This window comes from Drosophila novamexicana, unplaced genomic scaffold, assembly GCF_003285875.2.
Source record: "Drosophila novamexicana strain 15010-1031.04,08,12 unplaced genomic scaffold, DnovRS2.1 tig00000387-arrow-pilon, whole genome shotgun sequence".
NCBI lineage: Eukaryota > Metazoa > Arthropoda > Insecta > Diptera > Drosophilidae > Drosophila > Drosophila novamexicana.
This window is the reverse complement of record NW_020824800.1, coordinates 3912207-4122500: the sequence shown is the minus strand read 5'-3', so window position 1 is coordinate 4122500 and position 210294 is coordinate 3912207. Positions and strand designations below refer to the sequence as shown.

The 210294-nt window shown below is 43.3% G+C and overlaps 37 protein-coding genes across 49 annotated transcripts; 13 read left to right on the top strand and 24 right to left on the bottom strand.

Annotated features, from left to right (window-relative positions):
* Nucleotides 1–5439: 5439 nt before the first annotated feature.
* LOC115760123 (neuroplastin) lies at nt 5440–27558 on the bottom strand. The gene is made up of 6 exons (XM_030701321.1): nt 27408–27558; nt 8923–9046; nt 7141–7301; nt 6975–7082; nt 5741–5938; nt 5440–5647 (listed from the first exon to the last, which is right to left on the bottom strand). Exons 1-6 carry the CDS (start codon nt 27478–27480, stop codon nt 5511–5513), a joined length of 801 nt encoding a protein of 266 aa, XP_030557181.1. The 5' UTR covers nt 27481–27558; the 3' UTR covers nt 5440–5510.
* A 4597-nt stretch (nt 27559–32155) lies between these two features.
* LOC115759731 (CD109 antigen) lies at nt 32156–41755 on the top strand. Its single transcript, XM_030700750.1, has 7 exons — nt 32156–32296; nt 34672–35531; nt 36175–39940; nt 40006–40199; nt 40265–40439; nt 40511–40616; nt 40687–41755. Exons 2-7 carry the CDS (start codon nt 34693–34695, stop codon nt 40872–40874), a joined length of 5268 nt encoding a protein of 1755 aa, XP_030556610.1. The 5' UTR covers nt 32156–32296; nt 34672–34692; the 3' UTR covers nt 40875–41755.
* A 105-nt stretch (nt 41756–41860) lies between these two features.
* Nucleotides 41861–42774, bottom strand: LOC115759871 (TBP-related factor). The gene is made up of 2 exons (XM_030700981.1): nt 42535–42774; nt 41861–42477 (listed from the first exon to the last, which is right to left on the bottom strand). The coding sequence occupies exons 1-2, from the start codon at nt 42675–42677 to the stop codon at nt 41958–41960; spliced, it is 663 nt and encodes a 220-aa protein (XP_030556841.1). The 5' UTR covers nt 42678–42774; the 3' UTR covers nt 41861–41957.
* Nucleotides 42775–42927: 153 nt separating this feature from the next.
* On the top strand, nt 42928–60802 carry LOC115759870 (protein purity of essence). Its single transcript, XM_030700980.1, has 15 exons — nt 42928–43298; nt 43466–43560; nt 43916–44331; nt 44463–46629; nt 46684–47199; nt 47262–49861; nt 49925–53343; nt 53406–53610; nt 53668–54366; nt 54426–55184; nt 55250–56157; nt 56220–56699; nt 56769–58848; nt 58910–60506; nt 60568–60802. The coding sequence occupies exons 1-15, from the start codon at nt 43180–43182 to the stop codon at nt 60648–60650; spliced, it is 16143 nt and encodes a 5380-aa protein (XP_030556840.1). The 5' UTR covers nt 42928–43179; the 3' UTR covers nt 60651–60802.
* Nucleotides 60803–60902: 100 nt separating this feature from the next.
* LOC115759807 (multiple epidermal growth factor-like domains protein 8) lies at nt 60903–72239 on the bottom strand. Its single transcript, XM_030700895.1, has 7 exons — nt 71656–72239; nt 71176–71592; nt 69179–71107; nt 67772–69070; nt 64153–67720; nt 62750–64082; nt 60903–61417 (listed from the first exon to the last, which is right to left on the bottom strand). The coding sequence occupies exons 1-6, from the start codon at nt 72121–72123 to the stop codon at nt 62791–62793; spliced, it is 8973 nt and encodes a 2990-aa protein (XP_030556755.1). The 5' UTR covers nt 72124–72239; the 3' UTR covers nt 60903–61417; nt 62750–62790.
* A 150-nt stretch (nt 72240–72389) lies between these two features.
* LOC115760102 (60S ribosomal protein L44) lies at nt 72390–73606 on the top strand. Its single transcript, XM_030701291.1, has 3 exons — nt 72390–72450; nt 72714–72887; nt 73336–73606. The coding sequence occupies exons 1-3, from the start codon at nt 72448–72450 to the stop codon at nt 73471–73473; spliced, it is 315 nt and encodes a 104-aa protein (XP_030557151.1). The 5' UTR covers nt 72390–72447; the 3' UTR covers nt 73474–73606.
* Nucleotides 73607–73646: 40 nt separating this feature from the next.
* Nucleotides 73647–74275, bottom strand: LOC115760101 (WASH complex subunit 3). Its single transcript, XM_030701290.1, has 2 exons — nt 73784–74275; nt 73647–73729 (listed from the first exon to the last, which is right to left on the bottom strand). Exons 1-2 carry the CDS (start codon nt 74239–74241, stop codon nt 73690–73692), a joined length of 498 nt encoding a protein of 165 aa, XP_030557150.1. The 5' UTR covers nt 74242–74275; the 3' UTR covers nt 73647–73689.
* A 2688-nt stretch (nt 74276–76963) lies between these two features.
* LOC115759862 (striatin-4) lies at nt 76964–83695 on the bottom strand. 3 transcript variants are annotated; one of them, XM_030700966.1, is made up of 4 exons: nt 83223–83695; nt 79629–80118; nt 79349–79567; nt 76964–78359 (listed from the first exon to the last, which is right to left on the bottom strand). In XM_030700966.1, exons 1-4 carry the CDS (start codon nt 83616–83618, stop codon nt 77248–77250), a joined length of 2217 nt encoding a protein of 738 aa, XP_030556826.1. In that variant the 5' UTR covers nt 83619–83695; the 3' UTR covers nt 76964–77247. The 3 variants fall into 3 exon arrangements, with proteins under 3 accessions (XP_030556826.1, XP_030556827.1, XP_030556828.1); XM_030700967.1 differs by having other exon boundaries at nt 79349–79543; XM_030700968.1 differs by lacking the exon at nt 76964–78359 and adding an exon at nt 78965–79075.
* Nucleotides 83696–85263: 1568 nt separating this feature from the next.
* Nucleotides 85264–85865, bottom strand: LOC115760003 (barrier-to-autointegration factor). The gene is made up of 2 exons (XM_030701161.1): nt 85620–85865; nt 85264–85529 (listed from the first exon to the last, which is right to left on the bottom strand). Exons 1-2 carry the CDS (start codon nt 85743–85745, stop codon nt 85383–85385), a joined length of 273 nt encoding a protein of 90 aa, XP_030557021.1. The 5' UTR covers nt 85746–85865; the 3' UTR covers nt 85264–85382.
* Nucleotides 85866–86465: 600 nt separating this feature from the next.
* On the top strand, nt 86466–88256 carry LOC115759987 (phospholipase A1 VesT1.02). Its single transcript, XM_030701141.1, has 4 exons — nt 86466–86607; nt 87067–87229; nt 87290–87927; nt 87982–88256. Exons 1-4 carry the CDS (start codon nt 86559–86561, stop codon nt 88254–88256), a joined length of 1125 nt encoding a protein of 374 aa, XP_030557001.1. The 5' UTR covers nt 86466–86558.
* On the bottom strand, nt 88238–96624 carry LOC115759934 (annulin). 2 transcript variants are annotated; one of them, XM_030701073.1, is made up of 3 exons: nt 96253–96624; nt 89385–91363; nt 88238–88575 (listed from the first exon to the last, which is right to left on the bottom strand). In XM_030701073.1, the coding sequence occupies exons 1-3, from the start codon at nt 96368–96370 to the stop codon at nt 88351–88353; spliced, it is 2322 nt and encodes a 773-aa protein (XP_030556933.1). In that variant the 5' UTR covers nt 96371–96624; the 3' UTR covers nt 88238–88350. The 2 variants fall into 2 exon arrangements, with proteins under 2 accessions (XP_030556933.1, XP_030556932.1); XM_030701072.1 differs by lacking the exon at nt 96253–96624 and adding an exon at nt 94534–94799.
* A 91-nt stretch (nt 96625–96715) lies between these two features.
* On the bottom strand, nt 96716–97856 carry LOC115759935 (RWD domain-containing protein 4). The gene is made up of 3 exons (XM_030701074.1): nt 97507–97856; nt 97338–97447; nt 96716–97276 (listed from the first exon to the last, which is right to left on the bottom strand). Exons 1-3 carry the CDS (start codon nt 97612–97614, stop codon nt 96850–96852), a joined length of 645 nt encoding a protein of 214 aa, XP_030556934.1. The 5' UTR covers nt 97615–97856; the 3' UTR covers nt 96716–96849.
* A 144-nt stretch (nt 97857–98000) lies between these two features.
* On the top strand, nt 98001–100571 carry LOC115760128 (protein phosphatase 1F). Its single transcript, XM_030701327.1, has one exon. The coding sequence runs from the start codon at nt 98340–98342 to the stop codon at nt 99678–99680; it is 1341 nt and encodes a 446-aa protein (XP_030557187.1). The 5' UTR covers nt 98001–98339; the 3' UTR covers nt 99681–100571.
* A 493-nt stretch (nt 100572–101064) lies between these two features.
* Nucleotides 101065–103808, bottom strand: LOC115760127 (H/ACA ribonucleoprotein complex non-core subunit NAF1). Its single transcript, XM_030701325.1, has 3 exons — nt 103650–103808; nt 103029–103574; nt 101065–102959 (listed from the first exon to the last, which is right to left on the bottom strand). The coding sequence occupies exons 2-3, from the start codon at nt 103309–103311 to the stop codon at nt 101140–101142; spliced, it is 2103 nt and encodes a 700-aa protein (XP_030557185.1). The 5' UTR covers nt 103312–103574; nt 103650–103808; the 3' UTR covers nt 101065–101139.
* A 255-nt stretch (nt 103809–104063) lies between these two features.
* Nucleotides 104064–106339, bottom strand: LOC115760129 (RUS1 family protein C16orf58 homolog). Its single transcript, XM_030701328.1, has 4 exons — nt 106203–106339; nt 105355–106145; nt 104966–105299; nt 104064–104911 (listed from the first exon to the last, which is right to left on the bottom strand). The coding sequence occupies exons 1-4, from the start codon at nt 106267–106269 to the stop codon at nt 104850–104852; spliced, it is 1254 nt and encodes a 417-aa protein (XP_030557188.1). The 5' UTR covers nt 106270–106339; the 3' UTR covers nt 104064–104849.
* A 375-nt stretch (nt 106340–106714) lies between these two features.
* LOC115760126 (protein SERAC1) lies at nt 106715–110826 on the top strand. The gene is made up of 5 exons (XM_030701324.1): nt 106715–107096; nt 108322–108868; nt 108930–109632; nt 109693–109963; nt 110022–110826. Exons 1-5 carry the CDS (start codon nt 107023–107025, stop codon nt 110806–110808), a joined length of 2382 nt encoding a protein of 793 aa, XP_030557184.1. The 5' UTR covers nt 106715–107022; the 3' UTR covers nt 110809–110826.
* Nucleotides 110827–110869: 43 nt separating this feature from the next.
* Nucleotides 110870–112147, bottom strand: LOC115760130 (protein TIPIN homolog). The gene has a single exon (XM_030701329.1). It carries the CDS (start codon nt 111953–111955, stop codon nt 111062–111064), a length of 894 nt encoding a protein of 297 aa, XP_030557189.1. The 5' UTR covers nt 111956–112147; the 3' UTR covers nt 110870–111061.
* Nucleotides 112148–112250: 103 nt separating this feature from the next.
* On the top strand, nt 112251–116407 carry LOC115760125 (protein male-specific lethal-1). The gene is made up of 2 exons (XM_030701323.1): nt 112251–113895; nt 113960–116407. The coding sequence occupies exons 1-2, from the start codon at nt 112690–112692 to the stop codon at nt 116279–116281; spliced, it is 3528 nt and encodes a 1175-aa protein (XP_030557183.1). The 5' UTR covers nt 112251–112689; the 3' UTR covers nt 116282–116407.
* Nucleotides 116408–117742: 1335 nt separating this feature from the next.
* Nucleotides 117743–125290, bottom strand: LOC115759764 (hydroxylysine kinase). 3 transcript variants are annotated; one of them, XM_030700819.1, is made up of 4 exons: nt 125131–125290; nt 122785–123150; nt 118858–118982; nt 117743–118772 (listed from the first exon to the last, which is right to left on the bottom strand). In XM_030700819.1, exons 2-4 carry the CDS (start codon nt 123114–123116, stop codon nt 117940–117942), a joined length of 1290 nt encoding a protein of 429 aa, XP_030556679.1. In that variant the 5' UTR covers nt 123117–123150; nt 125131–125290; the 3' UTR covers nt 117743–117939. The 3 variants fall into 3 exon arrangements, with proteins under 3 accessions (XP_030556679.1, XP_030556681.1, XP_030556680.1); XM_030700821.1 differs by lacking the exon at nt 125131–125290 and adding an exon at nt 123624–123641; XM_030700820.1 differs by lacking the exon at nt 125131–125290 and adding an exon at nt 123522–123591.
* On the top strand, nt 119005–122548 carry LOC115759762 (exonuclease 1). The gene is made up of 2 exons (XM_030700817.1): nt 119005–120034; nt 120094–122548. Exons 1-2 carry the CDS (start codon nt 119231–119233, stop codon nt 121231–121233), a joined length of 1944 nt encoding a protein of 647 aa, XP_030556677.1. The 5' UTR covers nt 119005–119230; the 3' UTR covers nt 121234–122548.
* Nucleotides 125291–125525: 235 nt separating the features above from the next.
* LOC115759763 (glutathione S-transferase C-terminal domain-containing protein homolog) lies at nt 125526–127436 on the top strand. The gene is made up of 2 exons (XM_030700818.1): nt 125526–126366; nt 126423–127436. Exons 1-2 carry the CDS (start codon nt 125581–125583, stop codon nt 127404–127406), a joined length of 1770 nt encoding a protein of 589 aa, XP_030556678.1. The 5' UTR covers nt 125526–125580; the 3' UTR covers nt 127407–127436.
* Nucleotides 127437–127451: 15 nt separating this feature from the next.
* Nucleotides 127452–128269, bottom strand: LOC115759767 (NEDD8). The gene is made up of 3 exons (XM_030700826.1): nt 128010–128269; nt 127738–127868; nt 127452–127669 (listed from the first exon to the last, which is right to left on the bottom strand). The coding sequence occupies exons 1-3, from the start codon at nt 128025–128027 to the stop codon at nt 127567–127569; spliced, it is 252 nt and encodes an 83-aa protein (XP_030556686.1). The 5' UTR covers nt 128028–128269; the 3' UTR covers nt 127452–127566.
* Nucleotides 128270–128407: 138 nt separating this feature from the next.
* On the bottom strand, nt 128408–131226 carry LOC115759766 (homocysteine S-methyltransferase). Its single transcript, XM_030700825.1, has 4 exons — nt 130510–131226; nt 129541–129712; nt 129293–129472; nt 128408–129097 (listed from the first exon to the last, which is right to left on the bottom strand). Exons 2-4 carry the CDS (start codon nt 129695–129697, stop codon nt 128439–128441), a joined length of 996 nt encoding a protein of 331 aa, XP_030556685.1. The 5' UTR covers nt 129698–129712; nt 130510–131226; the 3' UTR covers nt 128408–128438.
* A 284-nt stretch (nt 131227–131510) lies between these two features.
* On the bottom strand, nt 131511–133206 carry LOC115759765 (selenocysteine methyltransferase). 2 transcript variants are annotated; one of them, XM_030700822.1, is made up of 3 exons: nt 133107–133206; nt 132371–133037; nt 131511–132313 (listed from the first exon to the last, which is right to left on the bottom strand). In XM_030700822.1, the coding sequence occupies exons 2-3, from the start codon at nt 133004–133006 to the stop codon at nt 131897–131899; spliced, it is 1053 nt and encodes a 350-aa protein (XP_030556682.1). In that variant the 5' UTR covers nt 133007–133037; nt 133107–133206; the 3' UTR covers nt 131511–131896. The 2 variants fall into 2 exon arrangements, with proteins under 2 accessions (XP_030556682.1, XP_030556683.1); XM_030700823.1 differs by having other exon boundaries at nt 132371–133031; nt 133107–133202.
* A 266-nt stretch (nt 133207–133472) lies between these two features.
* LOC115759761 (AP2-associated protein kinase 1) lies at nt 133473–146534 on the bottom strand. 3 transcript variants are annotated; one of them, XM_030700813.1, is made up of 8 exons: nt 145876–146533; nt 143586–143719; nt 143388–143521; nt 142583–143135; nt 141889–142526; nt 140975–141270; nt 140115–140366; nt 133473–136810 (listed from the first exon to the last, which is right to left on the bottom strand). In XM_030700813.1, the coding sequence occupies exons 1-8, from the start codon at nt 146021–146023 to the stop codon at nt 134418–134420; spliced, it is 4548 nt and encodes a 1515-aa protein (XP_030556673.1). In that variant the 5' UTR covers nt 146024–146533; the 3' UTR covers nt 133473–134417. The 3 variants fall into 3 exon arrangements, with proteins under 3 accessions (XP_030556673.1, XP_030556674.1, XP_030556676.1); XM_030700814.1 differs by lacking the exon at nt 145876–146533 and adding an exon at nt 143854–143953; XM_030700816.1 differs by lacking the exon at nt 133473–136810 and adding an exon at nt 139899–140014 and having other exon boundaries at nt 145876–146534.
* A 269-nt stretch (nt 146535–146803) lies between these two features.
* Nucleotides 146804–149792, top strand: LOC115759796 (transport and Golgi organization protein 6). Of its 2 annotated transcripts, none has more exons than XM_030700877.1 (3): nt 146804–146940; nt 147002–149203; nt 149274–149792. In XM_030700877.1, the coding sequence occupies exons 1-3, from the start codon at nt 146880–146882 to the stop codon at nt 149768–149770; spliced, it is 2760 nt and encodes a 919-aa protein (XP_030556737.1). In that variant the 5' UTR covers nt 146804–146879; the 3' UTR covers nt 149771–149792. The 2 variants fall into 2 exon arrangements, with proteins under 2 accessions (XP_030556737.1, XP_030556736.1); XM_030700876.1 differs by having other exon boundaries at nt 146999–149203.
* A 65-nt stretch (nt 149793–149857) lies between these two features.
* Nucleotides 149858–152545, bottom strand: LOC115759798 (L-2-hydroxyglutarate dehydrogenase, mitochondrial). Of its 2 annotated transcripts, none has more exons than XM_030700879.1 (3): nt 151840–152543; nt 150421–151278; nt 149858–150345 (listed from the first exon to the last, which is right to left on the bottom strand). In XM_030700879.1, the coding sequence occupies exons 1-3, from the start codon at nt 151992–151994 to the stop codon at nt 149952–149954; spliced, it is 1407 nt and encodes a 468-aa protein (XP_030556739.1). In that variant the 5' UTR covers nt 151995–152543; the 3' UTR covers nt 149858–149951. The 2 variants fall into 2 exon arrangements, with proteins under 2 accessions (XP_030556739.1, XP_030556741.1); XM_030700881.1 differs by having other exon boundaries at nt 150092–150345; nt 150690–151278; nt 151840–152545.
* A 37-nt stretch (nt 152546–152582) lies between these two features.
* Nucleotides 152583–155015, top strand: LOC115759797 (zinc finger and SCAN domain-containing protein 10). The gene is made up of 2 exons (XM_030700878.1): nt 152583–152664; nt 152708–155015. The coding sequence occupies exons 1-2, from the start codon at nt 152594–152596 to the stop codon at nt 154914–154916; spliced, it is 2280 nt and encodes a 759-aa protein (XP_030556738.1). The 5' UTR covers nt 152583–152593; the 3' UTR covers nt 154917–155015.
* A 1234-nt stretch (nt 155016–156249) lies between these two features.
* Nucleotides 156250–168724, bottom strand: LOC115759828 (EF-hand domain-containing protein D2 homolog). Of its 2 annotated transcripts, none has more exons than XM_030700918.1 (2): nt 168125–168724; nt 156250–157004 (listed from the first exon to the last, which is right to left on the bottom strand). In XM_030700918.1, the coding sequence occupies exons 1-2, from the start codon at nt 168370–168372 to the stop codon at nt 156590–156592; spliced, it is 663 nt and encodes a 220-aa protein (XP_030556778.1). In that variant the 5' UTR covers nt 168373–168724; the 3' UTR covers nt 156250–156589. The 2 variants fall into 2 exon arrangements, with proteins under 2 accessions (XP_030556778.1, XP_030556780.1); XM_030700920.1 differs by lacking the exon at nt 168125–168724 and adding an exon at nt 167305–167364.
* Nucleotides 168725–168863: 139 nt separating this feature from the next.
* LOC115759829 (membrane magnesium transporter 1) lies at nt 168864–169540 on the top strand. The gene is made up of 3 exons (XM_030700921.1): nt 168864–169073; nt 169145–169197; nt 169251–169540. Exons 1-3 carry the CDS (start codon nt 168992–168994, stop codon nt 169458–169460), a joined length of 345 nt encoding a protein of 114 aa, XP_030556781.1. The 5' UTR covers nt 168864–168991; the 3' UTR covers nt 169461–169540.
* LOC115759827 lies at nt 169484–171625 on the bottom strand. Its single transcript, XM_030700917.1, has 3 exons — nt 171235–171625; nt 171023–171175; nt 169484–170969 (listed from the first exon to the last, which is right to left on the bottom strand). Exons 1-3 carry the CDS (start codon nt 171275–171277, stop codon nt 169504–169506), a joined length of 1662 nt encoding a protein of 553 aa, XP_030556777.1. The 5' UTR covers nt 171278–171625; the 3' UTR covers nt 169484–169503.
* Nucleotides 171626–172926: 1301 nt separating this feature from the next.
* Nucleotides 172927–174720, top strand: LOC115759986 (protein TsetseEP). The gene is made up of 2 exons (XM_030701140.1): nt 172927–173992; nt 174423–174720. Exons 1-2 carry the CDS (start codon nt 172927–172929, stop codon nt 174626–174628), a joined length of 1272 nt encoding a protein of 423 aa, XP_030557000.1. The 3' UTR covers nt 174629–174720.
* A 1059-nt stretch (nt 174721–175779) lies between these two features.
* LOC115760096 (keratin-associated protein 5-4) lies at nt 175780–179184 on the bottom strand. Its single transcript, XM_030701281.1, has 4 exons — nt 179054–179184; nt 178911–178982; nt 177107–178039; nt 175780–176240 (listed from the first exon to the last, which is right to left on the bottom strand). Exons 1-4 carry the CDS (start codon nt 179124–179126, stop codon nt 176044–176046), a joined length of 1275 nt encoding a protein of 424 aa, XP_030557141.1. The 5' UTR covers nt 179127–179184; the 3' UTR covers nt 175780–176043.
* Nucleotides 179185–181465: 2281 nt separating this feature from the next.
* LOC115760095 (serine-rich adhesin for platelets) lies at nt 181466–185137 on the bottom strand. Its single transcript, XM_030701280.1, has 3 exons — nt 184974–185137; nt 182654–183736; nt 181466–181974 (listed from the first exon to the last, which is right to left on the bottom strand). Exons 1-3 carry the CDS (start codon nt 185029–185031, stop codon nt 181772–181774), a joined length of 1344 nt encoding a protein of 447 aa, XP_030557140.1. The 5' UTR covers nt 185032–185137; the 3' UTR covers nt 181466–181771.
* A 4905-nt stretch (nt 185138–190042) lies between these two features.
* LOC115759816 (flocculation protein FLO11) lies at nt 190043–196291 on the bottom strand. The gene is made up of 3 exons (XM_030700907.1): nt 196054–196291; nt 190892–191434; nt 190043–190823 (listed from the first exon to the last, which is right to left on the bottom strand). The coding sequence occupies exons 1-3, from the start codon at nt 196112–196114 to the stop codon at nt 190609–190611; spliced, it is 819 nt and encodes a 272-aa protein (XP_030556767.1). The 5' UTR covers nt 196115–196291; the 3' UTR covers nt 190043–190608.
* A 3133-nt stretch (nt 196292–199424) lies between these two features.
* On the bottom strand, nt 199425–201826 carry LOC115759985 (tropomyosin-1, isoforms 33/34). The gene is made up of 3 exons (XM_030701139.1): nt 201699–201826; nt 200942–201601; nt 199425–199660 (listed from the first exon to the last, which is right to left on the bottom strand). The coding sequence occupies exons 1-3, from the start codon at nt 201760–201762 to the stop codon at nt 199425–199427; spliced, it is 960 nt and encodes a 319-aa protein (XP_030556999.1). The 5' UTR covers nt 201763–201826.
* A 1404-nt stretch (nt 201827–203230) lies between these two features.
* On the bottom strand, nt 203231–208522 carry LOC115760004. 2 transcript variants are annotated; one of them, XM_030701162.1, is made up of 4 exons: nt 208262–208522; nt 206969–207054; nt 205345–205471; nt 203231–204810 (listed from the first exon to the last, which is right to left on the bottom strand). In XM_030701162.1, exons 1-4 carry the CDS (start codon nt 208329–208331, stop codon nt 204479–204481), a joined length of 615 nt encoding a protein of 204 aa, XP_030557022.1. In that variant the 5' UTR covers nt 208332–208522; the 3' UTR covers nt 203231–204478. The 2 variants fall into 2 exon arrangements, with proteins under 2 accessions (XP_030557022.1, XP_030557023.1); XM_030701163.1 differs by lacking the exons at nt 206969–207054; nt 208262–208522 and adding an exon at nt 205969–206030.
* Nucleotides 208523–210294: the final 1772 nt, after the last annotated feature.

The following is a 210294-nucleotide window of genomic DNA, read 5'->3' as shown; positions in this document are numbered from 1 at the left end:
AGCAAATAGTTGACGAGTGTTTCAAAGTTGTTGTTCATTTATCTTCCACTTAAGCTTCATCGTGTCTTCTTCTTCTTCTTCAACTTGTCTTCTCTAGTAGGTTCAAATAGTCGTACTTGTTGTTGTTGTTTGTGGGTAACATTACGTCATACATTATAGCAGTAAATAGGTATCGTAGCTGTTCATGTTGTTTTTGTTGGTGTTGGTGTGTGTGTGTGTGTGTGTAAGCAACGTGGGTTCACTTCATCAGTTCAAGAGGTTATGTGTAATATACACAAGTGTGTGTGTGAGTGTTTGAGAGAGTGTGATTGTGTGTGAGAGTATGTGTGTGATAGTGTGTATCTTTGTGGGAGAGCGTCTGTGTGTTTGTGTGTGAGCGAGAGTGTCTGTGTGTGTGTGTGTGAGAGAATGTCTGTGTGTTGGCGTGAGAGAGAGTGTCTGCGTGTGTGTGTGTGTGTGTGTGTGAGAGAATGTCTGTGTGTGTGTGTGTGAGTATGGGGCTTTAAAAGTTTAGGAGAAGGAGTGTTAATTAACTAAAGCAACTTTTAATAAACATTTTTGTATACACTATACACATACACACATGTATATATATATATATACAAACATATGTATATATATATATATGTAGATCTATGCATATATAAATATATATAGTCAGAAATAGTCGTTACACAAATAAGCCACAAACTGTACAACAATTTTGTACATGTACAATAAAAAACTTATACACAAAAACGCTTAAATTGCATCAATTCGATTTTCGATATCATTTTAATCGATATTCATCGAGAGCGTTACGATTACGACGGTTTCAAAGTATGTTGCTAGGCTATTTAATTCTTTCTATTCATATATATATATATATCTATTTTATATATGTATATATCGATATTCATATATCGATATCGAACATACACACACGATGATTCAGTTTTTGGTTTTTTTCGTATATAACAAGAACGGTTATTTGTTATTATTCATTAGTTTATTAGTTTACTATACAAATGTCTCGTGTTTTAAATGTCAACATAAGTTGATTTATTTTCATTTAATTTAATTTCATTTTTTTTTTCATTTACTGAGAACACAGTTTACCATATAAATATTTAAAGCTTTGGTGGCGGCAAAAAAGTGTAGAAATTTGTCAATTTTGTAACAAAATCAAAATGAAAACAAAATCAAGGATTACGAGTTAGACGACGAATTGAAGACCGCTTTAGTATATTAACTTGGTTTTTTTTTTGTTTTTTATACACATACATACATATACAACCGAAAGGTTAACAACTAACAGAAATCGATAATAATAATTAACAGTGTTTTTTTTTTTAGTTTTGCGTTTTGATTTGCTTGGGTTTTAGTTTTTGTTTTGTTTACCAAAAATGAGGCAAAGTCGTCGTAATCATAATCATATCAATACAATATATATATATATATGTATATATATATATATCTAAGCAAATAGTACTGAACTTTACAAGTTTTGGCAGTACGCAATTTGTTGTATTTTATTTGAAATTTTCTCATTTGTTGTAATAGTTTAAAATTATGCAAATATACAATGTTTATTTTTTATGTTTATTTTCTCTCTTGTTCTTTTCTTTTCTCATAAATCGTAAAGCATTTATGATTTATTTAATTTGTTATTAAAATATACTCATAACGCGCTACTTAATTGTTTAAAAAGTTTTTGGTTTTAGGTTTTTTTTTTCCATTTTGTATATTAACTAATATTAATAAACAAATTTTAACATTTCTCGTTCAACAGTTTTTTTTTTGGTATTTTTTAAATTCTGTTTTTTTTTTTTGGTTTTTTTTTTTGCCAAATTGTTTTTGTTTTTTTAACTGATCGCACCCAAGAACTGGAACTGAAACAATCCGAAACGATAAATAAATTGAAATAATTGGCCCAAAGTGTAAACAAAACGGAACTCGCTGGTTTTTTAATTATAAACAATAAACATTTGTAGGTTATGTACAACTTTTCTGCGACTTGCTTGTATTTCAAGATGGCGTATAATCCTACGTATGTATGTGGCAGCGTGTGTGTGTGTGTGTGTGTGTATAGTTGTAGTAGTAGTAGTAGTAGTAGTTGTAGTTGTAGTTGTAGTTGTAGTGTTGTTAATAGCACTGCGCTTTCGGTGTTGGATACTGGACTTGTCTGCATTATCCACAGATCCTCGTGGATGCCGTCGATCGTTTAGTTAATTACTAAATTGCCGATTTAGTGTTCATTTAACTGCTATCACTTTTCGTTTGTTAATTTTAATTGTTTATCCATTTTTTTTTTTTTTAATATTAATTCTTGTTTTTTTTTTTATACATATATAATAAAATACAATTTGACTAAACGAAAGTTCTTTCATACAATATTTTTGCGGAAATTTCAAAGTTCTTTTTTCGGGTGTATTCGGGAGTGGAAGAGGGGTTGGGTAGGGGAGAGGGTATACTGGAACAACACTCATTTTAGCTAGTTGTATGTATATTATGTGTATAATATAGTGCATTTCTTGCTGCTCTTCATTTTTAACTTGAATGCGCTCAATTATATTTCTTGTTTATATTATTTGGTTTTTCATTTTGAATTTTTTTAGGCTGTCTTTATAGGAATTTTTAATCATAATTTCTCCTTTTCTTTTTCCTGCAATAGAAACAAATTGCAAAATCGCATGAGTCAAGAGTTTTGAGTCAAATGGCGCTAGAAACATATCGAGTTCAAAGTTCAACCAAAATAACTAAATGCATGGGGGCATCGGCAATCAATCAATCAACCAATCAATCAATCAATCAATCAATTAGTTAAATCTCAAAAATACATGACAAGAATGTTTACGTTTGAGACAAACAAGAAATTATAAATTCAAAAGTACAAAATGAAAATTTTACAAATTTTATACTTTTTTTTTTGGTTGCATTTTTGTTGTTGTTGTTGTTGTTGTTGCTGGTACAAATATTAGGCTACTTGTTGTTAATATAATTATTGTTATAGTTGTTGTTGTTGTTGTTTTCGGTTGCTTTGCTGAACGAACGCTGGGCTTTCATTTAGATAGGTGGAATTGCATTTGGATTTTGCATTTTGGTAATCAACTGTAATTGTTTTCAATAGCGAGCGATAGCGACAACAATCGATTCAATCAATCAATCAATCAATCAATCAAGCTGCAGGCTGTTGCATTTACCTATTTAACTTATGCATTAATTATTTACTTATTGCGAATTTTATCAACTACGGCATACGGCATACAATTTTGCGACAATTGTTAGTTTTAGACGATTTTTGTTTTGGTTTTTCACATTATGGAGGGGAAAAATAAGAAAAGAATGAAATACAATTCGATTAGCTTTTCATGATAATTAGCTAACGCACATTTCTTGGCACTACGAAAATACGACGAAAAGCTCAACTCAAGAAAAATCAAGCACAACACAAATTCAATAAAGGAAGCGCTTCAGCACATGGACACATCGAGAGTAAAACAAAAACGAGCCCAAATTCGTTTCGGTCTCAAATTCTGTAGTTGCGAGTTAATACTGTTGCGCACATATATATATATATACACACACATATATATATACAGCTATATGTTTATTATACAAGTGTGTGTGTGTGTGTGTGTGTGTCTGATCAGATCGATCTCTATAAGATATCAAGCTAATACATAAGCCAAATAATATAATGCACTACACAATATACAAAATTAAGAGAAGACATTAAAAAATGCGTGTATTTCAATTGTTTTTTGTTTAATTTACATTTGTTGTTGTTGTTTTTTTTTTTATTCTTTTTGTAGAAATCAATCTCAAAACGCACAAAATCATAAGCGAAAAAATAGCACAAAAGTTTTTTTTCATACAAAATTTAAATGTAATTATAATAATAATAGACGGCAAAAATCATTTGTAAACATAGCGGTAAACATATATATACATATATATACATATATATATATATATATATAGGAAATTATAATCAAATCAAAAATAATGTAAGAGAAAAAAAAAACCAACTGAAAAGAAAAACTGAAGAAAACTGAAATAGAAACAAACAAAAAAAAAGTGCGCAAAGAAAACAAATACTTTTCTGTGTGTGTGTGTGTTTGTTGTGTGTGCGTGTGTGTGTGTGTGTGTGTGTGTGTGTGTGTGTGTGTAAATTTATGTGTGTACAAACTAATTAGATATAGGCGCTCGCAATGTGCTCTACAAATTACAATAAAAAAACAAATAAGAAAGGAAAACATAAAATCCAAAGAAAAATGATAAAAAGAAAAGTTTAAGAAAAGTTTGCTTTAATCTAGTTGTTGTTGTTGTTGTTGTTGTCGCTGTGTTATTGTTATAAACAAAATTTATTGCCAACTTTAAGCTTAGATAGTCATAATAATATACATAAGTAACGATATAGATTGATAAACTTTGTGTGTGTGCGTGTGTGTGTGTGTGTGTGTAGTTCAAGGCGTGACTAATTATTTAAATTAGAATTAAACAATAAGTACTTAAAACAAAGTTCATAACATGTTTTTTTCTTCTTCTGCTTCTACTTTCCGATCTGAACAATGCACTCGATACAAAAAGGAAATTTTGTGAAAAAGATAAACAAATGAAAAACAAAAGCGCAGCAAACAATACAAATTACTTCTTTTTTTTTTTTACAAACAATTTTTCGACTTTGAAATCATAAGGCATACTTTTATATATATATATATACTTGTATAATTAATATATAGTATTTATATGGCTATAAAACTACGCTCAGTGTGTGTGTGTGTGTGTGTAGGTGTGTGTGTGTAAGTGTGTGTGTGTTTCTGTCAGTTTTTAAGCACAAATTGAGTTTGTTTTTTCCTTCGTTTAGCACACAGTTTAATTATTTTTGTGTTTGTTTTTTTTTCTGGGCAGCACATAAACAATAAATTTAATTAAGTTTTATTTTATTAAATAGTTTTTATATATTTATTTATTTTTTGTGTGGCACGCAAAACCTGAGCCAGCTGCTAAATAAATTGTGCACTAAATCATATTCAATATTCATTTATGTTATAATACAAAAAAATGAACAAAATAGAAAAGTTATATAAAAAATTATGATTTTTTTTTAGCTGAGCTTTTTGTTGTGCGCGCCACACACAACAAATGATTTGTGCATTGATATTTTGTTGTTGTTTTTATTATTTTATAATATTATTTGTTAACTAAGAAGAAAATTTTGCTAAATTTGTTGCTGCTGCTGCTGTGTCTGTGTGTAAGTACGTCGCTTGTGTGTGTGTGTGTGTGTGTGTGTTGTGTGTGTGTGTGTGTTGTGTGTGTGTTTGTTTGTTGCGCATTTGCGAATGCAGCTTCAAACGTCTTTAATTTGCAGTTTTATTAACTAAAATGTAAATTTTAAGCTGCATTTCAAAATGTTGTTACAACTATTTGGTGTTGTTGTTGTTGTTGTTGTTGTGGACTGCTTGTTGTTGTTGTTGTTGATTTCTTGTGTTGTTGTTGTTGTTGTCGTTGTCGTTGTTGTTGGCAACTTACTGTTCTTGTGGATCAGTATCACTCTCCTCCAGCTCGCTCTTGTTGCGTCGCTTCTCGTAGATGAGAATGATCAGGCAGAGAATCAGGACCTCGGCGCAGATGCCCAGGAAAGGCCACAAGGCGGCGAATTTGCCTGTCAAACAGAAACATTTACATATATATATATATATATATTATATCGAACTGTATATAGTTTTGCATTGCTGCAGCTGGCGCACGGACTCACCCTTAACACGAACGGTCGTAAAATCGGTGGCAACGGTGCTATTGCCATAGTCATTGGCCTCGTTGCGTCCGTGGCACTTGAACTCGCCTCTGTCGTCCAGGGTCACGTTCTCGATCATTAAAATTGCGTTCTCAATTTTATTATCATCCGATTTTAGTATATAACGATCTGTGCTGTTTGTTATATTTGTGTAATTGCCTGAAAGCATGCAAAATCGAAAGTTATCATTAGCTTTAAGTTAATTTCTTTATTTTAAGCTAGTTAAACTAGTTTAAGCTTCGGCATTTGCAATTCTGATAAATTATCATAGCCTGAGTTTTCAATATGATTCATTTCATTTATGTATATTTATTAGATTAATTTCTCTTTGTCTCTCTGCAAGCCACGGCATGTGAACTTTAGGTTCTTTCGCGTTGCAATTCCCAACGAGTTTAAGCTTCGAACATCCGGGCTTAGCTTTTGTCTATCCCTTTTTTATACCCTTGCACAGGGTATCATAATTGTGTCACAAAATGTGTTCGGCATAGAAGAAGAAATCTCCGAAATCATAAAGCATATATCTATATATATTCTGAATAGCCATGTCGGTCTAATCTTGCACTTTAAAAGCTTTCGTCTCGAAACTTTGGTTCGTCTTTTTCTTGCACGCAGTTGGAACTAGCCGGATCGGACCACTATAGCATATAGCTGCCATAGGAACTATGGGTGGAAATAATAGGTTGTATGGAAAAGTTTTTTGTTTCTTAGCAAATTTCGTCCAAGCTCGGCATTTATTATCTTGACTATGCATCCTACACATATGCAAAATCCTATCAAGATCGAAGCACTATATCTGATAGGAACAATCGGTCGAGTAAAAGTTGCTGGTATGAGCTAATTTTTAGATTTTCCAAATATCTTGAACAAACTCAACATTTAAAAGTCTCACTATGCATATATACCAAGTCGGACTACTATATCATATATCTGGCATAGGAACATTGCCCCAAGATATTTTCATCAAACTCAAACGAACTTAACAATTCTCACAAAACTGCAAAAGGCAACAAGACATGATTTTTATCATTTAGAAAGTTGATTCATATCATGAATTGAGAGACTTTAGATATTACAAATCTGTCTCTGTATTGAGTTCTACTCTAAAATAAAAATACTAAAAATCAATTTGAATATGTTTTGTCGTTTCGTTTAGCTTGAAGATAAGCGGAAATTTCCCATGTGGAACAGCACTCACCAAAGCTCCATGACAATCGGGGATTGCTACCGACAACTGTGCAGGGGATCATCATTTTCTCACCCTCGACAACACCAGTATTTGAAGGCACTCGTACGACCACGCGAGCTAATTGATGTTAATTGATTAATAATAATCATTATTATCAATATTTGATGCGACTTACCGATCACGTGAATATCTCTGGACACGCCCTTGAACTCACAAGTATAGAGGCCGTCGTCGTGAGGTTCCGCTCTGTCAATTATGAACTTTCTTTCGGGATGGATCAGTTTGAAGCGACCTCTCAGACTTAGCACGTCCGTCACGTTGACGCCATCCTTTTTCCTGTCGATAACACAAAGAGAGAATGAGTTTAAGACGCAATGTTGGATTTATGAAACAATCGATAGTACGTGTGCACAAATATCGATAGTTTTCTGAGCGTAAATATCGATAATTTGTTAAACAAGTTTTGGCTTTCGAATAGTTATCGATAACGGGCTCATATGTTTATCGATTAAAGCCTCCCACTGCTATTCGACAGAAACTATCGATAACTGCTCTCACAAAGTTTTGGTTTTCGATATAAGGTTTTTGAATTATCGATAATGGGGTCATATGTTTATCGTTTATATTCTAATCGAGCTCAATTAAAGCCTCCGACTGCTATCTGGCATAAAGTATCGATAACAGCTCTAACTATCGTTCACATTATTACGAATTCTTTACAAACTTTTTGCCAATTGACTTTCAATATTGACTTACGGCTTTTAATCGATTTTCTAAGCTTGAGTAATCGATAAAAACATACTAATTTGAACAGATATTTTCGATGAGTGTGCAAACTATTTGTTTTATCGTTTCTGGGAATACATAAGAGTCTTGTAAGCTTAGGAGAAGGACTGCTGCACTTGTTGTTAGAAAACGAAGGACCTCTTCTCTCGTCAGCCAAATTCCAAATTCCTTTTGTTTTCGTCAAGAACTTTTGGTGCCAATTATTCAGGACTAATTCAACATGAGGCACGCACGCAAAGCGTCGGCCCTGGCCCGAGACCAGGCGACCGACACAAAGTGTCATTACCATTACGAGGCTGCTTCACACCCGCACACACACCCGCACACACACTCGCACACACACCCGCACACACACTCGCACAAACTAGAGTCGGAAAAGGCCCTCTTCCGGCAGGCGGGCAAGTCTTTCGGGCAATTTTTAGTACGAGCCCGCAGTAAGCCGTAACCCATGCCCCCCAAACTATGCTATGCTCTGCTCTCCAGGTTACGTCAGTCAACTGTTCGGTTAGGGGGCGGGGCAGGCGGTGGGCTGGCGGTCGGCAACATAATTAAGCAAAAGTGCTTAGCTGTGCCATATTAAAATGATTGCTCTTATAACTGCCAACTAGTATGCTGAGCCAGGGGAGCTGCCAGCCTGCCAGCCTGGCTGTCAGGTTCCTGTTGGCCAGTGTTGTGCAACACTGCAAGAAATTCCTTTCAGTTTCCTTTCCTTTTTCTCATTAGAGTCAACAATTTTAAGTTTTTCTACGGAAACTGACAACAAAATAACCCTCAACTGTCTACAGCATAATTTTCTATCGGCCAGTGTTGTGCAACAACAAATTCTTAACAATTTTCAGTGTTTCTAAAGGCTTCAAATTGCAACTAGTTGTGGCATTTAATTCCATTTTCCCATTAAAGTTAACAAATACATTTTTTTCTGCGGAAATTGACAACAAAATAAGCCCCAGCTGTCTACAGCATAAGTTGATATTTGGCCAGTGTTGTGCAACAACAAATTCTTAACAATTTTCAGTGTTTCTAAAGGCTTCAAATTGCAACTAGTTGTGAGATTTAATTCTATTTTCCCATTACTAAAACAAAACCAAGTTTTTCTTTGTAAATGGACAACAAAATAATCAACCTTTTTTTTGGGTTTGGGTGTATTTAATTTGGATTTAGTTGGACTTACCATATGAGTGGATCGTCGGACTCCACATTTTTCACATTGCAGCTGAGCACAAGCGGCGTTCGGATATCGTAAAATCTCATTTGACGCTCCACATGGTCATAATTTGGCACCAAGGAATCTGGCCCTAAAGGAGCAAGAGAGAGAGAGAGCGAGTGGCAGAGAGAGAGAGAGAGAAAATAAACAAGAGAACACATGAAAATTAGTGCAAATATTTAACAAGACATATCGTAGGTCATATAAAAGAGTAGAAGAAGGCAACAACGTTTACATAAATAAATGCTTAAACAAATTTATATCTAAATAGTTATGCATATAAAAAAAAAAAACAAAGGGAAATTAATAAATAAATATATGTTCTGAATAGTATGGCATAAATATTACGAGTATTTGTAGATAAATTCGAGAGGCGAGCGCTTAATATATATATATATATATATAGATGAGGGGTACGGGTAGGGCTAGGGCTGGGGGTAGGGCGGGGCTGGCGCAGGTTTTCTTTATTCGTATTTGGTTTTTGGGGTCTGAGAGCAAGTCTGATGAGCTGAGATGTTTGTCATTTGGCCACTTTCTAGTTAACAATTAACTAAAATTCAAAACTAAGCAACTTAACAAAACTATTACACACAATTTCTAGTTGTACCAAAAAAAAATTAATAAATAAATAAATATTTTGTTTTTGTGGGCCCCACATAAAATTAACCCAAATAGTAAAATAAACTAAAACAATTGAAATAAATAAAAACAGCATACAATAATTTGTTTATTAGTGAATTTCGAATTTTATTACGCCTAACAATACATATGTAGTTTATATATTTTTAAAATGATATTTATTTTTTTTTTATATATATATATTTCTTTTAACTTGGACTGAAATCAAATAAATTTGATTTACGCGGTGTATATGTAATTTATGTAAATGTATTTAATTCGTTTTCTCGGCAATTACAATAATTGATTTAATTATTTTTAAAATTAGCTGCAAATGGAGCAATAATCGTTGTTTTGGTATTTAAATACTAAATGTTGTCTATCGAAATGCGCAAAGCAAAGGCAAAGCAAAAGCAACAGCCAAAAGTATCGATAACCGATAAGCGATACACATATGCATGTATTCGCATTGCCCTTATCGGCAAAACAAGAGAGAAACGAAAATGGAATAATAATAAAACAAAAGGCAATAAACATAAGGTCGCGTTTACACAGCCATTGGGGCCAAAACAACACGGCTTATCACAAGCGGCTGAGAGCCAATTCTGAATTACACATGAACTTAATATGCGTCAACAAAATGGCTGCCAATCAATCAAATTGAAGATATGCAGGCAGATAGAGAGAGGGTAAGAGAGAGAAAGAGAGAGAGAGAGAGAACGAGTAGAGCGCTGTGCACCTGGCAACGGTGTGATTCAAAATCAGAGATAAACAACATAAATATATAAATTGACTAAAATATATATATATATAAATAGCAACAATGACAACAACAATAGCGACACACACAAATCAAATCCAAAATTGTTACACATAAATAAATCAAAATATATGTCAAGCAACAACTATTAAAAGCTCAACTTAAAGTTTGCCTGTATTTATCATGTATGTGTCTGTGTGTGTGTGTGTATGTGTGTGAGAGGGGGAACAAGGTTAAGTAACGGCGAATTGTCAAAGCCTAAGAGAGAGAGCTATCGAGCGATTAACGATTAACAACACCAAAATAGACTGACGATGTGGGAGTTTGAGCAATGTGAGACGTGCTGATAACGATAGAGGAGAGCGAGAGAGCGAGAGCGGAGCGAGAGCATGGCAAGCGAGTACGGGCAAAAGAGCGAGGCTTAGACAAATAAAAAAAACTGGACGAAAGTGAGTTTCAATGCGAGCGCAATGTACGAAGTTGCTGATGTTGTTGTTGTTCTTGTTGTAGAGGCAAACAAAACAACAACAAGAAGAAGAAGACGAATGACTGAATTAAGTGTTTATTGGAGTTTGTATGTTTGTGTATAGTTAGTATTGTGATTGCTCGCTCAGTTCACTTAAGCGGTTCAGTGAACCAGCAAATCGTTCACTTGAGTTTCAATTATCGTTCAGTACTAGTTCAATTTACTCACGCAGCTCAGTGGTTCATTTTGGCTACACTATGCAACAAAAATGAGCAATTTTCGTGTTGTTTATTTGTAATTTATTAAATTGCTGGCCAATTCCAATGTTCATAAACTACTGAAGTCTGTTGGTAGTTACTCAAATGAACTACTGCACAAAATTGTTACTCAAATATTTTTCATAATTTTTATTTTGTTTGCAAGTGTGCTGAAATGTTGTTCACCATATTAAACTGTTTTTACCGCACAAAGCACAATTGAATGAAATATAAAAGTTGTGAGTGAGTTTTTGAGTGAACTTTGAATTGTTTGATTTAGAGTATTTTTTGAGTAACTTTTTTTTTTTTGACTGAGCTGGAGCTGCATAATGTGACTTTGAGTGAAATATGAATATGTTTTTATGAATGTGAATTTGAGTGAGTGTGTTTCGATGTGTGAGTGTGTGTGTGTGTGTGTGTGGCTCACCCTTTTTAATAGGCATGAACGTCTTGGGCTGCTGCTGCATTAACCCGAAGTTGTTGTTGTTGTTGTTGTTGTTGTAGCTGGTGGTGAGCGCGGTAGGCGCTGCTGTAACGGTACCAGCACCACCCAACGCTGGCGGTATAAATTGCGGCGCATACGTCTGATATTTTTCGTTTTGATGATGCTGCTGCTGCGCTGGCTGCTGCGCAGTCGGCTGATGTGGCTGCGGTGGCAGCGGCAGTTGATAAGCGTTAAGTGCATGCTGGTGCGCATGATGATGCGCTGTGCTGCTGCTGCTGCCGCTGCTGCTGCTGCTGACTGTGGCAGAGGCAGCGCCGGCGGCGTTGGCAGTGTCCATTGACGGATGGCGATAATGCGGCAGCGTCTGATTGTACAGCTGTATGGTGGGCGGCTCGGGTGGCGCCACCGTATGCTCCAGCAGGGTGAGACGCGGCGGCGGAAAATCGGGCGGCGTCGCCGAATAAATGCGATGAATGGAGCCCATGCCGATGCCCTGGCCCGCGCTCGTTGCATGCCACGGCAGCGTGGTCAGATCGTTGTATTTACGCGTCGGCGTCGGCGGCTCATAGCCAAATCCAAAATGGCTGCCATAGCCGAGGCTGGCATTGCCCAGCTGCTGATTGTTGTGCTGCTTATGCGTGGGCAGCGCTGCCGATGGCAGCTGCGGCATCTGTTGCTGCTGCTGCCACGTGCGCGTAAATATCTCGTCCGGCGAGCTGGGCGTCAGCTCGTCTATGGTCCGATAGCCGCTCTCCGTGGGCGACTCCTGCTGCTGCTGCTTACTGTGCACGTGCAGCATATGATAGCCGCTGTTGTGGCGATAATTGTTGTTGTTGTTGCACTGATAACGGCCCTCGTGCACCTTGAGGGCGTGCCGCACCTTTAGATGTGCCTCGATTTTGTGCTTCTCGCCTGAAGAGTTGTTCTTCAATTGCCTGCCTCTTCTTCATCTGCTTCTTCTTCATATATACTCACCCTCAATGGCGCTCTCCGAGAGCGTGTACGAGTGCTCGTCGTGGCCGTGACGCAAATTGTGCCGTGTTATCGACTCGCCGTTCTTCAGCCAGTGTATCTTCTCGGTTATCGGTATGACACAGGTTATCGAAAATGGCTCGCCGATATTCACGTTCGCATCGCCATAGTAAACAATCGGCGTTGTGGCGAGTGCAAACTCTGCCGACTCGTCGCTGTCATTCGCAATGACACTCGCTGCATTTTGTTTTCAGGTCACAAATTTGCACATACATATACATATACATGTATATATATATATATATATATATGGAACACACACACAGAGAGCAAAAAGGTTACAACAAATCGATATATCGATAAATCAAAAACCGACAAAGTAGAGGGGGTTGGGGTGAGGGTAGGCGGGGCAGCACAACACAGTGTAGAAGGCGATCGCAATTGAAAACCATAATCGAAAATCAAGAAAACATTAACAATTAACAATACCAAAAAAGAAATAAACGATTATGTGTTCTGTTTTGCCATAATTAATTAGTCTTGTACAATCCATAAAATATGCTTACGATCCGTTTGTGGGTGTGTTTTTTTTATCGGTTACTTTTGTTTGCTTTTTTTTTTCTTTCGTTTTTTTTATTCGGATTATTTGATTTCAGCGCCAAGTTGCAAAAATATTTATGTATGCATCAATTTGTCTATTCTAAATGTGTCGTAAATCTTAAAAAAAACCAAATTTTCAAAAACCGATTACCAAACTGAAGCAACCAAATCGAAATTATAAATAAATAATGTGTGAATGATGCACTTAATTAACCTAAAAATGTTCATTTTTTGTTTATTTTGCTGAATGTTTAGTTGGATTTCATACTTAAAGTTAAGGTATTTAACAATTAAAAGTTAAATAGAGAACTATCGATACATATCGGCGTATCGATAAACATCAGTTGTATTTCAGTTTATTCGATTAAAAGTTATGGATGTTTATCAAAAATCTGGGCTAAACCTGTGACTTGCAAGTTATCGATAAATATCGATCAATATATATAGCAAATGCTGCATAGTCATCGACTTTTTATTCTCTTCTCAATTAATCCTACAACTTATTTTCTGTACATTCATCTCGTGTCGAAATCGTCTCGAGCTGAACACGTGATTTTGATATTGCTTCATTACACAACACTGGCAATTAACGTATGTTCGACTTCTGACGCAAACCGTTTAAATTCATGCTCAAATTGATTAAAATCAACTCGTCATTCCATATAGGGCACAATTGTCTGTACATACATACATACATACATACATACATACATACATACATACATACATACATACATGCATACATACATGCATACATACATTCAAACATACATACATACATACATACATACATACATACATACATACATACATACATACATACATGCATACATACATGCATACATACATTCAAACATACATACATACATACATACATACATACATACATACATACATACATACATACATACATACATACATACATACATGCATACATACATGCATACATACATGCATACATACATGCATACATACATTCAAACATACATACATACATACATACATACATACATACATACATACATACATACATACATACATACATACATACATACTTACATACATACATACATACATACATACATACATACATACATACATACATACATACATACATACATACATACATACATACATACATACATAAATACATACATATCTGTGTTCATATCTACATAACGGACATTGAGGGTGACGTCAAAGCTGTCCAGTTTGAACTGCAAATTCCGAAGCCTTGATCGCACACACTCACACACTCGCTCGCTGAATAGCTGTATATGCACAGTTACTTGGCCATGTGCCGCTTTTTTTTTTTTTTTTGGAGAGCAACCAAAAGTATTTTATCAGCCAAATGTCTTATCGCAGTAACGGTAACAAGTACTTTTGTTGGCAACACAAATAAGGAAAGGCTAATGTGATAATAAATTTGTAGGCTTGTTGATTGTGGCCCGTGCGAAATGATAAAGCCGCAATCTTATCAGTTGCTTTAACGAGCCAACGGACATAGTCTTAATGTGCCTGCATGTCAACACAAAACTGGGTGATTAGACATGTGCACACACACGCACACACATGCATACATACATACATATACATATGTACATATGAGTAGATGTGATTATTTGCCTTCCCTTTTCAGCTGACACTTTTATGGCAAAAAGATTATGGCGCAAAAAGATTGCAGACAGCACAATTTCATTTACAAGCAACAAAAAGTCGCCCCGTCTCCCTCGCACCACGCTGCTGTAAGCATATTCGTCTGTTGCTGTCACTTTGGACAGCACTCAGACACACACATTAACATAGAGCATATTGTGCAGCGCAGAAGGAGAATGGGACGCCGAAAAGTATTATAAATTTATACAACACCAACACACCTTAACATTTTTTGCAGCACTGCTCACGCTTACCACACACACACACACACACACACGCACATATTCTCACTCTCTGCCTCTCTGTCTTCGACTCTTAGTCTCTCTTTTTGTCTAGTTATACACTTGCAAGCCCCAAACGTTTAACCGCTGCGGCTGTTGCCGATTGTTGTGCTTCCTCTTGTTCTTGCTGCTGTTGTTGTTGTTGTTGTCGGTGACAAGAAATTTATGGTTTATTGCTTGTTCATGTAGCATAGTTTTTGTCGCATTCCTTGTGCCAAATAAGAAGAAGAAAGAGCATGCGAAAGCGAGCGCCAACTAAAACTTTATTTAATCAAATTTATGGCTGCCAGCACACATACATACATACACACATACATACATGTGCATGTCCCACTCGCACTGCCGCGCAATCGTGACATATTGTTATTGGCATTTGTTCGCATGTGTGCGATTGTGTGTGTGCGTGTGTGTGTGTGTGCTAACACTCATTACATTTTCATTTTAAATCGTTTCGTTTTGGTTTTATTATTTTTTAATGAACGCATTGAGCTTTGGTGCAACAAATGGCCCCCTTGTTATTGTTGCAGTTGAACATGTTCTAGCCAAAGGCAATTAAAATATTTACACAGAGAATTTGCGAAAAATATATACATACATAAAAAAACCAACACAAAATGCGCTCATACAGAGAATTTTCAACAAGCAATAAGAAAGAAGGAAAAAAAATAAAACACAGCAAAATTAATTAACACGAAACAAAATTGATTGCGCCTATATTATGTAATTGTCTGTGTGTGCGAGTGTGTGTGTGTGTGTGTGTGTGTGTGTGTGTGTATTTTTAGCAGCCGTTGTGCACGTGAAAGCACACAGTTTGAGAGCCACGCTGTAAATGATTTTTAATGACACTGGTCAGCGCAATTTGATGTTGAAGGTTAATAAAAATAGCAAAAATTAAATACATTTAAAATAAATAGAATAAATAAAATAAACACAGTGATTAATGTGATACAAAGCGCCGAGTGCATACAGACACATACATACACACACATACATAGATGCATGCTTGTGGGCCTTCGCTGAAAAACGGCAACAGTGCGCAATACTCTGGGTACTCAGTTGTTATCGATTACCCAATTGCTCGATAAACTATGCACTCCTTGTATTATCGATACTTTGTGCACTCTGTTATTATCGATACTTTGTGCACTCTGTTCATATTAGATTAAGTCAGTCGAAAGGGTATTTTTGGTTGCCGAAACAAAAAATGTTCAAAGCCTCGATACTGCACAAAACAAATATACTCCTTTGTCAGTTTGCGAACAGAGTATAAAATCAATTATTTCAAATATTTGATTTCTTTGCATTTCGCTTAATACATTTCGTGTCTGTGACTATCATGTCTGTGCAGGCACACACACACACACACACACGCACACAGACAGAGACACACACACACACACACACGCACACAGACAGAGACACACATACACACACACATATATACAATCGATCGAATTGATCGGTCAGTGAACGCACAACGTGAAATTCATTAAGTAAATTGCACGAAACGCGCCATTTAAATGCAAAACAAAGCGATTCAATGAACAAAAAAATAATGTTAATAAATAAAAAGAATCAACAACTGCATCAGAAATAACAACAACAACAACAGTTGTTGCAAAACAAATACGAATAAAGCGCAAATGCAAACAGTGGGAGCGAGAAGGTCAGCGACAGCACGCAAGTTAAACAAGGACGGGGCGCTCTGTTGCCGCACTGTGCACTTGACAGAGTGCTGTTAACGAGGGGGGAGGGGAGCGGGGGCACAGCCCTTGTAGAGAATGTGAGCAAAACTAAGTGCCAAACTAGCTTATCATAAAACAGACAGACAAATTTATAAATAGTTGCATAGTATATATAAATATTTAAATACGCAACCGAGTTACGCGCTAAAACAAACAAAAGCGTTTTTAAAACGGGCTGTGGCATAAAAGAATAATATCAGCAGTAGCAGCTACGCCGACAGCGACGGCGACAGCGACGGCGACTGCGACGTCGAGTCATGTGTCAGGGCAGAGCTTGCGTGTCTGTGTGCCTTGTGCATGTGTTCATGCCTGTGCGTGTCTACATGTGTACATGTGTGTGTGTGTGTACGACATGCTGCTGGCTGCTGTAAATTGAAATAAAAAATTGTTTGTCTATTTTAAAATTAGCAATAGCAACCAAAATGAAAATGACTAGGCGTCTGAGCGTCCGTGTTCTATACACTCACTACCTCCCCCTCCCCCTTTCCCCTCTGCCTCTCTCACGTGTGTGTGCGTTAGTGTATAAAAGTTTTGCAGTTTTTGCCCGCAGCAACAACAAGCCAGTGCTGCCAAGTTGGCTAGTTTTCCGCCTAATCTGGGTTTAATCTAGCTTTGGCGGAACATTTGGAATTGGAACCTTTTCAAAACAGTTCAGAAGCTGCAGACGCTTTTTATAATATTTAAAGTTGAGTTGGGAAATTAATAAAATAGCTATTTTTTCTAATTTAGCTTCTCAAAAATGGGCAGCACTGACAACAACATGTATTAGAGCGCAAGAACTTGAAAAATATATTTGATTTGTATTTTGTTGGCTTTTTCTGGCAATACACATTAAAGATTTAAGCAAACAAACATTAACAAAACACTTGTTTAACGTTTTCAAGTAGTATGTTGAAAGCCAAAAAAAAACAACAAAAATCAAAAGATATATATATATAGTAGATATTTAGTTTGTTGTTGTCTACGTCAGTCTGCGGCGACTGGTGTGTACATAAGTATTCTGTTTGCCTTGCAGTTGTCTAATTAAACGAAATAAACATTAGCTAAATTTAATTTCCAGCTCTCTCAAGCGATTTAACTTGAACCCAATTCTCGATTACCGCACAACAGTTGTACAGCCACTGGACAGCGTCTGACTGGCTCTGCTGATGATCGCGGCGCGCACAGTTTGAGCAGCCATGGAGCGGACCGCAAACGTCAGCTGGCTGGGCTGGCGCATTGCTGATACAATAAATAATGCAGAGAAAACATGTCAGACAGTTGTGAATATTTCATATGGCCTTCTTTTTTTCGTTTTTTCAGACATTTATGTCAATTATTATTGGCTTGGCACAATTGAAACCAACGCAAATTGATTCGAAGAAAACTAAATGGACACTAATACACACACACGCACACACACACACACACACACACACACGCGTACATATATTTACATACAGACATCGGTACTCATTTATTACACCCTCTTTTTTGCTTTATGCGCCATTTTATTTATGTATTTATTGAACAACTTGTAAAACTACACACACACACTCACATACACACACATATGCACTCACACGAAATACATTTACTGTTGAACTTTGAAGCCGGACCAATTATAAATTGTCAAAGCCAATGAAGCGATAAAGCTTTGAGCGCCGCACTCTCTCTCTCTCTCTCTCGCTCTCTCTATCCACAAACAATTTATCAAGGGGCAGAGTGCAAATGAAATTGTAAAAGAAAACAACAAAAGACGACAAACATTGATCGCACAGGCTGGCAACTCTGTCACTCGGCAGCCGCAACGTCACAATGGAAAAATTTTCAGACAACCTCTGCAAAGTGAAAATATTTGAGCAAAAATCCGATTCTGACAAAAGCAAAAATGAAATGAAAAAAAACAAATGCCCGCCTCACAGGACGGCTGATTGATGCGACAATAAGGAGCAGAGCGGGGCGTTGAGGGGCGGTGCGGTGCGGGGCGGGGCGGGGCAGCAGCTAGTGACGTTTTGTGACGACTTTTTGCTTTGTTTTTGTTGTTTGTACTTGGCGGCGGCGGTGGCCAGTGCTGAAAAGCGGAGCATACAACAACAGCAAAAACAAAAAGCGCCGCCAGACAGTCAGACGAACATATAATACATATTAATACACACACACACACATACACTCGCTCACTAACAGAACAGACGCATGTATGTGTATAGTCGGACTGTCTGCTTGCACAGTGGGCCACACGCAATTGTCTTCAAGTGCAAAGAAAACTTGACATTTCGACAACAACAACAAAAATGCATGCACAAATGCTTTCAGTTCGTTTTGTTGACACACACATATATATATATATATAATTATATATATATATATGTATATAGACGAACAGACAGCCCGCATACACACGTGTATATAAACATTTATTGTTCTCACGCAAAAATTTATTTATATTTATTTTTAAAATTATATATGAAATGTATATAGTACATACACAACACAAGCTGAACAAAAGCAGACAAAAGCATATGCATATACACACATGTGTACACATGTGTATGTATGCATGTATGTGTGTATGCATGTATGTGTGTAGTATAAGTGCTTGTGTCTGCCTCTAAATAGGCGATGTGTGAACTTTTAGCTTTTGTCAGGTGCCTGCTAATGAAAGCGGGGGCGCTAAGAGCCTGAATGGGCTGGGTAAACTCTGGGCCAGGGCCACCACATGCCATAGATAAGAGTATAAATACAAAAACGTTTCTCTACCCACACTCTCTTTATTGCCCTCTCTCTCCCCCTCTCTTTTGCTCTCTGTTGCCCATTTGGCTTCTACTAGCAACAATTTCGTGTTGTAAATTAGCATGAAACGCAGCAGAGCCATGCGAAAGGTGCAATTCACTGATATACCAATACATCCCCATACGTACAGTGAACACTCGCTTAAGCGAACAACATAAAGTCGGATTAGATGTGTGCATGTCTTTAACAAGGGCAAACTTTATGTTACAAAACTATTTTGATAATCTACGAATTTTTCGAATTTCTTTTTAAATTTCAAAAAGTTGTATATGGTTATAGCTTAAGCTACAGTATGGAGAGTACAGTATGGAGAGTATAATATGGAGAGTACAAAATGGAGAGAACAATATGAAAGGTACAATATGGAGAGTTCAGTATGGAGAGTACAGTATGGAGAGTACAATATGGAGTGTACAATATGGAGAGTTCAATATGGAAGGTACAATATGGAGAGTTCAGTAGGGAGAGTTCAGTATGGAGAGTACAGTATGGAGAGTACAAAGTGGAGAGTACAAAGTGGAGAGTACAATATGGAGAGGTTAGTATGGAGAGTACAATATGGAGAGTACAGTATGGAGAGTACAACATGGAAATTACAATATGGAGAGTACAATATGGAGACATTTTGTACGCTTTCAGTCAAACAAGCGTCCATCCAAAGTAGGGCACATGGATATAAATAATAATTGCCCAACGAGAAGAGATATGCCATAGAAGAGGCTGTTCGTTTTGTAAAAGACGCACTGTACTGCATTTAACTGTAACGTGTGTAGGTGTGTGTGTGTGTGGGTGTGTGTGTGTGCATTGCTCTGTTTAAGCAGTCATTATCTGGCACGAGCGGAAACACAGAGGCAACCTCTATAGCAAAATGTGCCAACCATTCCGAGTTGCAAGCGATGCAGAAAAGCATTCAGAGCACAATATGGCCACGCCCACGCAAAAAGTGGGCGGCCTTTCTTTCTTTGTGACGCAAAAGAAGATGAGGCAGAAAAAACAACAACAACAATGAATGACGACGTCGACGACATTGAAAGGGAAATTACATTTCATGTTTATTGTCTTTATAAAAATAATATTTTCACAGCACGCCGACAAAATCCACCGCAAGTTTCTTTATAAAGCAGAAGTACACACATCTATCAAATACATCTGCATATAATTAGATTTAACTCAGGCATTAAGCTATAAATTAAAAGTGAAATCGGGCTAAAAATCTTTATAGTCAATCATAGAATAAAGGGAAACCATGTGCTTTGCATAAGATTGTTCCTAAACGCGAGAGGGGAGAGCAAAAATGATTGCAAATTCTGATTGCTAAATAAAAAACAATAATATTAAATATATAATAATAATAATAATAATAATAATAATAATAATAATAATAATAATAATAATAATAATAATAAGTTAAAACAATAATAATAATAATAATAATAATAATAATAATAGTACTAATAATAATAATATGAAACAATAAAAATAATATAAAATAATAATAATAATAATATAAAATAATAATAATAATAATAATAATACTAATATATAATAATCATAATAATATAAAATAATAATAATAATAATAATAATGATAATAATAATAATAATGATAATAATAATAATAATGATAATAATATTTTATAATAATAATAGTATTTATATACTATATAAATAATACTAGTTTTTAGATTTCGTTTTGAAAACTTAAAAAACAATCCTCAAAAGTATATTAAAAATGTTTATTGAAAACCCAAAATTTTACATTAAAATGAAGACTCAAATGTTTTCAATATAAATTTGTGGAAAACACTTTAGAATACTTGAATTAATAATAATATAATAATATAATGAATAAATAATTAATGGGAATTGCAAAATAAGTCATAATCCTTTAAATAAATAAAATCGTATAATAAATATTACCAATAAAAGAATTTTGAAATTCTGAAAGTCATATTAGAAATAAAATGCACATTTCATATCAAAATCCATATTCACATTTAAAATGAAATTCATATGTGAGTATCAACAAATTTTTGCACCACTGTGCAGAATACCTATCTATATACCTTAGAGTTTGTCTTTTACATCTGATATATAGTCTCACATATAAAAGGCTTTCAAATCAACTGCTTAGCTTTCCTTATAATGCATATGCTTTATATGCATATGCCGAAAAATCTACAAAAAATTCACCCAATTACCAAGCAGCTTGCACCACTGTGCGCTCTCATATGCTTCAACTATCGACCAAGGGCTGGCAACTTGGGCGAGCCGAAATTTAAATATTTGACATTTATTAATGTAATGAAAATGCCATTAAATAAACATGGCAAACCAAACAGGTAAGCTCCCGTGTACACACAATTCACAAACACCCCCCTCCCCCCCCTCACACACACACTCCTGCTGTTGATGTTCAATTGTGAAGTTCAAAAACCTGCGATGTGTGTGTGTGTGTGTGGAAAAAGAACTCGTCAAATGAAAATGTGCAAAACGTTGGCAGGCGAAAAAAAAGAAGGAAAGAAAAAACATCTACCCTCACGGAAAGCCAACATAAACACCTGGACAACACGTGGTTTCGCTAGTTTTTGCCTACGCAATGTTCGCTTTGAAGTAACCAGAAACAACAGAAAATAAAAAAAAAGAGTTATTTGCCAATTGACGAAGCGCAAATACCCTTACAGAGAGCTACAAATGCAGCTTATAGAGGGGTTACTCGTTAAAGGGGAACTTTCGGAATTGAAAATGTAACTTAGAGATACAGATACAGATACATATATATAGATATAGATATAGATATAGATATAGATATAGATATAGATATAGATATAGATATAGATATAGATATAGATATAGATATAGATATAGATATAGATATAGATATAGATATAGATATAGATATAGATATAGATATAGATATAGATATAGATATAGGTATTGATATAGATATAGATATACATATAGATATAGATATAGATATACATATAGATATAGATATAGATATAGATATAGATATAGATATAGATATAGATATAGATATAGATATAGATATAGATACAGATACAGATACAGATATAGATATAGATATAGATATAGATATAGATATAGATATAGATATAGATATAGATATAGATATAGATATAGATATAGATATAGATATAGATATAGATATAGATATAGATATAGATATAGATATAGATATAGATATAGATATAGATATAGATACAGATACAGATACAGATACAGATACAAATATACATATAGATATAGATATAGATATAGACATAAACATATACATGGATATAGGTAAAGATAAAGATAAAGATAAGTCAATCTATCTTAAATATAAGTTCTTTGGCAGTTCTATGAAGTGCTCCGATCTGATCACCTACGACATAGATACTGCTTGCTGCAAGATGCGAATGATATAGATCTGGAATATATGAACTATCGCCTTATGTGCGTTACACATTTGGTCAGAAAATCAAAGTGCCCCGTTTAAGGGTATATTAGAACAACACAACTGAAGCAACCGCAACTACAATAAAAATGAAAAGAATACTTTATAATGCTGACCAGGCAGGAAGAGAGGGCGGCCAACTACTCGATGTTCGTGATTCATTTAGTTCCCCGGGGCATACGAGTTTTTACTCACACACATGTGTGTGCGTGTGTGTGTATGTGCGTAGCGTGCAAAATGTACCGTTTGAAATATCAAAAGTTTTGCCAGCTTTCCATTATTTTACGTATGATTTCGTATATTTACGTAAACAATTTGAAAAAGCATTGAAAATATTGTACATAATAGAAGAAAGAAACGATTAAACAGAGAAAAACCGAAAGGAACATGTGCAAAATGAATCTGATAATCACATTGATTAAATGAACACCTGAGTAAGCACTGCAACGCACTCTCAAATACAGTTGATCGCAAATACTTTGCTGAATAATACAATAATACAAAACATAATCGAAATATCTATTAACTTAACGGATTGTAAACTTTTCTTTGTAAATATCAACATGAAAAATCTATATTGATTGATATATATTGAAAGATTTGTCTCCTATGTTGATATTTACAGGAGATACACAGAAGATATATCTAAGATATATCTAGATAGATAGATAGATCTATAGATATCTACAGATAGGTTTATATTGACAAGTTCATCTCCTTTGTTGATATTTACAGGCGATATATAAAGATAGATATATCCGATAAATAGATATATGTCTGATAAATAGATATATCTGATAGATAGATAGATCCATAGATATCCAGAAGATATAGATATATAGATAGATAGATAGAAAGATGGATAGATAGATAGATTGATGGATAGATAGATAAATAGATAGATATATAGATATATCTCCTTTGTTGATATGTGCAGGAGATGTATAAATATAGATATATATAGATAGATAGATAGACAGATAGTTAGATAGATCTATAGATATCTACAGATAGATAGATTTATCTCCTGTGTTGATATTTACTGGAGATATAGATAGAAAGATAGATAGACATACATAAATAGACAGATAACAAGACATATAGATAGGTATAGGTAGATACATAGATAGATAGATATGTTATTTATATATATATATCTAACTATATATATATATCTCGCAATCTAACTTAGACAAATATCTAACCTCTTAAGTAAATAAGTAACTATTTATCTATTTATTAGACGTTTTTATTTGCGTAACATTCAAAGATCGATTATCCCTATCATTTGCTCGAATTAGTTATAAACTAATATATATATTATTATTATCATAGTTGAGCTCATCAGAAAACAAAAGTGAAGTTAATTTAAAGTCTGCTCACAAAATCAAATGAAATAAAAAACAATCAACAACAAAAAGAGACTTGACTAAAACACACCTTGAATATGGATGAGCGGGGGGTGGGCGGGGAGGGGTCGTGACACACATACATGAATAGAACAGATGCACAGGGGCCAATAGATAGATAGATAGATAGATAGATAGATGATCTGGCTAAATGTTAAATGGATATTTGTGTTATGCTTAGAATAATAAATAGTTGCGACGTGTGTGTGTGTGTGTGTGTGTGTGTGTAGGGAATAAAAGCATGGCGCAGGAAAGAAACAATGCAGTATCGAGTATATATAGTATCGAGTATCGAGTATCGAGCAGAGCAGACCAGACCAGACTCGGCCGGGTCGATGAGTTAATATAAACAAAAGTCCGCGCATGAAACCGGCTAAAGAGACGGGCCGCTTCTTACCTGGCGAGAACCTGTGGTAAAATGGCCCAAAGCAAAAGCACGGAAAATATAGTCAAAAGAAAAATCATCAGATTTAAACTGAAATACTAAAATGAACTTAATACATGTTGCTGCTGCTTTTGTTGTTGTTGGTATTTCTCTTTTTTTTCTGTTGCTTTTCTTTTTTGCAATTGTGTGGAAAATTGAAAATCAAATGAACGCGCGGCGCATAGAAGAAGAAAATCATAGTGGGAATGCGGACAGCAGGCGAAGGGGAGAAGGTAGAGGGGCAGGGGCAGGGGGAATAGTTCGAGTCTCGGTACGAACCGAGCCCAAGCAAAAACAACAATATAAACTATAAAAAGCAACACAAAAATATCGAAGCACAAGTACACTTAACTAAAGGCCAAAAAGATAGACAAAGACAATGAGCGAGAGAGAGGGAGAGAGAGAGAACGAGAGAGACAAAGAGAGAGCGAGCGAGTGGGCAAGACAAAGCTTGCGGGCCACAGAGCAGGGGGCAGGAAGGGGGCGACGAGGAGGTGGGCCTTACATTGTAAAAGAGAGAAAATAAAAAGCAAGCAAAACGAAAGTGTTCGCTCAATACATGTGTGTGTGTGAGAGTATGTGTGTGTGTGTGTGTGTGTTATGCTATGTTCTATTATGTATGTATGTATGTATGTATGTATGTATGTATGTATGTATGTGTATGTTTGTGCTATGGCAAAAACCCAGCAGAACTTTTGGGCTATATTATTTTTCAGAAAAAAAAAGGAATACAAATTTCTTATGGAAAACTCGCGATTCGTGTACATAATACTAAAACAATATGTTTCTCATTAGCGCTGAGAATGTCCATAAAAAAACAAAAACAATATCAAGAAATTAAGGTAATACACGGCACGCCGAAGATATAATACCCTAACTGGGCTGCTGATGCTGATCAAGAATATATATAGTATATGTCTCTCCTCTTATAATAAAAATGGGCAAAAGAATCAATAAAAATATTACAAATTTGAGTACTATAATGAAATAATGTTATGAAAATATGAAAAAAATGAAACTAGAAAAGGCTTTCGACGGCAACTTTAACAAGACGAAAGTTTTATCTTTGACAATGTCAAGATACTTTCTTAGTTTGATCGAGATATCTCGAAAAACAGAAACATATTCCACACAAAAACAAATTTTTGGACCAATTCTTCCGTTAGAATCAGCTCAAGTTGATTAGATAAGATAATATATATGTTTGGAGCTTGGTAGAACTTGTACATGACAAGTTTGGTGAAGATTTCTTGAGGGATAAAAGTATATCTTATTTATAAACATAAATTTTAAAATAAAATAAAACTTAATTTCAGAATGCTTTATAATGCGCTTAGAATCTATGTTAAGTATTGCCAAGTTTGTACAGAAATTTGTTAATTTGGGACGAGTTTCTTATAAAAGAGCCTAATTTTTTATTGATGAATCCTAGGCTAATGACATATGTTAAATAATCCGATGTTACATGAAAGTTTGGTAAAATTAAAGTAAAAAGTTAAAGTTGAAAAACAATTTATATTTAATCAAGATTTAACTGACACCTGCGATGATTAGTTAGTTGATTAAACTCTGATGAGGTCCTCAAAAGCAAATAGGTTCTTAAAATAGGAGCTTAACTTAATTCAATGCCTTTTGCGACCCCTTTTTACATCAAAAACTAAGATTAAGTTCAAGTTGTGACTTCAGTTATTATCTTCGGTTATATAAGATAACCTCGTTCTTGAAACTGCCCATATATGCCTGACTATATGTATAAACTAATAAAACTTAATCGAATGCAATCTAGTAAAGTTACACTTAAAACAACTTTAAGAACTGCCCAATTATCAGTCGAAAACTGAAACATTTCTATATGGGGAATACCTTTCTTGCAGAATTGCAGCTTGGTTTCTAGAGAAATTATATAATAATCAAATATTTGAAAAAGTCGAAACAAGACGAAAAGTCTTAAATGATATAACAAATTATAAAAGGTTTAAATAGTACAATCATATTAATATATATATATATATATATATATATATATGCAAAGCGTTTGCTCCAGACATTGTAAACATTGATAAACATCAAACTTGCAAGTATATAGAAATCGCTAGTTCGATAGTTCGGACTATAAAGTCCAGGAAATCGAAAGAAAGAACTAACTAAATTTTGTAACATACAAACAATACTACGATTTTCAGTGCACTTGTCACGCTCAAGAGTTCTGCTGGGTGTCGAAAAATAACTGTTTTTGGCTTCGGCAACGGGCAATTAGGGCGTTTGCCTGGGTTTCGGACGGGGTGGGGGAGGGGGGGTTTGACCGCATACTATCAATTTTTGTACTTTCTTTTTTGCTTTTTTTGTTTTGTTTTGTTATTGTCTGCAATTTCTGTTGCAGTTATGTACACTCACACACACACACACTCTCTCTCACACACACACAGAGATAAATGATGTATCGGCACACGTATACATACATATATACGACATACAGAGAGCTTAAAGATAGGGTTCGCTTGGTTAATATTAATTGTTATTGTATTTATTATTATAATTATCGATGTTGTTGTTGTTGTTGTTGTTGTTGTTGTTGTCGAGTACTTACCAAATGATTGAGCATGAACCGCTAAAAATATCGAGAGGAATGAAAGAGCGCTAGCCAAGAATTTTGCCTCCATCTTTGGTATTGATCCGTGTTGTTGTTGTTGTGGTTGTTGTTGTTGTGGTTGTTGTTGTTGTTGTTGTTGCTGTTGTTGTTGTTGCAGTTGTCGTTTCAAATTGCTTGCATATTAAATTTGCATTAACTATTTGCTGATTGATTAATTATTTCTTTTCGTTTGCTTGTTTTTTTTTTATTATTATTTTTTATTTGTATTTTATTTTTATTTTTATTTTTTATTATTTTTGTTTTGTACTTTATGCTTAACTTACTAGATCATTATTAAGATTAATTTATGTGTAGCTTTATTTATACGATTTTCATTAATTATGCTTAACATTAATTTGATATTAGTTGATGTTGTTGTTGTTGTTGTTGGTTGTTGTTTGGTTGGTTATTTATTTATTTTATTTTTTTTGTGTTTTGTTCTAACGATTCTTATCTTTCTCTTTATTTAACCAGCTCCAGCTTTTGTTCTTATTTCTTGTCGCTAATTTTGTATGATTTGGCAATAGAAAGAAAAGTATAGAAATATTATTTCAACAAACAATTTCATATTTATTGCGCTCGCTTTGTTTCTTTGTCAATTTTAGTTTTTTTTTTCTCGTTCGTGTTTGGTTTGCTTTGATTCTTCTGCTTTTTGCACAAAATTTAAAAATACATAAATTCACAAAATTAAGCAAAGCAAAGCACATAGAAGAATGCCCGCGGCGTCTTCAAGTGCGTGCGTAAGAGGGAGAGGGAGACGGAGAAAGAGAAGCTAGCTCAAGGATGTGAAAAAGCAGCGGCAACAAACCCAACGGGAATTCAACTAAATATAAATTTCTTTAAAATGTCCAATCATTGTCTCTCCCTCTCTCTCTCTCTCTCTCTCTCTTCGGCGTTGAATGCTGCACACGTGCGAACAGCGCAGAGTTGCGCGTGGATGAGGGAGGGGGGCAATGACAGCTGAACCTTTTGCTAATTTCTTATGTTTGTCGCGTTAAATCATTTTTGACGTTATTCATTTACATGCGTAGCCAAATGCGCTCTCTCTCCCTCGCATACACACACACACACACACACACACACGACGCACGCACGCACGCAGGCAGTGAAACTGGGCGTCGAGGAATTTTTGGCTGGTAAACCGAAAATGAAATATGCCACATTGACGTCCATGCAAAATGCTCAACGCAAATGCACTCAAAAATGAGTTCAAAACCTAAATAACGGCAACTGCTTGTATTTTTCTTGATATTTCATTTAAAATGTACACAACATTTAACAACTACTCATACAGCACACTAACCAAAAGATTGGCAAAAAACGGACACGGAACACAACAGAACGGAACAGCAACGTAAGCGCAAGCGTAAACGTAACGCAACGAAATCAGCGAGCAGACTGAACTAGCCGCTGTGCAGCGACCGAGCGAGTAGGCAAAAAAGAGCACAGCAAAATGAAAATTATAACGGGCTGACGCTCGCTCGGCCAACGGTCGGCAGCGGCAGCGACGTCGACGACGACGACGACAGCGACGTCGTCATGGCTGACTGATAAAAGTCGTACGGATTTGTTATTAGCTCATTGTTTTTGCTGTTGCTTACGAGATTAAAACACTTTTGACAGCAACGTTATCAGTAGCCGCAGCAGCAGCGGCAGCGGCAGCAACAACAATGACCGCAGCAGAATCAGCGGCAGTTTGTTTACCTCGCAGCGACGTGTATGCGGCGGCATTCGCAGCGAACGTTTCCGTCAAAATTTATACGCATATTCCATGTACTCCACATTATATATATATTACATATTATATACACGGACATCAAGATAAAGCGCTCATTGCAGTATTTTATACCAACATACAAGTCGGCGACAACCTGAAACGTTCATGGACAAAGAGTGAAGAGAGAAGAGAGAGAGGCAACGTGCGCGAGGGGGGGCAACATGATGAGCTGCCTGAAAGCGGATGGCAGCGGTTTCGACATGATTTTTAGCTGTGTAGCTGCTGCTAAGCTAATTTCGTTGCGTTAAAAACAAAAGTCGCGCACACTAATAAAGCAACGCACAGCACAAAACAACAACAACGGCGACGCGTCGTGTAAAATTCATTTTCATTTTCTAATTGCTGGTGAAAACTTGCAGAAGCAGCTGAGCGCGATAGGCCAGATATCGATTGGCAGTCGAACTCGATATCGATTGGCGCGCCTAAGTATGTATGTGTGACCAGGTATCGATTGTGAATCGAACTCGATATCGATTGGCGCGCCTACGCGTGTGTGTGTGTGCTTATATGAGAACATAACACTTTTGTTTGATAAAGTTTTGCCATTTATTGGCAAAGTTCGGACCACTTGCGAGACAAATTGCCTTTTAGCGCAGCATAACGTCATCGGATAGCCATGACTCAGTGTCCCGGTCATACTTTATTTACTGTTCACACACACAGGCACACGCACACACACATTGCTGGCTTACATGCAAACACGAGCACAAAAACAATAACGCAGTCGATGATGTGATGCTGGGCCGCAACTTTGAGCAATTAACAATTAGCGACAATCATAATTCCAAGACATGTATATAAATATAGTATTTATTATCTCTAAGTCATAGCAACTAATTTGGTATTAATTTTGTAGCAGACATCAGGTCACTCTCTACAATATATAGTTAGCCTTTTGCTAAGGATACGCGATGTATATATGTACGTATGCATAATAATATATGTACATGCATACATGCGCAAGCTAATTGATTTGATTAAGCTTAAAATGAATGAGAAGAAGAAAAAAACAATATTAATAACAATTCACGCGCCGCCTACACACAAACACACACAAAACAGCGACCGCATTGACTTCACGCTCAGCTCTAAAGTTAACACAAATGACTTTATAGTGTGCGTGCGGGTATGTGTACGTGTCAGGCTGGATGACGTGATTGCCTCTCAGAGCCCGCATATGATTAAAACGGAAAACAAGATAAAACTCGTTGGAGCAAAGGAGCAGCGCGTATTCTGCTTGTTGTTGATGATACGAGGCGTTCGCCGAAGCAGGCAATGTTGGGGGCGGCAAAGGCAGCAAAATACGCATGACACTCCTTGCCGCTGCCGCACACACACACACACACACACACGCATACAAGCAAAAGCACGCGACACACAGACACGAGGTCACTCACACACACACACACACACATACACATAGTACGAGCAGCCGCGCGTCCCCTGGCTGTCTTCACTCAATAGCAATTATTAGTTGATTTTTCCCAGCGACATCGGGCACAAATATTAATTTGTGCGCCCAGAGGAGTCAATATACTCAACAATTTCAAGTCACGAGATGGAAACACAGACACACAGACACACACACACACACACACACACACACACATACTTGTATATCTAAATCGCATGTGTATGCGAGAAATGGCAAACGATGAGTATATTGAGCGCAAATATAGTAACGGGATTTTTGCTAGCTGCTCCCTCTTTTCTCCCATTTCTTTTTTGTTTCTTCTTCTTTTTAGCCGCGATGACGACAGCGTGCGCGACGGTAGCAAAAGCAGCAGCGGCGGCGCCTTCGCCTTGCGCTTTTCAATAACATTTACATTTACACTTTGTACTATTTATGTAATAGTTTTTTTTTTTCAAATGCTGGCGAATTTCATGTAGCCAATTGCAAACCGCTGCATTGCACCTGGCACGTATTTTCACCAAATTATGTATAATTCACTTTTTCGTTGGTTGTTTTTTTTTTTTTTTTTTGCAGCTGGGTTTTCATTCTTTTTTGTTTTACTACCAGCACTCTACACACACACACATGCAAACGAGGCACGCACAAAAAACACACGCACACACAACACACTACGCGACACACTCAATGACGAAATTCTTCGGAGAGCGTTGACAACTCTAGGTTCTAGCTCAGGCTCCTCCGCTTTCAAGTATATGTGTCTGTGTGTGCGTGCCTGCGTTTGCATGTGTGTGTGCGAGAATTCTGCTGCTGCTGCTGCTGCCTTTCGTCATAATTTTTGCGTTGGCATAGAATTTTAACTTTGCACGTGCTCACCGCACATTACTGTACACAAATTTGATTATTATTGCAATCGCACTTGTTTTAGCTGCATTATTATGAACTCTTTTGGAATTTACCTAGCACACAAAACACAAAAATTCGATTTTTTCCTCGCTGATATTTTCACGCGAATGACCTTACATCACACGCATACAATACACACACACACACGCGCAATTGAAATTGTGGGCATTTATTGCCTGTCCAAGTTTGGTCGCACATTTTGCCCTTTTAAAAATACCAAAAAAAAGTAAGTAGCTCTGGGAAACTATTGTTAACCAACACTGGTTCAGTTCATCGATAACTAGACCGTTTCCGACTGTTATTCAGGCGAGTTCATAGAAAGATTGACCGTTATCAATTCAATTTCAACTGTTCTTCAATTTTTTAGAATGTAGTTTTGCAAATTTACAGCATAAGCTCTAATATCATGTATAAGGGTCGTATCAAGTCAATATATCAATATATGAACCATAACTTTTTCGTTAGCTTAAGAAGAGATTAAATTAATCGAACGTTTTTCAAGATCGATATATCGAGACCACTATCGGTGTGGATAGCATGCGATAGTTAGGGGTGTGGTGCGATAACTTCATTTAGTTTCTAATTGCACGTCACTAACATAAGTCATCGCGTTGCGGGTTCGTGTGTGAGTGCGCTGTTGGTTTTGTGTTTCATTTATTTAAGTTAAAAGTTATATTTTTGTGTTGCTTCTGTTATTACAAATAATGCGCTCGATTTGCTGCACAGCGTGAGCACACAACTTGCATTATACAGGTGAGTGAAGCTCTGATATTACAATGCCTGACGATGGCGACCCGCCCAAAATGTTTGCCTCAAATACCTGCGCTACTGCTTGCGTTGTTATTATGCTGCTGCTGCTGCTGCTTCTGCTGTTGTTGTTGTTGGTGCTGCTCGCACATGGGCGTTGACCAAAAACCGAAAACCCAAAGCGCCAGCTCTGCAGTATTCGACTAGTTCATTTTATGCAGCACATCATAAGCATCTAAAACTAATAAAATGCGCACTTCTGTGTTAAAATGGCCGCAGGCTTCTTTCTGCGAAAAAAAGGAACGCAACGTCTGCCGCCAGCCACCTGCTGCCCAATTGGAAATTTGAGGCGCACTCAAATTTCAGAGCCCCTGTTTTTTTGGTTTTTGCATATTGGTGTGTGCCCAGCTCCTGCAAGCATTTCAATTGCACTTTTGCCCTGCCTTTAGGCATGGTTTTACACTAATTAATGCCACTTTACATGTGTGGCCACATGTGCATGTGTGTGTGTGTGTGCAGCAGCAGCAAAAGGGTGGATTACACTGTCCGTTGCTCTTGCAGCAGCGTTGAGCTGAATTATTATTGTCGAGTTAGGTTCTTTTTTTTCTCTCGTTGTGTTTGTTTTTCACATCGGCCAGCGACTTCTGCTGCTTCACTGCGCAGACAACACACACACACACATGCATGCATACACAAACAGACAGGTAACCGACACTATCTTCTGTGTTGCGTGTTCTGTTATTTAGTTCGTTACCGGCAACTGCCTTTCAAATGTTCTCCCTCTCTTTTTTTGGTCTCTGTCAGGCTTTTGGCCGAGGGTCAAGTGCGCCTTGTCTGCTGCTTACCTAATTGTCCTTGCTTCTCACCTTTTCTCGCCTGTTTTTTTATGGTTGCCTAAAATTGTCTTCTCATTTTTTACCTAGGGCATTGTCCTTTTTTTTTTCGGGGCGGGGGTATTTTATGATCGTGATAAGCTGCTTTTCTTCTTATTATGCGCGTCACTTCGTCACTGTCAAAAATTGAGTGCTGTTAAATTTGCAGCTTTCGGCGGCCGCCATTTTTCTAGTTTCATAGAACTTTTTGCTGTGAGCTGCAGGCATTATGAATAAATCTAACGGAACTGGCAACACTGCTGCGCCTATGTTTTAGTATTAATGAACAAGATGGCAACTCTCTCCCCGCGAATTGCACAATTTCCTTTTAAAATTTTGTGATCACACTTGCTAGTTTAGTTTTTAGGCTTCCTTTCATTAGGGTGCTTTATCGGCTTGTTTGTTTGATTTCTGAAACTTATTCTTGGGGATTTATGCCAACAAGCACGCATACTTAAGTGGGCCAGTCTGCACTATGTCTCAGAATGTGTCGTAAATTATAGAGGCTTCGGTTTTTTTTTTAGGCGTTGGCCAACTGTCGCCTTAAAACGCTTTGGCACATATCCCATATCAAAGACTAATTGCGCGCCCACTTGAATGACATTTAACTTAAAATTTGACATAATTTTAATGCCGCATGTTGTGTGGTAGTGTGTGAGTCTAGTCAGCCGCCCAAATCCATGCCGGCTGTAAATTTAGCGCGTAGCTACATAGCTCCTGCTAGTGGGGCTGCTAAAAATATCCATGCAGCGCCCTCAATTTATACCCTTGCTAGAGGGTATTCGCAGTGCATTAGGGCTCTAGAGTTGGGCACGTGTCGTGTTTGCTTTTGTGAAAAGACGAATTGAGCTCGTTTTGTGTTTCCAGAACTTGACCAAAAGAAGCTAGCAAACAATTATAAGTTTCATACGAAAATAATGTTTTAAATATTTACCAACCTCCATGTCGTGCAACCATGCGAAAATGCGAAATGCTCCCTTCTCTAAGCTATAAAGATAAACTGTAAACTTACAGCTGTTTAACAGGACCTGCAAATGTTTGTAACAGCGTGTCAGAAATGTTAAAAAATATTGGATTTAACATGATTAAATGATAATTAGTTTAACAGCACGTAGAAATGTTAGTAACAGCGCGTGACAAATGTTAACAAATATTGGATTTAACATGATTATGTTTGTATGTTACTCCCTGTTATTCTGTTTTTTTTTCCTTATGTGTCTTACGTTTGCTGGGCTATTGTAGAGTATTGTCGTGTCGGTGTTGACTGCCTTGGCCTGCGTTGTCTTGCCATGTTAGTGGTTGCTGTTTTGGTTGCCTGCACAGCACGCGGAAAGCATTCGAGCAGATTAAACAAGAGCCTGTAGTAGAACACGCACGGCGAACAACAGAAAGCAGTCGCAGCTATTTATACATAGTGTATATATACAGTCGGGATAGTTGTTAATTGATGCACTCACTTTACGCACTGATTGATTGGGTTCAACTTGTTTTTTTTGTTCTCCCTTGCAGCGCAGCATTCACAATCTGAGGATGCAACGCTTGTGGCACATGCTGCACGCGTTGCTCTTGCTGCATTTGGTGGCGGCACAAAACGATGGCAGCTTTTACAACGTGCAACCACAGCAACAACTGCAGCCCCAACAGCCGCTGCAGCAGCCACAGCCCACATCGGCATACGACAACAATCCGCTGTACGGAACGAATCTCAATCCCAACTTGAATCCAAATCTCAACAATCCGAATCCAAATCCAAGTCCGAGCTATGGCTACAACGAGCTGGGCGGCGCTCAGGATGATTATAACAAGCGTCTGGGCAGCAGCTTTGGCGACGATGAGCCCAGTTTGCAGCTGGGCAAAACCTCGTACAATGTTAAGGCCAGCTTTCTGGAGACGCTGCACAATCGGGAGCCGACCTATTTTATTGTCGCCTCACGCATGGTGCGGCCCGGCCTCATCTATCAGGTATCCGTATCCATACTGCAGGCCAAATATCCGATCACGGTGCACGCGAGCATCTCGTGCGATGGCGTTCAGATCAGCGGCGACTCCAAGGACGTCAAGGAGGGCGTGCCGGAGACTTTGCTCATGCGCATACCGCCGACCAGTGTTACCGGGGATTACAAACTGCGCGTGGAGGGCTTCTATCAGGATGTCTTTGGCGGCATCGCGTTTCTCAATGAGACCCGGCTGGACTTTTCGCAGCGCTCGATGACCATCTTTGTGCAGACCGACAAGCCGCTCTATATGCAGAGCGAGACGGTCCGCTTCCGCACCATTCCCATCACCACCGAACTGAAGGGTTTCGATAATGCCATCGATGTCTATATGCTGGATCCCAATAAACACATTCTCAAGCGTTGGCTGTCCCGGTAAGTTGGAGTTGCAGCAGATTAAAGCCTGTATCCATTTCAAATAGTTTTAAGAACATCGATTAATTAGATGTTATCGATAATTATCGATTGCCTCTACTTTTGTGAGTAGCTCAACAAACTGTTAAAACTGGCAACTTACATTTTTGGCACGCAGCTTCTCGTATAACACACACAGCTGACAGCCATATCGATAAATGTTCACAAATCGATAAATATCGATATCGATAGCCCCCGCGCGTAGATATGACCTGAGATTATAAGAGCTAGAAATACATCTGTCAATTATTGACATCCAATCCTGTTTTCAAAAATCGATAAATATCGATAACTATCTCTTACATTTCAAGGAAGATGTTATTGAATCGAATGTATGTTGGATATTCCATATCACAGCCTTCCAAATCGATAAATATTGAAAAAAGATCTATATCGAGATAACTGAGACTATCGATAAATATCGATAACTATATGTTAATTTTCAAGCGAGGTGTTAGGGTCATCAAAAATAGATTTGAGGACAGGTTCTCGTATAAGTATACTCAGCCACTCTTCTACTTCTGGGTATAAGGTATCTTGGAGTCGAACCTCTTTTCCTGTTTCATGCTTAGCTAACGACTTCACTAACAACTTTACTCCATAGGCAATCGAATCTGGGTTCCGTCTCGCTGGAATACAAGCTGTCGGATCAGCCAACGTTTGGAGAATGGACGATACGCGTGATTGCCCAGGGTCAGCAGGAGGAGAGCCACTTCAGCGTCGAGGAATACTATCAGACGCGCTTCGAAGTCAACGTCACGATGCCGGCGTACTTCTTCACCACCGATCCGTATATCTACGGCCGGGTGATGGCGAACTTTACGAGCGGCCTGCCCGTGCGCGGCAATCTGACGCTGAAGGCGACAATCCGGCCCATTGGCTACTTCAGCAATCAGGTGTTGAACGAGAAGTTCCGTTTGGGTCGTTCGCCGCTGGAGCAAATGAATTTGTATAACGAACGCTGGCGCTACAATAATCCCAGCCAGAATCCGCAGCAGCAATACAATGGACCGCCGCAGCTGCCACAGGACGGCGGCGATCTCTCGCAGGATCTGCTCTATCGCAATCAGTATGTGGTCGAGCGCAACTATCAGTTCGAGGAGGAGTGGCCCTTCTGGGTGCGCAAGCCCGAAGTGCTGGACAGCTATGATTCCTGGACGAGCAGCTATCGCAACACGTTGCCCTATTTGCGCTACTTCAACGGCACCTTCGACTTTAAGTGGCCGCTGCGCGAGCTGGAGCTGCTCGTGCCCAACATGGCCAACATGGAGGTGCTCATTACGGCCACAGTCGGCGAGAAGTTCTACGATGAGATCATCAGCGGCTATGCCGTGGCCCGTGTCTACAATTCCAGTTTGCGTGTGGCCTTTCTGGGCGAATCGCCGCAGGTCTTCAAGCCCGCGATGCCCTTTACCACGTACCTGGTCGTGGAATATCACGACGGTTCACCCATCAATCCGAATCTACTGCGCCAGGGCCTCATGGAGGTCAGCGGCTTTGTGGAGAGCCGCAATGGCGGCCGCCGCGATTGGCCCGCCCAGCGGCTGCACATGTCCCAGCAGAGCGACGGCGTCTGGGAGCTCAAAATCGATATACGCAACGATCTGCAGCTGGACGAGCGTCCGCAGTCCCGCGAATTTCTCAACGGCATACAGAATATGCGTTTGCAGGCTGTGTTTGCGGATCCGCGCGGTGAACGCGTTCAAACCGAGCTGCTGCTCGTCTCGCACTATTCGCCGCGCAATCAGCACATCAAGATCACGACCAGCACGGAGCAGCCGGTGGTCGGCGAGTACATCATCTTTCACATACGCACCAACTTCTATCTGGAGGAGTTCAACTATCTGATCATGTCCAAGGGCGTCATATTGATCAATGACCGCGAGACCATCATCGAGGGCATACGCACCATTGCCGTGGTCCTGAGCGCCGAGATGGCGCCCGTGGCCACCTTGGTCGTGTGGAAGATCACCCAACAGGGTCAAGTGGTGGCCGATTCTCTCACGTTCCCCGTCAATGGCATATCACGTAACAATTTCACGGTGTACATCAATAATCGCAAGGCGCGCACTGGCGAAAAGGTCGAGGTGGCCATCTTCGGTGAGCCCGGCTCCTATGTGGGCCTCTCCGGTATCGACAGCGCCTTCTACACCATGCAGGCGGGCAACGAGCTGACCTACGCCAAGATCATTACCAAAATGTCCAATTTCGATGAGCAAACGAACGGCACGTACAAACACATTTGGTACTCGCATGAGGGCAATCCCGACGAGCTGGTCTACTTTCCCGCCTCGTCCTTCGGCATCGATGCCAATCGCACGTTCGAATACAGCGGCCTGATTGTGTTCACGGACGGCTTTGTGCCGCGTCGCCAGGACAACTGCAATCGCACGCTCGGCTATGGCGAATGCCTGAGCGGACGCTGCTATCGGGTGGAGAAGCGCTGCGATGGACTCTTCGACTGCGAGGATGGCACGGATGAGATCGGCTGTCATGTGCGCAACGATACGGAACTCTTGAATTATCGCAAATATCGCTTCAATCGCGTGCTGCGGCATTACGAGAACGTTTGGCTGTGGAAGGATGTGAATATCGGACCGCACGGTCGTTATATATTCAATGTCGATGTGCCGGATCGTCCCGCCTATTGGATGGTCAGCGCGTTCAGTGTCAGCCCCTCCAAGGGCTTCGGCATGCTCAATCGCGCCTTGGAGTACGTCGGCGTCCAGCCGTTCTTTATCAATGTGGAAATGCCGTCCGTTTGCCGACAGGGCGAGCAGGTGGGCATCCGTGTCACCGTGTTCAACTACATGACGACGCCCATTGAGGCGATAGTCGTGCTGCACGGCAGTCCCAACTATAAGTTCGTGCATGTGGAAGAGGACGGCATTGTGCGCAGTTACAATCCGCGCACCAGCTTCGGTGAGCATCAGTTCTTCATCTATCTGGACGCGCAGGGCACCACGGTGGTCTATGTGCCGGTGGTGCCGCAGCGTCTGGGCGAGATCGAGGTGACGCTGCACGTGGCCACGCTGCTGGGCACGGACACCGTCACCCGCACCCTCCATGTCGAGTCGGACGGCCTGCCGCAGTACAGGCATCAGTCGGTGCTGCTGGATTTATCCAATCGCGCCTATGTGCTGGAGTATATGCATGTCAATATCACACAGACACCGGAGATACCCTACCAGGTGGATCGTTATTTTGTGTACGGCTCGAATCGGGCACGCATCTCCGTCGTGGGCGATGTGGTCGGTCCGATATTCCCGACAATGCCCGTCAACGCGAGCTCGCTGTTGTATCTGCCCATGGAGTCGGCGGAGCAGAACGCCTTCAGCTTTGCCGCCAATCTGTATACGATCATGTACATGCGTCTGATCAATCAGCGCAATAAGACGCTGGAGAAGAACGCCTTCTACCACATGAACATTGGCTATCAGCGACAGTTGAGCTTTATGCGCGCCGACGGCAGCTTCTCGCTCTTCCGCTCCGACTGGAACAATTCGGCGTCCTCGGTCTGGCTGACCAGCTACTGTCTGCGCATCTTCCAGGAGGCCTCGTTCTACGAGTGGGAGAACTTCATTTGGATCGACGCCACCATCATTGAGAAGAACATGCGCTGGCTGCTGCAGCATCAGACACCTGAGGGCGCCTTCTACGAGGTCACATGGCTGCCGGATCGTAAAATCAATCGCACCAATTTCGCCAGCTACACGAGCTTACGCAATCGCAATATAACACTGACCTCGCATGTGCTCATCACGCTGGCCACGGTCAAGGATCTGTCCGGCACGCTGGGCTCGCGTGTGGCGCTGGCGACGCAACGTGCCGTCGCCTGGATCGAGCGCAATATGCAGTTCCTGAAGGATACGCCGGAACCGTATGACGTGGCCATCACGGCATATGCCCTCCAGCTCTGCAATTCGCCCATTGCGGAGCATGTCTTTAGCATATTGCGCAAGCATGCACGCACCATTGGCGACTTTATGTATTGGGGCAATCAGGAGCTGCCGCAACCGCCGCGCAAACTGGAGAACCAGAAATGGTTCTCCCTGCCCCGACTGCCCTACGAATACGATTCGCTGAACATCGAGACGACCGCCTATGCTCTGTTGGTTTATGTGGCGCGTCGCGAATTCTTTGTGGATCCCATTGTGCGTTGGCTAAACGCACAGCGTCTGAATGATGGCGGGTGGGCGTCCACGCAGGATACGAGCGCCGCATTGCGTGCTCTGGTCGAGTATACGGTGCGTTCGCGCATTCGTGAGGTCTCCTCGCTGAGCGTCGAGATTGAGGCATCCTCGCAGGGCGGCAAGACACAGGAGCTGCACATCGATGACACCAACTTGGCCAGGCTGCAGAGCATCGAGGTGAGCTGTACAAAAGCTAGTATGGGAATATTTACCATATTCATTTTTAATTATCTTTTTCACAGATACCTGATGCTTGGGGCACCATCAAGGTGCAGGCGAAGGGCGCCGGCTATGCCATACTCCAAATGCACGTGCAGTACAATGTCGATATTGAAAAGTTCCAAACGAAGCCGCCGGTGCCAGCGTTCGGATTGCACACAAAGGCCATATTCCATGGCAGGAATCAGTCGCATATCTCCTACGTGGCATGCCAAAAGTAAGTGCTTTCCCGCCCCATTCGATAGCTGCTCCATACTAATCGCTCCCTTTTCCCCCTTGCAGCTGGGTGAACTTGCAGGAATCGGAGCGTTCGGGCATGGCTGTGCTGGATGTGGCCATACCCACGGGCTACTGGATACAGCAGCAAAAACTGGACACCTATGTGCTGAGCAACCGGGTGCGCAATTTGCGACGTGCACGCTACCTGGAACGCAAGATTGTCTTCTACTTTGATTATGTAAGTGCAAAAGTGGAAGTCTTAGCTAAATGCTGTAAATACTCACAAATGTTTTGTCTGCTCGCGTACAGCTGGATCAGGAGGACATTTGCGTCAACTTCACCATAGAGCGCTGGTATCCAGTGGCCAACATGTCACGGTATCTGCCCGTGCGCATCTACGACTACTATGCGCCCGGTAATTAACAATCCTCATCCTCATTCTAAACGGCATTTTCTAATCGCTTTTCCTGTTTCTTCTCCAACAGAGCGCTTCAACGAGTCCATTTTCGATGCACTGCCCACATATCTGCTGAACATATGCGAGGTGTGCGGCAGCTCGCAGTGTCCATACTGTTCCATCTATAACATGGGCTGGCGTGCATCCATGTCCTTCTCCCTGTTGTTCTTTAGCGTATTTATTTATTTGATGCGCAGTCGCTTATTAGCCTATTAGTTTCTGTTTTCTTTTGTTTATTATTTTAACATTCCGTCCAGAGGTTTTCTTTTTTATTTTGTGTTCAATGACTAAATTTATATTATTATTATTATTTTGTAAACGGCGTTTAATCGTAATCTCAAAATATGTACAAAAAAAAGAGCAAAAAAAATTCGCATCCAATTGGACTAATTAGTTTTGAAGTACGCAAACCATTAACATTATATATATATACATACATGTAGCAATTTAGTCTTTAGCGTTCAGTTATACATTATAATATATATAATATGTATTTTCCCCCTCGGAGACCAGGAACAGAGCCTTGAACCTGTTTGCCTTAATTTCAACTGGGCGCTAAAAGTGCCGCCTTATACGAGAAATGTAACAAGAATATGTGTCTTTTTAAATATCACAAATTGCCTTTATTAGATTTTAGAAATCGATAGTGAATATCTATATATACATATATATATGAGCTTTTCTTTTTGGATACTGCATGCATATCAATTTTGGAAATTTTTTAATAAAACATAATGATTATGATTAGCGTTGAAAGCGACCGTCCAATACGATATAAGTTTTAAATGATGCAACAAACACAAAAACGAAATAATTAATAAGCAAATGAAACCAATCAATACCAAATTTAAGCAAGTTTTATACGTATTTGTATTTTTTGACAAGAACTGTTTAAATATTGATTTTTGTATATTTAAATACAAACTACAAAGAATAGCCATGTACCAACTAGCTAACGAATCTTAAAATCAAGTATTCCGTCCCTACTTTATGGTAAGAGAATGAAATGAATCTAAAAAGTGAAATAAATGTAATTTACGTTTTCTATCTAACGGAAAAAAACTCAAATAAATGAAATTAACGAAATATTTGAACTATGAATTTCAACATGGCGAAAAAAAACGTGTGGTCACACTGGTGTGGGGTGTTGGCAAACGAAATGAAAGCAATTTGTTTTGTTTTTTTTTACAAAAAGTGGGCATAAATATTTATAAATTATTTTGTTGACTTGTTCGATAAATGCTATTTAAACTTAGAAATATTATAGGGTACCTTAATTATATCAAACAACAATAAAGTCTACGTTTTGCGAAAACTAAGCAAGATTGGCGATATGGCCTCCAGGCAATCCATGATATCCTTGCGTGATTTGGCGCCGGTAAACACAATTTTGCCATTGACAAAGATGAGCAGGACAATGCGTGGCTTGACCATGCGATAGATGAGACCGGGAAACATTTCCGGCTCATACGAGCTAAACTGGCCGTGCACCTGATTCAGATTCTCCAAGCGTATGGGAAAACGCAAATCGACAGTGGCCACAATATTCTGCAGCTTGTAATCGACAAATTTGACCGGAAAGCCCAATTTCTGCAGGATGCGCGCAAACTTGCGGGAGCCAATGTTCGCCTCCATTTCGTTGCGGGCGCCCGTACAGATCACCTTGCCGGTGCGAAAGATGAGCGCCGTGCAGCGGGGGGAATGCATGCGCATGATGACGCCGCGAAAGCGTTTGGGCGTATATTCCGAGTTGCGGGTGCGTGAATTGATGGTCTTCAAGTCGAGTTCACAGTCCACCGAAAAGGTAGCCACAATGTTTCTACAAATGAACAGTTAGGGCAGGCCAAAAAGTAAAGCTGGCTTAGCGAGAGCTTACTGTAATTTAATTTCGTGTTGGGCATCTTTGGGCTCGGTCAGCACGGCAGGCTGTTGCGGCTGCAGTGTACTATGGGGATTGTTGGTATTTTGGACGGCTGGTGCATTGGGATCCGGCTCGGCAATTTTGAAATGGAATTGCATTTTCTTTTAATTCAATTTAATAAACTTAATTGCTGCTGCAGCAGTTCTTCGAGTTAAACAAAAACACGCGTAGCATAAAACAGTGTTCACATATCAATAAAAAATGGCAAAACAAATATCAACGAGATTGTACGTTATTATTTTACAATAACAAAGTATGCGTCGCCTATTTATTTTCGTAGGCAATAGAATATTTATACTATTTGTACGCGTTATGATTTTTATCTAATGTACTTACATAAATTTAATATTTAATTTTTGTGGAAATTTGCAAATCAGTTTACCAACACTAACAGCTGTGCACGAAAGGTGTGTCACATACAACTCTCCAAAAATTATACGTCTTCCATTTTCGTTACATACGTAAACAAAGAATACGCCACAACAAAGGTACCGCTAAATCAAGCACCAAAGCAAGCGCACCGTTGACAGTCGCAAAGCAATCGAACTTGAAGAAGAAGACGCAAGAAGCAAAAAAAAAAGGGACGTCAGAGTTAAAAAAATGTCGGCGCACAGCGGAGGTACGGATTGGAACTCGGTTGTAAAACCACTTTTATCAAATCGTACAAGCGCTTTAAACAAAAACGAAATATCAAATTTACTAAAAGCGATTACCAAATGGTGAGTGCATATGAAATTCATAATTTAAATTTACATTTTATGGCGAAATGGCGCAGTTGAAAATTTGCCTGCAAGGTGACTTGCAAAATTAAATATGGCGACCCGCTGTGACGAAACTTTTTAAGTTTGCCAATAAAATTTCTGATTTCCAATTTGAATTTTTGCAGTGAACATGAATTTTTCGATGATGAAAGCAATTACACGCAATTTTACACAGCATTTGCGGCTCTGGCGGCCGATAAGCTCATGCAAATCAAATCAAGTAAGTATCGACACCTCCTCGCCCCCTTCGTAATGATTTTTCCCCTCCCCCTCCCTCCTCCCTCTCTCCCAGAACTTAACACAAGGAAATTTTCTAGAGAAATGCAATTTTAACGCATGACTCATGCGGTCAGCTTTTGTTTTAAGGTGCACCCATTAAAAATGGGTTGAGTCCTATTGGTTATGTGAAAAAGTATATATATATAAAACAAAATTTTCTTATTTTAATATATATATATATCATATATGACGGCAGCTCGCAGCTGAGTACAGGATATCTGCTAGCGGGCATTCCCGACTCTGTTGTTATTGTATACCTACTTATGCATCTTCTTTGTATATTTTCGTTTTCTTAGTATGCCAGACACAAATATCACAATTGCACGATGCCAGCGCGGTGCTCATCCGTTTCATACTCTTCAGATTGCCGAAGGTTTCGGTATATGAGATCAAATGGCTGCTGGTCGCATTGAAAATGCTGTGCGAGGGTCGCGAGAGCGTCGCCCCGGGTTCGGGTTCCACACAATTCGACTATAATGCTGTGGCAGCGATCCTGAAGAGCGCCAAGCATCCGGAATCCAACAGCAAGAGCATCGGCAGCAGCAGCAGCGTCGCCAGCAGCAGCACCGGCACCGAAAAGGAGTCGCCCAAATCGGAGATTAAACGTTCGCGTTCCGATCTCTCAACGGTTATATTGCAACAGTTGCTGGCGCCTCTGGAGCCCGGCAAAATGACCTGGGTGCCATTGAGTGAAGAGGTCAGCGATTGCACCGTAAGTAATTCATAATATTTATCTTGCAAAGGGGTTCTCTGAATCCATTTAGTACACATATTTTTGAGCAGGAGAAGGAGTTGACTCGCCAAACTCACTTTTCATTCACAACACAAACTTCTCTATCGCAGGAACAACTGCTGGCAGCCAATGTCGAGTACTTTCAGGAACAGAACGGCGTGGACACATTGCTCGACGTGGGCGTGGGCTTGCCCATACTCAATCGCTATCGCTCCAAGTACCAGGAGACAATTGTGGGCGGCAAGCCGCTGTATTTGCCTTTGACCCAAGTGGAAGCCAGCACCGTTAAGTCGGCCATGGCGCATATGCTAACCGATCTGTCGATACTGGGACAGGCGCATTCGTTGATTGCGCTGCAGCCGCTGACACCGAGTCGCATCGAGAAGCTGTCGATGTGCGGCATTGCGGCGCTGTACAATGCTGTGCTGACCTCCATAGCGGCTAGTGTGCTGAGCATGTGCCAGGCCAGCAGCGGATCGCAGAAGCAGCAGCCAGCAGCTGCCTCGACCAGCCAGGGCAGCGGCGGCAACAGCAATCCTTCGACTGGCGGCGGCAAGGATCACGATGATTTCGAGGAGCAGGCCTGCACCATAGTGAACAAGGCGCTGGAGATCTATACAAGCATCGGCGAGATGTTTAGGGCCTCGGCACGCATGCATGTCTATCAGAATCATTTGTGCTACGGCTCCTGGCTGCTCATCAGTGGCATTCAAGGTGCCATGGGCGCATCTGGCAGCAGCAGCAGCACGGCGGCACAGGGAAAAACGGCTGCGGCCAGTGCAACCGAAGCCGCAACTGCCACGCCCAGCACGCCTATAGCGCGTGTTAATCTGTTCAAGGTGCAGCAAGGATTCGGCGAGCTAAATGCGGCCATTGCTAACCACAGCATTAAGCTGCTCTCCGAGCTGATAGATGATCTGAAAATTGAATCTGCCTGCGGCACCGCGTCGACCCAGAGCGCCAGCGGGGACGTGGAGCCGGCACAATTTGATATACTGCAAAATTACACGGCACTGCAGCGTATTGTGCGCGTTCTGAACACGGCCACGTTGCATCAGCTGTTCACGTTCCTGGCAACTGTGGCCTATCGCAAGGCGTGCACCTTGAAACGCGCCAATACCAAAGATCGCACCGAATGCGAACCGATCAGCTACTCCGATTCGACGACCTATTTCAATGATTCGCTTTCCTGCTCGGACAATTCAGAGGAGGATGATAGCGAGAGCTATTTGGGGCATTGGTTCAAGGAGACGTTGTCGCCGGAAACGCACGATGACAATGCCAATGCGTGTGCCCAGGAGCGCAGCGGCGAACAAAAATCTGCGCTGGTACCCAAGCTGGACGAACCGCACGAATATCTGGATTTGGCTGCGGATATATTCTGTTTCCTGGATCAGTTCTTGGCCAATCGTCATGCGTACATGCAACGCTATGTGAAGGCGGGCGTCAGTGATCAGCAAATGCTGCTCATGGCCAACATTATAAAAGACTTTGACCGTGATGTAATGCGTCAGGAAGCGGGTGGCAACAGCACCGGCGGAGGCGGGGGCTCTGGTGAGGGCAACTGCTCCAATTGGCAATCGGCCATGATACGCTTCTCGGGCGCCGCAGGACGTTATATACACAACTTGATCTCGACGTCGTTGCTCTCGGAGCAGCTGCAATCAAATCTGTTGCAGCACCTGTCGATCTCACCCTGGTCCACAGACACCAACAGCTGGCCACTGCAGGTCTATCCGAGCACGTTGTCGGTGCTGGTGCAGATTCTGTTGCTGAAGCCAACGCACGAGAAGGAGGCAGCCTGCTTGTCCGTCTGGCATCGTCTGATCAATACGCTGGTCGAGGGCGTCTGTTCGGCTGCCAATGCCAGCGACACGGAATTCGAGGATCTAAATATTGAGCATGCACAGCTGCTGCTCTTCCTGTTCCACTCGCTCAATCTGATGCAGAAGAAGTCCATATTGCTGTTGACCGCAGGCGGAGTCATACGCTGTGCCGATGTCTGTCGCGGCATCAGCGGCGAGCGCATCGTGCGCAATAGCCAAATGATGCTGCTCTCCCGACTGCTGCTCTTCCTGGAGTATCTAATGAAGCATCTGTATAATGCGCCGCCCGAACTGCTCGATCAGGTGCGCTGGAATCTGTTCAGCGTGAGCAGCATGCCGGACACCCAAAAGATAACAGATCTACTCAATAGTCGCACCAAGTTGACCTCCTACTGCCGCCACGACATCGAGGAAAAGTTCCGAAACTCCACTGTAGGCGACCTGAGCTCAAGTAAGAAGTACTTTTATAATTATGAGATCTTCCCACTGATAGTTCCTTTTTCAGGTATTCGTCCTACGTTTTACTCGCTGGTCACGGCAGATCCCGCCAAGCCTCACTGGGCTCAGGAGTTCAAGCTGGATGGCTTAGCCTGGAATTTCATATTGTGCACGCCCGACAAGCTCAAGTATCCATTGCTGGTGGATGCACTCATCGATATACTGGCCATTACTGACATGTCCGCCTACACCAAGGACAAGGACAACCTGCACAATCTGTGCGCCATGCAGTATTGCTTTAGCATTGCCTGGAAACTGCTGCTCGGACTGCCGCCGTCCACATCGCATGTGGAATCACTTAAGACCGAACGTGCGCCCAATCTGCATTCGCTGCTTTGGAGCATACGCTGCCCCTTGGTCTATTCACACTACCTGGTGGTTAACAGCCTCATCAAGCAGGGCATGTACACACAGTATGCCGAGTCCTTGTGGGCACAGGTCGGCGATCGCACCGCCGACATACGCTACAGTCTGAAGCAGACCATACTGGGCGTGGAGGCGTTCAATAAGCAACTGAACAAAGGTATACAAAGCAGGAAAATTATGCGAATTCCTATCTTTAATGTTCATATTTATTCCCTGTAGCTACATCAAATCCTCGTCTTTCCGATCTGATTCTCTTGGATGCGCTGGTTGCCCACATGCAGGCCGTGGCCTGGGCCGATAAGGAGGGCTTCAAGGTGCTGCGCAAGGAGAGCGACAGCGACAGCATCACATCAGAGAGTCGCGAGCGTGAGAATTCCAGCGCTGCCACCGACCCCGAGCTCTACTCCTCCAGCGAGTCCATCGATGAGCAGCAATCGAAGCTGACGGAAGATAGCATACTCACACCGGGGGAGCTGCTCGAGCGCACGCAGCTCAGCAATGAGCTGCTGCTCAAGCTGATGGACTCCTACAGTCTCATCTCGAATATTGTGCGCGCCCAGATGCTGAAGCAGCTGTCCAGCAACACGCCGGAGCAGACGCTCAATCTGATAGTGCCCGTGGTGAGCGACAAGCCGGCGATTATGCTGGAGCTGCACGCGGCCTTCCTCAAGCTGTTGCCCAACGAGGACAAGCAGCTGATAGCCAACGAGTGGCCCAAATGTCTGCTGGTCAACGATGAAGCCTTCAATGGCAAACAGCATCCCGTGGAGCCCTACACGCTGAATGTGATCGATGCGCACATCACAGAGCTGACCAAGTCCACCACGTACTCCACGCTGCACACGCTGAAGCATTGCTTAAAGTCCATTTTGCATCTGCTGGAGCTGTTGCTGCCCTTCTGCACGGCCATTGGGGATGTGGAGACGCAGCTGAAGCCGCTGCTCATTGCCTCGATGATGGACATGCGCACCGATTATCTGCAGAGCCAGAGCGAACAGTGCCTGCGCGAGATCCTGCACGGCCTGACCAACGAGGCGCACAAGCAGCTGCTGTTCGAGCACATGATAGGACACTGTTATGACATGTTGATTGAATTTGCCGCCGAGCTGAAGCAGCCGCCGGCAACAGGAGCTGTTGCTGAGCAACAGGAGCAGCGTGCACTCTTCAATGAATCGATGTTGTTTGCCGTGCTCAAGACCATGATTAAAATGCTGGATGTGCCCACCGCTGTCCAGGCCATGCGACATTTCTTCAAGGAGCAGCGCGCCGGCAGCTTAACCACCCTGTTGCTCTCCTTTACGGGCACAACGCTGCCGCTGAGCTATGCCCGCAAGATGCTGCAGTTTGTGGAGCGTCTGTTTGAGCAGGCGGCACAGCCGGATGCACATTTCCAGCACGAGGAACTGGTCGACTGCTTTGCCGGGCTGGCCAGCGTGGATGTGGCGCGCCTCAAGCTCTGGCTGGCGCACATTATCTATGGACCCAATGTGGTGGGCGCTGCGGCCAACAACAGCAGCTGCGAGGCTTCCTGTAAACTCTTGACGAGCATTATGCAGCCCTCGAGCAGTTCGAGCAGCAATGCTCAGACGCCAACTAATATGGCTACCGTTTCGGCCATGCCCAGCATATCGGATCAGCTGGATGCCATGGACATTGACTATGACTGCGCGGGCACGGGCAATGCGGCGCCCAATACATCCCAGATCCTGAGTCTCTGGCAGGGCACAAACCAGCCCAATAATCAGTCCGAGGACTCCTCGCAGGCCTGCGATCAGCAAAGCGCCAGCACCCAGCCGCGCAACGGTGCGCTCCTGCTGAGCTTTGTCAAGTCGCTGGTGCGCGACCAGCCGGCAGCTGCCCAGCTGGCGCCGCCGCTCTTCCAGGCGCTACTGCAGCTGGGACAAACGTTGATAACGCCGCCGCAGGATGGCTGCGATTTTGCGGACGTGCTGCAGATTATGATCACGCTGGCGGATGCGGCGCCCGCACGCGGCCATGTGGCATTGTTCAATACGACGCTGCTGTGGCTGGAGCTGGCCAAGCTGCAGCTGCCGGACAAGCAGCTGCGTCATGCCGAGAATGTGAGCGCTCTGCTGCGCTACCTCAGCGAGCTGCTGCAGGGCATCGGCTATCGGGGCAGTCGGCAGCATATGCCGCCCTGGGATGATGAGCTACAGTCGGACATTGATGAGCTATACGATGAGCTGGCGGATGACCAGCAGGAGCAGGATTCGCTGCTGGATGACTCCGATGAGGATACGCTGAACAACAAGCTGTGCACCTTCTCGCAAACACAAAAGGAGTTCATGAACCAGCATTGGTATCATTGCCACACCTGCAACATGATCAACACCGTTGGCGTCTGCTCCGTTTGCGCCCGCGTCTGTCACAAGGGTCACGATGTCAGCTATGCCAAATATGGCAATTTCTTTTGCGATTGCGGCGCCAAGGAGGATGGCTCCTGCCAGGCGCTTAGCCGCCGTCTGCCCACCAGCGGCTGTGATTCACGCGACGGCTATGTCTCGGCTCACATGAGCCTGCTGGCCGCCGGCAAGAAGCGGCAATCGCCGCCGGCACAAGCACGCAAAGATTCGCTGAGCAATGAGCGCATTGCACTGCTGGGTAAATTGCTGGAGCCGCATCGCGAGGCACTGCAGCATCCGGACCAATGGCTGCTGGTCGTGCGCTGCATCCTGGAGTATTTCGATGTGCTGCTGCCTTCGATACGCGAGAATTGTACTTTATACTCGATTGTGGGCTGTCACAAGCGCGCAACGGCCGCACTGGAGCGACTGCATCAGCTGGATCAGAGTTTCCAGGTGCGTAGTTTGGTTAACTGAAAGCAGCATTGGGCTATATTTATTGATTTCCTTTCGTTTTAGGTCACGGATCAGCTTATGTTTGCCACACTGGGCTCCCAGGAGGGCGCCTTCGAGAATGTGCGTATGAACTACTCGGGCGATCAGGGCCAGACGATTAAACATCTAATATCGTCGGGCGTTGTGCGACGTGTCGCCTTCTGCTGCTTGTCCTCGCCACATGGCCGACGCCAGCAGCTGGCCGTGTCCCATGAGAAGGGCAAGGTGACCATATTGCAGCTGTCGGCGCTGCTCAAGCAGGCGGACGCTTCCAAGCGCAAGCTGACACTCACACAGCTCAGCTCGGCGCCCATAGCGTGCACCGTGCTCTCGCTAGCAGCCAATCCCTGCAACGAGGACTGCCTGGCCGTGTGCGGCCTGAAGGAATGCCATGTGCTGACCTTCTCCAGCAGCGGCAGCACCAATGAGCACATCGTGGTCACACCGCAGCTGGACAACGGGAACTACATCAAGAAGGCCGTCTGGCTGCCCGGCTCGCAGACGCTGCTCGCGCTGGTCACCTCGGACTATGTGAAGATCTACGATTTGGCACTGGATGCATACAGTCCGAAGTACTATTATCTGGTCGCGGTGGGCAAAATACGCGACTGCACCTTCATGTACCAGGAGGGTGCCTATTATATGTTGACCTTTGCCAGCAGCGGCTACATCTATTACCAGACCCTCGATGAACAGAGTCTGGCCGTGCACGGTGACTTTTATGTGACCAATACGCTGGAGCTGAGCCATCATCATATCAAGGATGTCAATGGTCAGGTGGGCGGCGGCGGTGTCTCCATTTACTACTCGCATGCGCTGCAGTTACTCTTCTATAGCTATGCCTCTGGTCGCAGCTTTGTCTCGCCGCTGACGAACGTCAATCAGGGCGTCAAGGGCATCTATCATCTGGACACCAATTCGGCAGTTAGCAAATCCTCATCGAAGGGTCCGCTCCAGCCGCTGGTGCAGTGGACCGAGGTCGCCGGCCATCCCGGGCTCATATATGCCAACATGCAGACTTCGAATAATCCAATTATATTAATGCTCACGCCGGAGCTCATCTACATGCAGGAGATCAAGGCGCAGTCGGCGAAGTCGCGGATCATGGACGTGGTCGGCATACGTCATTCTGTGGCCGGCACCGAGAAGACCACGTTGCTGCTGCTCTGCGAGGATGGCAGCCTGCGCATCTTCTCTGCCCAGCCGGAGCACACCAGCTTCTGGCTGTCGCCGCGCGTCCAGCCGCTGGGCAACCAGCTGTACTCCGCGACGCTGCTGGCTAAAAGCGGAAGCTCCCTATCAGCCACGAGTCCCAAATCGAGCAAGCCCAACAAGTTGCCACGCAAATCAGGCGGCGGTGCTTCTGGCAATGCTCCAGGTGCTACTACTGGAGCTGGAGCTGGTCAGCAGAAGCAGTTGACATCGGGCGGCGTGCCCGTTTTCCCCATTGATTTCTTCGAGCACTGCAACATGCTGGCCGATGTGGAGTTTGGTGGCAACGATCTGCTCCAGATATACAACAAGCAGAAGCTGAAGACACGTCTCTTCTCCACGGGCATGTTTGTGGCCAGCACCCGGGCCAATGGCTTTACGCTGGAAGTGCTCAACAACGATCCGAATGTCGTGATGGTGGGCATACGCGTCCTTCTAGGCACACAGGACGCTCAGCGCGCACCGCAATCCGTGACCATATTGGGACGCACAGTGGCCACGCCCGTGCGCCGGGCACGCTGGTTCGATATACCGCTGACGCGTGAGGAGATGCTGCAGTCGGATAAGCTGCTCAAGGTGTGCTTTGCCAAGTCACAGGATCCGGAACATGTCACCCTGCTCGACTGCATCGAGGTGTACGGCAAGTCCAAGGAGCTGGTCGGCTGGCCGGACGACAGCGAGGATCTACCCGCCACAGCTGGCAGTGCCAGCACGGCCGCAGCCGTTACCTCGCCCGCCAGCGCGGCCAATTTCGGCGAAGGCTTCAATAGCATCACGCAACTTGATCGCATGTGCACCCATCTGCTGGAGGTGCTCGACTGTGCCCTCAATTTATTGGGCAATGGCGGCGCCGTGGCCCTGGTTATGCGCCAGAAAGCGATCAAGACGGCGAGCGCCTTGCTGCTGCTGCCCACACCGAATCCCGTGCAGACCCAAGCACGCTATGTGCTGGCCACATTGTATGGCAGCCGTGGCGCCTATCATGCCTACAAGGATAGCGTCCTGCTGCAGTTTGTGCACGGCGAGCTGCAGGCAACGCAGCCGAAACTGACGCAGCTGGACACGCTGCAGGAAATCGATCCGGAGGCCTTCTATCGCCTGATACTGCTCGTGCGCGGCATTGCCAATGCCCGTCCGCAATCGCTGGCCAAGATTTGCGCCGAATGCAGCTATGATATTGTGCCAGCCCTAATGGCCATGGTGCTGGAGCTGCACAAGGTGACGCCGGCGCTGGATGAGCCCACGAATATTGTGCGACGCGGTCTCTGCCAGACGGAGACCATTGTCCACTGCCTGGTGGAGATTATGTACGGATTTGCGCTGGCCGATGCCAGCCAGGTGGGTCGCATGACAAAATACTTTATTGAGCTGCTCAAGCACGACGCGAGCGTGATTAGTCATAGCGCCAAGGAGGCGCTCATCCTACTGCTCAGTCCACGCATGAAGCGACGCAAGGTGGCCATTGCGACCACGCCGCCTGCCTGCTCGACGCCCACGCCATCGGCCTCGGCCATCAGCAGCAGCAATTTGAGTGCTTTGCAGGGCGCCGCCTCGCAGGCGGCCAGCGATATAATTGAGGAGGCCGCTGCAGCAGCTGTGGATGCCTCCGCTGGCGCTGCCGCCGATGCCAATGCTCTGCTGGATGCGGATGCAGCGGGCGTCAATCAGCAGCAGCAACAACAGCAGCAGCAGATGCTTAATCTGGAGGCCTTCATGGGCGGCGGCTTCCCACGACTGCTCGGCCTGCCCGAAGACGCCGACGACGAGGCAATCATGGACATTGCCATTGCGCTGAGTCTGCAGCAGCACGGCGGCGATGCGAATGCGCTGCAATCCCTGCAGCAAGGCTTGGCCAATTTACAGGGCATACGCCTGGCGGCGGCGGCTACGGCTAATGCTGCGGCCAGCGGTGATGCAGCCGGCTCCGATGATGATGAGGGCTCCAATGTGGCTACAGATGGCTCTACGCTGCGCACCTCGCCCGCCGAACCGGCGGGCAGCGGTGGCTCCGAGAGCGGCGGCAGCGGTGTCGAGAGCATTGGCGGCACCTCGGCGCGCAGCAGCAACTTTGGTGACCATGCGAATGCCTCGCCGCCGCGCCAGAGCAAGGATCAGGAACAGGAACAGCCGGGTACAAGCAGCGGCTGCGTCGCAGCACTCAGCGCCATGAGCAGCAGCGAGGACAACGAGATCAACGAGGACGAGAAGCTGAGCAAACTGCACGACCTGAGGTAAGTGCAAGAAACTAAATTTATGATTTGCGATATATTTATAATTGATTCAAACCCAACAGAATCGCTGTGCTGGAGAGCATCATCGAGCATCTGGGCACATTCGATCTGTGCAATGGCCTGCAGGCTATTCCGCTCATTCAGGTCATATTGATGCTGACCACGGATCTGAACGGCAACAATGAGCGGGATCAGCAGGTGCTGCAGGAGCTGCTCGCCGCGCTGGTCGAGTACGTGGAGATTGGCAAACGTGGCGCAGCCACAAAGGTGAGAGTAAATCTTTATAATCGAAAGCAAATTTTATAATCTTCGTAATACTTTCAGATGGAGACCAAGTGCCCCGGCAATGAGGTGCGTCTAGCGCTGCTCTCGCTGTTCGGCGTCATGATGGGCAAAACCAAATCCAAGCAAACGGGCACCACATCGCCGCCGCATCAGTTCAAGGACAACAGCTCGTTTGTGGCCAGCACCACGGCGAATGTGCTGAGCAAGAGCGGCGCCTTTGTCTATGCCCTCGAGGCGCTCAACACGCTGCTGGTGCACTGGAAGCAGGTGCTCGGTGATCCATATGCTGCCGGTGGCACGGGAGTCGCGCAGCCGGCCAGCGGCAATGCGTCCGGCACGGGCGCAGGCACAGCGGGACAGCTATTGAAGCCCATCAAGCATGGTCCCAAGCCGGACATTTCGATACTCATACCGCACAATTATTTGAAAAACTATCCGGACATATTCGAGTCGTATGATGCGCTGCTCACAGAGATTATTGTGCGTCTGCCGTATCAAATTCTGCGCCTGAGCAGCGCCCATCCGGACAACTATGACAGCGGCTTCTGCGAGGCGATGACCTTTACGCTGTGCGAGTACATGATGCTCAATCTGAATGCGTTGCTGCGTCGCCAGGTGCGCAAGCTGCTCATGTACATCTGTGGCAGCAAGGAGAAGTTCCGCATGTATCGCGACGGCCACTCGCTGGATGCACACTTCCGTGTGGTAAAGCGCGTCTGCAGCATTGTCAGCACCAAGGTGAGTGTCAGTTCTTTACATGATTAGCTAAATTTAATAGTATATTATTGTTCCTGCAGAACGGCGCTCCATATAACGCCAATCCGCCGCTGCTCAGCTACGATGCGCTGGTGGAACTGACGGAGCATTTGCGCACCTGCCAGGAGATTAGCCAAATGCGCACAGGGAATTGGCAAAAGTTTTGCGTGGTCCACGAGGATGCCCTTGCCATGCTAATGGAGATCGCCTGCTATCAACTGGATGATGGCGTTTCGCCCATCATTATCCAGCTCTTGCAGGCAGCTGTCTGCAATATACCCCAGCCCATGGCTGGCATCAAGCAGCAGCAGCAATCGCAGCAGGCCTCGACCAGCAGCAAGCTGCGCAGCGAGCGTGAGAAGAGCGAGGATACGGACACCGCGTACTATTCTAAATTTGATCCAGCCCAGTGCAGCACATTTGTCCACCAGATCTTTCGCTATGCCAGCGATGCGCTCATCATACGCTTTGTGCGCATCTTTCTGCTGGAGAACAATGTCAGTCAGCTGCGCTGGCAGGCGCACTCCTTCATGACGGGTCTCTTCGAGCATGCGAACGAGCGTCAGCGCGAGAAGCTGCTCAGCATCTTCTGGAATCTGTGGCCTTTGGTGCCCAGCTATGGTCGTCGCACGGCACAGTTTGTTGATTTGCTCGGCTATCTGACGCTCAGCACGCGCAGCATTACGGACCGTTTGCCGGAGTTTGTGTCGCGCGCGGTCGAGGTGCTGCGCCAGCAGAATGAGCTACTCTGCAAGCATCCCAATGCGCCCATCTATACCACGCTGGAGTCCATACTGCAGGTAAGTAATTGCAGGAATTCAATACCAAATAAATACTCATCAAATCTTAACAATGCCCCTGCCAGGTGAACGGCTACTACCTGGAATCGGAGCCGTGTCTGGTGTGCAACAATCCGGAGGTGCCCATGGCAAATATTAAGCTGCCCTCGGTCAAGTCTGACTCCAAGTACACGACCACCACCATGATCTACAAGCTCGTGCAGTGCCACACTATTTCGAAGCTAATCGTGCGCATTGCCGATCTCAAGCGCTCCAAGATGGTGCGCACCATCAACGTGTACTACAACAATCGCAGTGTTCAGGCCGTGGTCGAGCTCAAGAATCGTCCGGCGCTCTGGCACAAGGCACGCACCGTCTCCCTGCAGTCGGGCCAGACGGAGCTGAAGATCGATTTCCCGCTGCCGATCACCGCCTGCAATCTGATGATCGAGTTCGCCGACTTTTACGAGACGGTCAGCGGTTCCAGTGAGAACTTACAGTGTCCACGCTGCAGTGCAGCGGTGCCGGCATATCCGGGCGTTTGTGGCAACTGCGGCGAGAATGTGTTCCAGTGCCACAAGTGCCGCGCCATCAACTACGACGAGAAGGATCCGTTCCTGTGTCATTCGTGCGGCTTCTGCAAGTATGCCAAATTTGATTTCAGCATGTATGCGCGCGTCTGTTGCGCCGTGGATCCCATCGAATCTGCCGAGGATCGCGCCAAGACTGTGCAGCTGATCCATAGCTCGCTGGAGCGTGCCGATCGCATCTATCGCCAGCTGTTGACCAATAAGCAGATGCTCGAGCTGCTCATCCAAAAGGTGGCCGAGCATCGCAGCAGCGATCGCCTTGTCGAGGACAATATGGGCAGCGTGCACAGCACCTCGCAGGTGAACAAGATCATACAGCTGCTCGCCCAGAAATACTGCGTGGAGTCGCGCACCAGCTTCGAGGAGCTAAGCAAGATTGTGCAAAAGGTCAAGGCATGCCGCAGGTGAGCTCCAATTCTATCCACACCCAAAGATTATCATCATATTAATTCTTTCTTTCTTTTAGCGAACTGGTTGCTTACGATCGCCAGCAGCAGGATCAGCCGGCAGCTAGTCTGCCCTCGGGCGTCGAATCGAATCATACGACGAATCGCTGCTACGGCTGCGCCCTAGCCTCCACCGAGCAGTGCCTCACGCTGCTGCGCGCCATGGCCTACAACTATGATTGTCGCGTCGGGCTCTATAGTCAAGGCCTGGTTAGCGAGCTGGCCGAGCACAATTTGCGTCGTGGCACGCCTCAAATCCAGGAGGAGGTGCGCAATTTGTTGGTCGTGCTGACCAAGGATAACGCCGAGGCCTGCATGCACTTGTTGCAGCTGGTCACAACGCGTGTCAAGAATGCTCTGATGGGCGCCATACCTTTGATCAGCCTGGAGGCGGCTGTGCATCAGGAGATGACGCTGCTGGAGGTGCTGCTCGGCCAAGATGACGTCTGCTGGGAGTACAAGCTGAAGGTGATCTTTGAGCTGTTCATCAGCAACTGTCGGTGAGTCGTTGAAAATCCCATAAATGAATCTAGATAGTTTTTATAACTGTTGCCTTATTATACAAATAGTTTGCCCCGTGGTCCTGTTACTTCGGTGCTGCATCCATGCCTGCGCATCATGCAGAACCTGATTTGTCCGGCCTTGCCGAGCAGCGGCAACAAGAACAACAACAACCAACCGCAGCAACAACAGCAGCAACAACAACAGCAGCAGCAGCAACAACAACAGCAGCAGCAGCAGCAGCAACAACAACAACAACAACAGCAGCCTTTGGGTCCGACAGAGCTGTGCAGCATCAAACTGCTGGAGGGCAACACCATCGATTATCGCGCCTGGCTCAGCTCCGATCGCAATCATGAGTACAGCGCCTGGAGCAGTCGCATGCCCACCAACAAATATCAGCGCCAGGAGGGCGGCAGGCAGCAGCAGCAGCAGCAGCGGATCAGCAACAACAACAGCAGCAACAAGCAACAGTCGCAGGTGGGCGATGCGCCGTTCAAGGGCGGGCGCCGCGCCGAGGTGCGTGCCGCCTTTTTGGCCGAAAAGTATGCACATCGCTGGCGCCAGCAGGTGCTGGACAAGGAGAAGGTCATCAAGCCGCTCGTGTTCAATGCCAAGTGGATACAGCCGCTGCTCTTCAATGCGAACTCGCGCTTCGGCCGCCAGCTGGCCTGCTCACTGCTCAGCGGCCTGTGCCGCACCAGCGAACGGAAGCAGCAGGCGCTCAACATGCTCACAGGCTTTCTCAGGCATGTGGGCGAGGCGGGCGAGGCGAGCGCCGAGTACTTGACCCTGTATCGCAGTGTGGCCACCGAGACGCCCTGGCTGCAATATCTGGTGTTGCGCGGCGTGCTTGGCGAGATCTCCCAGCTGCTGGCGGTGGAAATTGGCAAGATACATCGCATGGAAGAGCATTCGTTGTCCTCGGATCTGTCGCTGGGCTATGCGTTGCGTCAGTATGTGGAGCTACTTTGGTTGTTCCTTGAGTGTCCCAACATTAGGCGCACGTACAAGACGCGTCTGTTGGGTCCTGTGCTGGAGAGCTATTTGGCATTGCGCAGTCTGGTCGTGCAGCGCACGCGGCTGATTGATGATGCCCAGGAGAAGCTGCTGGAAATGCTGGAGGAGATGACCAGCGGCACCGAGGAAGAGACGCGCGCCTTTATGGAGATACTCATCGATACGGTGGAGAAGACACGCATGAATGACATCAAGACGCCGGTGTTTATATTCGAGCGTCTGTACTCGATAATACATCCCGAGGAGCACGATGAGAGCGAGTTCTATATGACGCTGGAGAAGGATCCGCAGCAGGAGGACTTCCTGCAGGGACGCATGCTCGGCAATCCGTATCCCTCCAGCGAGGTGGGTCTCGGCCCTTTAATGCGCGATGTGAAGAACAAAATCTGCACCGACTGCGAACTGATTGCCCTGCTGGAGGATGACAATGGCATGGAGCTGCTGGTGAACAATAAGATCATTAGCTTGGATCTGCCCGTCAAGGATGTGTACAAAAAGGTGTGGCTAGCCGAGGGCGGCGATCGTGATGCCATGCGCATTGTCTATCGCATGCGCGGTCTGCTGGGCGATGCCACCGAGGAGTTTGTGGAGACATTGAACAACAAGAGCCAGGAGCAGGTCGACACCGAGCAGCTGTATCGCATGGCCAATGTGCTGGCCGATTGCAATGGACTGCGCGTCATGCTGGACCGCATTGGTAGCCTGCAGCGCATTTCACGCCAGCGTGAACTCATCCAAGTGCTGCTCAAGCTGTTCCTCATCTGTGTGAAGGTGCGTCGCTGCCAGGAAGTGCTCTGCCAGCCGGAGGTGGGCGCCATCAACACGCTGCTGAAGGTGCTGCAAATGTGCTTGCAATCGGAAAATGATTCCATACAATCGGCCGTCACTGAACAGTTGCTCGAGATTATGGAGACCATATTGTCCAAGGCAGCCAGCGATACGCTCGACTCCTTCCTGCAATTCTCGCTGACCTTTGGCGGACCGGAATATGTCAGCGCATTGATCTCCTGCACCGATTGCCCGAATGTCCGCAATAATCCTTCCGTGCTGCGTCATCTCATACGCGTCCTCGCGGCGCTCGTCTACGGCAACGAGGTCAAAATGGCGCTGCTCTGCGAACATTTCAAGGTGAGTCTCTTCACCTGGCTTTAACTGTTTCCATTTATTATTAATCCCATCCAATTGACAGCATACTTTGGACTTTAATCGCTTTGACAACGAACGCACCACCGAGGAGGAGTTTAAGCTGGAACTTTTCTGCGTGCTGACCAATCAGATCGAGCACAACTGCATTGGCGGCACTCTGAAGGATTATATCGTGGGCCTGGGCATTGTGGAGCGCGCTTTGGCCTATATTACGGAGCATGCGCCGTGCGTGAAGCCCACCCTGCTGCGCACCGATTCCGATGAGCTGAAGGAGTTCATTTCGCGTCCGAGCTTGAAGTACATTCTGCGCTTCCTCACCGGCCTGGCCAATCACCATGAGGCCACACAGCTGGCCATTAGCAAGGACATAATACCGATTATACATCGCCTGGAACAGGTGTCCAGTGACGAGCATGTCGGCAGTCTGGCCGAGAATTTGCTCGAGGCGCTCAGCACAGATGCGGCGACGGCCTCGCGTGTCCAACAGGTGCGCGATTTTACGCGTGCCGAAAAGAAACGCCTGGCGATGGCCACACGCGAAAAGCAACTGGATGCCCTGGGCATGCGCACCAACGAGAAGGGCCAGGTTACGGCCAAGGGCTCCATACTGCAGAAGATAGAGAAGCTGCGCGACGAGACGGGCCTGACCTGTTTCATCTGTCGCGAGGGTTACGCCTGCCAGCCGGAAAAGGTGCTGGGCATCTACACGTTCACCAAGCGCTGCAATGTCGAAGAGTTTGAGCTGAAGTCGCGCAAAACCATCGGTTACACAACCGTCACCCACTTTAATGTGGTACATGTGGATTGTCACACCTCGGCCATACGGTTGACCCGCGGTCGCGACGAATGGGAACGCGCCAGCCTGCAAAATGCGAACACACGCTGCAACGGACTGCTGCCCCTTTGGGGTCCGGCTGTGGGTGAGGCGGCCTTTTCCGGCTGCATGACCCGCCACAGCAGCTACATGCAGGAGAGCACCCAACGTTGCGATATCTCCTATGCCAGCAGCGTGCACGATCTGAAGCTGTTGCTGATGCGTTTCGCCTGGGAGCGTAGCTTCCATGATGATGCTGGCGGCGGTGGCCCCCAATCCAATATGCACTTTGTGCCCTACCTGCTCTTCTATGCGGTCTATTTGCTGCTCTCCTCGCGATCTGCTGCACGGGACAGCAAAACGCTGCTCAACTATTTGACGTCAGCGCCATCCGACAAGTGGCTGGAGTGCGGCTATGAGGTGGACGGACCACTCTACATGCTAACCATATCCCTCTCCCTGCACAGTCGCGAGTTGTGGAACAAGCACAAGCTGGCACATTTGAAACATTTGCTGGCAGTGGCTCAGGCGCGTCATGTGTCGCCATCGGTGCTGTGCAAGGCGCTGCTGTCGCCGGCGGATCGACAGGCCAAAGAGTATAGCGTATATAAGCCGTTCCTTATGATGTGGGCGCTCGTCGATTTGATGTACAACACGCTCTTCAGAACGGTCAGCACCGTCAAGGAGGAGGACTGGCCCGCATCCCTATTCGAGTATATACGCAAAAATGATGAGGCAATGCTCGACTATACGGATCGTATACTGCAAACCTTTACCAAGGAGTTTTTGCCCTGCACCTCATTTGGCGAGTTCTGCGATGTGGCGGGTGAGTTGCGGCATTCACAAATACATGTGTTTCCATTTTAATTATATATCCCTTTTTTCAGGTCTATTCGATCTGATCGAGCAGCCGGACAGCTTCATTGAGGATGTGCTTGGCTCGCTGCCCACCACAACCAGCTCTAGTTAAATTCAAATTGCAGTTCTCATCATATTTAAAGAAATTGATACCCCAAACTAAACACTAATCAGGATTAGCTGCCGCTATCCGTTTATAAGCGTATATATCTAACTATATGCATATACTTATATATTTATCACCTAAAACTATTTAATCAATAAAATTATTCGTTTGCACAATGAAAGCCCGCACGTTTTTTTATACATAATATTCATATGAATTACCATAACTTTATTTTATGAAACACGAAAAACGAAAACTAATCGATATATAAATACAAAATAATACACATAATAATTATTTATATATATAATAATATTGCAAAAAGGGGGACGTACGTAGCTACCAAATAATTCGTTTGTAAATATCATCCGTATACTTAATTACAAATTTCAGTTCTAAAAATTTTTACTAATCAAAAGTTTAAAAACACAAAGTACGGTAGTCGAGAAGAGAGTGAGACGTTTGAAAATGTATGTTTTTATGTGGATTCTTCTATATATTTTTCTCTTGTAATTTTAACTATCCCGAGAGACTGAATTGCATGAATAATTTAATTAGTTAAAATTTAATTTTGTTTCTGTTAAAATGAGACTTAGAAATTGGAATATTTGTTAATTTAGGCTCAACTCTGCGACTACTGTAAATACATATAACAATATTACAAAAAAAATATGTAAAAATAAGGAGAGAGAGCTATAATTTAAAGCTGTGAGAAAAATTTGTTACAACCTTTTGGTCACTCGAGTTTTTGTTTTGTTTTTTGATAAGAGTATCTAAGGGGTGAAAATATAGAATCACTGAGATAATGTTTTGTTCGATAGTTGTTTTTTTTTTTGTTGTGTTTAAACATAACGAGTGTATTAGTAGAGAGCGCGCTGGGTGTAGTACGTAGTACATAAATACATAGTTTTGTTTGTTTTGTTGTATGCTTAAATTAATATAGGTACTTAGGTGCAAAAAGTGCGAGAGCTTGTCGTTAAATTAAACTAAATTGAGCAAATGCTAACCATCAACCGAGAGAGAACAGATCGAAAGAGAGAAAATATACAAAAAAAAATAATAATATATATAACATAATACTCTTTATACAAGAAATAATCGTTAGCGATAATACCTTAAACCAATAGCATATAAAATATCATAGTTAGAGATTCGTTTTCGTATTCGTTTCAATGTTTCACCAAATTGCGAACTGGGCGGGACCGACGAGCGGGGGCGGAGGCGTAGGCGCGGGGGGGGATCAATGACACATTTAGTAGTAAATACATTCATGCATACATATATAATACGTATCTGTTCTGTTATTCGTTATTATCTCATATATCTTTTATCTATACTGTAGTTTGCTCTTTGCTTTTTTATGGCTGCTAAAAGTTGATGTGCGTTCGTTTGAGAAAAAGAAATGCACGATATAGTTAGTTATGGTTTTTCCCTATCAAATTGACAATACACAAAATACTTAACTTAAGCTTAAGACATAGTTTAAATTCCCGTTTGATATTTTTATAGTAAAAACAGAGCAGACAATGGTCGCACGCGTTTAAAGACTTTCATTAATTGGAATTTTGCTAGAAATTATAAACGGGTTTTTTATTGTTAAATGCATTTGAGATGCCTTCAAATCGAAGCAAATGCATTTTGCTTTGGATGAAAAAGTGAGCGGGTTGTTTTCCTTTATAAATACTTCACGAAGCTCTGCGGTTCTAAAATTAGCGGACTTTGTCTCTCTGCCGTCGCTTTAACTTGTTGAGAATTTTAAGCGAAAGAAACCCGAAACTTTTCCATTTTTGCGAGCGACCACTGTTTTGTTTTTCTCTTTCAATTTCTATTTATTTATAAATGTGCGAAACTGTTTTGCTTTTCGATTTTTCACTTGGTTTTGTTTTTTCTTCTCAGATCTTATAGTTTTTAGGTATTATTTCCCGTTAGCTAAACGTTATGTACAAAAAAATTGCCTAATCTATGCACAAGTACACATACATTAATTATACATATATATTTTCTGTATATATACATATGCTCGTGCATATATATATATATATAATTCACTAGTGCTGGGACGGGGCGGGGGGGCACGGGGGGATTTACGATAGATTAACACTTACATTTTGCAGTTGATTTACCAGAGTTCAGAGTTTGGAGCTCCTTAGGCCTGATGATGACGCTGGGTGCGCATGAAATGTCGCGCATTGATCGGATATTGGCGCGGATAGGATATCAGCGTGGAGCCGAGCGCAATGCTGAGCGGCGCCTTGGAGCGGCCGGGCAGGCTGACAAAAACGGTGCCCACCGCGGCGAGATTATCGTTCGTTGGCTCAATGGCCACCAGCATGATTTCCGTAGCCTGCACCGGACGCGAGCTCATGTGGCTGTGGCTGTGGCTCGAGTGGGTATGGCTCGAGTGTGTGTGGCTGGAGTGGGTGTGGCTCGAGTGGGTGTGGCTGGAGTGGGTTTGGGTGCTGCTCGTGTTGTGTGTGGGCTGATTGTGCAGCTGGGTTTCGCTCTGGAGATGCTGTTGCTGCTGCAGAAGCAGCGCCTGGCGTGCGCGCTGGCGCATGTGGCGCGTGGTGGTGGCAGACGTGGCCGGTGGACTGTTGTCCATGTCCAGGCTGGCGGAGGCCAAGAAGATCTGGGCAAACGGACGCTTGGCCAGGTGCAGCATCTCGACAACATGCTGGCGACGAGCGCGACGCAAATCCGCCGCCTGTTTTACCTTCCAGACGATGACGCACAGTGCCAGAAAGAGAAAGAAGCAGGAGAAGAATACGGAAAAGAACACAAAGAGATCGATGTGCAGCTGATCCTGACGAAACACCACAGAGCCATAGCTCGGCTCCGGCCCAGAGCTGGCGCGCAGTGCAATAAAGAAACGCGTCGCACTCAAATTGTGGGCATGCTGCGGCAGCGTCAGCACCAGCCGATTCCTCAGACCAAACAAACGCAACAGCGTATTGCACTGATTGAGTGTAACATGTGTGCTCAGATCCTTGGCGTACTGATCCTGCACCACAAAGCTGTGCCCGCCATGGCTGCGGCAGTCGTGCAGCTGCGGCACATAGAAGCTGCTGCTGCCGCTGCTGCTGCTGCTGGCGCCGAGACCCATGCCAAGGCCTGCGCTGCTCGTGCCCGTGCGTCGCTCCGGCGCGAAGAGCTTCTGCAGTGTCACGTTGTCGTGCCGGGGCAGGGCAACGTTCAGCGGATGTTCGCGCTTCGTTTTGGGCCCCCAATTGTAGCGATTGTCCAGGAAGATCTCGTGAAAGCCCGTCGTCTCGTTCGTTTCGACAATAAACGAATCATCCTGCGGCGACATGAACACATCCAGCTCGCCCTGCGTCACATCGATGATGATGCGTATGTCCACGTTCATGAACCGGGGCTGAATCACAAAGAACACTGTCTGGCCGGGCTTCAGCGCCGCCGGCTTCGATTTGCACTCCTCTGTGGAAGCAAGGGGAAACAGATTGATTAATAGATCTACCAACTCCCAGCTCTGAGAGCGTGTACTCACCTATTGGCTTGGCATCGAAGCACATGCGCGACTCGACCGTAATTTGTTTGTAGCACTGGTGTCCATCGGTGGGATTGCCGGCATACGAGTCGCGGCACTTGGAGCATTGGACGCTCCAGCAGAGCTGGGCCGAGTTCTTGCCACCGCCGGCCGTGCAGGTGGCATCGCTTTCCGTGTTGTTGGCGCAGTTGCACTTCTCGCCGGTGACGGCATCGCAGACATTGCCGTGTCCATGGCACTGGCAGGGACGGCACTGCTTGTGCAGATCCTCGCTGCCGCGGAAATAGCCCAGCAGGCAGCTGTCGCAGCGATCGCCGGCGGTGTTGTTGGCACAGCGCAAGCATGTGGCATTGTGGGCGGGTCCCTCGGGCAGGATGCGCTCCAGCTCGGCGCGTGTCATATTGAAGACAGCCGGATCCGCATCGTAGGCGACACACACATCGGAATGACCGTGACAATACTCCAGGCAGGGCTGGCAGGCATGACCCTCGCGCGGATTGCCCACAAACAGGGGCTGGCACTTCTCGCACTGCTCGCCCATTGTGTTGTTGTGGCACTTCAGGCATATGTCCAGCCGGCTACTCGACTCGCAGTTGGAATGCCCGTTGCACAGGCACTGGATGCTGCAGTTTTCGCCCACATAACCAAAGTCGCATTGGCATTCGTTCGGCCGGATGCAGTTGCCCCGCACGCAGCCCTGTGTGCACACCGGGAGGCAACTGTTCTGCTCCTCGCGATAGCCGGCGGCACAGACGCACTTGTAGCCGAGCGTGGGCGTGTCCAGGTCAATGCACTGCTCGGAAACGGCATCGCAATTGTGATGTCCGTTCTCGCACTCATTCTCCGCCGGGCACTGCACATAATGCCAGCTGACGACATCCGCATGTGTGAGCTGGGAATCGTTGCGCCAGCTGCTGTAGATTAGGTCACACGTGGAGCCGGAGGGATGCTCCTGCCGGTGCTCCAGTGCGCCTTCCGTGCAGATGCCGTCGCCATTGAAGCCCTCGCGAGCACACCAGCCGCAATGTGCATGCTCCAGACAGCTGGAGCACTGGGTATACACATGACACGGTTCGGGACAACGTTCCAGCTCGCTAGACTCCAACACTAGGCCACAAACGCCGCCGGCACAGAGCAACGGTTGAGCACTCGGCGACAAGCACGCGTTCAACATGGTGGACCATTTGCAATCCGTCGAGGCAAGGGCATCCGCCGCCGGCTGCAGGCAGCTGCTGCAATTGGTGTGCGTGTGACAGGCGGGCGGACACTGCTCGACCAGGCGATACGCATTCTTCTCGACCAGCTCGCGGGCAATGCACTCCACGTGGCCCAGCTCGTTGCGCGCCCAATGGCATTGGTCGCTGTGCAGCATGCACGCCTCGCAGCCCAGCTGATGGCACTGGGGCAGCGGGCACAGCCCGAGCACGCCCACGCTCAGCTCCTTGGGACACCAGGCGCTGTTGCGGGCGCAATCCACGCCGGCGGGCACGCAGCGTCCACGAATGCCGCACTCATCGCACCATTGACAGACGGGGCTCAGCTCCTGGTGTATGGGCCAGGCGGCGAGGCAGGCGCTGCAGCTGCCGAAGCTGGAGCAATTGCGACTGGCCAGCCAGACATCGTTGCAGGCGGGCCCGTTGTTGATGACCAGCGTACCATTGTAGTTGGCGCACGGCGCCCGGCCCTGGGTGAAGCAGTGCGAGCTGTTGCTGTAGGTGCTCTGGACGGTGCAGTAGCTGCAGCCCATATAATGGCGACACATGGACTTGCCGCCGCTCCACAGCTGGCAAATGTCCTCGGGCATATTGATCCGGGTCACATGGCTCTGTGTGGCGCTGCCATCCCAGCCGCCGATCACATAGATCGCACCGCTGTCCGCATCGATGGTCATGTCCTCCGCATAGCTGGCCACCGGCAGGCGTCCGATTAGTTGCACATCGTCCGTAAGGCGCACCCACTGATTACATGCATAGACATAAGCGATGAGCACATCTGTTGCATTATAGGGATTCGTCCGGCCGCCGTAGACGACCATGTAGTGCTCCGTGGTGACGGCCGAGTGGAAGTAGCGTGCACGTGGCAGCAGCGAGGCGGGTGAATTCAGTTCCCGGAACGTGGGCAGCTCCGTCCAGCTGAGCTTGGTCAAATCCAGGGCGTACAGTCTGCTCTGCGCCTCGCCTGCCGCATAGCCGCCAAATACATACACGCTATGCGTCTCCACATGGTACACGGCGCTGTGGCCAAAGAGCACAGGCAGGCGTGCGCCCATGGCCGCCAGCTGCTGCCAGCGTCCGCTGTCCAGGTTGAACTCCCACAGCTCCAGGGGGCGTGACTTGTTCAAGCTCAAACCGCCCACAAGCAACAGGGATTCGCGCTCCTGATAACGTATGTGGGTTAAGGTGTGCCCGGCCAGCGCTGTGGGCGACACGGACTCCGTTTGAGCCGCTGGATCCATCTCGATTTGATGCCAACGCTGGTTCTGTATGGAGAACTGCCAAAAGTCGGCGAGCAGACGTGAATTGGCGCCGATGCCACCATAGATATAAATGTTCTGCTTCTTCACATAAATTTCGGCTGCGTGAAAGTAACGTCCGAGCGGCATACGATCCTCGGGCGTGGACGACTCCACGGTGACCTGCAGCCAGGTGCCGTTCTTCGTATCGAACTGACGGAAATCATTGAGCGGCCCATGGCTGGGCGAATAGCCGCCAAACATCCACAGCGAGCCGCGTCGATCCGCATTGACCGAGTGCCCAAAACGTGGTATCGTCTTTCGCAGATGCTCCAGCGCTTCGCTCAGAAGCTGCGTGTTGAACAGCTCCGTCAGCACCAGATGATTCCGCTGCACCAAAGTGCCGCAATCGGCGCCCGCATAGTTGTTGTTGCTGCATATGCAGCGGCCGTATTCCGTGTCGCAGTAGCCCTGCAGCCGCTTGGCATGGCAATTGCTCGGGCATATCTCGATCTCGCAGCGCGCACCCACATAGCCGGCAGGGCAGACGCAGCGCTGCTGGGCATCACAGATGTGCGGATGCAGGCAGCTGCCGGCCACGCAATTCTTCACCGAGTACAGCGCATTGAAGCCAAAGTGTCGCCGCTCGCTGCCCTGTTTATAGTAGACGGTCACGTGGCTGGAGCGCGCCTCGATGATGCGTGCTGCGCTGTACGGCTCGCAGACGACGGCCAGCAGCTGGTTCTGTTGGGCGGCGCCCGTCAGATCCGGCAGGCTGTCGTAGATGTAGACGGCGTTCTCGTCACAGTCCATGACCAGGCTGTTCCATTGGAATTCCAGCTGCAGCAGCGATTTCTCCGCCTGCAACGTCTTTGGCTGCAATATCCAGAGGCATTCGCGCACCTCCAGGCTGGCGCCCCAGGGCGAACGATACGACTGATAGGAGCCGATGGCGCTGCGTCCAATGCTGGTCAGAATGCCGCGCGACTCGCACTGATAATAACACTGGCCGCCGTCACGCGGATCGCCGTAGTAGCCCGGCGCACATATATCGCACTTGAGGCCCTGTGTGTTGTCCTTGCAGAAGCATTCGCCGTGGCTCACATTGCAAATGCCCTGTGAAGAAAAAGTTAGTATATAGAGTATGTAGCTTGATCTCCTGCTTACCAGATCCTGATTGCCGTGGCCGTTGCACTCGCACGGATGGCAGCCAACGTTGGCGGTGGCATTGCCATAGCTGCCCTGACGACAACGTTCGCAGCGTTCGCCCTCGGTCCAGGCCTGGCACTGATCGCATTTGCCCACACGCTCCGTGCAGGTGGAATGATTGTTGCAGCCGCAGCTGATGCCACAGTCGCTGCCCGTCCAGCCCAGGTCGCACTTGCAGCTGTAGTCCGGCGGGCCGGAGCAATAGCCGTGCTGGCAGAACTCGTAGCAGGTGCGCACACAGCTGAAGCGTCCGTCGCCCACATAGCCGCGCCGACAATGGCAATTGTAGCTGCCCTGGGTATTGGTGCACTTGGCCTCCTTGTGGCAGTCGTGCAGTCCCAGCCCACACTCGTCCACATCCGGACACTGCGCATACGCCCACTCGGCATCATGCTGCGAGCTGCTGTTCAGCGCCAGCGAACAGTTGCCCGCACTGTAGCTAAAGTCGCCCTGCATGCAAATGCCCTCGATGGGATTGTCGCGATCGAAGCACCAGCCGCAGCTCAGCGTGCGCAGACAGGAGGTGCAATTGCGATGACGCTCGCAGGATTTGCACTGCTGCAACGAGCGCAGCGCCGGCGCCGGATGCATCAGCAATGTGGTTGTTGGTGTGGAAGAGCCTGTTGCTGCTCCCCCTGTTATCGCTGCCGTTGGCGGCGTGGCCACCTTGTCGATCCACTCGCGGCACATGCCGAACTGATACTCGCTGGTGTAGACGGCAAAGCTGAAGCACTGGGCGCTCGCCTCGCACCAGACACAACGTCCGCGCTCGCCCAGACACTGATCGCAACCCTGGCGCTCGCGACACGGTCGTGGACACTGTGCTAGGGCGCGCACGCTGCTGTTTGATTTTCCAATCCGGCCGCAGCGCGCATCGTCCAGCCACCACTCGCACTCGCCGTTACCCGGCGTGGAGACGCAGGCGCGACATGTCACATAGTTGGAGCAGTTGGCGCACTGCGTTGGCTGGCTGATCAGATAGGCCCAGTGGCTGCCCTGCTCCGCATCGTGGGCCACACAAACGGCGCTCTCGTTGACCGACTTCAGATGACATTTGCTGGTCAGTGGACACCACGAACAGGAGGCATCTGTCAGGCAGTGCAGACAGTTGCTATACTGTGTACAATCGCCCGAATAATACGGCTCCAGATACTCGAACGTAAACGCATTCAGCTGCCCGTTGTACAGATGCTGCAGCTCCATTTTGGTCTTCTGATACATGTTGTAGATGTTGTTCTGGCCAATGCGACGGCGGGCCTGAAATAGGGTAGAAAAGTGCAGGGATTAGCTTGGGATTTGCTACCAAAATTTGTATAGATAAATTATATTTCCTTTACACATCCTCAATTGGGCTTCAGTTCTCACCTGGAAATCGATGAGGAACGGCTGTTCGGTGCTGGGCAGCTGGACATTGCTACAAAACGATTGATTCGAGCTCTGACTGGAGACATTGTCCAGCATATCCAGATTCATGCCGAGGCCGACGCGCAGCACCGCCGACGAGTAACTGCTGCACACCTGTATGGCCGAGTTGTTGTTGTTCCATTGCTGGAGGGGACGCACAAAGCCGAGCAGTCGGGCCAGCATTTCGCCCTCCTGCCGCTGCTCAAAGTAGGCTGTGGGCGGCGGCGAGGCAAAGTCCACCATGGTGGCATTCACAATGCCCACATAATCGGGCATGGTAAAGTTAACAGGATAATTGTATTTAATATAGGTCAAGCCGGGACGTCGATCGTTTCGGGTGCACATATCTGGCTGGCGTATTTCGGTGCCCTGTTCGCCCCACCAGCCGGAGCTGTCGCCGCAGATGCCATAGTTATCGTCGCGATGATGACAGCGTGCATTCTGCACACACCACGTGCACTCGTTGAGGCCCAGCTTGCTGGCCACCGAGAAGGCGGCGCCATTGCCGCCGCCCCACTGGGTGCCATGCACCAGACAGGAATGGCAATCGCCCAGCGAGGGACAAATACCGGGACAGCGGGTGGTCTGCAGGTTGGTGGTGCAATTGGCACCAATTGTGCGCCCATAGCAGCTGCCGTCCGCCGAGCACCAGCCGCACTCCGGATTCGATAGACAAGCTGTGTGCGAGGCGTGCAAGCGACAGGCCATTTCCGGATTGTGATTGTAGAGGGGATTCTCGACGCGCAGCACCTGCGGCAGCTCATAGGCAAACAGATCCGCATTCACATTCCCATGATAGCCGCCCACTATGAGCAGCGTGTGATTGCGACGCAGTGCAGCCGCATGGGCGAACACGCCCTGATGCTTCGGATACAGACTGTCGTCGGCGGAGACGACCTGGTTGATCCAAATGTGACAGCTCAGATGGTACCAATACATTTGATTATCATAGCAAATCTCGTCCTTGTTATGGCGATGAGTATAGCCGCCGAATACAATCATATAGTTGCCCGATATGGTCGCCGTGTGGAAGGCGCGCTCCCGCGGAATGTTCGTGTCGCGCAGCGCCGTGCGCGGATACAGTATTTCGGTCCAATGCAGCTGGTCCAGCTGAAAGGCATAAATGCGATCCGATAGCTTCGAGAAGCGTGCCAAGCTGGTCATAATGCCGCCGAAAACAATCAGTGAATTGGTGGCGCCATAGTAAACCGTGGAGTGTGCGGCGAGGCGCACATCCAAGGTCTTGCCGCCGCGCGGCTGCACCAGCTGCCACTGTGAGTCCTCGCTGAGCGGCAGTCGTATGCGATAAATGCTGGAGGAGAATTCGCCCGACTCCACGCTGCCGCCAAACAAGTACAGGTAATCGGCCGCCGTGGTGAGGGTGTGCCGTGCCAGCGCCGGAGGCTGCAGCTCGGATTTGACAGCCATTTGCTTCCATTTGCCGCCGCTTTCCGTAGTATTATATTGCCAGAGATCATTGTAGAAGCTGCCATTGGCATGCTTGCCGCCATAGATGACAAAGCCGCCAGGCACACGATCTGCAGCATGCCCGTAACGTCCGTGCGGCTTGTGATCCGTCACCTCCTCGAGTATATCCTCCAGATACTCCGTAAGCTCCTCATCCGTCGAGTTGGCATTTACCGTGGTCAAAGGCAGCGAGGAGCGCGTCCGTCGCTGATGCAAATTCGACTCGGCCAACGTGTAGAGTATGTTGCGAAAGAAGCTCACATCGCTGGTCAGGCCCCACAGCTTGGCCTCAGCCTCGTTCTTGTGCTGCAGCACCGCCTTCAGCAGCGTATGATCAATCTTGTGCGGATGATAAAAATGACGGCGACTCTGCAGCGCTAATCCCCACTCATCCTCCCATTGACTGCTACTGAAGCGATATATCTGAAAGCAATAAATATAGTTTAATTAGCTTATGTTATCTTCATATATATCCCTTTATTATGGCTTACCTGCAACGTGCTAATCACATTGTTCAGATCGTAGCCACCGAAGACATAGAGCGCGTCTTCGTCCTCCATGTAGACGGCCGTGTGTGCGGCACGTGGCGTCATGCCCTCGGCATCGGTGGCCAGCCAACGCCAGCTGCTGCCTGGTGGATTATCGCTCAGATCGCATAAGCGTCCGCTGTAGCCGCTGGAGCAATGGCAGATGCTCTTCTGGCACTTGCCGCGACCCTGATGCTCGCCACATTTCTGGGGGCACGCCTCATCCTCACAGTCGGGCCCCACCCATTCGCCATGGCACACGCACTGATGGCCCACGCACTTGCCATGATTGTGGCAATTGTTTAGGCAGTTTGATATGTAGTAGGAAGCACGAAAACCGTCGAGCACATAGTTCGTATCACTGTACATGAGTATGAGCATCTGTTAGGAAAATAATCGAAAATTAATACTGAACAACAAGGCTGGGAATATCATGCTACTTACACTACCGCTGCGTGCAACCAGTTTCTGGGGCTGGGTGCGTCCGCTGAAGCTACCCAACAGCGTCGAGTTAAAGGAATCGCCATCGTATACATAGATATAGTCATAGGAGCACTCGGTGCCCATACTATGGAATGTTAGTGTTATAAATTGACTGTCATTTTTCGCTTTTATCAGCCATTCACAGTGCGAATCCTGGGTGTAATTGTAACCGGAGGGGCCGTCGCTTATTTCACCGAAGGGCTCGGTGAACACCTTGCGACTGCGATCGCATGGTGCTGTTATGTGCAGCTGTTCCGATTGTAATGGCAATTGAAAGCAGATTAACCAGAATGTCAAGGTTGGCAGCAGTGCGTACATTCTTTGCATTTTAATTACACTTTCGCATTCGTAGCCCAATCTCATTTTTATGCTAATTGTGTTAACACAATGTCGGGCACATCCGTTTGTATTGTGTTTATCCGGTTGCATTTGTGGTGCTGCATGTTTTCCACTCTGCTTGCATTGCACACAACTCTGGCACAAGGCCGTTGTCCACCAGGAAACTCGTCTACCGCTGAAAAAGTTATTATTTTCTCAGCTATTTTTTTGATGTGCAGAACTGCTTCTTTTTTTTTTGTTTAATTTTACCAATTAGTGATGGGCAAAATTTATCACCATTATTTCACACACAGTGACTGTCAAAAATCGTGGTGAGTGTCAAAGTGTGGCAACACTGAATTTTGCCATCTACAGCGACACGTAACTATTGCACATCTCTAATTCTGTCTTTTTGGGTTTTCTTTCCTATTCAAGATGGTAGGTGTTCAGAGTGGCCTTAACGAAAATCAACAAGCATCCGCGTTTACAGCATTCATAATGTAAAACAAATATTTAAATATTGCCCAGCACAATGTTTTCTGTGATTTGGTGGCAATATTAACCGAATGTGCGTACCTGAAATGCGTTCTGCTTGCATTTGAAACTTGTGTGTTTGCGTCCCCCAGTCTGAGATGGCGGCAAATTGTGCTAAAAGTTGTAATGAACAAAAAGTAATCAATACGTTTCTTGTGATTTTATAGGTGAATGTACCGAAACAACGCCGCACTTTCTGCAAAAAGTGCAAGGTGCACAAGCTGCACAAGGTAACGCAGTACAAGAAGTCCAAGGAGCGCAAGGGTGCTCAGGGCCGAAGACGTTACGACAGAAAACAGCAGGGTTTCGGTGGTCAGACCAAGCCCATCTTCAGGAAGAAGGTAAGCTCTCAAAGATGGTTTAAACCTTCTTTTTTTTCTTGGCACTTCCAGTAGATCTGAATCGCTGCGCTTACACCATTAAGCATTAAGCTTTTCGTTGGGACATAAGTGCAAAAGTAATTTGTTGCTGCTGCTTAAAATGGGCGGCTATGCTGCCTTTCTCTGGGCGCATAAGGCTACCGGCACCAACCTACAATATTTAAGATAAACATTATGGCACTTAAAGTAGAACTGAATCGCTGCGCTCATAAAGCTTTTCGTTGGAACATAAGTGCAAAAGTAAATATCTGATGCTGCATTTCCACGGTCTTAGGGGCAGCTATGCAACCCCTGTTTTGGGCGCATAATGCCCGGCACCATCAGACAAATATTAAATACGTTTTGTAGATACATTAAAATAACACTAACACTTGTACTAAATGTTGCCCGTTTGTTTTCTCGTTACCAGGCTAAGACCACCAAGAAAATTGTGCTGCGTATGGAGTGCACTGAATGCAAATACCGCAAACAGACGCCCCTGAAGCGTTGCAAGCACTTCGAGCTGGGCGGTGACAAGAAGCGCAAGGGACAGATGATTCAGTTCTAAGCGTCCAGCTTGTTCATCATGGATTAACCCAATAATCGCCCGCTACCTTTTGATAATGAAGTGTTTTTAAGTTGTTTGATCGACTGCTTTTGCTTTGCAACAAGTGGGAAAATAAAACAAATTGTAGAAGTAATTTGAAGCAAATGTGTTCATTTAAAAGTGTAGCATTCCCTCCGTCTGCTATATCACAATGTGGGCTGTCTAGAGGTGCACAGGTTAATCCAGCACGCCATCCTCCAGCAAAAAGTCGGGTTTGCTGCAAATTCAATGTTAGTTATTTTGGAGATGGCCGTCATGCTATGCTACTTACTCCAGCAGTTGTGGGTCCAGACCCTCGGTCTGCATTTTGATTTTAACAGCAGGCGCTGGCACGCCCACGTGCAGCATTTTAAAGAATTTCTTATAATGGATATCTTCGCAGACCTTCACGCCTTTCACTTCGACTTCAGTGGGCTCCGCCAGCGCTGGCTTATCGATTTCGTCAGAGATTGTCGCCTCAGTGTTTACTTGAGGCGTGCTGGCATTATCTGCTTCATTATCTACCGGTATTGAAGCTAATTTGGCCTCTAGAATTATTAAAGCTGCTTCAGTTCTTTGCAGCTGACGTTCCATTCGCACAAATTTGGTCTCGCAATTCAAGGCGAATTCGTTGAGAAAAGTGCAGGTGCTAATTAAAAAGTGATTAACAAAGGCAAGTATGCGCTTTTGGTTTAACGGCGGTATCTGGGTTTTATCCACATCGCCCGTAAACGTTGCGCTTGCTTCCATTATTATTATTATTATTAGTATATATGTCGATAACTAACTTATTGATACGAGCTTTCGATAACACTGGCTAACATATCGAAAAGCCGCCACATTATTGTGGCAGTGCTGTAAGTGTAGAAACAGTGCTGTTAAAAGCTACTTAAGTGTAACGTATTTTTAATATTGTTTTTAAATATTTTATTTATTCGTTTTTATTATATCTTAACATGAATTGTGTGGATTTCATTATGTTCTGTTGTTTAAGTATTATGTATGGTTTTTCACTTCGATTTATTATAAAAGTATTTATATATAGTTTGTTTTTTTTTTTTTGTGTTTATTTTCGTTAATATGCATGAGTTTTGTTTTCAATTTCTATACGTATAAACTTATGTGCAGGGAATTGGGTTCATTCCTCTATATGCTCAAATCTACAATGAACGTTGTACGACTTAATGTTTAATTTGCTTTTTAATATTTGCACGCGCATTCAGCTGTCATTTATCGAATAACACTTTGAATTGTATTGCGCTTTAAGATATATTATACTTTGTGGCATTTCATTGCGTAAAAATAATAAGAATTTACGTGTTTACAAACGGTTTTTTGTTTTTTGTTTTTTTTTTATCTTGTAAGATGTTTCCATTTAGAACGTAACGCATGCGTGTTGCTGTTGTTGAAAAATATGGCAGTGGATTTGTAAACGGTACAAAAATAAAAACCATTTTGTGCGAGTTTTTCCGTTTGACCCTTCATCAATAAACAAATGAAAATGCTGCCAGCAGCGAAATTTTTCTTCAAATGAAAAGGCAACAAAGGTTTCTTTTTTCAATTTAAATTGGATTGCTTTTTTTTTGTTTTTAGTTTTGTGTTCGGCTCTGATTCCATACGGATGAACTGCATCGTTGTAAACGAGAACCCGCTGGTCCACAACGTTTTAGAAAATTGTGTGTGTGTGTGTGTGTATTCTTTTATCATATTTATTAAATTGTATTGCGAAACGAATTGGAGTCTCTTGGTGTTGAAAATCTCAAGGCCAAATGTGACGATACGGCTTCATTTTGTAAACTTTATTTAAAATAAAAATACATGGTAATAAAAAAATCAAAAATGTACAGTTAAAATTAAAAATCAATAGATTTAATGTATTAATGTTCTGTATGTATATGCGCATCACTCTGCTAACTGTGTGTGTGTGTGTGTGTGTACCATCATATTAGTAGTAATATATCATAATCGCCATTTTCATATAGATCCATATGTGTGTGTGTGTGTGGGTGTATATTTATATATGATATCGCATTTTTCATTTGTAACAACTAAAGTACAAATTAAAATACACATAATTTATGTATACATATATAGTAGAGGATTTTCATTTTGTATATATATATATATATATATATATATATGAATCATCGCATGATGTTTGTTTGTTTTTTTTTTTTTTTTTTTGAAATTTTTATCGAATATCAACTTGGGTTTATTTTTTATTTTAGCCGCGTTTCGTTACGTTTTTTTTTTTTTTGTGTTGACGAAACGTTTTTAATAATAATTGTTAATACTAGCACTAATATTGAGTTGCTCGGCATTCATGTCCACATTTTAACGTTTATTTGATTACAATTTACGAATCGTTAGGCGACTCTAAACATGTATATATATATATACGATAATATATATATATTCAACTACAAGTGTACGAAATCCATTGGATCAGCGATTGGCGCCGTTTTCATTACTTCCCTCTTGGTTTTTACTTGTTTTCTTTTAATTTTTAATACTAGGCATAAATAAAATAAATAGCTTAGCATACAGTTATAGCTCAACGGCATTTATTATTTATATAATCTGGATCTCTCTGTATATGTGGATCTCTGGCCCAAGCATTGCGTACTCTTTGCATTTTGTTGTTGTTGTTGTTGTATGAAAAATGATAGAAATAGAAGCATTTACTTTTCACTTAGTGTTTAATAAAGTTTTCTGGCGATTTTTATGTTTACTTTCAACTACACTCGCTTTCTTCTACTCTCAATAAATAAACATCATCATCAATCAGCATTATCGTCGTCGTTTACTAATCTTAATTTACAACTTGCACGCTCTTTGTGTTATCGGGGGAGGGGGTGTACGAGTTTTGCATATATACATACATATATATATATATATCGATATATATGTATATATGCCACTTATGGACTACAAATTTGATCGTCTATATATCATTACGTAAACGTTTTGTTGGATGAGTAAATTTGAATTGGCAAAACTTGCACAGCGAGTGGCCAATAACAAAAGGTACGTACATCATGCATCATTCGTCATTCGTCATTCGTCAATCATCATCGATTACATCATTCAAGTGTCTCTATATAAAATGTACAGTAAAACATCCACTGGAGCAACTATTGACACAATCGCTGCGCCGTTTTGGCATAAGAATTAAAAACTAAATTGTCATCGATATTGGCAATTGTCTACATACAAAACGAAAGGAAACTATATAAAATTGTTGAGCTTGCGGCTTAAAAAGACATGCTACAAAATCAAGAACTTTACATTTGTTGTTAACAAATAGATACATTTGTGTGTGTGTGATTAATATGCGGCATGGTTTTGTATTCGTACTCGTTTGATCTTTTTACAGATTACAAATGTGCTCGCTCTTACGCTCAGAAATGCCATAATAATAATGTAAATTTTATTATATATATTTTTTAGGTTGATTTTGCCCATTTTTTTTTTGTTGTTTTGTTTTGTTTTATGTATGTATATAGCAATGTGTTGTGTTGCATAATTTGCGGTTGTTGTTCATCTCTTGTTTATAATTGTATAATTAGATTTAAATGTATTATAGTATAATGTATATATATAAGTGTATTTATATGTATAATTATTTAACTCGAACTCGTAATCGCTTAGCTGAGAGCTGCTGCAGCATTGGCTGTGTGTATGTGTGTGTGTGTGTGTGAGTGTGTATGGAGAAGGGGAGGATTGGGGGATTGTGGGATCGGGTTAGTCCTAATCTTAAACAAAGACCTTGGCCAATCCATCGGCACCGGCACTGGCTATATAGGGCTTGGTTGCATGGAACGCCACATCGAATATGCTCTCATCGAACTTCTTGCGGTGTGCAGTTATCTCCTGCACGCACGTCTTATTGTCCAGATTCCATAGGCGTATGGAGCAGTCGTGCGAGCCGGACAGCAAATACAGTCCATGCGCATCGACCGCTAACGATGTGACTGGCTCCAAATGCGCGACCATCGAATGCACCAGAGTTCCGGATGTGTTGTCCCAGAAGCGTATATGGCGATCCTCGTGCGCCGTTATGGTTATGGGCAGTGTCGGATGTGAGACGACCTTATTAATGAACTTCCCCGTATTGCCGGACATCTCTTGTGATGCCTCCAGTTTGATCACCTGCTTGCCCGTCTCCGTATCATAGATGATGCAGTGTGCACTATTATAGGCCACCACAATGTGATCCACCTCGTTGCGCACAAAGTCCACGGATGAGGGCCCGCCCTCGGCCTCCGCGGCCGTATAGGTGCGCAGCAGCGGCTCCTTGGTGTACGGTGACCACAGCTTAACGGTGCCATCCGCCGAGCATGATACAATATTGTTCTGCATGGTGGTCAGACCCCAAACGGCGTCCGTGTGCCCCTCCAGTGTGCCGGAATGCACATTCGGATCGTAACAATCATATGGATCAATATTGGGTGATGGCAGCTGCCAGCATTCGATGTTGCCATCGAGGCCACCGGAATAGCATGTCTCGCCGCTGGAGGACATGCCCAGGCACAGCACGGGTCCGGTATGGGCGCGGAACGTGTACAGCGGTTCCACATCAAGACTAGCGGACTTTTTGGCTTGCACCGTTTTCTGTAGATTCCACAGCTTGAGCGTATTATCCTCGGAGGCGGTAATTAACACCGGCTCCTCCGGATGGAAAATAAGCGAGCGCACACCATCGAAATGGGAGCGCAGCGTGTACTTGGCATTCCAGGTCTTGCGATAGCCAGCTCCGCCAGCGCTGCCGCCGGTGCCGTCCTTGGCATTCGCATCGTATGCCCCATCCGACTCATTGTTGACCGTCAGCTGCGCCAGCTCACCCAGTCCCAGTGAACCGTCCACCTCTGCGAAGAGAAAATGATGAAGGAAAATGTTACTGGGCCAGGCAAACGAAACAGACTACGCTAAAAGCAGGCAAAGCCATCAACGGCAACAGCGACAATATCGATTAATTACTTTTCCAATAACTATCGATATGTTTATCGATCATCGATAATTGTAGTTTCTTGTTCAACACTTAATAAATGGGCAATTCCTGGCTCTATCACGTGATACTTGCAAATATATTAACAAATATGTGAGTAATCAAATCAATTAACACGTTACGAGACGGATTATTAATGTTATTTTCGTCTTCTGGTATAATGAATTATTGGTTTATTGCATTATATGTAGTTTTTTTTTAATAATAAAAACGTTACGTGATGCACATTATACGAAGCATTTTCTCATGATAATTTAGGCGAGATTTGTTTAATATAATTTTGTAACTGAGCTTTTTATGAGTTTCAAAAAGACCGAAAACGGATTCACATATATTTAGTTGGAATATAAATATTAATATTTAGGATTTGAAACATTTCGTCCCTTCTTCTCTTCTTCTTTGTAACTCAGGAATTACCCAATTATTTGTACATTTTTATCGAAACAATCGCTTGCCATCGATAGCTTTGAAGTTCTATAATTTGTTAAGTTTTATGTTAAGCTGATGAGTAAAAAGCACCTTCGGTCATGAGATTCATATCGTTTAAGAGCTGCTCTCCCACCTCGGCCTCAAGATCTATGCAAAGATGATCGCGTCAACAAGTCAAGAGAGAAGCGAAAGAAACAGAAAGCGGAAAGCATAAGACAAATACAGCGTTTGTTCTTGGTTTTGGTGGGTTTTGTTTGTTTTAATGGAAGCTCGTGCAAACGGGACTTTGCAAAGTAAAAAATGTAAATGCACACTACGTAAGGTGAGGCGACAGGCGGCGGGAGGGCTTGTTAAGTTGGTGTACGGGAGTGGATGCAGCATGGATGAGCTACAAGAGAGTGTGGAGCCTATTGAACATACCTTCGGTTAGCATATCCTTGCCGGATTTGGGCCGTTTGGCCATTTTGACATCGGTATCTTCATTGTCGGTAGCGACCATTTCCAGATCATCGGATATCTCATCATCGTCGGACATCTCTGTCGGTCCCAGGAACTCAAAGTTGGCCATGACCGCCGCCTCCGTGTCCAGTATGATGGCATCGTTAGATTGTTGCACTTTTTTAGCGGGAGTATGACGGCCTAATGTGAGCAAATTATTCAAATCTTCAACAGGGGGGGAAGAGGGTGTACAATGACCTACCTTCCGATTCTGAGGCACGTTTATTGCTCTCATTTCCATTGATATTGGGACTGAGGTTCTCGCCGCCGCTGCCAATGCCGCCGCTGCCAACGCCACCGATGCCACCGCCGCCGCCGCCATCATGATCCGCATTATTGTTGAGGCCAAGTATGGAGCGCACACGATTCGAGCGCACATCGATTATGTTGTCTGTGTAGCCAATTTCGGCCAGATATTGGCGCAGCATTTGCCTGCCCTGTCGCCACGTGGTGTTCGACACGGAACTGTAGGGCACTTCCGAATCGGTCGCCACATCGCCACCGAGGCCACCATCATCATTTGACGAGGGCTTGAACTCGTTCAATTGCGGCGGATCGGTTCCGTATTTTAATCGATAAAATTTCGCTCGCTCCTGACGCAGCGCATATTCCAGCATCTTGATGCGTCGCGTCAGATCAGATTTGAGGCTTTCCAAGCATTTACGTTCGCCAAGCAGCATCGCGATACGCGCCTAAAAATATGTATTAACAAATTGCTTAGTTTAGATAACATTTTTTTAAAAATCGATAACTATCGAAAACATGTATCATTTAATAACTATTAAAAGCCCGCCTAACTTTGCTAAAGCTTGGAATCAAATTATTTTTTTTATGTTTATCGATAACTATCGATCACGACTATGAATATGATAACTATCGCTAACATGCTCCTTTCTCTACGCTAAACGCGAAATCCATCTTTTTGGTGCCTATGCAACGGGAAATAATCGTAATAAAGTACTCGATAGGTTGAGATTTGAGGCTAAATATTGAGAGCATATCGATATCGATAGAATATCATAAGTAGATTATAAAGAACAATGGCTTTCAGCTCATCGGTGTATATACATAGATACTTAAGTATTGGGCATGATTGTTTATCCATATGTTGCATTGGCTACAGCGTATAATTAATTTTCATTAATGTAACACTTAAAAGCTTTCATTGTACTCTCTACGTACGTATGTACGCATGTGTGTGTAAATGATAAATGTGTGCGTCTCGTTGCATTCCAATTGTGTTTGGCGCGACGCTGCGGCGGCCTCATAATTGACGGTCCGCTGCGCCACAGCAAATGAAAACAAAAAAAAAACAATTAAATTCAATTAATTGTAATATAAAATTACAGACTTGCTCCACTAATTGTTGCTCAAGAGCGAAAAGGATAGAAAATGAGAGCCAGAGCGAAATCAGTAACATTTACCGCTATCCGGCGTTACAAATGCAACACACCATAGTAAAAGCCACACACCCTCCATCCTACTTTCCGACATTGTAAGGTTATGTAGCATATTTCTGCGCAATACATTGCGTTTGTGACGGTGGGGGAAAGCAAAATATTGTTGCAAAACGCCCCCGCACTAGCTAGTAACAGGAACGGGATAAAAAGAAAAAGAGGACAGGTGCGTAACGATACCGCACACAAAAACTTTTGCATGTTTCCTCTTCGGAAAACTCATTCAATGTTCTATCACAGAACTGGATAGGGTATACACATAAACACACACAAGCACACACACGTACGCACAATTGGCCTGCGCGCCCCAAAGCAACAATAACAATTTCCACATTTTAATAACAGAAACAGCAGCGCATGAGAGAAGCAAAGAGAGCAGCCGACTGGGAGTAAATCAACAGAGTGAGAGAGAGAGAGAGAGTACAGCGCGTAACTATGCCGCTATTTGACTTTATACACAATTTGTTTCATTATTCTTCAGTTGCTGTTGCGGCTGCTGGTGCTATTGTTATTGTTGTTGCTGTTAATGGAAACATGTTCTGCATTTGAATTAAAATTCAATGGTTTTTTATTCGGCACAGTTACTAATTAAAGCACGCATTTACCAGTAATATGTTAGAATGCTGTTCGCGTGCCAGTACTGAAGTGGCTGCTGAATGAAAAAGGTGGCAACTGCAAAAAGCGACAAAGGGCACACTTCCACAGTATGGCCACGCTAGTCAGGCAACTGCAACAAGAGCTGGGAATCGCAATAAGTTTGTGTGTTTATGCCAAGCACATTTTAAACTACCCAGTGACATGCAACGGCGGCGCTGACGTCTACTAAGCAGAATATGTGGGCGGCAGGTGGCGCATATTTTTTTTTTGCTTTCTTTACAAAAATATACAAGCGGCAGCACAACAGTCATTTGTTGGTATAAAATATATGAATAATGAATTTGTTTTTGGCATTGAAAACTAATGTGGAAGGGTAGAGTTGGGCCATGTTGTGTTTGCTTTCGTGACACGAAAGCGTACGATGATTAAACATCGAACAAGATTTTACCGTAGTTCTAGATAAAGCATGTAAGAGCTTATAATATAATCATACATATATATATATTGTCAAAAGTTGTGTTGATCACAATTTTCAACCATCTCTAAGAAAAGAGAAAAGAAATTAAAACGTAAAATAAAATATGTAGATAGGAAATGACAAATGCAAACCGAGCCGACATTTTTATTTTCTTCTCACATCGAAGCGACCAATCATCAAATGCAAAACAAATGAGACTAATTAACAGCTGGCCTGACGGCTTTTGCCATCGATTCAATTCAAAAAGCAGCGACAGAGGCAGCGGGGAGCTAACAGATTGTACAATGAACCGAGCCCGGCACAAACACAAGGACGTTGCATGTGCAGCACTGACACTGACACACAAACAGCCGCAAGTCAGAAATAGACGCACGCAGCGTGTGGAGCCCGGCGCACGACATATAACACACACACATGCGTACATAGGCATGGCATGTCCATATACTGAGTTTGTGTGTGTGTATGCAAAAGCGCTAAAATGGCTTCCAATGTAGTGGCTGCTGCTGCTGGGTATGGGGGCCGTCGTCTAGTCGCTGCCCACTCTCTGCTCAATTTTCATATTCTTTTTCTCATTTTTTTTTTTTTTTTTGTTTTTGGCAAAACACAAACAAGGCGAACAGGTTCATAAATGTTTGCGACAAATTTGTACGGTGTGTAGGTAAAGTGCAGCGTCACCGTCGCCAACTTGTTTCGAGTGCAGTGACGTTTTGAATGTCACTTGTTTATCAGAGCGTAACGGAATGTACACTGAGTGCATCGATGCTGCATAGTATCGATAACGATAGCACGTTTACAGCTGCGATTGCACTTTTTTCATTGGGTGAAAGCGATGCATAGGGGCTTGGGGAGAAAGGAGTTGGGCAACCGCTTGACCCTTGCTGTGATACAAAAGCATCGATAAGGTGATCAGCACGCACACATTGAATTGAGGAATGTAAACAACAACAGAAATGCCCAGAAAATTTCCCTTTACATAGAATTGCGGAATATAAACAACAGAAATACCCAGCAAATGTTCCTTCTATGTTATTAAAGTTTTTGCTAACGAGATAGATGGATTGATCTTATAAATTACGAAACTTGGTAATTTTATGCTTGGTAAAACGAAAATTTCGATAGTTGAAGCAAACGGACCATAAAGTTACAAAACAAATTAGTTACAAGAAATTGTTATGCGCTGCCAGCTAAACTCATTTCCGCGGCACAAATGCAGAAAAAGAAACTCATTGAAATGGAAAGTGAGCTTTAAGGAGGACGGACTCACCTGCAGCTCGGCCCTGTCGACATCCCATTGTGAGCGCTCCAGTTCGAAGCGCGACCATTCGTGCTGTATGAAATGCAATATGCCCGGAATTGTGTATTGGGGCGTGGTGGCCTGCTGATTATTGGGTCCACCGCCGGGCCCGCCCATGCCATCGTCGCTGCCATTATTGCCACCGCCACCAGCACCGCCCATTCCGGTGACTATGCCACCTACATTGGCATTCTGTCCGCCCAGGCCGCTGATACTGAGCCCACCGCCGACGCCGCCGCCGCTGCCCAAACTGTTGGATAGCACACCGCCGCCGATAGCTGAATTGGCAACACCAACGCCCAGTACGGCTGCACCACCGACCGGCTTGTTATTGATGCCAGCGGTGGCTCCCGAATTGGTTCCCATTTGTGTTTGTTGTTGTTGTGGCTCGACGCTGGCTTTTCTGCTTGCTGTTTGTGTCGCTTGGCGTAGCCAGATGCTGTCGTCGCCGTTGTAACTGTTGTTGTTGTATCTCTGCCTCTGGTTCCGTTGTTGCCTGCAGTCACTGCAGTTAGTTGTTTGTTGTTGTTGTTTTTTTTTTAATTTTTATTTGTATTTGTTTTTTGATCCTCTTTTTATTGCTTTTGGGTTGACAAAAATCTCACTCGATGGCGTTGGACACGTTAATTGGTCTGGTTCTTAAAGCTTGCCCTCGAGTGTTATTTTCTAGCTGGTTGCTTCTATTGGTCCTGTTTGGAAAAGACAGAACAGAATTGGCCAGACGTAAGACAAATGAGGTCATTGAATTTTCGCCGAGCAGCAAACAAGGAAAAGGATACGGGCTTAAATAACTGCCTGCCTGTCTCCCGGTTCGCTTTGGCTCTTTCTCTCTCTCTCTCTTGTTAGCACTTCACCGGAACCGTAAACGCCCCCGCTCCGCGCGCGCGTTCTCTCACTCTTTTTACGATACAACAACGTCACAAACACACACAACACAACACACGCACACACATACAGGCGCACTCACCCAATCGCACTGATTTGAATGACAACGACAACGACGTTTACTACTATTCAGACACACATACTGAAGCTACGTTTCCAGCACATACCACTTTTCACAAATCTATTAATTTTACTCACATTTACTTGAAAATTTTGTTGACTATTTACAAATTTTTCCAAGGAAACGTTGTTGCTACCGTTTTTTCGACTACGATTTTGGTTAGAGACGTTTACGCAAAAAAAAAACACACACACACGCAATTTTTCTGCGACGCGAAGAAGCATCAAAGTGTAAATGCAGACAAACGACGTTTTTGTTTAATTACGCGGCATACGATCACATTTAATATTTTTCTCTGTTGGTAATTGCGCTATTTACAATTTGTTACTAATATAATTAATGCAAACGTCGTGCATTGCACACAAAAAGTCGATTCAGCCGTTTGTCGCACAGAATGTTTGGCCTGGAACTCTGAAACAACAGAGTTGCTGCTGCGCGTATATGCTTTACTCGCTCACACACATTTTGTTAGCCGCATGACTGTATGGCTATCCCAGTCTACGTATCTATATACAAAGAAAAACACACTAACACAAGCGCACCCCAAAGCCGTACTATTTTCACTTTGTTTAATTCAAAGAAATGTAATATTTGTTTGCGTTTTACCAATAAAGCTAGCGCCAGTTACGCTCGGCTTATTTAGCACTTTAAATCACCGTTTGCTTATGTATAAGAAATGTTTATTAAATTTTCACGCAGCTGCTTTCATTCCATTCACCTTTTTTTTTTTCAAAGTCCGGCAACTACCAAAACTTATCGGACACAAATATTGTTGTCATCGGTTGCTATCGGTGCCAAACGACTAACAACTTATCGAATATATTATTTTTGAGATTTAAATAGAAAACTTTTTCTAAATTGAATGATTAACCAATGCTGACGCTGAATTTAACGTAAAATACCCGAAAGAATTCTAGCATATTAAATGCCCTTGACGTATGTGGGTGCTGTATTCCCCAAAAAGCCCAATGATGGCGAAGGGCATTCAATTCCAATTAACATTAATTTACATTTTAATGATAGCTTACATTACAGTTGACAAAACATATATCAATGTGTGGAGATTATTATGGTATGAATAAAGAGAATTGCTTGTCCGAGAATTTCCACTAGTTTCACATGCTTTACAAAAACTCCTCGCACCAATCGTTTAAGCAATTGTAGCAGTCGGAAGCCTGCTTTGAGCTAGCATGGCAAACATCCTTCATCCAATCCTTAAACAGCTCTTCATCCTTTTTCAGGACTAAATACTGGCCGAGTACAGTGTACGCCTGAAACATGGTTAAAAGCAACAGCATTTATTAGTTACGAACGTAAACAATTGCGTTGTTTATTCGAGCACATGGCGTCATCATATTTACCTTATCGAAACCTGCCTCGGTCAAGCGTCCGCCGAGCGTTTCGCCAATGCCAGCCAGCTCTGTTACAGACTTTTCGCCCATGGGCTCCGCCACAAAGTTTTTGTACTTTTGAGTTGTGCCCGACATTTTGTATTCGTTACAATTACAATAAGATGCGTGTAGTCTTAAACAATAAAACGAAATTGTTAATTTAGCAAGTTTCGCGGCGTTTCTAAAAAATGACGCACAAAAAAAATGCGACAGTATGCGGAAAGTACCAAAATACCACAACGCCAAATATCGATAACTGTCAAATGCAGCCCTGAGATCAGCAGTTATTGTGTGCTAAAATTTGAATTGTAAGAGGAAATATTCACGCAAGTTCACATTCATATAATATTATTGACACTCAACTTATAATTGCAATTGTTAAATAATTAAATCAAATTTAAAGCTATACAATTCTATCTATATACGACAGAGCAAGCAATGCTAAGCTGTTGTGAGCATCGATTTTATTTCGATAAAATTGTGTGGAACCTGTTTTATTATTAAAAAGCATAGCATACTTTTGTTAAAATAAGCTAATTAGTGCAATAAATTAATGGGCTTGAAAAACCTGACAAATAGCAAGCATACAAATTAATGAATTTAATTGATTTAAAAATAGTTTGTAATACCAAAAGTAGCTTTTTCTTGGCCAACTGTACCTCAAATGTAATGCAACCGTTGCATGCACTCATGAATTTAAATTTAAGTGCGACCCAATTAACCCCCGTGGCGCCCGATAAGCCACCTTGCGGAGGCAATTCGTCGACTTTACTTGGGCATAGCCAGTCTTGATTGACAACTGGCCCCGTCGCAGTTTAACTGGGCTATAAAATCCCGCCACTTAGCGCCAAAAGGTTTTAGTTGAAGTTTAACGGAAAAAATACGACAGCAAAAGAAAGGCTGGAGAAAATGTTAAAGCTGGCGCTGAGTTGGCTCTGTTTAACAGTTGCTTGGCCAGGTGAGTGTGTGTACCTGACCGACTTTCCAGAGCCTGATTAATTGAAGCGCTCGAGAGGCTGTTGACATCTGAGGAATTAATTGATGCGTCCGGCCCAGCCCAGACCCTGTCCCTGCCCTGCAGCCAAACTGGTTTTAAGGGAAGGGGAAAAGGATTACAGCTGTGTCAGACTGAGATCTGTTGAGCTCAGAATCCATAAAGATGATTCGTTTAGTCGCGACGCAGCCAGCAACTGATCAAGATGCGCTCCACGAATGCTCTGGCCTGCGTTTGCAATGTGATCAATCCGTGTCGCAATGAGGTGTCCACCACATTTGTGGTCATCCAATGGCTGGTCACAGGATTCGCTGCACTGGCTCAGGTCGTGCGGCCCGTGCTCATGCTTTGTAATTGTGTTCCCATTAATTGGGAAAATCCCAATATTATTAACCACGTTTTCTGCATGATATTTTCGCACAGTTGGCATACGTGGCGAGGTGGCGCTCACCCAGGAGGACTACAACAGGACCTGGATCTATATGCCCAACGGCGAGGGCAAGCCCGAGGTGGCGTATCTCGTGGAGCCGCCGCCAGAGGATCGCATCAGCCTGCCCCAAACGATCCAGTTTGAGTTTTCCGGCAGGTGAGATTCGATAAATTCGGTCGGCAATGCAGATTAGCAGCAACTCTTTTCCAATCCTAGCGGCTCTCCCGACGATGTGCGCAGCTCCAATTTCTGGATAGATGAGAACGATTTCCAGCGTGCGCGTCGCAAGCGCGACACATGGCAGGAAATGGCCGAGAAATTTGATCCGACACTGGACACCAAGATCCTGGTGCATGGCTGGAAATCGAGCACCATGTCCAACTCCATCCAGTCGATCCGTGGCGCCTATATCGAGCGCGGTCAGGTCAATGTGTTCGCGATCAATTGGCGGGATCAGGCCGATAATATCTACTATCTGACCCCGGCGCGGTATACCGTGCAGGTGGGTCGCGCCGTGGCCAAGCTGATCGATCTGCTGGTGGAGGAGAAGGATGCGGATCCGCAGCGCATTCATCTGATTGGGCACAGTCTGGGCGCGCACATAATGGGCTATGCCGGCTCCTATACCAAGTATCGGGTGAGCCGCATAACGGGCCTGGATCCGGCGCGACCCGCCTTTGAGGATTGCATTGGGCCGGAGAATCATTTGGACGAGACGGACGCCAATTTCGTGGATGTCATACACAGCTGTGCCGGCTACCTGGGCTTCCGTAAGCCCATCGGCATGGTGGACTTCTACCCGAATGGCGGCGGACCGCCGCAGCCCGGCTGCAAGGAGCTCTCGCAGATCTTCAGTAAGCACGGCGGAGATCCCTTATCTGACTCTAACTAATCTCTTCTTTCCACAGCCGGTTGCAGTCATGGCCGCTCGTACGAGTACTATGCGGAGTCCATAAACAGCGAGAAGGGCTTCTACGGCGTGCCCTGCGGCTCGCTGGATGAGCTGCGTGGCCGGAACTGCAGCGGCGATAAGATTCTAATGGGCGATCCGGTGCCACGCGAGGCACGTGGCATCTACCTGGTCAGAACGGGCAGGAAGCCCAGCTATGCACTCGGCATGGATGATACGTTGCCCAAGGACTACGATGAGGACACCAATTCAAATGATTTTCAACTTATTTAATTATTAATTATCATTAACTGTAAACCTAAATGCAATACCTAAACTAAAAATACAAAAAAAGCACGACTTGCAGGGGGAAGGGTTTCACTTGGGTTCACGGAATGACATCCGTGCGCCGGCGTATTATATTGCTGCTCCTGTGACTCCCGTTGGGCTGCAGCACGTCGCCAGGTCGCGGCTCAATCTCGTAGTGCTTGTAGCCATCCACATCGTCCAGCTCCTTGGCGGAGAACTTGGCAAGCATTGTACCACGCCCGGCATAAGGTGGCACATATTTAAACGTCGCTGCGGCCGTGCCGCCAACGGGTATTTCGGCAATCTGCAAATCAATTGGGAGCTCTTCAAATATATTCACACAAACAATTTTGTTCACTTTGCTCAAATTTAGAATTCAGTATAGAAATGCATCGATTTAAATGGCCGTTAAACAATTTCGGTATATATTTAAAAATTACCTTACGAAAAATCCCAGCTTACTAAAAGTACCAAAATTCCTAGAGCCGTTAAACAATTTCGGTGTATATTTCGAATTTCCCTTTGAAAAGTACCAAAATTCCTAGAGCCGCTAAAAAATTTCGGTATGTATTTGGAATTTCCCTTTGAAAAGTACCAAAATTCATAGAGCCGCCTAACAATTTCGGTATATATTTAAAAATTGCCTTACAAAAAATCCCAGCTTACGAAAAGTACCAAAATGAGTAAGAGATGGCTTCTTTTTTTTTGCTGATGCTTCACTTTGTGAATGCCTTAATAGTCATTAATCAATCAAATAAATAGAGATTCATGATTCATTCATACTCAATAATTAGCTAGACACTTTTGTAGCTGCAAAATCTAAACGGCTAAAGGTTCCCCAAATTGCAAGCAAGCCACAGACCACATTTGTGACGTCACGCGCGTGTGCTCAGCAGCGCCTAACGGAACTGCAGTGCGTTTCCTTACGAAATATTACAGGCTAAGAAAAGTACCAAATTTCCTAGAGCCGTTAAACAATTTCGGTATAAATTTCGAATTTCCCTTCGAAAAGTACCAAAATTCCTAGAGCCGTTAAACAATTTCGGTATATAGGTATTTTGAATTTCCTGATGAAAAATCCCAGCTTATGAAAAGTAGGGTATGAATACGCACCTTAAACTTGAGCGGCTGCTCTATGCCGGGTCCCTCCACGGTGAACAGACCCTTGTGCAGGGGTATGGGCAAGGGATTCGGCAGACGCACAATCACATCCGTTTCCTGCTGTGCCACAATGCGGCCGCCGGCGCCGCCATCGCCCAGCTGGAACTTGATGTCCGGCTTGCGCACACGGAAATCGTCCTGGGCATAGTAATCGTAGTCCGTGTCCTTGACATGGCAGGCGGCGGATATCTGGAATGCAGCCTGCGACGAGAGCTTCTCGAAGTACTCGAAAAAGGTGACCTCCATGCGCACATATTCGCTGCTCTCCGGCTTCAGATCCAGCTCGAAGCCCATGATCTTCACCTCCTGGGCGCCGACGCCCGTATAGAGCACGGCATCGCAATTGAGCTGCCCGGCAGCCTGATGTGTGCGCTCCGTGCTCTTGTTGCTCACCTTGAGCACCACGGTGAAATTCTCGCCCACCTTGATGTCATCCTTCAGCTCCATGCTGAACTCCACCTCGTTGAAGTTGTCGTTCAGATAGTATCGACTGAAGGCGTGGCGGGATTGCTTCAGCGCCCGTATCATATAGTTGCGCTCCTCCTCGCTGCGCTCCGCGTACTTGTAGCTGTCGGTGATGTCCTCGCGCTCCCACTTCAGCACGGCCTTGGTGCTGATCAGATGGCCAATGGCCAGGGTGTCCTTGCGCAGCAGCTTCAGCGGCTGGGCGGGTCCATTGTAGCGCCAGTAGAGCTTGTCCGCGTTCACCTCGGAGTAGACGAAGCCGCAGTCGAAGGGACGCAGGATCTCGCCGTGCTTGACGGCCAGCACGGAGGCGGGACCCACCCGGTACATGTTGTCCGAGGCCTCCTGGGGCGTGGCGTCCACCGCCTGCCAGCCATCGTAGGCACCGAACTGGCCGATGCCCAGATCCGGACGCTGCATCCACAGCTCGTTCCACACGTGATAATTCCAAATGGAGTCCGTCGTCTCGGCGTCCAGTTTCTTGTTGTTGGCGTCGATGAATACATCGACCGTGAGCGAGGCCTGCGTATCGTGGGCGGAGGAGTAGCAAGTGATGACACGGGCCGGAATGCCCAGAGCCCGGGCTATGGTCGCCAAGACGCCGCTAAAATTCCAGCACTGAGCAAACTTGACGGACTTTTGCGTCTTGTGGAACTGCTGCAATATTTCCGCGGAGCCCGTCCACTTGGTGGGCGCTGTGCCGCCCGAGAAATCCTCCGTCCAGTTGCCCAGCAGCACACCGTCATCATCCACGGAGTTGACCAGCGCGGACAGAGCACGAGCCACGCGCACCGGATCGCCACGATAGGCCGGCGGAATGCGTCCCACGGTGCCCAGGAGACGCAGGCTGCACTCCAGGACATGGCGCTCGAACTGGCCAATCTTCCAGACCGACGGACGCAAGCGATTGTACGAGCCACGCCAGATTAGGGTCGTGTCGTGCATGACATACTCCTTGCGCTGCTCCCGATCCGCCATATAGACCTGATCATCGGGACACCAGGGATTAAAGAGCACGTAGACGGGCAGGGGCAGCTGGTAGCTGCGCGAGCCGTCGCCCAGAAGCTTGGTATCAATATCCAGGCGCCATTCGGTTACGGAGCACGTGGCCGGCGGCTTCACTAGCACCGTGAGTATCTGACCCTCGTGCGACTCAATGCCGGCGCCCCATTCCAATGGATCACCCAGATAGTCGATGCCATCGTGCGGCACCAGAGCCGTGAGTGTGCCATGGCCCGGACTCGGTTTGCTGTCGTCGGCCACGCTGAAAATAAAGCTAATCGCATCCTTGCTGGGACTGTAATCCCGGTTGAAGAAGATGCGCAGCCGAAACGGTTCGCCGCGTCGCACTATCAACGCCTCCTTCGCGGCCGCCGCATAGAAGTGGCTCGTGTGGTGCTCCACATGGTTGTCCGCCAGGCAGGTATCCACACGCTGCACGCCCAGCACCGCCGAGCTGGCGTCATCTGGAAGCAAGATCACACAGAAATGGGCATAAGTCGAGGTCGGCTTGGAAGGCAAGGCAGGAGAAGCGCAGCGCTCCAAGCCTTGCTTTAACCTAATCCTCAAATGGAACCATTTAACCAACTAACTTGTTCATATTTTAACTGGGAACAATCTGATGAACCAAGAACTGGAACTGGTTCACCAAAGAAAAACCAAGCCCGGGGACCTAAATTGTCCGTCCTTTCGCAAGGATCTCAGAACCTTTAAGAGCTAGAGATCAGAAATTTTAAACATAGCTCCTCCTTGTGCTCGTGCAGTACGAGTATGTTTCCAATGATCGATAACTTGGCCCGCTTCCAAGCAAACGATAATCGATAAATGATATCGAAATCGGGTTTTTTATGCAAGGATCCGTGCAAGGATCTCAGAACATATAAGAGCTAGAGACCAGAAATTTTAAACACAGCTCCTCCTTGTGCTCGCGCAGTAAGAGTTTGTGTGCGATATTCGATAACTTGGCCCGCTTCCAAGCAATCGATAGTCGATAAACGATATCGATATCATTTTTTCTGAGCAAATCTCTTAGGTTTGAAAGAGCTGGAGTCATCTTGAATAGTATTGTTAATCATGTCAATTTTTTCTTACTGATAAGCTGGTAGAAGAGGGTTCAGGGTATTCCCTAGTCGGCAACACCCGACTAGAGCCACCCACTTGTTTGGATTTGCCGACATCTTACAATGCTATGATGATCTCATGAGGCAAGCGATCTCTTGTCATGTTGCAGCCGAAACGAATTTGTTAAATAATCGCCTTTGGCCATAAACACACACACACACACACACACACGCACACACAAAGTGGTCAAAAAGTTCAATGCCAGGGCAATTAATATTCCCATAGAGTGGACAATCGGGCGTATGCGCGATTTGCTGTCAACGCCCACAAGAAACCATCAAAAGCATGGCCCATACCTAAAAAAAAAGTGGCCAAAAGTGTCAACATCTTCTACGGGAATTAGCTGCAGCAACATAAACACCTGCTGATGGACACATTTGAATTGCCAGAAATCAACTTTTGATCAAGTTCTTATATTTATAAATAGTACCTATTATGCTAACTAGCAATAGATATACATATATATATACGTGCACAGTGAATGCTCAGTAAAAACTACTTAAATATATATTTATTTCTTTTTAATTTACAAATTTGTCTTCTTAATTTAGAAAATATAACAAAATTATAAAAAATTCCAAAAAAAACAACAACTTTTTATTTAAAATAAAAAACTTTGAGTCGTACTGAGAAAATATAAAATATAGACTTTTAAAAAGTTTTTCTATCCTTCCAATTAAATCAATAATTATTTACTTTTATGCAAAACTAATTAACAAAAACAAGCATTTATTTATTTGTTAGAAAAAGGTTCTCATTATCGAATGACCACTGTACTAAGCATATATTAGACTCTGTTCAGCTGTTGTCCCATGACTAGCACAAGATCTTTTTAGCCACTAAAATGAATCAAATTTTTTAATAGACCCGCATAGTTTTTCTAGGCAATATGTTTTGAAATGGCAAAATATTCGTTTGGATTTACTTTCGCATCAAATAAATATTGAATATCGAAGAAGAAGTAGAGCACCCATTGGAACTTTTTATACCCTGAACCCATTAAAAATGGGTATAAGGGCATATTGTATTTGTGCACAATCCAAATGTATGTAACAGGCAGAAGAAAGCATATCCGACCCCATAAAGTATATATACTCTTGATCAGCATCAATAGCCGAGTCGATATAGCCATGTCCGTCTGTCCGTATGTATGAACGCAAGGATCTCAGAACCTATAAGAGCTAGAGACTTTAGATGTAGGTGCTCCTAGTTCCCGCGCAGATCGAGTTTGTTTCCGATAATCGATAACTTACTCCGTTTCCAAGCAATCGATAAAAATCGATAAATCGATATCCTGTTTTTTGGGCAATTTTGGTAAATAATAAGAGCTAGATAGAATATATAAATGCATTTGATGTTGGAAGAAGAGGGTTCAGGGTATCCCCCAGTCGGGAGCTCCCGTTTGTTGTTTTTTTTGATGTGCCTCCCCATTAGATATATTTATGTCTATAATTCCACATTTCCACATGGCTGCACTTTGGGAACTCGAATTTAAGAATTTCAGATTCAATTGATGTTAACCTTTAAAGTGTTTCGGGTCTCAACGTAGGATGCCAAATAGAAATAGAGACAGCGATAAGATAAGAAACATTGGAATAAATGATTTATTAATCATCATTTGAGCCGGAAGCAAATGTTAACGAAAATAAAAGTGTGTAAAAATACATACATATATATTTGCATATTAATATGTAAGCCAAATGCCGAAGAATCACAAAACGTGTCAAACAACTAAAAGATACAAAAACGAAAACAAAAAACGAAAAATAAAACAAGTGAAATAACAAAACGCGTGAAGTCATTGGCGAGAAAATAAAATAAATGGCATGCCCGAGGATTTATACAGTGTGCTGTCTACACTGAGAAAAACAAATCATAACAAAAAAAAAAAAAAAAAAAAATGTACTACAAATAGTTCTCTAGCAATAAAATAATCATTTAAATAAAAAAAAGGAAAATTTTTATTTTGATTGTAGAAAAGAATTCCAGTTCTTAATATATATGATTTTCATATGAGCCATAGAAATTTTCAATCATAATAAAAGAGTAAAAAAAAATCGACTACAATTTACATGAAAAGAATATTTTAATATCAATAAAATAATCATTTAAATAATCAGTAAAAACACGAAGATTTTTATTTTGATTGTAGACAAGATTTCCCGATTTTAATACATATATGATTTTCTTATAATCCATAGAAATTTATATGATTTTTGAAAATTCTTCTCAAGGTCTTAAAAATGTTTTCAACATTTTCAAAATTGCATTTCCATAAAATAATCATTCTAATAATCAGTAAAAACCCGAAGATTTTTATTTCGATTGTAGACAAGATTTTCATTTTTTAATATATATATGATTTTCATATGAACCTTAAAATGTTCAATAATTCTTCTTTGATTCACTTTTTTCAACATTCCCCCAAATTCAATTTGATCGAATTTCGTTTGCAATAATCTTTGTATAATTTGCAACTCTTTGGTTTCTTTTTTTTTTGAGTGTAGCTAATTACTTGCAATATCGGGTCCGGGTCGTGTGCTGCGAAAGGGATTCACTGGCCTGGCTGGCGGCGATGGATGCCACCAGCGCTGTATCCAACTGGGCGCATAGTTGCGGTACCAATGGCTCATTGTGTCTATAAGAACACGCACGCACACGCACACGCACGCACGCACACGCACACGCACACGAAAAGTAACGGAAACTGCGCTTTAAACGCGTTCTCTACTATTATATTATTTGTTTCGAAACTAGCGCTACTTTTCGGAAATCAAAACCGAACGCCGCGACGCCTCAAACCGCACTGATCAATATCGGTAATTGAGATAGTTTCGCCTTGCTCGCTGCAGAGCGAACGCTCTCTCTCTCCTCTCTCTCTTTCAGTGCTCTGAAGCTCTAGCTGTTAAATTGTTACAGTGTTGGGCAGGCTAAAAGTAGCTAAAAACAGAGCTGTGCTCTAAAGTGATGACGTCATGCTGTCTATATCTATTGTTGCCAATCTACGCACATATTTATATGCCTTGATAATGATGTAAATATTAAATTTAATAAATCACTTTACTTTTGATATATGATGCTACGTGTTCAAGAGTAGTTTCGATAGTCTTTATTCAGTCCGCAGCAGCTCTAGAAAAAAATAGCCATAATTAAAAAAAGCTGAATCCGGCTTGAATAAAGCTAAACTAACAGCAACAAGCCGTTAGCCGTGACTCGTGCGCTCTCTGTTATTATTAATTATGAACGGAAAGCGATTTCTGGCCGTCCGTTGGCGTTGCTTTGGTAATAGAAGCTACCACCATCTGTTGAGGCTGTGGCTACGTCATCGCAGCGCAGTCAGAGTCGGAACTTGATTCATGGACATCAATTTAATTGATTCATGTGCGCGAGCAGCTAGGCCTAGAACTGGACCCCATGGCATCATCGACTAATTTGCATGTTTTGTTTTATGATTCTTTTAATTTTGTGCTGCAAATCTAATAAGCACTATTTTTCAGCAGAGTACTTGGAGGAACTTAGAATGTCTTAAATAAAGAGCAAACATATTGAACAAGCCCTATTTTTTGGGTTCTAGCATTTAATAACATAGCTAAAAACCTGTTCTCAATCGATTATATCTGTATTACCATATATATAAAGAAGAGATCCGAAGCTTGTATACCCTTGCAAAAATATAAAGAATTCGAAATGCGAACACTTTGCTTTGAGTTCAGGATAAACATATATACAGATATATAGAGGAGTATATATACCTAATGGGATTGCAGATATTAGCTTAAATCATTCCGGCAAGGGTATAAATTTGAGCTAACTATGCCCTAAATTTAAGCGCTCAGGTACTTTACGCGCCTGAAAAAATTGTTTATAAAGCTGAAATGATATATATCATGTTATTTTTTTTGGCACATCAACAAATTGAACAATTTCCAGCTATTTATACGTCAATAAATAGGAATGAAATTTTTGGTCATGTTCCAGGTGCTTGATATTTGTTTAATTTTCAATTGCCAGCTATTTGAGTAGAACTGATTAATAAACATTTTGAGGCATGCTGAATTTATTGCCAAGCTTAAAGGTAAATTCTGTGGGCAGCTAGTTTCTGGGTTTTACACGTACGCCCACGGCACACAGCAAATTGTCATGCAAAAAAGGCAATATCGGCATTAGGTAACATCACAGGTAAATGCCAAACAAAACAAATAATAATTGCAAATATTTATAAGCAAATACTTACCTGGAGCTGCCAAGAGATTTGCATTGATATTGCGCATACGCAACGTTGCGTCCGTTTCGCATTTGAATGATTCGTTGGAATTTGAACGTTTTCTTAGCCAAGAACATTTCTGACCCATTGTCAGGTATTATAAGTTAGTTAAACAGGTTCTGAGGCAATAACAAGTTACCCCTCGGGTAATCAAAATTATGTTTCAATCCGAACTCGACACGCGCGTTGTCTACATTCAACTGACAATATTTTTTTAACGCTCAAGCAATGCAAAATTTAAATAAAAATTGTAACAGAATTGCGTTTAAATTACATCATCAGCACGCACAAAAACGACTGTGCCAGTGCATTAACATGCTGCGACTAGAATAGGCATCTTGAGAAACTTAGTTTATTTTCCATGCGTACGGGCTTGACCCCAGCGAGCCAGTGGCTGACCTTGTGTGTCCAAAAAGAATAACCAGACCAGGCGTGCGTAAATTGATCGGCTTTAATGGCGAACACATGAGCACAGATCACATTTGACTTTTTGATTGAATTCGTTACGAGTGCGCCAAGCTTTTGATATTGTAATTAGTTAACTAGTTGATTTGGCAGGCGTCGTAGCTAAGTGTTCAGTGGATGCAGCACCGGGTTGGCTGCTGCTGCTGCCGCAGCGCTTTCCATGGCCGCTGCGGCGTCCTCTTTGCTGCCCGTTTGCGATAAATGCTTAACAATGTCCACCCAATCCCAGCCACGTGCACGCTCGCCCTTGTGATCGGTGCGCTCCCATTGACGTCGCTTTTGCGATTTTGTCAGCTGCTCCTTCTTCGGCTCCTTTAGCTTGGCATCCGCTTGGGTATCCGATATCTTAATTGCACCAACACCGTCGTCCACAGCTGCCACAGTGGGCGCACATTCCGGCTGTGCGGCAGTCAGTTGCTCAATGTTGTCTTTAATACATTCGAAGAGGGTGTACGTCATGCCGCAGCCCAGCCATTGTGAAGCCTCCGTACTGAGCGCTGTGTGTATTTCCTCCTTGACTGCGGGTAAGCTGCAATAATAAAGGTTTCTATAAGTAGATGGACAGGCATGGGCCTCCAAGTCGTGCTCACAGATTGCGATTGTAGAAAGTGTTCATGTTAATCGTGGGCGCCTCGTCGGGATAGTTTTCGCCCCATTTTAGCTCCACCAGAAATGATTTATAATTATCCTCTTCGCCATACTAAAGTCGTTTAACAATTGAGTTAGATTTAAACTGTGATATTTGCATGCGGCTCTCACTTTATATTGAAATGTGGTCAGGTCAATTTCCTTGAAATTTTCATCGCCTTCGTAAATGGACTGCAGGGCTTCGCGCTCGTCTGTCTGTTGTTCCAGCGGTGTCGACATTTTGTTCAAATTACAGTGAATTTATTTAGACAACGCACATTTCACAAAAAGCAATGCAAAATTGAAAATAAAATTATTGTGTCGCAACAAAACAAAGCAACAGCTGAGTGCTGCCGGCAGCGGAAGAAGAAGCGCATTGCCATTCACAGCTGTCGCAAGTATATTACACAAAAGTATCGATACTACAAAACATTTTAGGCGCGATTCGTTTTCCTTTCGTGACACGACGATCACAGTTCAAAACGACGTTTAGGATTTCATAAAAAATGAAATATCATAAAAGTGGCGCACATATTAAAACTAAAAATGATTATTAAAGATTATATGATAGTACTAAAAATATTTTTCAAACGTTACTTATTTTTCAATTGTTAAGTAAATGCCAAATATTAACACAAGTCGTAGATTGGCGTATAGTCTTTTTTCCGATAAAAAGGAAAAAGTCGTTGCTAAAAAGTCGCGTGCGTATCGTGTTGGCGCTATTTCGTGTGTGTTCTTTGCGTGCCTTTGCTTATAAACAACACTGGCATCACACTGCTTCAGTGAGCAACGCGGCATATTCATGTTTCCCAGATGCGGCCACACTGCATAGAATATATAAACAAATAGAACCATTGCGTAAAAAAATGCTAGTGCGCGGGTGAATCATCGCTATTACCAATATTAACACATGTGTCAGGCGCGCTAACACTAACGTCAACAGCAACAGCTGAGTACAAAAAACTATGTCGACAGACGTAGCCGCGGATCCGCTGAAATGTGCAGCGGAATGCACCCAACTGCTGGAATTCAAGGAGTTTCTGGCCTCAACAGCCGCCAGCAGCGAACTGACCTCTGGCAATGAACTCACGCGCAATGGAAATTGTGTAACGCGCAGCAGCAATGACACTTACAAAGTGAGCGCCGACGAAAAGCGCGCCGAAATCATATCAGCCATTTGGAAGCAGCTTGCTGCAAGAGGATGCCCGCGCGCATTTCAGCTCAAGCTGCTGCACGCGGCCACGGCGCAACTGGAACAGGATATCAGCCATGCCAAGGAGCTGGAGCTGACAGAACTGGATGCCAGTGAGCCGCCGCAATATGATCTATTGAAATTGCAAAAGTTTGTCAGCAATCAGCTGGACAAGCTGCTGCTCAAGTTGACCGACAACGCAGCCATGGAAAAGCTACAGCTTTATGCCGACGACGAGGCTCTGTGCGAGCAGCCTTTGTGCTGTTCCTGCGCCATTCAGCCTGCTGCGCCGGCGCACAGTGCGGCGGCCGTTAAGAATAAACCGCGCAAAATGGAGGATCGTCATGTGTGCCTGGAACGCTATGGGGCCATGTATCAGCTGAGCGAGCACAGCGACAGCCGTTTCTTTGGCGTCTTTGATGGCCATTCCGGTGCATTGTCCGCCTGCTATGCAACCAGCCAATTGCCACAGCTGTTGGCGGCGCAGCTGCAGCGCACCCGATTGCCCGACGAGAGCGACGTGGACTTCTATCGCAATGCGTTCGAGACGGCTTTCCTACAGGCCGACGAACGTTTTGCCCGTAAACGCATCACCAGCGGCACCACCGCCGTCTGTGCGCTGATCAACAGCGATCAGCAACAGCTGTATGTCGCCTGGGTGGGCGACTCCAAGGCCTTGCTGGTGGGCAAACGCACCCAACTGCAGCTGGTGAAGCCGCACAAGCCCGAGGCGGTCGATGAAAGGCGACGCATAGAACTGAGCGGCGGCAGCGTCATCCATGCCCAGGGCCAGTGGCGCGTCAATGGCATACTGAACGTGGGTCGTTCCATTGGCGACTACAGCCTCGAAGCGGTCATTGCGGAGCCCGATTTCGTCGATGTGCAACTGACTGAAGCACATGATTTTCTGGTGCTCGGCAGCGACGGTCTGTGGGATCATGTGCCCGAATCGTTCGTTGTGGACACTGTCTACGAGTGCCTGGCGGAGGCGACAACCAAACTAGAAGACATTCCCAAACTGCTTGTGGAGGCTGCCAAGGAGCGCGACTCGCAGGATAACATAACCGTTGTCCTGGTGCTGCTCAAGAAGCGCGAACAAATCAATCAACGTTAAGCCAATCGATTGCGTTTTTTTTCTTTTTTAATTGTTATTCTGCATTTGTTGTCTGTTTTTCCATATATATATATATTTTATTTGTATTTTGGTCGTGTAAATAGCTTTAAGCTCGCCCATTTTTCGATTCGATACACACAAACGCATGTGCCTCCGGCAGCCACGCCCCCTACGTTGTTGCCTCTCGAATAAGCTCAGACACAAATATTTTTTGCACACCCCGATTATATAGTATATATATATATACATGCATTTTACAAGCGCATACACATATATTTACATACGCACACAAAATAGTTAATATTGTTTTGGCCACTTTAATAGCTCGCAGTGCTTCCACCCGCGATTACCATGCTGTACATAAGGCATATATATATTAAATATTATATATATATATCTTTTTAACCTGCCCAGTTGACAAACTAACGCGATTCCAACGAACCGCTCGATTTTACGAGTCATTTTTGAATCAATCACATAACTAGTGCAAATATTATCAAAAACAATGAGAACTAATATTGAAATTTTCAAATTATTGAATTTGAAAATCATTCAATTGCCAAACTTGACTAGATATAAGCCCAACAAATCTATAACTATAACTTTATATAATACACAGTTGTCGCTCGAAAATTCTAACAAAATTATAATTTTCAATTTTATGAACTTTTTATAAATCCAAAACAATCGAAAAAAAAAAAACTTACCGATTTCTAGAAAACAATTTTAATTTGTTTTAAAATATTTCTATTTTTTGAAAAGTTCTACATGAAAATAATTTCTGTAGCCCAATTTCAAGGCGGCTTTTAAAAATTCTTTATAGAAAAATATAGAAAAAAATTGTGATGTTTTTCTCTAGGCCAATTTCAAAGGATTTTTGATAAATATTGTTTCAAATTTCCTGATTTTTATTGGCCAGTTTTTTTTTTTCAAGAAAATTTTATATTAAATGTTAAAAATGTAAACGAATTTTTCTATATCAAGTCACAAGTTTTAAGCAAACTAAATTTATATAATTTTTTTTGAAATTAACTTCCATATTCTAGTTTATAATTTTTGATTATTTCTCCCATACAAAAAGTTCTATTTAACGAGCGATCACTGTACAAATGTATTTTTAAGCAAAGGAAAAATTAGCTACACACAAATCATGGATCTATAACATTAGCTAAAAATCTACTCTATAAGATGATCAAATTTGTTCTATATAGTTAATTGCCTTTTATATAAAATGTTTGTCAATTGGGCATAGACACCCATAGATATACCTAGGCATATTTACAAGGCGAATAAACCACAAACATATTGTTGAGATCCCACACAGATTAAGTACCTTTTTATACAAATCTTCAAGCATTTTAACGAATACCTTTTTAAATACAAAAAATGAACAAAAATACCAATTGTTTACAAATTTTTTTTTATTGGAATAAAGTAAATAAAATAGACGCATAAAGTGCTAATTGGGGGGCTGTGGGGGCTGGCCGTAGCCCGGGTACATGTGCGGGGGCATGGCCATGGGCATGGACGGCGGCATGGCATAGGGATGCGGTGGCGGAGGCGGCGCTTGCATGTAGCCATAGCCATGTGCGGGCATGGGAAACGCCATGCCTGGCATCATATTGAAATTGGCCGCCGGCGGATGATAATTGTGATAGTAATTGGAGTGCCAGCTGCCCGGATTGTAGCTGGGATGGTAGTTGTACTCCGTCTCACGCGATTGCGAACGGGCTTGGCTGTGCTGCTCCCTTGGCTGATTGCCATTTGAGTAATTCTGCGACTGGCGCTGAGCGCGTCGACCACGTTGTCGAGGAGCCGCGGCCGGCAGCTCACTTGCCTCGGTGTTTGTTGTGGTCACCGTATCCACGGAGTCCGTGGAATTGGTGCGCTCACGTTGTCGCTTCTTGCGCTGCTCCCAGCGCGCCTCCCGCTCCGCCTCATCGTCTGAGTAATCAATGAAACGCGCCGGCGGCTCCACATCATGCTCCCACGATGCATCAGAGCCGCGCACTTGCATCAGCTTGGAGAGTATAACGAATTGTGTGTGCTCCGTCTGCGGCGCACAGTAGACTATGTCGCCAATGTTAATGTTGCGCTCCTTGATCTGCTGATTGGTATTGAAGCGCACACAGTAGAGCGGATCGGCCACCTGGCCCAGCACATCGAACACCTGACCCAGCACTTTGCGTCCTTTTTCCAGAAACAGCACAGTGTCCAAATCGAAGAGCATGGAATTGGGCAGCACACTAACCAGCACCAGTTGATCCACTATCGAATGCACTTTGCCCAGCTCAATGCACTCATCCTCCGGCACGGTTATCTCCAGCTGATGTATGGGCGGCAGCTCATCTAGAAGCATCTCGCCGCGCACTTTTGGCGGCTGGCGACGACGCGGTCGTGCATCACCCTCCACATCCTCATCGTCATCCTCATCCTCACAATCCTCGGTATTGATGCGCTTCTCTATTTTCTTGCGCAGCACCGTGAGATATTCGGCCTCTGAGTTTGAGTCCGAGTCGCTGCTGCTGCTGCTGTCGCTTTCCGAGCTCACGGAAACAACTTGACGACGTATCGCGGAACTGTTGACGGGCATCTCAACTATGTCATCGTTGTCGCTATCTTCTATTTTGGTTACATCCTCCACATCTGAATCCACATCAGAGCCGTAGGCAGCCAGCAAGCTGAGCCCGTTTAATGGTTTCGCTGCTGCTGTGTTTGCTGGAGCCTCCGACAACGTTTCGCATTCCATTGCAGTAACAGCGGTTGAGAGTTCCACTTGACGATTAGCAACTACTGTGAGATCCACTTGAGGATTAGCAGCCACGACTTCATTGGCAGCGGCTGTCATTGCCAATAGAGGATTAGCGCCTATTCCCTCGCTGCTATGCTCTGCCTGGCTATGCTCTTCTGGAATTGCAGTCGAGGCGGTTGTGAGTTCCTCTATAGGATTAAGAACTATTGATCCATTGCTCATCTCTGTATCAATCACTGCGGTCGCGGCCGTTGTGGGTTCCACTTGAGGCTTAGCAACTATTCCTTCATCGCCCAGCTCTACCTCTGCCTTTGCAGTCGACGCGGTTATGAGTTCCTCTATAGGATTAGCAACTATTTGCCCATTGCTCATCTCAGTATCAATCACTGCACTCGCAGCCGTTGTGGGTTCCACTTGAGCACCACCATCTATTCCCTCGCAGCTAATCTCTGCGTCAACAGGCTTTGTGATATTTATAGGCACTTTTGGTTCTGCTGACTCAACAGGCACAGCACTTAGACTTTCGACTGGACAAAATATATAAAAGTTATATAGGTAAAATCACTTAATTACTTCTTTTACTTTTTTAAGCCTACCTGTTTGGGGCCCAGCATGTGCTTCCACCTGGCTGCTTATCAACGTCTCGACTGGATTTTCTTTGTGTGCATCTATTTGAGATGTGGGCTTCGTATTTGTGGTTAATTCATCAACAATGCTTGTTGAATCACTTTTATTTGTTTCCGCCTCAACAGCTGCTTCTTCAGGCAGCACGATGGTCTTTGCATTGGTGGCCTCTTCTTCTGTAGTTAGGTGCGCTGCTGCCTCCACATTTGTGACCAAGTTGTTGGCTGGCGCAGCCTTTGGGTGAGCATCTTCCATAATTTATAAATCGCTTTTAAATTGTTTTTCAAACAAAAACACGTTTATCAGGCGCACGTGCTTGGTTTAAAATAACAAATAATCGCTCGAGTTATCGATAGGCAGCATCGATACCTTTTAGCTTGCATATGCTACGTTCACACTGCATTTGAACTAATTTGAGCCAACAGGATTTATGCGTGTTTTCTATAGTGATATTTAAACTATTGAATAATACAATATTTTTAACAGTGCGTGTTCTAAATAGGCGCAGAATCATCTATCTAGGGTACAAATTCAAAAATAAATGTGATATTTCAAATGTTATCGATAGACAGCATCGATACTTATTAACTTACATATGCTACGTTCACACTTTATGTGAACTACTTTCAGCCAATTTAGCAGGACAACAGTAGTTATGCGTGTTTTCTATATTGACAATTAAACTATTGTATTATTCAAAATTTTGTAAACAATTCCAAATTCGTGCGTGCTCTTATTAGTCGCAGAAATTTCAATATATGTAGGTTGAATATTCAAAAATAAATTTGATATTTCAAATAATCAAATGAGCTACGATAGCGAAGTTTTATAATTTTGTTAAAATTGTTATTAAACAAAAGTAGCATAAAAACGTATATGAACAGTAGATACCGATACCATATATTCTTATAAATTAAAAAATTTATATATAATATATATATATATATGTCCATTTCTCCATTTCTACTATTAACATATTTAACAAAACAAAGTTTAGACACAAATTTTGCATAAAATGTCGAAGAATTTTATTTATTCTTCTATTAAAATCAATTGCGTTTATACTACTATTTCGCATAATATAAAAAGCATTTCTCAAGCTAATATTAAGTGCTAAGCTAATGGACTTGCTGTTTGCCAAAATTATTATTAAAACTATAAGTAAAGCTTATAAATAATATTACACGTTTTATATAAAATGGCACTCTACAGTGCATTCCAATTAAATTATGATTAAAAACTTTGTACAATTTTATGGGTTACAATTGAAGCGGCTCGTTCGTTGCGCAGTTTTTCTTTTGGTAAAAAGTACCTACTCGAAATATACAAGTGGTAAGTTATTACAAAATAGATTCTTTTTTTTTTTGTTTTTTGTAATTTTTGAGTCCTAAATCAGCACATCCTTTGAATTGAAAATGCTTTAAAGATAGTCCGGGATGGGCTTCTTGAATATCTTATTAAATATCGGTTCAAACGTTACTTTGTGCTAAGGCAGAGTTACATAGTTGGAAGATGTTACGTTATTATATTCGAATGTTTTTCAAAATATTTTCAGATAGATGCGCATGAGTGTCATGTGACTAAATCTATAATGTGTAAATATGTATTATCGCAATCATTTGCTAATATCAACGTGTTTGCCTTACGGTTATGTGAGATATGTGAGAATGTGTGTGTGTGTGTGTATGTTGTTAAAACATACTGGGTTAAATAAAACTCAAATAATATCGTTCATAGCAAGCATCTTAGCGCTGTATCATCTTTGGTCCAATTGGTGGGCATAGGTCGCTCCCCTAGGCCTTCCAGTCCAAGCGATACTCATCAACCAGCAGCAAGTGCTGATTGATTAGCCATCCTGTGTGAATAGTTTTAAATATATAATCATGCCTCTAAATTGTCAATGACTTACCCTCTTTTTGCGCTAAATTTAGAAACTCCTGCCATTTGCCTTGTATGTCCCAATACTGTTCCTTAATTTGATTTCTATCCTGCAGATAGGAGACAGCGAAAAAGTATGCCTTCAGCACATCCTGGGGACGTGTATCAAAATGCAAATAGACACCTAGATATTTCTTGCTCTCCGCTATAATGAAGCGTTCATGTGGATCGAACGAGGAGACAATATTCTCAATGACATTGCTGCTTTTATACTCATCAATGAGATGCTTTACGCTCAAGCCGAGCCGTATGTTGAGCGATACTGATACCATCTGACCGACCGTGACGCGTTCCAATTTGTTGACCTGAAAGAGGGACAGTTATTATCTTTAAACTGGCTAAAGATAAACTGAAGCTCACCTGCTGCGGTGTCAGCATGTGCGACGACCTAAAGAACTCCTCCAGGGCTATTAAGTATCGCGATTCGTTGAACGTGCGCAGGCAAACAGCACGCACAGCCTTTAGATTCGCATAGAGATGCAGCGTGACGACAATGTAAAACACGGTATATAGCATAGCCTGGCTCTTGATCATGGTGAGCAGATAGAGGCCCACAAAGGAAGCGATCAAATTGACGCACGTCTCCTGTGAGCTATCCTTGGAAGCGACATCCGCCAAATTGCCGCGTACAGCGTGATGTTGGGTTAACGCTGCCCGTGTGGCGCCGCCAGCCACGCCCACTATCGCTTTCAGCATGGTGGAGCCGCAAAGAATTTGCGTGCTAAGATGTGGATACTTGGGAAGCACATAGATTTCAATGCCCATCGCCAGATCGTTGAGAAAATCGGCGCGTAGTCGCCACTTCTTTGAATCAACGTCCAGCTGACTGCCTTGCCACCAGGCGAATACGATGCGTCCCAAATGCCCGCTGCCCTCCTTCAATATCCATGTAACTGTCGCCGAATAGGCATTCACATTCTCGCTGCCCACCCCAATTCCCTTGAGTATGGCATGTGTACAGAGTGTGCCACAAATGGTGCTGCAGAATGCCTGCACCGTGTCCCATATTTGGTACGCCGCATAATCATCGGATACCGAGTCCGGATAGCCTTTGGGCAGAAAGATATTCTGCAGCACACGGAACAGCAGGAACTTCTCCTGTATGACCAGCCTGTCGCCACGTAGAGGCACACGCACAATATTGCTTTGATCTACAAATTGGATGCTTGCATAATTGTTTTGTATGTTTTTGTGTTCTCAATACTCACCTGCCGGCGTCACATATAGTATTTCCTCGCCTTTGGTGCCATATTGTTCACGAAAATGTATTTTCATTATAGTACATTAATTTAATACAATCTCTGGTTACACAAATCGCGAGACCAGTGCGTGCACACTCGCAGCGCACAAGCCATATACTAAATGATAACAGCAGCATAGCCGTGAGAGTACACATCACCTTTGCCGCACTGTTATTAACAGTGAGCGGGTGTTTAAGAGATTTTTTCTCAACTCTTAAATAACATAACATTGTTGTTGGCTAGGAGTATAAGAAAAAAGCGGAAAATTGGTGTTTTATTTTTCGTTAATAATAATGGTTTCTATTATTTTCGATATACAATTAAACATGAATTATAACATTGGAATTGTCCGATTTAACATAATCGCAGCAAATAATGTGGCAACACTTTTGGTTTTTGTAAGACAGTGTGGCAACACACTCGACTACGAAAAAGAGATAAAAGAGACGAAACAAAACAAATCAGTCATTCAACAACTTGAATCACAGCACAAGAGTTCGAAAAAAACAAACTTTTAGACCCCAAAGGGGTCGTTCGTTCATTAATTATTAAAAACTTTACAGACCATTTTAATTAATACAAGTTTTACGAATACAAATAAATTCTGAATAGTTAAAAGCAAAGTGACACAGTGATAAGTTCGACGCCCGAGAATAGTCTAAATTTAAAGAGTGATTGTATAAAAACAAGAAAAAAAAAAAAACAAAGTAAACTTTTGGCAACTACTTGACAAATTTTACTAGTGAGTTCGCCAGGCTACACGCACACAACAGAAATACAGCAGGCAATGTCATTAGAGGATATTAAAGCAACAATACGCCGTTTTCCAAAGCTGCTTGGAGGTTTTGGTATTCTGACCACGTAAGTAGAATCAGTTTAGCAGCAGCAACAGCTGCTCTTGCTCCCAACAGCAATTACAGTTAATATACATACAACCATGCCATTTAAAGGGGCTTGTCACAAACTCTTAACATACACGAAGTGGCGCCACTTGGCCCTGAACAAGTTAGTTGCCTGACACTAGAGCTAAAATATCTTGAGTGCGTCTTCCGCATTCTTGCCAGATATCGGGCGATTGCATCTGTGACGTCATTTGTTTACAGAAATGGTAAAAAACAAATAAAAGAAATTATTCATGCTGCCGTCTCTGAACAACTGCCAAGTGTTGTTGTTGAAACATATTAACACAATACGATCAAAACAAACGTACGATTTTGTCAAAATGAGATAGCAAGATAGAGTTAGTTATTGTTGCTTGTTTGCTTTTCGCTTACCCTACTGCTTCTTGTGCGTAACAGCTGTTCAAGGCCCTCCCCTGATCACCAACACATATGCACACACGCAAGCGCACACAAAAACAAAACAAACTGGCCATCTAAATAGTGCGCAGTAGTTTTCGCAAAATAACGGACCCCCCGCGACACTTGTAGTTATTGGACAGTGCTGCCACTTCCGATTATTTCCAGTCAAATAGGATAGGAATTAAAAACAACGGGAATTAGATTGACCGAATTGTGGATTTACAATTTTGTCGGCTCTATTTACCAAAAATTTCATGCAAAATTTAAAATTATAAAAATGGCATTATAACGTCAAATATGCTTGCAAAAAGCAGGTTTAGATTTACACAAAAATGTTTGTAATTAATTAATAATGACTATAGTTAGGTAAATTAAGAGCTTAATATACTTATCATAAATTGAAAAATATCTAAACAGCAATTTTTCATAAACCATTTTCGTGCTACATATAAAATTTAGCTATTTAGCTATTTTCCCCCAAAAAACTAGCTTTCTGCTAAAAACTAGGCAGCACTGTTATCTTTGTTATTGTTTTTGGTTCTGGGAATTTTCGTTGGCGCGTGTGGCGCTGCTTGAGTATTTGTGTGTGGTATTTGTGACACGCCCACTTTTATAAATCTAATAAAAGTTGTTGTTGTTTATCGCAAGTTTATGGCAACAACAAATTGTTGGCAGCAGCTCCTAGCTTGTTGATATTTGGGTCAATTTTAAAACATCAACAACAACAAATTGTAAATGAACAACAGCACGTGTGTATTAATTTACAATTTCTGTACTATTTTCAGCGCCGGCATCATACTCTACGAGACACCGCAAATCCGTAAATACTTCTCGCAATATGTATCCAAAAAAGAACAGGAGCCGGACAAACGTCGCACGGAATACATTTACATTAAATATCACATTTATCGGGAATCCATGCGCAAGCTGCAACAGAAGCAGGAGGACGAGAAGAAGTGGATAAGTGTCATCATTAATCCCATTGGCAAATGGTGGAAGGCAGCGAAGCATTCGGTTGCCTGGCGTCTGCTGAATATAGCACAAAACGGCAGCCAGGCGGAGCGTCTAAAGGCAGTGCAGCAGCTGATATGCATGGATCATTTGAAGGACTGGGACTTTCGGCACCTGGCACAAATCTGTGATGCACGCACCTCCGTCTCGTTGGCCCGCTGCGGTGCCGACATGCGTTGGTTTATGCCTCTGCCACGCCGTGGCTGCATTAGGAATCCCAAAATGCTGCTCTGCGAGCTGCACGTAATGCTTGACCGGCTGCGCCCATTGTCCTGTGTGGATCACTTCTTCAGCAAATATTTTCCAGATCAGCATAGTATCGTAAGTCCGAAACTAAACATTTAAACAGAACCCAGGCTAATTCGTTTAATCCCTATTTCAGGAGGAGCTGAACGAATTCTTCACGCAGGATCAAAACGTATCGCTAGCTGTGCAGGACACAGACTTACTCAAAGAAGTCATTTCGTTTCTGCATCACATCACCAAGGATCCGAAGATTGCGGCCAAAATCATACACGATGGCGGACTGATGCATTTAATGGAGCTGCGCAAGATTTTCGCCGACGACAACGAGACGCTTTCAACGCTATGCAAAGTGCTTGCGAACCTATCGTTGGTGCCGGATGCAGTGGAGCATTTCTTTGTCTCTGGCTGGGTTGGTGCGCTAGCCGAATGGCAGCAGTGCCCCGACTTGCGTCTCCAGGTCATCTCAGCCAAAACAATGGCCAATCTGGATCATGATGATCCCAATCAGTTCACATATCCGCCCAATGTATATCCCCTGCATCCGCGTGTACGCACTCGCCGCAAGCCCAAGGCAGACATTGTCTTTATACATGGATTGTTGGGTGGCGTCTTTATTACCTGGCGGCAGCGGGATCGTAAGCCCACCGAACTGGGTCTATATGGCAAGAATGCGTTCTATACCAGCGAAACGGACGATGTGTTTCTCGTGGGCGAACCGAAGCGCAACGGCAGTAGACAACAGTATAACAAGCAGCAGGGCAGACCGTTGATTCCCGCCCAGTTACCAGCCACCAGTGAGGCATCCAAGATAAGCGCCAACAAAACCAGTGCCATGAAAGGTATTTTCAAAACAAATTTTCCCTTGATCGTATTGTAAATTAATATTCTTATCCTCGCAGATTCGCTGCTGAAGACCAGCAAGAAGGTGGAGGAGAAACGTCTGAACATAAGCGATGCGGCCACCAAAGAGTTTGTGGAAACCCTATACAGTGAGGCTGAGCTCGATTCAGATTGGGAGGTAGTGCATCCAGATATCCCGCTGGAGGGCAATGCGGATTGTCAAGGCAGTTTCAGTGTCTCGGGCAACGAGTGGACCAATCAGGATGCAAGCGAAGAGTACACAAACTGCTGGCCCATGGAGTGGTTGCCCGATGACTATCCCGATTCTCGGTAAGCACATCAATCAATGCAGCTGTCCAATTGATTAATTTTATAATATTTATTACAGAATCATTGGCATTGACTATACATCAGCTGTGACCGAATGGTCAGCCAATTTCACCAAGTATTGTCCATGCGAGAAGGGCCAGGGTCATATAGAAGTGCGTGCCAGCTCACTGTTGGAACGCATTGCCACCGCCGGCGTTGGTAATGGCCGGCCTGTGGTATGGATTGGTCATTCTATGGGTGGTCTGTTAACCAAGCTTATACTGCTTAAATGTGTGGACTCTGTGGAGCAGAGGCTGCAACAGATTGCCAAGAATACGCAGGGCATAGTGTTTCTGGGCACACCGCATCGCGGCTCGCCGATAGCCAAATGGAAACAGCATATGCAAATGATACTCTCGCCATCGATTGAGGTAAAGGAAATGGAAGAGAATTCACCGAAATTGCTGGAGATGCATCGCCGTTTCATGGGCTGCCTACACACCTGCCTGCGTCACGTGAATGTGCTCAGTCTGGCCGAAGGCTCACCCACCATGCTGACCACATTCAAGTTTCCGTTGCGCATCGTTACTGAGGAATCATCCCGCATCGATTTCGGTGATTTCTTTTTGCTCAAAGATGATCATCTCAGCCTCTCCAAGCCCATTTACCGTCAATCGTTTGTCTATCAACGCCTATTGCATGTGATCAGCGAGGCAATAGACCAGAGCACCGAACCGAAAGAAATGGATGAGCAAGCTCTGCCAAATACAGATTTACTTGCAATGAACATTGTCGCTATACTACTAAAGGGCGCCAAGGGGCTGCTCGAGATGCTGCCTCGCGTCGCCCTGCGCTTTACCACATAAATGCTGAACAGCTTACACAAACACGCTTGTACCTTGATATAGCTATGCATCCAGCAGGCAATTTTAGTTTGTAGTTTTTGGAATTAATAGTATTTCTCTTAAGCGCGACTCGCACTGTTCGTGTTCACAATATGTATACATACATAGATATATATATATAGACAACGACTGTAAAATCCTTCTACACGAATCTTAATTTATTTCTTAATCTACAATAAATAACATTTTCTTTTTGAAGAATATACTAGTTTCACTATGTAACTTCTGCAGCTGCACTGGCCTCCATTTGCTTAGCGCGCAGTCGCTCTTGTGCCAGGCGGCGATTCTCTGCAATGCGCGCCATTTGTTCGGCGGATAATTGACCACTTTTTGCCGCCGGCGTTGCTGGCTGCGATGGCGGCAATGGTTGTCCATAATCGCTGACGCTGTCGTCGTCGGCTATGGCGGGCACCGTCACGGAATATGGTGTGGATACAATGGCATTGCGTGAAAATGAAGGCGTCACTAGTGTGCTGTTTGTCGTGGACAAGCTGCGACGATTGATCGCCGGCGTCCGCGGCGCTAGTTTTGACATGGCAATTTGTTCGCCCAATAGGGCATCAAATTCATCGAAAGGCTCGGCGGCGGCATCGTTGTCTTCATCATCGGCATTGTCCTGCATTTCGCCGTCATGCTCAACTAGTTCCTCCAGCTGATTCAGGCGGTAGCGTGCCATGTGAACCTGCAGTGGTTTCTTCTTTCCCAAACGTTCGATGTTGTTAAGGACATCGTCAAACGTGTAGTTTGGATACATACGATGGCCCCAGTGCTGCAAGCGGCGCAAGATCTCGTCCAAGTCAGCCTTTTCATGGCCCTTGCCCTTGTATTTAATGTCCTTGAAATAGTTTTCGATCGTGTGCAAGCCGCGTGGTCCGCGCAGTGTGTCCACAGTTAGCCGTGGCCGTGGATTTCGCACCGCACGCTTTTTAGGCTCTACCTTGACGGCTTCCTGTTCACCTTCGCCAGCCGCATCTGCAGCATCCTCATCGTCACCGAACAATTTTTCGCCTGCATCCACCTCGCCATCACTGGGTAACTGATCGTTCTCGATGCCAATGTTATCATTGAACAGGTCATCAACCCCATCCTCACCAAATATGGATGTCATCGCGGAATATTGAAGTCCACAAAGCCACCACTGTAGAGTCCAGAATTACAAGCTGAATTGCCGCCATTTTTCTGCTTCTATGTGCTGCCATTCACAGCGAATGTGCACACGTGATGCCAACTCGCGTCGTGGATTACGCCTCTTTGTTACATAATTTTTGTGCTTAGCTGCTGTCAAATTACAATTATTTGTTGTTAAGAATTATAAATGGGAATATTTGTACAACGTTTTGAGCAGTAGACCAAATTTGACAAACAATAGTGAGTGGTGAAAATTAGCAGTTGGCAGCGTGGCGCTATTTAGCAACCCTGCCATTGTGTAGCCTGGCAACACCAACAACGCCATACTTCTAAAATGCTTTTTTCGGGCGAGTTTACATTATCCGCATAAAACTTAAAAACAGTAAAAGCAAGTAAAAGAAGTATTTATAAAGTTTTAACATAGCAAATAAACTAAATGTTACTGCCACATGTCATAACGTCAATGTAATTAATACGCTAAATTGTTGCGAAAACGCATTTTTCTGGGAAAAAGCGATAGCAGAAAAATTAAGAGTGTGGTGAATAAAACGGTTTTACGCATTTTACTGTGTTAGTCCATCAGCTGCGGCTGTCAAAAGTTGGCGTGCCGTGGTGAATAGGCGCAAGCCGAAAACAAAACACGACCAAACACTATGAACAACTTTCTGTAAACAATAATAATAATAGAGCGTGCGTTTCGTGTGTGACTGCGAAATGGATAAGCGTTTCAAACGGCCAATGAACCAACAGAGAGGTGGTTATGTGGATCAACAAAACTACGGCCAACATGCACCAAGATCCGCCTATCAGCAGCCCTACAATAACTACACACACCCCAATCATGGCTACAACAACTACAACAATAATAGCAATAACTATTACAAGCCCCCGCCACCGCCGCAGCAGCCCACAAATGTCAGAGGTGGTGGCGGGTGCGGTGGCGGTTGGTTAGACCCAGCACCGTTGCCGCAGGATTGTGGAAACGCCAATAACGGCTCGGATGTGGTCACATTGATAGTGGAGAACAACAATTTGAAGCGGATGATTGTGCTCCATCTGAATGTTATGCAGGATCAGACCGAAAGCATATTGGACAAAGAGAAAGAGCTGGAGGATAAAAATGGACGCATCAAAACGTTGCTCGCCCAGAATCAGGAGCAGATGCAGCAGATAGCCAAACTTAGCCTAACCATTGAGGATCTGCGCAAGGAATTCCGTAGACATATGAAGCGGTCGGCTAACGATACTGATGGACAGCCCAAACTGAAATCACAATGTTGTGCGGATAAACAAACCCAGACACCGGACTTCGTCCCAAAGGAGACGGTTCTGCATGGCTATAAACATGGGACACATTTAAAGCAGACACAAAACGTGTTGGTTACGTCTGTAACGGATTTGCCGCCAACGACACCTGCTTTTGAGAATAGTAAGGTGCGCGGCGAGTTCAATGGCGGCAAAAAGGTGAGAACCTTTTTCTTGCACCGTGTGCATCAAGAGGAGGAGCAGGAGCAACAGCAGGAGGAGGAGGAGGTACAGCAGCAGGAAGAGGAGGTACAGCAGCAGGAAGAGGAAAGACAGAAACAGCAGCAGGAGCAATTGCAATTGCAGCTAGACGAAGAAGAGTTGCACACACACATGGACATTGGCGAGGAGGAAGAGCTGGAGGCGGAAGTGGACGAGGAGGAGGAGCATATCTATCACGATGCGCTCGATACGCATGAAATGGAAATAGTGACTGAAACAATTATTGGCGCCGAGGAGGAGCTAGGCGCCGAGGAGACTGCCGAAGATAATGATAACATTAACAATGGACACATCTACGAAGAGGAAGTCGAGATGGAGCACGAAATTGTTAACAATTGCGATGCGGATAATCTCTGGCAGCACGAAGCGGATGCGGAGGAGGAACAGCGACTGGTAAGCTTTTGCTATAGCCATAAAAGAATCTATTCCTAAAATCCAATTCTCTCTTCTTTTTCAGTGGCATGCAGAGTTGGACAGCCAGATGGAGCTGGAAGAGCAGCAGCGAAAACTCATTGCAACGCCTCCCACACAACATGCAACACAGTTCACAGATGACGATATTGATAATTCGTTATTCCAAGTGCAAAAATGTGATGAACCGATCCACACAAAGCTGCAAAATGCACTAAGGGAACCCAACTCAAAACAGGCGTCAATCAAATCAAATGTGGACGAATTAGCAACAAAGCCACGCAAATTAAGGTTGCCAGCGACGCCGACTAAAGCTGTAGCCAATCATCAGGCAACCAAGTCGCAATTGGAAGCCACAAAGAAGGAGCGAAATTTGGCTAAATCAGCGAAGCAGCCGCCTACGGGGACACAGAATGCAGCAACAGCAAATGATAAAGCGATATTGGCCAAGCCAGCGCTGCAGCAACGGGAGCAGGAAAGGCAACAAGAGAAGGAGCAGGAACAGCAGAGAGAGCGGGAGCGGGAGCGTGATCAGGAAGAGCAAAGGGAGCAAGAGCGTGAGCTGGAAGAGCAGCGAGAGCGGGAGCTGGAAGAGCAGAAAGAGCGTGAGCTGGAAGAGCAGCGGGAACGTGAGCTGGAACAGCAGAAAGAGCGTGAGCTAGAAGAGCAGCAAGAGCGTGAGCTGGAAGAGCAGCGGGAGCATGAGCTGGAACAGCAGCGGGAGCGAGATCGTGAACAGAAGCTGGAACGGGAGCAACAAAAGGAGCGGGAAGAGGTGGCCAAACACGAGCAACAGCTGGAGCTGCTAAAGATGCGCGAGGAGCAGCTGGAGCGGGACCAGCAGCTGGAGAGCAAGCAACAGCTGGAAAGCGAACAGCAGCTGGAACGGGAACAGCAGCTGGAACGCGAGCAACAGCTGAAGCGGAAACAGCTAAAGAAGCGCAAAAAGCAGCTGAAGCAGGATCAGAAGCTAGAGCGTGAACAGCAGCAGCAGGTGGAGCGGCAACGGCCGAAGAAGCGCGAACAGAAAAAGGAGCAGCTGAAAAAGCGAGCACATCAAAAGGAGCATAAAAAACACGGTGAGCGTGCACGTCATAAGGGTACACAAAAACAGCTAGAACAGCAGCCAGAACGGGAGCAGGAAAAGCAACCGGAACGGGAGCGTAAACAACGCGAAAAGCAGGAGCTAAAACAAACTGGAGCGCAAACAGAGGAGCCCAACATCGAAGAGGAGACGATGCGCAAACTACACGAACATTTGCAAAAACAGCAACAGCGACTGCAAAACCAGCAGCAACAATTGCCGCTGGTGCGGCTCAAGAAGTCGCCCATGCAGACGGGCGGCAACACCAGCCTCATATATCCACCCATAGCGCAGACGAGCGCCACAATAACACCCGCGCCCTCACCGACAAATGCGGCATCGCCCAAGCTGAAGCTGATGAACAACAACAACAACAACAACAACAGCAGCAACAACAACAACAGCAGCAGCAACAACAACAACAACAGTACAACATTAACAAGAGTAACATCGGTAACAACCGTAACAATAATCCAAACGCCGCTGACACCGCAGTCCATCAGCAGCGTCGGCAGCAGCAGCAATAGCAGCAGCAGCAACAACAACAGCAGCAGCAACACCAACAACAACAACAACAACAACAACAACACGAACACTAGCGACAACAACAAGCGCTTGGGCAGCACGAGAAACAACTCGAAATTCCGCACATCACTGCAGCCATACACGACACGCTCCTGGGAGGATCAAGAGTTTCATTGTGACAATGAATTCTTTCTGGAGGAGGCCGATGAGCTGCTCGCCGACAATCCCAGTCTGGAGATACCCAAATGGAAGTTGGTGCATATAACACGCTCAGCGGATTCCAAGGGCACAGAGCCGCTCAGCGATGCGGACTTTGTGCGTCGCCACGAGAAGTATGTCCGGGATGAGATTGAGCGCAAGAAGCGCGATGCACGCTACTTACGGGAACAGATGCGCAGCGAGGCGTTGCGTTTGCGTCACAATCAGGATGAGGTGTTGATACCGCTCGATCCACTGCCAACGTCCACCTTCTATCCACTGCCCGAGGATATTGAGGGCATACAGTTCGTTACCGAAGTGCCTGTCCAGGCGTTTGGTGAGAACATGATTAACCTGAAACCGGAATCCGAACACTTCTCGCTGCCCTGGCTGGATGCGGTACATGCGCCGACAGCGGATGCCCGAGCCAAGGCGCAGGCTGCGCCCGTGGCGACGTTGGCCAGCAAAAAGCTGCCCACAACCGCCGCCGAGGCGCGACATCAGGAGATGAATTCATCGTATGTGTTCCTCAAGCGACGCAAACGTCAGCGGAGACGTTAGGCTCGCAGCAGCAGCAGCAGCAGATGCCGCATGCCGCATGCCACATGCCACATGCCTGCTAAAGCCCACACATTGACGTTGCATGATGCTGATATATATTTATATATACATATATATATCTATATCTAAATTTTTTTTTAACACTTTTTTTTTTTTTTTTATTAAACCTAATTTGTAACAATAAATAATAACAGTCGTTAGTTTCTAGAGACTTTAAAGTGTAGAACAAGCTCGGAACGTTCAGTCTGAGCTTGCTTCAAAGGACGTAAACAAAACTTATGTTAAATATTTATATATACAGTCAAAACAAAAAAACAAAAAACATCTCAGCTTTATTCTGAATTGATAAGAGCAAAAAAAAAAAAAAAACAGAAAACCGCAGAAAAGTTTGGTTTGGCTTTAACAAAATGAAAATTGTAGACTTCAAAAGCTTTTTTTTTTGCTGCAAATCCTATGTATATGATTTATTTAAGAAAACCAATTTTTTTCTTCTTCTATTATTACTGTGCAAAACCGAGTGTATTTATAATTTGTTATAAAGATCCGTGGTTCTTCGAAAAATGCAGACTGTTTAGGGTGTGCGTGTGTGTGTGTATGTGTGTGTAGTTTGAGAAATTCGTTACTCAGGTATATATTTGTGTGTGCTAGAAGCTTGTTGTGTGTGTACTGATAAATTTCGTAGATTTTATTATGTGTGTGTTGTTTGAACATAAATCGAAGTCTGATCGTCATTTGACTGGGATAAAACATTTGCTCTGCATTTTGTGAAAGCCATGGTTCTACGTATGCAAACAAATACATATTATACATATTTTTGTTTAATTATAATTTGGAAAAAAAAAAAAACAAACAACAATACACATTTTTGTTTCATTTTGAGAGAAGAGAACCCACAAAAACTTGATTTACAAGCAATAAAATGAGAAAGAAAAAAAACTCTAGCTAAAATGTCTCAATATATTTGATTTGTGGCTCGTCAATAGCAGATATATATATGAATATGAATATGAATATATATCTCCATGTGCAATGCCGTGTGCAACGTTTTGCAGGGCAACTAGATTTGCGGCTTTTGGCATGCTGGCACATACCCTGTAAATTGTAGCTCTTAAGAACCTAAATTAACTAGCCTAAGTAGACGCGTGACTATATAGCATATATCTCTATATATTGATATATATATAAATAAATTAAAAGCTAGCAATATATATTTTGTATTCTTGAAATTTGTACACAGCAATTCGCTCGATGCGCATGTATATTGCAAATAACATTTGCCTTGCAATTTTACTTTGTATAAGATAACAATTACAATTACAATAGATTGTAATTAACGTAGCTGTTAATTAGTTGAATTTACCGCAGCTCCAGTAAATTAATTGCAATAAAGCGCTAAAAGAACACGTTAACAAAAGCAAATCTTCCCAGAAACTATTAACACCACATCAAATGTATTTGTACATTTAACTGTTTAACAAGTTTTAATGTAAATTATGAAAGTTTATATAATAATAATAATACATATACAAATAAAGTAAAATGCGAAATTTTCAATACATCAACCTAGACAGTTTGTTTTGTTTTTTTGTTTTTCGCTCATAATTGAAAATACTAATTGACCAAAGTTTAGTTGCGGACGGAAGGATTCAGCTCTGGGCCTATTTGGTGCTCTGTGTGAGATACTGGTGTGCCGTAGTCGCCCATAGTTCATCAATTGAGTCCATGCTCTCGCGCCAGAGCTGCTCGAGAAGCAGCCAGCCCTGTGCCTGGGTGACCAGCACATAATCATTGCTCGGATGCAGCGTGTGCGTGTAGGCGCCCATGATGAGACTCTGGGCGAGCCGTGCGGCCACACAATACTTTAGATAGTCACGATCCGCGGCGCTAATTGACTGAATGCTGGTGTAGCCGGCTAGAAAGATGCCGCCACTGGCCAAATCCTTGGCTTGCAACATCATATAGCTCATGGCAATGCCCAGCTCGAAGATCAGCGGCGAACGGCTGGTGTCGCCAAAATCAATGACTCCAGAGACCCGATACGAATCTGGACGCTCAGTGTCTGCCGTCGGCGCATTGACCACGATATTCTGCTCATTGTAATCGCCGTGTATGATCTGCAGCTCCATTGTGGACAGCATGCTCAGCACTTTTGACTCGAATGCATCGATGATTTCCTCACACAGCGCCCTGCGCTGGTGATCCTCGAGAGCGTAGAGAAAATCGCGTAACTGTGGCACCGATTGCAGCATCCAGAGCGTCTTGTGCGTATCGTAGGCCTTATGCGTAAAGTTTTTCAGCGCACGATCCAACTTGGCCAAATATTCGCCGCTCTGATAGAGCAAATTTTTGGTCACCGGCACCTCGTGGAACATTTTTCCAGGAATAAACTCCAAAAGGCGTACCACATGTGCATTGCCACCGATCTGTTCCACAGAATAATATTTGCCACGTGCATTGGCGATGGGTCGGGGACAATGCACGTGCTGTTTGACTGTAGTGCATATAAAAAAAATATATGGTTAATAATGTTAACACTTGTGTCAATATGTTTTTTGTTTTTATAATTTGATATTAACCCAAGTAGAGCAGCAGTTGATTTTGGGCGTCCACAAATTCCTCCTTTTTTGAATCCAAAGCGTTGAGAATTTTCAGCACATAACCATGAACGCTGTGCGACACAATCAGCGGATTCTTAACATTGCTAAATACAAATATAAATTTAAAGAAAAACAAAAAGCGTTTCAAACTTTTTAAAATAAAATTATTTGCAGTGTTGGTAAACATGGTAAAGATGGCGCCAATTAGCCACCACATTCGTGGTGAATGGCAGCAGACATGAAGAAGCATGATTTTCTTTTTTTTGGCGGGAATCATTGGGGTTGATTTTGTTGCTTCTAGAGCTGTGATTTGTTTACATTCAATATTAATAATTAGTGTTAAGCGTTTGTGATGGGCATAACCGGGCTGATACCTTTTCTGGAGAAGGCGTCGGCCAAGGTGCACTTGAAGGATCTGAGCGGCAGCACCGTTGCCGTGGACACCTACTGCTGGCTGCACAAAGGTGTCTTCAGCTGCGCCGACAAACTTGCCCGCGGCGAGGATACGGATCTTTATGTGCAGTATTGCCTGAAATATGTGCACATGCTGCTCTCCTACAATATTAAGCCCATTTTGGTGTTCGATGGCCAACATTTGCCGGCCAAGGCGCTCACCGAACAACGGCGTCGCGAATCGCGCCAGCAAAGTAAAAAACGCGCCATGGAACTGTTGCGACTGGGTCGCACCGATGAGGCACGCTCCCAAATGCGGCGCTGTGTGGATGTCACACACGAGATGGCGCTGCGTCTCATCCAGGAGTGCCGCGTGCGACACATTGACTGCATTGTGGCGCCCTACGAGGCGGACGCACAAATGGCCTGGCTCAACAAGGCGGGCATTGCACAGTATATAGTTACAGAAGACTCGGATCTGACGCTGTTCGGTGCACAGAGAATAATCTTTAAGCTGGACCTGAATGGTGCCGGCCTGCTAGTCGAGGCCGAGAAGTTTCACCTGGCCATGGGCTGTACCAAGGAGCGCTATCGGTTCGATAAATTTCGGCGCATGTGCATATTGTCCGGCTGCGACTATCTGGACTCGTTGCCGGGCATTGGCCTGGCCAAGGCATGTAAGTTTATGCTTAAAACGGAACAGGACGATATGCGCATAGCATTGAAGAAAATCCCACAATATCTCAACATGCGTAATCTGGAGGTGAGTGCGGAGCATCAAATAAGACTTGTTTCAGATTGTAGTTCTTAAATATTCGTCAGGTGGATGATGATTACATAGAGAATTTCATGAAGGCGGAGGCCACTTTCAAGCACATGTACATCTACAATCCGCTAGAGCGACGCATGGAAAGACTGAGCGCTCTGGAGGATCATGAAACCGAGGAAGGCCACTGCAGCAATGCGGGCTCATTGCTGGCGGATAACGAAAAGGCACTCCATCTGGCCTTGGGCAATCTAAATCCCTTTACGCTGAAGAGCTTGGACAATTGGCATCCGGACAAAGCGACTGACTCGAAGACAGCGTCAGCAAAGCACATTAAACGCACCAAGCACAAAAGTATTTGGCAAGCACATTCGAACAATACACATGAAGTTGAGCTAACGACGCAGCCAAAACCCACAAGTTGCGCGCTGTTCTTCAAGAAGGTGGACTTCGTTGGCCAGACCATACAGTCCGAGATTGAGGCCAATCAGCGCCAAGAGCAGGCGAAGCACACAGAGGCCGAGCTGTTCAGCTTGTACAGCTTCAAGGCTAAACGCAAACGTAGTCCGAGCAGGAGCGGTAGCAACTCGACGCCGCCGCCATCGCCCGTGCAGAGTAAAAGTCGGCACAATCCGTTTGCCATTGAGACAACGCAACATCCGCCGGCAGTGTGTGAAAATGCATCACTGCTGCGTCTAGTCAGTCCGCTGAGGTCAGCCGAAGAGCCAGCCAGGCCTGAGGCGAAGCGTGTGAATGCGCTGAAGCGCAGCATTTTTGCCAAGGAACAGCCGCAGGTGGAGGTGCGCAGTCGCTTCTTCAGCGCGCAAGCCCCAGAGCCACATTCGGAGCCAAAAGTAGTTGCCGAAAAAAAGGCACAACCGGAACTGGAACTGGAGTCCACAACAAGTGCAACAGCTGTAAACGACGCAAACAACAACAATCACAACGACGACGACATCGTTTTGCTAGCCTCCTCCGGTTCGGATGAGGACACCAGCTCGCAAAGCGCAACGCTGCCGAGCAGTCAAGAGGCTGCGCTGCCCGCAAAACCCCAACTAAAGCTGGCGACAAGCGCCCGCCGCGTGGGTCTGTCCAAGCCGAGAACGAAGAAGACGAAGACGAAGTCCGCCTTACTCGGCGACAATCAAACCAAGCTCAGCGCGTTTGGATTTCAAAAACGAAGCGTTCTCAAATAAGCTGCCTTTTTTTTTAAGTTAATTGTTGGCAATATGTTTAAAATATTTATTAATTAACTATTTAAAGACTAAGGCTGTGCATGCATAATACTGCCCCATTTTAAATATCAACTCAAGTAAAAGACAATTATTATTGAATGAATCACAAAGAATGAAACCTTCATGAAATCTGGCATAGATCTATTTACATGCCTTTACCAGATAACTGCAAGGGCTTTAAATCTTTGACTCCCTTAGAATAATATCTAGGTTAGCTAAGGTTAGGATCTGCAATCGGATACGGGCTGTTATAAAATAAAGTGCGCTGTCATATGATTTGGAAGAGATGCGCCCACAGCCAAATGTTAGCCCGTCTCCAGATAACAAAAGAGGCTGCTGTCAAGGTGACCGACAACAACAACAACAACAGCAACAAAAACAGAGGCCGCAACTGCGTCAAGCTCAATTGGCCCCCGCACGACTGACTAACTTTAATTAATATCTCGCTATAAATAAACTAAAATGTGTGTGTATGTGTATGTGTTTAGAGACCCCCCCTCGCCGCTTAGAGCAAACATTTACCTTTTGTGTTTTTATACTCTAACAGAGTATATTACAGTCTTTTGTTACGATCTATTTTGTATGAGGAGGTGGTTCCGATACGAAAGAATGTTTATATATAAGTCGAACCCATTTAGAGTTGTTGGAATAAGTAGAAGGTTTTGTGGAACGTATGTAATTGGCAAAAGGAAACAAAAGGTAATCAATCTATTTTACGTAGCATCAAGAAGAGCTAGAGACATTTTGAATAGGGGTCTCGAAGTAGAACCTATAAAAATCGATTTATTAATACTCTAGCAAGAAACATCCAATTCGACATATAAGACTCTCGCATACGTCTCTCAAGAGGTTATCTCTAAGGTTTTGAGATAGGGGGATTATATAAATCAATCTGAGAGATTGATTGGATGATACCTTCGAATTCTGACTCCTCCGATTCTACGTCTCTTTAGAAGGTGCCTAGGCAGAATTGAGAACTAGAGACAGCTTAACTATCGTATACATATATCTCTCGAGAGTATATCTCTCAGGTTTTGAGAACTAGAGAACTAGAGAGTTAGAGATATACAGTTCAAAAATATTTAAGCCTGTTTTTGGTTAACTTTTCCTAACAGGTTTGGCTAAAAACTTAGGAGGTAGGCCCTTTAATACATTTATCCAATCATCTTTGGTAAATCACATTTTTGGGCAGAAATCAAATATAGCGCGCAAATTGTATATGAAAATATTTACGAGTTGCAATATTTTCAGTACAGCGGGCAGTTAAAAACAAATTTAAAATCGAATGGAAATTAAAATTCGGAATATATATGAACCAAAAACAGGGCTCAATGATGTGGATAACTAGGCTCAAGAACCGAATAGAAAGGCAGGCAATTGGCTCGAATCGTGAACCGAACCAGCGACATCTTTTCGGCTGGTTCGCAGCTCAGCTTTCGGAAATCGGTAGAGTTTTCGCAAGGGTATTTAATATTTGGCTTGCCGAATACATATACTCTTAATGCCACTCACCAATCTTCCTGTATCAGATAGTTGCGATCATCGTAGGCATTCAGCTCCTTCAGCTCGCTGATGGTGATGCCGTAGAGACGTCGCACCAGCGGCTCCACATGCTCCGGCTGCATTTTGGGCTTGATATCCGAGCCGGGCTGCAGCACAACATTGCTCTCCGGCGGATTGCTGACGTTGCCGTTGCCATTGCCATTTGTTGCCGTGTCCTCCGTGCCCGCCGTGCCCGTCGTCTCGTTGACCTTGTTAAGCCTTTCGGCGCCATCGTAGTCGTGATTCAGTGTGTACGACTTTTTGGTAATGCTCGTCAGCTCCACATTGTTCCATTGCTCCATTTTGGGTTCCAATTGTTGTTGTTGTTGTTGTTGACTTTATCGGAATGCAACGAAAAAATAAAAAGTATTTCAGAACGTGGCAGTCGGCTGCCCTTGACTGCAGAATACTCTGTTCACAGTGTGAGAGCAGGACGAAGAGTCTTTGCTTCGCAAAAAAGCAAGGCTCTAAAACTGTAAGTCAGTGACTCTCAAAATGTGCTTTGAGTTTATGCTGATACCGTTACAGTTTAAGCCAGGGCAAAGCACAGCTAGCTTGTCTATAGGAACAGCGGCTCCAAAACTGTAAGGCAGAGCTTTAAAACTGTGACTATAGTAAATTTGAATTTATGTGAGGACTGAAGACGACTGCAATAAATGTGGAGCAGCTCATCAGAATCTATTTATCATCTGAAATCCATCGCTTACAATTTTGTATAGTTGAAGTTTCAAGTTACAACTAATATGCCTTTTAACACTTTGTGAACAGAGTATGAAAAAAAAGAAGTATATAGAAACAGATCAGAATACACGCGATGATGTTGGCACGATCGAAATGTGCTCGGTTTTGCGCTCAGAAGCGAAATGAATTGAATTTCTGATTGGGGGACGACGCGGGGACGCAGCGCTTCAATTGAAACGAGTTCGTCGTCGGCGTCGACGTCGACGTCGACGTAAACATCTTCTTCATATCTTACTGTACTGTGTGTGTGTGCGTGCTTGCGTGCGTGTGGGTGCGTTTGTGTGTGTGTCGCGCCTGTTTCATTTACCCAGCTAATTTTTGTTATTTATTTAATTTTTTATAACCTTTTAATGTTTACAATTTGATTGCGACGCGGCTACATTGTTACCCGGCCCCCACTCCCCTCTCCTTAGCCCAGGGACTTCATTTTTTAATACCCTCTCTTTTTTTTTGCTACTTTCTTGTTTTGTTTATCAACATTGCCCAACCGGGTCGCAAAATAAACAAACTTTAAGTCGTGATCGCACTCAATTAAATGAACTCAACGTTAATCAATGTACTCCACATATTAATACCCTGCATTAATATACACATGCACATATGTAGAAATCGTATAGATTGGCTTGCAAGCGATTAGGACGCCCTACTTGCCATTTAAATAGTATAAATCAGCAACTATCAAGTGCTGGCAATTGCCAGACAAAACAAACTCAATTGAGCTGTAAAATAAACTAGCCTACAAGTTGCATAGAACAAACAATTGTGCAATATGTTTATTTAATTGCTTTCCATACCCTGTACCTATTTAAATGTTGCAAAAAGAGCCAGAAGTTAGCTTTAGCCAGAAGTTAGTTTTAGCTGTCTTTGATCTTATAATTTACATATCTATGTATTATTGATCAAATATATATGCACATATTTGATTTACAGCTTTATGCCCTGTAAGGAAATTTAATAAAATTGTTTATGAATAAATTTTCTGGAATAATTCAAAAATGCAACTGGATGCAGGGTATTTTCTAATCGGACACTCCCAACTAGAACACTTTCCTTTTTACTATTTTTTTGTTTAAGTGTAGAGGGAGTATTGCGCATTTTAAGTGCTGCTTGAATGAATGGGAAAGACAGACAGACAGAGAGAGAGAGAGAGAGAGAGAGAGAGAGAGAGAGAGAGAGAGAGAGAGAGAGAGAGAGAGAGAGAGAGAGAGAGAGAGAGAGCTGATTATAAATGCGTTAATATGTGTGAACAATTATATAATAATTGTTAGAAGTTTTTCCGTTCCCGCTTTAAAAATTGAATGAATGAGCGTGCCAGCCGCTGACCTTGACTCTAATGCAGTTTTGTTGCTCATACGCCGCATTGTAGCACTTGCACTGCGCTGCATTTGCCACTGGGCAGGCGCACATACATATGCACATACGCACGCACATAGATACATGTACATACATACGTATAACAAACACAACACACGCACGCACGCACAGCTGATTGTTAATTATGGAAATTAGTTAGCAACAATACAGAAGTTTCAAGCATGTACTTATAATTCGAGTTTCGGCAAGCAAAAAACGCACCTGTTTCGTACAACTGGTCAAATTAAACTAACGTTTACTTTTTGGCTCGATACAACGGTGAGCACAGCCCAAGCGCTGGCTTTGAATATATAGAGAAACGCGTGAGCTGCTTGCATTCAGTTGTTGCACAATTCATAATTTGTGTATTTAGCGGCGCAATAAAAATAAATCGTATTTAAGTGTGCGCGCAACAAAAACAAAATAAAAAGCTAATTAACAAAGCAATAGCGAAATCAATCGAAAAGTAATTCAAAAAATGGCAACTCGCGCGGACAGGTGAATGGCAGTCAGCTGCTTCTTGTGCCGTTGCAAACAGCTGTTTTTATTTATTTTGCACATAACCTCAAACGCACTTTGATTTAATTTTTTTTTGTTGGTTTTGTGTTTGAATTGATTTTGTGTTTTAATTTAATTCTCCTTAGTTAAATGCTTAGTTAAATCAATTAAACTATGGATCAACTGTATGTGGAGATTGAGCTAAGCACTCAAAAGGCTGAAACAACCATATACACCAGCGTGCCTTCGTTCCTAGCGCTCTACACATATCGCTACCTTAAGGAGCCTCAAAACATCAAAGTCAACTTTGTGGCCAGTAAAATAAGTACTGGCAAAATAGCTTTACGTAGCTCTCAGCTGCGACGCGAACTGACCGATCAGCATATCACATGCCGCGAGGCCGCCACCCTGCCCGCCCTCCGGGATCTACGTCTGCCCATCTATGAGCGTGATGGAAACATCTTCATTGCGGGCACCTGTGCCGTTTGCCGGGAGCTCATTGCACGCCAGCCCAGTGCGCATTTACGCCAACTGTTGGGCTTCAAGGGCAGCTGCCTGTTGGCGCCAGCGGAGGCCTCCATATGGACACGCTTCTGTGAAGTGGACATGGTTAATCTGGTGAGCCAGCTGCAAGGTGAGGAGCTGCAGTTGCGCGAGGTGCCCGTCGAGGTGGTGCGCTTTGAGCAGCACATGAACCAGCCGGTGCGCATGCACAACATCTACAAGCTGGCCAGAGAGCAGGCAAATCAAACAGAATACGGAGTCCCTGTGAAGCGGAAGGAGCGTGTGCTCATCGAATGCAGCATACCCAAGGAGCAGCTGCTGATCGAACATCGTTTCGCCGAGGGCATTAGCTTTACAATAGCCGATCTTATACTCTATCCGCTGCTGCGTCTAGTCTTTCAGCATTGCGCCCAGATGCTGCCGCATTTTCCGCTCACCAGCACCTGGTTCAGTGAGGTGCGTGGAATAACATTTATTTGCATCCATTTGAAGTTAATTCGATTTTCTTCCAGATCGACAGCTTCGATACAAACTGTGCGCGCATCCTGCACGAGTTGTATGTGCCCATGCTGGTGGCGCCGGCGGAGAACACACAATTGCTGAGCATACCCGACTGCGAGGAGGCCAGCCTGTACAAAGCCGATCCGAAGCGTTATCGGCCGCGCAATCGCATATACACCAGCCAGGCAGAAGTGGAGGCAGCGCTGGCCAAGCTCACGCCACTGCAGCTGCACTTTAGCGCCGACTCGGAGCATTCTTATGGCGAGCAGTTGATCGATTGGCAGGTCATTGAGCCCACGCATGCCAAGAGCTCAGCGCTGCCGGCAGAGCGTCTGGAGCGCAAGCGTCAGCAGCTGGAAAATATGGCCAATGCGGTCGTCTCACTGGCACAGCCCGGCGATCGCATTGTTGACTTCTGCAGCGGCACCGGCCATCTGGCCATACTCCTAGCCCTCAAGCTGCCCCAGTGCACGGTGATTGTGCTGGAAAACAAGGCCTTTTCGCTGGCGCACGCTCAAAAGCGTGCGGCCGAGCTTAAGCTGAACAACTGCGTCTTCTACCAGTGCAATATTGACTATTTTATGGGCCGTTTCGATATAGGCGCCTCGCTGCACGCCTGCGGCACAGCCACCGACATTGTCCTGCAGCAGTGCCAGCGGGTAAATGCGTGTTTCGTGTGCTGTCCCTGCTGTTATGGCTCGCTGCAGCCCATGCCACACATTGCCTATCCACTGAGTGCACGCTTCCGTGAGGTGCTCGATACGCGAGATTATTTGTACATAGCCCACACGGCGGATCAGGCTCACGAATTGGGCACCAGCAATTGCAAGCCGGAGACAACGCTGCAGGGACTGCACTGCATGTGTATTGTGGACACAGATCGTAAACTGCAGGCGGAGGAGGCCGGTTACCAGGTGATACTCACACGCCTCAAGCCGGAACAGTGCACGCCAAAGAATCATTTGCTAGTCGGACGTTATGTGCGCCGCAGTTGAGTTATGCATTTATGCAAGGTTAAACTAAATATATGTATTTTCGTATATATATGTAAATACCGTTGACGGCTTTTATTTGAGTAACATGAAAGTGCTTTGTAGAAAATGACTTAATGGGGTTACCAATTTACTAAGACGAGTTCAACACGCCGGCGCCAGTCTAATTTTGAGTTAGTTGATTTTCGCCGCCACGCAAAGCCAGCACCAAATGTAACACTGAGCCGCCCTGCACTTTATAATCCGCCGCCGTTTTGTCATCGTTCCTATACAAAAACAAAGAAAATAAATTACAAAATTCTTATTTTAGTTTGTCTTCGGCTGTGTGACGCACATTTGTTTGCCGGAGAATATGAGACGTTGTTGTTGCGGTGGTATGCCTTCTTTTTCCTCGACACGCTCCTTGATGCGATCAACCTTATCTGTGGGTTCAATGTCAATTTCTATTTCCTTGCCCGTCAGTGTCTGTTAGAACAAAAATATAATTATTGGCAAATTTCGATTGCAGTCATATTTTGTTGTTGTGCGCCAAAGCTGACGCATGGTTGGCGGGGCCTTATTCTAGCCGCTTTGGCATGATAATATATATTCCAAATTTAGCCCTACCTTCACTTTAATCAACATTGTTGTAGTGTGTGTGTGTTCGGCTTTCCAGAATACCAATTAATTTAATAATTTAATTTTATTACAACTTTTCGCAAGCTTGTTCCTGGTCGCGGCGTTTTTGCGAATGTCATTCGAGCGGTGCTGCCAACTTAATGAATTCGACACTCAACTTCGCGGTGAATGGCGATATCACGCGTTTTCGATTAATTTCGATATTTTTGGCGCCGTTACACTGACCTGGTCATGGTCGAAAATCTTAAACTATAATTTCTTAGAGTAAAAGTTTAGTTTATTTATTGTTGTGTGACATTTTGTACAAAAGTTTTGCTACACTTTTTACTTACATTCTAAATACCTATATTCATGAATACCTAAATCAAATGCATTTTGTTCTAAACAGCGAGATCCACCGATCCGTTTTCCAGGATCTCAGGCAGCTTTCTTGAGTTTGTTTAGGGCGTGCACCGCCTCGCTAATGCGTCGAATGTCACGTGCGTAGGTCCTGCAACAGCCACCAATGATTTTGGCACCCAACTGTGTCCACTCCGGCACATAGTTCTCGAGCGGCACACAATGCTCCCGTCCCTGCCAGCCGGTCGCCACATCGTAAACCTCGCCGCTATTCGGATAGACCACCAAAGGTATCTGCTCGTCGGCACTGCGCTCGCCATTCAGGCTCTTGAACAGCGGCGTCACGAACTTGGGATGCACACAATTAACTCCCAATGCAAGGCACTTGTCCAGGGCCTTGCGCTCGCGCAGTATATCCCAAATGGCGTTGGCTGCCTCGGCAAAGTCTTCGCCATGCGCCAGCGTGCTCTCATCCTTGCACTGGAAGGCCACCCAGAATTTGACCTCGGGATAATCGTCGCAGAGCATTTCTACCAGCGCCTCGGCCTCCATTTGACAGGGTATCGTTTCTATGGCCAGCGCATCGACGCCCGCCTCCAGGCACGCCTCGATGCGAACGCGATGCCAATCCGTTATGGTCTTCGCCTCCACATAGTCCGCATAGCTGCCGGTATACTCGGAGCCATCGTGCAGATGTGCGCCAAACGGTCCAATCGAGGCAATAATCAGCGGGAAACCTGTAAGAGCAGAGTCCAAGATTTAGCGATTAGGCAAGTACATTAATATAAACAAGTACACTGTGAGAAAAGCTTCGATCCCAATTCAAATATGATTGGCAAAGCTTGTTCTGATCTAACCATTCACTTTTAAAGGATCAAACATTCATGGAATTGCGAACACATCTTATAATGGAATGGAAAAAACATACTAACCTTCGGGCACCGCCAGCTGTGCCTCGTAGCATTCCGTCAGGTACTTCTCTTTGGCAATGTGCGCCAGTCGCACCGTATTCTTGATCAGCTCGATGCTCTCCTGCTCGTCCAGCTCCAGATACTCCATGTAGCCCTCGACGCTCGCCTGATAGGTGTTGGTCAATATCAAATCAGCGCCATCTAACGGCGTGTGGCGTTCAATCAGTTTGTTGCCAAGCGAAATATATTTTTGTGGCATACACACTTACTCTGCAAAAAGTCCAAGTGTGTATTTATGACAGCTGTCGGATTTGTGGCATTGAAACGAGCACTCCACAGCGGATCCCCGTCCACAGAATTGCCCACATGCACGGTCATCTGTGTGCCAAAGCCGCCATCTTTCACCAGCAAACGCGTCGAGCCCATGATTAAATGAATGTGCTGCGGGAAGGAAGGGCCAGTTTTGATGGCGGGTTATTCCATATATACATATATCAATAGTCGACCTACTGCAGATAGGAGACGCGCACAGCTTTACATCGCTGTAATTGCGCTTATCAGCACGGCACAGCACAGCACAGCTGGGCCGGAGCGCTCTTTGTGCCGAGTGCGAGTCTGGACACCTGCCTAAACGCACGACTTGTTTGTGCTGCTCACTGATTATTAAAACAATTATAAGCAATACATTGTAGTTCAAACTATTTACCCGATAACCTTGTTTTTTTTTTAACACCATTGCGGGCAGAGTTTAATGAACTTAACTTAACTTAATACCCAAATCTCGGCTGTGGAAGATTTTTTGGTGCACTCACGACTGGAGTTAGGCGCGTGACACGTGTTTGTCTAACACGAGCACGAAATAAACACGACTTTGCTATACTTTAAAAACTCTATTTTTGGACCCTTATAAAGCGGGATTGCATTTATAATCACGATCCTCTCATTCGGAAAAGCTATTTTTGAGCAGCTTTCGGCTTTAATTAAATTGTTAGCAGAGTATTAAGCAGTCGGCTACATTCTGAACGTTTCTCCCTGTTTTCTATGGGCTTTCTTTATTTAATAATTAATTTTTAATAGCAATATTTTGATATACTAATTAATTAGCTCGACTTTTATTATATATGTGCCCCATATTTGATTATATATTGCTTTAAGCACGCGCACGTCGTGCGTGCTTTCCACACGATAGCAGACACGAGCACGCGCTCCGCTCTAGACACGACTTTGTGAAGACTCACCTTGAAAGCTTATAAATAGATGTTGTAATTGATTAAATTGTTTTTATTTGTGCGAGACGAGGCGAACAACAACGTGTTGTGTGTGCTTGGAAAACAAATAATATTAAATTCCGTTCAGTCTGGAGCTGATATTATGTGCCGTGGACGTTCTATGCGCGTTTAAGTGGTTTACAATGCCGTCTGGTTGCTTTTATAGCGATGTGCTTATCACGAAAGTACGAAACAAAAAACGTACAAATGCAAAACTTTCAACAAAACAAAACCAAAACCAAACAAAACAAGCCAACCGAACGCCCGCCCGGCCTAGTGATAAGATTCTGATTCGACGTCCAGCTGCCAGGCAGACAGATTGAACCGAAAGTATCTGATGCAATTGCCATCCAGCCAATTGAAGGGGCATTCACCAGCCGGCATCGATTGCGGCATTACTTTCCGCTTAAATAAGCGTATCATAGGAAAACTATCGATCCGGGTGCTAACCATGTCCAGATTCCGTCTGAGTCGGCGTTGTCTGCCTTGATAACCCTTGGCCTGATCGTGTGAGCCGGACAGCCGGACATATGGCTTAAGCCATTCCCAAATGTACTCAAAACGGAGCAAAAACTGCAAAGAGTAGTAGTTAATTTCGGCGTGCCGAACTTTAAATACCCTATTTCGATGCTTAGATGAAGTTTGGCCTAAGATATTGCCTTTTGATCGATCGTTTCTATGGTATATGATATATGTGACCTGAAACTAGATGATATAGTGGATGTTAAGGGACTAAGAACTGGGGAATAAGTTGTTCTTATAGGTATATATATATATATATATATATATACATAGACCCGTATCTATATATATATATATATATGTATAACATAGCTAGCCCATGATAAGATTCTGATCATGTGCAGCATAATCAAGCTTGTAAAAGATAAGTTATTCTGAACTAAATGCTTAATCGACAGTTGCTACGACAGCTGTATAATATAACTATATAATATGAAAATACGATAATATACTGCTCCGATCCAGATCTGGGATCTAGGTCAAGTTTATAAGCGCTAGCTTGAAAGCTGGGCAACTTTTTTTTTGCATAGTAAGCGACATATGGTCAATGCCATGCTATATATACATATATATAGGTATATAAGAGTAGAGCTCATGGAATCTTTATAAGATAATGATACCCTTTGGAACCGAATAATTCAAATATAGCATCTATATATATATATATATATATAAAACGGTGTGCTTGGCGACATTAATCTGCTGAATCTGGCAAATTTTGAGCTCGACTCTCGTACAGTTAGGAACACTTATATTTATATATACTATATATATATAGGTCTAGGCCGAGATGAATGAATATAATATACAGAAGCACGCCACGCACACTCCACAATTAACAAGAAACTAGGGAGGTTTGTATTGGCGAATCGGGCTGCTGTGCGATCTTGTCGATCGTGTTGCGTATTTCGAGTATATCGTCCGGATAGACGCGACAGCAGCCGCCAATGATGCGTGCGCCCAGCTGGATCCATTCAGGTACAAACGATGTGACATTCAGGCCGTTGCCCGTCCACTCGCCGCGCTCGCTGTCATAGATCTCGCCACGATTGCTGTAGACGACCAGCGGTATATTCTCATCCGGCGGCGTGATGGCCAGCAGGGATTTGAGTAGCGGCGTTACATAGCTGGGATTCACGCAATTGACACCGATGCCCAGCAGGCGGGACTGCGCCTTGAACTCCTGCACCAGACGCCAAACGGCCATGGCGGCCTGGGCAAAGGATTCGCCATGGGCCAGGCTGCTCGCATCCTGCAAAGAAAGTGGGCAGATTGAATGTGAATCATAATACAACAAAACGAAACTAACCTTGCACTGAAAGGACACCCAGAAGCGTGCCGTGGCATATCGGCTGAGTATCAGCTCCGTGACGGCCATCGCCTCCAGCTGGCAGGGCAGCGTCTCCACGGCCAGGCCATCGACGCCCGCACTTAGGCACGTATCGATGCGCACCGTGTGCCATTGCTGCAGCTGGGTGAAGTTGACCAGGTTCGCATAGCTGCCCGCGTACTCGGAGCCGTCGTGCAGATGGGCACCGTACGGTCCGATCGAGGCCATAATCCAGGGCATGTCGGGCGCAATGTTGCCATTGCTGGTGGCCAGTTCGCCCAGGTGCTGCGACTTGGCCTGACGCGCCAGATGCACGCTCTTGGCAATCAGCTCGATGCTCTCCTCGCGCGACTTGCCCAGATGCTTCATGAAGCCCTCCACGCTGGACTGGTACGTGTTGGTCAGTATGATGTCGGCGCCGTTGCGCAGAAAGTCCAAATGGGTTTTCACCACGGCCGCCGGCTGGGTGGCATCGAAGCGTGAGCCCCACAGTGGGTCACCGTCTACCTTTTCCTGTACGTTGCGCGCCAATTGGCTCGAGAAGCCGCCGCATTTGACCAAAATGCGCGGCTTCTCCTTCACCTGGTTCCAGTTGCCGGTAAAGGCGGGCAGCATCTTGCAATTTTGGGCTACGTGAGAGCTGCGACTGCATATAAATAATATATGTATATAATTTATAAACTCGATTTGCGTGATTCGCCACGGTTCTACCTACTTTTGAGCGTACGTGATATTGTGAATTTTGCTGATATCTTGATTTATGTTTTGTTGTTTTGCTCGACGCTCGCTTGTTTTTTTTTTTTCCAAGTTTCTTAAACGTTGTTGGCAACTTTTCTACTTATACGCAAGAACTGTACGGTATTTTTCTTATATTTTCTCGCATTCCCATTCATACTTACACGCATACACACGCACACATGCTTGCCGCGGCACAGCTGATTACTGTTTACACTTGATGTTGTTGTTGTTTTGAGGGTACAAATGGGAACAGTGGCGTTCAGCAAAACGTTACGGCTAGCATTTACAGTGGCTGCCCAAAAAAGTAGCAGAGCTTTACTCTTTTATTTATTGTGAAACAAGTTTATTCGCCGAGTATAATATATATATATATATATTTTATACAGTCGATAATAATACATATTCATAAACAAAGTGAGTACGAATTTCATTGAAATATTTGTGGCCATATTCAAACGGCTTTGTTAGTAAATATTTTCTTGTTGTTTAATTGATCATTGTTTTTGTTTTTGTTTTTTTTTGGGTGTTAGGGTATTATAATCACATTGATGTTTTGTATATATGTATGCATACAAGTATAAATAAATAATAGTGTGCATTTGATAAAGCAAATCAATTGGAAAATGCAATAAACAAATAAATGTAACTTTGGTAAACTTACGCAATCGTATAAATTCTATATAATTCATTTGCAACATCTGATCAAATGTGCTACAACTAATTTACAGTTTATTTTTGCACTAAATAACAGCTATAATATTAGTTATATATCTTTTGCAATTTTTAGGTTAGCTGTTTTAGTATTTGTTTTTTTTTTTTCTATCGGAGTTTTGAGCTCTGGTTTAAAAATGGCCAGAGAAATACTATGCTCAAAAAATACATGATCTGCGCTTGGAACGGTATATATGTATATATATATGTTCTATATATATATGTAGGTATATCTCTACGTGCATGGAAGTTAATTGCGTGTGTATGTGTGTGTGTGTGTGAGTGTGTCTTTGTGTATGTAACTGTGGCGGCTGCTGATAAAAGTATAAAAAATACGCATAAATATAACAAAATCAAATAAAAATAGAGTAAATACGCACACTGAGAGAAAAGTAGAAGCCAATGCCAATTTTAAAAACATTATCTCAGTCTACACTCTGTTATATTATTTTTTTTTTATAGGAATTTTCCACGCGCACTGATAACAGCGTGCCGATAAGCACAGCCACGACTGTAACCGGGTGGGCCCGCACTCTCCCTCTCTCTCCCTCTCTCTCTCTCTCTCGCTCGCTCTCACTTAGGAAAAGAGATTGTTGCGTCGCTTGAGCGAACCAAATTTCTTTTCCGCCTCGAGCAGCATTTTCTCCTTGCGCACAACCTCGAATGGAATCGTTTTGGACATGCGATCGATTTCCTGATCCGATGGGAAATCCTCAAAGCTCATGTTGCTGAAGCCCGTCTTGGCCGAGTTCTGTATGGTATTAGACTGGAATTGCGAATTGCGAGTGTTGCTGCCACGACTGTTCTCATCCTGGGCGACCTTGACATCGTCATCGTCATCGTCGTCGTGCGATTGATATTGGAGGCGCTGGTGTTTCTGCTTGCTGCCGGAGCTCAGGGATGATGTGGAGCCCAGTGCGCCGGCGCTGACCTTTTTATAGGCATGACCCTTGACCTTTTGGGTTAGCTTGGCCGGCAATGCCCTCACAGCCAAATGGGACTTCTCCTTCTTCGGCTTAATGCCGGACGCCGTCTCGCCATCTGCCACCAGGTCGGCAGCGCGCAACACCACGGGCTCCTCCTCGTCGTCGGGCGTGAAGTCCGAGCAGCGTTCTTGAGAGATTTGGACAAAACCATTATCGGCAATGGCCAGCAGTGGCTGCAAGTGTGCTGCTGGCGGTGGAGTCGGTGCCGGCGGGATTAGTGTGCTGATTGCGGGCAAGGGAATGCTGCTGCAGGAGCTGCTCATGGCGGGCACATTCACATAGACGCTGCTGCTGCTGTTCGCTGCGGCGGTGGTGGAGGAGGTCGTGGTTGTGGTGGTGCAGGAGCTGCTGCTGCTGGTGGTGGAGCAGTTGGGATTGTGATTGGTCAGCGGCTCGGGCGTTTTATTGATTATAATCGAATGATTGATGGTCACAACAGGAGCAGGAACAGGAGCATTCACTTTGATCACAATGTTGTTGTTGTTGTTGTGGTTGTGGCTGGGATAGTCGGGCGTGACAACAACACATTTGCGTATTACCTGCGGAAATGGCTCCGAGCCAAAGAGATCGCGCTGCTCCTCCAAATGTTGCTGCTGCTGCTGCTCCTTCGCTGGCGTTTCGATAAACGGATTAAAGATGGGCTCATTGAATTCATCCAGCTGCTGCTGCTGTGCCGGCTGCAGCTGCTCCTGCTGCGCTGGAAAGTTGGCAAAATTGGCCGCCTGGCTGGCGGGCGTCTCGCCCTGTGCACCCTTAACCGGCGTCGAGGTCCACATTTCCGGCTCGCTGGGCCTGTGCCGCGCCAGCTTTGGCTTGGCCACACGCTTGGGCGGTTTGCCCACGGGCAGCTTGAATGGTGCCATGGCAAACACATCCAGCTCATCCTCAGCCGGCTCAACAACGGGCGCCGCCGCTGGCGCGGATTCAGTGCTGCTCTTGCTCTCCGCGGAGCCATAGTCCAGCTCATCGTCCAGCAGCAGCGGCCGATCACCGAATTTATGCAGCAGATCGCTGGACGTGGGACTCAGCTCCTCGTTGACGGGCGCACAGCCGGTGCTGGCTTCTGTCGCCGCGGCCACCGCTGCGAAACGATCCTTTTTGCGCAGGCGCACCTTGACCACGACACGGCTGCGCACATCGTCCTCGTGCGTGGTGACGCTCTCGCACTCGGCATGGTAGGCCGAGCTGCTGCACGTCTTGACGCTCTCGCTGATGCCGTCCATGTCCAAGGGCAGAACACGACGCGGCTTGGCTTGTGCTGCATGACGGGGATTCTCATCAAATAGATCATCATCCTCGGCACGCAAATCGCTGGCCGAGCCAATGGAATCGGCATCATCATCGTCCGATTCCACACTGGCCGCCGCCTGGGCAGCTGCCGCCGCCTCCGCCTGCGCAGCCTGGGCAGCCACCGCGGCGGCCATCAGATTCAGCTGCTGCGCCGCCTGCTGTGCCGACGATGAGGGTCGCTTTGTGGTCGCCGTTTGCCGCAACTTCTTCACAATGGGCAAGTGCGTTGTCTTGTCCACCTTCTGGTAGGCCACCTGCTGGATCTTGTGTATGGTCTCCGGTATGTTGCTCGTCACGATCTGCTTGAAGATGGCCGCCTTCTTGGCGCTGCCTCCAACTCCACCACCGCCGCCGCCGCCGCCATCGTCGCTATCCTGCTGAAAGAACTCCGAATCGGAGTCATCGGATGTGGGCTGATCGTTGCTGCGCAGCTTCTCATACTTGTTGCGATCCTCCAGCGGCAGCTTGACAAAGCCCGACGTGGAGACAGCTCCGCCACCGACGCAGCCCTCGCTCTCGCGCAGACCGAGGCCATCGGAATCGGTTTTCAAGCGGCTCAACAGCGAGGTTTTGTCCTCCTCCAGTGTGGGCGACAGCAGCCACTTGGACGAGCTGGATGAGATCATCGCATTGCCAGTGCTCGCCGTGATGCTGGGCGTGCCACCGCCCGAGGAGCAGCTCACAATGAATTTGGCTGTGAACGAGATCAAGTACTTTTATGCAGTAAGGTAATGAGTTTACGAGCTAGTTCGAGTCTAAGGTGCGTTGCCTGGATGAATAGTTGGGACAGTTGTCCCAGGATTAGTTTACACGATAGAATATGTATATATATTTAGATGCGTGTGTATCTATGAGCTGAGTGTGTGTGTGTGTGTGTGTGTGCGTGTTATATTTGGGATTAGTTAAATGTGGCGAAGAGACTCCTCGATGTCATCCTTGGAGCTGTGAATTAACGATGATCTATGGACACATTGATTACGGATCTATGCACAGGGCGACAAGATTAGAGCTCTATAAATAACACTTTTAAGAAAAGTATTCTTTTTTCTATGGGAGCTATACTCTAAGATAACCGAATTTCCGCATGCTCTCTACATAGTTACAGGTCTATAGAAAATATTTAAAATAATTCTAAAATTCTCAAATAGCAAATAGAACGAACATTAAATACCCTACATATAAGACACAAATTAAAGATATCATCTCATTTGTGACATATTTAATTGAATTGTTCTTCAAATAAGTCCAATTTTTCATAAATAATACCTAGCTAGATATGGTTATCTGTATATAAAACAATATATATATATTTGCAAATTTGGATTAGCTTAACCCAAAGATTTGTTCAAGTCTTGTTAACACAAAAAAATTCTATTAAAGTTATGCGAACTAGAGAATATATATTGGATTAAGAAATCTTTCCAAAAAGAAAAGTTATGCAAACCCTATTTCCAATTCCAATTCCTAGGGTATACAAATATATTTTTAATTTGTTGTTTTGTTTCTTAAACTAGATTGAAAACTTGTAATTTGTGTAGATTTTAAGATACTTTTGCCCTGTGCATAGCCTTTGGTTGTTAGTAAATAGTTATTCTCAAACAATTCCCATTTAATTTTAAGTACAGTGATCGCTCGCAGACAAGAACGAGCTGAATTTTAACAGAATTTTATATATACATAATTCTTACGTTAATTTTAGGTATGCCATATGCCAATTTTATGATATATTTTCGTTAAATTAATTATTTAAATTGTTTGAATTTGGACTAGAAACTTCTAAGGCATGAAAAAAGGCAATTTCTGAGTGTAACAATTCGATTTATGCCCGAACGATCACTGGAGCTCTTAAGTTAGCTAATTAAATTTGTTTTCGTTGAATTATCTTTTGTTTATTGCATTTGAAATCGGGTTTAAAAGGCTGCTTAACGTTCATACAATTTTATCTTTGTGGTTTTGGGTTTTGTTTTTTTTTTTTTAAACTTAAATTAACGCTCCGCGTTTCTGGCTCATCCAACTTTTTATATATAAATATATAGTGCTTTCATATATGTGTGTGTTTATACATATGTATATAGATATATATCTGTCTGATAGTTTGATTTGCTTCGGCTAAATACGCGTTTACAAACTATCGTAACCTGACTTTTGTTGCTTTCATTGCGCTTCATTTTTGTTTTCTTCTAAATATACATATATATATTTCTTTGATTTAAAACTAGAATTTTGCTCTTTGGAATAATACTTCAAATTGTTTAAATTGTTATTTTTAGTTTTAAGTATATGTACAAGTATTAACAGGGTTTTTTTTTTTTTTAAATAGCTAATTGAACATTTGTTTTAATTGTTGCTGTGGTCGCTTTTTAAGGAACGAAAAATCTCGCATTGCCTATGGACTTTTATATATTGTCTAGCATTGATTGGACATTGATTAATTGATTAACAATAGTTCTGCATTCAATTTGATTTGTTTAACTTCTGCCACATCCGCAGCGAGCGCAGCTTTACGCGAACTTCGGATAAGCATAAAAAATGAGTTAAAGAAATTTATTAAATTCAAATATTTTCGGATTTTGAGCAAGCCCTAATTATTAATAATCTTTAGTAATTTAGCTTAAAATCTTTAGAATTGCACGACTTGAGTATTTAAATAAGTTTTATTAAATATATATGAATTTGATATGCAGGAAATTATTTCTTAAAAAACATTTGATTTTTGATGATATTTTAAGATTTTCTTTAGCCTTAATATAGTTTACAAAACACACAGAAACAGAGCACATGATAGATTACAATAGATAGACCCAAAGATGAAGTATATGTCGAAGGGCTTCAAAGTAAATACAAATAATTTTCAATATTTTCAAATTATATTTATAAAAGAACATTTTAAATAACTGCTCGCGCTGTTAAAATAACATAAACAGCTCTAGCATAACATTTTATGTTAATGCTTTCACTAACATTCGCCTTAGCTGTTATATTACTATAATCAGCTTGAATATAACATTTGCTGAGATAATATGGTCAGCGCTGTAACTTTAACATTAACCAGCCTGTTAGCAGTTTTACTAGCATTTCTTTAGCGCTGTTACAATTACATAAACAGCTTTAGCTAACATTTACTCTAATTAGCAGCCATTAGACATATACTACATATATATTGCAAATTGTACAGTTTAATTTAATTGAAATGGTGTTTAATTTGTTTTGGTTAATTTAAACCACAACCACTAATTACTTTTACTGTTAATATATATATATATATATATATATATATATATATTACTAATAATTGTTTCTCTAGCATAGAACCAGCACCAAAATTTGTTTGTTAGAAGCGCTTAGATTGGAGTTGAAGTTTAGGTTAAAGTAAAGTGAAAGACAAATTAGTTCGGTCAACCCTTTTTTGTCTGTTACATACTAGAAATATGTATATATACAACAAATGTAGATCCACAACATTTGTTGGTTAGTATTAAGTGCAATTGAATATTTACAAAAAAATATATGGATAAATTATATATATATATATAGAACACTTTTAAGTAAGCTTTGACAGGAGGTTTGTCGCAACATGAGGATCGTCGTTCGATCTATGGCACACTACATTCTCCCCACCCCCCTTCGCACACAACTACCCCCTCGCCCACTCCCACACTCTCTCGCTCTCTCACTATTCTCTCGCTTTCTGTTTGTCTAGTTAGAGGAAATTCTCTCCCTGTTGCTGTTGTAGTCGATGTTGTTGCTGCTGTTGTTGTCGATGTTGTTGCTGTTGTTCTTGTTGGTGTTGTTGCTGCTGATGTTGTTGCTGTTGTTGTTGCTGTAACTCTGTTGTTGCTGTTACTCTACTGTGGATGGGTATTTTAGACTACGTCTACGTTCAATTCACTTTCACTTTCTAGATCGAGAGAGATTGAGAGCAACAAAAGCAACAATCGAGAAACTAAACGTATTTCTGGCTTTGCAACATTAAGAATTTTACAAATTTCATGCTTTACCTCCAGTTTTGCGCAACGAGCTCGCCTTCTCGCGCAGACCCGGCGGCAAGCTGAACGGCGCCGAGCCGAACGGATCCTCAGCCAACGCCGCCGGCGGATTTGGCGACACAGCCGCGGGCGCTGCTGCCACAGCTGGTGCCGGAGCCGGAGCTGTCAAGGCTACCGTTGCGCTGGCTACCGCCGCCGGAACCGCAACATTCTGCTCCGTGGGCGTCAGTGTGGACGTGGTGGATGCCGACTTGGCCGTTATGCCTGCAAAGGTAAGGAATCATGAGTGACTTTATAAATAAAACGGACTGTTCTGATTGATTGACTGACGGATTGATTGACTGACTGATTGCCTTACTGAAAACAGAAATGTTCACAGCATTCATCTCTGCGATGTGTGTGAAACTCAACGCTAAACTTTTGAAAATTCCACCCGCAAAGGTGAAAAATGGGTGGAAAACGGTTTAATGTAACCTTTTTTATAGCTCTACTTAAACCAATTCTGGATAATCCACTCTGGATCAGAAAATTTACTTCTTAGAACGAATTGAATCTTCAATTTTTTGATTATTATTTGATTCGATCGAAACATAGGTGGAAATTTAAAGAATTTAAGCATTTCCAGTTTATAATCTCTCTCGTTTTGTAACTTATTTTTAAAGCTCTTCTTCACAGCATTCATCTCTGTGATGTAAATGAAACCCAATGCGAAACTTTTGAAAATTCCACTCGCAAAGGTGAAAAATGGGTGGAAAACGGTTTTATGAAACCTTTCTGATTATCTCTAAATAAATCTTCTGCTCTTCTTGAAAGGCTAACGGAAAGTTTTACATTTTATGAGTAATATTTGTTATATTGTATTATTTACTCACTCCCTTGGCTACCGCGCTGGCGTATTTTGTCGAACTCGGCCTCGAATATGTTATCCTCGGTCATCTGACTGAAGGGTTGCTCCTCCTCGAACGGATTCCATGCCTCGACGCGCTTGTCCATGGTCTGGCGCGCCAGCTCGTTGCTGGACAGCGATGTGGCTGTGGCGCTGCTGCTCGCATAAATGCCCGGATTGGAGGCAGCGCTGGCCAACGTCACATTCTGCGGTCCGTCGCCAGACATGGCGATATTGTTGTTAAACGGCGCCAGGAACTGGCTGGTCTCATTGGCAAAGGTTCTGCGGGGGGCGCAACAAAATAGTGCATTATGAGTGTACGGAAATGGAAATGAACGTTGAAGATAAGCGGAAGCGAAACCAAAGCGGGGCAAAGCAATTAAATGGAATGGTGAAAACACGCACAAGCTTACTTTTGCATACACTGTAACTTTTAAAAAGGAATAAAGTAGTTTTGTGCTGATTTATGTAACCAGTCAGTAGGTGCCTCACGACTCAAAGAGGTTCTCACAAAAAGCATACCGAAGGAGTATATCTCTTCTACATTTCCTCTATAGATCTATTATATATATTATATTTCTAAGGGGTTTAGTCTCAGGCCCTGAATATATATATGTAAAACGATCGAACAAAAAATCCAGACTTTACTTAAAAATCTGTTTTTCTAAGTGTGGGCTATGAGGAGCACAGGAAATGAACTATGCTGCGGGAGCTGGCTGCAGGGTATCTCTTGGTTTTTATTGACTTTGTAGCTGGGCATCAGCGACATTCGTAGCTCTAGCTTGAGGATTGGTGAGCGAACACAAGCAAAAAGTGGGAAAGTGAAAGCAAGAGAAGAGCAGACGCAAACAGATAACCAGATGTGGGCCAAAGCCTGACGCAGTCGGTCGTGGCACTTACTTGTTAAAGGCCGAGGTGTCGCTGACATTGCGCCGATGGCCGCCGCCGCTGGATTTGGGCGGCGTCAGCATGTGCTTGGTGGGCGTGCCCACGGCGGCCGGCAGGGCCAATTCATTGACCGATGTGTCCGGCAATTCGCTGACAGCCTCGCTGGCAGCAGATGCTGCCGTTGCTTCAGTTGCAGCAACTGTTGTGGCTGCCTCATTGAACGGATCCGGATACACGCTCGACTCGAACAGGCTGTTGACAGCTGCTGGCGCCGTCGCGCTGGCCGCCGCAGCAGCTGTTGTCGGCACAGTTGCTGCTGCGGCGACGGCGGCGACAGCTGGCGGGGCAGGGACCACCGCCGGCATAGCGGGAAAATTGGCCTGAAACTGCTCGACCACGGGCTGTGGTTGTGGCGATGTGATGCTCTGACGCGGCAGTGGACTGGGCGGCAGGCCCAGACCCAGCGCATTCTGGCCATGCACCGTGGTGGAGCCTTTGGGCCGGGAACGTGGCGCCACACTGGTGCCCGCCTCCACCAGGGACACGTTCTGCTGCGGCTTGGCTGCTTTGGCGGCGGCTGCACTGATGCGTTTTGCCTCGGACTCAAACGGTGGCACCAGCAGCTGCTCAAAGTTGGGCAAGGCGGATTTCTGCAAGAGCGAAACGAATTCATATTCCAATTCTTAAGAGCAAAGCAACAACTTACATGTAAATTCTGCACGGGATTGTCTTTGCCCGCCAGCCGGAAGGCGACTTCGCACACCTGCCAAATATTGGGACGCCTTTCCATGTCCGTGTCCAGCATATATTTGATCAGCTGATGTACGCCGCGCGAGTATTTCGAGTTGTCCGGTATGGCGAACTGTCCGTTCTGTATGGCCAGCGTGCTCTCGCCAAAGGGCAGGGCAAAGAAGCAGAGCTTATAGAGCATACAGCCCAGTGCCCAGATGTCCGCCTTCGTCGTAATGCTCTTCCCACTGTACAGATCAATCATTTCAGGCGCACGATACGATAGCGTTGTATACTTCTGTATCTCCTCCTCGACCACGGTGACACCATGCTGCTGGGGATTCAGAGTCTTGGCCGTCGCCGAACCAAAGTCACAGAGCACAAAATTGCCACCGTCCGTTTGCAGGATATTCTCCACCTTCAGATCCCGATGTATAATGGGCGTTTGGCAGTAATGCAAACGGGAGACAGCCTCGGCAATATCACAGAAGATGGTTAGCACTTCCGGTTCGGTGAAGCCAACGTGTAATCTAAGGGAAAATGAATTGTTTTTTATATAAATGTAATCCACGCAAAACTAGACTAACTGAGTAAGAATAAATGTCGCTTGGGAGATACATTTAAGATACATATCATAATTCTGATTATTTTCTATTATTTGATTCTCTTTTGGGTATCGCTTTCGTATCCCCCTGAGGGATACTTTACACACCTCTGTCTGAGCTACATGTTGTTTCTGCTCTCCATGAAAATATATAAAATTGGGTATAGACTATACTCACCTAGCATTCATCATGGCCAGCATGTGATGCTTGCAATATGGCATTAGGAGCAGCACCTCGCACACTCCGTTCCCGGTTGGCGTAATGCTCGAATCCACATAGCCGATGATGTTCTTGTGACCGCTCAAATTGCTCTGGAAAATCGATGGAAGCTTGTTTAGCAAATGGATTCAAGGAGTTTTATGTTCGCATACTTACGGCAATTTGTATCTCACGCTTGGCCACGTTCAGATCGTGCTCATTGTTGACGTACATACGTTTCAGTGCGTATTTATTGGCTGATGCACTGCCTCCGCCATTGCCGCGCGCCAGAAAAACCATGGCAAAACCACCTGCAACGGGGGAATATACATACATTAGTCATTATTGTACATTTATATCAAGCGCCGAGTCTAGACAGCCGACAGCTGGGAAAACAACACCAACTGGAGGCCAACCGGCCGCTAATACACCTATGCCGTTATACCTTAAATACAAAGAGTCTAAAGGCTAGGTTGTTGGATTTGCATATTTCATGTTAGACTAAGAAAAAGGCAAAGATATAAACTTTTTATTGATGAAAACTTTACATTTTTGAAAACTAAATGAATATTAATGTCAATAACCGTTTGTTTAACATGTAACACGAATGTTAGTAACAGCGAGCTGTTCAAATGTGTCTGTTAAAATGCAAAATGTAAGTAAAAAAATTCTAACATTTTAAAATTAAACTCAAAACCCGGCAATTACTATGCTGGGAAATGCATCAAAGTATTTTATTTCATATTCATTTAAATGTGATTATTCCCCAACATTTGTATATAAAAAATGTAAATAAATCAAACCTTATCTACAGTTGCTTTAGCTATGCAAATTAAGTAGGGTATTTTATCATTTTTCAATAGAAGTTTTCAAGAACAAAAAAAAAAAAAACGTCGTTAATGTTAGCGTATACCGCAACCCCTTCCCGACCCAAGTAGCGCCACCCTCGCGACTCTGGAGCCACTCCAATGAACGATAAAAAGCGACGTAATATACATAAATATGTACATATAAATGAACATAATAGGTACATGTGTACATTTGTACAAAACTATTGAAGGTCACGTACAACTACAACCACAACAACAACAACAACAAGTGACAAGAATAATAAAACTTACATACATACAGACATATGCACGTTTGGGGGGCCGAAACCAACAACAAATACAATAACTGTAACTGTGGCAGTCACTGCTCGATTTTCGTTCGACTTTTTAGTTGGCGTTTGTGAAATTATAACGTCAAATGTTAATCAATGCTGAAGGTTGAGCAGCGTAAATCAACGGCCAACAATAACAATGCACAATTGTAATTGCAATTGTGACGACTCAGCAAGAGGGAGAGACAGAGAGAGATAGAGAGAGTAAATCAACTGTAAAGTGGATTTTAAACGCGAAACGAAGACAAAGAAAGACAGCGACAAGAGCGGCAAACTCCTTATATTTTGGCTTTTACAGTTAGTCATGCAATGTGTTTTTGTACGCAAACGAGTTGGCAACTCTGGTAATTGATAGGCAACTGAATTAGCAGCAACAACAACAACAACAGCTGACGCCGACATTCTGTGGTCAATAGCAACAACGGTGCTTGCCAAGTTGCAAAAATAGCCAAAAACAAAAATATCAATAACTGTAGCCAAGTAAAAGGTGAAATGTCGTTTCCACGCACACACACGCACACAAGGAAAATAATAAATGCAAATAAAATATCTGGCAGCTGTTGAAAATAGTAGCAACTATTTGCCAAGCACTTGACAATTGAGGGGCGTTTCGCAGCGCAGGATATTATTCACTTCAAATCAAGGACACTTGCAATACATCTTTGCGCCTTGCCTTGAACAGTGTTGCCCATATATATTTTGAAAGCTAAAAAAAAGATGCCAAAAGTGGCCAGACTAAATTCAAAAGTGGCTTAAGGTCCGAAGAATTCCAATTGTGTTAAATTGACGCATCTTATAAATGAACAATTGTTTTGTTAAATCCTAGCCTTTATCATCAATTGGCTAGGAGTAGCTATAAAATGGCTAAAATGGCAACATCGGGGCTGAACTCTGCCTTTTGCAAATGACGACAATTACACTACGGCATTGTTTCAATGTGTGTGTGTGTGCAGACCGGGAATAGAGGAAAAAATAGTTCTTGCTTTATTGGCTTGATTAATGTGCATAATTGATTGAATTTCTATTAATTTGTATAGCAGAAAAGTAAAGTGCCAGTTTCTTTGTGCTCTGTTGCAGCACGCGACAAGTGGCGCCGGCCGAAAGGGGAAACGCAGCTGTTTACGCCCCACATTAAAGAAACAGACTATGGCATATATATTTTTTAAATTTTTATCTAATCTGACGCGCTGGCTACACGCTTTAAATCAGGTGGCAACAATTTGTGTAATTCTCTACGCACACACACACACAGACGAACATCTGATAAACCAGCAACTCCCTCCCTTCCCCCGCCCATACACTCACCTTCGGCCAAGACATCCTCCACGGTGACCGTGACGCGTCCGACTGTGAAAACCTTGCCAACGAAACTGTTTGTCTCCTTGGATGAAGAGCTGTTGTGCGAGTTGTCCAATTTCTCATTTCTGTCGAATTTCGACAGGATTTTCTTCATTTTTCAATTTTTATTATTGTTGTTTACTGCAGTGGCAACAACGACGGCAGCTATGTGTGTGTGTGTGTGAGTTAATCGCGTGGGCGTTTGCCAACGACGGGCGTGTTCACCTGGCCGCTAGCCGTATAATTAACGCGAATTTTCTATTTTAATTAACTTTTGTTTTTGCGTAGTTTTGCGATTTACGCTGCGCTTTTTCGCATTTGCATGGCAGCGATACACATACGCACGCACACACACACACTGACACACACTATGGAAAAAGAAAGTTGTTCGATTTTCCTGCCTTACACGTACGGGTTTTTTCGGCAAGCTATTGCTGCATAAAATCAATGATATTTGGTATTATTTACTATTTATTAAAGTTGCACATTATTGTTGTTTATATACACAGAATCGCGGAATAACTATTTACAATATTTGCAGCACAAAATAAAGCGAACGAATATTAGCTGCAATTAAATTGGATTTCACTAAATGTGCAAGGTTGCCAGCCGATAAAAAAAAAATTAGAGGTGTGCGCACGCTTCGCCAGTCAGCACGATACTGATGGGAGCCATAACAGCGTGCAGCCGTGAGGCTGTTGTGTTAACAGAAAATGTTAAGTGTTAAGAGTATGTTAAGATTATGTTAAGCAAATGTTAGGAATATGTTAAATATTAACATTTCCCAAGAAATTTGCCAGTTATCAAATATTTAACGCTTTTAATAGTCTTTAATGTGGACATTATGGAATATTGCAAGTGTCATGCTGGCATTTCACCCGCTGTTCGGCGTTGCCACCTAGTTTGCGCAACAGCTGTTGCCGTAAAAGCGAAATATTTGTTGATTGTTGCAATTGCAATATTCGCGCGCTATGATTAATATACCCAAATATTTCGCATTGCTGGATGAATTAAACTTTGAACATGCAGCGCGTGAGTATGGTGGGATTCTAAGCATTTAATTACAGTTAGCATATATAATATATTGCAGCAGGCAAAGGGCAAGACACAGCAGCCCTCACCAAGCTTCAGGAAAATTTAATTATTTTGGCGAAATACGTTCAACTGAATGTGTCGCAGCAGCTGCAGGAACTGTCTGAGGATCTTAATGTACAGGCAGAGCCTGTTCCGATCGATTTGGAGAACTGCATTAATTGCTACATCATACGCCTGCTGCACGTGCTGCACACGTTGAGCCGCAACATCAATTTCCACAGCGATGCCAAGGAGGATCTCATCTCGGTGGCGCATCTCAGGCTGTGCATGCGGGCAACCCAGGAGCTCGGCTACTACGCGCTGCGTGCCCAGCTGCACGAGGACTTTTACAAATCGCCCGTTTTCAAGGATGTCCCGAACAATGGCCAACTCAGCTGCGATCCCTCGCTGATTTGGCTGAGTGTGCAGTTGTTTACCCGCCTGTTGAGCATACGCCAGCTGCACATAGCCAATGCCATGGAGCTGGTGCAGCGGGATCTGCTGGCAGTCGTTATAAGTCTCCGTGTGCGGCAGCCAACGTCGGCGCAGCGTGCCCAGCTGGACACAGCGCTCGCCTATCTGTGGCACAATGAATCAAAGGCGGATTACTTTCGTCATGTGCTGCTGCTCAAGGCGACTCCTCAGCTGTGCCCTGGTCTGGCCAAGGAGCTGCACCAGCAGCTCCTCAGCAAATTGGGCGCCGCGCATGGCTTTGCCAGCCTGTTGGCCGCTTTACAAACGCCGAACGCCACACGCAATGCGGAAATCGTGGCCAACATTGTGGCGCAGCGCGGCTACTCGCCGCGTCTGCAGCAGCGGCTCATTGGGCAGATCCTGGACTTTTGCCGCCTGCAGGTGGCGCAGGAGCACAACGTGTTGGCGGGCGTGCTCAGCCTGCGGCATCTCTGCGAGCTGAATGCGGCGAATCGCGAATGCTTGGAGCGTGTGCTCGGCCAGCATTGGCAGCCGCTGACTGCGCCGGCTGATCTACTGAACGGCCTTATAGTCTGGGATCTGGCGCAGCTGTGCGATTGCCTGCGCCTCTGGCAGCAGCTCTTCTGCCTCTCCAGCGTGGCCTGCCTGCCCAGTGTGCTGCTGGTGCCCTACATGCCGCTGCTCCTGCAGCTGTATAAGCAGCTGCCGCAAGCGCTGCCGGAGCGGAAGGCCTTGGCTGCGCTGATCTCGCGCTGTCTGGACAACAGGGAGTTGAAGCAGGAGCTGCCTGCGCTGCTGCAGCGTCTCTTCAGCTGGGATATATCCAACCCGTCGCCTTGGCAAGCGCTGCATCCTCGCCTGGTCGTCAAGCATGCTGCGGACACGGATTTGTTTACCGTGCAGGTGGCGCAGGAGCAGGACGAGCACAACTATTGCCGCGCGTTGCCCGCCTTGCTTATGGCCGGCAGCGATCAGGCGCTCACCACGAAAGTGTTTCTGGCCCTGCTCGGGCTCATGGTGCAGCAGCTGACGGCGCCAGAGCCAACCAGCATCGAGCTGTTGTCCACGGAAACGGAGCTGGCGCAATTCCTGCAGCTCAAGTATCAGCTCAAGCTGGAGCTGCTTGTGGCCCTGGAGCAGCTGGTCTGGCACGAGCCGCTGAAGGCGCAGCTGGCGGCCACGCAGAACAAACCATTTATGGAGCTCGTCCTGCTGCTGTTGGACATCAAAGTGCAGCCGGCACAGCTGACGGAACAGATACAGCTGCTCATACTTCTGCTGCTGCAGGAGCTGCTCGAGCGCAGCGAGCAGCTGCAGCTGGCGGATGGCACGCGCCACCTGCAGCAGACACTGGAGCAGTTGGCCAAGCACACAGCGAATCCTTTGCTCAAGAATGCGCTGCAGCCGCTGCTGGAGCTGCTTGGCGGCGAGCGGCAGCCCAGCCGTGCTCCGATTCTTACGTCCTTTCAGCGGGCGCGCGAGCTCATCGAGGATCAGCAGCCACATCTCCAAGTCTATGGCATCCAGCTGATGCTGGAGGCTTTGCGGCGCAGGGATCCCGCCTTCATATCGCAGTCACATCGCATCATTGCGCTCGCTCTGAGCACGCTCAAGCACAGGGAATCCTACACATTCCTCAATTGTGTGCGCCTGTTTGTGGCCCTGGTGCACATCATGGAGGCCCAGGTGCTGGAGATGCTCAGCGATGAATATCTGTCGGAAACAGCCGATCTGGACTATCGCCTGGTCGTGGGTGAGGCCATCCTAAAGGCAGCCGAGGAAGTGGGTGAGTAGCAGAGCATCTGCAATCCCAATTGGAGCAGACTTAAATCCTAATCCCTTCCTGCACCCAACAGGACCCCTGTGCTATCGCTACAAGGCCGTGTTGTTCAATTGTTTTTTGCATGGCGCACGCTCGGACCTGGACGAGTTTCGCAGTTCCGCCTATGCGAATCTGGCGCAGCTCTGCCGCCTGCTCGCCCGCCAAGTGCATAGCTTCTTCCAGGAGCTGCTGCACTTAATCGACGCCGAGCTCAGCAGCGGTCGCTATTTGCCGGCCAAGCGTGGCGCCTTGCTGGTGCTCGCCGAGCTATTGGCCGGCATGGAGAGCCTGCTGGACTACCAGGACATGCTCCTGCCCATCTATAGGCTGCTGCGCGCTATCGAAGCCAACGAAAGCTGCGATCCTCAAATGCGACAGCATGCAGCCAACGGACTGAAAATTTTAAATGAGAAATGTCGCGACCTACTGAAAACCGAATCGCCTGCAAACCAGCTGCAAAGGGAGATCCAGGTGCTAGCCATCAAGGACCCGTCGGCGAGCGGCAAGCGGCACATTCTGGAGCTGAACTGAAGCTTCACTAGAAATATAAGCTCCCTATATGTATAAGAACTCTTTCTGATGAGCTTCACGGATTTTGCTGCGAGTGAAGGGAGAAAAGGAAACTTTATCGGAAAGTGGAAACAATTTATGCTTAAAAGATTAAGAGAAATGCACAACAAAAGAACGGATTGCACTTGGGATCTGGGATCTACTATTTGGCCTTGCCAATGGCGAACTCTGTCTCGATCTTGTCCGCGATCATCTTGGCAATGGCCAGGCTGCTCGTCGCGCCCGGCGACGGTGCATTGCGGCAATGGAGCACACGTTTGGCCAGCGGTCCGCTGCCCTCGCCGCGATCAAAGACGAAGTCATCGACCAGATTACCCTGCAAGTCCAGCGCCTGGGCGCGCACACCCGCCGGTCCACGCTCAATATCATATTCGTTTATATCCGGGATATACTTTTGCAGCGCCTTCACCTGCAGATTGATGAATGCCGACTTGGCCATTTCGCTGAAGCCGAAGCCAATGTACTTGCTGGCCATCTTCAGGAAACCCGGATAGCGCAGCGCATCGAATAGCTCGAACAGATTGATGTCGCCCCAGCTGCAAATGGGAAAGGAGAGATTATCATTATGCTCTCTTTAAATGGGTATCGGGAGTTTCTCCGGATTTACTCACGTGTAGCCCTCGCGCTTGAGCGCCAACACTGCGTTGGGTCCCAGCCAGATGCTGCCGTCCATGCGCGGCGTAAAGTGCACGCCGAGGAAGGGAAAGCGCGGATCTGGCACCGGATAGATGTTGCCCCGCACCATGTGCTGTTTCTGCTTCGAGAGCAGCAGATACTCGCCGCGGAAGGGCACAATGCGCGGCGAGCGCGGACAGCCGGTCAGCTCGGCCAGCAGATCCGACTGGAGGCCGCCGCAGGTGAGCACATTCTTGGTACTCACCGTCTGGCCGGGCTTGGCGCCGTGTATGGTCACCGGGTAGTCGGTGCCTTCTGGCGTCTCGCTGAACTTGCTGACCTTGAAGTCCAGATAGATGTCGCCGCCGGCGCACTTGAAATCCTCGCCATAGTGCTGGGTTACCAGGCCCCAGTCCACGATGCCCGTGTGCGGGCTGTGCAGCGCCTTGACACCCTGGCAATAAGGTTCGATCTCCTTGATCTGATCTCCGTCAATCATGCGCAGATCGGGCACATTGTTCTTGATGCCGCGCTGATGCAGATCCTCCAGCAGCTTCACCTCCTTGGCATCCGTGGCCACGATCAGCTTGCCGCACTTCTTGTACGGAATCTGATGCTCGTCAAGATACTTGTACGCCAGATGCAGTCCCTCCACGCAGAGGCGGGCCTTCAGTGTGCCCGGCTTGTAGTAGATGCCCGCATGGATGACGCCCGAATTGTGGCCGCTCTGGTGCATCGCCAGCTTTGGCTCCTTCTCCAGAATGGCCACCTTGAGCGCGGGATGGCGCAGCAGGATCTCACGAGCCGACGCCGCGCCCACTATGCCACCGCCCACCACAACAAGATCATATTGTCTGCGTTAGATAGGAAAATCAATTAGTTTACTATTCCTCACGATCCGGATCGTATTTCTTTATAATCGATCGTATTTTAATATAATCTATATAAGCTACCCCAACGGATCCCTTTATAATAAAGCTTCCAAAGAGAAACATATGTGAGAAATAAATTAAATTTATAAAACACCTTTATTTTTCAAGATATCTTTACGCATGTCTAAAAATCTTATTGGATTGATTTGTTATATAATTCCAATTGGAACAATCGGTCTAGGCAAGTATATCGAATTAGGAGCGTCTGTATGTATAGTTTCAATATGAATAAACGTTCAAAAATTAATTTAATTGAATTAAATAAAATCTTTAACGAATTCTCAGCTCCTAAAAGATGGTAAAAATCTGATTAATTATTATATAGATCCCATGGGAGTTATTGATGAAAAAGTTTTTGTCAGCTATAGAAATATATTGCAAGGGTATTTAATCTGCGGCAATTGCCGAAGATAAGTTTTCTTATTTGTTTTTACAATTAACACGCGTTTAATGTCAAATTTTTTCTTATCGCAACTCACGCACCGTTCGCCGCTGCCGCTGCCTCTGCCCGCAGCCGACCTGTGCTGCCAGCGTCGCTGTCTGTCCAGTGTTTGTAATGTTGCATTGTTCGCTGTTCCAGCGACTGGAGCGAAACGCAGGGCCAGGGCGGCGTTTGCAGCTTTGAGCAGCTTTACCATTTTGTTTAACTTTCACTGCTTGACCTTGCTCGACCTTGTCGCGAACGCACGTTCTTCCAGTAACAGTCCGTCTACAGCTGCCGCAAGAGCTGTATTACTGATTAGTCGGAGAATTTTTATTTGGCAAGCAGCCGCGGCGCGCAGCTCTAATAAGGCGTTAATTGAAAATGGGTGGGCGGGTAATTGAGTAAAACAGCTGATACTGATAAGAGATGAACCAGTTCGTTTGTTCACGAGCCAAACTGCGTTAACAGAACCTGTTAGCTCATTGCTGCGTTCGCAGTTAATACGATTTCTTCCCACTGTTCAGTCACATAAAATATTTAATAGATTTTGATACATTTCCTAATGCACTTTTAAAGTCACATTGCAATCAATAAAAAATGTTATTTTGTCTAAAAAAGCGTAACAGCTGTTTTGTCAACCATTTGTAACAGCCAGCTGTTAATAACAGCCCAGTATGAGTTATGCTATTAACACTGTTCTTGCACGCTGTTAAAACGCAAAGAGAATTTAAAACTGCAATTTTCAGTACCTGAAAAAATAAAAAACAAAATAATTTAGACTAGAATAAGATTTTGAAAAGCAGACAATGCCAAATGCCCGCCTACTGTGCGGTAGTCAATTGCAGCGATAAATATGTGCATGCGGGCAGCATATCCTTCCACAGGTGAGATTTCAATTGGAGTTTTGGCTATGTTAAATTTTTGCAGATTTCCATTCAAGCGCAAGGATCTGCTGCAGAAATGGCGGGACTTTACACAGCGCAACGGCCAATGGATGCCCTCCAAGTGGAGCGCCGTCTGCAGCCGCCATTTCGTGGACGCCGACTTCAATTGCAGCAACAATCGCAAAACATTGAAAAAGAACGCCGTGCCCACGGTCCGAGTGCCGGAGGAGACGCTGAATGTGATTGTGGAACAGGTTACGCTGCCTGCGACGGACGCGGTGCCGGCGAGCAGCTGCAGCGGCACGAAGAGCACGTGCCGCTTCTGCGGCATCGCCGCATTGAATTGTGTGTCCTTTGAGAAGAGCTTCGAGCTGTTTGCCATGATACAGAAATGCTTTCCCACGCTCCAGATACTCCAGGACGACACGCTGCCGCTGCCCAAGGAGATATGCGGCGACTGTTGCCGTCAACTGGAGCGCTTCTCCAAATTCTGTGATGTTGTTATTGTCGCCCAGGGCGAATTGCAGCGCAAATATCGTCGCCAGCTGAAGATCAAACAGGAGCCGGTGGTGCGCGTCAAGCAGGAGGCATGCGAAAGTCTCGACAATCTGTTTCCTGACGAGCTGGACATGGGCCTGGACGAGGGCTGCTGCGATCACGAGCCGGAGGCCAACGATGAAACGGAGCAAAAGTTTCAGTTCTGTAATTTTCCCATGCTGAATGCGCAGGACATCATCAACAATTGTGATATCATGGAGATAATCAATCTCGATGATCCGTTCATAAATATAACCGACGATGCGGATGTGGCCCAGGCACAGCCCGTTAGCGTGCCCGCCGTGCTGCCCACGCCGCACGAGCTGCTGCAGTCGGAGCTGCTCACCGAGGAGCACAACTATGCCAAGGAAGATTGGCAGCTGCCGCCGCTGCAGCAATATAAAACGGAGAAAGTTGAAGGCGCCGAGCTACAGGAGTCCGGCCCAACGGAGCCGCGCAGCTCCAAGCCAATTGTGACCAATGTCAGCCAAATACCCAATCCCATGATATGCGAATTGATGCCCGCTCCCGCGCCGGCGCCCGCTCCAGCCTCGACCAAGCCCAATATTGTGGTGCTCAATGACAGCGTGGTGCAGTCCTCCGCCTTTCGACTGCACAACTGCAGCCTGTGCACCACCAAGTTCTTTACGGCCGAGAGCCTGCAGCAGCATTATGCCCATGCGCATGCCACGCCAACGCCTACGGCTGCGCCTGCGCCCATGGTTAGCGTGCCGCCGCCGAATCTCAGCCAGCCCACAACAAACAACACGCTTAAGCTGGAAAGCAGCACGTTGCCGCCGCTGCCGGCCGCTGTGGACTACTGGCAGGCGGACTGGCTGCCGGCGCAGATGCCCGCCAAGAAGAAGATCGACATTCTGGACATGCAGCGCAGCTTTCTGCATTACAACGATCTCATAGCCCAGCCGGCGATCAGCGAGCCGCAATCGCCGAACTATGCCTACGCTAAGCTGGCGGCACGCTATCGCCGGCTGCAGCACAAGTGCCGCCGGCTGCGGACGAACCTGAAGCCGACTGCGACTAGTCGAGCCAATCCTCGGCTGCGCTGCGGCCGCTGTTCGCGGGGTTTTGCCAGCGTGCAGCAGCTGCTCGGGCATCGGCGACGCAGGCGGCATTTTGTGGTGCCGCCGCCGCGCACATTTGCCGTTAAGTGCTTCGGCTGCCTGCGGCTGTTCTGCACGCGGCTTGGGCTGCGGCAGCATATGCGCTACATCTGCCAGTCGCTGCCGCTGCGCAATGCACGGCTGCAGAGCTACAAGTGCCGGCACTGCCAGAGCATTAGCTTCACCCATTGGCGCATCTACAGGCGGCACGAGCTCAAGTGTCGCCTGCGGCCGCCGGCGCGTACACGACCGGTCAAGCGTCGCCGCACGCCCAACGCTGGCCAGGCACAGGCCGCAAAGCGTGCCGCCCACGGCTGCAGCGTCTGCCAGAAGACCTTTAGCTCGCTGACCGGGCTCAAGCAGCATCGCATCACGCACAGCTCGGAGCGCAGGTACAAGTGCAGCATCTGCGAGCGCGTCTTCAAGCGGCGCAACGGCCTCTCCCAGCACATCAAGGGCTACCATCTGCAGCTCAAGCCGCACCAGTGTCCCGTCTGCCAGCATCGCTATGCCCTCAAGTGCGACATGCTGCGCTGCCGTCATTCGCAGCGGCGCGGCGCCAAGTCTGCCGAAACTGAGCCAACGAAAGCATAACGAATTGCGCATGCTCTCACAATGTCTCTATAATAAGTGTAACATATTTTAAAGATATTTGTATACCCTTTATAATTTTGTCGTGAGATGTGTAGGAGATATCTTCGACCCCATAAAGTATATATATTCTTGATCAGTATCAACAGCCGAGTCGATATAGCCCTGTCCGTCTGTCTCTCAGTTTTAAAGCTAGCGTCATGAAACTTTGCTGTCGGAACCAGCTGGATCGGACCACTGTAACATATAGCTGCCATAGGAACGATCGGTTGAAAAATAAGGAAAACTATCTTGTTTTTCAAGATATTTTAAGCATATTTTATCTGTGCTTCTTAGATACAGGCAAAGCATTATGAGCATTATGAAAGGGTTCGGTCTGCAAGCGTATTTAATCTTCGGCTTGCCGAGGATAGTTTTTCTTTCTCTTTAGATATGTCTCTAGCAATTGTAACATATTATTTTATACCTATTTAAGATCTGCTTAAACAAAACTTGTCATTCTCAGGTTAATGTGTACTATACCTTATTATTATATTTTACCTTATGTTATTTGTTATATATATAAACTTGGAGAAATATATTTGTAGAAGTTCCAATTTCAAAGTATTTTCGTTTAAAAAAAGTATGCGAGCGAAGTGTAGAAATTTTAGATAGTTTATCTGGGGATTAAACTAAAACTCCGAAATTGTGATATTCGAAATATTACAACTAATACTTGCAAAATCGAGCATTAGTTCAGATAAAAGATATTTGGTTCCACAAGCCATGGACGTCGCAAAAATGTTGAGTAACAAAACATGTTAACATTAACATGCGCACATTAACAGAGAAAGGTATTTAATGTTGATTTACATTAACAGCGTCACATTAACATCTGTTTAAATCAAATAATTTCCGTATTGCTTTCAACATGCGGCGTACAACAATTAAAACTCATCTGGGGTTTCACGTATATTTTTCTTTGCACTATATACAGTAATTCATATGTATGTTTAGTAATTGCCGTTATATTTGTATATTCATATATTTAAACGTAATTTAATATTGCTTGAACGGCTCGCATATTGCTGTATGAAAATACTGAAATTTTCAACTTAAATATAATGATCCATAAAAAAAATGCAACATAAATATGTACAAAAAAGTTGAGTGTAAAGTAAAATAGAATTTCTTTTTTATGGTTTTAACAAATTTTTTAACTTATGCAACAGAAAACATGTGATTTAAATTTATTAACAAAAAAAATTTAATTGAAATTTAAAAAAAAAATGGCACTAACAATTAAAACAAATAAAAGCAAATAAAGACAAAAATTAAAAAAACTCGCGGCATATTAAAACAAAAAGGAAAACGGAAAAGCCTTAAAACTAAACAGAAAATATATATATATATTTGATTCTTGACTTAAAAAGGCAACTAAAATTTATGCTTTTGGTATGCTCGGTAACTAAATGTAGATAAGTATGTTAAGTATGTTATGTATGTTATATATGTTATATAGTTAGTTATAGTTGAATGAATTGTTATGCTATATGTGATGTGATAAAGTCCTGCTCCGCATTTGCCCCTAAATGTGTGCTATGTTGCATTTGTTTAACCTACGCCACAAGGATTACGCGCTAGACTACAAATTATGAAAATATCTTGTATATATATATATAGCCCGATATTTGGCTTTACTGAAAGATGGCGGCGCGCTGCTGGAACTGCTGGCGTCTCTGGGCGCGCTCCTCCTCCTCGCGGCGGCGCTCCTCCTGCTCCTGCCGTATCTCGTCGTGGAACTTATTTGTGCGCAGCTGTTGCTCGATTTTCGCCTCGAAGAAGTTCTTGGCGCCGCTGACGCCCACCTGCTCCACATCGATCTCGGTGAGGCGGGCCAACTGGTTCAGGCCCGAATCGCTGTCCAGCTCGCCCGCCTGCGCCTTGCGATAGATCAACAAGAACTCACGGAACGATATCTTGCCATCGTGATCCTCATCCACGTCGGCTATCATCTTCTTTAGTCCCAGATGGGTCTGCGGTGCGCCCAGCTTCTCCATCATGTACTTCAGCTCGTTCAGGTCCAAAAATCCATCCCTAGCCGTGTCGTAGCTGCAAAAAGCGCAAAAAAAAAACAAAATAAATACGTTGAAAACAATATTGCAAAAATAAATTGTACGAGGACGTGGTCTGGCCTGGGTCTTTGACCCTGCCTCCCCCCTCTCCCACCCCGCTAATCGATAAGACACGAAGGTAACCCAATTTCATGCTAAATTTACGGTGCAGAGAGGCTAAAATTTCGCTTGACTTCGCATTTTGTGCTAGGCATGACAATGCACTTACAAAATCAGCTGAAAAAGCTAGCTTTAAGGAAGCGAGAAAGTAAGGTGAGAGTAGCATGACTCTAGTAAACGAATAGATAAGATAGTTAAGCAGGTTAACTTGTCAGTTAGTTAAAAGTAATTAGCAAATATATTTAATCAACTGTGAAAATATGTGAACCAGTGATACCACAGACTAAGGGAAATGCGATCTTGATTAGCTTCGGAGCTTATTGTCCGATCTTTATGAAATTGACAGAGCCTGATGATGACATAATCAAGGCTCTACTCTATGGGGGAAAGCAAAAGGGTCTATATACAGAAGAAGGGAAAAGCTTTATGGGCAAGAATGACATATTTCCAGTGTTGGGGGGAATTGGGAAGATATTCAAGAATTGAAATATTCTTAATCGCATACGAGAAACGTCAGATCCAGCTCGTCTACCTAACTCTTAAACCTATCGAGTTATGCCTTTAAAACTAAGTTCCTAAATCGATATTTATCGATATTATGGAAATGGTAGCATATATCGATAACAAACTATAGACTTTATGTGTATAATTAAATATATATATTTAACGACATAATGGAAATACATCAATAAACAAATAATAGTCTCCTTCTGCATATATGTATATTAGTTTAAATCGATATTTATCGATATTATGGAAATGGTCTCATGTATCGATAAACATATGATGTACTCTATCTGCATATATATATATTGGTTTATAGTCAGACAGACGGACTGAGTGTCAGAGTCGGAACATTTTAACATAACATTACGATTTAACTGGCAGTTAATTTGACATTTGGCTGCTTTCGTTTTAGCCTTAAAATAAGCAAGCTTCATTTTGAAGCCAGTGTCATTGGCTCAAAGTCGAAAAGTTCGAATGCTCGTTGGCCACTTCCTGCACTGAGTGTGGGCGGTGGGGCAGGGGGGGTGGGGGGGGGGGGGGGGGGGGGGGGGGGGGGGGGGGGTGATAAAAATGTAAATAGAAAATTTACTGGGTAATTACGTAATGCAATATAAAAGCAGCGTGTGGCATGAAGAGAAAACGCAACATTAGCCAATGTTGATGCCGTTGTTGTTGTTGTTGTCATGATGGCCAAATCGCGTGCGGGGCAGATGCGCTGGCAACAACAACAACGATAGCAACAACAATGTGGCGGAAGGCCTCGACCTTGCCGCTTGTCGCTGAAGGATGCTGCGGCCAACTGGAAACAGGTAAAACAAGTTGGTCTAAAAATACGACAAGCTGCCATCAAAGCCGCGAGCAAGGCGAGTTGGCCGGGCAGCCGGGAAACACTCGACTTGCAACAAGTTGCGTCGTTTTGTTGTCAACAGCAGCTAAATTGTTCATAAATAATAACGCAATCGATTACATTCGAGCATAACTTTCAATTTTCAATTCAATTGCGATTTCGTTTTCATTAGAAAACTGAGCACCGCTCATCTAATAAGCTTAGAAAACTTCAAAGATATGTTTTTATTTTTTTTTTCGCTTTCGTTGTTAATTTGATCGACAATTGTGGGGCGACAAATTGCGTGCGGCTTGTGTAAACACGATGAGAGTGAAAGTAATTAACGGTGACAGAAGCACATCATGCGAGATGTGCGCGTGTCGTGACACGAACAACAAGCACGACTTACGTTAGGTTTTCGTTTATAATGAGTTCAATAACCTTTCGTGCTTCCGTTACTTGCGACGTGCTCGTGCAGCCGATACTCGCCCATCTCTATATCGAATAACAAACACGAAGGTGTCACTGAACAAATGTTACAAAGCTCACATCTTGTTAAGTTTTTGCTTTTCCAAGTCTAAAGATCATGACTGCAAAAGCCACAAACCCTTTTCGTGCTTCCGTTACTTGCGACGTGTTCGTGCAGCCGATACTCGCCCATCTCTATATCGAATAACAGACACGATGGTGTCACTGAGCAAATGTTACAAAGCTCACATCTCGTTAAGTTTTTGCTTTTCCAAGTTGAAAGATCATGACTGCAAAAGCCACAAACCCTTTTCGTGCTTCCGTTACTTGCGACGTGTTCGTGCAGCCGATACTCGCCCATCTCTATATCGAATAACAGACACGAAGGTGTCACCATGCAATTTAACAGCATAACAATTAATTGTTGCTATTTCGCCTGCTCGCATTTAATTAACTTCAATTGCCATGTCTGTGTCTCCCACTGTTGCGTCAATGTGACAATTGGCAGACTTTTGCTTTTTATTATGTTTTGGTGGTTTTCTTTTCAATTAATTGTCTCGCTTAGCACATGCTCATTAAACGTGAAGTTACGTTTGGCTGTTTTTTTTTTTGTTTTGTTTTTCATGTAAGCGCAATTAGTTGCGATTGCATTTCCAGCTGTCCAAATCAATTAATATTGAATCATGCGTTTAGTCAATTTTAGTTAAACCACCTGCCAGGCAGTTAAGCTATCCTCTTAGCTAGATTAAGCCTTTTTTTGTAGTGCAGCTGGCTGTTTTTTTAAATAGCTTTTAGCTGGTACTTTTAGCTACTTTTGGCTTTTTAGCTAATGTCAATATTAAGCAATAAATTGTGCTATTTTTACTCTCAGTTAAATTTCTTAGTTTATTTGTTTTTTTTTTTTTTGTTGATTTTAAATAAATGCTGCTGCATAAAACTTCTCACTTTTAATTTTAAATATTGTTTGGCCATTTATAGCTAGGTTTTTTAGCCTAACAAATGCTGGCAGCACCACACTTGCGCTCTCGCTCTAACTCTAGCACTCCAGGGCGCTGCGTTCTGGCAACGCCGCCCGCCCTCGCCGCCCACGCACTCCTAACCCTTTGCTTGTTATCGATTACAAAATGTTTTCATTTCAATGATTTCATAAGCGTTGCCATTTCGCCCCAAATCTAGATGGATGCTTCATTGCATTTTGTTAGGCATGCGATTTTGGTCTTATTTTATGCACACATACACACACAGACACACGTGTTGGCATGTATTTGTGTGTGCACATGCATGTGTAGGTTTGTACAGTTCAACAAATAACGGGGTCAGCTGGCCATTGTTGTTGCATGCCGCATTTGCATCGTAAATCGCAAAATGCATGTTGTGCACCTCCCCGCATGTTTGCATATGTGTGTACATGTATGCGTTAGTAGCTGCAATTATTGAACGTGTAGTCGCGGCTTTTCTCTATTAGCAACTTAATGCGACGACCATTTGTTGTTGTTTCTGTTGCCCATTGTGAATTTATGTTTCGTTTTTCTTGGTTTTTGGTCTCTGGGCTATGCTCGGTGGCCCAAGCGGGTTAATGCCAACGCTCTGCAGTTATGTTCTTGAACCTTTTCTAATGCATACTCTTGCTAAGGGTATCATGATTTTGTCACTAAATATGTATGTATTGAGTAAGGAGTCGATATGGACATGTGCTTCTGTCTGTCTGTCACTTTCTATGCTCATTAGTTCCTGTTCTTTCTTGTTGATACCTAGCCTAGAACCATCTTCTTTCTAAAGTCAGTATAGTTATGTTAAAGTTTATGGGATAAGAGCACTTTATCATATAGTTTCCATAGGCTAGCTTGAAAAGTAAGTTTATGAATAAAAAGAGACACCTTTGTTAGAAAACTTAATCAAACTCAACAAAAACAAGCTTTATTATATGCCTAAAAACATATGAGAGAAATCATATCATTAACGAACTAGCTTTTTCTTAAAGCTTTTAGAAGTATTTTTGGTTAAAAATTAAGTCTTCGTAAGAAAACACCTCTAGAATCTTCAGGCAACTCGAATCCAAAGTCAGCAAGAGCATTTGATATTCGGCGACCCGCAGATAACATCATCTTTTTTGTCGACTGTAATTTTGTAACGGTTATTATTGTGTGTAACGTTTTAAATGCACTGCGCTGTGTTGAGTTTGGTGGATTTCTTCATATGATTGCGACCAGCTGCGGAGGGGGGGGGGGGGGGGGGTCTTTTATCTATTGTTAAGTCAACTACAGCAATGAAATACAAAATAATGTACACAGTTGACGTCTTGCATACACAATATCTTGTTTATTTCGCTCAGCACGAACAAACTAACTGACTGATTGACTGACTGACTGACTGACTGACTGACGAACTGTCTGACGAACTGCCTTTCTGACTGTTTCCATTTCGAAATCCCACATGCACCTGTATACCTAAAATACTTTGTCTGGGCCATTTATATTTAAGACACATGTTAACTTTTGCTGAGAAGTGCGTGTGCATATAGAATCAATAAAAATCAACAGCATATTAACTGCATCGTAAACTTGGCCCGAAAGTACAGTAAAAGCTCGTTAAAGCGGACACTTACAGTACCATTTAATTACCTAGTAGAGGCAAATGTTCGCAAATGTACGAAAACAGATTGGATCTAACGTAATGTCCGTCCAAGAAAGTTGTCCGTTAGTAGAGCTTTTACTGTAGTCATCACCACAATCCGTTCACATGTCGAAAACTATTCCCATACCAAGTATTATATTTTGACATTTCGAAATTGGAGCAACGCAGACCAAAACCAAAGCGTTGCGTGGGTCGCGTGTGCGTATTTTTAGTTGCAGCAGGAAACAACAACAACAACAACAACAAAAAGAGCTCTCTATGAGTCAGTGCTTGCAACTAACTGAAGAGCAATGCATGAACTGAGGCAGCATAGATAAAGAATTGCTCAATGAGTTCAAACTAGAGATGGACTGGTGTCGAGTTTCTCTAACACGAACACGAATCACGAATTGCAAGCACGCAGGATCAAATTCTCAACACGGCAGGCACAAGCTTTTGAAATATGTGTACTTGTTTTTTAAATAATAATAATTAAATAATAATTTAAATTTAAATATAATGTTCTGAGAATAACTTATCATTTTATGAAGTTCGTCTAACTGAAAGAAATTATATATATATATATATTTTTTTTTTGTAATCTTGCAAAATTGAAAAATATATATAATAAATTTGCATTGTTAAATTTCAGTGTTACTTCATTTTTATGTTATTCATTAAAAATATGTTATTTGACTCATTTAGCCGTTATTAACACGAACACGTCGTGCTGCTATCGTGTCACGCGCCCAACTCTATAGAAAACTAACCATTAACTAGACATGACTAATTGTGCAGCAAGCACAAAGGAGCTGCGGCTGCGGCTGCTGATTGCTGACGATGATTCTATGAGTGTATTTTTGTTATTTAATTTGATATTTCCTCAATTGAGTGGCACGACATTGCGACTAGTCACAGTTGACCACAGATAAGTGTACGCTATGCTGGTTTACCGCAGTGCGAATGCATTTAGTTTTATTCTCTGTCAATCAAAGAATTGTAATTGCATTCACAATAGGCGCGCAGAATGAACAAGGGTGCGCGCGCGCTGACGCAGCGGTCGGGGGGAGGCGCCATATTGGCCACTCGCTGTGGTTGCCAGACAGCTGGACGCCTGCAATTATACGTGCACACAGTTTGGCAAAGGTCAGCGCCAGTGTGCGGAAATACCATTCACAATGGTCTGCAGTCGAATCGATTGACAAAAAAAAAAAAAAACAATAACAAAAACTTGTCGATTACAGCACTTACATGCGACTGCAATGCAGTTGGCGATAAGCAGCAGCAACAACAGCAACAACAAAGGTGAGCATTGTGTGTAATCGCAAATGTAAGCATCAGAAATGTAAAATGACAAATTCATATGAAAATGTCAATGAACCTGCGTCAGTTGCACATATTTATGCATATTTAAGCATATAACATGTATGCATGATGCATTTTGGACCCCTCGCCCGACACACAGACAGGAAGTGCCACAAAGGCCGCTGCAGTTTATCCTTAAATGTGCAACAACAACCCCTTTTGCGAAAGAGCTCGAGGCTGCTGGTTTATGCTCCAGTGATAATGGGTGGTGACTGTGGTTTAATTAAAAGCTTTTCGCCGCAGTTTGCCATGATATGCTGATTGTGGGGCCCACACACGGCCCGACAAAACAACCCTCCCTCAAATTGTAAAGTGCGTGTGTAACTGATTTGGTGTTTGTGCGTGTTCTTTATTGCTGTACACTTTGCCATGAACCCAATTTGTATGGCATTGACATCGCTGCTAGTGATGAGCGTGCTTTTGACGCGATATATCGTTTATCGACCTCAAATTGAATGTGTACAACTGTACTTGAAGTATTTGGATGCATGTAAGTTTTATAATGGTAATATGGGGAACCGAAGCGGAGCCTCAGACTCGGTAAGAGTGCGAGACATGGCATTGTCATCGCTGCTAGTGATGAGCGTGCTTTTGACGCGATATATCGTTTATCGACTTAAAATATCATAACCTCAAATTGAATGTGCACAACTGTACTTGAAGTATTTAGATGCATTTAAGTTTTATAATGGTAATATGAAGATGGAACTCTTCATTTCGCTTTTTACTTTTACTAGAAAGCACGACAAACTCCCATCTCTAAATAGCTGTGCCTGAACTAGCATGCAAATGTGGTTTGTTTATGTTATTTCTGTGTGAACTCATTTAAGTTAAATATGCAATAAGCCAAATTGCAAAATGGACAATGGAGAAGGGGAAGGTCGGTGGTGGTTGCGTCTCTAGCTTCAGGATTTTCAGCTTTATCAGCAGCAGACGGGACGCCCAGACGACGCCCTGCCCCAGCTCCTGCCCCAGCTCCAGCCACCCATTGCCTGATTTATGTATATTTATGTCTATGTGTGAAATTTTTGCCAGACTTGGTGCGTCGCACATAAAAACTAAAATCAATATCATCAAGTTGTGAGCGTCTGGTATTTATCGCCCGGGTCTGCTGCTGCTGCCCCCGGAAAAGCGTGCGGAAAATGGCGCATCCAAAATAAAAGCCCGGAAACTAAAATCAAGCAATATCAACAAATAATTACGACGCTATAAGAAAACAAAAAAAACATTACATATTGCGTGTCCGATTAGCGCTGAGAGCTGTTGGGCAAATGAGGTTTCCTCTTCGTTTGTATACCCTGTAGCCAATTGAAAAAGTAGGCAAAGTGGGGCATATTGGTTATGTGTATAAGTAGGTAACAGAAAGAAGTAGCCCAATTTCATTTATCTGTCAGATTTTTGTAAGACAAATATTTATATATATTTTTATATTTGAAAAATAAATGATTTTTTGTATGCATATTCTTTGTTTTTTTTTTTTAATTTTTAACTTAATCAAACAATACATGCAAAAGTTATTTAAAAGAGAATATTGAGAATCAAAGTGCTTACACAGATAAAATTTATAACAACTTTATACGACAAGGCTGCTTACAGGGTATTTGCTAGTCTGGCAACCTCGACTGCAGCACACTTGTTAGCTTTCATCTTCTTTCTTCTTTCGTATAGTATAAACAATTACAATTACAAATTCATATCTGTTTAAGCACAATTGGGCCGTGCAGTGCGCCTCGAAAGTTATCGGCTCTAGGAAACGAAGATACCCTGTTTTTTTTTTTTTTGCCCAGCCCATATGACGTTTGTTTTCTTGAAATTGTTTATACAATTTGCAATAAGTTATTATTGGTTTATTTGTTTATCTGCCGGCGGATTCGCTGAATCAGTAGCGATTTCTTTATAAAACAATGCCGCGTGACTCAGTAGAACATTTACTTGCCATGTTTTCAAGTTTCTTTGCTAAAATTTACAAAATTAGCGAGGGGAACGAGTCGAGGGGGGGGGGGGGCTGAGGGACGGCGACTCGAAATGCCAAAAGCTGCGCAGACGCCGCAGCCGGTTATTGTTTTTGTAAACTTTGACAACAACCTGAAAGAGCACGTGAAGATGTCGATTGGCATTTAGTAAGGAGTGAGGGGGGAGAGGGGGGGGGGGGCTTGGGTGCACAAAACTTGACTTGAAGATAATGCCCGATGAAATGGAAACCAGTTCTATAATTGAAATGCACATGAAATTCAACAACTGCTGTAAGTTGAGCTGCATCGGAAATTCTTGTAAAGCATTGAGAATCTTTTTTTAAAGCTAACTTATCTACAAAAGTTGCGAAACAAATGGATTTAAATCGCATGAAAAACGGGTGAAATTGACGCTGTTAACCTGTTGAAAGGTCGACTTATCAATTGACCCCTACAACTTTTTATATATATTAAAAAATGCATTCAAGATGCGCTTTATTGTAATCGAGTTGGATTTTAATTAATTGATTTTGTGAAACCATAATTCACGATCGGAAAATGGGTGAAAATGAAAACGTTTAGAATTTGTAAGGGATTTGCTTCGAATTTGAATTATTTTTTTTTAGAACTTGGAATACTTGTGATTAAAATTTATGTTTTTAACAAATAGAGTTTAAGGAAATTGATTTGTGAATTTAAATCCACTCTAAAATCAAAGCATTTGAATTTGTTATTAATCACAGCGTTTAAAATTCTAGGAAAAACACTCGGCACAGGCAAACTGGTTACAACCAGTGGGTTATACCAGGCATAATTTAAATGTTTAAGCCAGATCTTTGCCCTGCTCGACTATTAAACTTTAAGCCCTATAAATTACAGTCTATTCTAAATTGCCACACAATATACCCTGTACTTAAACGTTTTAGATATATATATATATATATTTATATATTTCGTTTGGCGTCTTGAGCAATTGCCAGACATTGAGGAGCTGCCATTTGGGTTGGGGCCCTGCCCGATTTCATTTTCAAGGCACGTTCGTTTGTTTTTTTTTCGTGTCTCGTCTTACAAATATTTCATTTTGACAATGTGCCAAGCGCCGCCTTGCCCGTCGAGTGACCCAATTAGCCCCACGCTGATTCACAGCAGATCTTCTTCTTTTTTTCAAATAGGATTCACAGGATTCCAGCTAGTTAGGAGCCCTGCTTCAATTGGCCAGAGAGATGCTAATGGAAAAGCACACACAGAGACCAGCTGCTAATTGTCAGCACAATTTGATTACCTGTTGGTCTGTCTGTCTGTCTGTTTGTACAGTGCTGCCCAGCTGCTAATTGCCAGATAAATTTGATTACCTGTTAGCCAGTGTGCACTGTACAGTGTTGTCCTGTCTAGCCGTTTTATGGCTATATTCATATTTATATAGCTATATTTCGAATCAAAGATCGGATTTTCTTTAAATCATACAAAATTTACTTTAAATTCAGATTTTGTATTTGAGCCTAGGTGAAAGAAAAGTTGACTATAAAACAACTAGAATACATTCATATTATTTTATAAATAAAACTCCAGTTAATTACAAAAAAAGAGCGTGGTTTCAATTAAATTCGTCACTCAATTTAGTTGATTCTTCTTTCGTTTAAATATAGCTAATTAAGCTTTGCAACACTGGTTTTGTGCTCGACACCTGCAGGTGATTCGTTGAGGTTTAGCGTTAAGCGCTGAATCAGCAGCCTGTTCCGAGAATTGTGGCCGTGGGGGCGACAAAGACAGCGGAGGTAGGGACAGATATTTTTCTATGCAAAGCAAAAACGACGGGCGCAGAAGCCCAATTTAAATTAGCTGAGATAAGTTATCAAAGGCGACGTGCCAAGTGTCTGTCCAAGCAGACTACTCTGTATATACTCTGTATATATGTTATATATATGTATACTTGTGTTATCAAAATACCTATGCAGATTCGCTGGCTAAGATTGCGCAACATATTTAGCGCTTCATTGGACACGGAGAACGCGATCGTTTGGCGGATGCAGCAGGGTCTTTGGTAATACGAGAACTGACACCTACAACAAACCAACAAGATACAAATGCAGTCGACTGCGCAATACCCTGTTTGCAGTTTAAGCTTGAAATGGATGAATGGCTGTGAAGTTAGTGACTCAAAAACTGAGACTGTAAAACAGTTGCCTTCAAACTGTAAGCGATAAACTGTTTACGGCGGGAACTTAATAGGTTGAGCTTTATTTAAGACTTTACAACACTATTCCAGCTTCAATTCCAACCTAATCTTTAATAAGTAGAGATTTACTTAAGACTTTACAACACTACTCCAGCTTAATCTTCAACAAGGAGAGATTTATTGAAGACTTTACAACACTATTCGAGGCCAACCTTTAATAAGCAGAGATTTATTAAAAACTTTACAACACTATTCCAGCTTCAATACGCACATGTAATCAAAGCAAGATACTCGGTTTGTAAACAGAGTATAAACAAGGAAATTCTAGCTACTTGACGAAGTGTCAGACCTGTCGACGGTCGACTCACGTCTGGCAACAGAAAACTGAACCGAAAACTGAAAACCGCAGCTAGACATTTATGAATATGTAATACCCTTAAGTAGCGCACACTTTGACTCATGGCGAACCGAGTCGCGAGGCGCGAGTCGCGGATTTGAAATCTTAAGCGACGAGTCGCAAAGCGTACTTGCTGTGAGTCATGCCCCATTGCATACGAGAGGCTGGTAAGGGGTAGGGTGGGGAGGGAGGGGGCGTCATGCAATTTAGTTGCCAATTAACCGCAAAAGCTTTATGCTTGCCCTTTTTTTTTAGCTAGGTGTCAAGCGGTTGTGAGGCTGCAAATTGAGTTTGAGCTAAGAAGTAGGCAATTTGTGAGTAAACAAACACGGCTATACGACTACGAAATACCCTGTACGATAGTTAAATCAGTAAAAAATTAACTTTCTTTGTTGTGAAATAAAAAAAGGAGATACAAAAATGCCCAAATAAATTCCCGTAATATATTATAGTAAAATACACTCTATATTAAATGAAATGGAATGTCTTGAACTATAAAATACTGTCAAATAAATTGACCAAGATCTTAAATTCAAGAAAAAAGATATTTTACATATTTATAAGTTATTTAAATTTGAAGAAATAACAAGACTAATATGATTCTTTTAATATTTTTTTTAAGTTAATAAACCCCCCTCTTTGGAGTTATTTAATGGGTATTAAAATGTACTATATTCTTATAGGGCACACTTACGTATTGAAGGTCTTCTGATAATCCTTGATTTGCTTGCGCGTAAACTCATGGAATTCGGTGTAGACATTGACCACCTTGAAGGTGCGCGGCACTTCGATGCCCGCCTCCTGGGAGTCCATAATCTCCTGGCGTCGGTTCAAAATGTGCGTCAGTTCCGAGCTGTCCGTTGTTGTTGTTGTTGTTGTTGTTGTGCTATCATCGACACTGCCGTTGCGCGAGGCGGACGAGGCATTCGAGGAGACCGACATGTTTTTTTTTTTTAGGTTTTTTGGATTACTTTGCGCTGGAATTTTTCAACACCACACCCTGTGCACAGTTCGTTGATGGCGGCGGCGGCGGCGGGGACAGGCGAGGATGTAAGGATACACACACACACGCACACAAAAGGGCTTGAAACAAGTGCAGTCACGCCTACACAAAATTCACTAGTTCGCTAGCTGGCAATTGGCAATTAAATGCGTTGTCAATAGTTTAACAATAAGATGCGCGCGCAAATACCGGTGTGCAAAGTTGTGCGGGTTTGGTTTATAACTGAGTAATTTTGGTTTTTTAATAAAGCGCGCAAAACATCCAAAGCACACGAAGTCGCCTATACGAATGAAAAGGCAAAGCGAGCGAGCGAGACGCATACGAGCGTAGCAAGAGTCGATTGTGAACGTTTTCGACAGATGTGGCAAGGCCGCATGCAGCGCTCACAGCCGAATGGCAAACAGCTGTTTTAGCTGTGTCTGGCAAGGCACACACACGTTGACGCGTAGCTGGCAAAAATCAATTACAATTTCTTACACATAGAGACCAGCTAAATTTTTTCGCTGTAGATTATTTAAACAAACTTGCTGCATTTGGCAAATAAAAGTTAACGTCAAAATGGGCAGCAAATTCTTGAATAAATTACTGCTAATTGCGGGCTTTGCTAGCTTGGCGCATGCCGCTTTCTCCGCCGCACATCGTAAGTGAAAATTGATGTTAACCTTTGCTCAGACTGAGAATTAATTTAAATATAATTCTTATTTGAAACAGATCGCACCTATTTGCGGCTGACAGAGCAGGAGTGGAGCACTCTGCCGTTAGATGTGAGTATATAAGTTGCACTTTTGTGTCTTAAATAATGATTAAATCCTTGCAGATTATACTGCAAACGGTCATCAGCTTGGTGCTGGTCATTTACAATATTATCCAAATTGTGGGCAACTTTAAGGAGATACGCGCCACGGTGGATATGCAGCAGAGAACCTGGGATACGCTGGGAAACTTTCCATCATTTTATATGTTCAATCATCGCGGTCGCGCTCTAAGTCCCGGCTACAAGCCGCCGGAGCTGAATGAGGACGAGTAGCTACATCAACTATATATCCATTTAAAGCCGGTTTACAAAATGTCTAGTTTAATGCAGTTAGTTGATAAATTATGCTAAACCAACCTAAAATATTTGTTATAATTGTAGCTCCCATGGCTGCCGCCGCCGCTGATCGCAAGGTTAGCGCCTGCTGCGCCAGCTGAGCGTCGCGCAATTGTTGCCCGGGCGTTTCATTGCAGCCGTGACTGTGGCAGAGACGACAGCCCGCCTGGCCGGTGCTCCGCAACATGCACTCGTAGTAGAGCTGGCCATTGGAGCGACAGCCGCGCACGACCAGCTCGCTCTGCGCATCATAGTATTCCAGGCAGGCGGCCGCCTGATCCGCCGGCTCATTGGGCAACCGTCCGCAGGGCAGCGCATTATGTCCACGTTCCACTTGCTCGCAATTCACGCACTGATGGCACCACAGTCGCTGCTCCGGATAGGCGCCCGTGTTGCAGAAGTTGCCCGCACAGCTGCGACAGCTGGCCACCGATGCGCTGTTGCAGTTGAAATCCGCGCGCTGACAGCCACGCTCGGTGGTGCCATTCGTGTAGTTAACCATCAGACAAGGTGTTGCGGGCACATCGCACTGTTCTATGTAAATGCCACCGGGCTGCTCCCAGTTGGCGCAGCCGGCTGCATTGTCGCTGCTGCAGCGATAGCAGCGCGTAAAGTCCTGCACATTGCAGGCCGCCAGGTCATCGCTGCCGTCGCATTCGTAGCAGTTGAGTATATGCGAATCGCTGGGCGGTGCACCGCAGCCGCGTCGCACCTGCCAATCGTCATACTCGCAGGCATAGCACGAGGAAGCCTCCGCGGAGCCGCACACGTTGCTGCTCAGCGCTGTGGCATTGCTGCGGCACGTCTCCTGATTCGCGGAGCTGCAGCTGAGGCAGCGCTGCTGCGGCAGGCAGCCCGCGTTGCAGTTGTCGTCCGTGGCACAGGTCACCAGCTGATCCCGCACTGGCTCCAGCTCTGCCGGCAGCTCTGCAGAGCAGCCGCGCATCACGCGGCTCAGATTGTGATAGGTGTAGCAGAATTGCTGCTGCTCACGGCCCAACAGCAGCTGCTGCTGGCACTGCTGAAACTGGCTGACATTGCAGCGGCTGCCCAGCTGGAAGAGATCCATCTTGCAGCCGCGCGTCTCGCGTGAATCACAGCGTGCACAGCTCAAGGTCCAGGCGCCCTGTGCATCATTGCAGCCGTTAATCTCGCAGAGCTGCGCCGTTGATCCGGCCGTGTAATTGGCGTCGGAACTGCAGCCGCGATACCCTAAGGTTGCATTCACGATTTCCGTATAGCACTGATCCTGCTCCCAGTGATAGAGACAGGGCCGCGGCTTCCCCGCCGGCGCTGCCACACAGCCTGCCCCCGCGCACTGATGACACTTGAGCCGACCAGGTGGATAGACGCCCGCGTTGCACAGATTGCTCGAACAGCTTTTGGAATAGCTGGCCTGTGCGGTGGGCGTCTCGGCGCCACAGCCGCGATACGTAATCGAGTCGACTGCAAAGGATAACCCAATTGAGATTTGGTCACAATCTACTTCAGCTACCCACCAATGGACATGGCACACGTCAGCTCCGCGGCGCACTCCTTGTACGGCAGCAGGCCCACCTCGCCCAGCGTCTGGGCGCACTCGGGCAGCGCAACGGAATCGCAGTGATAGCAGACAATGGCCCCCGCGACAATGACCGGCCGCAGGGCGAGGCCTATGAACAATAATCGCATTATTGGAAAAACATTAAGGGCAACAGTTGGCACAGCTTACAGCCCAGCAACAGGATTAGCAGCTTGTCAGTTGGAACGTTCATTTTGGCGGCCACCTGCACTCGAATAAATTACTTTTGTGCATTGACAATGCGGAGATCCGTTTTATGGCTTATCACAGGGCATTCAAACAAAGGCCTCTATCAGTCCGATAGAGATAAGGATAAGCCGCATTCTGGCGCTCGAGAACAATGGCAAGCCATAAATGGGTAATACTTGCTATAAGTACTACTATATACTATATATTCGAATAATGGGCGATAATACATCCAAAAGGGTACTGCGAATGCCTTAAATTTAATAGGTATATTCTATTTCCTAAGAATTACATGAAATTAGATCGAAAATCATGAACAAAAAACAATTGAGTTTCGATAAAGTTGTTGCTGTGTACAATTTTGACATAAGTTCAAAGCGGATTTTTATTTTTAAGTGTTTTTTGAGAAAAAATCTGTTTAAATTTGAATAAAGAATTCATTTGGCAGCCAAAACATGAAGAAATTGTTTGAGTTTTGACAAAGTTATGACTGTGGGAAATTTCGATATATGTTTATGGGGGTTTTTTTTTCATGGTATATAGAGAGTGGTCTATTTATTTGAATTTCAGTCAAAATTGTGGTTTCCCAATTTGAATGAAGAATTATTTTGGGAAAGAAACCATGAAGAAAAATATATTCCGCATTGAAAATGGTTGAGTTTTGATACACTTGATGACTATGGGAAATTTCGATCTATGTCCATATGGGATTTTTATAGAATATTTTCACTTGAATTTTGGTCAAAAATTGTGTTTCTAAATTTAAATGCAGAGTTCATCTAGGGGACAAACCATGAAGAAAATATAATCCGCATTGAAATTGGCTAAGTTTTGACAAAGTTATGACTGTGGGAAATTTCGACCTATGTCCATATGAGATTTTTATAGAATATTTTCATTTGAATTTTGGTCAAAAATTGTGTTTCTAAATTTAAATGCAGAGTTCATCCAGGGGGTAAAATACGAACAAAAATAATTGCGCATTTTAATTAGTTGAGTTTTGACCGAGTTATGTCTGTGGGAAATTTCGATCCATGGCACTTTTGGTCAAATTTTTAATTGAATGGTGGCCAACTATATAAACTATCCGCATGGATCAGAAAAGAGCTTTTCAGACGTGCTTGAAATAAGGAAAATGTTATTCTTGGCATAATAATAGGCGTAGAAACAGGTTGAATGCATTTTGACCTTCCGGTTGGGCCCAGATGTCAGAGGTCAAATGCAGAATGGACATATCATATCATATACATATATACACTTGGTTTGAAAAACAGGTTTTTAGAAATGCCTAATGTTCACATGATCAATAATTCAGGAGGCTCGCTTTGCGGCCAGGATGAAACGGAGCTAGTTAAGGGTGTGGGAAGAGGGGTGCGGCGGGGCACGGGGGGGGGTCAGTTAAATGGGTCGAGTGGCATATATCGATTTAATTTAGAGTATGATAATTGCGTGACAATCAGCGACATATGGCCAGCAATTTGATGGCCTTGCCGCAGTTGCTCGCGCGGCAGCAAAGGGACAGGAACGGACGGACGACAATCGAGAATTGTAGCCAATTAATTTGGTCAACTGGGCTATTTGCAGAGCTCTTCAGGAATAGCGTCCAATCAGCCCATATTTACAGCTTGACTTACGGAAAAAACCGCCAAAGCAGCGATGAATGTGAAGCATCTAAGTTGGTTCACGCTAAGCCTGCTGCTGGTCCTGCGAGGCAGCGCTGCAAAGGAGCAGGATCTGGAGCAGGGACAGGATCAGCATGTGGAGGCTGAAATGACTGTGGATATGGATATGGCCACGACGCATATGATGCCCTCATCAGCTGCAGGCGGGCAGCTCGAAAAGTCCTTGGAGCAGGAGGAAGCCAAAATTGAGCCGAAACCGGAACCAGAATCAAGCAAGGCAACGGAAACAAACACAATGGAACCAAAACCAGAAGCGGGCGAAGCAGGGGAAACCAAGTCAATGGAGCAGCAGGACATCAAAAAGAAGCTTGAAGGGGAAACAGAATCGAGTAGGCCAAAGGAAACGAAATCAATGGAAATGCAGAAAACGGTAGTTGAAGAAAACCCGGAACTAGAAGTGGACACATCCACAAAAACTGAGTCAATGGAACAGCCGGAAACTGAAACTGAACCGAACCGGAAACCGGAAACGGAACCAGAATTGATCCAAGCAAGGCAAGCCAAGGCTGTGGAGGAGCATGAAAATCCAACTGAGTCGCCAGCGGAACCAAAGACGGACAAGTCAGAGGCAATTGCGTCAATGGAGCAGCAAGGGGATAAAAATGAAGCGGAGCCGGAACCAGAAACGAGCAAGGCAAGCGAAGCCAAGGCAATGGAAGAGACGGAAAATCCAACTGAACCGCCAGCGGAACCGGAGACGAAGCTTGAACCCAGCATAGAAACCACACACTCCATGGACTATCAGGATGATGCAGCGGCGCCCCACGAGGCGACCAGCCCAGAGACACAAGCTCCAACGACACCAGCTCCAACGGCGCCAGCTCCAACGACGCCAGCTCCAACGATGCCAGCCTCAACGACGCCAGCTCCAAAGACAGCTGAGCCCGCAGTGAAGCAAGTGAATCTCTCGCTGCCGCTGCTGCCCAACAGCTGCTTCAGCTGCTCCAGCTATCGGAATGGCAGCTGTCTGCGGCAGCCCGCGGAGCGACAGCAGTGCTCGCCGAGTTCCAAACGCTTTGGATGCTATACGCTGTTCAAACGTAAGTGAAATAGAGAAATACATGAAAGTTGGGCTTAGTTTTGGTAGGTTGCAGGAATACCTAAGTAGTTCGCTTTTAGACTAGTTTTTCTACAGCTCTTAAGTCAGGCTCGTAAGATCAATTTTAATATCTTTGGCTACAATATTTAAGTTCGTTTTCTCTTAATTTCAATCAGCTTTCGTTTTAGTTTATCTTGTAAAATATGTTTAGCGCAGGCTCTCAGCACGCTTGGCTCAGTGTTAAGACGCGCGACGCGCGAACGAGAAGCTCCCGGTTCGAGACCGGAAAAATACCTATTCTCTCGCAATTATTTAAAATAAAATAATTATTTTTTCAATTCAGATATTTTAAAATTACTTTTGATATTGCTTTAGCCAAAGTCTCTTTGATTCATTTAATCGCTATACTAATTATTTATATCCTCGTCTAGGTGACACACAGCTGATCATGCGCGGCTGCACGGCGGACCTGACCGAGGAAGGTGACAAATATTGCCGCCAGGAAACGGAGCTCTGCAAGCTGTGCACCGGTCCGCTCTGCAACAAGGAGCTGGCTGCATTGGCCAGCGCAGCTCCGTTCCTGGGCAGCCTAACCATCTGGTTGCTATGCCTTATAGCTGTGTTGGGGCAAGTCTAAAAGCTCAGCTTGAGTCGCTTTTTAAGTGTTTAGCAATATTTGTCATATAACTCTTTTATTACTTGAAAATTAATGCGGTTGTTTTATTTACTTTCCTTATCTAATCGTTCATAATGAATGCTTCTTATAAATTCATTCTCAGAAAGTTAAGAGACTTTAGACATCAAATATAGGCAATGGGCATATATCTATATATATATAAAAAATGTTTCGATGTTGGGACTTTCTATCTAAATTAGGAAAAAAAACCTGTTCAAATTGTGTTAAAGATTTAGGAAAGCTGTAGAATTGTTTTTTTTTTTTTCAATATTCTAAAGTTGATTTTCTCTATTTTTAAATAAATATTTCAATTTTATACCAATTTTGCAGTATATTTTTTAAAAACACTATTTTTTTCTGGGTCCAGACTAAAGAATAGTTTTGTAAAGCTTTTAAGCAAGTGTTGGGTAATTCTGAAAGTTAAAAAAAGAGATAAACTCGAATACCCTGTAAAAATGTTTAAGCAACTTTAAGCAAGTGTTGGGTAATTTTGAAAGTTACAAAAAAAAAAAGAGATAAGCTAGAATAACCTGTAAAAATGTTTAAGCAACTTTAAGCAAGTGTTGGGTAATTTTGAAAGTTTAAAAAAAAGAGATAAGCTAGAATAACCTGTAAAAATGTTTTGACAACTTTAAGCAAGTGTTGGGTAATTTTGAAAGTTTTCAAATAAAATAGCTAAACTCGAATACCCTGTAAAAATGGTTTAACAAGCAGATCTTGTCACCATATATAGGAATACTTTAATATCGATTGGGAATCCCTTTTGCCACATCTTATACCCTCTACTGTTGCTTTTCTACTATGTATTCCTTCAAATACCCTCTATGTATGGAACAACAATCGGTTCAATAATCTTGTCGATATAGATAAGCAGTCAATTATCTATTATCTATTATTGATAACGAAAGCTTTGCGAACAACAAGCTAATAAAGTATGTGCAATTGCTGAAAGTATTTAATAAAATTATGAAACTAATAATTCATGGACAATTTGCATTTTAAACAAATCTCAAATAGCGCTATCAGCTATGATAATTACTCAAAATTTGCAAGACCATTAAAAATAGAATTATAATATTTGCATATTTTTTATTATTATTTATCTTTTTTTTTTTATTGATTTCTCAAACGTTGGTCCAATCTTTCAAAGAGTTTTTTCTTTCGTTTTTTGTGATTTGCTACTGAACTAATTTGTTTCAAATGGGAAGAGTCTATTATTAATAACTATAATGACTCACAAAACTGGCCGTATGCTGATTACATGTGTTTATGTATATATATATATTTTTTTTTGTTTGTTTGTCATAGTTAGATAGCTTTTGGTGTATGTAGAATTAGTTATGATAATGTTTTCTTTAATATTTTTTCCTTTTTTTTTACAAATATTTGCTCATTACGAAAATCAGCCCGAACAGACCGAGGCCCATGTGCTGCAACGTGGCGGCTCCATTATAGGTTTTTATGTTGCATCCTTTGGTGTCGCACGTCTCGCAGCGGGAGTCGTCTGCGGATGTGCACTGGAATTTCATCAGGGGAGTCGCATCCGCCAGGCAGCCGCGCACCACGACCCCATCTATAAAGATGGAAATGTGGAAAGTTGCCTTTTATATCTGTCTTCGCTATGTTTATGCATAAGGTTACACTGAGAGAATAAGTCGTCTAAGCGTATCCCTTTGAGTGTATCCCTAAATATCTGAGAGTTTCTCTGACTGTATCTCTAGATGCATGCCTCTGAGTGTATCTTTGTGCGTATCTCGCAATGTATCTCCAAGTCTAAACCTCTTAGTGTGTTCCTATATCTTTGAGAGTTTCACTAAGTGTAGCCCTGAATGTTTTATCTGTATCCCTTTGAGTGCATCCCAACATCTCTCAGCGTATATCTGAATGTATCTGTAAGTGTATCCCTGAGTATGTATATGACTGTATCCCCAAGTGACCGCCTGACTGCATCTTTGAGTTAATCCCCTGAAAATATCTCTGAGATTTATCCTGATTGTATCCCTGAATGTATTATAGAGTGTATCTCTGAGTATATATATGAGAGTATCTCTAAGTGTATCTCTGAGCGTAGTTGAGTATGCATCTCTGCATCTCTGAGATACTCCAAGAGTACTCCTTTAGGTATTCCTGAATGTTTCTCTAAGAGTTTCTTTGAGCTTTTCTCTAAAGCATTTCAAAATGCATCTCTGAGAAAATTTCTGAGGGTATCTCCAAGTGTATCTCTCCAAGTGAATCTGTGAGTATATTTCCCTAAGTATAACTCTGAGTCTATCCTTGCATCCCTGAATGTATCTCCATGTATGTCCCTACATCTCTGAGAATTCCTCTGAGTGTATTCCTTTCTTTGAATGTATTTTCGAGTGTATCTCAAAAGGAAACCCTTCCCTTATGTACGTCGGTGTCTATTGCTGGGTATATTTCTAAGAACGTGTTACTCACTCCACTCTCCGTTGAAGCATTTCTTTGCATCCTCGCCCGTCTGACTGGCAACTGGGCACAATTCGATTCCAACTTGCGCAGAGCGACAGGGCGCATAGTTGTCGCTGCGACAGATGAGGCAACCGAATCCGGCAGCCTGAATGTTGCAGCCGGTGCCCGAGCACGATTCACAGTTGGTCGTTGTGGTGCATGCCTCGGTCAGCTCGTTGGTGCAGCCACGTGACACGGTGCCATCGTCGCCCGTTTTGGTATAGCAACTGACTTCGGTTTCTGTGTAGACCGAAGCTGGGCAGGCCACGGCCTTATCCGCCGCCTGGCTGTTGGCGCAGGTGCTGTTGTCGCTGCACTTGATGCAGCTGCCCAGGACACTCTCGTAGGGGCGATTGTTGCAGCCGTTCTCAGTGTCGCAAAAGACGCAGCTGGCATCGGGCGTGGCGCCCGCGCACTTGTTGCCGGCGGCCGCATCGTTCTGGCAGCCCCGCTGCATGGCCGTCGCGCTAGTGCCAATCATATAACACTTCTGCGCCTCCGCCTGGTAGATGCCGCACGGCATCAACACGGTCGCATTGTCCAGCGTCTGGCAGTTGGCCCCATCGCACTGATAGCACAGCCGTCGATCTGCCGGATAGATGCCCACATTGCAGTTGTCCGTGTTGCATGGACTGCAATTGCCAACTCCCGCCGCACATTCACCACAGCCCCGGGTCAAGGTGCCATTATCCGCCAACTGATTGAGGCACTGCTGTGAGCCGGTCGAGCACAGCTGCAGGGATGTGCCCGTCGCCGTCTGGGACGTGGCGCATTGTGGCTGGGTGCCGTCGCACTGTTTGCACACCAGATTCGCATTGCAGTTGTCCGTGGTGCAGGTCAAACAGTTGGCACTTGGACAGGTTGCATCCGTGACGCAGCCGCGCGTTACAGTTCCGCTGTCATCTGTAAGGGGCATTGCAAGAGAGTGGATTAGTCTCTTTCAATATAAGCATAATCACGAGAAAGTAAGTATAATGAAAATATCTTAGAATCTGAATATTTTGCCATATAAGAAACTACTTTTATACCGATCTATGGCAGCTATATGATATAGCGTTGCGATGTTGATAAGATTTGGAATCATAATGGATATAATAATTCCCGAATTTGGTAAAGTTTACTTAATATAGAAAAGCTTTCTATATCAGAACCAAAACTTTTCGACCGATCTACCCTATGGCAGCTATATATAGTGGTCCGATTCTGTACTTTCCACAATAGAAAGACGTACCTATGCAGAGTTTCAAGACGAAAGCTTTGAAAGACATGGCTATATTAATGATCAGCATCAAGATCTGGAATATATATATATATACTTTATGGCTTGGGAGATGATCCCTTCTATGCGTCACATATTGCATGACAAAATTATAATACCCTATAATACCCTTGGGGTTAAAAAACATCGATCTTTCATAGATTTACGCCCGCCTTCTTTCATTTTAAATAATAAGCATAATATTTTTTTTGATAATAATAATATTATATCACACATGTATGCTACTGCGACCGAATTCTCACAGTGTACGATTTTTCAATGCACTTCAAATGCGAAGTCGTTTGTTTCTTAACAACGTAGCCTAATGTATTTATTGCTATCGGCTCTTGAACATTGTGTTCAGCTGCCCGGAGATAGGCACAATAATGAACTTAGCCCAATAGAGAAACTGGCCGAGAGACTTATCTACAACTGTTTGGCCGTGTAGTTGTGTATGTACATATTTACATGCGTAATTCGAGTGAGTCATGGGACACCTGGCCCATAGAGACTTACCTGATTTGGCAAAACACTGCGTAACGCCCTCGCCGCAGATGGTGGGCGTGGCCGAGCCCGTTGTAGTGCAATCTGCAATGAAGTTATTTATGAATACCTTTATTTACCTATTGGGCCGCCATCGGGCATGAGGGTGGGCTTACTCAGTGCCTGGCAGCCGAATTGGCCAATTGCGATAAGCGTGGCTATCAAAATGCACACTCGACGGCTTCGCATGTTGCAACTAGATTAGATTTTCTTTCTTTTTTACTCGATTATGGTAAACCTCCGTTTGCCTCGACTGCTGCTGGTTAACTGGCCCTCTGCTTATTCCAGTTAGCCGCTGGCCGTGCGGTTTCCTATCCAATTCCATTTCAACACATTCGAAACTTTGTGTTATCTTCCCTTGTTCTATTTGTTCGCTCAGCTAATTTTTTCACTGATAACGGCGATAAAAGAAGCGACGAGATTGCAACTCGAGCTTTTTCCGCGAAATCATTTTCAAAGAAATTAAAGTTCGCGCCGCACAGAACGAGAGAGCGAGAGAGAGAGATAGGTAGTGTGAAAGAGAGAGCTTTATGCAGGCAGCGCAAGCTGATTGCGGTTTGTGCACATGCTTAAAGCTCCAGGCTTTTGAAATAATGGTTTCTTGTGCTTTTGGTCATGAGCTTTTTAAGGATTACGCAGCTTTAAGCTGCAAGCAATTTAAATAAATATGATATTAAATGAAAACAATTTGGAGCTGGTTTTGAAGAGCTTTTCATATTTTAAATGTATTGGCAAAAAGCTTGTGGGCGTAAATTTAGTCTGACTGAAATTAAGTGAGAACAGTCTGGAGTTGAAATTTTCTTTATAAAGTGTAGCTTTGAGGTTTTAAAAATTGCAGAGCTAAATATTATTTATTTTTTTCCCTCAATATATTATATTCATGGGGTTTTGAGAGCAAACAAAAAAAAAATCCGATCGGCTTAAAACGCATTTTCAAAGAACTTTGAGAGAACTTTTTTTAAACGTGCCACTGGCAAGGCTGGGGTATTATTGACATAGGTCGAAATTTCCCACCCAATCGTGGGTTTGTTAACGTCTTGTATATAGAGATTCTATCTGAACAATCAAATATTGTTTCGCGTCGCGCCTTCAGTAATTGTTAATTTATAGAACATTAGTTTTAATTCGCACATTAGAACAATTTATGAGCTCCACTTTAGACCAAGTACTTTTTTGCGATAATTGAATGTTAAGATTAGAACAAATATTTATTTGAATCACTTTAAGACAAGAATCCTTATGAAAACAATAAAAATAAAAGAGTTACAGATATTTAAGTATTTTCTACTAAATTTTATTATATTTCATACTTAACGATCTGGTATTTCATCCAAGTATTTATTTTCCATCTAACTATTTGGAATTTCTTCTTTGTGTACAAAGTGATTCACATAAATATATATTCTAGCTGCAATAACTGCATTCAAAAGTACCGAGCCATAAATTTATGACGCAGATGCAATATAGGTGCAGAGAATAGTATCATATATGTTAGGTGTTATGTGCAGAAATACAATATATCTGATTTATAATCCTCACGAGTTCGAAATGATGACTGCGATTAGATAAAGTTCTGTGTTCATGATAATTGGCCATATATCTAAGTATTTATTTACCAAGAGCTGTGATTGCTTTGCACCGTTGCTCGATGCGCTCGGACTATATATAAATATATATATATATCTTGGAATTAGAATCAAGTCGAACATAAAATATCGCTGCGGGTGCATGGTTTTGTAGCGCTTTTTACACTTTAAAAAATTGGTATAAATTAGGAAGATCTTATGACTGTATGATATTTTATGATAGATCTGGGAAAAAAGGTCGATCTTCAATAAGCTTAGCAAAAGTTCCTTTAAAATTGGCCCATAAAGATCGTATGACTATATAATATGACTGTGATTCTATATGATCCACATTGATAAAAAGGACGATCTTCAATTAGTTTAGTGAAAATCCCTTTAAAGTTGGTCCAAGATCATCTTACTTATGATTATATATGATGTTATGACTTCAATTAAGCTGAGCTAAAGTTTTCTTAAATAAAGTTGATTATAGTTCTTAGTTTAAGAAGCATTCAAATTGGATTGTTCTTAGTGAAAGATTCTTTTTAAACTGGATTCGTTTGTGCCTCACTTTAATTATGAGTAAAATGAGGCTTAAGGTAAAACGAAAATGGTTTGTTTAAAGTTTTCAATGCACTTAAAATATAAATAAATTTATAGATTACACAGAGAAAAAAGAATGAGCATATGAATCAAGGTCGGTTCTACTAGATACTAAATATAAGAAATATTTGATTTAGTTTATCAGATTGCCTATTTTAATTTCCCTTCTTTGTATACGACTTGAAGACTTTCGAATTTTTGATAAAGTAAAATTGAAAATGCCTTCCGATTGACGACCAGTCCATTGTGTATATATATATATATATTTATATGATTCATAATAAAATCATAGAAAGCAACTAATGTTCGATTTGAGCCAATTTACAGATTGGTTTCTATAATTTTCTCAGTTTTTATTGCATTATCGAACACGGAAAGAGCTCGAGTTCTTGGTTTTATCTCAAGTAAATTTTCCTTTGACAAAAGATAATAAACTATTTACGACTTTTTAATTGGTTTTGGTTATTATCAGCTGATATCTTTGACAACAAGGCTTGTACAATTAATACAATATTTTTGGCAATTTTTTGATTTAATATAATTCCAGTTTTGAATTTCTCTTCAATTTCGTTACGAGTACAAATACAAATCACTTAGCGGAAAATAGGCATATATAATATATATATATATAATACAGAGTAAACATTAGCACAGCTTGCGAATGCTCTAGAAGAGGCTCCTCAAGCCGAGGCCCAGCAGGAGCAGCAGCGCTGCCAAGGACATGCGCAGACTGGCGCTGCCATTGCATTTATCCGTTTGGCAGACATCGCAGAGATCATTGACCGAATCCTGCGGCAGGTCGACCTTCTCACGCACCGCCTCGCAGCCGGATTGACCCTCGGGTATCCAGACACAGCCGCGCTGAATCTCTGTTGGAATAGAAGAAACAGAAAAATCACAAATCAGATACACTGTTCGTAAAGTGCAACAAACGGGTATATTCGGTTCTGAGTCATGCTCGTCCTGCTGTCTAATTAGAGTCTTTAGGGTTGGGATATTCACATTTCGTAGTTTGAAACTCACTTTTATAGTCTTAAAGCTATTGTCAGCTAATTGGAGGGATAGATAAATGCAGATCTATAATTTTGATACAACATTGTCCATTAAATCTCAAACATGAATATTTCCCAAGGTCACAGTTTGCAAATCACTGACGTAGCGTTACAGTTTGAGAGGCAGCAGAAGAATAAGCAGCTGATGCTTATTGATACACAGAATTAAGAAAAAGCTCTCAAGCTAAGTATACAATACTTATTTTAAGAAATTGTGTGCTTAAACTAAGCATAAAATGTTTTCTTGAAGAGTACCCAACTTTTAAGATTGAGTAAACAGGCCCCTAATTTTGGAGTTAGATATTTTGGCATTCTTAAAATAAGAATTTTCATTCTTAAAGAAAGTTGAAAAATTTTAAGATTGAGTTTAAGAACTAAGTGTTAAACTAAGTATTTAAGCTGTCTTTATACTGTAAATAGAGCATTGCGCAGTCGTTAGCACCCGACTGGAACCTTCTCGCTCGTGTCACCCCTCGACCACTTTAACGCTACTCACCGCCATCCTTTTCAATGCTGTAGCAGGCCGTTGTACGGTAGTTGGTGGCACGTCCGTTGAGCTCGTAGGAGCGATAGTTGCGTATCAGCTGATCGGCCGCCTGGGCAGCCAGGGAACGGCGAGCGCGACCGGAGCGGATGCCACCAGGCAATGCCGCCTGTTGCAGGGCTAACTGAATATTCTCCAAGTTGCCAGGATTTAGGACACTTGTTGACGCGGATGTTGAAGATACTGTGGATCCAGATATGGTTGGTTCTCCGGTCTCGGAGGATCCTGTTGACGCTGCTGTTGAGGATTCTGTGGATCCCGAAGAGGATGGTATAGAGGATTCTGGGCTTGACGTGGAATCTGATGTGGAATCTGATGTGGAATCTGATGTAGAATCTGATGTGGAACCTGTTGTGGAACTTGATGTGGACTCGGATGTCGAATCTGATGTGGAACCGGCTGTTGAAACTGATGAGGAATCCGATGTTGAATCTGACGTGGAATCCGATGTGGACTCCGATGTCGAATCTGATGTGGAACCGGCTGTTGAACCTGATGAGGAATCCGATGTTGAATCTGACGTGGAATCCGATGTGGACTCCGATGTCGATTCTGATGTGGAACCGGTTGTGGAACCTGTTGAGGAATCCGATGTGGAATCTGATGTGAAATCGGTCGTGGAATCGGGTGTGGATTCTGATGACGCTCCTGTTGTAGATTCTGTCGTTCCTGTCGATCCTGATGGCTCTCCTGTTGTGGTTTCTGTGGTTTCCGTTGATTCGGATGGCTCTCCTGTTGTGGTTTCTGATGTGGCATCTGTTGTGGTGTCTGATTGATCTGTCGTTGATGGTGGAGACGACTCTGTGGCTGGCGTTTCCACTGTAGGGCCTGGCGAAGTTGTGGATCCTCCCGTCGAACTATCCGACGTATCCGTCGGCGTGTTCGGCAAACTCTCAGTCGTGGTATCTTCCGTTGTATCTTCCGTTGTATCTTCCGTTGTTAATGTCGTATCATCCAAATTGCAGCTAACTACCTTCGAATCATCCAGATCCTCGCACTCGGATCCGATGCATTGGTAGCACTGGAGCGCATTTGCTGTAAATATTTATAAAGTAGCGTAGATAAAAATGTGTTTCATACAAACAACAAACTCGAGTCGACAATTACACTGATTGATATGGATCGAATGGAGGGGTGTGTGTTCTGTGTGTAATGCAGCCAACTTACGATAACATTACAAAGATTCTTTAGCTCGATTCGTAAACTTTGTGAACAAGCAGACTGTAGGGCTTTACACTGAGAGAAAAACTACGCTCTGACTTTTGATATGGTTGGTATTTCTGATTTGAAACCTTGCTCTTATTGTTACAAAAAAAAAAAATCAGAAATATTTTAAGCAAAATGTATAAATCTTACTTTAAGAATATGCATGCTTAAAGAGAGTATTAATCTTCTTAGATTAAGAAAACAGGCCTCACATTTTGGTATTAAATATTTTGGCATTCTTAAAGTAAGCAATCAAGAACTATTCAAAAAAGTTCTTGAAATGGGAATTTTCTTGCCAAGTTTGCGAAATATTTTGACTACATAATACTTGAAATTTTCGCTGAGTGTAGTTGAAAAACTCGCTGTATGATGCAATAAAAATGAAATAAAGAGCTGCCATAAATTGAAATCAATCAGAAAAAACTTGATTATAGCTGGAAATCATGTTGCAGCATTTTAAGATTCATGAATTGCAATTTAAAAAAATTATTAAAAAAATGGCCTCTTGATAAGGTGTCCTGGTTCTGGAAAGACGATAAAAATTCATGAGGCCGGAACATTTTTGCGGCATGCGTAATTCCAAATGTGAACTAATTACAATAATGGGCATGGCCCTGGTATGTATATTTTTTTTGTTTTAATTTGTTGTTCTTTTCTCTGAATTGAGTACAACTTGCTGATAAGGTGTGTGTGTGTGTGTGTGTGTGTGTGTGCCCTGGTACAACTATCGTAGTTAGTTCATATGTGAAACACATAAGACACTAAAGAAATGAAATCGATCGATCTGGTATTTTTTATTTTTATTTTTAATTTGATTCCTTCTTTTTTTTCTTCTTAACTTTGATTGATTGAAAGAGACGTTGTTGCACTTTTTTTTTTAAAGATCTTTTTTTGCTCTTATTTTTTAGTCGATTCATCAAAATAATTATTGATATTTGCTTGAAATATATTTTGATATAGTTTAATTATGATTTGTTCACTTTTTCAACGAATATTGATGATTGCATAAATCTTAATTAATTTGTGCGCGTTTTGTGCGCGTTTTTAAACGCGGCCAAATGCTCACCTGGCCAAATGGCAGCGCACACGCACAGGCAAAATATGACGAGGCTTATTGCACGCATTTTCGATTTGTTATGCCTAAAAGGATATTTCCTTTTTTTTTCTGTTAAGGATCAGTTGAAATGGGCGCGAGTTTGTTGGCTCGCGACAAGAACTGTAGACAACAGCACGGCTCGACTCTCGAATGCAAACTACCAATTAAATATATTGTTAACATGGCTTTTTTTTATCACTTGGCAGCAAGCCCGATACTCATGGGTTGGTCGGGTCGGGCCAATGGCACTGATAAGGCGCCACAGCACAGCGCCCCGTTGGCTGCTTTTGGCCACAGTGAAAGCTCCACTTGACGAACACATTTCGTACAACTTCCATATTACCCATTTCTTCTCTCTGAAGCTGAAAAGACAGCAAGAAATTAGTCAAAAGTTTTCAAATATTCATCATTAATACCTGCAAGATGATTGGGCAATAGTTAAGCTCTGGTTCATTGCCGGTATTTACTTTACCTCGAAGCGAACCTTGAACCCTGTAAGTTAGCCAAAGGTACATCATTTTTTAATACCTGTAAAATGGTTAAGCAATAGTTAAGATCTGGTTCAATGCTGGCACTTACTTTTCCGTTAATGTGAACCGATCCCTCAGCAATAGTTAAGATCTGGCTGGGAACCGAACCTTGAACCGAATCAGTTGTTCAAAAGAAAAGCATATTTTAAAAACCTGTGAGATGGTTAAGCAATAGTTAAGATCTGGTTGAATTTCGAAACTCACCATCCAGTTATTGTTAACTGAGCCTTTAGTAATAGTTAAGATCTGGTCGAATCCTGGCATATAATTTTTTGTTTCTGTGAACCGAACCATGAACCGAATCGGTTGGCAATAAGAAAATCTGAGCGTGAACCTGAAACGTATCATTGAAAAAAAAGGAAATAAAATTTATAAAATATATATTAAAATAGTTTAAAATAGTTTTGTTACATTTTTAACCTTCAGACATTGCTCCAGCGTTGTTTATTATTTTTTGTATTATTCTGATTATTAAGAAGGTTTCATTATCACGAACTGAACCAAGGGAAAGATTCCTCAAATGAAGCAATATTTCAATATATATATTTGTTCCTCCTTTATGTATATTTATATCGAGCTGTGATCGGTGCGCTCTAGAGAGCTTTCACTGTGGCTATTGTGTTTTAGGACCCATTCTGGACGTTGATAAAATCGAGTCTGCTGCTGCTGCTGCCTCTGATAAGGAGATTGCGATTTGCAGGGGTTTTTTATGAAGTGTCGCTTTTGCTATTGCTTTTAGAACGCACTTCCTCAGGATATGGTTCAATTAGGCCGTAGACCTCAATAAAATGCCATATGATAAGCAATGTGTGGAATGTGTGTAAACTGAAATGCTATGAACTGGCCACTTGAAATGCCCATTCCGAAGTCTGAAAGCGGCAGTCCGAGGGTATTTACTAGATCAGCCGCTGACTTAAATGCTTGACTCTTGAGTTGGCCCATAAATGCAGTTCACACTGAAATACAGACTTCTACAGTCGTGTAATGGAATCTAATCAGTTCTATCGATTTCTAAGGCATCTAAGCCCAAGGCTATAGTCGTTTTTAATGCTTAGATACTAAGTTGGCAAACCTTCGAAAGTAGCCCGTGAAACGGTTTACGGTTACGCCACACATTGATAAACAAATGATAATACATTTAGATATATGTATATAGATATATATATATGTATATAGATATCAAAGACACGCGTATCGGAATTTTGTTTGTCAGTGCATATTTTGGCAAGAAATTTATGGCCGATGATTCACAGCCGTTTAACAAATAACATTTGTCTGCTCAAGGTACACAAGCGAACTCCCAAACTGTTCCATATATACGGCAAAAAACGTTTTAATAGCTGACCATAAAATAAAAAAAACCCTCAATAAAAACTGGGTAAATCAAGGTAAATATTTGCCTCCGACATACGAATATTTGCCGTACATACTTTCTAATACTAATGTCTTAGATTTATACATTATCAGCAACTCCAGTCGAGTTCTTTGAACTAAAGCCCGATTTGCCAGCCCAGCTGATCTAGACTAAGGGATCTACAGTTATGTGACATCACCTGTGCATTTTCAGTTAAAGTTCCCCGTTTAACACAATCTAGAGGAATGTTTTCTGCATTTATCATCCCGTAAAGTTAAGCAAATGATTTTATTTTAATGTAAATATAGATAATCCAATTTGCTCAAAAGCAAAAAGAAACAAGTAAGAGGTTCCAGTCGGGAGCTTCCGACTAGGGGATACCCGGAACCCTCTTCTTCCAACGTCAAATGCATATATATATTCTATTTTAGAAGCTATATGTCAAGTTTGGTGACTCTAGCTCTTATTATTTACCAAAATTGCCCAAAAAACAGGATATCGATATCGATTTTTATCGATTGCTTGGAAACGGAGTAAGTAATCGATTATCGGAAACAACCTCGATCCTAGTGCATAGGAGCACCTACATCTAAAGTCTCTAGCTCTTAAAGGTCTTATAGATCCTTGCGTTCATACATACGGACAGACGGACAGACATGGCTATATCGGCTCTGCTATTGCTGCTAATCAAGAATATATATACTTTATGGGGTCGGAGATGCTTCCTTCTGCCTGTTACATACATTTGGATTTTGCACAAATACAATATACCCTTATACCCATTATTAATGGGTTCAGGGTGTAATAAAAATACAAATTTTAAGAAATAAATCTTGGCTAAATTGATGTGTAAATCAGCTTACTTAAGAAATGTCTAAGCTTATTGCTGATGTAAAAATATATATTTGCAGAAGGTATTTAAAGCAATTAAAGAAGGTATTTAAAAAATCAAAGCATCTTAATTATTTTCTTAGATTTTCTTGATGTTGCAAATGAACGAATGTCCCGAGCGTAACCCTTGTACATATATATATATATATATATATATATTTTTTTTTTTATCAGCCTTTCTTTCAACTCTTTACATATCTAACTATATGAGTTTATGAGTTTGCCTTTCAACTTAGCTTATGAAAACTAGTTAAACAATCCATCTATTAAATGAATCTTCCATCAATTAAACAAATAAAGACTTTTATACACTGGATTTTGGCATACGTATATGTAATGTAATGTCCACTTTAAATACGAAAAATTGCAACTTATTCAAGATCAGCAAAAGGAAAATAATTGTAATGCATGCAGACTCTTCTTATGGGATTAGTATTGAAGTGATTGCTTCTTCTTTTTTCTATAATTTCGTTTCAATGTTCGTAATGACTAGTATGTAAATCTGCTTTGTAAATTAAATCTATTTATCAATATCAATACAAAGAAATTGTTGTTTAACTAAGCACGAGCTTATTTTTATGGAGCTGAATAACAGGTATTTTCCCAATCAAGTACACCTCTTCGAGGCGGCACACTTGCAGATATAGTTTTGTAATTCACCTCGGCCAAATTGTGTTCAAGTTTCGTATTTCATTCAAGTCATCAAAAAAATGAAAAGTCCACTCATTGCTAATGAGCGCCCCTTATCGCAGAAGAAGATAAACCATAATTAATGAACACTTTCACTCACCCTGAACGGCTTATCATGGTCTTTTTTTATATATTTAAAAACTTATTGTGAAGCACCATTCAGATGGAAATCATTATCAAATCTCGCCACTTTATGGGGTAAATAAAAAAAAGGGAGCTTTCGTGAAGGTCGATTTTTCGAGACGTTGTGACACACATTTCTCGGCTCTTATCTGGTCAGTTATTTGTTTTCAATATACGTCAGTTTTAGAGGTCAGCATTTCAGTTGGTTCTTCACTTATTTTATCTCTGGGGCACTTCTGGGAATTTCAGTTATCAACTATCTCTAAAGACACAGCTCAACGATTTCTCAACTCATTCATGTATTTATATTTATGTGCATATACCAGCATATGGCCAATTGTCCGCATAATTTATGGCTCTCCATTTCGTAGCTATGATTTATGCCTTGGTGCGCATACTTTTCGCACGCACTGTGTTTGAATACAAAAAGAATCACAAGTTTTCTTTTTATAAATATTTTTTTGTTTTTGTTATTAATGAAATCTTATCTTATCTTATTGTTGGAAACTTGGCCCACGTTGCTTTTGGCCGAGCTGTGTTTGCCCTGGACAAATTTACTTAGCATAGTTGGGCCTAAAAGTATGCCTCTTCCGGCTTGGTTTGTTGGCACAATGCGGCGTATGCGCAATGGCCGTAACATTGACCCAGTGGCTATATAGCCAGGCGCTTCGAACCAGTACCAAGACCCAACTAACTATCGCTTGGGGGCAGAATGTATCGAGCTTTATCTAACTTTCTGATTTGTTGGCTTAGTCAACAAGGCTTGTGGGGGGAATTGGGCTTATCAGTCTATCTATGCACAGATCTAACTCTGTGTTAAATGTGTTATAAGCAGACTTTTCTCAGCTATCAACTCTCACATTGAGATTAACATCATCTGGATAAAATATTTATAACATGACAGAAAACGTTTTCAGACTTTCGCTTCACGGTTCGAACCAGAACCGTGCCTTCTGCTTCGGTTCGTGAACCAGTTCTTGGTTCAGATCATTTTTCACTCATTTAAGTTTACTTTAGTCGAACATATTAATATATTATTATTAATCTGATTCGGTTCGTGAACCAGTTCTTGGTTCAAATCTTTTTTCACTCATTTAAGTTTACTTTAGTCGAATATATTTACATATTATTATTTATCTTGCATTAGTTAGCTTTTCGTATTCTCAGTTTAAAATGTATAAAATGATGCAATAATATTTTTTAAAATAAAACATAATTAAATATGTTTTGAATGGATTAATTTTTTTTTAAATATAAGTTTCCGCTGCTTTAGTTCCGTATCCAAATAATCCGGCTCGGCTTAAAATCCCGGCATGAATAGAAAATAATTTGTATATCCCATGATTCAGACTGATTTTGACTGCATTTAAGAAATATTTAATCTATTCATGCTAATATTATTTAAATTTTAAATAAAAAATTGCAAAAAATTGCAAACAAATTTTCACATCTCGGAGAAGATTTTGAAAAATCGTTTAATGTATAAATAGTTTATAACATATCAAGTAAATTGTCTTATGCTTCACATTTGGTTAGCTTTAGTTCATATTAAGTTATATATAGGCATATATGTATATATTTCGATATTCGTGTGTGTATGTTTGTTTGTTTGTGTGTGTGTGTGTGTGTCGCTTACAAATTACATAAAGTTTCGCATGACTTAACAAATGAGAGCAGAGGCGTAGGCAGGATTTTGATAAAGGGGCTCGTGTGTCTAAGGGGGGAAAGGGGGGTATTGTTTAAATTTCAATATTGAAGCTACGATTTCAGTAGCCTAAAGTTCATAAGTGTTATTTCTTCAATAAAGGCAACCCCTGCCCCAGGTGCGCCCATGTAGAACGCTTCAGTGACTGTGTGTGTTTGTGTCTGTTCGTGTGTGTGTGTGTGTGTGTGTGTGTACCTTAAACAAATGAGCAATATGTACTAAATAACACCGGGCTGGAGTGGACGACAATGGAACGGAAGGCGAGTGGAGTTGGAGGTGAGCGGGGAGGGGGCGTGGCTGGTGTTAACTCCTTCAATTGCGCTGCAGGAGAGCGGCGACCAGGGCAAACAGGAGTGTCGCCAGCAGCGTGGACTGGAACGTGGATGTGGCACCATTGCAGGCATTCATGCTGCACGGATCACATTTGGCCAGTTTGGTTTCGTTGCTCTTAATCTGCAGCTCCTGGCAGACGGACTGTTCCGGCTCAACACGCGAGCAGCCGCGAACCGTCTGCATCGTATTATTGACTGTGGATAGAACGGGCGGAGTTTTGATTAGTTTCTGAATCAACCGTCATTGTATCACCTGTACTTACCGGTCTTTTGCACCGTATAGCAGTGATAGCTGACGCTTGTGTCGATCAGAGCACGACGCTGGCGGATGGCCAGATCTGTGGTTGTTGTGACAGCAGCTGAGTTGGCATCAGCTGAGCTGGGCAACAGCCGGGTGGTGTTCACCTGACGCAGCAGATCCTCGGCTGGGGGCGTGGGCACGCCGGTTGTCGTCTCCGGTGGTCCCACGGTGGCCGGCGTTGGCATTGGCGCCTCTGTGCTCTCCGTGCTTTCCGTGACCATTTCGCTGGTCGAATCCGTTGCTATGGTGCTGGTCACCAGATCGCTGGGGGTGCTATCGGGTGTGGTGGTCTCGGCTGGGGTGTATTCGCTGCTGCTCGTCGGCGCCTCGTCTGTGGTGAATTCTGTCGTTGTTATTGTTGTTGTTGTGCTGGTCGTGGTCACGGTTGAGGCCTCGGTGCTGCCGCCCTGATTGAAGAAGTCCGCATTGCAGGCCAGCAGCGGTGTCTCCTTGGTCACCTTTTCGCAGTCATCGCACACATAGCACATCAGATCCGCCAAACAAGCTGCAAGAGAGTTGGCCAGTATTGGGTTAGTATTGAAGCTACAAATATGCCAGTTCAACAAGTTTTATGCAAAAGCCCCCGTCTAATGTGAGTCCAAGCAGCTGCTCATGAGGAATCCTCCAGTCGTGGTCTATGAGCCGCATACTTTATGCGGCCTGAAGCGAACAGGGTATGGTAAAGTCAATCAACATTTATCTATAAACTTGCAGTTGGCATGCTTATTATGTCATTCGGGGTAGACATCTCCAAGCCCGGTAAGTATATATATATGTTGTCTACATCAACTTTGACTTGCATAAGTCGGACTCGGCCGGTTCGAACGACTATATATGTATATATATATTATATATGTATATATAGAAACGATTGATATTCAAAATAGATTCTTCATTTTTCTTATAACATATCTTGTCGACTTCTGTCGAAGTCGGATAACTATATCATATATAGAGAACAGAATCTTTACCAGATTTGTATAATTTTTTGTTTTATCTATTGAGCATGTCACTTTCGATATGGGCTTACTTTTTACTCATGGTCAAAATATTCGTAGTTGAAGTGCATTGATTTTTTTGTACATCATTCATCATTCTATTTTTTTTTTAATTTTTTGACTTTCCAACAATTGCCAGCGCACTGATATACTTATATATATATCATAAGGGTATCGTTAAGACCCTATCTCTGGTTGGGTTCAAACAATTTACAGCTTTGGTAAATATGAACAACAAGCGAGCGATAAACGATTAACGATGACAAAGCGATCGGAGCTCGACCATGTGCGGGCCATAAATCAAGGCAAACGGGCTCGTAGACTCTGTTAACGCATTTCTCGTATTATTTGCTCATTCTTTATTATTAGTTCAATGTTTGAACTGAAGCTATTATTGTGCACTCCATACCGCCAAAGCGACCACAGACGTGCTCCTCCTCTGCCATGCAAATTACCAGCTACCGGTTGGCAATTTACCACAAACAAATAAACAAATATTTGCACCGTGCCGAGAGCTAGCTTATTGAGACATTCGCGTAATTGCGTCAATTGCCTTATCAGAGCAGACTCAGCGAGTAGGGAGCAGCGTGCTGCAGGTGCCAGTTGCCATCTGCCATCTGCCCGGGCGGCGGATGACTCATGGGCGGACTCGCAGTGGGCGGGGCTTAGCTCATGCTCATCCAAATGTCAGTCAAATTGTCTGCTTTCGGCTGATAAGCGTAACACGTTGGCTGTTAGTGACTGCACAATACTCTGTTTGTAAACAGCTGACAAAAGAGGCCTCTTCACAATTGACTCTAAATGACTCTAAAACTGTAACTATAACAAAGTTGTGACTTTCAAACTGCGTCTTTGGAAAATATGGCTTAAAGTGATTTATTTGGTTAAACGCGAGCGTGGGGATTCTTTCATGCAGTTCAACAGCAACGGCTTTGGCTTAAGACTTCCAAAGTGACTTTAAAACTATTCCTGTTACTGTATCAAATAAGTGACTTTCAAACTATGACTTTGGGCAACATAGATGTGTGCGATCTATTTGTATAAAAGCGAATTAATATAACGAGATTAAATGGTACCTATTAAATCTGCTGGCTTTGGCCATAGAAACTGTCAAAGTGACTTTCAAACTGTGTACTCTTCTGATTTGGGAGTGCAAAATACTTTTAGCCAAATGCATAAAGAGCTTATCAGGTAAGTGTCTGACAAGTCTGTCAACTTTGGCTGCAAAACTGTGCAAGTAGAACTTTCGATATTTGTTGAGGCGTGGCGTTATAGCCTGGTTTGTTCTTAAGAGTCGTTCTTGAGTAATCTGTCCGACGAATCTGCTGATGGCTCTAAAACTTTGATATTGATATACGAAATTTGACACTCAACTTGTCAGTTGGAAAGCCAGCCAATACAGCCCTTTGCAATGCCTGTAAACAGGGTATATAAATTGCTCATACGCCGCGTAGTCCATACAATTTTGTACACACATTTTTTGAGCGCAACACTCCTGCTATGATATACGATATGGTCGAGTTGCGCGATTGTTGACTTAAAAATTATTAATAAATCACATTGATTGATGGACGACCGTCCGGCGGAGAAGGAGTGGGAGGAGCTGTAGCTCAAATATTTATGTGCCTTTAGTGGCACGTGATAAGCAACGCGTACGGGAATTTCTTGAATTTGTGCTTGAACTTGAGGCTTGTCTCATTTTTATTGTTTTTTGCCTAATTGTTTGCAATAAAGAATAATTTTATTCATTTGCATTGTGCATCCACGACTCGTCCAGAAACCAGTTTCGTTAACAAAGACTTTGCTGAACTAAGTTCTTAGGGCGCAATTTGTATTATACACTCGGAAAAAAACGGGGCTACAAATGGGAATTCGATAAATTCAAATCTTCAAATCGATTATAAAAACTATAACTACAAGAAAAGCTTCTTAAGAAGAAAAGTTAAGAAAAGTTCTCAAGTTGAAAAACTTGTTTTGAGCTTAAGAAATTTGTCTCAACTTTAAGCTTGCGTACAGGGTAATGTTGTTTTTCTCTGAGTGTAGACTTCCGCGAAGTTGCATATTTGTTTTACAACTCAAGTGAAGTGTATTAAAATTTTTTTAAATTAATATGCACGCGCTCAAAGTCTTAAACCGAACAGGCCTTATAATAATTATTATAAATGGCCTGGAAATCTGACAGATCATTAAGAATTGTGCAGTCTTGGCGTTATATAATGAAAGTGTTTTATTTTTATATTTATTGTAATAATTTTTAAATATTCTATAATTAGGCAATTTGAAAAACAAAAACATCTGCAAATGTTGGCCTTACGTAAATGCTTTACATTTTGCACTCAAATCAGGCGAGAATTTCAAGTTTTTTGATTTGGTGCTAAACGGCCGGGCAGGTTGTTGTTCTCGTTGTTGTTGTTCTCGTTGTTATTGTTGTTTTTGTTAAAAAATGTGCTAAACGACGGCTGTCATGTGTCCCATACATGTCTGTAAGTACGCTCTGAGGTAGCCAACTAAAACGCTTCGAATCGCAGCCTTTCAATTAGCAGTCGACGCAGTTTCAATGTCAATATCGAGACTAACAAACAAAATATAGCTCGAATAATGCATTTCAAATGCAGCAACAAATTCAAGACGCCTTTCGAAATCAGCTCTATTTTAATATATGCTTTACTTGGCAGTGGAGCTGACCACGTGAACTATCTATTTTTCTATGGGTCGGGCCTGTGCTGAGCTCTAATATTATTTTTAATATACTTATGTGTCTATTTTGAAATTTTTGAAAAAACTCTCAAATGCCTAAAAAAAAAGTATTCAAATAATTAGAAATATTTTCCAAATTTTTTTTTGAGCACTTCAGACTGTGATAAGCAGTTTGGCACGTGTTCGTGCTGAGCTCCAATAAATAAACTATATAGGTAATATATCTATATTGATATTGGTTAGGAAAATTGGTTATTACTTGAACTATTTTTCAATTTTTTTTTTGAGAACTTCGGAGTCATTGAGAGTTGGGCACGTGTCGTACTCATATTGAGCTCTGATAATAAGTATATGCCTTTTTTTTTATCACTTTGGAGTAATTTAGAGTATTTATATCTATATGTCTATATTGAAATTGGCTAGAATATTTGGCAATTTTCGATTTGAATTATTTGAAATATTTTCCCATTTGTTTTTATGGGAATTTGTGCTGTGATTGGTAGCAAAACTTGTCGAATGAATCAATTTACTTTTCTTTAAATTTATGCTTTTTTTTTTAATTTATTATGTTTAGCTCTTATACTCCATCTCTCTCCTCCTCTCTCTCCCTGTCTCTCTCTGTTTTCACTCATTCATTTCCGCCTTTCTTAAAGCCAGCTTCATTTATTTAACTGAGATCCTGCTGAGAGCCGCATTTCTAACTTCTATTTTTGATATGCCTAGAAGTTCGCACTTCGTAGGCATATCTATAAATATTATAGATATGCAAAAAGTACATCATTATCTCTATTCTCAGACTTAAGTCTGCTTTATGCCAACATTTCCGCATTTGCAAAAAAAAAGGAATGTGAACGTAAAAAATTGCCAACTATTTTCGCATTATTTATGAAAGAAAAAATCAACTGCAATTGTTCTCGACTCTGATTCTCAACCAGACAGTTTTTTTTCTTTGTATACATTTTTTATAATTATAGTGTTTTTTTTATATTGATTTGTGATTTGTTTAACATGCACAAAAACGTTGCGATTGCAATAAATGTTAATGGGCAGAAAAAATGAATTTGCATTTTGAATATAATTCTCTTTTTTTTTCTCTCTCTCTCTTTTTATTCTGCTTTGCATTTCACAAGCGGCACACAAATTGTTTATAAATAGCAGCAAATAATAATTATTTTATCATATTATCAAAAAAGTAGTTTTTTTGTTTTTTTTTGTTTTTTTTATAGATTTCGTTCCGACTTTGCTGTTGGTGCTTAACAAATCGAATTCCAGCGATCCGACACGATCCACTTTTAATACGGGCGCATCAATCTTGTATCACAATTTTGGACACTCGGACTTAGGCTAATATCTGACTTTTGAGTTATCACTCGAATATCGAATAACGGTTCTGACACATTTTGGGGCACCGAAACACCTGAACTCTTACCTGGCGCAACGAGCAGCCAAATGAGGGCGCTGAACAGAATTAAATTATTATCACGACGCATTCTGATTATTATTTCTTTCTGTCTGTCTTTGTAATTTTTTGAAAAAAACCCGGATTTTGTATGCTTGTTATAAATCTTTGCTCGCAAGATTTATGCAAAATATATATATTTATATATATATATATGTGTGTGTTTATATCGTATTTTCAAACGCGACTTCACTTGCGACCGCAGTTTACGAATTCTGGAATTTAACTGAAAATCTTGTGATTTGTTTGAGACTTTTTATAGAGTTTTATAAGCGACTTGCGCAGCGACGGCTGCGACGCTCCAGAAAGAGACAGCTAGCTGCCGAGAGAAACAGAGCGAGAGAGAGACAGAGTGAGAAAGAGAGAGAGAGAGAGGGAGCGCTAACAAGTGCTGCCGCGTGCGGTTAGTTAGTGCGTGTGTGTGTGTGTGCGTACATTATTTTATTGATAACAAATTAATTTATAATGCAAAACCCAAATTGCCAAAAAAGTAAAAGTTGAAGAGAAACGCGAACTCGCTCTCTCTTGAGCTCTTTGGCTGAGCTCTCTTTAGCTGCAGCTCTTTCAACTTATGCTTTTCCAGTTTCCAGATCGTAAACGTCAGCGCCCCGTCAGGGAATTCTTATAATGAGATAGCGAATCGGGCAGAAGATTTCCCGGCTTTGCAAGTGATTCAATGCCTGGGTTTTTACAAAATACCCCAGCTGGGACTTTATATGATACACTCAGAGAAAAGCAACCGCTTAAGATAATAAATCTGACTGGATAACTAAATTATATTGAGAATATTTTCTATTTGTGTCTTCTATTTAGGAACATCCGTATTAAAGATATTGTTCTAGGCACAATTTTGTTGTGCTTGCTGTGAGTACAACATTTTTTCTTTCAGTGTACACTGCTTGAGCGACTTTTTCACTACCTTATATGCTAATTAAGCGCTTAGCATGGATAGTTAGCTAATTCTGATTATTGTTGTTCTTGCTGAGATCAACGCCCACACCCTGATACGACGCTCCTCTTTGGGGGTAAACATTTGTCATCCCCTGCGTGCACTTACATTTACATAATATTCGTATATTGGGATTGATGTTGATGTTGTGCGATTGTCGCATGATTAATATTACTCAATATTAAAAGCACGCAAAATCAACAAACTCGATTTCAATTTACCTCAATTAACACAGACTTTTATTTTGTATTTACCCGGCCCATTTACACCTATTGTGCGACTTTGTGGCTGATCGCGTTGTTGCGGCAGCAAGATGTAGATTTTGAGAATCGCCGAGAAGAGCCCGCACTGCACTGCTTAGGCAAAGGGAACAAAAACAACAACTTTCCATTTGAACGCACAAAAAGGTTAACGGCATTCAATGTTACTGAAATGCGCAAAAGGCCGCAAGACTTTTGCTTGGGGCCATTTGATAAGCAAAGCCAAGGTCCCCGAAAATTGAATGTTGGCCCGGAATAACCTTGGCATTTGATTAAAATATATAAGACAGAGTGCTCTTACAGGGTATTGCACTTCTTTTACAATAATAAGCTTAACAATGGGAAAGTTTGAGCAAAGCAAAAGCAATTAGCTTCTAAGATAAAAGTATGGCTAAATCTTCAATTTTTGGGAAGGAAGAGCAGCAAAAGAACTTTAAAAACAAATCAAATCAAAATTAATACTTATATATATATATATTATTTTTTTTGAAGTTCAATCTTTATTAAATTTGTTAAGTTTTCAACAAAATTATGTTGGGCCAAAGACTGAGAACTGTATTTTATATGAATTTTGTAAATGGACCAGAAATGTGTGTTAGCTCAGATGTAAGGTTCTAAGGTTTGACCCTGATTCTTTTGCTGGCACCGACTATACTAGATCGTGCATACTCGTATATTATGACATATATTGTGAACTCGTATGTGTATCATTCAACTGCGAGCGGTTCGTGCCAAATGGCCAGAAATCGTGTTTAGTGTCTGGCTATTAACTGACGCATCAATATTTCGTTTCTCAGACGCAGACACACGGTCCGCAGATAACTGACAAAAAAAATGATACAAAAACAAATGAAAATAAAATCGGAAATTTGTGGTATTCAATTGCTGGCGACATCACGTAAATCGCCAAAAATACAAAAAAAAAAAAAACGAGACAGAACAAAAAATATCACACGCTGCTCTCAGAGAGCTCAAAGTCGGCATATGTTAGCCTGCCGAGAACGCAATTGCGTGTGCGATTTTTGGCGTAATACCAACTGTCCCGGAAGTTTTAAGCCTTACAAAAATAAAACAAGGAAGCAAACAGGCCCAGCCCGTCTTTGTATTCGCTTCATATATATATACCATATATATATATATATATACATATATACTATAGAATGCCATACGCGTTTTAAGCAGCCTCACAAATTTGGCAATTGCATTCACAGCCAGTTAACAGACGTCGATCGAGAGTGCTCGACTGGTGTATACCCTGTAGTCAACACGTCTTAACTTTAACTTCCACTGAGCTTCTCTTAAACACACTTTGCAAAATTGATACATAATTAACTTTTGTGTGCATGGAATGAACATTTCAGAACGTCAAGAGGTAAGGATATCCCAAAAATAAGTTGTTTCATAATTTTGAGGTGTTACGGAAAAAGTATTCAAGATATGAACTATTCCTGATCAATGTATGGTATACGAGAGCCGACAGACAAACACAGTCTGCTAGAATATGCATTGATATGGCTATGGAGTTGAAGAAGCTGTATACCCGCTTGCACTCAATACAGGGTATATCAGAAGCAAACAGCTGCCCGTTGCCAAGCACAAGTTGCCTTAAACGCGAATCCGTTAAGTTGACATCACATTTCCGCAGGCAAACGGCAGATTTGTTCATCACCTAATTGAGAACTGGGCGCAATTGTTTCAGTGTCGATTTGTCTGGCTGTAAATCGCTCAATTTGCCGGCAGCGATTGCCACTTGAGGCCTAATGCTATCAGTCGATCGGCGTTGATCATCAGTTATCAGCAATAGAAATGAAGTCAGACATAATTTCTTCATTGGTTTTGTTGTTGTTGTTGCCATCGTTTAACTGCAGCTTATCAGCTGCTGTAATTGATTTGTCATTAGTTGAACTGTGAACGGGTAGCCCAAATGATTGGGCATTTTCCCCCTCTTATCGCGTATCACTTACCAATTGTACAATTAGGCAAAAATAGACCGGCCCGCTCACCAGCTATGGCGCGTAATTAAGATCGAAATAGACTGCATACTGGTTCATAAATCGCGGCAGGCAATAAACCATATATATATATATATATATATATGTATATTTATTATTATAGATTATATTTTGTTGTTATCAATTACAGATCCATGCCGAAGACAACACGGCCAGCAGCGTCATAGCCAGCGCCGTGCGGCCTGATAAACGGCAGCTGCCGGAGCCGCTGCTCCATATGGGTATATTGCAGCCATTCCATTCGCATAGGTTGCAGCCAACCACATTCCAGCCATTAAACAGGGTATTGCAGGCGTCCGTCTGATTATTATCCGTGACAATCATGCAGCCACGATTTGTTATTTCCGTGCCGTTAACTGCCCAGAACACAAGAGTCCAAGTTTAAATGGAAAGAGAAAATGTTAGGTTAATTTAAGAAATATTTATCAGACTAATTAATATATTTATTATCATATTATTATTCATATGACTAGATGTAACACGCACTACAACTGATTTTAAATAAATGCACGCTAAACACAAAACTATTTCTTTTATTTAAGATTGAAATTCAGTTTTTCACCTATTTTCCGTTCGTTTGCGTGAATTCTCAAGAATTCGCTGAAAGCATGATTGCGAAAATGATCGGCTTTGTCATCTATTTATTTATATATTTAAAAGGATTTTCAAGTTGATTTTGGATAGTAAAACCAAAAGAAGACGCATACAAATAGTTTTCCCCTATTTTGCGCCCCTGTTGGTGAAATTCTTTGTACTCTCTGACGTCATACGGTGAAACATTTTGTTTAAATACTCTCAGTCAGCAGAAACAGTTTTTCATAAACAATTTTCCAGCGATAAAATGCGACTTGTTCCGGCTAACATCGTCATGGAATTATTTGTTAAGTCGACAATTAAGAACAAAGCTGTTTTGAGAATTTGGCTTACGCAAACTAAAAGTTAGTTCAGGTAAACAGCTCGGAGAATGCGATTGAATGAGGTTAGCTAAAAAGAGTAAAACGTTCTCAGTCAAGGTAAATTTTGGAAATATTATGATAAAATAAAAAGGTTTCCGAAAATTAATACTTTGCTTTTAGCTTAAGGAAAAACACTTTAAAAGGGTCTTTAAAAATGGGCAAACAGTTTGCAAAAGAAAGAAAAATATCGTTTTATAACTTTCACAATTAAGGATGTGCCTTGACCATCAATCATCAATCAGTCTTCAATCAGTCTTGAGTCAGTCCTAAATCCTTCTTTAATAAGTCTTTAATAAATCTTCAATCCGTCTTTGACAAGTCTTCAATCAAATTCCATCAGACAATCAATCGGTCTTCAATCAGTCTTCAATAAGTCTTCAATCAGTCTTCAGTCAGTCCTCAATCCGTCCTTAATAAGTTTTTAATAAATCTTCAATCCGTCTTTAACAAGTCTTCAATCAGACTTCAATCAGACTACAATCAGTCTTCAATCAGTCTTCAATTAGTCTTCAGTCAGTCTTCAATAAGTCTCAATCTTTCTTTAACCAGGGCTTAGTAAGTCTTCAATCAGTCCTTAATAAGTTTTCAATCAGTCTTCAATCAGTCTTAGATCAGTTTTAAATCAGTCTTCAATCAGCCATTCAGTCTTATATAGATAGAGTTTCGGATAGTTGCACTTACGTCTTAGACTAGCAATATAACAAACGGCCCGCTGCGTGTCCAGGCTCTGGCGACCGACGCTGCGCCTGCGTCGCTCATCATAGTCCTCTTCTTCCTCTTCATCCTCGGCTGTTTCGCTGTCGCCAACAGCGGCTCCGGCTCCGGCTCCGGTGGCGGCGGCTGGCACGGCAGCAGCGGCTCCAGCTGCTGCTGCTGGTGCTGGAGCAGCAGCTGACCCCGAGGCCCCATTCGCGCCTAATCCTACGCCAGCAGCTCCGCCTGCTGCACCTGTTGCACCTGCTGCACCTGCTGCAGGCCTATTGCTGCCAGCGGGCATTATGCCCAAAGTGGATGGTGCTGCAGATTCTTCCTCATCGCTCTCATAATCCTCTTCAGTCTCACTTTCGGAACCGGGCTTGGGAGGAAACTGAGTTTGTGTTGGGGCGGACGCGGAAGCTGGAGCGGGCGCATTAGCAGCTGCAGCCGGTTTGGGCGGATTGGCTGCTGGAGCTGCTGGGCTGGATGCAGGCGCTGGACTTGGGCTTGGACTCGGACTCGATGCAGCTGGCAGGCCAGTTCCAGCCGGCTGTTGCTGCGACTCCGTGGACGGTACACTGCATACTTCCAGCTCCGACAAATGGGAATGCTCATCGCAATCCTCGCACTTGTAGCAGCTCAGCGCTGTAAGACAGGTGGTGCATATTTTAAGGTTCGACTTGCCGGGTCAATAAATTAGTTTAGCTACCAGCTTCAGCCAGGAGCTATTGCCTCCACGCACCTGAACTGCCAGCACAGTAAACCGCCAGCAGCTGGCACAGAATCAACAGCAACATTGAACGCATATCGTTTAACGAAATGTAGCTTATAAATATTTATCTTGAGGATAAATGTAATTTGAATTGTGGTAGGAAAACTGCGGCCGATGCTACCGAAAATTTAAATAGAACTGCCAGCAATGATATCGACACGTCGTCGTCGTCGTCGGTTGGCTGCTGTCTTTCGGCTGACTCAATCAAATTTTTTCCAGCGGCTATCTTCACAATGCGAGGGCGAAAATAATTTGCGGTACTGCTGAAACATGTCGCACTGTGCTGGATGACAAGACGACGCCTCGATAGCATCGCCAAAAAGAGTTTCAAATTAAACGCACGGTTTGGTATGGTGCCCGTGCGGGGCGATGGGTGGGTGGGTGGTTGGATGGTTGCATCTAACATGAGTAATGGGAATATTATCGCTGATTGACAAAGACAACATAGGAAGCCAAAAAGTCACGAGCAACAGGCAACTGTGCTACACTGTTATACTACCCATGAAAACAATCTTGTGTATCAACTTGTATTTATAGTTGTTTCAATTGGGAGTGCGCGACTGATAAATGCCCTGTAGCCAGTTCTGAGTACTTACTACTGTTATACTGATTTGAGAATTTCCAATATTTTTCTTCAGGATAAATGTAAAATTAAAAGACTTTTACCTTTTATAGGGAAAATAGAATTATTAAGTGTCGTAAATGATCTCTAGTTCATACCTTTGCACAAGTGCGATACACCCTGTTTTTTTTTAAACATTTTTAAAAGGAAACAGGGTATAACGACACTTTATTATTAGGCATTTCCGTGAAAGTAAAAAGCAATTAAGTTAAAATCGATCAGGAAACAGAAGGACAGCTTGCAATATTAACTATGCTACGCAATACCTTAGTGGTTCAAACTGTTATACTGTTATATAATTTAGACCTTTGCACGGCTGCACAAATAACTGTCTCTATAAACTGTGCGACGCAGCCTTACCGTGGTTTCAACTATTTTATTGTTATTGATATCCACAAATGATTGTCACAAGAAAACTGTGCTATTCTGTTACAGACATCTTAACTGTTATACTGTGATGCATGTGAAACCGTTACGTGCACTGCAATAAAAAGTAGAGCTAGCAAAGTTAACTGCTTTTCACTGTTATACAGTTGTGCATATCGAGTGCAAGTGTTATACTGTTATATTGTCATGCAGGTTTTGCTTGACGCGCTTGTTTTATTTGCCATATTTTCATTTCGCTTAAGTCGACTTCTACAAATTGCATTTGAAATGAGCATATTTTGTTTTCTGTTTTGTGGGCGTGGCCATGGGACGTATGCACTTAATTAAGCTCGCTTTAAAAGTTTTGTTGTTCTTTGTTTTATTCGTTTTTTTTTTCTTTCTTTTTTCACAAATAGTTGTATGTATTGCTTTGTTAAACTTTTCTAATTGCACATTTAATTAACATTTGTTGCACTTTTTTGTTTTTTTTTTGTTTTTGTTTTTCTAATTTTTCACACTTTTGCTGATTGTTTTTGCGTGTTTCGAAAATCATAGTATAAATACATTTTAATTCTAATATATATAAGGTTATTGCTTAAGGCGTTCGCATTTGTTGAAACATTTAAACACTGCTAGCGTATTCTTTAAAGGTTTTTTTTTTTGCATAAATATTTGTAATATAAAACGTGTTGTTTATAAGTTTAAATGAATTCATTGAGTTGACATTTCATTCCTTTTTTAATATATGTAAATATTTTTTTTTCGATTTTCTTTTTGTTTTTTTGTAATGAGTTTTGCAACAATAATGCAACTATTTAAGTTGTGTCTACCTAGAAATACACATTCATTCGATATAAATATAATGTACCATGAAATAACCTGAAGGCAAGAGTAAAGAAATATTTAAAAGCCAAAAAAAGAAGATAATGTTTTGTGATTTTTCAATAATAGCGGTTAAACCTAAACTAACTCAGAGTTACTTCATGGCATCATAAGTACTCATATATATATAAATATAATTGTTCGATCATATATATATATTCAACATTGCAATGTGAACAATAGAAAATTAAAGGCATTTGGTGAATTTATACACAACATTCAGCTCATCAGGCATTTGCTCAAAGCAAATCAATTACAACTCAATAAAGCCATAAAGCCATTCAACAACTGCCTGGCAAAGTTCATGTTAATTGTATACTGTTTGGTGTTGCCATATCTGTGCAGTTTCCTGCTAGGTGGCAGCACTGTAAATGTTAAGCTGTTTGCATAAACAAGTACACTGTGCACACTGTGCTCGCAATCGAACAAATTGAATTGAAAATCCTTGATATAAGACACATAAATTTTGTGTTCTCCTTTGGCCATTTGCTAGCTGTTAATTGAAATTCGCATATTTGCTTAGGACTCAAAGCGATTGCCACTGCGGGAGTGTATCTGTATCTGTGTATCTGTATCTGTATGTGTCAGTATTTGTATTTTGTATCTGTGTGTGCTGTCACTTACATGTCTAGGGCCTTGGCGGCCTTAAGGGTGGTCGGTGTGGGCTGTGGTGGGTTGGCCTGGGGGCACTTGGGGCTTGGGGGTAGACTTATAGCGTGTTTTTTTTTTTTTTTTGGTTTTTTTTTGTTCTTTTACAAACTCAACAATGTCGCTCGATGGCCACTCGAATATTTACAAAGTAAACGATAAAGGTTAACGTTAACTCAACCTAAATGCAACCGCCGCCCGTCCGCCGCCCGCCAGCAAACCATTCAACGCTTCAGCAGCCGCTCAGTGGGCGTGTCAGCAGCAGCCCCAACGCCAGCAGCGACGCCGACGTCAGCGTCACAGCGGCCGCCCCATTGCAGCGATCCGTCTTGCAGATGTCACAAAAGAACTCCTCCTCGGGCGACTGCTCGCCGGCATCCTGGCCATATCCTTTGCGCCGCTGCTGCTGCTGCTGCTGCTGTTGGTCCCGCTCGCGGCGTCGCTGCCGCTGGCTGCCGCTGCCGTCGCTGGTGATGCGCAGCTTGGAGCGCAATATATCGCACGCATCCGAGTCCCCAGTGTCCAGCTGACAGAAGCGTGCCGTGACCAGCTTGTTGGTATCAGCTGAAGATGATAGAGAGCATAAAAAAAGCAGAAAAGATTTAGTCGGGTGCTAGCAACTGCTCAATACTCTGTTTACGATGTGTTAAACCAGCTTAAAACAGCTGATAGGCGGCTTTTAATCAGACTATGTCAAAAGTCTAGACTTTTTTGTGCTCTACTTTGGGACATTATATATATATTTTTCTATTACAAAATTTTAATTTTCTTTATTTTATTTCTTTATATCATCAAAACTTTCCCAAATCGGAACCCATTTTATTAATCGAAATGTTCAAACAAATGAATCATAATTAAACACAATTAATGAATTTGTTATAACAAAATTATATAAAATGAAAAGCTAGTTAAAATCAGCATTAAAATTGTATATATACTTCTAGCTTTTTTGACTTCAAAAATTCTGTAAAAATATAAAATAAAATATGAGTATCATTTCTAGAATTCATCATAATAAAATATGATACGCAAGTAATTTTTTTTTTTTTTTTTTTAAATATATATTTTTTGAATGCTATTTATATATTTATTACTCACGGTCTGTGGCCACCACCTTTTGGCAATTCATCAGCGGATGCTTGTTGGCCCCATTATCGAAATACGAGAACTTGTTCAAATCGAATAGCCAGGTGTCCAGAGATTTCATTTTGTCCAATGTGCATTCCTAGAAATCCGATAATATTAGTTGTTTAACGTCTTTGGCAAACATTTGTGCAGCGAACAATGGCTAATGATTGATGATTGATTGATTAGATTGATTAGACTCGCGCCCCTCCGCCGACCCAGCCAATGTCTTGGCTTTGTAATTGCACTCTTAATTGCTGCTGCAGTTACCAGCGCTTATCTTATCAAGCATGCATCACAGTCGTTATCGTTATCGTTATCTTTATCGTTATCGCTATCGTTATCGCAATCGATGGTGCAACGGCCTTGCTGCACACCAGGCGTTGGCCGAGAAACTAGGCTGATCTAAAGCTCGTATATGGCCTCTATATCAGTTAGCTGGAAATGATTTGATTTATAATCATTTGGATTCGAATTTGGGTTTTCCCCCATTAGGCGCACTTTAACATGGCTTTTTTTCTTCATTTCTTGCTTTGCCTTAGGCTTAACTCTATTTCCAATTGTTGGCATATATAACTCTAACTGATAATTTCTGACCTTTTCCTAGTTTTTTGTTTTAGACAAAAATTCTCCCTATAAATTCTCCATAAATTATAATTCGCTCGTGGAAGATTTAAATCTATTATTCTATTCTCTCAGCTATCAGAGTATTAAGACTTCGAGTATTAAGACTTCGTATATATATATAATATTTTCACGATATTTTTTAAAATAGTTAAAAAGCTTTAAGTGCTTCATATTTATTTCTACATTAATAAGCTTTGAGTAATAAAGTTTTCAATCAGGAAAAACCAGATGTTTGCCGAATAATAATTTCTTTACAAATGGAACTTGGACTGTAAATTCCCTTTTTTTTTTTTTTTTTTTTTTTTTTTTTTTTTATGGTTTAAGTTACTTTTATTTTTGCTAATTTTCTGTTACTTTTCACTTTTAGCAACTTTTATCAGCGTGAGTTTTTGGTAATGAAAGCTTAAGTTAAATATTTACAATGTGTATATATATGTACATGTTAATTTTGCTTCATTATAGTCGGCGTTTGGCCAGGTCTATAGGATAACACTTTTTAAGCCTCCTTCTTCGCCTCCTTAGCAGTGTAAATTCCCACTTGAATAATGCCAAATAGAACGAATTCCAGTTTTGTTAAGCTGCCAAGTGAAAATGTCTTCAAAGAGCTGCTCAAAAGGAAATTTCGGTTGGGTCAGCTGCGGAGAGTGGGGAAGGGGGGGAAGGGCAATGCAATGGAGAGATGCCAACACATTCATTTAACGGTCACAACAATGACGAGTACAGCGACGACGTCGTTTCCGTTTCCGTTTTCCGTTCGGTTCTTTTTTTTTTCAGTTCTCCCCTTTTTTTTCTAGAATTTATGTGCTATGTGCTTTTAAATTTAGTGGCACTTTGATTAAGGTCAACGGGCTCTGATTAGCTGACTGGCACTCGGGGCATGGGCAAAGGTTAAGCGTATGCCACATGCCACATGCCACATGTGCCGGCCACTATCTGAGATTTTTGTTTATGGTGCAGCGGGCGGACTTACCTCAGGCACAATGCTCGAGTTCGACTTGAGATCCGCACAGCTGGGATTGTCGCTCGAGTCGCAGACAAAACATTTGATGGCCGCGCCTGTGGGGTATGCAACATAATTCACATTTTACATATATGCTTTTTCTTTTCCAAGCTCTGTTCTCTGCTCACAGCTAGCGGCGGGACTTGAACCCTGCAAACTAAAGCTTGGAAATTACAAGTCAGGGCTGCAAACTTTGAACCGAAACTAAAACCAAATATTTGTCCAAAAAACTGACGAACTGAAATCCAAGTTGAACCCAGTCCAACAGATGAAACTTGGGCTCCACGCAATGCTTTTACTTATGCATACTTAGTATTAGCCAATTTTATTAAACCCAAGCCTAGGGCGTGGGTTTGAACCATCGAGTATTCATACTTATACTGATGCCTTGGAGCCTCGGTAGAAATGCAATTATATAGAGATATATAGTTGGAATATAAACTCTTATATGACCGAATCAGGTGAAAGTGTTTCTTTGCCCTAATTTAGGAGAAAACAAGTATGAGGTTCTAGTCGGGAACTCCCTACTAGGGGATACCTTTTATTCCAACATCAAATGCATATATATTCTATTTTAGAAGCTATATGTCAAGTTTTATCGGTAACAAAGTCGATCTGCGCAGGCACTAGGAGCGCCTTTATCTGAAATTGCAAGTCTCTAGCTTTTATAGGTTCTGAGATCCTTGCGATTATACATACGGACAGACAGACAGACAGACGGACATGGCTAGATCGACTCAGCTATTGGTGCTGATCAAGAATATATATACTTTATGGGGTCGGAGATGCTTCCTTCTGCCTGTTACATACATTTGGATTTTGCACAAATACAATATATCCTTATACCCATTTTGGGTATAAAAAAAGAAGTTTCCAACACTTCAATTCAAATATTTTGATTTGATTTGATTACATCCCAGTCATATTTAATTTAATATTTAATAATAATTTAATAATATATTCTCAATCGGATTAAAGTTTTCAAGCCAAAACCATAAAGCTTTCTTTCAAGCTCTTATTTTTTTTAGCTGTGAGCAGAGTATTGCGCAGTCGTTAGCACCCGATTGCTATGTTTTTCTTAGAGCTTAGATTTAATTTATGATATATTATTTTATTTGATTTTTTGAACTATTTTTATTGTTTGCTTTAAAATACTTTACAGCAAATTTGTTATATTTTTCAAATCTGCTGAACAAATTGAAAACTTTGAAAATACTGAAACAGCACACACACACACACACACACACGGTCGCGTACACACACCTTGTGATATACAGCAGAGGAAATGCAATAGCAACAAAATAGCTGACGACCTCATCAGGCGAAGGCACATTTTCGCACGGCGCTTTTTCTTTTTGTTTTCCTCTGGCTTTTCCACGCGTCGCTATTCAACACTTTTCGTGTAATACAACTTTTATTCGTCTATATTTATTTTCAATTTATTTCAATGGTATTTTATTTGAATTTGAATTTATTTGATTTAATTTAAATTTTTGTCGATTCTCGTCACGCGCTTAGCTGAGTTCTTGTGGCGCCAGCATTGGCCAATTGCAAACTGTTCGAGGGATTTGGAATTGTGCTGTTGCTGGCGCAAAAGGACGACAAAACGGCGACGTCATCGGCAACAACACGAGCTCCAGAACCGAGCGCCAAAGGAAACGAACCTTGTGGCAATTCGAGGCGAGGCGTGGCGCCGTTTCTGGCCAGTGTTGCCAACCGACCGTCAAATCTGGCTATTTTTTGTTTAGCCTTGCTGATGATAGACAGCTTTATATATAGCTAAGTATCCGATGGGTTCATAGGTGTCTTCTATGACATGATAAACTCTTTACATATTTCCATTCAGTCTATCTGAACATGTCCGTCTAGTCTCTTAGCCTTAAAGCTATCTATATGAAACTTCGTCTAGCTTCATCTTTTTATTCCTGAGAGTACATAACTTAAAGCTAGCTGGAATGAATAACTATATCATATAGCTATCATAGGAGAGATTGATTGAGTATCACAAGTCTCAAATACTTCTAAGTAGGCATATTTAAATTTAGTTTTAATAAATAAATAAAGCAACAATAAAATGAAATCTCGTTGGCGGCGTTTGCTTCACATAAACCTTTTTTAGCCATTTTTTATTTTTGTGGCCAGCTAAAAACTAGCCTTTTACGCTTCTGCTGCTCTGGCAGCTGTGCTTCTGGCCCATGCCCATTGTCCTTGCGCGCTGCGTGGGTGCGTTTTGACAGTAATAACCTCTTGGCTCCCACATGGCTGCAAGGCACAATCACAACAACAACAAAATGTAGTTAAATAGCAAAATGCAGCCGCATGCAGCTGCTGGCCTCCCGCTGCAGAAAAGAAAAAACCTAATTATTTGGCCAGCTCTCATCAATGTGCAATATGCAGTATGCATAATGCGAATGCAGAGCTTAGGGGGAACAGACACAGTAGCTGCAATTAGTGGCGCCCCAGAGCAAAAACTCATCCGCTTCGCAGCTGTCCTCGGCCTCGGCCATGTCCTCGTCCTCGTCCTCATCCATTGCGTGGGCGCTTATTTATCGCATTCAACATACTTTTGACTGAGTGCAACTGGCAAGCTTTTCTAATTTATCATAAACAATGCGGCCCCTGATTGGTATAGGTCGCGGCCCTGGCCAACACAGAAGCTATACTCAAATAATAATAATACGAAGGAACAGGCTGCCGAATATCAAATACCCTAAGATGAACCTCTAAAGAAGCTATATGATTTTGAAGTCTGATGTTGATAAGATTTGGTGGATATGCCAAGCGAGCTTTTCTATGCAAGCTAAAGGTAGTTTCTATATCAACCATACCTTAAGACTGATCTGTGCTATGCTTAATGATCAAGCATATAATCGCACATAAATGCTTTGTGAGTTCGCATATGTCTGCTTCAGTTTGTAAGAGTATCAAGCCAGCTTTATGCCCAAGTGCTGCTAATGGGGTCGCTTGTTTTCAATGTGCAGCAAAAAGGGGGACGAGCATCAAAGGAGGTGTCTATTGGCTGTGCAGTCAGATTTTACTGGACTTTCCAACAGTTCGCTTACAAATAGTTGAAACTAGAGATAGAGATTCGATTCCTTGGGCTGCAAAGAGAACACCCTCCAATGATGCAATTCAGAGAAAAAACATTGACCAAAAAATTCAAGTGATATATAGAATGAATCCCACAAGTAAATATGCATTTAGAGTTCGAATCTTGAGTGAATGATAAAAATAAATTTAATTAATTGATTAATTATATCTGCTTCATGATGTCTTCTATGGCAATAATTTATATT

What these genes read in the sequence shown, in the direction of transcription:
- LOC115759796 (XM_030700876.1), top strand. Translation starts at nt 146,880, where the DNA reads ATGATTAATATACCCAAATATTTCGCATTGCTGGATGAATTAAACTTT. An exon ending in AAACTTTGAACATGCAGCGC is followed by an intron (nt 146,941 to 146,998) that starts GTGAGTATGGTG and finishes AATATATTGCAG; the next exon opens with CAGGCAAAGGGCAAGACACA. An exon ending in AAAGGCAGCCGAGGAAGTGG is followed by an intron (nt 149,204 to 149,273) that starts GTGAGTAGCAGA and finishes TGCACCCAACAG; the next exon opens with GACCCCTGTGCTATCGCTAC.
- LOC115759871 (XM_030700981.1), bottom strand. Translation starts at nt 42,677, where the DNA reads ATGCAATTCCATTTCAAAATTGCCGAGCCGGATCCCAATGCACCAGCC. An exon ending in CAACACGAAATTAAATTACA is followed by an intron (nt 42,478 to 42,534) that starts GTAAGCTCTCGC and finishes GTTCATTTGTAG; the next exon opens with AAACATTGTGGCTACCTTTT.
- LOC115759766 (XM_030700825.1), bottom strand. Translation starts at nt 129,697, where the DNA reads ATGGGCTCGACGCGTTTGCTGGTGAAAGATGGCGGCTTTGGCACACAG. An exon ending in ACACTTGGACTTTTTGCAGA is followed by an intron (nt 129,473 to 129,540) that starts GTAAGTGTGTAT and finishes ACACGCCGTTAG; the next exon opens with ATGGCGCTGATTTGATATTG. An exon ending in ACAGCTGGCGGTGCCCGAAG is followed by an intron (nt 129,098 to 129,292) that starts GTTAGTATGTTT and finishes CTGCTCTTACAG; the next exon opens with GTTTCCCGCTGATTATTGCC.
- LOC115759934 (XM_030701073.1), bottom strand. Translation starts at nt 96,370, where the DNA reads ATGGGTCAGAAATGTTCTTGGCTAAGAAAACGTTCAAATTCCAACGAA. An exon ending in AAATCTCTTGGCAGCTCCAG is followed by an intron (nt 91,364 to 96,252) that starts GTAAGTATTTGC and finishes TCTTGCTTCCAG; the next exon opens with ATGACGCCAGCTCGGCGGTG. An exon ending in AGCAGCCGCTCAAGTTTAAG is followed by an intron (nt 88,576 to 89,384) that starts GTGCGTATTCAT and finishes ATTGATTTGCAG; the next exon opens with ATTGCCGAAATACCCGTTGG.
- LOC115759987 (XM_030701141.1), top strand. Translation starts at nt 86,559, where the DNA reads ATGTTAAAGCTGGCGCTGAGTTGGCTCTGTTTAACAGTTGCTTGGCCA. An exon ending in TTTAACAGTTGCTTGGCCAG is followed by an intron (nt 86,608 to 87,066) that starts GTGAGTGTGTGT and finishes ATTTTCGCACAG; the next exon opens with TTGGCATACGTGGCGAGGTG. An exon ending in CAGTTTGAGTTTTCCGGCAG is followed by an intron (nt 87,230 to 87,289) that starts GTGAGATTCGAT and finishes TTCCAATCCTAG; the next exon opens with CGGCTCTCCCGACGATGTGC.
- LOC115759761 (XM_030700813.1), bottom strand. Translation starts at nt 146,023, where the DNA reads ATGAAGAAAATCCTGTCGAAATTCGACAGAAATGAGAAATTGGACAAC. An exon ending in GGAGGATGTCTTGGCCGAAG is followed by an intron (nt 143,720 to 145,875) that starts GTGAGTGTATGG and finishes CCCCCGTTGCAG; the next exon opens with GTGGTTTTGCCATGGTTTTT. An exon ending in CCAGCGCGGTAGCCAAGGGA is followed by an intron (nt 140,367 to 140,974) that starts GTGAGTAAATAA and finishes TTACCTTTGCAG; the next exon opens with GCATAACGGCCAAGTCGGCA.
- LOC115759765 (XM_030700822.1), bottom strand. Translation starts at nt 133,006, where the DNA reads ATGCTGCCCGCCTTTACCGGCAACTGGAACCAGGTGAAGGAGAAGCCG. An exon ending in GGGTGTCCTTTCAGTGCAAG is followed by an intron (nt 132,314 to 132,370) that starts GTTAGTTTCGTT and finishes CTTTCTTTGCAG; the next exon opens with GATGCGAGCAGCCTGGCCCA.
- LOC115759798 (XM_030700879.1), bottom strand. Translation starts at nt 151,994, where the DNA reads ATGGTAAAGCTGCTCAAAGCTGCAAACGCCGCCCTGGCCCTGCGTTTC. An exon ending in GGCAGCGGCAGCGGCGAACG is followed by an intron (nt 151,279 to 151,839) that starts GTGCGTGAGTTG and finishes TATCTAACGCAG; the next exon opens with ACAATATGATCTTGTTGTGG. An exon ending in CTCAAGCGCGAGGGCTACAC is followed by an intron (nt 150,346 to 150,420) that starts GTGAGTAAATCC and finishes TCCCATTTGCAG; the next exon opens with CTGGGGCGACATCAATCTGT.
- LOC115760004 (XM_030701162.1), bottom strand. Translation starts at nt 208,331, where the DNA reads ATGTGCCTTCGCCTGATGAGGTCGTCAGCTATTTTGTTGCTATTGCAT. An exon ending in ACTCGAGCATTGTGCCTGAG is followed by an intron (nt 205,472 to 206,968) that starts GTAAGTCCGCCC and finishes TCGGATTTCTAG; the next exon opens with GAATGCACATTGGACAAAAT. An exon ending in AAAGGTGGTGGCCACAGACC is followed by an intron (nt 204,811 to 205,344) that starts GTGAGTAATAAA and finishes TATCATCTTCAG; the next exon opens with CTGATACCAACAAGCTGGTC.
- LOC115760096 (XM_030701281.1), bottom strand. Translation starts at nt 179,126, where the DNA reads ATGCGAAGCCGTCGAGTGTGCATTTTGATAGCCACGCTTATCGCAATT. An exon ending in ATTCGGCTGCCAGGCACTGA is followed by an intron (nt 178,983 to 179,053) that starts GTAAGCCCACCC and finishes ACTTCATTGCAG; the next exon opens with ATTGCACTACAACGGGCTCG. An exon ending in GCAGTGTTTTGCCAAATCAG is followed by an intron (nt 178,040 to 178,910) that starts GTAAGTCTCTAT and finishes TGCCCCTTACAG; the next exon opens with ATGACAGCGGAACTGTAACG.
- LOC115759764 (XM_030700819.1), bottom strand. Translation starts at nt 123,116, where the DNA reads ATGGAGCAATGGAACAATGTGGAGCTGACGAGCATTACCAAAAAGTCG. An exon ending in TATCTGATACAGGAAGATTG is followed by an intron (nt 118,983 to 122,784) that starts GTGAGTGGCATT and finishes ATTTGTATTTAG; the next exon opens with CAATGTTAAGAATCCGCTGA. An exon ending in TCAACTGCTGCTCTACTTGG is followed by an intron (nt 118,773 to 118,857) that starts GTTAATATCAAA and finishes TATGCACTACAG; the next exon opens with TCAAACAGCACGTGCATTGT.
- LOC115759767 (XM_030700826.1), bottom strand. An exon ending in ATATTCTCCGGCAAACAAAT is followed by an intron (nt 127,670 to 127,737) that starts GTGCGTCACACA and finishes GTTTTTGTATAG; the next exon opens with GAACGATGACAAAACGGCGG.
- LOC115760127 (XM_030701325.1), bottom strand. Translation starts at nt 103,311, where the DNA reads ATGGAAGATGCTCACCCAAAGGCTGCGCCAGCCAACAACTTGGTCACA. An exon ending in ACATGCTGGGCCCCAAACAG is followed by an intron (nt 102,960 to 103,028) that starts GTAGGCTTAAAA and finishes TATTTTGTCCAG; the next exon opens with TCGAAAGTCTAAGTGCTGTG.
- LOC115759862 (XM_030700966.1), bottom strand. Translation starts at nt 83,618, where the DNA reads ATGGGAACCAATTCGGGAGCCACCGCTGGCATCAATAACAAGCCGGTC. An exon ending in ACGTGCCTCAGAATCGGAAG is followed by an intron (nt 79,568 to 79,628) that starts GTAGGTCATTGT and finishes TGCTCACATTAG; the next exon opens with GCCGTCATACTCCCGCTAAA. An exon ending in CAAGGATATGCTAACCGAAG is followed by an intron (nt 78,360 to 79,348) that starts GTATGTTCAATA and finishes TTCTCTTCGCAG; the next exon opens with AGGTGGACGGTTCACTGGGA.
- LOC115760130 (XM_030701329.1), bottom strand. Translation starts at nt 111,955, where the DNA reads ATGACATCCATATTTGGTGAGGATGGGGTTGATGACCTGTTCAATGAT.
- LOC115760102 (XM_030701291.1), top strand. An exon ending in AGCCCATCTTCAGGAAGAAG is followed by an intron (nt 72,888 to 73,335) that starts GTAAGCTCTCAA and finishes TCTCGTTACCAG; the next exon opens with GCTAAGACCACCAAGAAAAT.
- LOC115759986 (XM_030701140.1), top strand. Translation starts at nt 172,927, where the DNA reads ATGAATGTGAAGCATCTAAGTTGGTTCACGCTAAGCCTGCTGCTGGTC. An exon ending in ATGCTATACGCTGTTCAAAC is followed by an intron (nt 173,993 to 174,422) that starts GTAAGTGAAATA and finishes ATCCTCGTCTAG; the next exon opens with GTGACACACAGCTGATCATG.
- LOC115760101 (XM_030701290.1), bottom strand. Translation starts at nt 74,241, where the DNA reads ATGGAAGCAAGCGCAACGTTTACGGGCGATGTGGATAAAACCCAGATA. An exon ending in CTGGACCCACAACTGCTGGA is followed by an intron (nt 73,730 to 73,783) that starts GTAAGTAGCATA and finishes TTGAATTTGCAG; the next exon opens with CAAACCCGACTTTTTGCTGG.
- LOC115760125 (XM_030701323.1), top strand. Translation starts at nt 112,690, where the DNA reads ATGGATAAGCGTTTCAAACGGCCAATGAACCAACAGAGAGGTGGTTAT. An exon ending in CGGAGGAGGAACAGCGACTG is followed by an intron (nt 113,896 to 113,959) that starts GTAAGCTTTTGC and finishes CTTCTTTTTCAG; the next exon opens with TGGCATGCAGAGTTGGACAG.
- LOC115759935 (XM_030701074.1), bottom strand. Translation starts at nt 97,614, where the DNA reads ATGTCGACACCGCTGGAACAACAGACAGACGAGCGCGAAGCCCTGCAG. An exon ending in TGACCACATTTCAATATAAA is followed by an intron (nt 97,448 to 97,506) that starts GTGAGAGCCGCA and finishes AAACGACTTTAG; the next exon opens with TATGGCGAAGAGGATAATTA. An exon ending in ACTTTCTACAATCGCAATCT is followed by an intron (nt 97,277 to 97,337) that starts GTGAGCACGACT and finishes TTATTATTGCAG; the next exon opens with CTTACCCGCAGTCAAGGAGG.
- LOC115760129 (XM_030701328.1), bottom strand. Translation starts at nt 106,269, where the DNA reads ATGAAAATACATTTTCGTGAACAATATGGCACCAAAGGCGAGGAAATA. An exon ending in ACATGCTGACACCGCAGCAG is followed by an intron (nt 105,300 to 105,354) that starts GTGAGCTTCAGT and finishes TCCCTCTTTCAG; the next exon opens with GTCAACAAATTGGAACGCGT. An exon ending in AAATTTAGCGCAAAAAGAGG is followed by an intron (nt 104,912 to 104,965) that starts GTAAGTCATTGA and finishes CTATTCACACAG; the next exon opens with GATGGCTAATCAATCAGCAC.
- LOC115759870 (XM_030700980.1), top strand. Translation starts at nt 43,180, where the DNA reads ATGTCGGCGCACAGCGGAGGTACGGATTGGAACTCGGTTGTAAAACCA. An exon ending in CAATAAGCAACTGAACAAAG is followed by an intron (nt 47,200 to 47,261) that starts GTATACAAAGCA and finishes TATTCCCTGTAG; the next exon opens with CTACATCAAATCCTCGTCTT. An exon ending in TGCTCTGCGAACATTTCAAG is followed by an intron (nt 58,849 to 58,909) that starts GTGAGTCTCTTC and finishes TCCAATTGACAG; the next exon opens with CATACTTTGGACTTTAATCG.
- LOC115759807 (XM_030700895.1), bottom strand. Translation starts at nt 72,123, where the DNA reads ATGCAACCGGATAAACACAATACAAACGGATGTGCCCGACATTGTGTT. An exon ending in CGTTCCTCATCGATTTCCAG is followed by an intron (nt 69,071 to 69,178) that starts GTGAGAACTGAA and finishes ACCCTATTTCAG; the next exon opens with GCCCGCCGTCGCATTGGCCA. An exon ending in CTTCGATGCCAAGCCAATAG is followed by an intron (nt 64,083 to 64,152) that starts GTGAGTACACGC and finishes TTGCTTCCACAG; the next exon opens with AGGAGTGCAAATCGAAGCCG.
- LOC115760123 (XM_030701321.1), bottom strand. Translation starts at nt 27,480, where the DNA reads ATGGAGGCAAAATTCTTGGCTAGCGCTCTTTCATTCCTCTCGATATTT. An exon ending in TCCGACGATCCACTCATATG is followed by an intron (nt 7,302 to 8,922) that starts GTAAGTCCAACT and finishes TGTTATCGACAG; the next exon opens with GAAAAAGGATGGCGTCAACG. An exon ending in CAGAGATATTCACGTGATCG is followed by an intron (nt 7,083 to 7,140) that starts GTAAGTCGCATC and finishes AACATCAATTAG; the next exon opens with CTCGCGTGGTCGTACGAGTG.
- LOC115759797 (XM_030700878.1), top strand. Translation starts at nt 152,594, where the DNA reads ATGCCCGCCTACTGTGCGGTAGTCAATTGCAGCGATAAATATGTGCAT. An exon ending in GGCAGCATATCCTTCCACAG is followed by an intron (nt 152,665 to 152,707) that starts GTGAGATTTCAA and finishes AAATTTTTGCAG; the next exon opens with ATTTCCATTCAAGCGCAAGG.
- LOC115760126 (XM_030701324.1), top strand. Translation starts at nt 107,023, where the DNA reads ATGTCATTAGAGGATATTAAAGCAACAATACGCCGTTTTCCAAAGCTG. An exon ending in GGTTTTGGTATTCTGACCAC is followed by an intron (nt 107,097 to 108,321) that starts GTAAGTAGAATC and finishes TACTATTTTCAG; the next exon opens with CGCCGGCATCATACTCTACG. An exon ending in CAAAACCAGTGCCATGAAAG is followed by an intron (nt 109,633 to 109,692) that starts GTATTTTCAAAA and finishes TTATCCTCGCAG; the next exon opens with ATTCGCTGCTGAAGACCAGC.
- LOC115759828 (XM_030700918.1), bottom strand. Translation starts at nt 168,372, where the DNA reads ATGTCGGTCTCCTCGAATGCCTCGTCCGCCTCGCGCAACGGCAGTGTC. An exon ending in TATCAGAAGACCTTCAATAC is followed by an intron (nt 157,005 to 168,124) that starts GTAAGTGTGCCC and finishes CGCTTTTTGCAG; the next exon opens with CTACGACACGGCTAGGGATG.
- LOC115760095 (XM_030701280.1), bottom strand. Translation starts at nt 185,031, where the DNA reads ATGCGTGCAATAAGCCTCGTCATATTTTGCCTGTGCGTGTGCGCTGCC. An exon ending in GTGCGCTGCCATTTGGCCAG is followed by an intron (nt 183,737 to 184,973) that starts GTGAGCATTTGG and finishes AAATATTTACAG; the next exon opens with CAAATGCGCTCCAGTGCTAC. An exon ending in CAGCATTGAAAAGGATGGCG is followed by an intron (nt 181,975 to 182,653) that starts GTGAGTAGCGTT and finishes CTATTCCAACAG; the next exon opens with AGATTCAGCGCGGCTGTGTC.
- LOC115760128 (XM_030701327.1), top strand. Translation starts at nt 98,340, where the DNA reads ATGTCGACAGACGTAGCCGCGGATCCGCTGAAATGTGCAGCGGAATGC.
- LOC115759827 (XM_030700917.1), bottom strand. Translation starts at nt 171,277, where the DNA reads ATGAACGTTCCAACTGACAAGCTGCTAATCCTGTTGCTGGGCT. An exon ending in GCTAATCCTGTTGCTGGGCT is followed by an intron (nt 171,176 to 171,234) that starts GTAAGCTGTGCC and finishes TATTGTTCATAG; the next exon opens with GCCTCGCCCTGCGGCCGGTC. An exon ending in GACGTGTGCCATGTCCATTG is followed by an intron (nt 170,970 to 171,022) that starts GTGGGTAGCTGA and finishes TATCCTTTGCAG; the next exon opens with TCGACTCGATTACGTATCGC.
- LOC115759763 (XM_030700818.1), top strand. Translation starts at nt 125,581, where the DNA reads ATGGATCAACTGTATGTGGAGATTGAGCTAAGCACTCAAAAGGCTGAA. An exon ending in CCAGCACCTGGTTCAGTGAG is followed by an intron (nt 126,367 to 126,422) that starts GTGCGTGGAATA and finishes ATTTTCTTCCAG; the next exon opens with ATCGACAGCTTCGATACAAA.
- LOC115759731 (XM_030700750.1), top strand. Translation starts at nt 34,693, where the DNA reads ATGCAACGCTTGTGGCACATGCTGCACGCGTTGCTCTTGCTGCATTTG. An exon ending in CTCAAGCGTTGGCTGTCCCG is followed by an intron (nt 35,532 to 36,174) that starts GTAAGTTGGAGT and finishes TTTACTCCATAG; the next exon opens with GCAATCGAATCTGGGTTCCG. An exon ending in CCAGGCTGCAGAGCATCGAG is followed by an intron (nt 39,941 to 40,005) that starts GTGAGCTGTACA and finishes TCTTTTTCACAG; the next exon opens with ATACCTGATGCTTGGGGCAC.
- LOC115759985 (XM_030701139.1), bottom strand. Translation starts at nt 201,762, where the DNA reads ATGCGTTCAATGTTGCTGTTGATTCTGTGCCAGCTGCTGGCGGTTTAC. An exon ending in TTACTGTGCTGGCAGTTCAG is followed by an intron (nt 201,602 to 201,698) that starts GTGCGTGGAGGC and finishes CCTGTCTTACAG; the next exon opens with CGCTGAGCTGCTACAAGTGC. An exon ending in TTATATTGCTAGTCTAAGAC is followed by an intron (nt 199,661 to 200,941) that starts GTAAGTGCAACT and finishes TGTTCTGGGCAG; the next exon opens with TTAACGGCACGGAAATAACA.
- LOC115759762 (XM_030700817.1), top strand. Translation starts at nt 119,231, where the DNA reads ATGGGCATAACCGGGCTGATACCTTTTCTGGAGAAGGCGTCGGCCAAG. An exon ending in TCAACATGCGTAATCTGGAG is followed by an intron (nt 120,035 to 120,093) that starts GTGAGTGCGGAG and finishes AATATTCGTCAG; the next exon opens with GTGGATGATGATTACATAGA.
- LOC115760003 (XM_030701161.1), bottom strand. Translation starts at nt 85,745, where the DNA reads ATGTCGGGCACAACTCAAAAGTACAAAAACTTTGTGGCGGAGCCCATG. An exon ending in CCGAGGCAGGTTTCGATAAG is followed by an intron (nt 85,530 to 85,619) that starts GTAAATATGATG and finishes ACCATGTTTCAG; the next exon opens with GCGTACACTGTACTCGGCCA.
- LOC115759829 (XM_030700921.1), top strand. Translation starts at nt 168,992, where the DNA reads ATGGGCAGCAAATTCTTGAATAAATTACTGCTAATTGCGGGCTTTGCT. An exon ending in CGCTTTCTCCGCCGCACATC is followed by an intron (nt 169,074 to 169,144) that starts GTAAGTGAAAAT and finishes TATTTGAAACAG; the next exon opens with ATCGCACCTATTTGCGGCTG. An exon ending in GGAGCACTCTGCCGTTAGAT is followed by an intron (nt 169,198 to 169,250) that starts GTGAGTATATAA and finishes AAATCCTTGCAG; the next exon opens with ATTATACTGCAAACGGTCAT.
- LOC115759816 (XM_030700907.1), bottom strand. Translation starts at nt 196,114, where the DNA reads ATGCGTCGTGATAATAATTTAATTCTGTTCAGCGCCCTCATTTGGCTG. An exon ending in TTGGCTGCTCGTTGCGCCAG is followed by an intron (nt 191,435 to 196,053) that starts GTAAGAGTTCAG and finishes ACTCTCTTGCAG; the next exon opens with CTTGTTTGGCGGATCTGATG. An exon ending in CTATACGGTGCAAAAGACCG is followed by an intron (nt 190,824 to 190,891) that starts GTAAGTACAGGT and finishes TTCTATCCACAG; the next exon opens with TCAATAATACGATGCAGACG.